This window comes from Podarcis pityusensis, assembly GCF_964106645.2.
Source record: "Podarcis pityusensis genome assembly, chromosome: 4".
NCBI classification, from domain to species: domain Eukaryota; kingdom Metazoa; phylum Chordata; class Lepidosauria; order Squamata; family Lacertidae; genus Podarcis; species Podarcis pityusensis.
The window spans coordinates 49,236,058-49,524,415 of record NC_138027.1 but is presented as its reverse complement, the minus strand read 5'-3'; the positions used below and the strand labels follow the sequence as shown (position 1 = coordinate 49,524,415).

Sequence of the window (288,358 nt, the reverse complement as noted above, 5' to 3'; positions counted from 1 at the left end):
GTTTGCATTCTTTTTGCAGATGACCTTTCCATCTTTCTGCTCATTTCTAGGAAGTGCCTGAAGTAGCCTACCTATTTCCATAACAATAATTTGTGATTGTGCAAACAGAGGATTACAGCAACGAATCTTCTTAGTACAAACCCACAGGAAGAGAAGATAGCTGTTGGGGAGAATGTTTAATGAACATTTATCTGCAGTAATTAGCCACTCTGGGAGAAAGATAGCCATGAACACACAATAGGCAAATTGGCATGTATTTTAATAACATTAATCTACTAAAGGGTTTAGCTTGAAAAGTCCTTTGAAAATAAATCTGAAGCACAAACTCCTCAGTGGAAGAATATTTAAAAGAAGTGTAACATGTAGGCACAGTGCAGCCATCTGGATTTAAAATGAATGATGAAATTAGACATTAGAAAGGAAAGACTGATATAAAAGGAGCGGAACTTCCTCCATTGCTCTAGTATTATGATAAGACCCAACACAAATCTTTTGCCTTTCTATTGGGCAATATGGTACAGGCAACATTTGAGAGATTTTCTAAGGTTTTGCAGAAGTGAGGTAACAAGATGAAAAAGAAACAGAAACTGGTAAGACAGAAACAATGTGTCCAGTTATAAGTTTTAGAACTTTACGACATCTGTAGGAATGGCTAGTGTGGGTCATAGGATCATTACACCTCTATGTTGCAGAACCTCCTTACTCCTGACCCTACAACCCATTACACTGATGTAAAACCTCTTATAAATCTCAGATCAAGGCTACACAAACTAAGAATTACATGGCAAAACACTCCCTATACTGCACAGGTAGGAGCTCATATGACTGAATGTTCCCCCATATAGCCTTAGTCTTTGCTCATAGAAGATTATATGTTCTGAGTATGACTAATGTTGGATAGTACCCATTATCTTCTATTTTACCCACAAGCTACAGGCTTGTTTGCACAGTGAGAACTTACAGCTGGAGTTGCTGAACTCTTGCTCTCCAGGTATTTGTGAACTCCTAACTTTCATCAGCTCCAGACAGCAGGACCAGTGGTCTGTAATGATGGAAATGTAGTCCAGCCCAGGACTGCAGGATTAGCCATGGCTAATATTTCAACAACTGGTTATTGGTGGTTATTAAGCAGAATAAAAAGCATGTTTTTTTCTGTATTAAAATAAAAGACATTTGCCTATATTTTAAAGCGTTGGGCATATTATCTGAATTAAAAACTTTTATTAATTTTACAAAACATTAACTATCATCCAAAGAACCGAAAGGTGTATTTGTGTGAGATCATGCTGAGAAATTCCTACTAGGGATTCCTTTACATTCCAGGATTCTTTGAAATAAAATGACTAATAAACTAGTTTAGGTATGTAGAAATCCACCATTAATATAATGAACTTTTTTCTACCACAGCACCAGCTGTGCCCCACCATCACCACTGAAAAAGGAATACGCAGGAACTTCCATGATCTGATCTTATTCCATCTCTGTAACTTATTAATAAATCTACTGAAAATTCTCTTCAAAAAGGCAGAGTTTCATACATATAATATCCAATAATCTTTTCTTTGAGATTTATATTTTACCCATAATATATGGCACAAACACATATATAATTAATAGCAGGTACTTCCCTTACAGTTTTTACTATGTGTCTGTACATATAATAACTATGTCATCAATTATAATATAGAATTGGTTACAGACTTGTCCATTGCAGTTAGTTTTCTTAAATTATTGTATCATCCTTTCACAACCTGGTGTATTCCAGAAGTTTTGGACTACAACATTGTTCACTGGCAACACTGGCTGGGGCTTATGGGTAAGGTAAAGGTAAAGGTACCCCTGCCCGTATGGGCCAGTTGTGTCCGACTCTAGGGTTGCATGCTCATCTTGCTCTAGAGGCCGTGAGCCGGCGCCGTCCGAAGACACATCCGGGTCCAGCGTAACGAAGCTGCAGCTGGCAAGCCAGCACCAGCGCAGCACACAGAAATGCCGTTTACCTTCCCACTATAAAGCGGTACCTATTTATCTACTTGCACTTAAGAGTCCTTTCGAACTGCTAGGTGGGCAGGAGCTGGGACCGAATGACGGGAGCTCACCCCGCCGCGGGGATTCGAACTGCCGACCATACAATCGGCAAGTCCTAGGCACTGAGGTTTTACCCACAGCGCCACCAGCGTCCTGGGCTTATGGGTATTGTAGTCCAAAACATGTAGAAGGCAGAAGGTTGGAGAAGGCTAGCCTGTATTATCCTATTTAGTGTACAGTTGGTTCAAAAACCTTTGAAGGAAGTTGGTTAGCCTAAACATCTTCAGTAAAATAAAAAATTAAAGAAATTAAAATGCACACTGAGTGAAACTCATATTTTTGGAATGCCTGCAAATAAATATAATGCTTCTGGTGGCAACAGTATCAAAAATCCATCCTGATCTTCAAGCCTTTGGGGGTCTTTGACACCACTGATCTTAATAAATCTAGATTTTCAACTAGTAAATTTTCTATTGCTCTTCACATTTCAAGTAGCCGGTAGCTATTTAACCTTCACACAGCAGAACATACACATATTTCTGAAATCAAATTACAGCCCATAGGGCAGGTTGAAGCAGTTAATAAGAACATAAAAATTGCCTTGCTGGATCAAACTAAAGGTTCTTCTAGTCTAGCATTTTGTCATTCCTGTTGCCTCTGGGAAGCTCAGAAACAGTGCATTATGGCAATAGCCATGCTCTGTTATTTGTGCCCAGCATCTGGCATTCTGAACTTCTCAAACTGCTATGTACTTCTGGGTACTCATAGGGAAGCTGTGGTCCTTCAAGTGTTGTTGGACTACAGTTCCCATCATCATTGGCCAATGATCATACTACCTAGGGTTTATGGAGTCCAATTATCTCTAGGAGGTCACAAGTTCCCCATCTGTGATCTAGATGGTCACAATTTTACATCTGGGTAAATCCCACCAATATCATAGTGCCTAAAATGCAAGGGAGCTTAAAGAAGTGGAATGGCTTCAAAGCAGGAGAAAAACGGTAATACAATGGTTAGTCTAGAATCAATTATGTCCACATGAAAAGAAGTGGGATCATGTCCCAATGAATCCCACCCCACTTTGAGCACTGGATACACCAATACAGAACTGCACATAGGATTCCATCCTATGGTATTATAAAGTAGAACTGATATAACCAGAATGATCATCAAATTTCTCCCTAAATAATAATAATAAAGAGATCTAAGTGCATTCATGGATTCTTCTCAGACAAAGCATTCAGGAAATGCCAAGGAAATCCAAAGGATGAGCAAAATTTTCTTGGGTTGATGGGGTCTCACACTACTAAGTTGTCACAGGGTACTACCAGAAAAGAAATTTGAATTGGATGTGGAGGTTCCTCCTGATGTAATCCTGAAATGAAGAGACTTTCTTTCTGTGAGGTTACTGAGAAAAACTTGGAGTTCCTTCCTATGTGACGCATCCAATAATTTCTAGTGAAGGCAAACTATTTGCAATTAGAGTAGCAGTGTTTCTTAGGGAAATCTGCACAACCCTAGATACAACTCACACAGTCTCTTACTGATCATAAAACATTTCTAGCGGATTGTTTGTTTCCTGTGCCATCACTTGCAAATTATTTCAATAGTTCTGGGGTCTTTGACAGTTTATCATAGGAACTGCAGACAAAATCTCTTCACCATAAACACCACTAGATCATCTATTTCACTTCCGAGGATTCATAATCCAACAGAATGATCACACATTTGATGACACAAAGATGTGTTTCATTAATAAAGCAGAAGCAAAAATGGAAATCAAAGTTGCAAATCACTACATTTATGCTGTGGCTGAGTTTGATAGCTGTCTTAGCACATTATGAGGAGAATATGAATAACTAGCTGAATTACATTTAGGCAATGTACAGTGTGGTGGAATGTTAACATTAAAAAACTGTCTTTCTAGTTATTAGAATGGTTTCCGCATACAGGGTGGGTGGGGGGGACTGTGAGTAATCCAAAAACTGAGGATGGTGGTGAAGACAGGTGGAAGCATATGAAGATTTTAAAAAATGCATGATTGGTAATTGCACTGATGTGATATCATGTGTGATTATGACCTGATTTCATCATTAACTGTTCAGGGTTAATTTCAACAAATGAATTAAAGTTTAAAGCTCACTGTACTGTGCAACACTGAGGAATGCATCAGTGTTGAATATTTGATGAGAGGAAAAGAGGATCTGCCTTTAGCTGACATTTTATTGCTCAAGGTGATAACAGTTAAACAAATGGGAATTGTAGATATTTGATATTCTGCTTCCCCTTCCACTGAAATGCTATCGATGCCCATTTTTATTAGCTATGGAACTGCAATATCAGAAATATAGATCCAACTGGTTCATCATTACCAGTCCTGAGGGATTCATTTCCATAAACAGTTTATGAATGCAAAGGAAATATTTAGAAGGGAAAGCTTTGGTTTATTAAATGCACCATTCCTTAATTGCTGCCAGGCTCATACTTATTTACTCTGTCTCCTATTAAATCAATGGAATTGGTGGCCCCACAATTAAATATTTTAATCAGAAAATTAACAGCACTGCACATTTTTACTCCAGTACCTTTAGTGATAACAGTGTAAATATGCTATAAAACCAAGAGCTACTTTAGAGTGCTAAACCTGTGAAATAATAACACACTGTTCTACAGTTCATTTTAATGAGGAATATTTCATTAAGGATCAGACAGCCACAACATACAGAACTGCATACAAAAGCTACATTTAGAAAGAAAGCTCTAACAAATTCTGCAGAGCCAAGCAGGAAAGGTTAAGATATGCCAGCCTTAAGGCTCTTTATGCATGCTTGATATTAAGACTGATTTTTTTTCCATCTTAGATTGCAACCTACACTTCTTTTTTCATTTAAAAAAAAACATATTTGTTGGTTTCATTTTCTCATTTAGCCACAGAAACACATTGTGTAACATTGGCAAATTTAGAAGAGTTGGAAATTATCCTGGAGGTCATTTAGTCCAACCTTATTCACAATTCTGGATATGTACTTCTGGATGCAACTACAGCAGGGATGTATTAAAGCATGGGTTAGCATGCTTTATTTACAGCGGGCCAGATCATGCCCAATTGCCTTCTGGATCTGGCTCACGGATGGTCCAGGAATCACCGCGTGGATTGCCAGCATGCACGTTCTTTCCCTCTCCCTCACACGGTGGCGACAGCGTCTCCTCCCTCCCTAAACCTGGCTTCTCCCTGCCCTGCCTAGAGAAGGGGGCTGGGCTTTGTTGGTGCCAGCAGCAGCGTTTGAGCAGCCGCCATGTTAAACAACCCTTCTCCAGAGCCCTTTCAAGAGCCACTCATCGTCCCTCTGCTGCCGCTGCCGCCAGCCCCTGCCGCTCACAAGACACAGGTAAGCAGCCACCGGGGCTCGTGGTGCTCTTGAATCATTTATTTTTTTTCAAAATATAGTCTGCCCCCCCCCCAAGGTCTGAGGGGCAGGGGACCAGCCCCCTGCTGAAAAAGTTTGCTGACCCCTGTGCTAAAGACATATTTCCTTAGGGAAAGTAGGTGGGTAGGGCCAGACCCCAAAACAGGCAGACTCCCTTTTTTCTCTGTCTGCCACACTATTTCCTCTCTCTGTATCTCCTGTTCCCCCCATCTCCTCCCCCCCCATTTACTTATTCCGTTACTATTCCCATTAAGCTTCCTGCCTTCCAGGGGGCGGGGGGGAGGAGGATTCGCTTTCACTCAACCTACCAGGGAGGGAAGCAAATTTGGCCTCCTGAAACAAATTTGGCCTCCTGAAACAGTAGTTGTGCTCCTTATTGCCAACAGCATTGTCATTCGTTTTCTGCATGCCAGTTGGAGTACACCAACATTGACCTTCATTTTTGCCTGTGCGTAAAGAAAAATAGGGAAGGGATGTGAGGAGAACCTGAGCCTACAGGGTTAAACAGCTCAGAGTGTACGCCCTGCCTACTGTTGGGAGGGGGGAGGTTCATCATTTCCGAGAGCCTGAAGCCTTTGTTCTCTCTCTCTACTTTCGCTTTTGAGGAGAGAGGACGTGTTTTCACGATGCTGTTCGCTGTGATAGATAATGGATAGTCTGCTGTAAATAAAACTGCTTTTAGCTGCTAAGATCCTGGGTGGACTTTATTTAAGCACACTGAAGCAGGCACTGGAGTTTTTTGCTGTCTTTCTCTTACCGCTGCTGATCTCTGCTTTGCTCAGAGCATCGGAATGTGGACTTTGGAATGCAGAGGCCTGGCCGGCAAGAGCTGCGCAGCGGAAGCGTGCCGGACGTCAGGCTTATCTGAGCAATAAATCAATCTGCTCAACAAGGGAAGGAAAAGAGCAGAAAACTGCTGTGGGGCAAAGGGAGCAGGCTGACTCTGTCCATCATAACAGCTCTTACTGTTGTATCTAATTTTTATCATCTATTTATCTATCTATCATCTATCTATCTATCTATCTATCTATCTATCACCTATCTATCTAATCTATCATCTATCTATCCATCCATCCATCTAACCATCAATAATATTGAAGGAATAGTGGCACAAAGAGTCTGGCCAAAACTCAGATGGGTTTTCACCAGGAGTAGGCTGCTTGATAATTTCTACTTCTGAACAGAATATGAAACAATACCTACCAAAATAAATAATTTTGAATTACATTTTGTTCTGTACTTGAAATTTCAGAATAATTTTAGTAACAAGGTATTGGAATAGAAGACAAATAATTTCTATGCTGATTCATTCCACTACGATGACACCGTATTATTTGAGCAGTGTGGGTGTTCACCAGGAAACACACATCTTCCCATTTTAAATTTGCTAGAGATGTGTAGCAGCAGAGAAACTCACTGTTTCTAGCCCAATGTGATAGATCTACACACAGTTCTATTAAGGATTTGGAAGAGATAGGGTTGCTTAGAAAGTCAAATATTTATTATTAAATATATGCAGATTCTCACACCTAAAGAAGTGAGGCAGATGGTTGCTAGGGAGAGGGCCTTTTCAGTGGTGACATCCCCGTTATAAAATGATCTCACTCATGAAGCTTTCCAGTCTCCTACATTAACATTTTCTCACTGCCAGGAGAATAACCTTTTTCCCCTCCTAGAATATTAGAAGCATATTTTAGTATTTGGAACAAATTGTTCTTATCTGGATTTTAGAATGATTTTATGTTGCTTGTGTTGCCTTTCTGTTTTGATTTTAGTATATTAATTTTTTGGCTGCTGTGTGTTTTATTCTTTTATTTTGTGTGAGTGTGACCCTTTAAAGGGATGGTGTTAATTAATAAATATATAAACATAGTCTTTAATGTAGTCTTGATAGAAATGTACGCAAGTGTCATGCAGACAATTCAGTTGGCAATAGTAAATATTTACTTCTACTGCCTTGACAGCTGACCATACTACAGTATTCTTCCAAATTCTCTCCACCCCCTGCAAACTCCTCTACCATCCAAAATGTCATCCTCATAAAAATAGCAATAGTTTTGTGACCTAATTAAAAATAAATCCCATAGCTTCTCTGTGTGTTTTTTGTAGGCCCCAGTTTCCAGAGGCATAGCTATGCTAGGCAGTTGCAGAAAAAACAGCAAAGAGTATTTTGGAACTTTAATGACCAACACGTACATTATGTCATAGGACTTTGTGGGCCACAGTCTTCTGAAATAGCTTCGGCTGATTCCCAAACTTTCGTTTATATTAGTAAACACACTTCTTGAATCTGTTTCAGAGGCTCAGGGACCAAATTAGCATGACACCACATAACGACTCACATTTCAGTAACCGCATATGGAAATCGATTCCTCAAGATGAGTAATGAGGAACTGTGTTTCTGGTATCCCACTGAAAGGCTCCAGAGTTTTACAGCTATGAAACAAAAGTAAAATGGCTAGAGAGTGGGATGCTAATGCAAAACATAGAGATGTTTCCTTAAGGGTCAATTCTAATATATGAAATCATTCTCCTCCTGCTGCTCCCTCACTGCCTGCAGGATTAAAATCACAAGTGATGTGGAAATGTGAAGAACTGAATTTAAGACTAGAAAAATGAGAAATGTAAAGAAACCAAAGCCTACAGATTTGCCCATCCCTATTCACACTCCTCAACAACATGGCTGGGCTATACCATCCCCATGTCCCTCCCATCCATTTGCTAGATCTTATTATTTCTTCTACTGCATATGCAACCCATTTTCCTTTCATTGGTAAAACTTTGTTCTCCCCCACTCCTATATGAATGTAATTGGTGCTTAGTGCTTCAGAATCTTTATAGTTAATAAAATCTGTCATACTTTACAACTATGCTGCCAGACAATAGTCTACAAACTGACATAGTACTATTAGGGCTTCCTTTTTTACTTTTCTTAATTCTGTGCATGTCCTTCACACAGATAGTAAAGTTTTCTCTCTCTCTCTCTCTCTCTCTCTCTCTCTCTGTGTGTGTGTGTGTGTGTGTCATTTAATATAAGGACTGTTTCAAAAAGTTTAGATCATGACTCTTGTCAGAAACTTTTTTTAAAAAATGTGATTGTTATTTTTTTAAATGCAAATTGAAAACACTTAGTCTTGAGGAAGCGAATTTTTAAAAAATACAGTTTCCTTTATAGTCAGCTTCACACCACATCATTTCCCTCATAAACACAATGTTAGAGTATGCTATTAGTGAACCTTTTGACGTAATGGTGGGCAATTTTGAAAGGTGCAGATGATGTTAAGCATTTTAAAGGATTGGAAAGGATGGGTAGAAGAGAGAGGGAGACTTTTTTCTCTATATAAGTGGCAGATCCCTGCCTTCTTTAAATTTATATAGCTTAATGAAAGCAAACACAATGCCTACGTCAGCCATAGTGCTATCAATCAGAACACTAGCCAGGAAAGCATAACATCTGAAGCTCCTTTATTCAAAATTCCTCTCATGTGCATTTTCCACAGTGTTCAATGCATGCTGATGCCTGGATGGATGAGGAAAAATAACATGATAAACTGATGATTTATTTCCTTTGAGAGCAACAGAATGTAGAATACTGTGACAAATAGAGGATCTAGTGGGACCGGGAAACATTATATTAAAAAGTAGGAGACCTGATTACTGTATTGTCAGTAATTTATCACTCTTTCCCTCAGTGACTTACCCCTGAAAGACTATTTATGTGTGAAAATCCCTGCAATTGCTCCTTGCAATATTGAAGTAGTTTACATCACATATAAGGCCATTCTGAAATGTTAGAAAAGATAGTAGAAATGTAGAAACCTACCATGACAACATTTCCCCTTAAGGTGCCTTTCCCATCTCCAGATGTATAAAAGCCTAGTCATATGTGTACAAAGCAGTCAAGCCTTTGGGAACAGAGCCTGAGGTCACCTTACTTTTTTTCACCACATCGCTCCCCTCATCCAAAGAACATAAGAACAACCCTGCTGAATCAGGTCAAAGGCCCATGTAGTCCAGCATCCTGTTCTCAGTGGTCAACCAGATGCCTATGGGAAGCCCTCAGACAAGACCTCAAGGTACCAGTGCTTCTCTTCCCTCTTGTGTTTCCCAACAGTTGGTATACAAAGGTATATTGCCTCAGAAAATGGAGGTACCATATAGCCATTATACATTTAGCCATTGTACATTTAGCCATTGATAGCTTTATCTTCCATGAATTCATCAATCCTTTTTGAAAAGAAGTATCCCAGGAATATGACCTTTTACTACTACTACTACTACTACTACTACTATTATTATTATTAGTAGTAGTAGTAGTATTTACCAACCCTTCAAGCTAAGATCCCAGGGTGGGTTATAGCAATTTTAAATACAAAATTAAAAATCATTGAAAAACTTACAATCACAAAGAATAACATTTAATAAAAATAACAATATCACTTACTGGTTTCTAACATATGTCTACCATTACTGTTCCCTTTGTGGGAAAATAAATTCAAGCAGAGGAAATGCAGTTTGAGGGGAATAGGAAGAAAAAAGGCACATCTAACTTCAGATGACTGTCTGACTTCAACATAGGGCACCAAGAGGGGTTTGTATAGCCCCAAAATAGGGCTCTTTCGTTCTTTTTTTACTCAGCAGCTTTGAAATTCGGGTAGATTCCTAATTGACTGGATAGCAGCAGAATTATTGTGCTGTGAATTAAAAAGCATAAAGTTATAGAACAGGAATAGGGCATTGACTGCCTGAAGCCCTGATTCAGTTCACCATTTGGACTAGCCTACCATCCTCTTCAACAGTGATCCAAACGGAAACACAAAAGCACCATCTTCAGCTTCTCCCACTTTAAATGGCAAATGAAGTGCAAGATGGGCAGAGCATGACAACCATCAGAAATGGGAAACCAGGCTTTTTCTGAAGCTTACAATATTCCATCCATATTCCCTTGATGGAAGTGGTAGTTCTAGAAGACTTCCTTCACCTTGCTCAGCATTGAACATCTTGAAGCAGCAGTTCTCAGTGGCTTTACTTAAGGTGATGAAAACCAACAATGTTAGGAGCTGCTGCCTCAGGGCATTCAGCACACCTTGAAACTGTGTCTCTCAAGGCAGCGATCCCATCATCACCCCTGCTCATCTAGGCAGCACAGAGGAGTGCTTAGCTTGTGTGTGGAGATGGCTACACCCCCTATTTCTAAAATGTAAATACAGTTGTTGTTTGTTGTTTGTTGTTGTTGTTGTTAAATAAATGGGATTGGCCTAATCATCTCCATAAGCAGAAACCCTGCAAAAGGACTTCTTATTCTGCAATGCGTCTTCCCCTCTCTCCTGCTCTTGTCCCCCCTGAAATTATCTCTGATGGGGTCTGGAGAAGCACCAAAGAAGTGCATGGAAGAAGGAGATGGGGAATCATTCCACCTGGCAAACTGCATGCTTTCACAGAAAGAACAATTGTGTGAGTGTGATGTTGAATTCCATCCGATAAAAATAATGACTTTTGCTGGTTAAACCCTAGGCAATATGTTGGTCAGTTTTAAACAAAAGTACCGAAAAGCCATTCCACTGCCCCACCAAGCTCAATTTATTTCTCTATATGAGATGTGAATTCAATTTCCATACAGTTACAACTCTAAAAAAGTATGCAGAGTCTCTTCTTTGGTGCATATAACTCTGCTCAGTGAGCAATGCAATGGTACATTGTGCTGCAACACAGCTCAGTTGGTAGAAAATAAGACTCTTAAATCTCAGAGACATGGATTTGAGCCCCATGTTGGGCAAAAGATTCCTGCATTGCAGGGGTTAAACTAGACCACCCTCGTGGTCCTTTCCACCTCTAAAATTCTATGATTCTATGACATCAATGTTAGAGGTATATTCCTATTAAAATGTATGGTATGATGTCCATTTAATTATAAAATATGGGACTGATCTGGAGTTCAGTCCTAAGGAATAGAATTCTGGAGTAAATGCTAATTTGCACCATCATTCCCCACACCACCGTAAATATGTTTTGGTTGGATTTGCATCCTGAATCCTGAGGTTATTTGTGCTGAGCAACTGCACACCAATACTAATAATATCAAATCAACTGCATCATGTGTTGTCATGATGGCTGTTTTTGATAAGTTGCAGCAAAAGTGCTGCTGGGAGACACTTGATGCAGCTGCTGCCCACCAAGGAAACCACTCCTAGGTAGCATATATAAGTGTTGACAAATGGAGATGAGGGTTTTTCACTGCATGCAGCCCCTTCACACATACATTACGGCCTAGGACCCTCGTACCTAAGGGACTGCCTCTCTTGGTATGCCCCACGGAGGACCTTAAGGTCTGCAAATAATAACACTCTGAAGGTCCCAGGCCCCAGTGAGTTTAGACTGGCCTTGACCAGACCAAGGCCTTTTTGGCTGCGGCCCCGGCCTGGTGGAACTCTCACTCACAAAAGACCAGGACCCTGCGGGATTTGACATCTTTCCATAGGCCTGCAAGACAGAGCTGTTCCTCCAGGCCTTTGGTCGGGGTTCAATCTGATTCTTTTCTTTCTGTATAAGAACAAACATTAAAGAGGCCTCCTAGCCCACTCACAGGTCCTTTATAAGACCATTGATAACAGTTGGCCCTGCAGAATATTAACCACTCTCAATTTTACCCGTGGACTGCCATCTGTCCAGATTTTAATTTGCTCTGAACTAATTTTAAGATGTATTTTAATTAATTGATTGCCTGTTTTTATGTTCTTATGTTCTTTGTATACTGTGTTAGTTTTGTGACGTTAACCGCCCTGAGCCCGGCTCCGGCTGGGGAGGCCGGGGTACAAATAAATTATTATTATTATTATTATTATTATTATTATTACATTAAGTACATGACACAAGAGAACTTCCCTCCTTCCTTCCCCATGCATACCCCAGCCACGCCCAAATCTGCTGCAGAGGGTTGGGGAATCCAGGACAGATTCTGGAGGACATAGAGCAAGGAAAGGGGGAGAAAATTCCCATGTGCATGAAGAAATCCTTGTATTGATGGAATGTTTGCTTTTAGTGCTACAACCTACTATCTTCATATCCCCAATCATTTTGAAACCTTAGTTATGCACATATGACCAGATCTTCAGATGTATGCACTCTCACTAAGCAGAAATTATTTCATCTGAAAATAATTATAGGCTTATTTTTATTTATTTAAATTCAGTCATACAATATTGCAATCCTGCAGCTAAATACACAGCAAGAGTTAAGATAGCTCTGACCATTAGTATTTGTTTAAAACACTACAAGTTTATTGCTATACTAAAACCTTTTACATCATATTAAAGAATGTGCACACAATTTTTTTCAATGGTGTGTATCTATCTATACAGTCAAATTTTATGTCATCTCAGAGTAAAAGACTTTTTCTGGTTACTGGCTTTTATAATGAGAAATTTTAAGGTTCAGTAGCAAGCATGCTTGATGAAGCAACTAGATTTCTTAACATTTGCTTTTTATGCTAGCAAATAGATTGAATGAATCCCTGCTCACAATTCATAGCAGCAGATAAGAAGGTCTGTGAGTCTCCCACAAATAACTCTAGAGGTCACAGCTTTAAAACTGTTAAGTTTCATCCAGAGTAATATAATACTCTCCAGCCATTAATTTAGTGAACTAGCATATTTATGATTTTTATATTTCAATTTTTTATATTCTTTCCAGGAAACTTTTAAATATTATCTTTATATCCCTTCTACTTGGTTTCATCTCAACAGATAAATAACTTTAGGTTCTCTTATTCATTCAGCTTTCCAGTTAGAATATTAGAAAAGCCTTTTAGGATTTTTCTTTCATTTTCATCTTTAAAAGATCCTAAACACCCCAAATAACTGTACAGTTTCTATCTATATTGTTTTCATAGTAAATAGTTTATACAAGATCAAATATTTTTCCTGTTCTTTTTTTCTTTGTGCTTAGGTTTGAGAAACAGCTGGGCAAAGAATTTATTGAACCTTTAGAGCTAATCTTGGCCCCCATTCTTATATTGACGGTTTCTCTGAACTTCTTGTAACAACTTAAAACAAGATAGTGTTGGTTTTATTATTTGACATATTTTTCAAGAACCAACAGGGCCTGGCATCCAAGATTCTTCACCAAGGTTAGCAAAATACCTTTAGCCAGCCCACATCCACCACATATACCAAGAATACAACTGTATCAGATGATGTCTATTATCTTCAGATCTTACTTTGCAGCTTATCTCTGTAAAACAGCACTTGGGTTATTAACTAGCTTTCTCAAGGGCAGATGTCACAAATCATTAGGAAAGATGTTCATCGTCTCTTTTTGTGTGAACACATTTGTTCTCTTTCGACATGAAAGACAATGGTTGGCTACAAAGTTGTATAGATTGAAAGACAGTCACAACTAATTCTCTGTGCTCAAGGGAGTTTTGCGCTTGTGTCCCTCAGCCTCTCCTTCATTATATAGCCTGGCAAAGCACTTTTTGTGATGTGGTATGGAGTGGAGCGTCTGTTTTAAAATGGAAAAAGGTTTTTTAGAAAAATCTTCCTGGGCAAATCAAAGCACTGAGCTCGCCCTAGGTCAGGGGTCTGCAACCTTTAAGACAAAAAGAGCCACTTGGACCCGTTTCCGAAGGAAAAAAACTGGGAGCCGCAAAACTCATCATTATAAAAATAACTTTTTTGTCACTTTTTTATTGTTTCTTTGTTTGACCCCTCAGAATTACTCCTCCTCATAGAAATAAACGTTAAATTAACAAGTTACCTTTTTTTGTGTGTGTGTTCTTCACTCCCCTTCAAAACAGTGACCAGCGTACATGCCCCCTTTCAATGCAGTGACCAGCGTACATGCCCCTTACAATGTAGCGGGCGGGCGGGAAGGTGACGTCGGGACGGTGTGTGACTAACGCACGCACTGCCTCCATGCGACGTCACAGCCAGTACAGCGCCCGCCACAGTGCGGAGTGTCGGGGCGCACAATGCGCCTCCTCCCCTCGTTAGTATCCGCCCCGGAGCCACGGCAAAGGTGTAATAGAGCCACATGCGGCTCCGGAGCCGCGGGTTGCAGACCCCTGCCCTAGGTCTTTCGTCTCTGGCCAGTGATGCCTTTCCTTTCAATTTATTCCAACCTACTTTACAAATAAAAGGACAGCTAAACAATCATTTTTATTGCTTGTTCTAAGTAGTACAGATAGTCTGGAGTCTTTTACTGGAGTATGAATATGATTCAATTAAAAGAAAAATTTCATGCTACTGAGACAAAGTTTTCCATTCCACTTAAAAAACAACAATGGGAGATTTTAGCAGAATATTAAATGCAGATTAATCGAAACCTATGTAATAAACTTTTATTCAAAGTACAGATATGAATGGACCATTATTGGCTTAAACTGCCGTGCCACATTGCAGCTCAGATTCTACTGACCTCATTGAAATCAAGCAGCTTCACTCTGCACAGGAGTGCAAGCTTAGAGAAGAAATTACCTTCTTCTAAACTGAATCTATAATCAAGTTGCTGAGTTATAGAAGCACAGCCTAGGACTTCCCAGTATCCACTATGAAACAGTTTGCATTCATGGATCTTGTTTCTATAAAAACAAAAAACAAACAAAAAAACCCCACTGAGATCCAGCTGCCAGGGCCAGCGCTACCATTATACAATCTGAGGCACTGGCCTTGGGCAGCAGAAACCTGGTGGGATCCAGGAGCAGCAGATCCTGCTACTGTGGCTGCCGCTTCCAAACCCTGCAGCCTTGACACCACCTGTGGAGGCAGCCACTTCACCAGTTCCCTCTGGTGCTGAAACAGCCACTGCTTCCCCAGCTGCTGCCCTTCTCTGTCATTGGATGGAGAACAGCAGCAGCAGCTAGAGCAGAAGCAGCCAAAAGACCAAGCCACAGCTTCTTCAAAGGTCTTCTAGCTTCAGGCTCTCCTGATTGGTCCACCTACTCCTTCTAGCTCTTCTGATTGGTTCTCTTTCCCTGGGCTTCCATTCATTTTGTGTTTGATTGTGCCAGTTGGGCACAAAAACTTTAAAGGTCAGGCTTCCCTTTCTGAGAGCAGATATTTGTCTGCCGAGGGGGGCAACTACAAAATCCTGTACATGTTGGGACTGCCTTACCATGGACCATAAAAAAGGAAATAAAAGAAAGTTTGTTCCAAGTTTTGAACTACAAATGGATCTCTTTCACCAAGTTCGTTGATATCTGCAAAGTAAAGTGTTTTATTGAGGCTGCAAATAGCCACAGGACTGAGATGTTAGCCAGTCATCAAATAATAGTAATTTATTTACTCATGTGAAGGAGGGTTGTGTTGCATAGAAAATTTATTTTTAAAACTAAGGATATTTTTCAAAACCTTTGTAATATGATTTTTGCATCTCTCTCTCTCTCTCTCTCTCTCTCTCTCTGTGTGTGTGTGTGTGGCAGAAATGCTCCTGGATATGCCCAAGATTTTGGGTGTTCCTTAAATGAGCTCTTTGACTCCTATCTAAAACGCGCATCACAGCTGCTATATTGCTATATTGAATGGAAATTTTATAGTGTCAGTATAAAAAAAAATCAGCATAATTACCATATTATTAATGAGAAAAGTACTGCATCATAGATCTCAGCATTATTTAGATTAGCTGCTTCAAAAGTATTTTTTATTAAATGGATTAGATCAGAAAGAAAGGAAAGGAAATACAAGGCTGAGCTTTTGTTTGCAAAAAGAACAAACTTGGTACAAGTCATAACCAACAACTTAAAACAAGTCATAGTTTGATAGGGATCAGGGAAAACATTTCTTTTGACTATACAAAAATCTTTTCATGTTTTTGAAACAAAGCCATCCTCCTGTGCATAGCCTGGTCAAAGAATGTTCTTGTGTTGATAAATGATTACTCTGATCTTTCTTCATACCTTTGATTTTATTGTTGAATAGTGTTCTCCATATATTTATTCTGAAAAGACTTCATCTTACAATTCAAAACTGACTTCTGAGATGAGTATTTTCTGATATATATACATAAGGAGAATTTGTGATAGTGGTAGTGTTCCTACTTCACTCTGATTCTTTGTATAGCAAAAAGAAAAGAGGGGGATGCATGGTAGTGTGATAACAGAGCTTTACTGCTGAAGAAAAGTCATTTTATTCAACTGTCTCTTCTAATTGTAGCTCTTCCTCAATTCAGTGGCTCTTAAACTTTACTGTACTGATGACCACTTTTTAGTTACTTTTGTTGCTTAAAATAATATAGCCGCACACACAAATAATCTCTTGATACATATAAAGAATAAATTTAATGACAAAATGCAAAGAATGTGTAACTAACTTAAGAGAAAACAAATTTATTACTTCTTAGGTGCCCATGGCTACTGAAAAGAGGCAAGCCATTTCTAAAAGTGATAATGCAATGCAATTCCCATTAGGTCATTTTGTAAGAGTGAAGGATGCTGCTGCCAGGCTAATCAGTGCAGCTCTTCAAGGTGCCCCTTGAAGCAACAGCACAACTCAAAACCCTCTTTCAGCATATCTTAAATGGTAAGCCATCCTTGTTCACCAAAAAGTACTAGAATTAGATACCTCGCTCCCAAACGTTTTCTGACAGTGCGCCCTGAATTTCAGGGTGGGCAAATCATCCCAACAAAGATGGGGAGGGAGAGGTCATTTTCAGCCTGGAACAACTCAACCCCCATCAGCATCCATGTGAAATTATGTGTGGTTATTTTGCCTCAATGTGCAGCGCATTACACTTACTTTGAACCACATCTGCCAGTTTGTGGCCCATTCACCCAGTTGGAAGAAATTTGTTTGGAGTTCCTCCTAATCTATTTTTGTTTTTACTACCCTGACTAATTTCCTGCCATCCACAATCTTTGATGCTTCCTAACTGCAGGGTCATTTCGTGCCTTAGCTCAGTTTCTTTCACTTTTTCATTTTTCCAGTCTTAAGTTCAGCAAACATTTTCAACTCATTTTGCATTAAAAAAAAAGTTTTAAAAAATTCATCAGCCTTTCAGTACACATTTATCCTACTGTTGTTACACATTTCTATCTTATTATAAGATGTTTGCAAAGCAATTTCCCCTGAAATAATGTTTCTTATATGTCATTTTCACTAATATATGCATTTTTAAATAGATACTTTAACACAGAATGGCATTTTTATACACATTATTGGATAGAGAACCATATTGCAAAATTCAAATAGGTTCTAAAGTTTCAAAGGACAGTTGTGCTTCAGTCCTTGTATTGTTTCATAAACTAAAAATTAGGTTGTTTCACTTAAATGTGAATCAAATTTCTCCCCCATTCCTATCACCACATAGGTCCCACTTAAACTTAAGTGTAAGGTGACCTTTAAGAATGAATCATCAAGGTACAATAACAATGAAATAATCTAAATATGGAAATCAATTGAAAATAATGTTGTGGCTTGGATAAAGAGTAGAATGCTGATTATAGAATATTGTGCTGTGTGTTCAATCTTTCAGATGAGAATAGATTCTTGGTCCCTCAAAGCTCACAGAAGAAGACAGCCTTTCGGAAAGGTTAACCAATCCCAGTGGCACACCCTCCCCTTCATTTACAGAAATCAGGTTGACTAACTGTGAAGGAAAAAGAGCAAGGCAGGGTATGGACACCCTGGAGTAATGTATGCTCTTCCATCACTATGATGAAGTCTTGTTTCTAGACTGTCTGAGCAAGTTTGACAATTTTTCAGAAATGGATGCAAGCACTACCACTCACCATAACAAGTCTCCTGCAGCTAAGTCTCATACATCTTTATTTATATGTAACTCCCATTTGTTATGGAAAATCTGAATGAGCCATGTCCTAGAAAGGTTCTTAAATGTGATTATATCTGCATGTTTCATATCTGTGGTCTATTCAGAGCATTACTTGCATAGTGTGGATCAAATCTATGTTGTTCCCCATCCCTAAGCACTGCTGCAGTTCCACCATGCAGTTTGAGTGGAACATAGAGGTTCCACATATGTGCAATGAGTTACCTGAACCTACAAACACCTTTCAAGAGTCAAGACTTTTGTCTGAACACTTCAAAAGTGTGGCCAACTGGTCTGTGGAAAGTACCAAAACAAAACATATTACTAAGTTTTTATATGGTCTCATCTTCACTATATATTTAAAGTAGTGTCATAGCACTTTAAACAGCCATGGTTCCCCCAAATAATCTTGGGAATTGTTGTGTGTTAAGGATGCTGGGAGTTGTTAAGCAACCCCATTACCATTACACAGAAAAGAAAAGAAATCCAGAGCGGGAATTGCAGCTCTGTGTGAGGCAAGAGGTCTTCTAACAACTCTCAGCACCTTTAAACTACAGCTCCCAATATTATTTGGTAAAACCATGACTTTTTAAAGTGGTATGATAGTGCTTTATATGTATAGTGCAGATGGGGCCTATGACTGTGTATATAATTGCCATTTAGAAAAAAAATGTGATAAATGCTTCTACTAAATGTCCATTTCCCCAGGTCAAGTTAATATGCTGTAGTAAAAATTCCTGTTGATTAAAAATGTAGTTCCCTCTTTCCATTTTCTCTCAAAATGCCAAAGAATATAAAATATTTTGCATATTCATGTTATTCCAGTGACATTGTATACAGAATTCAGAGATAGTGTATTTCATCAACAAGTGAAAAATGTTGCCTTAACATGACATTTGTGGAGATTTTCACATTTGGTATTATTACAACTGTCATTTCTAAGCTCTGATAATGAGCCCTGATTATATGGTGTACAAAACAAAACAAAACATATTTTCCTAGCCTCAAGTAGTCTATTATCCTGAATGAGAAATGCACATTCAGAGCGGGAGGGGGAAATAATAATAATTTTTCACTAAATGTGCCCCTCAAGGAATTTGATCTTATCTTCCTTGCTAATAAAGAGTAGCTATGATATTAAAGCAGAAATTCATCTACATTTTCTCAAGGCTATTGCAATCACTGGTTGAAGAATTTTGCATTTGGAAATAACCGTTAGAGTTTGGGTGTTCATTCCTGATTAAAATTTATTGTCTATAATTTTCTATTTATTTTTATTGATGCTTCATTTGGTAGAAACAAATCATTTAAGGTCATGCTGTGACTTTTCTTTGATAGCATTTTGAGTATGCTTTTATGCAGAAGTGTTTGGTCTGATCTTATAAAGTCTCTTCAGATCTCTCACTCTCTCGGTTTGCGTTTGTTTCAGACAAGCAGGGTGTAACTATCAGCTCCTGCTCTTGTTGTTATGAATGACTGGTCTGGTATCTCAACAGTATTGAGGGGGCATTTTGGAAACTCACTGATGACCCATATGCTGATTCTGTTGAACAGTTACAGGTAGGTAGCCGTGTTGGTCTGCCGTGGCCGGAACAAAATAAAAAAAATTCCTTCCAGTAGCACCTTAGAGACCAAATAAGTTGGTCTCTAAACAAACTTAGTTGGTCTCTAAGGTGCTACTGGAAGGGATGTTTTTATTCTGTTTAACAGAGCACAGAAAATATTATATAATTGCTTGAACACATAGATGTTTTCTACCCAGCAACAGGGTAGGAAACACTTGAACATATGCAGAAAAAAAATAGATTTGTTTTGGAGCATGCTCCAAATTTGTATTGGAGCATGCCCAAATTCATGCCCAAATTATTGTTCTTGAATTAGCGTGGCACACTGATTTTTTCAGTGCATTCCCACTATTGCCTACAGATTTGGTAAAGCTCTCCTGAAATAGCAGTTTTGTGATAGTCTAGTTTAGGAACACACAAATGCAAAGACCCTCAGTGTTAGGGCATCTGCTTTTCATGCAGACCATCCAAGGTTCAGTCCCTCTAATGGGATGCTACTCACCTCCTACTTATTGGCCAACAGCTGCATCTGCATCTGCACCTGCATCCCTGAGGTCATATGTCACTCTGCAAGACATGGGGGCAAATACATCAACACACATACAATCCACTTCAACTGATTCAAAATACATTCAGATTACTGGCTCAGGCTGCTTTTAGAACTCACATAGATGCTTTTCTAAAACAGCTGTGCTGGCTGCCAGTTCATTTCCACACCCAACTGAAGGTTCTGATGTTAGTGTTTAAAGTCTCAAATGACTTAGGCTCCCTTCAGACCCTCTCAAGTGTTAAGATCAGCAGAGGGAGCCCTCTTGGTAGAGCCACTGCCCTCAAAATTTCACTGTGGGGCTGGGGGAGGGTTTTCTCTGTGACAGCACTTAAATTGTGGAATTCCTTCTCCAAACAGGTACATCTGTCACCTTCACTATACAGCTTGTAGCAAATTCTGAAGACTTATATTTACCCTAACCTTTAACACTTGAGATGTGTGTTTTCAGAACCCATGCTATTTTTATGATGCTGAGCTGGACAAGCATACTGGCAAAACAGCAATGGCTCACCTCTCCAAAATGGTAGTGGAGAATGTGATGCTAATGTCCAATCCCAAGACAAAGGTCTATCAGGCTTGTGTGCTGAGCACGCTGCTTTACAGGAGTGAGTTGTGGGCAACTTACACCTTCCAGAAGCAACTCCTCAGTGCCTTCAGCATGCGCTGCATCAGGAAGATTTTGGGCATCAGATGACAGGACAGAGTCTCAAACAAAGATTTGCATTCTCAGGCCCACATTCCCAGCATGTTCACACTCCTGCTCAGTGACATCTGCACTGGCTTGATCATGTCCACAGTTTAGAAGATGGCAGGATCCCCAAGGACCCTGTTAGCAGACCAGCTCTGCATGACAAAGATGCCTGCAAGCATAACATGAAGGCTAGTAACATTAACCCCACTGTGGGGAATCTCTTGCAGATGACCACAGTGCCTGGAGACAGTCAGGTTATGTATCCATAGCAGAGACCAGAGGAAGAATGACTGCTGGGAGCAGCTTGGAAAGAAAAAAAAATGCCATTGTACACCTGCATCAGCACAACCAGACATCATCATCTGCCCTAGCTGCAACAAAACATGTCTTTCCCATATTGGTCTCCATAACCATAGCAGGCACTGTAACACTCAGACAGTTTGCCTGCACCTCTGAAGACACACTCTTCCACTGTTTCCCAAGACAGACAGATGCCAAACAAACAAACTGTTTTTAATTTCTGAATTTTAAATTGTAACCTATCTGGGGACCAGCTGGTGAAGAGCAGGGTAATCAACATATCAACAACTTGTGAGCAAGCATTATGAACTAGTCCTTTGTTACATGTGAATAGGGTAACAACAACAACAACAACTAGCTCCAGCAGCACATATACTTTTTGGTTTTGTAGTCATCCCCACAATCCATGGCCCCATGTGTTTTTATATGAGAACATAATTTCATATGTTCATTTGGCTTTAATTCTAGAGAAGTAACACATTTGACTGGCAAACCACTTAATATAGAATATATCTGAAGATTGAAGAAGACAGGCATAGTATATATTAAATATGTACTGGCCAACATTCAGCATGCTACATTACTCAGTTTATTCACTCCAAGATTTAACTCACATGACTACCTCCACAGAATATTTCTAACCTTGGCACATTTCCCAGGACCTTATATTTTGGAAAGAGATTTAAGCTAAGTTGTTAATTCTGCGCTGAATAAATCCTCCTGTCTCAAGAGAAATGTATAAGATCGTTAAAATAATCCATCCTTTTCTACCAAAATTGAGGTTAATTGATCTATAGAGAGTCTTAAAGAATCTACCTTTTTACTCTCTTCTATAATCCACCAAGGGATAGTTCAGTTTTGGGAGGCCTTCAGTATTCTATCCTTTCAAGAACACCAAAGCTTCCACACACACACAGACACCCCTCAGAATAACAAAGATGTCTACTTTAAGGAAAGTTGTTTAAAATTAAAATATTTATCATGAAAGACTCAAGCAAGTGCATATTCATAGTTATATTAGAACAAAGTGCTATGACTTCCATATATGGCAGTCATGTGTCCTACTTTACAGGGCACAGCCCTCTATTTGGAGTCCTAAAAAACTATTCAGGCCAAGTCCAGCTTAAAAGAACAAGCATTTGGGAAAGCAGCGGCCTTGAAATTGCCCATCAGCAGACTGTGCAGGCACACAAGTCACCTGCCATCGTCTTCCTCACTATGTCTTGTATTTGTATTTAAATTAAATGTATTAGTTCTAAATATTCATGGATGCATATATAAATGTACACATGCCATTTTATTGGATCTGTGTCTCCTTTTCTGATTATACATTTCTCCTTCTGCTTTTTGGTATTGTGTAAGTGGCCACCTTACTTTCGGGTTGGGTTATGGTTCAGCAGAAGTCAAGGGCTTCAAGTTCCATTCAGTTCAATAGGAGACAAAAGTATCTCATAGAAATTAAAGCAATTTAAGATTTCTTAACATTTGCTGGATTGTGCTATTATAGTGCAGGAACAAGCTCTTGAGGTGTACATCCCAAAACTGAAGTGAAGATAAAAGCTTCCAGATCATTTCAGTTGATCAGCAGATCAAGATACAGATCCATGAAGATCTTATTCACCACATGTGTGATCAGTTCTAAGGTGAGCTGGCCATTGCACAATTGAAAACAACCTTAGCACAATCCTTATTTCCCAATGATGGCATAAACAAGCTTTCTGCCTGCATAACGGCTTCACATTAGGACATAAATATTCCAAATACTTTCAGTTTCTTTTTGGCACTGTGCTTCCCAGAGAAAGGGGGGGGGGGGGAAGAGAAGGGAACAAACAACAAAAGATAATGAAACTTAGTGCATATAAATATGCACTAAAATCTTAACAGACAAGGTTAACGCTTTGGGGCATCCAATCTATCTTTTAAATATGCATTGTCAGACAAGCCTGAGACAGTACCAAAATATGTTTCCTTCACAGTAAATCTCCATCAGGATTGCCATTATTGATCAGTACAGTCAGTAACTGAATCTATCCATGGGATTCAACACTATCTGTCTTCATATTATATAGCCCCTTCCTCCTGCCAGAGCCCATTAAACTGTCACCTCTGGACTTTACATCATTTTTATTTGAGGGTCCTAGTGAAAGTTTGCAGCCCTTACTTGTCTTTAAAAATATAGCATTGCTCTGAAGTATGGCATCCTGAAAATTCCATTTCACATCCCTTGCTTTGTCTCTCGTTATCTTTCGTGGGGAAAGAAGGGCAAATTTAATAGGTTTTAAACAGCATGATATCACAAAGACCAAGCAATAGAAATATTTAAATTAGACATTTGATATATAATTCCTCAGACCCCCGTCAAATGTCGTTGAGCTTTTGTTGCACACTTCTGCTTAGAGAAGTATGTGAGTCACGTTTGTTTTGTTAAGGTGCTCGCTTTGATGTGCAAATAAATGACAAAGTTCAGATAAGAAAATTCAATATGTTTGCTGTGTATTTTAGGTCTTTGACGGAAACAGATGAGGTTCAGTCACACTGGGGAGGGGAGGTGGAGTTGGTCCCAGAAAATGTCATCAGGAAAATTTTGAATTGTATTTAATAATTGCTGGAAAATATATTTTAGTGGGATATGAGTACAATCAAAGCCTGTACATGAAGGGGTGAAGAAGAAGAAATCTGTTTCCATAATTCTGAAGTGGAAACGTTTGTACATCTAGTGCCTTAATATGAAACAGTTTTGTTGATTTCAGATGAACACACTTCCACTTTTAATATATTAAAATGAAAGAAAAGCACATTGCAATCAATGACATTTACTTACAAGGAAATGGTTTCAAAGCAAGGTCTTCTTACAAAAATAAAAGCTGACTATTGATGATCAACTGCTTGATGAGGAAAACTAGCTGCCTGACAGAAATGAATCTGGATTAGGAATCATGATCTTCATACATCTGTGAGCAGATCGATCATTAAACAAGGGCTGGTGAACCTTTGAGCCTCCAGATGTTGAATTTCAGCTCTCAGCAGCCTCAGCCAGCATAACCACTATTTAAGTTATAGTGCAAGGGTGTCCTCCAGATATCTGGGGCTACAATTTCCATCTTCCCTGGCCATTGGCTATGCTGGCCGGGACTGGTTGGAAGGAGGTCACAACTTGTGAAGGGCACAATATTGGAAATCACTGTACTAAAAGCTGAAAATATAGGTACATATGCCTATAAGAACATAAAAAGAACTCTGCCGGATAAGACCAAAGAGAGGACAACCAAATATAAAGATGCTTAGTACATACATATCTGTTTGTGTATGTCGGTAATGTTATGAGATAATGAACATCAACTAAATGTCTCTCAGGGCACTCAGAGGTTTACCCCATTTCAGGATGCACCTGAGTACTTTCTACTCTTCTGTCTATGCCCCAGACAACTACAATTTCTGTTACACAAATATTATTGGTCCCATCAGAGCTGTAGAGAAAGCTCTGGAATTACAATACCAGGACAAAATGCAAGATGAAGGGCAACCAAAATAAGGGGACAAAAGCATCCAGATCAGAATGTTCTGATCCACATTTATTGTCCAATATATTAGATACCTATTTTCTTAATTTAAATGTTATCCCATAAATCAGTGTGCTAAACAGCTTCCCCCATGAGCATGAGTCACAGGATCCAAGCCTGTGCTTCATTTGAGTAGCTAAAACCTGCCCAACCCCTGCCCTAAAACTAGAAGTAGAATATGTGTCCTTTTCTTAAGCCACAGATGTGCTGGAGTGAAATAATTCAAAACAGCTTGAGCTGCGCACATTGCCAACTACTGAAAACCAACTGTGCATTTCCATTTCGTAGAATGATGCCTGTTCCTGGCTTGATCATGCTAAGCCTCCTTAGGCTACCTACTGCAGCATCACTTTGAGCACAACAGCGGCATCAAACAATGGAAGTAATTCTCAATCCGATTTATTCTCATGCCTCCCAAAATGAAAACAAATGTGAAATTAGAGAGAAGCAGTAATCTTCAACCACATGTCGCTGTGTAATTCGCAAGGAGGCAACTGTCATCTCAGGAACACATCAGCTGTTGTTTGTAATACAGAGGCAAGGAAAAATATGTGAGGAAGGCAAAATGCCAGATACTATTACTACTTTGTGCCTATGGCTACTAAAATGCACTGGATATTTTGACCCAGTGCAACTGGGACAGATCTAGATATACCAGCTAAAATACTGCTCAGCATCAGAAAATAAGTATCATTTTAAAAGTTATATTGTTCCTATACATGAAGAAGGAGTAAGTTATCTGATTCCACATAGTCTAGCATTTTAGAACTGAAATTGCATACTTTGGGTTCAACTGAAGTCAAATACTGCCATCACAGTTGCACATAACAAAGAGCTGGAAAAATGGGCCCCTTATCAGCATATATTTCTCTATAGCTAATAAAAGTGCATATGGTGCTACAATGCAATCACATTTTTAAACAATAATTATCCAATCTGTTTTCCATTTGTTCAACTTTGAAAGACATCAAAACAAACTTCCTTGAATATTCACAGTCCAATTATAGAAAAGCCTGAAGAGATGTTGTGCAACACTGAAGCGCATGAAATGGCTGCCATAAAGAGAAGGGGGTAAGGATGAAGTAAGATAATGGCCATCATTGCAAACTTTAACTTGCAATGTAAATTAGGGGTGAAGCCAGACTGACATTGAATTGTGGGAAGGGGTAGCGGCTCGAACACACATTCTCTGTTCTGGAAATAAGCGCCTCAGATGCCTTTGAGATACTGAAATTAGCATATAGGGCCTGGGGGCTGGAAGACAAAATTACAATGGTAGGCTTTGCTTTCACATGATACACATGTTCATCTGAAATGTCCTCTGCACATAAGCCTTTGTACATAGAGAGCTTATTCTGTGAAATCAGTAATCCTAGAAAAACAAGATTCTAGATGGCAGACTCGGAGGGGTCTGCGCAGGGGCTTTCTTCAGACCTTCATATCAATGCATGTAGCTTAGGGTGGAATCTGCTTTTGCTGCAATTCCACTCTCCACTCCACATGTATTCAGTGGATGTTTTAAAAGGAAATTCCAGTGCAGAAGACAGGATATCTGATATCAACTTTCTGACTATCTATGTATTAATCAAACTAACTAACTAACTAAGTAACTAACAAACAAACAAACAAACAAACAAACAAACAAACTAAGAACAATTGAATAATTTTTGCCTCTGACAGTACTTTTAACATGTAATGTCTACCGTTGCCCTATGATACTATTAACTCTGATGCTAACCACAGCAAATATTAATATTGTGAAATGATAGCAGCAAATACAGTAATTTTCCAATGACAATAATTTCCCTATTGTCGCTGAATCATTTTCCAAATGTTAGTAACTATGGGTAACTGTGAAACTTAAGTGAAACCAGATGCATGGAGACGGGTAGCATGGCAAAGTAGAACCTCTTGATAGTTGCCCCAAGATGAGAAATGCACATGTCTGGAGAGGTGCTTCCTGTATTAGAGGTCGTATGCTGCTGCATACTGTCAGGAGTGCGTGCAGAAGCCGGGCCCTGTGACTGGCCTGGAAGGGCAAGGCGCGGGCACACAGGTGAGGCTTGACAGAAGACTCGTAGTACCTGGTGGCAAGGACCAGGAGGGGTATATAAAACCAGCGTTCCCCTCTGGCTCTTTGCCACAGCAACACGGTCCAGTATAACCTGAAGGAGCGTCTCCACCCCCAACGTTTTGCCCGGACACTGAGGTCCAGCATCGAGGGCCTTCTGGCGGTTCCCTCGCTGTGAGAAGCCATGTTACAGAGAACCAGGCAGAGGGCCTTCTCGGTAGTGGCACCCGTCCTGTGGAATGCCCTCCCACCAGATGTCAAAGAGAAAAACAACTACTAGACTTTTAGAAGACATCTGAAGGCAGCCCTGTTTAGGGAAGCTTTTAATGTTTAATAGGTTATTGTATTTTAATATTCTGTTGGAAGCTGCCCAGAGTGGTTGGGGAAACCCAGCCAGATGGGCGGAGTATAAATAATAAATAAATTATTATTATTATTATTATTATTATTATTATTATTATTAACACACTACCCACCTAGTTGTGCTTCGGCTTCCTGACTCCTGGTTTCCTGACTCTTGGACCCTTGGCTTCCTGACTCCTGGTTTCTCGACCTCAGACTCTTGGCTTCCTGACTCGTGGTTTCCTGATCCGTGGACTCTTGGCTTCCTAACCCCTGGACTGCTGATTCCTGCTTTCCGACCTCTACCCCCATCCTGATGTACCAAGCCGGGAATCCGACTGCCTGTAACCCGGACCGTGACACATACCAGTTGCTGGAAAACACTTGTAGGAGAGGGTGGTTGTGCTCATACCCCCCTTGCCGCATCTGTTTGCATCCTGTGGGAATCAGAATTCTAGACTCGACAGACCTTTGTTCTAAACCAGAGGACAAAAACTGGAACCTGCCAGAGGTCCCTACAGACTGATGCCATATGATCCTAATGACTCATACCTATCATGAGATTATCTTCTGTGATTTGCACCAGTTGTGACTTGGAAATGTTTTTAAAGCATACACACTGTTTAATGCCTAATAATATGCAGTTCACATATCTTTTTAGAAATACAGAAAATAACTGGAGGGTAAAAATTAGTCATCATTTGAATCCCACATTGTTATTGGTTTTTTTCAAAAAAATTAAATCATATATTCCCCCCCCCCCCAAAAAAACCCCAAGTTCATCAAATCAATGTTCTTTTGGGCAAGGCCCAAGAGACATTTAGGACTATCTAATATAGGTCATAACTGCTGACTCTATTTCAAGCTGACAGCAGCATATATCACTACAATGCTTGATGTAGTAATTTGCAGGACTGCATTGTTTGGGGAAAGCAGCAGCATTTGGGTACAATCCTGATAAATGGTTCAAGCACATACTGTAGTCCTATAGAGGCTACCTCATTTCTCAAAGGAAATGTGTGGATGAAAATTGAAGAAAGAACTTTCACATAATGGGATTTAGATTGATCCATTAGATTTATTTCTCTGGAAAGGTTTTATTTCAACTCATTATACATCTTGCAGTGGATTTCCCTGGCTTCAGTGTTAAATGTAAATTTCTGACATTTAACAATGGAGCAGTGAAAGAATTGAGGAACCTCAATTTACAAACAAGCATAAGGTCTTGGCCTGATTTATTTCAGGCCTATTAAAAATATGAAAAGTCAGCATCTGTCCTGCATACTCTCGGAACCTACCCAAGGTCTTAAACACTTGGGGGGGGGGGTATTTTCTTAAAGAACTGGTTGATTTGCTATGATTATTCTATAGAATAAACAATGTTACTAAAATATCCCCCCCCCCCCCCCCGCTTATATTTTCAGCAGTACTTATTTAGGCTTTGATGATGCATCTTAGAAAAGCACACTGATAAAAATATTCATCAGTAAGATTGGGCTGCTGAAGTAACTTGCTCTGAAGTAGTGGAACAGAACTCATTAGGATTTTCAATTTTTCCTGGAAATGACATTGGAAGTTTGCATGATAAATTTTGGTGTTAAATCAATAAGGCTGCCAGAGGTTGTGCAATGCTGAATAGTATAAATTAGGAATTCATTTTATTTCCCAGGCTCGTTAAATGGCATGCTAACACTAATAAAACATTTGGGAGTTAATATTTTCTAGTACACATGGGTACCTCCAATTTCCCTTTGCCATTTCACTTGCATACTAGTGCAAGATTTTCATTATGTCAGGCTCCCACTTGAATACTCCAGAACCCTGTGCAGAGCCATTTTGAATATCAGGTAGTGTTTTGGAAAGATAGAAGGGTGGGAAAAGGACAGATTCCTTGGAAGTACTGCCTCCCTCTGAAAAGGCTCTGAAGAGACATGTAATTAATTCACCAGAGGTAATAAGTTCATTTTTCCATTGCCATTCTTTTTGCTACAATACCCCATCATCATGACATAGATATATATTGGTGAAGGATATGGCTCTGGAGAGCAGAGTTCAAGATTACAAACTTTTAATAAGGCCATGTCTGCATGTATGTGTACACATGTGCACACAACCAGGAAAAAAATGCCAATACTAACATTCTTTGGGGATTCAGTTGCCTCATCCATCATCACCACATGCCTAAAATATACAATGGTACATCAGTTTTCGAACATAATCTGTTCTGGAAGTCTGTTCGAGTTCTAAAGCATTCAAAAATCAAAAACTGAAAGCGGAAGCCTAAAAACAGAAGCCACGTTTCCCGATTGACTTCCAAGGCACGTTTGAAAACAGAGGCATTTACTTCTAGGTTTGGGGCGTTCGAGTTCTGAAATGTTCAACTACGGAGGCATTCGAAAACAGAGGTACCAGTGTATACATGTTCCATACCAAATTATCATCAGTAACTCTCATTTGTGGTCCTTCTGTATCAGTAAAGGCTAAGCAGCCTGCCCAATAGTTTTCAGTATCTGGATGTCTACTATACCTTCATTATCATTTGCTTCTGAGTAAAGTACTATATTTTGTTTGCCAGACATTATTATGTTCATTGTGTTTTATGCATCCTACCCACTTCCAAGAGGCCACAGATAGTTGAAGGCCAAAGGACCGGTGATAGAGGAGTTTTTGCCTAGGCAAAGCATGCCAAAAACAGGAAGCCACTGCAGAAATGACCCATTCTTGTGTTGCCACCCTCTGGACCTCTCATGGACATGGAACATGAAGAAGGGCCTCAGATGATGAGCTCATTTTTCTGGGTTGGATCATATGGGGAACACGTGTCACACATTCACATATTATAGTCTCCAAATGTTTTAAATATAGAAACAAAGGCACCATGTGATAAAAGCTTGTTGTCTTGCAGTTACAGTGGTTACAAAATGTTACACTGAAAGCTCGAAAGTTCAAAATACAAAGTTGCAGTCTATTCACAAGATGGAGACAACACACCCTAATATGAAATTTGGTGGAAAGTGACATGTAGATGAAGTAAAATTGTAGCTACATTTTTGTGTTCTTCCTGGGCAGCTGCAGAGAAGGTCAGAAAGATACAAGCATATCATCCATTTTCATCATGCATATTTCTGCACATAAATAATAAGAATATGCAGTGAGATATTTTAGTTTTGTAGATACTTTCCCAACATTCCTTCAAAATAAATGGAGAATTAAGCCAGGCATTATCTGAAGTAAATGATGCCAGGATTGTAAAGTTCTAAATTCTGAAGTAGCCTTCCAATATCAAATGCATGCTCAAGAAACTGCATATCTATATAATTTCACATTCCTCACACAACTATCTGAAAGATTTATTGTGGAGTCATCATTAAAACACATCTCCAGAGAGCTATATAAAATAATCATAATATTAGCAGTGGCTCAGTGTGAAGTATCACACATGAAATCTGCCAAGAGTCTCACAGAAGCTGGCTCAAATTAATTTAGGGTTATCTTAAATATATTTCACAGTAGAAGTCACTTTCGAGCAGCTTGGCTAAAAAGCTGTTCTTACGTGTCAACTTATTATAATTATCTTGCCTATAAAATGAAAGCTATCTTCACAGTGATACAACTTGATGAATAGGTTTATTTGACCAAACCTTTGAAAACCATGTGTATTTCAAGGAGTCTCTTCATGAATGTTAATATCATGTTAGCATCATTAGCAGCATCAAGGTATTTTATATTTGACTGATAGCCATTCATGATGTTATATAAGTAAACGAAAACTTGCTTGGTATCCAACTGGTAAGTTTCCATGATAGGCAAGTGGTGATCTACAATCTTCCTAGGGAATCCTGGGAATTGTAGCCCTGTGGGGGGAAATAGGAGTCTCCTAACAACTCTCAGTACCATTAACAATGTTTCCCAGGATTATTTGGGGAAGCCATGACAGCATTTCCATAATGGGGGAACCTGTGTTGTCAGAGTTGTGAATTGTGAGGAGCTTTCTAAATGCTTTGAGTAAAACACACTTGGAAACTTCCTTCAGACAAGCTCAAGACAGGAAGGTCTGAAATGGAACTGATGCAATGACCATTGACTTGCATGAGTGCTTCTATTCCCGCCTGACTTTTGGCTCTTGGGAATTCAGGCTGCCTGCCTGAAGGAGGCTACAGAAAGAGAAGACTCAACCAGTCAATGGTCAGTTTTTTGTTAAACAAATACTGAATTGACTTGAATGCAGATGAATAAATTGATTACCAATGCAGCCAAGCTAATATTTGGAAGAAGCAAACTCACTATTACAACAAAGGGAAAGGGTGGGCAGGAAGGGGTCAGAGACTAGGCATGGGTCAGAGACTAGGCTGACACATAAAAAACTGATGTGTCAAAGCAAATATTAGTAATCATAGATATATTGCAAACATAAATACAAATCATGCAAAAACATTACCATATTTTAATAATGAAATATCCTTTCAGGCCTGAACAATTATAAATAGTCAACAATTAACTTTGCATACATCATTGCCATTATGCTGAAAACAGAATCTAAATTATACATGAGGAAAAGAGATAGTTTCAATTAACCCATAGCCTTTTAACAAATTTCCCAGGGAAACTAGTTCAAAAGCCAGTGTCAACAGAGAAATACATTAATGTACTAAACTGTTTACAGAAGAAACCATTTTCGTGCTCCTTAAAGGTTTATGAGATTGAATATCTGATTTGTAATAATTCTCCACAAGATCTAAACCAATAAAAAAATCAATAATGAATGAAAGACTATCAACAGCCATTCCATTATCTATAATATATAAAATAAGGAAGAGAGCAGTTGCGTTTTAATTTTATTTTCATAAGATAGGAAAACATTGGATGGGATCCAAATATGTCTAACATAAAGCAGAAAAGTAGTACTGCTTGCTCAAATTGTGTGAATTCCTCTCAGTGCGCAGGCCTCCACAACCTCATGCCATTCTGAAGCAGATTTTGGAGGGGCGGGGGGGGGGGGACACACTCACATTGCACAAGTGTTAGACCTAACCCATGACCAGTATGAGTGTCATTAAATATAAATTTTATCAAGATTCCTTACTTCAAAAAAATTATCTTATTCACAAAATTTACACACAGTCTCCCATTTGAGTTTGTTCCTTTAAAAATGGGTAATTTAACACTTGGAGACAACAGCAAAACTTGACCTCCCAGTGGGAAAGCTCATGGCAATTTACCTCCTTTCTTTCCTTCCTTAGGCTTATAGGATAGGCTTATAGGATATTTAGACCAATAACAACATTCTTTAACACAAGAACTTCCCTATCCTCAAACATCTCCCTTGAGCGCTTACAATGCTTCTTGCTTGGAGGGTGGAGAGAAATGTGTGGCAGGGAAGAATCTAGCCTACAGCGCAAAGGTACAATTCATACTTATTGTTCTGCTCACTTTTGCCTCTGGCCTTACACACCTCTGTCATGTGGCCCTCAGAAAATTGCCCTGAAGGAAATGTGACACTTGGAATGAAAAAGTATCCCTACTCCTGCCATAATCCCTACAAGTCTGTACATGTACAGATTACTACACAAAGGCGGCCAACTGGTCTCTGCTCTAATATTATTTTCCTGACCCTGTCCTTGCTGCTCTGCCCTGCACAAACTTAGAGAAGGGACCACATTAAACCCTTGTGCTGTGAATGTGTTGTGAATCCCTACTTCCAAGGTTGCTGCAGAATAATGCATTTGATCGGCTATAATTATAATTACAACCTAAAAACTACCTATACTAGATATGCCTCCTTAGATCATAGCATAGGAAGCCTTATGACAGATGGTTCTCGTATTCCTTCTTTCCGTAGTTCTGTGTACGTTTTATATGAAACCTTGTGCCTATTAACTTTTTAATGAATCATTTTTTAAGAAAGGTCAACCCTAAGAACCCTAAGTAGATGACTGAGTAAAACTGGAGTACATTTAAAATTTTTGGGCATGTTTTATAAATCAATCGAAACTTCTAGGGGAAAAATAAAACCTATTCAATCTTTCTGTAAGGCATAATGCAAAACCACTGCTTGCAGCTGAATGAACCCATTAACTTGCTGCATTGGTAATTTTTGGAAGAAATAGCCAGCCTAACCATTTCCCTTGAAGCAAAATAAAACCTACAACAGGCATAATATCCCTAGTGTCTCAGATACTCTTCTTTGCATTCCTCTTTCCACATAGTGTACTTGTCTGAGAGATAGCAAAGTAAAGGGCTTTCAAAGTTATGTAAAATGTGGTTTTATAATTCACCCTGAACTCATAGTGAATATTTGATGAAATGAGATCTTGCTTCATTTAACCTGTTTAATTACATTCTCCACTGTTAACACTCAATTTTCAGATCTTCCCCAAAAATGTCACTGTGAACTATAGTTAAACAGTGACCAGCAAACTTTGTTGCTGCTGCTTAAAGTCTAATCCTACCACAGGGGTCAACAATGTGGTACCCTTCAGATATTGCTGGCCTGCATTTCCCATCAGCCCCAGCCAACATGGCCTATAGTCAGGGACAATGGGAGTTGTAGTCAGTGGCAAAGCTGCATGCTCCGCTACCAGGGGCGGAGAGCAGTCAGTGGTGTGGCTGGTGCCCCTGGGGGCATGGCACACATCCCAGGGGCATGGTACACTGCCCGCAGGGGTGTGACACGCATCCTAGGGGTGTGGTACACTACCCGCGAGGGTGTGGCGCACATTCTGGGGGCGTGGCGCCTAGTCTGTGGGGGTGTGGTGCCTAGCACGTAGGGGGGGTGCGGCACGTTTCCAGGGGGGCCACCACAATGGCACCCTACCGGAATAGTGAAGCCTGGCTATATCTTGACTCCTGCCTGTCTGCAGGGAGTCTATCCAAGGGTAAACCACCAGTAAGGGGAGCACTATGACTTACATCAAATAGGGGCACCCTGAGGGGTACCCATTGGGGTTACGCCATGGCCCTAGCCCACATCCGGGCATCAGACAGAATCCACACTCCCGGATCCCATTAACAGGATACCCTTAATGAGGAGGGGCAGGCGGACACTACAAACTCCTCTCGATCCAAACAAAGGCTTACCCAATACATAACCTCACAAAGTGGTGATGATTGCTACAAGGCAGGTGAAAACCACAGCCACACCTATTGCTGGTGCTGATTGGTCAGCGGGGTTACCTTGTTCCTCGCCCAGCACCAGAGATGTAGCCCAGATGCCAACAAGGGGGGCGCCAATCTCCATACCCGCTGGATCACTGCAGGGGCTCCAATGCCTGACTGTAACACTGCCCACCAGAAAAGGTGAGCGGACTTGCTTTGCTTCTAGCTTAAATCACTGTTACCTCTGCTTCAAACACTGGGTTTCTCTGTTGAGAAAGGGGCCCCCTACCTGTTTGCTATCTCGCACCAAGTCCCTTAATCCCCCTTAATGGCTCATCACCTCACCAGAAGGCTAGCCTAGCCATTCCACAAATTAGAAGTCTTGATTAAATTCTAACACTTGCTGGATTCATGGATTGGAGGGGTCTGGAGTACATTTTAACAACCCAAAGTCAGAACATTACTGAAGCTTTAGCTCACTGAATGAGCATACGGTCCCAGCATGGCATACTTTTGCCATCAAGAGTGTTTAAAGAGCAAGTTCCAAAAATGGGTTGATCACAACCCATAACATTGTCTGGGATTTTATTAAGAAATAATAATAATAATAATAATAATAATAATAATAATAATAATAATACCTTAATTGTCATTGTACAACCTGTGTACAATGAAATTACACGAGCCTCCCCCCCCCCACCAAAACACTCAATCTCTTATTGAACAACACACCACCTCGCAAGTCAATTTCGCTATGTTATTTTCCATTCAACAGCCTAACAGCACACGGATAGAAGCTATTTTTTAGCCTATTGGTACAGCTGATTATACTTCTGTATCTCCTGCCCTAGGGTAGAAGATTAAAGAGGTGATGGCCAGGGTGTGAGTCATCCCTGATAATTTTTCTCACTCTCCTAAGGCAACGACTCCTTGCGATGTCATCTAGCAGACTCAAGGGGCAGCCCATGATATCCTGTGCTGTATTCTCCACCCTCTGTAGAGACTTTCTGTCCATGGCTGTCAGGCCAGCGTACCACACTGTGATACAATATGAAAGGGCACTTTCTATTGTGGACCAGTAAAAGGAGTTCATCAGTTGTTGTTTAACATTATTCTTTCGCAAGATGCTGAGGAAATGGAGTCTCTGTTGGGCCTTTCTGATCACCTGAGTTATGTTGATTTTCCAAGTATATATATTAAAAGTATATATACAATTAATATATATTTAAAAAACACAATAAATGTGCATTGCCAACCACTTAATTTTTGTTCTGTGCTGTTATAAGTGGAGGAGCCCTGTCCCCTTTTTCATCTGTCATCTTACACTGCCCTCTCCCCTCAAACTTTCCAAGCTAATGTAAACCCATCACCCTTATATTTTTCCTTGCAGGGTTGTCAGAATGTTCCAAAGCACATGATGTCTTGCCCACTCACTTGCTGGCTCCATGTGCCACTCAAGACACAGCAGAAGCCAAAAAAAGAGGGTACTTTAAGGCAAAAGCATCATCTAGATTATAACTCTCACAACCTTCTTGGTTTAGTACTGTCAAAATAGCTTAGTCTGCGATCAGGAATCAATCACAATTGCCCCTGACTTGGCAGTGTCTATGTGGCAGCACCTTGTTGTAAAACAGCTGAGTTTCACTGAGGTTTTTGACCCCCTTTTCCTGGCAAGCATTCTTTGTTCTGCATCCTCTAGTTTTACACTAGAGTTTTCCTGCTCTGGATAACACTCTCCATCAATGTTAATGAATATTTTTACAACATCACTTCCACAGAAGTGCTCCAATCCATTAAATTAGACAAGTGAGACTTTTACCATCATCTCGAAGAAGAGATGCTTCAGCTGTTTCTAAGGCTTATGCTCGCATGATGAAGCCTATGTTCACAATAAATCTGAAGTGAAAATATGTACGCAGAAAAATGTTTTGGAGTAAAAATTCAAACAGAAGAGATAGGGTGTGTAGGCAGTATGTTGTGAGTATATAACATCAAAGTATCACATGATTTGTTTGATATTTTTCTACCAAAAATATAATAAGTCTTGCTGATGAAATTTATACACATTTGTGGTTCTACCCAATGGCCAGAAGTGCTGATAATCTCAAACACTGCATCAATAAAATCAAGATTCTGCTACTTACCTAATTTACATTATGTGCATCTGTCTACATTTCTCACGACTATTTTTTTTTTTTACTGGAGGTGCAATTTGGAGGCAGGGGTGTCCTTTCATTTATTATATCATATTAATATACTGCTCTTCCTCTCAGTGGAGTCCATAGTGGTGCACAACCTTATTAAATGTGCATAATGAAACAGGCACATTAAAAACATTTTAAGAACCTTATGTCAAAACCAAATGAAAATAATACAGCAGCCATACCTCTCCATTGTCAGATCCCAGCAGGATCCTAATGTCTCATAATATGGTACAAGCAAAGAGCACAACTGTAGATTGCAATTAGGGTGAGTTTTTGATCAGTGTCATCTTGATATGGATTACCCTCTGAACAGTTTCAAGGTCTCAGGCATACCTGGGTGGCATCTCAGAAAGGAACTATTGAAATATTGCTGGGTTTAGGTTAACAGCTGTGGTAAGGACAGGTTTGGTAAGATTTTAACATGCCTTTTTAAAAGCAAAAGGAGTGTGTGTTTAGAGGGAGAAATTTGGTGCTGTTCATATTTTAATGTGAATTTACCTAATTCACATTTCCCAAACAGGATGTGAATCAAAACACAGCTATCCTTCAAATTTGCAGTCCTCTGAATTTCACAATGCAGCTCTCCAAAACTATATTCATGGAAGTTGTGCATAAAATAACATATATCAGACAAAATAGCATGCAAAAATGCATTATATCATATAATTGCTTGCAAAAATGTATATATTAGGCAAAACATCCACTAAAATGTTCATTTAAAAGAAATGAAATGCTGCAAACTGATGTAGAAGATGTGGAGAACTAAACTTAAGATAGGAAAAATGCAAAATTGAGATAAACCAAAACTGACAGATTCATCTATCCCTAGTGTTTAATTTGAATGTTCTTCCATTTCAAAGTTATATGTGGAGATCCCAGTTTGAACCAACTTCCATTTACCTTTGAGAGGCCAGAGAATAATTTCCAACCTTGTTTCCATGGGCACCAAAATGATACAGCGTCTTTGACATCTTGAATTCATGCACACTGATTTGCAGTCTGCTCATTAGTCCCATATGTGAAGCGTGCTGCTGCTGTTTTCATTATTGTTACACAGGCATCCATTGCTTGCCTTTTTCAGCAAAAAATAATCTGAGACTAAAGCAGAAAAACAATGAAGACAACCAAGTACCTATGGGAGGCAAAGACATGATAAGATTGCTCAGCAATTTGCCCTTTCATCATCTTCTCTCCTGGGTTTCCCCAGCAACATACTGAACTGAAAAGAGAATGTATGCGCTGAGAAGCGAGGTGTTTTCCATGTGCTATGTTTTTCCACTTTAAATTTCCATTAATTCATTCTGATTGTTAGAAAGAAATGGCAGAATAATTTAGTGAGCAAGCTGCGCTTGACCAACGTGTACAGGCTGGGTAGCAATTTCCTCACCTCTTCTAGCCCTTCAAGTCTTCATCATGCTTTATGGAAATTGCTGCTCAGTTGCAAAAGGATGTGTCTTAACAGCAACTCTGTGGGAGCTCTAGACCAGGTGGAATACCACCCTCTCTATGCTTGAATGACTCTCTGTGTGAGAAAGTCATTAATCAGGATGGTGATGGGAGTTAAGGGGGCACTTAATGTCTGACACCTGCTCAGATGAGTCTTGCGTTCAGAGTGTTTATATCCGGAGACCTTTTGAGGAGGTTAACAGAAGTAGCAAAAAGCAATTATGTTAATTTCAGCTTCAGCTGGGTGAAAAGTTTTGCTTGTCAAGTAGAAAGGCAAACATTTCTTTGCTATAAACTGTTTGTGAAAAAGAAAATTGGATACTCTAGCTGTAGTCCATGCCAACTCCTTACTGGCTCATTTAGAGCATGGAGGGAAAGCTTAGTGTTAGGCTTTATATTATTCACAGTTGCATGAGTTTTAACACTGTATTTACCAGCATAATTGGACCAAAAATCACAGTATTGCAATGTAACACATCACTGTGGCAACTTTAAGGTCTGTTAACGCATATACAGAATTAACATTCATTAATGAAATTGACACTGTGGAATTTGGCCTCAACTAATACTTGGAATGGCAGAAAGTAAATATCCCCTTTTAGATGAAATTTTACACTATTGATTTTGCTGCAGCCTAGGGTTAACCAAAATGGTGCCCTCCTGACATGGTTGGACTCCAAGTCCATTTAGCCCCAGCTAGAATAGCCAATCGAAGTGCATCATGGGAGCTGCAGTCCAGCAATATCTGGAGAGCATCATATTGGCTTCCATGCTATACACCAGGCATCCCCAAACTCAGCCCTCCAGATGTTTTAGGACTACAATTCCCATCATCCCTGACCACTGTCCTGTTAGCTAGGGATGATGGGAGTTGTAGTCCTAAAACATCTGGAGGGCTGAGTTTGAGGCTGCCTGCTATACACCATTCATCACCAGTTGGGAGAATTGATGAGAGTTGCTCATTGTACATTTCAGAGTTTTCTTGGATAATTATTGGTAAGGGGGAGGGGAAATCACCCATACAAGGGAATGCTCTTGAACATTAAGTCATATTCAACATATCTCAAGATGTTGTTGTTGTTAAAAGCAGACATGTGTGCAAGCACACACGTGTAGAAGATTTGGACTGAGCTATGACATATTGGTTTGGACCTTAACCACTTTCCCTGTGCCATTTACCCAAGTTAACACACAAGCACATGCACACACCCACACCCAAATTCCTGTTGGATGTGGAGAAGAAAAACAAGAGATATGCAGTGTGCTTAACAGCAAGTTTGGGAGGGACTGAAATAACTGAAGGGATTAAAAACCCCTCCATTAGTACCATGGCCAAATTGTCTGCTCCCGGTGGCTGATTTCAACAGAAGGAAAGTATGAAGCAGGGAGTCTGCTCTAAATATATGTCTCCATTGTTCTAAATCTCATGTGGAGCCTATGTGTACACAGCAGGCTCCCCAGGTCCCAACATCTTCTCCAGTATGTAGACCTGGGTAATAGGAATATGTTGAAGACATGATGGGGACATGATTGGAGAAATGGGACCAGGCATTTGGGGTCTCCCTCTCTCTTGAGGGATCAGATGCTGAGCAGGACTTGATTTGAAACTGAATGTGTACCATAATGTAAGTTCTGAAGGCAACAAAATCATTAACATTCCTGACATTTCACTTGTATTGTAGAGTTTAACTTTAGTGGTAAAATATATATTTAACTTTCTCTGCAGCTCATAAGCAGCTTCTAGTGATGACTCATTTCCCCATATGGTTTTCAATGAAAGAATGGAGTCAAGCAGATCCTCGAATAAAATCCCCTGAAGAAGCAGTCAGGTCAGCAAACACACAGGAAATAAAGCTTGCTGAAAACGGGAAGTTCTCTGGAAATGAAATCAATAAGTCTGAATAGAATGGTGACATTTTTCATACGGAAGCTAACATAAGGGGGGAACTCTGCTTTGAAGTGACAGACACAGATGTAGCATCTGTTGACATATATTGATATACTTTGGTTAGTTTTCATTATTTCCTGGGATTTATTTCAATGAGTTGTCAGAAGTGACATCTAGAATTTTAAAATCCAATTTAAAAAGGAACCTGTAAGAGTTTCACATTTCTTCTGTGGCTGGGTACTTTTGCAAAGGGGGGAGCTGATGCTATACAATGTGTTGTTGTTGTTGTTGTTGTCGTCATCATCTTAATATTTTTAAAATCTCTAAGTGGTCACACTATGTACAATATAAAAATAATATCCATTCAAAAAAGAAACAAACCCTTGAAACCAATACAACAATATAGCAGACCATGCGGTCCTGAACTGTACCAGTACCGGCTTCAAGGGAAAGTAGGAAAGTCGGTATATTCTATATACACACTTTACACTATTATAAGCATTTTTGTACTATTACTTTTCTTGATAACCGCACTGCAAAATTTGGAGAAGGGTGAATTTCAAAGGGTGGGTGTGTTCCTATATTGTTTCTAAAAATATGGATTAGGTAGATTTACCTGAAAGTGTGCACTGACTAGACTTCTTCCCCCATCCCTAGTTGTGATTTGTTACTCTAACATGTTTCACGTCACTGATTCATTTTCACATGCTCATATGAAGGTGAAGTGTGCCCCTCATATTAAAGTGTTGTAGTATTCAGAATTCATAACCACCATTATTTGAGGATTTCTGATTTCATTTCCAGTGTACCATTAACAGGACTTTATTTTTCAGTACTTTTCTTCTTTTAATTGCTGGATAGTCTGTACTCTACAGCTTATAATGTACCTACGGTAAATTATATTTTTGTAAAGCTACTTGGTGAGAACAATGTATTTACACTTCCAACTACAAAGCTGCTTTTTCCTTCTGAATGTTCATGCCTGGATCTTTTAATAAAAAATCCCTGCAGAATAAAACACACCTGCAACAATTCTTTTGTAATGGTTTTGTTTGTCTTAAAAATAGAATGGAAATGTTATTTTTGTCTGAAATGATTGTAAAGTAAAATGACACCTATAACTGTGACTGTTTTAGAGCTCCTTTCTGATTAGGGTAAGCTGAATTTGAACAATTTATAGCATCTATACTAATACAAACAACGATCAGTGCAAGTATTCTCTTAGCCTTCACCAAATATTACAATTCTGGCAATACAAAGGGTTTGACTTTCTTATATACTAACAGCAGACTCGGTTTTCCAGTGTGAAACTTTATGTAATCAAAAGAGCTCCATCTACTCACAAGAAGGAACTTGGTGTAAGTTGCTAAAGAAAATGAAAAATCCTTAGGGAGAAAACCCTAAATATAGTGGAGGATGAGAACAGCTCAATGCAGCCTGAGCATGTTTCGTGACCATGTAATGATGCTAGGGTGTGCATGGACAAATGGAAAACTTGTGCTGTGGGGAGAGAGGAGGAGGGAGGGAGGGAGGGGGAGAGAGGGAGATGGAGAAAGAAGAACAAAGAATATCCTGGAAAGGGACATGGTTTCCTGGATCCCTGAACAGGGACAATTCACATAACGACATTTTGTTGAAGATTGTACTTCTTCTAAGAAACACTTGATCATTTATAGCATAATTCTCTAACACCTTTCCCTGAATCGGCTCTTCTTGCAGCAGCTTCTTGTGAATGCTGGGGTGGGGACAGAATAGAAAGTACTTATTCTCATTGTCCTGTTTTTTTCCTCCTGACTATAGTGCAAGAATGCTCCTTCAGATGCCAGTAATCAATAACACTGTAAAGCATCACATATCTAATAAAGGGAAATGACTTATGGACATTACTATTACATTATTACTATTACATTACTGTTGTGCCTGACATGTTGCAAAACAAATACACACACACACACACCACCACTCTGGAGTGGCCCAAAGTTGGCCTACCACCTGTCACCAAGCACACATAAACTATTGGTTGACATACAGCTCACTGCTTCACAGACATTCCTGGATCAGCACCATTACATTTTTTCCTCAAATCTGCTATAACTGGAAACCCATTTGCAAGGAATATGAGATAGATAATTGGCAATAAACAGCCTCTGCATCAAACAGAACAAACAGTGCAAATACTGGGGAGGACATAAATGTGGATGAAAAATAAGTAGACATCAAGAGTCAGATGGTGTGACTTTTCTAGAATCATGCAGAAGGCAAATGGCCAAGCTAGTAACAAAGCTCAGGTCCACCCATTAGACAAATCAGGCTTTAGTTCAGATAGATATTTCAAGATGTTAATTCAATACAAATAAAATTCCTCAGAGTTATCCTATTAAAAACACACACACCTTCACTTCCGGGGTCAGCGCCATCGGTAATGGCAGAATTCCTCTGACTAGGAGGAGTTTGCTCTGTGGGAACCGGGTCTGGCCGTCACGGCGAAGGCGGAGACCCTTCAAAAATCACAGGCGGGTGAAGCCTGTGAACGTGGGATTCGGCGGGCACCTTTCGCGCCCCCCTACTCGTGGGGAACCCCGATTTTGGGGCTCCGGAGCAAAGCGGGGTGAGTGGCGCGGTGCTGTGAATCGACTGCTTTTTCCACGGAGCGAAGCCGCACAGCCGTTGCCGGACAGTGCTGACTTTTTCCTGTGGACAATTGGATTTTAAAAGCAACTACCCGTGAGTAGGATAAATTGGAAGTTTTTAAAGGGAAAAAAGATTTAATTTGGCACTGAAGCGGGGAGGCTCAAACAGGAAGTCCGCCTTCCGTTTTTGTAAATAGATCAAAGCAAAGAGCCTGCAAACTAAAGTCTTGAAAAATCGATCAGAAAGGACTAATTTCTCAACATTAAAAAGAAAAGTAAATCCCCCCCCCTTGGAAGCAGGAGAAGAAGGGGGAAGTTTGACTATATATACCTGCAAGAGAGAGGGAAGGAAGCTAAAATTCCACCACTCAGAACCTGGGAACGGGCTGCCAATAGGACAATAAGACTGCCGTATTTTGAAATGTGTTTTGACTGTGAATAGACCATCCGCTGACAGCTAGCTGAGTAAGAGAGATACATTGTTTTTAGCTGCCCCTTTTGATCTTAAAAAGGAGAAAAGTAACTGAAAAGTAACTGAAAATGGAAACTTACTTTCTTGTTTGAGTTGTGTTTTAGAAGGTGTTATTTTGGATTAATGCAAGAACAGATATCAATTGTTTTCCCTTAGAGGAAGTCTCTGAAACTGTTACAAGAGTTGGATCAGGGGAATTTTCCACTGCTAAGATAAAGCTGTGTGACTGTGGGACTGACCTTGGGAGTTTTTTTGTTTACAAAAAAAGTGTTATGGCAGATGGGAAAGAAAAAGTAGATCCATCATTCCCAGACAAAACAACAAGGTCTGGGAAGCTTTGGCAGCCAAGAGCGTCAGCATCCGGCCCTTCTGCCTCATCCGCGGCTGTACCAACACAATCTAAATCAAGAGGAATGTCATCAGAAGAAGCCCTAGCACTTGCATTAAGTAAGATAAATGAATCATTGGAACAACTTAACAAGAAAGTAGATGCTACAAATGCAAAAGTGGATGCTACAAATGCAAAAGTGGATGCCACAAATGCAAAAGTGGATGCTGCCATTACTAAAATTGATGCAAATACAGAAAGCATAAATAGTCTGGGACAAAAGGTGAATACTAACACAGAAACCATTGAGAAACTGATACAGGAATCTAATTCGACACGACAGACTGCAGAGGAAGTCAAGGAAAAAGTTGCTTCTGTGGAATTTAAGGTAACACAATTAGAAACAGAGAGAGTTCCAGACCTACAGAGGCAACTTCAGGACCATAAGCTGACGCTTTCTATGATTGAGCTGAAGGAGAAACAGACAAATTTGAGGATCAGAGCTGTACCTGAACTGGAGAAGGACAGTTTGATAGACTTTCTCACGCAGGAACTTGCAGAATTTTGGGAGCTGGATTTGGAACAAGAGGAATTTAAAATTGTGAGGACTTTTAGATTGGGAAGAGGAGGGAAGAAAGAGAAGAACAGAATAAGAGACTGTTTAATTACCCTCAGATCCAAAGAAGAGAGAGACAGAATTTTGGGTTGACATTACCAGAAGACATTGGTAATACAACAGTCAAGAGTGGAAATATTCAAAGATATCCCGAAACATCTTTTGGACCTCAGGTCCAATTACGGAGATTTGGCTGCCCTGCTGAGAAGGAACCAAATCATCTTTAGGTGGGAATTTCCCCAAGGCCTATCCTTCAGCTTTAAAGGAAGGAAAATAAAAATAAGATCAGTAGAAGATAAAGCAAAGTTTTTGAATAACTACGAGGAAGATCTGCAGAAGGAACTTGGGAAAGAGTCAAGAGCATCGGACAGAAGATCACCAGACAGAGGACTAGAGCAAAGAGCATTGGACAGAAGACCGCCAAAAAGAGGAATAGTGGACATTGCAACACTACCTTTTGGACTGGACCGTCTAGCGACACCGACACTACCAACAGAAGAAGAGCAGGCATTGGGTGCAGTTGGAGGAAAATCAGACTAATTACATCATGGCACTGCAAGTATTAAGCTGGAATGTGAATGGACTGAACTCCCCGGAAAAAAGGCGGAGAGTCTTTCATTTATTGAAAAAAGAACAATTGGACTTGATTTGTTTGCGAGAAACACATGTGACAAGCCTACACAGGAAGATATTGAGTAACAAAAGATTGGGCCAAGAATTTATTTCATCAGACAAAGTCAAAAAAAGAGGAGTAGTCCTTTATGTAAAGGAGAGCCTATCACCGAAATTTATATTTAAAGATGACCAAGGAAGATTTGTTGCAATTGAAATTCAATCACAAGGAGAGAAATTTTTGATAGTAGGCATTTACGCACCAAATGAGGGAAAATCGGAATTTTACAAGAAGTTACATGAGACTCTGATGGACTATATGGATTACAATATGATTTTGATGGGGGACATGAATGGAGTGGTGTCTACAAATATGGACAAGGCACTGAGACAGGTAGTCACCAAGGATGGTAGACTACCAAAAACTTTTTTTGATATGACTGACAATATGGATCTAGTTGACATCTGGAGAATGAAGAACCCTTTGGGAAGAGAGGGAACTTTCTTCTCTGAGGCCAAAATGACATGGACAAGAATTGACCAAATTTGGGTAACTAGAGGGTTGGCTCCGAAAATTAGAAAAGTGGAAATTTGCCCTAAAACCTACTCCGATCATAATGCTATGAAGATGGAAATGAAATTAACACCAACTGGTTCCTTTAGATGGAGGATGAATGACACTTTGTTTAGGAACGAAGAAGTGACTAAGAAGGCCCAAAAAACCTTGAGAGATTATTTTGAGATTAACATGAACACCACTACTGAAAAAAGAGTAATCTGGGACGCAAGTAAAGCGGTTATGAGAGGATTCTTGATACAACAGAATGCAATTAAGAAGAGAGTTCAAAATGAGAAAAAAGACAAGATTTTGGAGAAAATAAAGGAAGGAGAGAAGAAATTGAGAGTGAAACCAAAGTCGCAGGAGATCCTGAAAGAGATAAAGTTATATCAAGTACAATATATGAAAATGATGAACCAGGAAATAGTATGGAAAATTAAACAGATGAGACAAAAGACATTTGAATCGGCAAACAAATGTGGGAAACTGCTGGCTTGGCAAATGAAAAAAAGACAAAAACTTAATACCATTACAAATTTGGAAGTGGAAGGAAAAAATATACAGAATCCAGTGGAGATCAGAAAGTGCTTCCAGAGGTACTTTAAACAATTATATACACAGGAGACGCAGAAAGAAATGGACATTGACCAATTTTTGAAAACAAATGGACTACAAAAAATCTCTCAAGAAAACAAACTAATGTTGAACTACAAAATAACGGAGCAGGAGGTAGAAGGGGCCATCCAGAATGTGCAATTGGGTAAATCTCCAGGACCGGATGGTTTGACCTCAAGATATTACAGATCTCTGAAAGAATGGTTAGTACAGCCATTAAAAGAAGTTTGTAATGAAATATTGGAAGGGAAAAGGGCACCAGAGTTGTGGAAGGAAGATATATGACACTTATACCGAAAACAGAGTCTGAGAAGACACAGCTTAAGAACTACCGCCCCATATCTTTGCTTAATGTGGATTATAAATTTTTTGCAGACATTTTGGCTAAAAGATTTTAAAAAGTACTAAAAGATTAAAAAAAGAAATTCATAAAGATCAAGCAGGCTTTCTCCCGGGCAGACACTTGTCTGATAATACGAGGAACATAATTAATATTCTAGAAAAATTACAAGTGAATATTAACACTAAAGCAGTTTTGATATTTGTGGATGCGGAGAAAGCCTTTGACAACATTTCCTGGAGTTTTATGAAGAAGAATTTACAGGGGATGGGGGTTGGTCAAGGTTTTGGAAATGGTATAGGTGCAATTTACTCAGAACAAAAGGCTAAATTAATTGTGAACAATGTAGTGACGGAAGAATTAAAAAAAAAAAAAAATCCTTCCAGTAGCACCTTTAAGACCAACTAAGTTAGTTCTTGGTATGAGCTTTCGTGTGCAAGCACACTTCTTCAGATACACATGTGTATCTGAAGAAGTGTGTATCTGAAGAAGTGTGCTTGCACACGAAAGCTCATACCAAGAACTAACTTAGTTGGTCTTAAAGGTGCTACTGGAAGGATTTTTTTTTTTTTTTTTTTTGACTATGGCAGACCAACACGGCTACCTATCTGTAACTGGAAGAATTTAAGATAGAGAAAGGAACACGACAAGGTTGCCCAATCTCCCCATTGCTTTTAATATTGGTCTTGGAGGTTCTCTTAAACATGATTAGAAGGGACCAAATGGTTAAAGGTATACAAGTTGGAGCTAAACAGTACAAATTAAAAGCATTTGCCGATGATTTGGTATTGACATTACAGGAGACAGAATCTAGTACTAAAAGAGTACTGGAACTGATTCAAGAATTTGGTCAGGTAGCGGGTTTTAAGTTGAATAAGATGAAAACTAAGGTTTTAGAGAAAAATCTAACAGTGACTAAAAGAGAGAGGTTTCAGAAGGAGACAGGATTAACACTGGTTAAGAAAGTGAAATACCTAGGGGTTAATATGACTGCCAAAAATGTGAATTTATTTAAGGATAACTATGAAAAATGCTGGATGGAAGTGAAAAAGGATTTAGAAATATGGTCAAACCTGAAGTTATCATTGCTAGACCGAATTGCTGTGATAAAAATGAATGTATTGCCAAGGATGCTGTTTTTGTTCCAAACATTGCAAATTTTGGATAAAATGGATTGCTTCAAGAAGTGGCAGAGAGATATTTCTAGATTTGTCTGGCAGGGCAAGAAGCCTCAAATAAAATTTAAGATATTAACCGATGCTAAAGAAAGAGGTGGATTTGCCCTGCCAGACTTTAAACTTTATTATGAATCAGCCGCGTTTTGCTGGCTGAGAGAATTTTACAGAAACATTGTAAAATTAAGGAATGTTAGAAGGATGTTGGAATGAAGTAATGTTGTTTTAGCAGAGATGCTGTAAAGGACTAAGAAAAAACAGATTGTTAAATGGTGAAAGGAGGGAAAGTAAAGTTACATTATACTAAGATAAAATAGAGGACAAAAACTGGAAAAGATGGAAAGGACTTGCTGAAATAGCTAATTGAACTAGAATACAAAAAAGGGAGGTGTGAGGAGGTCAAGGAAACAAGCAAATGAAAGATAAGCTATGGGAAGATTCATTGTATATTTTTTCTTTTTTTCTTTTTTCTTTTTTTTCTTTATTGTGATGTGATGTTCTGTTTTTGCTTAGTATGCTGTTTTCTATTTTTTCTTTTTGTAATCTTTCAAATCTTAATAAATATTATTATTTTTTAAAAAACACACACACCTTCAGTTGGGAAGATTGAGTGCCAGCTGCGTCAATTTCTCTATAAGAAGGTGGGAGAGCTGCATTAGAATCCCATTAAAACTTTTTTTCCATCTTAAAACTGATCTTTCCATCAATCTGTTCATGGGTAAGTGGTAATTTTTAATTCCTCCCTAGTAGATGGTGAGTGTGCAGGTGTTATTTTGTGTGTAAATCTCTGTTGCCTGCCAAAATGGGATCAGAAAAGCACAAATCATGTCTAATATCACCTAAAAGGCATATCTGAACTCATTTTTACATACCTTTGAAGTGTATGTGCTGAGCTTTGATGTCACATAACAGCTGCTCGTTTACCCACATCCCAATTCTACCCCCACCTCAATTAAGTTTTGTATTGATTTTCAGGATAAATTTATGACACTTCAAAGAGCAATTTTCTAAAAAAAAAAATGTCTTGAAGGAATACTATTTACTGGTATGAAATTAGAGAGGGACAGTTTTCCTAAAGCCTTTCTTCAACAAAATCTGACCCCTTCACATGCATAGCTAAATAAGACAGTGTGGTGTGGTGGAGTTGGCAGATAAAGCATTACATCCAAAGTATTCCATTCAGAGATTTTGATTTAGCATGGCATCTGAAAACTAGCAAAACATTCTGGTTGCATATAAATGGACTAAAGTTACAGCTCTGTCAGCACCCAAGTGCTAAAATGTCACAGGTTATCAAAATGGTGAAGTTAACAGCATACATGCAAATAAGGGGGGGGGGAGTATCTTCAATGGGTTAGTCTTTGTTCTTAAATTAAGATGCAGAAGTATGTAATGTCTCCCACTATTTAATAATTCTGAATTACCCGTTCATGAGAGTTCTGCTATCATCCTTTCCATTAGCAATGCATGGGGGTAGTTTCTGATCCCTACACAGCACTATCTAAAAAGAAGAGGGAAATATCAGCATGCCTGAAGGAGGAGGAGATTTAAGAATCAAAATTGGGAGTGGTTGTTGAATCCTGCAGAACCAGAGGAGAACAGGGCCCCAGATACTCAGGTTCACAAAAAAGGCTCCCCACACTACTAGGTTGATCAACAAATGGCATGTTAAACTATTTATAATGTGGATACATAAAGGACCACTAGAAAGCACACAAGTATAAAATATTATCCAGTGATACTTAATGTTTTCATAATTCTTTTAAAAAGTAGCAGTGTTTGCTGACCCATCAGCATTACCACCCAAAGCTCTTTAAGGAACACTGGAAGTTAATCATAGTCCTTGCTTATTAAGGTAGTCAGCAGCAATCACATTTAGCTTTCCTTTGGGCTACCAAATACAGCACCTAATTGTTGTTCCTGTGAAAATGACTGACACTAATTATATATCATCATTTCTGGGAGGACATATGCCCTTCAACTGCCTCCTATTTGATACACACAGAATTGTCCTTGTTCTGATGGCTGCAATTTAGGAAATAGAAAACATAGTCAGCCATTAAATATCAGGTGGGGATCCTCATTCCCTTTGATTTGAAAGGTGCCGACACACACATGGTTCATTTATGCTTTCCAGAGACGTACACCTTCCTAAACTGTTCTGCTATTTATGCCTGTCAGATAATAAACATACCAACAGGGACCTACGGAGTCAGGACCTATAGACCTGATTAGTCATTATCCTCAACAACCAAGAAGGACTGGAGGAACCAGAACCAGCTATCAGGCAGAAATCAAGCGGCAAACAAAGGCCGGAGCACCAAGAGAAAAGTACTTATCACGATCAGGCAGATGTTCAGAGTCTAGAGGTTGCAGAGCAGGAGAAAAGATAGGAAGCGCTGACATTTCTAGAAAAGCTACTCTGTAGGATAAGTTGCTCAGGGTCAGGGCAGAACCCACAGGGTCAAAGCAGGACCATGGATAGCTCCAAGTTAGCAACTTACTGTAACCAAGGACAAAACTCAACTGATACAGGTATCTCCCCATTTGTGTGCAATCAGCACTTGTATTACACAATTTTCAGCACCGCAAGGGGGTGAGGGCAGAACAGGGTGGGGCAGGCTTACTGCTAACATGTCCAGTGTCTCAGAATGTAAGCCCTGTGTAAATGGGGACTTGCCTGTACTTTAACAATTCTCTCATTAGCTCATTTCTCCCAAGTTCTATCCTCTTGGCCTCAATACAATGGCACTTAGTGGAGCAAACCCTAGCCTGCAGACATGAAATGATGCTGGAAGCTATTCTATGCTGCTGACCATGACTCTGAATACCATTTACTCACAAGAGTAACAGCTTAATCATTATTTTATACACTTCCCTCTGCCCAGATCCTTCAACAATTTGACAAACAATTGGGCAGCTGGTAAAATCATAGTATTGGGTTAACTAAAGGTATAATAAATTATTATTATTATTATTATTATTATTATTATTATTATTATTATTATTATTGTTTGTATGCCACCCATCTGACTGGGTTGCCCCAGCCACTCTGATGTTTTAATTTGTTGGAAGTTGCCCAAACAAAGTAAAACATCAAACCTTCCTAAATTAGAGTCAGTCGCCAATACTTGAAATAATTGTGTCGCACCTTACATGGAAATCAGACCCACAAGCTACAGTTTCATGGAAGGAAAATATATGTGATTGTAGCAGTGTCGTGTTGGCCCTGTGTCTAAAAATGCAATGCTATTATAAGATTAAATAGATGAGAAAATATTTAATGCAAATAGATTGAATGACTTTTTAATGATTAGCTATTAAATATTTAAGCACAATCTTGCAGCATTTTGGTTTTTTATTATTCTCAGTATGATCTTCAAAACATAATAGAAATTTCTAGGTAAGAAGGTGATTATGCATAATAACTAGTAAGTGTTTCTCCTCATAATGCTGGAAATAATTTTATTATTGCTAGGCACTTAAGTAAAATAGCAAGCTTAAGAAATGAATGTTTTCTTGGTACTCCAACTTGGAGCGTAATTTGGATGTGCTATTTAATCTATTGTGTTTCACAGCAGCAGTTACTACTGCCAAATTATATAATGGAAGATTGATCTACCCATAGGATGTGCTGCAGTCATCTTCATGGTGTTAAATAGGTTCACAGTGTCTTCCATTGCACCCGTATGTGGTTCTATGGCAGAAGGCACACCATATAAAAAAACCTACCCATTTCCAACTCCCAAGAAATATTGCTTTTCATATATAAACACTTTTAAAAATTCACTGTGTTTCAGTTAAAGTAGGGTATCCAAATTCTTTTCAAATTTTACTTTAGGTTGAATGCAGAGATATCTAGGACTGTCAATCCCACTCCTTGATAATTGTTCCAGTTGCTCTTCCCCTTAATAAGAACCCCCCCCCCATACTTTCTTAGGCACACTGTTGATAGCAACATCAGAGGCTTACCAAGCAATCTTATATATACTGACCTTTGAGTCCCATTCAATGGGGCTTACTTCTGAATGGACACCTATAGAATTGCCCTGCTAATTGGTGTGTTTAGAGTGTTAGTTACAAGTTAGCCTATATTTAAAATTCTCTTTCGACCCCCATCAAGGATCAAAGTTGTAAAAAATACTAGTAGCGTTTGTTATTCTAAGAACATGCTCTACATTTTCAGTTGGTCCCGTGCCCTTGATGGTTTGACAGCTATACTATAAATCAAAGAAATTCAGACCTAAAGCTAGCCTTGTTCTAATAAGTTTTCAGTGCCTGCCTGGTAAAGTTTAGAAATTATAGACCCAAAAGTAGCACCACGAAAGTAAAATGGAACTGAATCAGTTTGCATATAAAACAGCATCTTGATAATAAGGGGAGGCGACTATAATTCTTTACATAAGGCAGTATCCAGCCGAATGTAAGCACTTTAAAGCCCCATTGAGTTAAACAAGAGAAATTTAGGAATGTTCTTAAACCTACAGGCCTATCTATGCTTATCTAGGAAAACCCACTGAACACAGTGAAACTTATATCTTGCTCTACATGCAATGGATTGTACTCTAATGCTCCTGTTGAAATCTAAGGCCTATAGATTGTTCTGTAGATACATGGGCATTAAATGCAACATTCCTGTGTTTTTTTTAAGGCAAGAAAGACAGATTAACATTTTTTTCTAAAATAACCCTAGAGATAGTTTAAGAGTAATGCTTGTTAGCAAATCCCGTCCTCCAGCAACAGCTGACTGTACTGAAAGTCCACAGGAGGAAAATCAGTTCAACTCATGGATCACACTTGCTGAATTATGTCAAAGGACATTAGAGGTCAAATGGGGCCTGCAATAAACTGTTACAGTGCTCAAGATTCTAGCTATTCCATGTTATCCCTCTCTGCTTTTCCACATATGGTAGACTCAACAATTGGGGAACATTTTTGTACTATGAGGTTCCATCAAACCTCCTGATTCCTCACTCTTGTGTGTGGGTGGAGACATTTTGGCTACATCAGCAATGACATCCACAGAAACAGGGGGTTTTTTTAGTAGAGAGTTCTATTGAATGTAATACCTCTGCTTAGGATTTGCTTGACTACAGAGATAACTAGAAACTTTAAAAAAAAATTTAAAAAAATCACTGCATCATTTTACCAAATACATATGCAGGCCAGGAACTGGCATGTTAAATTTTAATTAGATGATCCAGTTGCCTAAGCCTGCAGGAAACTAATTTTATAAAAGAAGCGTAGAATGTCTGAAAAGGCATGCCCTCCTTATAAGTGATCTGTGAACATGAAACTTTTTTTCTCTCGGCAGCCTTATTATAGAAAGTTCCAATTAATGTCTTACAATTTCCGTAAACAATCATATTAAACTCTGCTTGCCATGCTAAAATCACAAGTGTTTTTCCCCTTTAGGCGATAGATGATCTTAGCACTTGAACCTGCCATATTTCTATTAGACAAGAAATAAACCTCATGCATAACATTGTTGAGTTTTTAATTGAATTTCTTTATTGAAGACAATATTGTACAGATGTTCTGTACCGTCCCTGAGCATGTCCTTTTGCCATTTTTTCTGCTTTTTAAAAGCCAAAACAATGTACATTGTTATAGAAGCTTGAAGACAGGAAACATTCACTATACCCATACATATGGCAAAGATTACTGTGGCAGTGGATTTTTAGCTTGAACATTTTTATGGATCTAAAATGCTTCTTTGATTGATTGATTGATTGATTGATTGACTGATTGATTGATTGATTGATTCACTGTTTGTCTCAAAGTGACTTACTGTAAAAAAAACAACAACAACCCAAAACATACAATGTACAAGATTGAAAACAAAGATTAAAGTATCAGGAAGAAGAAAAAAAATAGAACAACATTCATAGTGCAAAGGACTCCTGAAATACAACCATTTTAAATCTCTGGACCACCGAGAAAAGCTCATTGCATTGACGATGCAATGCAAGAAGCAAAGAGCATCTTCTTAACCACCTTCAGTGCTACTTACTAGATGGGTAAGTGCTCTAACAAGTGCTTGGTCAGCTTCAGAATTAGTTTTATAGCACTTATGCTCTAGCCTTCTCTTGGATTACCCCACTGCATTGGAGTGATCGTGCTGACATACCCTCCAACATTTCTCCGATGAAAATAGGGATGTCCCATTCCATAATGATCATTTTACTATTTATACCCCACACGTCTTACTGGGTTGCCCCAGCCACTCTGGGAAGCTTCCGACATATATAAAAACATAATAAAACATTAAACATTAAAAAACTTCCCTACACAGGATTGCCTTCAGATAGCTCAGGAGTCAGATAACTCTATACCCTCCAACATATATTCAATGAAACTAGGGACATCCAAAGGAAAAGTGGGACATTATGGGATCAAATCAGAAACTGGGCCTGCTTTTCTAAATCAGGGACATCCCTGGAAAATAGGGACACTTGGAGGGTCTGTGCTGATAATCCGCCTCATGTTGTCATTCCACAGTGAAATGAGTGCCTATGTTCACCAAAACCCTCCTTTCAGTAGCCTTCTCAAGAGGCATACTAAAACGATAAATAAACACTAAAAACAAGTTACATTGAAAAAATATAAAGTTACATTAGTCCAAAAACAAGTTAAATGGAAAAATATGTAGTTACATTAGTCCCCCAAATAGCCCAAAGCAGGAGCTGAATGAGGCCTTCTTCTGTTAAATTTAAACGGTAATTATTTTTGTCACAGACTGCTATAATGCTCACCTCACAATGCCCAGTCCCCATATAACCCATGTTATTTCCTATTTAAACCTACAGACAAAACAAACCCAAAATCTTCCAGGATAAGCAAGTCTGAAATAGGCAGATCTCTGGCTGAGCTGGAAGAATCTGGGCTCAGCTGGAAATACACCAGTTTAGCTGGTGGTCAGTCACTTCAGTTGAAGCTGGCTGGAGTTGGACCAGCTTAACTCCCGAGAAAGGGGGTGGTGGTGGACAGGAGAGGGCAGGGGCAGACTCACATCTATCCCAAACTGCTTTCAGCATAAGGGGGTAACATACACTGTCTTAAATTAGGCTAGTGTAACTTCTACTGGTTTCCTTTAGTTAGGATTACTCTGCCAATGGAGCTCTGGAAGCAGCAACCACTCAGCACAAAAGTATGTATTTTATCACAAAGCTTCTTATGGCTTCCTTCCTACCCACCCTCCTGCAATCAAATTAAGCAATAAAAACTGTGTTTTAAAGGTCACAAATTACTAGGAATTATATATCTGGCATTTGGTCAAGTTTCAAAATGTGTTTACTTTACAGCACTTTCCCTACATTCCCTTCCTGAAATCTTTCCTCGTCGTTTTAATTATTGGCTCTAACCACTGTCTGTACTAGACATCAGAATTTACATATAAAGTGCAGCCCCCAGAGCTCTCATAGAGCATGTCCTGATCAAAGCATTTATTTTGCTATTGATTCCAATGTGAAATGACTTGACAACTCTGCTCTCAGTAGGTAAGCATTTGATGCTGTTTCGAATCATATGTATTCAGTCCCCTCGAGCAATACTAGACTACTCACAAATTTCATTTGCCCAAGTCCTGATCTTATTGAGTGTGGCAGGTATAGAATAAGTGACCCAAGGTGAAATGATTGAGAATGAGGGAGGAAATTGTTTTGGTGTTTTCCCCTGAAACACTTGCATACAATTTTTTTTTTTTAAAGGTAGTCCCATCCATCACAGCAAAGTTCCCTATACTGTTCTGGAAGATTTTGTAGTGGAATGGGTAAATTTGTTTGATTTTAAAGGTATAACAAAAAATTCAAAGTAGAATGATAAAGTATTTTTAATGTAAGGCCAAGAATAGAGGGTGCAAAGACATGTTCTAAATCACACAAAATGGCACCTGCTTCTCCTAAAGTAGTGGTTTTGGTAGGCATGGAGATGAATTTAAAGGAGCAATTACACCTAGCTTACTTTTCTTAAAGCAGTATTAATTGAAATGTTGAATGTTAAAACTTGGCCTTTTGGTAACTAGGTATTTTTCATTGTTCTCATTCGTCAGCTCTATATTGCATATGAAAATGTATAATAGCAGTGTTCAGTAGAAGTACATTTCAGTCTCCTAGGTCAATCTGCTGCTGGTCTGAAATTCAGTATTCTCCAACAGAGATTTCAAAGGCAGCGTTACGTTCTCTGAAATTTATTTTGTTTTAAATTGTGATTTCTTTCTTTCGAGATGTCATTCAATAGATTTCTTTACAAGTCATTGTTACAAGAAGGAGGTAGGGCAGTTTACATGAGACCAGTGACCTCTCTGCATGCTCAAAAACCAGAATTTTACTAGTGGGAAGAAAAGGGGAAGTGATAAGTGTGATGGAAAGAGCCTCATTCTGGACACATCCCATCACTGGTGTGGAAGGGAAAGAGCATCAAATGCAGTCTCAACCACAGTTAAGTGACTGCAGAAGTGCATAAGCAACAGCACATTTTTGCACTAAAAATGTCACCCAAAAAACAGTGTAGTAGTGCTGTAAAAGGTATGTTTGGACGAGCCCTAGATCTGGGCAATGGTAATTAAGGGTCTAAAATAGCCATACTTTTTCAAAGCAACAAAATAAAATTGAAGTAAAAATGTTCCTGACATGTGCTAATGGCAATGTTCGTTTCATTCCATCTTTTTAAAGAGATTGTTGTCAGTCTGTTACAAAAAGTGAAACACTCCTAAAGAAAAAGTTTCAAGGGAGTGAATCAGACTTAATGATAGTTTGCTTTTCAAAAGTTTTGTCCACAGACTGATTGCACTTCCAAATGTGAACACTGTCAAATCATCAACTTTACTTTCAATCGCCATAAAACTCACCTTGCAGAGTGCTACTGAAGTCTTTACATCTGTGCCACCAGTTTTTGAGGGCTAAAAAACATACAAAAAGAACTGAGATTTTTCCACAGTTTATGGCAAGGCGCCATCACACAAAATCTGTTTTATGAAGTTTAGAAAGTAAGGTAAGCAGCTTTTACATCGGGGAAAGTGTGTTGATTGGTGCTTACTTATTTTTCTTTATGCAGGTACTTTATCATCAACATGATGAAGGTGCTGCTGGCATTTAAGGGGAAATGATGATGTACGCAGCATTGTGCATTCAGTATGATAAAACGAAAACAGCATTGGCTCTTTTAAAGTAATCTGAAGCTTGCTACATTAGTTTTAACAGCCATTTGGAGTCCCAGAGCAGTTATCTTTCTTGTTATTCCTATCCCAAAGCCTTAGAAACTCTCACTAGTCCAGATCCCAAGCACTCCTGTCCCTTTCTGAGTAGTGGCTCCACTATATTATCCCTGTATATAAAGTACTACAGTCCCTTTGAAGAATCCAATGTGGCAGAGACTTTATGCAGTAGGTTGCATATGACAGAGTTGTTCCCTGCATGAATTGCTCATTTGCAGATAACTTCCTCTATAGTGGCCAGCTTTGATCTGGGGTTTGCATGGAGACCAGGCCTCCTGGATGGCCTTCCATGTTGATTATCATCATGCAAGGCAATGTTTACAACAGGCTTGGGAAACCTGTGTTCCTCCAAGTGTTGATGCCCCATGACCCCCAGCCAGCATGGCCAATGGTCCAAAATGATGGCAGCTGTAGTCCAGTGATATGTGGAAGGTCACAAGTTTCCCATGCCTGGTTTACGAGATCAGGGGAATCTGAACTTTGAGTGATATCCATATTGAAACTTCACTGTACCTCAGTTCAGTTTCTGACTTTAAAAGCAAAGACCATCCAAAAATCTAACTGTGTCTGAGTAAATGCCATAATATGAGAATCAGGCCTAAGGCTACCTTTCACCATATACATCAATGTTCATTATATATTTATAGTCAGATCCAAATAATGGATCAGCAATATATATTTAATGGTGACCACTGGCCTCCTGATTTATGCCTAATAGTCAATAGTATAAAAAATGCTCCAAAAATTGGTCTTAAAGCTGAAAGTAAGTTGGTTTGTCCTTGTAAACTGCCTTGATGAGAAACCAAGTGGGAATGGCTTCAGCCACAGGAGACCAGTGGGTGAACTCAACCTTTCAGAGAAAGGTCAATAATAATAATCTATCCATTCATACGTATATTGCACATCCTCTAGCTTCTTTTAAAGAAGATGCTGCTTCAATAGAGTGCAATCCAATGCTGTAGGTGTGGGTTTGTTCAGAGGACATTTTCAAGCTATGTTCTGGGGCATCTGAGTGTTGCTTGGCAGCTTGTCAATGAGTCATCATTGGATGAAAACTTCTCATCTGGCTCATGACAATGTGGTTCATGTGTGCAAGCAAACAGAATAAGCTTACTTATTCAGCAGTTCAAACCATTTCTACCTAAGAAGTAAACCCTATTGAATTTGATGTGGGGTTTGCAGCCTTGGCCAATCATCCTATTCTCACTTATGTGAGAGTAAACTCTGCTGGAGACAGGGTCACCTATGACTGAGTAATTACGCACAGGATTGCTGTCTTAGAATATAACATATATTTAATATTTTAATAGAATTGACCTTATTATGCCTTCAATATTAGTGCCATGATGTGTGTTTTTTAACAGCAGGATTTTTATTTACAGTAGCAAGAAGCCAGTTTACAGATTTTTCATATATACACTTTTTAAATAATAAAAAAGCCTTCTGCTTTTCATTGCCTTTTTCAGTTTTTTAAAATGTTAAAAATGTTGTGGTTCAAAACAAGGAATGAAATGTGTGGCTGGGTCTACTGCTGTGCCTTTCTAATGAGAATTATTCAACATATAGTAGGGAAAGTTGTACACTGGTAGTATGTCAAGGGAAAAATGTGCTTTCTATATATGTTAGAGGACTTGAAAAGTTCATGCAGATAGATGTACGTTCTGTGTTAGACCCTTGGCATAAGAAAACACACACACACAAATGCTGAAACAAATGAGCCTTTTATGTCACAAAAAGAGTGAGGTCTTTAATAAGAAAAGCAAATGGACTAACAAAATTGTAAACATCATTGAACAGCCCTAGGTAAAGGGGAAGGTGGTTGTGAAGTGGCATTTAGGTTTCATTGCAGAAAGGAAATATCTAACTGGCTGGAAAAGCTGTGTATGAATACATTTCAAACAAAACATTTCCACTGTTATGGTTTGTTTTAATATTAAATAAATGTGCCAAGGAAGGAAGGAAGGAAGGAAGGAAGGAAGGAAGGAAGGAAGGAAGGAAGGCTACAGAAAAAAATAGCTGTGTATTTATCGGTCCCTGGCAGATATTTATCTGAATACAGGAGGGATACAGATATGTAGCAAACCCTGTGCCCAGGGGTCTCCATACCTGCAGAAGCCTCTCAGAGTTTTGTACATTGAATCTATGCATATTCAACTGTAAGCACTGAAAATCTTCTTCAAGACTAGGAATCCTGATAAGGTCAGATTCCCAATCAGATGCATGTAATTGCATCCAGTGAAAATGACAGGGAGCCCCTCTTCAATTTTCATGCTTAACATATAAAGGTTTGAGAGGAGACTGCAGCTGAGTAAACAATAGGGGAAGGCTTGAGTGCATGCTTCAATCTTCAGCATGATCCCTTGTGTGCTCAGGACAACACCAGCAAGTACTCTAGTGCCCTTTCCAATCGGAGATGAAGGCACCAAAATACATGTTCAGTTATCCACAGCGAGAAATGTTGTTCTCAACTTAGAGTGCTATTTTTTCCAGAGCTCAGAACTAAAGGTGAGAGATGCGTTTGGATTGATCACAGCATGATGCCTTTATATTTTCCTGCTGCTGCAAAAAGTTTTATCTGTCTTCACAAAAATATATTAACTGACATGCCACTAGGATCTAGCACGTAATGCATTAAAAAAGAGAGTTTTGTTGGACCACACTTGCCAACAATAATAGGCTTAAAATTAGGTTAATCAGCTCAGTGTTTCATTTGAATTTAAAATTTTAATTACCTTGTGCAGTTTCATTACTGCAGGGTGAAAAGGGTGGAAGGGAGGGAGCTGTGTCATTTGCAAATGTTAAAAAGCCAAGATATTAGAATGCTTAGGTTGAAATGACTCCAAGTTTATCAGCAAGAGGACTAATAATCTCTATCACATATGAGACCCAAAGAAGAATTTGTATTTTGTATGTGGTCATCCATATGTTCTCTACTACTATTCACAGTGAACCACATTCACTCTTGGCCAGTTTTGAGGGCCAGTATGTCATTTGTACACTTCTGCATTCACAAATAGGCACATCGACCCCTCAGCTAATCTGTGCAGGTCAGCCAAGTAAAAGGTTATAGCTCCTCTCTGCTCACCAGATTATCAAACTGATGCCCATGAAGGGACACTGGGCACTACCAATCCCCACGCTCTGTCTATTTTTTTATTCTTCTTTTAGCATCTGCTGCTATAATTTGGGTAGGGAAATATTGTTTTACCAGGTCCTTGAAAAGGAAGCTAGCCACCCCTTCTTTAAAGGCTTCTTGACTTGCCTTTTCCCTACACTAAAACGCCCTAATGCTGAAAGCTTTCCTCATAGGGCGATTTCTCCAACCCCTTCATCATTTTCTTTGCCCTTTTCTGAACCTTTCCCAAGTCTACAATATACTTTTTAAGATGAGGTGAGCCGAACTATATGCAGTATTCCAAATGTTCACACCATAGAGTTACATAAATGGCACTATGATAACAGTCGTTTTTGGCTATAAGCCGCATTTGTTTGACTTTTTTTTTTTTTTTTACGATGTTGGTAGCTTTGTTTTCAGTTCCTTTCTTAATGATCCCAAGTAGTGAATTCACCCTTTACACAGCTGCCACACACTGGGTCTTGCTATCCTCTATGACAGGCTTTCTCAACTCCGGCCCTCCAGATGTTTTTGGCCTACAGCTCCCATGATCCCTAGCTAGCAGGACCAGTGGTCAGGGGTGATGGGAATTGTAGTCTCAAAACATCTGGTGGGCCGAGGTTGCGGAAGCCTGCTCTATGATGTCAAAGTCATTTTCCTGGTCAGTCACTGCCAGTTCAGACCCTATTAGCATATACAGTGTGTGAAATTAAGATTTAGCCCTAAGTCTTATTGTTTCAAGGATAGACATCTAAGAACTTCTTGGAACCCTCACCTTTACATGAATGTGTACTGTTTAAAAGTTACAACTACCTTGTCAAGAATGGGTGAGGGGAGGCATTGAGAATAATTTTATTGAATACAAACTAATAATTGTAGGGATCAGTCCATTTTATGTGAGCCAATAATCTATTTTAGCTTCTCTTTTGCCCTTTTCAAACATGCCCATCTTAGATAAGGTCTAATTTATTTTCCCAGCCTTTTATAATTGCTTTATTTTTACTATCTTCTCTGGGGGTATATCGTTCTGGAAATTAGAAATGTCTTCTTCATCCTTTCTGTGATATCTTGAATGATTCAATTTCATATAATTAGATTTTAAACACCACCATGTCTTTAGTGAAATTTCTTCGATTCGGCAGAAGCAGCCTCTTTTGTAAGACAACCTGTGCTTCCAAGATGTATTAAAGATGCTTGATCTTCATTCATCGTTCTGAGTTAACAAAAAGATTCAATGCAATATGCAAACTGTAAAATAATAAGGATGCTCTTAAAGCTGGATAACTTTATAGATTCCACCCGCCCCCTGCCAAAACCAGACATCTCCACACTTAGGGGATAATAGCTGATGGAGAAACAGACCTCATCCAAAAACCACAATCAAGCTTTGAGATCCATAAAACACATTTGTTTGTTCCTCAATTATATATAACTCATTGAAAGTCAGGATCACTTACATTTCCTTCCAAGGAAAAAAAAAATCAATTCAAAGTCATTAATTCATTTACTCTGCTATATCAACACAATTTGCCAAACACCAGACACCATATTAAATGCTTTCTTAATCTTTATTGTTCTTGTTATTACAATGTGGTATTTTCCTCTCCAAAGAGGTTTGCTTATATAGTAGTACTGATAATGTTCCAACTCTGCTTATCATACGATTATTTTTTAAATTTATAGCCCCTCCCCCTCTGTCCTTTCTCCAGAAGAAGACCAGGACAGACAAGCATACAAAAGATAGAACAATTAAAATGTTTAAACCAGTTCCAGAGCAGACTAGGAAAGATGATACAGTGAACATTGGCATAATTTTGAGAATATAGATTCTGGTTAATTGTAAGTATTGGCACCAGGTAAACCAAATCAATCTCCACTCAAATTTTGCTTTCCAAAGGATCACCTGGGGCAATTAATGTAAAAATTTCCCAGCAATCAAGTGCCATAAGTCAAAGGACATGTTTCTGAAGCAAGAACTGCCTCTGCATGCAGAGCCTTATCACACATTGTAGAACACTGTATAATCAGTACTTGACTGGCAATGCCTAGCTGTTATATTTATGTATTTCATGCAGTTGTGTTCATATGTGTGCTAAGAATTATGGCTACATAATTATCTTAAGGCTTTGCAATGGAGCAAGCTGTATATTTAAACAAATGAAGAATACTGTGACTGTTATGAAAGGTAACTACAATCCCCTGAGATTATTTCACATGGAAAGCTCAAGGCAAGGAATGTATCAGTTTTAGATGAATCTATTCTATCTGAAAAGAATTAGCTTTGGGATAGATTTTTGAAGGCATTTACATTCACCGTTTTGACATTCCACTCCCTCAACCTTTTCACTAGAGAATGAATAACATGACACCCTAACTTTAATACCTTTTTTAAAAAGGAAAGAAAAAAGATGGTCCTGTGATATAAATAAGGATTATTTTCATGTAAGAATGCATTGGATTACAACCTTAGGCTGTAATGTAGCACATAGACTGCTTAAATCTTACTGTAGTCAATGTGATTTAAGTGGCTTAACAGGGTGCACAATTATTCAGCTGGCATGTTCCAAAGGAAAGAAAGGCAAATTTGGAAACTCCACGGATCAAAGGAGTCAATCCACACTATTACTACATGAACTAAGGAAATAAGGCAGGCAGGCAGTCTGCCTGCCTGCCTTATGGGAGAAGGAAGGCAGAATGAGAGAAGAACATCAGGAGAATTTTTGGCAAATCTCAAACAACAGATGTGTCTGGGATTCAGAGCTGTCTCAGGGACAATTGCTAACATACGGATGGACAGAGGGAAATGTGGATTAAAATATAAATAAATAATATGCTGAGTGGAGTGCAGTGACCCAGGAGAGAGAAAACAACAAGACATTCTATTTAGAAGGAGCAGATGATCAGGCTGGCTGATCAGGAAATTAAGCTGTTGGGAATGATGGCTAGATTCCGAGTGCTTCTAGCCATGTCAACACATTGTTCGTGGTGTGGATGGGCTCCGGTCCAGATCTTGATCATTCCTGCAGCATTTGCTCCTGTGGTAAGCAGTGAAAAGGGCTCAAATCAGTAACATCTGCTAGGATCATTGAACACCTTGTTTGCTAAAGGCTTGAAGGGGCAAAGCCTATGGTAGCTCATCTGTTCTTTCATTGTCATAATTGGAAAAGCAATATTGGATTTCACAGCACACAAAGAAAACAAGAACAGCAAGAGTTGTAAAAACATCGCCCTCTTCATAAGGGCCAGTGTTTGTGTCGTTTAGCTTCAGAAAGATAGGATCCTGTAAAAGTTCATCTGAAAGTTTTAAATGACTGCTTCTACATTTGTACCTAGAATAAGCATACATTTTCCTATAACATTCCTGTAAGCATTTAATGTAGGGGTGGATGAATCTCCCAATTTTAGTATCTCCCAATTTCTAATTTTTCTTTTTTTTATATAAATAATATTTATTACTTTTCCAACAATTTAAACACTACAAAAAATAATAATAGACAGTACAATACAAAAACACTACATAACACTAACACATTAAACTAACAAAACAAAACAAAAACAGTTAAACACATCAAACAATTTCAATATCTTATCTTTCATTCACTTATTTCCACGACCTCCTCACACCTCCCTTTTTGTATTCCACTTCAGTTAATTGTTTCAGCAATTCATTTCCATCTTCCTCTGTTTTCTATCCTATAATTATCTTAACACATTCTAACCTTATTTTTCCCTTTAATTCTCTATTAATCTATTTATACTTAATTGCTTATAACATTTCTACTAAAGCCATATAACTTCATTCCAACATTTTTCTAACATTCATTAATTTTACAGTATTTCTGTAAATAGTCTTTAAACTTTTTCCAGTCTTCTTCCACCGACTCTTCTCCCTGGTCTCGGATTCTGCCAGTCATTTCCGCCAGTTCCATATAGTTCATCAACTTCATCTGCCATTCTTCCCAGGTGGGTAAATCTTGTGTCTTCCAATACTTCGCGATGAGTATTCTTGCTGCTGTTGTTGCATACATAAAAAAAGTTCTATCCTTCTTTGGCACCAATTGGCCGACCATGCCCAGGAGGAAGGCCTCTGGTTTCTTCAGGAAGGTATATTTGAATACCTTTTTCATTTCGTTATAAATCATCTCCCAGAATGTCTTAATCCTTGGGCATGTCCACCAAAGGTGAAAGAATGTACCTTCAGTCTCATTACATTTCCAACATTTATTGTCGGGCAAATGGTAAATTTTTGCAAGCTTGACTGGTGTCATGTACCACCTATAAATCATTTTCATTAAATTTTCTCTTAGGGCATTACATGCCGTGAATTTCATACCTGTGGTCCATAACTGTTCCCAGTCAGCCATCATTATGTTATGTCCAACATCTTGTGCCCATTTAATCATAGCTGATTTCACCATTTCATCCTGAGTATTCCATTTCAACAGCAAGTTATACATTCTTGACAAATTCTTAATTTACATTTACATAGGCCACATAAAGGGATGAATCTAACTAAGTCATTGTGAGAGCAATGGGACTTCTTATGCAACCCCTCCCCCTGCACATTTTCTGTACCTTTCCCAAATCTGCCATGAAGCTTTGTGGGGAGTAGATTTGGGGCTAAAGGGCTGGGAAGTTCCACTACACAATCAGAAATTCTACTGCTTGTGCAATGACCTTGCTGGATACAACCAAAATGTTTGTTACCACTGAAGAAAGATGCTGTTGCCAGACAAATCTCCCTTGCTCCCACCTGTTGGGAATTGGTCACCTATCCAAGCATTTCTATGTCAAGAGGTGAGTGATTTACCGTAATTCCCTATTTTGTGGGAGGTGGCAACAATTAATAATTTACCTTAAACTCTCAGGCAAGTTAGGAGAGGTAAATGGCATTATTATTCTCTCCTGTTACATCATGAATTAGTTGGAAATCCTATATCTAGCCTCCTTCCTTCTTCCAGGCTTTTCTCCACATTTGGACCAGCTTCACACATACAGTGGTACCTCAGGTTACATACGCTTCAGGTTACATACGCTTCAGGTTACATACGCTTCAAGTTACAGCTCCGCTAACCCAGAAATAGTGCTTCAGGTTAAGAACTTTGCTTCAGGATGAGAACAGAAATCGTGCTCTGGCACAGCGGCAGCAGGAGGCCCCATTAGCTAAAGTGGTGCTTCTGGTTAAGAACAGTTTCAGGTTAAGTACAGACCTCCGGAACGAATTAAGTACTTAACCTGAGGTACCACTGTACTTCATTTGAGTAGACTCCCAAACTCAGATGTTCAACAGATACATGCAGATGATGTAAAATGTTAACCATATTAACTTCTTAAGCACTGATCTTGAATGTCCAATGCTTGCGATACTTGTCACATTATTTTTGAGCAAGATACAAGCCAAGAATAATTTTCAGAAGCAATTTGCTATAGGTTTCTGTATTCTAAGCACTCAATCATAAAACAGGGAGAACATTCACCAGATGAATTATTCATTGCTGTTTAGTCACCCAGTCTCACTCTAAGAACAGATGGCATTTCACTTCTTTTTCATGTTTCGGCTTTGATATGTACATGCAACATTTTAAACACCTCAGAAGGCCTTTTTTCGATTTCTATGAAAGTGCAAAGTCCCATACCACTTCCATGCGTGGATTTTGTAAAAGCAACAGCCACCCAAGATGCAGAGAAAAAAAAATATTATTATGTATATAATTAAAATTGACTACTACACTTGTTTATTTTTAGAAAGAAATAGGAAATGATAAAATAATGGCAGGAGAGTTTAGATGAAGATCTTGATGCAGCTCCCATACACAGCTGGCAGCCCTGGATAGGAATGTGCAACCTTCCAAAAACCAGTTCACTGAAGCCTGGATAAGATGGACACCAGAATCTTCATCTGGGTGTCCATCTCCATCTACACTGAACTGCTTTCATGCATATCAGGTCTGAATGGGCCAATGTATGCTACAGACTCAATGCACTCAGTTCTATCCAATTTACTCCAAATAATATTGGGGTTATATGTTATGTATGCACATATGCATATATTCATTCAATTTATCAACTCTCCTGAGAGTGATGTGCAAAACATTTCATTGTGGTCGTGCGCCTGTCATTAATGTTGACTGTATCTTTTAGCAGTATTTTCTTGTATTTGTGCTATAAACATGCTGGTGGAAAAAAATGCTGTCTAAATGTAGCCTGACTTATGTTCATTAATTTTAATGGGGTTACTCTGAATAGTACTAACATGAATACAAGTCAAGGTCTTTATCGTTATCTTGGTGGTTCCGCTGTGGTACATCACCAAGAGGTACAATGAAAACTTATGCCATATTCTGATGGTTGCTCAGAAAAAGCAAGAGATACATAATTCAAAACAGGCAAGTACTTTCATAACCTTTGGACAAGTAAGGCAGGGATACAAATTTACTTAGCTTAGTCATATGCCTCTAAGAACAATTCTCTATTTAAGCAACTTAAATCACATAATTCTGATTTTAATGGTGATTTGTACATGTTTTTAAGTCTGATATTTGTAAATCAACCTGAGACCATTCATTGAAGGGTGGACTATAACTACCAATCATAAATAACATTAAGAATAATAGAGGTGCTTCTATTAGGCCTGTAAAATAATACTCATTCCTTTGCATTAATGGGGGGGACACAAGCTGAATTATCATATAATCATTAGGTATTGGTTCTGTTCTCTTTGAATTCACAGAGATACATTTTAAGTTTGTTGGCAAAGATCTTCAAGTAGGCAAAATATTCTGATGAACAACATTTGTTTCTAGGATATTATTATTTTCTAATTATGGCACATCTGTGTTTATTCATATGCAAGTGTGGGTTTTCTGGCTAGATAAATGATGAAACAGAAGATGCATTTTTATGTCTTGCAACACATTAACCAGGAAAATACATTTCATGTAATTCAGTGACATGGTCGCTATTAAATCCTGTGTAATTGCAAACCACTATGCAGCCTAAGCACATATTAACACTGAGCCCATACACATAAATACCAAAAATGTATTTATTGCCATTCCTATGAGGGCAAAAGCAGGTTTAAAATGAAAATTCACACAATATGACACACATTCACATGCAAGGAAAAACTAAGTAAAGCTAAGGCGATATCAAGAGTGCTTTTACTAAATTGCTCCAATTTACTTTCAGTTTTTCCAACACTGCAAATTCTGCCTAAACTATCTCCACTCCAGTGGATTTTTCCTTTTAAATAAGTTTGTGGCCTGGTTCCCACATCACATTAAACCACATTTTAATGTGTAACCATGGTTTAATGTGAAATAGCAGCATGATTATGTATGTTCTTCAAAGTCTAGGGAAGCAGAAGTGTGAAAGCTAATAGCTCCATAATAACACATTATAGCTCTATTCAGATGTTATCCCCCATGCATAGGGCTACTGTGTGGAAGGAAGTGGGGTTGCACTACCAATCTCACAATGCCTGCCATCCGCCACTGGTTCCACACCTTCTAATAAGGAAGTAGTCTTCCTTGATGTGAGCATGCATACACAGAGCCCAGGAATTCTTCAGGAGAACCCAGGACAAAATAGGAACTCGAGAATGGAACCTGAGATAAATTGCGATTTTGGTTATTAGGTGTGAAATACTTACAATGCAATCTCTTGATGTAGAGGAGAAGCAAGCTGTGCGGGAAAACGATCAATGAAAGTCCTTTTGGCAAGCATGGATCAATAAATAATGAAATGTTTTACCAAATTAGTTTTTACAGAAGCATATATGAAGGTGTGAGATGAGGCAACTTTCTGAATCTAAGCAGGTGAGAGTGCGACCAGTGCCTGAATTTGAGGTCACCAGGAATCCTGATATATACAATACTGGAGAAAACATGGGGTATAAAGGCATTGGATACATTAAAAATAAAATGTGGGGAAATGAAATAAGGGTTCCAAATCTCTCCTCCAAAACTCCATATTTTGATATAAACGACAAATGTTAGTGTTCCTTTACTTAACAAATTGTCATAATGTGTCAGAGCATCAACACAAGTAATGTTCTGCATTATTATTATTTAAGAGTTGGTCATTTTTTCTTCTCATCCTTTGTAATGCCTTTGTGTAGTTTTGTTCTGCCTTAGTTTTATTTAAACTGCCGTTCTCTCATCTTACACATCATACTTACTGGATTTTCATTAATGTTTCTCTTTCCTTTGTTGACTCAAACCTTTTGGTTCCTCAAGCTTCTCCTTGAGGCCCTTTGATCTGTGTTCTTTATCTTTGGCCACTGGGTTTTCTTATTAACAATCATGTGTGCTGAAGATATTGTCGTTCATAGATTCATTTAAATGTGTGAAATTGGAAGTGGGCCCAGAGAGTGTGATCTCTTTCATTGCTACGCCAGGTGTTCTTTCCCCAATATGAAGGTGTGAGCAGTTCTTTTGACAAATGCTTATCTTTAATCTCTGAATTCTCTGTGTCCTCTTCTTCGAGGCCTCCTTTCTTTTTTTGTTGCTTGTCAAATTGTATTTTTATCTCTGTTTTTCACCTTTGGGCTTTTTCTGTATTGGCTCCCTTTATGAAACACATTTACCATCCAAATTTCATTCATCTAATTCTGTTCCTCTTAAAAGAAAAACAAACAAACAAAATCCAGCATGCATACTGAGACTCAGTTATTCCAGTTACTCATTATTTTTGCACTGTCCCTACCAGTACATAGAGTTTTTGTTTGTTTGTTTGCTCTAAATTAGATTGCAAGTTAATTGGCCTGGCTAGGAATGGCAAGTGAGCCTCATTATGTTCCTCAACACTGCTGATCTTTTCTCTTTTCCACCAAAACTCACAGACCAAGGTAGTGACGAAAGATAACTGCTGGGAATTAGGTCTCAGTTGTGCTTCACGATACTGCTGTGGCAGAATCTTAGGTGTCAGGAGCTCTGCAAAAGTAGTTTCCAAGACTTTAACATCCATAGATCAGAAAACAATATTGTTCAGGTTCCGGGAATTCTAGAGGAGTGGATTTGAAATTTTTCGCCCTGCGGACCACTTTTAAACTGCTGCAGACCACTGAAATACCCCCCCGCCCCCTATCAGGCCTGCCATAATCATTATCATCACCAAAAAGGGTCTAGAAAGGTGCCAGGGGAAAACTGTAATGAAATGCCATCCTTTGGTATAAAATAATCAAATAGCGAAGAAAGTGTATCAGTGAAAATACACACATGCCACTCCTTATTGTGCTAGAATATTAATCTAACATTAATACCTAAAATGTTATGTGAAACTTCATTTAGAGACTGTGACAGTTCACTGTCAATCTATTTATCAGTCAAGGATATTGCATATGCCAAACACTGCAGAAGCTCAGAAACATATGGGAGAGTTTCTGAGACTTTCAAATGTTCATATATATGAAGCATACCATATTTTTATATTCTGCGTGTTAGAATGGCGTCATTTTTTGCAGATTGTATCAGCCAAGATAAATAATAACTGATTTTATGTCTATTTATGGTGCAACCTGATGCATGTCTGCTCAGAACCCCATTAAGAAAGTGCTTATAATAGTAAAGGACCCAATGCACGCCATCGGGAATGCCCTTTAATTACATGCTATTCATTGAAATAGCTTTTTATATCTTTGTTTCCAAGAGATGATTCTGCAGTTCTTTATGCACTTTTCTCAATCTATGCAAGAAATATTTTAGTCTCTTAGAAACTATTCCAAACACCTCCTACTCTTCTTCCTCTTCTTCTTCTTCTTCTTCTTCTTCTTCTTCTTCTTCTTCTTCTTTTAGCATAGGCACCTAGTTGACTATGCAAATGAACACAGGTTCTTCATCCTTACCTGTCAATGGAGCTCTATTTGCAGTTATTAGGTGGAATTATTTTTAATGTTAGCAACAGTGTATTTGTAGAACTAAAGATTGATTATTATTTTTGTGATCCAAAATAATAATCTCACTGACAATAGCAGTGTACCTGAAGGCTTTCCCATAAGTGCTATACCAATACATCATAATAAGTTGTACTGCAGAAGGAATATACTATTTTTCTCATTTTTGATAGCATGTCGTTTTTGTTTTAAAATGTCTTCTGGGAAACTCTCTCTGGAAACAAAATTTGGAATAGTGAAGGTTTTTAAGTAAATGCTCTCCCAAATCAGCTTATTCCTGGCAGAGAGACAGAAATGGAAAATGAAGCATTTCATTAAAGTAAAAGTCTCTTTACTATTAATATACAAATGGTGAAGAGTGACAAATAATTGATATAACTGTAATCCATACTTTCAATATCTTTCATAAATACAAAACTTCAGCATTGCAGTATCTTTTTTTTTTACAGTTTAGAATATATATATACAGCATTTCATAGGGACATAAAATTCTGAAACGATGAACAAACGCACCCCAGTTGCAGGTAACGCAACAGTACAGTAAGTGGATCAGATGGCAGATACCATATGGAATGTTGAAACAAAAGAAATGTTGATGAACAAAAACTGTTAAGTCTTAATTTTACTGTACACAGAATCCAAAATACCTACTAAATGTTCATTTTTTTGCAGGATAACTATCCTTGTCAAAGTAGGCTATATATCTGGAGGCTTAAAATGCTCTGTCTCTTTTTTATTATCCACTTATGTACATTCAGAGGCTGTTGTGATGATGGCAACTGAATTAAATTGCATGATTAAGGAAGTAACTCAAAGGTCCCAGGGGAGGGTAGCAGGTGGCTGCAGGGTGCAGTGGTTCCCAATCTACATATATTGGGTAAGTCCTGCCATTGAAGGCTCCTCATGGCAGTGGCAGAAAGCACCACTGCTGTTGCTCCTCTGCATTCAGACTTCCAATAGCAGTGGAGGGTGAAAAGGAGTATGCTGTGAACATGTCAGGGGGGACTGTGGGAAGTCTTAGAACAGCAAGATCCAAATCCCTCCTATGCCCCTGAAGAAGGAAATGAATATTAAAAACTGACTACAGAAAAATAGAAAAAAAGCCATTCCCCTGACCTTCTGCCGTGTACACACAACATGGCAGGGCTTAGGATATGATGGGTAGTCTTCCACAGACTACTCCCTGCCTCCACCTATGATTGTTCTGCCTGAGATCTCTTTCTGAGAACAAGTCTCCTTACAGTTTCCATTCAAAACAAGCATAGGTTTTTATGTTATTGTCCACCTATTTGTCGCTCTCTGTTGGCTGCACCACTACTTCAGCATTGCTTCATGGGACCTGTTGCTATCCTATCCTTTCCCCCATCTTTTCTTGTTTTGGTCACCTCTCTTTTTACTGCCCTACTGCGATCACGTGGAATCAGTGGGGCTTCACATTGATAAACTTCAATTGTTTTGTGCCCATCCACACCACACAACCCAGGACAGGTCTACAAGAAAATCTTAAATACAAGCAGAACAGAAATCACAATGCCTTTTTAAAGAGAATTTTTAACTAACAAACTGTAATTGGCCCAAAGACAGCTCTGAAGCTTCCCAGCTGCATCAGTAAATTGATCAGGTCTTCAGAATCTAAATGCAGGTTACATTTATACATGAATGGTGGAAATGTTGCAAATTCTGTGGCCAGAAGTCACTCTATCTGGTGAGTGTAATATTACATAGCAATGAAGTTTTCGTGTGTAAAAGGATCATCTCACGCGTGGCTACTGACCAGGGTTCTGAAAAAGATGCATATCTAACTGAATGCCTAAACAGATTCAGGGGACCATTGCAGTAATTTTGTCAAAGATACTAAGTTTTCCTTATAAGACTAGCAGCCAGTGATTTTAACTGATGCTTGGACCTGATGTCCACTCCCTGCATAGAAATGATTGAACTGCATGCTGCAATAAGGGTTCTTGGTCAATAATTTATTGTGACAATGCAAGCAGAGGCAGTGAATTCAATACGAGCTTCGGCAACACTCCTAATAGTTTTATGATCCACTGAAAATTGAGGGATAGTATGTTGCAGATCCTCCCCCCCCCACACACAATCCTTTTTAGGAAAAAAAGAGAACAGAATTAAATGTTAAGAGTTAGGAATATTAACACAGAAGGCTATGTATTGATAAGATTGCTCTAATAAGCCTTTGCTAAGATGATTTAGTTAAATAAGGCAATAATTGAAATGGGGCTTTTGTTTCTCTCATTGCTTTTGTGGGAGATAGCAGTGTCTGTTTTGTTTTAATCTTCTTCAAAAGAGCTCTCATTCTCTCTCCCTTAAAGGAAAGTTGAAGACAGACGTCTGAAAACCCATAACTACATTTAGCAACATACTGAACAAATCCAAACAAAATGGCTACTTTGCCAGTCTTAGGTGGGTTTGGGTTTTTCATGGTGCCACTGAATAACATGATGGCCCAGGTGTATTTCCATATGCAAGAACATAAGCAAGTCTGAGGCTCTGTATTCAATGAATCTAGGGATCTATAGATACATGACTGGAGGTGGGTGTTGTTTTTTGCTTGACTAAAACAGAGTGACATCCTACCCACTCTGTTACTTACCGTGCTAAGCAACAGGGGAAAATGACTCACAGTTTGGCACTTAAATGAACTTATTTCACAATCATTAGTAAAATAATTGATTTCTAATACACAGTTCAAAGCTTGGCAATATTTAGTGGGATTTGTCATATGATTACATATTGTCTGTCTCAGTAATTGTTTTATTGTGGACTATTGCTGTATATTTCTGTAGATAGAAACTAGACCTCTCACACACACCTGTGAGCTGCTTATGAAGGACAGTTACAATCTTGCATCACCCTACAAGGTGGTATTTGTTTATTATTATTGATCTAGCTCTCGAGTTGCCAGATATTCCTATATACTAATAGAAAATTCATTCTCTGAGTGTCAGTCCAAGAAGGAGGTAGGTGGTGGGCAGGGCGGGATTAATGGAGGAAGGAGAAAGTTACATACCATCTCATTGATGACTGAGGAATGAATGCTGGCAATTGGGGGAAGGATGGAAAACTTTGGGAGGGGGTGAGTATCCTAGAAAGGGGCACTCTCCACACCACAATATTTCAAATGTTTCAAAAGGAGAAGTTGGAACAATAGGTTCTAGTTGATAGAAAGCTAAAGCACTGGTATGTGCTATAAAAGAAAGCATTAAATATGAAATTAACTACAGTCATTTTGTAGTTGATTTTCACATGTATTGCATTGTTCTGAAATTTAAGAGAATGCCCTATTTAACTGTTAATTGTGGAATTCTATCATGTTGATTTCATTATGCTATTTTTGTATTCAATGTTTGAAGATAGTTGCAAAGATGTTGTCAATCACCTGGTCACCTGGAGATTATTATTTTTTTTTTGGTAAAACATGAACACTATATAAACTGTCTAAATAAAGCAAAAAGTATTCAAAGTAGTTTAGAAAAACTATATTTCTCTTCAAATAAAGAAAAAACTGGCTCTGACATATGGCACCACATTATCAGACTGTAGGACCATTAATATTTAAGCAGTTCTAGCATGATGACACAGGAAACCAGTAAACATGTTATGAAAATTTCTAATCAAATATATATATATATTTATACCCATTCCATATATTTCAATAGTGTATGCCAGAGAAGGTGAATGCTTTATCAGGCCATTAGTGGATGGAAACCTTGGGCCCAGCAGTGCAGACCTATCATACCATGAGCCCTTGCTGGGAGCTGCAAGAATCGTCAGGACATGGAGGTGGGTAGCACCTCCATATCTCTGCCCAACATATCTCTGCACCCCTCCCATAACACCTTCAGCCTTTTGCTCCCTTGTTTGCCACTCAACAACAGCAGTTGCATAATGCATTCTGCCCATGCAGGACTACTGTTCCATATATTTATTAACAGCAAAGATTTAAGGGCAACCTGGGAGCCAAATTAACATACTGCAGCTGATGGCAATTTTACCAAGGGTCAAAAAAAAAAGCACAGTTTCTTATTTGTTATTTTATTTCAGTAGCAAGTTACACATCTGTAGAGGCCAACCAAAATTTAACTATTGAAGGGTGTGATCCACAAATTGTTCTATTGCCATCACAGCTATCCAGTACAACAAGGCATGCCTAGGGTTTGGAGCCTGCAGTTCAACATTCTATTTTTATTTGGATTTAAATGTATCTTAAGGTTGTCTGCTTAGTTCATTCCCAAGCTAGGGAAGATATTGCTGGGGAAAATTATGTATAGAATTCTATGAGAACAGAAACAGCATTTTAAAAATCAACTGGTTTCTTGGATATATTTTCCTCTATTGTTTAAATGCAGCTCACTCAACCTCAGTCTTATCTTTCTTATCATCTATCATTTGACATTCCTCCTAAGAACCACATTTTCCATTGCTTTTATTTTATTTTTGTGTAGTTGGTTTATTAAATTGGTGGTGGAAGTGAAAATTACACAGGGCATGGCCAAGCCTTGAGAAGTTTTTTGGATCTTGGGTTTGAGTTTACGTGAATAACTTTTAAAATATATATTAGAACAAATATGATTATTGTTGTAGTAAACGAATGAAAGCAGAAATGTGCATATTATGTTTCTTTATAAATACATTGAGGCAACTCAGTTGAGCTTGTATTTATTGTTGTAAGACTTGCTTTGAAGCTGAGTGCTATGGTCATAAGTCAGGATTCTTATTTTCACAACAAAATAAGTTTCGACATTTTTAGCTTACACATGATCTTCCAAACATAAATACAAAGTATCTGAAGCACTGAAATTTCTGTGGACTTTTGATAGTTAGGATGTGATCAATGTCTTCATCAAAATAGTTCACAACTTTTGTTAAAATCTGTACATCAAACCTACAAACCCTTCATTGTCTGGTGTGAAGTGCAGGGTTAACAGCATAAGGAGGTTGTCTACTCTGTGTCAAAGATCAGCTGCAGTCAAGTCACTATTTAGCTTTGCCAGCCACATATATCTAATTTCTAATGGAGCCTAATATTATATCTATATATATATAATTTGTTTATATATATATTCTTTTAAAGGCAACCAAAATCTTTTAAAATTTCAAGTACAAACAAATATAAATGTATATGGCACTTTCTCTCAGGGTTTAATTTCCATTGTAAGTGGTACGGCTGTCAGGTGTACAGTCTGTGGCTAAGGGGGTTTCTTGAATTTTTATAAATAGATTTCTTCAGTGATAAAATAAATTACAATATTTATATTGGCTGATTTGCCAAACTGAGACCACGGGACTGATGTCATCCAGGACTACAGACTAAAACTATTGAAATAAAGTGAAAACGGACAGTCAACAGAAGTCATTTGAACTACTTCTGAGAATTATTCCATCTTAAGTTGCCCAAGAAACTAAGGTCAGCTGTAAAGTTTTGGTCACAGATTTATTTGAATCCAAATGCCTTTTATTCCCCTCTAGACAGCTGGAGTTGTTGTATTATGCTTTGCTATCATCTTCTTTTGACTGGATGATGTCATTAGAAACTTTGATTTCTATAGTATCTGAATTTAAAACTTCTTTTCCATTTTCTTCCTTTAATGGCAGTTTCCTGTGAGAAAGTAAGGAAAAACCAAAATATTAAATTGTAAATTCATGGGTGATTTTTTTTTTGGGGGGAGGGGGTTAGGTCATTTTTCTCTTATTCAGATTTTGTTGAGAGTACTACACCGCTGCAGTGGCAAATCTTTAAGTTTCTCTATGCGTCTCTTCCTCCCCACCCCACCTTCCACCACTGTTAACAATGTGCAACACTGCCCAAAAAATAATTGTTCATACAATTGCATCAAGTTTCATTTTGTGAAGTATTTTACTGATGCCCATGTGTTGTCTTTCATGCTCCATAGAAACTTTTCTTCTAGTAGAAATGGGTTTAATTGTGTTTTTAACATTGTTGTAAATCACTTGGAGACTTTCCCATAAAAAGTGATTAACAAATCTAAGAAATACTACTACTAGCAGGCAGGGTCCCCCAATCCAGATTGGGAATGGGGGGCATCAATTTAAAGCTTCTCCTTCTCTCTCCAGGGTCCCAAACCAGATCAAGCATTCCCATACCTGCCATTTACATTTGATTGATTTCAAAGGGATGTCCATTTAACCAGCTACATTTGGATTGGGACAAATATCTTCAAGAACAAGCAGTTGCTAGAAAATATGTATTATATGATGGAAGGAGCATCAAGATGATATGTTGTAAGGTACACTAAGATTACTTTGCCCCATAGTTCTGGGAGGAAAGTTGCTGATGTTAGTGCACAACCTACAGCTTATACACTATGGAGATGGTAGTGTGATCTGGACCTAGGTCACAGACCCACTTACATTGGTTCAGCCATGAGTCATCCCTTCTGCTAATTCAGTTCTCAGTAGCAGGCAACACAAGGCAGCTACCCTGACCTTTTTAGCTAGCAGCTATTATTTGTAGAGAATGCTAATTCTGTAACACAGCACACTATAGTTGGGACTTTCCTGTTGATGTCAAAAATTACAGTGCTCCAGAGGCAGGGGGCAAGGCAGCGAGAAACCACAGCACCTGCTTGAGCTAGTTTCTGATGCTCAGCACTGAGCTGAGGGTCAACCACAGAGTTCCTGTTTGATAGCCCCAATTTATAACAATTAGAACATCAGTCTGCTGCAACTAAAGCGTAAGTTGATTAATAGGAAGAAACACAAGGCTTGAGAGAAACACGTCCATAGAAGGACCGCACCAGGCTGCCAACTTGAGTAAACTAGGGTGGGGCAGGTAAACCCTGCTCCATATAATCGATCAAATGACATGGTGCATGCACACCATTTGAAGGGCAATTCCCATCAACTTAGGGGGTGGTCCCCTCAAATATTTTATTGGGTGTGTGGAGTTGAGCAGTTGGTTCCTGTGATGCAAACCAATCAGGGGAGTACAATGGGGATGGGCAGGGTACGGTAGGAAATCACATATGTGTATATAATGTGATTTAGAACTTATGCCTCTCATCCAGTCTTGGGAGATCTGCTGGACATCTGCTGGACATTCACTTTTGAATATACAGGGTGTGAAGTTATTAAAATGTGGACTACATACTCTGGTTCTGTTAATGGTGTTGTTTCATTGGGTTCATTTACTGGACTTCCATCTTCGTGATTGGTAATTCTTTCATCCTCTGTTCTCATTTCAACTATCGGCTCTTTTGATCCGTCTTTCCTAAAGAACATTGAAAGATTCTTAGCCTCACTTCCTTTGTGATAAAAATATGTTGCATTTTATTAATTGTCAGTATTCTGCTTTCAGAATCATGGAAGAAAAGCAAAAGGCAACTATAATTAATACTGATAAAAATATTTCAACATTTATTACATCCATCATTGTCACCTCATACATTATCATACATTTTAACCTCAAACGAATATGCAAAAATAAATGTTATATCTAAATAATAATTTGAGAGTGCCAAATTGGATTTTTCAAAAACTAACATTGAGGCTAGCAAACTATCTGATCTATTCAGCATGACAAATGATAGTAGCCATATTATAGTTTCAACTTATATAGATTAATTAATATGCTTTCCTGAATAAAAGGAGAAAAATTAATGCCTTTCTCATGGAAACTGATGGTAAGATTTTCAGAGCTGTAACGATATGCTTGCATAGACTTGCCAATTTCATTAATGTGTTATGTTGGAAAACCCTTTTCCTTTTCATCAAAGTAGCATCAAATGTGTGGGGTGGGGGATGAAATCATTTTTGAGTGCTGCTTATATATAAGGACTTTTAACTTCCATTGCTTAAAAATATGGGAAACTGATCAGCATTTACCTAACTCTCTCATTGAAAGCCACCAACAAAACATGAATGTGCTTAATTTTGGCTGAATGGGATTCGTTATGTCTTCAGTCTCAGTACTGACTAAAAGCAACTTTCCAGGGTTTTTAGACAATGGTCCTTCCAAGCGGTCCCTGGAGATTCCAGGGATTAAAGCTTAGATATTTTGCATGTTCTCTATCACTGAACTACAGCCCCTTCTAACACTGAAGCCTCAGCACAAATGTCTATTAAAAAAACTATTTTAAAAAATTGTAACATGCAATGTGTAATTCTGCCTTTCCTTGGCAATATGGCCCATCAATAAAAATGCATAGGAGCAGGCTGTACAGCTGCGGTCCTAAGCACATTTATTAAGGAAGAAGCATTGGGTTTTCTTAATATTGATGTGGTCAATAGTGCTACTCAGAGGTGTATGTTTGTAATTATAACCTGCATGGCAGCACATCTGTGAGCTCTTGGCAATTCAACACACCTGCAGTCTCTTAACAATTTAACTAATTAGCCGGGGGGAGTTTACCTGCTGCACCGAATGCAGCGATGTGATAGGGTAATTGATTATTTTGAAAACTTCATTTAAGTTGATCAAATGATTTGTATGATACTGGCTGGAGTGGAGTGGAGTGGTGAGAAGGGTTGTTTTGCAGCTGTTTGATTATTATTTAAAAATAAAAGATAAGCAAAGATATTGCGGGCAAGTTTTTATTCCATCGCCCCAGTCGCTGCGCTAACACAGTTGGTGAAGAAAGTCCAGCAGAAAGTCCAATTGGACTGACCAGCAAGGACTGGAGCAGCATGTCTGGAGTTAAAGAACACAATTTGTGCTAGTCACCTGTTGGCACACTGTTGAAATAGTGCAGTGGGCCATAAAGAAGCTGTAGTTAAATGACACAGTGAATAAGCTTTCTCAACCTTGGAGACCCAAGGTTGTTCCATGAATGGTAGTTTGTGACAGATTCACAATTCACATATGCTTGTCCTTTGGCTAAATGTTGCGACTAATACTCACAGATATGCAGCCTTCCCCTCCTCTAGCTCTTTACTCTTCCCACTGGAGCCACTCTTCTTTCCGCAGATCCTTCTGGTGATGCACATCAGCAATCCACATTGCCGTACAAAGAAGCAGCTGACATCAGTCACGACAAGGATTAATAAAAGGGCAGCTACACCCAGTCCAATGACTGCACCGAGTCCAAGTCCATTAAAAAGTGTGTCTTGAAAACAAGCAAAATAGACAAAGGCAATCCGGTTAATCTACTGTGATGCATTCACAAAGTGGAGAGCTTATATGTCTTGATGGCAGGCCTACTTTTGCACATTAAAGGCCTTAAAGTACTTCAGACTTTTCTAGCAAAACAATTTTCTTCTACTGCAATGCAGTATGCATTGTGCCTGCTGGCTTTAAAGCGTGGTAGTTACATGCAAACTAGGAAGAGTGTTTTGTCAGGTAATTTAGCTACAGAATTCAATGGCTGATCATGTACTTTGGAGATAATCAAACATTATAGCTCAAAAGGGGTGTTATTTTTAGAACATGCATTATTTGATTGATGGTTTGTCAGATCCCATCATTCCACTGTTGAACAAAACAGAAAGGTTATATGTAAATACTTTTTTAAATGCTACGGTTAGTACAAATAGACACTTTTCAAAGTTAATTGTGCAGCTATTAGTTCACACTTGATGAACTTCAAATATATTTTTGTACTTATTCCAGTGTAAACACACAGAACTTCATTAAGTTTACTCTGGAGTTGAAGCAGAATAAAAATTGGTTGAAAATGTTTATCCAGACTACACGTCCATACAATTGGCCTTTGGCAGAAAAAAATCATTTGGGAGGGATAGGGGACCTTATCTGAAGGTAATAAATAAATATACAAATGTAGTTTTAAAACTATTAATTTCAAAATTCAACACTTTCAATCTTTATTCAAGTAAATTGTTTTACATAACTTTCCTATCCCACCCAAGTGCATTATAGTAGACAGAGATCATCTAAGCCTACAAAACAAAATATTGAATTGCATGTGACAGGCTGGTTGTGTCACGCCTTTGCAGCTCTAGCAAGACCTGGCATATTAGGAACATAGGCAGCTGTGTTGCCTTGTATCACACCATTGGCCCATCTAGCTCACAACTGTCTACACTTGTGATGGGGAACCTGTGGCTGGACTCCACCACCTATCACCCTTGAACATTGGCCATGCTGACACTGAAAGGGATCCAACTTCATGTGGAAGGCCACAGCTTTCCATCTCTAGTGTACACTGACCACCAGCGGCTGGAGATGTTGGGATTTAACGGGAACCTTTTCCCATGTGCTTTGCTACTGAGTTACAATCCTGACATCTCCTTAGCAACAGTAACAGCACCACCCTCTTTTCTGCAGTAGTAATAGCTATGATATCTGTGTTCCAAGATATAGCTGGGCCTTGAATGTCAAAAAATTCCAGGGTGGGGTGTTGTCATATGGCCTTTACTCAGCCCTTAGGAAGAATGGACATGGATAGTGGTGGTGAAGAACAGAGAATTGACAGATATACATATACATTAATAAAATTTGTGTTTTTGTTATATCTCATCTTTTTCTGTTCTATTTGTTAAGTACTTGAAGCTGGAAAGTTGACTGCTATATTCTAGGCATCAAATAGCAAGTATGATCTGAAAGCCTTATATAGACCAGAGCCCCAATACATGCAGCACTATTAAAACAAATTTCAAATAGTGCAAATCTATTACTACCAAAAAGGATGCTGACACAACTAGAAAGGAAAAAAGTAGGACTAGTAATTAAGAGTGGGAGTGGAGCATGTGCTCTTGTACTTAGGAGAAACTAAGCCTGAGGTCGGGCCCTGCCATTGGGAAGTGGCTACAGATTATGAGTTTGGCTGGATCAGTTGCAGATATGTAGACATGAAATTCTGTGAGGTTAGGGGGGAGACCTCTGGATATGAGGGAAATATAAATTCCTGATTATAGAGAGGCTTCAGAGAGTGTTTAGTTTAACATATTTAAAAGGCCTCTTCAGATCTTCACACTGAGGTCTGAAATGGAGCCAGCATGCACAAAGGGATGCTGGTGGGGAGGGGCAGGGTTTCCATGCGTGCCCCTTTCCCCCTCCCCAGTTGAAGCCCTCAGATGTGTACTCAAATTCCTGAAATAGGGCTTACACTAATTTAAATTGTTCATCCACTGAAAGTTTTGCGCAGGCAAAAATGGTAACAATGCCGTAAGTAGATCTTCTTATGTGTAGAACAATGTATTTGCAATGTATCATCTAACATTAGAGAGGCTGTTGTTTTTGTTTTTGCAGTGCATGAGAAATCTAGCTTGATAAAAACAGTCTTGCCTTCTGAATCCATGCTGAAGCAAAGAGAGCTCAAGCCTTTTCACCTTCACCCAATTCTTGTTTTCTATTTAACCCCTACAGCTGCAAGGCCCTCTGCATACATCATGCTAGCATACTCAATGGTTACCCTGGGCTATAGGTTGCTGGTCTGTTAATAGTGGATATATCTATGCACCATGCACTACAAGAAGATCAAAGCTATCCATTCTGAAGGAAATCAGCCCTGAGTGCTCACTGGAAGGACAGATCCTGAAGCTGAGGCTCCAATACTTTGGCCATCTCATGAGAAGACTTCCTGGAAAAGCCCCTGATGTTGGGAAAGATGGAGGACACAAGGAGAAGGGGACGACAGAGGACGAGATGGTTGGACAGTGTTCTCAAAGCTACCAGCATGAGTTTGACCAAACTGCGGGAGGCAGTGGAAGACAGGAGTGCCTGGCATGCTCTGGTCCATGGGGTCACAAAGAGTTGGACACAACTAAATGACTAAACAACATCTATGCACCAACCTCTTCACAACTGTAGCTGGGCCATGTGAAAGTTTGAACGTTTACTGGTTTGTCATACATTGCATTTCACAAACATGGGAAATGGAACTTAGTGATTAAAGGCTACTGGACACCCCAATTCTTTCAGCAGCAGCAATAATAAATAATCTCTTTAATATGAGATTGCGTAGGTCGTGTTTGGTGAATTGTACATCGTAATCCCAGAGAATCGCCTTTGGTTGAATTGTCCCACAATTGTCCCACAATGCTGCATGTAGAAAAATTCAAAGTAACTTTGGGAGGTCCTGCATAGGCCAAATATCTGAAGAAATATTGAGGCAAGAAATGAAAATCTAGGGGGAAATGATCAGGCCAGTAATGCTGCACTTTACTTATTTATTATCCCTCCAGGCTCAGTCATTAATTATATGACTCATAAGACAGTTTAGAGGCGTTTAATGAAATTAGGACAATTTTCTTTCTTTCTTTATGTATAACATAGTAGCAGTGAGGCACCACAGCCAAGATAACGACTGGGAACTATTATAAACATATAGAATAATTCTGTAATACTAGGACACTGTTCACTGGCTTATATGCAATTTCAGAAGGTCTAAGGGCAATAGTCACAAATTTTGATTAATGATTCTGACTGCCTCACTAATTAGAATGGCTACTTTTGCATCCCATTTTAGATTACTCGGTAACCTAACCCCAGTTTGAACTGCTGTCCCTAATTCAAAAGAAAATAGTTTGTCAATCTTATCTTTCGTTGGTGAAATTCATCCAAGCTGTCTTACAAATTTATTTATTAGCTAATTATTTTTAATGCCCTTTATCAGCTATGATCCCAGGGTGATAATCTAAAACCAATACAGAATGCAACCATAATACAATGCAGCAAGAGGACAACCTTCGGCTTAGTAAGCATGTTACAAAAAGCCAAACCATGGCTTAGTGTAAACAAACATGCACATGGCTGACTCACTCCATGAATGCTGCTGCTGATGTGCAGCTCTGAGCTAAGCCCTGTGGTGCTTGATCTGCAATGATAGATTCACATATGCTATAGCCATATGTTGGTGAACATTAATGTGTTCAGCAGCTCTGGGTATAATAGATAAATTCTTCGTTGATGTAATTTACTGCTGCACAGCTTAAAGCAGATCTTTGAGATCTTCAGATATTTGAGGTGGCTGTCACCGATGGAAGCAAAAGCACTGAAAAAGCTCAATATGGAGGCCAAATGGCCGAAATATTGGGAAATCTTGGAACAAGAGGGAGACAGACTGAAATTGCAGAGTTTTGAGAAACTAAAAAACAAAGTGCGAGATTGGCTTCATTATTATCAGATAATGGAGGCATATAATTCGGACAAGAAAATTGGCTTCCAGGTGGAAAAATCAAAATTAGAAACAGAACTGTTAGAACCCAAAACTAAGATTTTGTCAAAGATGTATAACTTGCTGTTGAAATGGAATACTCAGGATGAAACGGTGAAATCTGCTATGATTAAATGGGCACAAGATGTTGGACATAATATAATGATGGCTGACTGGGAACAGTTATGGACCACAGGTATGAAGTTTACGGCATGTAATGCCTTAAAAGAGAATATTATGAAAATGGTATACAGGTGGTACATGACTCCAGTCAAGCTTGCAAAAATCTATCATTTGCCCGATAATAAATGTTGGAAATGTAAAGAAACTGAAGGTACATTCTTTCACCTTTGGTGAACATGCCCAAGGATTAAGGCTTTCTGGGAGATGCTCTATAATGAATTGAAAAAAGTATTTAAATATACCTTCTTGAAGAAACCAGAGGCCTTTCTCCTGGGCATAGTCGGCCAATTGGTGCCAAAGAAGGATAGAACTTTTTTTATGTATGCCACAACAGCAGCAAGAATACTTATTGCAAAGTATTGGAAGACACAAGATCTACCCACTCTGGAAGAATGGCAGATGAAGGTGATTGACTATATGGAACTGGCGGAAATGACTGGCAGAATCCGGGACCAGGGAGAAGAGTCGGTGGAAGAAGATTGGAAGAAATTTAAAGACTATTTACAGAAATATTGTAAAATTAATGAATGTTAGAATGATGTTGGATAGAAATTAAGTGGTTTTTAGCTGCAATACTATAAGGGAATATGAAAAATGGATTACTAACAGGTAAAAATTTAATGTTACAATATTTTAAGATTAATGATTAGGATAGACAAAGAGGGGAAGGATTTGCTGAACCAACAAACTGAACTGGAATACAAAAAAGGGAGGCGTGAGGAGGTCCGGGAAACAAGCTAATGAAAAATAAGTAATGGAAAGATTGAGTTGTTTTTAACTATTTTTATTTTTTGTGTTTTTCTTTTTTCTATTTTTATTTTGTAATATTTTGAAAATCTTAATAAATATCTTATTAAAAAAAAAAGAGATCTTCAGATATTTGTGCCAAATATTTGTGTTGAGGTAGTTTTGTGAAACTGAGACTCAGGCTTAATTTTAGTCAAACTTGCAATCTATTCCATTAGCCCAATGACTTTTTTAATGCCAGGGGAGGGAGCAAAATGAATACAGTTTGGAAAGGGGAGAAAAATGAAATTGAGAAATAGTATGGGAAGAGGCCCCTTAATTCCCCCATCCCATTTCCCTGGTCCAAATGGCTACATTGCCAAACAACTGGTGTTAATACTTTGGTCTTAACTTACAATCTGTTGAAGAGTGAATGGTCATTTATGATTAAGTTTTTGGAACCCAAATTCCATACAAGTGAGCTGAATTTACGTGGATTTCACTTCAAAATCTGAATGAAATGGCCTTTAGGTATGTTCTCCACCCCCACTTTCTAGCCTGTCTCTCAGAATTGCCTTGGGGTAAAATGGAAATCATGCCAAACCCCAAGTTTCCCCTACAAACACTATGTCACATCTCACACTATCAGCAAAAATGGCTTTGTCCCTTTCTCCCTGTGGGAGAATTTTGTGGACAGAGCTCTGCCCACCAATAAATCTAAAGCCTACCATCTTTTCTTTCAATGCCGATGGATTTCAGGCAGTGAGCTTAACATTACTGTTAGGCTTTTCTTTCTGTGCAAATGCTTATTGTTTTGTACAGAACTGAGTCACAAGATTAGCTTAGGATAAATCCTGTATAAGCAGAGAGGTGCAGAGGCTGCAAGGCATTGATTGTATCCAACAATCCATGTGTGGCATTCTGCTTGCTCAGTAGATCTTCCCCTTCTCCCATCCCTTCAAAGAAAGCCTGCTTCAGAAGGTCCCCAAACCCTCTACAGAAGATTCTGAGGGTGCATAAGAAGGGGGCTTCTGGAGATAGGGAAAGAGAGGAGAAATTTCCATTGCATAAGTGGGAGCCTGCTACATGAGGGTGGCAGCATTGGAAAAACCCCTAAATTTGTGCATCCCTAGTGTGCAAGTCTGGCAGGTAGAATCCTCCCACTACATAAATGGATGAACAAGACATGATTAAGTAATGCTATCCATTACAACTATGGTCTGATCATGTCAACTCACTCTTTGGTGAGTTCCTAAAACTATAAAGCCCCATTTAATCATTTTGCTCCTGCTGAGAATAACACATCCCTTTATTCTTTCACTTTAAGTTCTTGGGGTTTTTTTATTATGTGATGTTTTAATTTATTAATTAATTGAGTGGAGCAATTAATAGTTCTAATCCCATTAGTAACAGAACTGATTAGAATTTCATGGTTGAAGGAGACAAGAAGTGATCTGATTCACGAAGGGATATAAGCAAGAAAGGAGACAACCTCAACAGGTGCTAAACTTAATTAGCCTAAGAAGCAGCACAACAAACATTATCTTCAAGTTGCCCCTAATGAGCAGTTTATATCCAAAATGCATTGAGATGCATTTCTTCATGTTACATTGCTTCATGACACTTGCAGAGATTATTTTCTCTCTTGTTTCTTTGTTGTCCCCCCTAATCCATCAAAGAAACTCGCATACAAGCTTCTGCATTGGGTCTGTTCTTTGGGATGCAACCCCTTAATTACAACAAATAGCTGGGGAAGGGAGAAGTCCTTACTTCCAGCCCTCTTGGAAATCCTGATCACATAATTGGAGACATATTCTGAGCACCCAACTCTCAACTAAAGATGTCCAGTGTGCAAAAAGCAAAATAAACCAAAGCAGACTATTTTCCCATAAAAAAGCCTCAGATTTTTATTTTTCTCTCCCCCTAAGGGGGGAATAGCAACTTTGTAGAATTTTCTCCACCACTTTCTTGTGGTGATCACCATGATAGAGCTTGAGCTACTGTTACATAAATTGCTACAGAGAAAATGAAAGCCTATGCAGAAAGCAGAATAAGGAGAGATGGTTTTGCAAAGTAATGCAGTTATGAAGCAAACATACATCAAATTGTAAAGAAAGGAAATAAAATATTGAATTTTATGGGCAACACTCTGTGTAATGAAAATCTCAATTCTCAATTGATCACATATTTTCATACTTAATTCTAGTGAATTGAGTGTCGGCAATTGGCAATTGAGAATTCAACATTTTGCAAGGTAGTCACAGATTTTAAAATAGTGGGCTGTATAAAATTTGCTGATTTGGATCCTGTGTTTATTTTGATTGACATTTGTCAAAAATGTACTGGTTCCACAATTCTATCGCTTTCAAATATGAATAGCTTTTCATAAATGCAAATATCTTTATCTATGGTCCTGTCAAGTTAACTATAAATTTTTTTTTGCCATCACTACACCAGGTTCAATAAGAGTTTCTCAAAAACTTTTGAATGTGTTATCACTCCCAACCCTTTTAATTACAAATATGTTAACTATGACAGAGGGCTTTGTTCTGAAAATATTCCATCAAAGCCGAATCAGACAAATGAGATGACATGTGAAAATTAGTACTAGCAGGTAGTACCCATCAATATATAGCAGAGGTAGCCAACATGGCTCCTTCTATATGTAATTAGAATAAAACTTCCAACATCTCTGATCATTGGCCATGCTGGTGAGGCTGATGGGAGTTCTAATAACATCTGTAGGACACCACAAAGCTGTATTTTAAAGTACAGCATTTTGAAAATGATTCTGACTACCTGTGGTTGCAGGAAACTAGCTGCATGTGACAACTTGGGGCTCAGATGGGCAGTGCATCCAACCAGTTCAATACTTCAGGAAGCCACGTAAATTATGTCGACCACTCATTACCTGCACTGGTCTATTCTTCTTAGAAAAAAAGGGCCTTAATGTAATCTGTTGTAATATTTACCTGCATGGGAATAAAGGATTGTATCCAATGCTAGTATTACTCAGAATAAGCTCATTGAAATGCATTTGTTAGTGGTGTTCATTAGTTTGAATGTGTCTACTCTGAGTCGAACTAGCATTGCCTACAGCCCATAATTACTAATTTTAAAAGATGCTGAAATCACCGTGACATTTGTTTCAAATGATGGTTCAGTAAATGGGAATGGAATACAAACAATATTTCTTACTGGTCCCAGTTTATTTCAATTTGAAATAGTAGCTATCGAAGACCAAGCTTTGGAAGGTGAAAGTATTACCAACAAAATCTCAGCATGGTGAATCTATATAGATTGTCAGACACTGTGCCCTCCTTGGATTACAAGTAGGATTTTCTTTTTTTAATATGATTAATCAGAGTAAAAATTAATTAAACAGTTGCTAAGAGCTATTCCTCATGTGTTATTTTCCTCTGCACATCTTTATGTTGGAATCAGAATAGGAAAAGGGAATCTTCACCCTTGGGATTGTTCCCAGGCCACACCCTCTCTCCCTAGACCATGTCCCTGCTCTGTGCCTTCCTTGGGTTGTTTTGTTTTAACTCTGAAAATGCATTTTGATTTCCTATATGCAGGATGGGAAAATGTCTATGTGGAGAGAGGGCCCCTGTCTTTTACGTGGCTGCTGTAGTCTACCAAGGGCACTTTTGTTTCTGGCCCTGCCCACAGCTGACATGCAGTCCCCATAAGTTTCCTTGTGAAAAAATGTGATTCTTGGACTGAAAGGTATGGAATCTTACTGGAGGAGACCACATGTTGGTCACCCTCACTCCCATGATGCTTTAAGGCAGGTCTCTGACTTAAGATGGAACAGGTATACACAAGTTTAATAAGGAAGCAGGCACTTGTGCAGCTATTTTGAAAAATGCTACCAAAACCACAGGCCTGAAATTCTTATGTTGCATGGCATAGCACCTTTACCCCTAGCTGCTTTCATGTGTACAGCCAAGTTTGAACTGATGCATATATGTCACACTCCCACAATACTATTGGTATATCTACTAGGGCTGTATCCCAGATTTGACCAAATCTCAAGCCAAGTAACCTGATTCAGGTGGGTCTCAGCTTTGGTTGATTTGAAGTTGAGGCTTAAGGATAACTGAGAGATTATTTTTATTGTTAATAGGAGCTGGCAATTGTACTTGGTTTTTTAAATGTTATACTCAGACACACACATACACATACATGCACACACACACACACACACACACACAATCTGAACACTATTATGGTTTACTGAAAGATCTTCATGATAAGCTAGGTTCTATGTCCACTGTAAAGAAGCAGTATGCCTCTGAATAGCAGTTTCTGGGCATTACAAATAGATTAAGGTCATGCTTGTGGGTTTCCCATAGGCATCTGGCTAGTCACTGTGAGAACTAGATGCTGAACTAGACTGTTCTTATAGCTGCATTACATTTGGTAGGGTTCAGAATAAGAAGCAATAACCACAATGCGATGATTGTGTTTTCGTCAATATTTTACTGATAAGACAATACTGTCCTTTGACTTTAAAAGGGGGGGGGGATCCTGAGAAGAATGTTATACAATTAACTGTGATGTGGAAACGTGTGAATTAGAACAACAGTCCCTATATATAAAAAATAAAGAAACTACTGCTAAATGAATGTTACATCACTTTTCTTTATTACAAAAATGGCGTAAAGACAAAATGGACATTAAACAAGTAATGAAAGACGTGCATAAGGTTACAAATGTTTTTGACATTACACTTGGAAAGATTTTGTGGGACATTACACTTACAATGCACACACTTGTTTTAAGGAAAAGATATGATGCATGACAGTAACCATCAGTGTGTACTAAAAGCCATTGAGACAGAATGTCAATGAGACATGAATGAATGAATAAAGAGTTACACAGTGCTTCATAAACTACATTAAAACTATATATTTCTACATTTGGAAAGAGTTTTGTTTTTAAATAGCATTCCAGAGAAGATATTTAGTATGGACAGTTTCTCTCTCACACACACACCCCTACACCCCACACCCACACCTAAAATCATGGCTTATTGGGAAAGAGAAGCAGTGACCCATGAACTTTAAAACCACAGTTCCCCATTACATCTGACCTTGGGGAACTGTGGTTTGCTCTAACCAAAGCTAGTTAAAGCAAACTAGGATCAAACTCTGGTTTGAACCAGCCTAGACTAGCTTAAGCCAGCTGTTGGGAACCTTTGGTGCTCCAACGTTGCTGAAATACAATTCCCATCATCCATTACTACTGACCATACTTGCTGGTGCTGTTGGGAGTTGTAGTACAGAAACATCTTGAAAGCCAGAGGTTCCTCACATCTGCTTTAAATGAACCAGACATATGCTGGATATGCTTGATTTATTTTTCATGTGTTACAATTCAAATATGATTAGTAACCAAAAGAAAATAACAAAATAATGTTAAGACCAACTTTATATCAAATAAAAACAATTATTTTACAACCTGCAAATATACATTCCTGTAATTTGATTACTGAAATCAAGAGTTTACATTAATGGACAGCAACATGTTTTTGTATCCAGAGCTTTAATGCTGAGTAGATGTCTTTTAAAGATTATGAAATACAGGAACATATAAAATGCTAACTGATTCTAAGATTGATACACAATGCTCAATTTATTTCAATGTGTCTACTCTGGGCATAGCTGAAGCTGGTTATCACACACAGTTTTGAACTTTGTGAATTAGTGGGTGCTTTAGTGAGGGTAGCTGTATTGCTGCCTAGAGATTTAGCTTTAGATGATGCCCTGCTTGTCACACCTTTAAATTCTTAGAGAATTGGTGTGGTCCTCTAATAAAAACCCCCATAAAAATATGTTGCAATAATTAGAGAAATATGTTATTACTCACTCACAAAGTACTTACTATTTAGTTAAATGCCTGTAAAAGGATCAGATTGGGGTAATAGTCTCTGGACTCACACCATCTCTTTCCCCTTTCCCCAACCTATTTCTGCTTCCTTTGCTTCAGCACCTCCCCTTCACAACTCAGACTCTGTTTCATGGCTCTCCCTCCCTCATTCAGCACCCCTGTGCTGAAGTTTCTGCCCTTCATCTGAGCACTCAGATGTTTAACTTCCCATTCCACAGTCACAGCATCCCATCACCTTCTCCCTCCTCACCCCTCACCAATATTTTTTCAGTGTTGAGATAGGTCAGAGCTGGATCAGGAGCTGTGAATATGATCCTGCCCCTTGTTTTGTCCATAGGGAAAGCCTCACTGAAAGATGACAAGAGAAGGTGTAGGGACTCTTCATCCCAGGGGTGCCAACTTGGGCTCCAGGCAATGGGTGCCCAATGGCACCTGCGACATAACATGACATTGCGGTGTCATGATGTCATGTTAATCAGTGCGCTGCAGCAGAACTTCTGAGGCCTGGCAGGGCCTCGGACACCTCAGAGATCATGCCCAAGGCCTCCCACAACCTCCAGCGAGACTTCTGGTTTGTACTGGAAGTGCTGTTGGAAGGCCTGGTTGGGCCTCCGGTGCGACTTTGGTTAGAAACCAGAGGTCACATCGGAGCCCGCAGTGTGGGTACCAAGCACCCAGAAAAAAATTGTGGATGCCCGGGCATCTAGGTCACCCAATGCTTGGCACCTACGCTTCACTTACATTCAGTCTGAATGCCTGAAAGTCATGAATGCCTTTGCCATGGTCAATGTAAAGGGCAGTACAGCTGATTCTACCCCAAACCCACCCACTGAAGTGTTCCTTTCCAAATAAGATATCTCATGTGTTTCCAGTGTTGTCTCTTTGGTAAGAAAGAGGTAGTCTGCTGCTGCCTTGCTTTCAGATATTTTTTGAGAGTTCACTTCCCTGATGTAACTGAGAAGCCATTTCATAGTAGCAAGACAGTAGGGAGAAATATAGACCTAAACGATCTAGAACAACCAATTGTTGCTACTCATTAGTGCCCATATAGACGAATCACTGTAATAAGGGGGGCGGGCAATGCAGATGACACACATTTGGTGGGAATCCCCTCTGTTTCTCTATATATCCTATAGTATGCTTCCTACATGTTCCATTTATATATGGTACTTCACTACTTCAGCGGGCATGGCTCTTTATTGCTTGTATGGAGACATGCAATTTCAAGCTGTTATTAGAATCAACAATGCTATAGGCAGCCTCATTGCTGGCTGATTGGACAAATTATAAGGGAAAATTTATTTATTCATTTATTAAAATATTTCTAGAGCATTATTCATACACAGCAGTAAGGCAGTATACAAAAAAGCAGAATTACAATAAAATTACAATAGAAAACAAATTGGCATTAGAAGCCAGCAGAACCCTCAAAAAAATAATGCATTTTCAGCTAGTGCCAACATTGCATTAATATATATGCTTCCTGCAACTCACAGGGAAGGTGGTTTCACAGGGAGGGTGACACTTGAACAGACCCTCTCTCTGTGAGTTGTGGAACAACCTTATATGTTTCTGAACATCTGTATAAGATATAGCCCAAGTGGTTCCTTCCAGATGTGACCATTGGCCACATGCTGGCTGGGGCTGATGAAAGTTGCAGGCAACATCTGGAAGGCACTACATTGGCCACCCCACCTTAAAAATTCCCAGTCCTATTTTAAGTCCTATTGTTGTTATATTTCTATAGGATCCATAGTAGGTTTACATTAACAAGACATGCAGATCGTAGAAGGAAAGGATGCTAACTAACAGCAACATCTAGTATCTAAATGATTATTTACTTATTAATTCTGACAGGCCAGTCAAACTGACAGGCTTCAGTTCATCAAGATGTTTAGGCTTATGCATATTTAAAGCATATACACTAGCAGAGAGGATATGGACATGGTTAAGTATTTTTAGGACATCTGCCTAATGCAGATTCCCAACATATTACTAAAGGTTTTAGGAGTGAAGAAAGTGTATATAAAATAACATATCAAGTGTAGCTCATTAAGGTTTTGAAGTTGCAAAACAGTTGCTAGGTATTATTTGCTAAATTATAAATTGGCTAGTGAAGTTCCCAATATGAATGATATGTTGAATGATACCCATAAAAATAATATGAAATAGAACATTTACTTTCCTAAATACAATACATAAGTGGATATCACTGACCATTGACAAGTTTCAATCTTATGTTCTGTATTTGAAACACAGATTGAATGATAAGCTTATTACTATCCTCAAATTTTCATGTAATCTATTTTTGCCTTTAGAAAAAAATGTATTCCCTGGTATATTAAAAACATAACAAAATTATTAGACCTACCTACTTGTATAATAGTTGCTTAATCATGAGACCTATTAGATGCCCAAAGGTAAGTAGTATAAATTGTCTGACTATATAAAATGTCTGACTATTTAATATGTAAAAATGATTAATTTGAAGAAATAACTAATTTTCTTTATAGAAATCTATGGTTGATGCAAGAAAAACTGAGTAACTGAGCAAACCTCTCAGTGGGCAAAATTAAAATTTTATATAGGAAAACCAGACAGAGATGTCCTTTTTCCCTGTTCTGGAATACCAGCATGCTACGTTAAGTAAAAAATACAAATGAAATAAAAGTAAATAATCAGACTACCAAGATATCATTATTGTCATAGGATATCATGTATCTCTTATAATATTATGTTTTTCAGAACTGAAAACATCACCCCAGTAGCTCTTTGGGGAACCTTTGGACCTGCAGGTGCTGCTAAACAGCAGATCCCATCAGCCCTAGCAAACATGGGCAATGGCCAGGGATTATGAGAGCTGTAGTTGTAGAATCTAGAGAGCCAAAGATTTCCCACACCTGCATTAGAGAAGTATTTTGATTTGCTATTAACCATGATAACTCAAAAAAAGTATATTAATTTAACAACTAAGGGCAAGGGGAGAGTAAATCAAAGTTCCCATTTGTGTGGACTAAAAAATATCGGAGACACTTGGAGCTAATCCTACATCTGATCACTTGCTCATGTTCAGAGAGGAAAGAGCTATTGATGGCTACTAGACATCATGGCTATGTTCTGCCTCCATAGTTGGAGGCAACATTGCTTCTGGGTACCAGTTGCTCGAATCCACTGGAGGGGAAAGTGCTCTTGTTCTCAAACCCTGCTTGCTGGTTTCCCAGAGGCAAATGGTTTGCCACTGTGAGACAGGATGCTGGACTGGATGGACCATTGGCCTGATCCAGCAGGCTCTTCTCATGTTATATTTATGTGTAATAAACTACTTTGTGTGGTGTGTGTGTGTGTGTTTATATGTGTGAAGAAGTTATAATTATGGATATAATGGAGAATACTCTATTCCAAAAGTTTGTAACATGGGGGCATTCCTAACATGAATAAATGAACCAAGATTTCCACCTCCAATGTTCTGGAGAGGTTGCATTAAGTATGAATGTTGAATGTGTAAGTTTATGTCTAGAGTCAATGGATAGAACAAACACCCTTAGATGTACACCTGGATAATTGTTTAATGTTTCATGTATCTGTATTTGTTTAAAAACCAATAAAAATTGTGTGGGGGGTTATAAATATGGATGGGATGTGGTTTATCTTGGGCAGTACTTCCAAAAATTATAAATTTCAAGCAATGTCAATTATTTAATTATCGTAATACATTAATGAAATGGCAAACTAAAATAAATACTTTAATGAGGCGAAACAAGAGATACATCCTACATTGTTGCCTGAAGGGGGATAGACGGGCATTACTGCATATTGATTTATCAGGAAGCATCATGGCAAGAAATGGAACAATTTGAATCCTTAATGTATTAGAAGTTTGGAAATAATAACTGATATACAGTAAGGGTAAAATGGAAGGGGAGAATCATATCCTCAGAACAGTCCACTAGCTGCTTCCAGATGTAATCCAAATTTCATAAAGTAACATTTCAGAGGTGGAAAGCTCTAAGCAATCATGAATTTACTGATACCTTTAAGAAGTGAAGATATGAAAGCTGACTAATGCAATTCTGTTCCCTGTTGATTTCCATATTTGAGAAATATTACACAGAGTCTGAAAATGTGTTTTTCACACTGTTTTAGAGAAAGAAGTTCCTTTGGAGGAGAGGAGGTGCAAATCTTGCTTTATACCTTTTTTAGGTAAATGAGAGCATAGCATAGCATACCATAATTGCCACATAATAAAATGGGAAGTAATTTCCAGAGTGCTGAATCCACATGGGAAAAGTGCTGCTTTTCCAAGGGTAATAGAAATTTTCCTCCAGCAATAGGAACAGATGTGACACAGGTGAAATGAGGCATATTGATATCTCAGTTCTGATGCTGCCGAGTGACATAACTACAGAAACTATACAATAAGACCTGTGGCCTTTGGGTTATTATTTAAAGTTAGATTTTAAATTTCACATAGAGATAATGAATAGTATGAAACAGAATCCAATGATGAATCAGAGTTTTATTAGAGGATTGTTATATGGTAGTTTAAAATCATCAGGTATTATAATTATTTATCTGTGATCTTTACTTCAATATGTATTTCTAGATATACGTTTTAGTGTGTTATTCCTTTATATTAGCTGAACATTTATATGTATTTATATGAAAGAATGTGTTTTACCCTTAATACAAAAAAAGAAAGGCCTTTCTGTATAAATTAATCCCTGTCATTCCAATAATTTACATACTAATAAGGCCAGTGATATAAAATATTGCCTATTACTGTGTTAATGGAATTATCACCAATATCTAATCTGGTGGATGTATTGAAAAGTAACAACATTTGGTGTAAAATTATTAACTGTCTCATATGGGAATGATTATTATTTTTTTGTAAAGAAGTATTAGTTAAGGCAGGAATGGCTGCATTTTACCTACAATAAATACTATATTTTACTCTCTGTCTTGGGACGGTATTCTGAGAGAGGTTTTAGTTGTCTGAAGAATTGTGATAGGAAGGAAAAATAGAAAAGGACTGCCTGGGGAACTTACAAAGCCTATAGAGGTACGAAATGGCTACTTGTTTGTTTTTGAATATATATATATACATATAAATCTAAACTATGTTAAAATATATATTACGCAAAAACGCTCCGGCCTGAAGTTCTGCATGCATTGCAATATGCTTCTGCAGGTTTCCCCATTGACTTTAATGTCAGAAATAACATTGTGCAGGGATGTATAAACAGGCTCTCCCTGACAGCACAGTGAATGGAAAAACACAGGTAGGGACAGTAAAACTCTTTATGGGTATTTAAGAGGTCCCAACTATATTTAATAGTCCTTTAGAAAGGGCTGAACTTCAACACTTTGCTTTAAAAACAAAAACAAACAATGTCATAAGAAATAACAAAGAGCATATAAATACATCTTAATAAAGGCACAGCAATATGCATAGTGGCATATATGAAACCAAAGTATTCTAATAGACTATTCAAGTCATGTGATAAAATTGAACTACAGGTCAACCCATGGGCCAATGAATAACTATGCTTGTGGTTGTTGCTGTTGTTGTTTTGCAAAGAAACATAATTGAGACAGAATGGCAACATTTTACTCCAAACCATGCTACAAGTAGCTAATCATGTTGTGTGTTTGCCATAAGATTGAAACTGTTTCCACAAGTGATGCTGAGAATCTATCATTTTGAACTGAATCTACTTCTATACCATGAAGATTCTACATTCAACTTGCATATGCATGAAATACAAAAGATGATTTAAGCATCACTTCTGAAAACATTCTTAGGGTTTCCCCAATGAAAAAAAGCCACTCGTAAGGAACATTCATTCATGCATAGTTTTTTCAGTTGCTTTCATGTTGATGTAATATAACAAATGTTTTAAAGGAGCTCCAGAAAGTCCAATAGTATCCAGGTCTGTTATTTCCCCTTAAATAGGAAGTTCACAGAAAGAAAGAAAAACCTTGTACAATGTTCTGCATGGTTCACCACCAATATGAAAACGTGCACAATAGACTTATGACTATAAGGAAAACAAAGCCAGCAGCATTCAGCTGCCGTGACTGGCATCCATTTCCACCTTTACGGGCTTCGCAGCAGGTATCTGCTTTGATGAAGATTGATATAAAAATCAGAAGTGTAAGAAAAAAATTGACAAAAATGAAAAAAATATTATAAAATGTGAAAAAAGAAAATTAAAAGGAAACAGTGATAGTGAGAAAGAAAAAAGAGAAAAAATAATTAATGCAATATTTATACAATGTCAAAGACATTTACTTAAACCAATTACTTTAAAATGTTGAAAATGTAGGTAAATGAAGGGCCCTTTTTAAAAAACGTGAAACAAATATCATCTGAATTAGGAGGAATTACCAGGTTAAGATACTGAATATACTTTCAGTAAAAGTGCACCATAAGAGCCCTAGGACAACAATATGAATTTCAGGTGGAACCACACCACTGTTAATCCCATTTTAGTCCTTCTACTGATATTATTAGACAAGCCAAGATGCCATGTTACCACAATATTGCTGATCAGTGTACTACTCAGATGCATCTGAACCCAGTCAAAATCTGATTTTGCAAGATTGCAATGGAACAAAATGGCCTCCCATTCACCAACATTTAATACCTTGCCAAGGTGCAGGCAATAAATTATGAGTCATTATGTTGCCTTCAGCTAATCTGCAGTACATACTCGTTAGATACAGCTCTTTCTGTTCCGTTACTTTGGAAGTACTGAGAGGCTATGCAATTTTCATCTTTTAAAGTGTCGGTAGAAATCCTGTTGAAGTGGCTGAGCTATAAATCAGTTTGGAATATCTTGCTACACTGTGCAGGTTCCGCATGCAATGCATATATTGGTGGCATGTATGAAGCCCAAAGCTCTATCACATGAATGGTCATGTGATTGTGACTTATCTGATTGGTAATAGCAAAATACCATTCATCCATTCATGTTATGTAAGAAATAAGTTGCACTGGGAAATAAAAAAATGTTATTCAGGTTCAGCGCAGGACCACAGAAATCTATGGGCATATGTAACTCAAGTCCATTAATTCCAGTGGGTCTATCCTGATTATGAATTAGATGGATGTAATCCATCTTCCCCCCAATAAAGTACCTCAGTTCTGGCCATGTCTACTCAGAAATAACTCTTATTGAATCAAATGAAGCTTATTCCCAAGTATGTAGGGTGATGATTGCAGCCTAAGTGTCTTTGACACCTCCAGTCTTTGATCAAAGAGCAGAATTGGGGAAGAACAAATGGAGGGTTAATCTTTCTCTTCCTGTGCCCTACAAATCACCAGCAGAGCAGAAATGGTGGGTGAGTGGGAGTATATATTAGTTCTGGATTTATTTATTTTTTAAACAGTTTCACAATGAGAGAGAAATAATTACATCAGATCCAGGACTGGGTTTGCTCCAGTTCTGGGAGTATGGTGGGGACAGTTTCATGCTCAAACATAAATTTTCCCATCACTATTTTTGACATTAGTGCTCCAGTGTTGGAGAGAAACTGGCTGTGAACTTTTCCACAACAACATACAGTAGAGGAAGCCTCTGATTTCATACCTCCTTCTCCAAGGGAGATCAATAGATCCAACACTCCTATCATTATAAGCATATATAGCAAATGTAACTAATAGAATTTTCTACGCCTCTGTCCTGCAGGACTTTAAATGTAAGATTTCTAAGTAATTCATGTTGGGTTTCTGACTTTCTGCTGCTCTTTCTGTCCAATAGCCATGACTCACCTTAGCCTTCTCACATTCCATTGGAAAATTACTCCAGATGCCTCTCGATCAGCTTCTGAGGCATGAGCCTATTTTTATGCTGGGGAGGGTGACATGCTGCTCAGAAGAGGTATGCAATTCCCAGCAGGCATGCTCCACTTAGCCTGACCTATACTACTTTCCCCAACTAGTTTTTTTTCCCCTTAGAAAGAAATATTGGAAGCTGTTGTGATACAGGCAGGACATCTCTCCAAAAAGGGCTTGGAGATAATGGCCTGCTAGGTAAAGGTAAAGGGACCCCTGATCGTTAGGTCCAGTCATGGCCGACTCTGGAGTTGCGGCGCTCATCTCGCTTTATTGGCCGAGGGAGCCGGCGTACAGCTTCCAGGTCATGTGGCCAGCAGGACTAAGCCACTTCTGGCGAACCAGTGTAGCGCACGGAAATGCCGTTTACCTTCCCGCCGGAGTGGTACCTATTTATCTACTTGCACTTTGACGTGCTTTCGAACTGCTAGGTTGGCAGGAGCAGGGACCGAGCAATGGGAGCTCAATCCCCCCCCCCCATTGTGGGGATTCGAACCGCCGACCTTCTGATTGGCAAGTCCTAGGCTCTGTGGTTTAACCCATAGCGCCACCTGTGTCCCAATAGCCTGCTAGATCAGGCCAATTGCCCATCTAGTCTAGCATCCTGTTATCACAGTGCCAACCAGATGCCTGTGGCAAACCAGTGAGCAGAACATGAGCACAAGAACACTCTCTTGTGGTTCCCAGCAACTGGTATTTGGAAGCATTGCTGCCCCCAACTGTGGAGGCAGAGCATAGCCATTATAGCTAGAAGCCATGGATAGCCCTCCCCTCCATGAATTTGCCTAATCATCTTTTAAAGACATCCAAGTTGCTCGCCATCACTGCCTCCTGGGGGAAAGAGTTCCATAGCTTGACTAGCTAGCTACTATGACTCCCAGATTTCACTCCTGCTCTGTCACTTTTAGTTCAGACCCCTTAAATTAAGATTTTTTTGGGGGTCCAACATGCACCACTTTATACTTGTTTATATTGCATAGCATTTGCAATTTTACTGCTCATTCACTCCCTTTGGAGAGGTCCTTTATTCAAATTCTCTTTTTTGTTTTTGACAACCCTGAACAATTTAGTGTCAGCAGCAAACTTAGCCGCCTCACTGCTTACTCCTTACTCGAGATCTCTAGGATCTCTCAGCTCGTCGAGCAAAGGCACTTTCTAGACATCTCTCAGACGACAGCAACTAGGATCAGCATTGCACAACCCAACAGCATTGATCAGGTCTCTGTTTCTGAGACAGTAGATGCCACATCTGAGAAATGGGAAGAAATGGCTACTACACAGTTCTCTTGCTTTGAAATGTCCTCTACTTTTGAACCGAGGCAGTGCTTTCCAAATTATTTAAGAATGTAGGCAGCTTAATATGGAGGGTTTGAAATAAAGGAGCACAAAAAGGAAAGATAGCGGTGTTGGTCCATAAGAAAAATTATACACTCTACAGTAGGGCAATAATTTTATTAGGTCAAGAAAAATATCACAAAATAGTGTCAAATTTAATAATTGTGTGATTTTCTCCTGATAAACACATTTTTCTATGAAGTACATGTTTTTGCAGTGAATTTATCCTAATATAATCCATTTTGTATGTAATCCTCACCAATATATTCATTTTTAAGCACAACTGTTCCTAACAAATTCATTTTTAATTAGCTGGAGAACTGAGTTGAAAAAGTCAGATAAGGGCGAATTTCAAAGAATAGTTGTGTCTCCATTCCCATAGTATTTCAGAAACTGGGAGTTTGATAAATCCACCTTTAAATGTGAACTGAATTCTCCAAACCCATTCCTAGAAAGAACCATATAATTTACCCACTTATAGTTCTTACAGAGCATACTGGTGTGGCAATGTAACTACTGCACTGTAGATGCTGTAACATGTTGAGCGGTAATAGGACAGAGAGGAAGAAGCAGAGCTGATTGTCAAGATTTCTTTCCCATAGAACCCTACAGGGTGGACTCAGAGACCCACAATGGTTTCTTACTCCAGGTTCTGCTTGGCAGGTTCTAATCACAGTATCCCTTTTTAGATAAACAACCCTTACAGTATAACCTGTTTTCTTTGGCTCACCAGTGAAGTTTACACTCAGACTTTCTCCCTTGGGTATCTTTCTTTCACAGCTCTTCATCTCACAATTATCTCAATGTGCCTGTGCTGGCAAAAGATGTCTAGAGTTTATCATTCATCTGTACTGGATCATGGAAGCCTCAATTGTTTCTACAATTCATCTGTGCTGTGCAAAGAACAGCAACATGACTGAAGCTGTGTACATGTTACCATTGGTGTTTGAAGATGAGTACTACATGTTAGCCACAATTGATATGTAATTTGTATTTTCTTGAAAAATACTCTTTAAAAAAAATAAAACTATTAAAGCTTTTTCATAATGCAACAAAATAAAAGAAACTAATCTAAATAAAAACAAAAACAGAGAGAGAAAGAGAAAACACCAAATGAAAACAAAAAAAAATCGAAGAAAATGAAAAAAGAAGAAAAATATAAAGGAATTTTGATTTTCTGTTTGTCAGTTACATAAAATAAATAATTCAAAATTGACATTCTAGAATGACATCCAACTGATCTACTTTCTGTTAGGCATCCCCCCCCCCCAATCTTCTGACCCAAATGTCTCAAATTAATTCATTTTCCTTTTCACACAAAAAGTTTAACAATGGTTCTCTAATTCTTGATATTAATAAAAGTCTGAAATGCTTCTTATCCAATCAAATGTATCAACTTCTTCTCCAATAACTTCAACTACCATTCCTCCACATTAAACAATAATAACTCTTTCCATATTTGTCCACATAAGACTCTTTCTGCTGTGATCATATATTAAAATAATATTCCATAGTTCTTTACTTATGATGTATTCATCAATTCACACCCAGTTCAGTTTCTTCCATTTCCTGTTGAATTTGCCATGGTTCTGCATCTTGATTTTTCAAAAATTATCCTTCTGTTTACACTTCATTCTACTCCATCAGGACTCCAGCATTTGGCTGTTTCATTTCTCTAAACTCCTGTGTGAAGGGTTTCTTCTATTTCACCAACCACTGCCTCCAACTCTTCAATTTCACCCTCCTTTTCTGGCAATCTTTTATCCATATTGTTCTCTGAAGTCTCTGTGTCATATTCAATTCTGCTTTCCATTTCATCCTTCTCTGGTCTGCTTTCATTCACCATTTCATCAATCTTAGCTCTAATCATTTTTATTTGCTCATCAAACATTTCCTGAAGGATGCCAACAGTCAATGGAATGTCCAACAATGTACCGGTATTTGCAAAACTGAATGTTCTTGATCTTATTAACAACTCAGTCTCATTACATCTGCCATCTTCACCTTAAGTTCTTAACGGCACTATCTCTTATCAAAACACATTCCTTTCCCATGGCGGAGGTATGAAGTGGCAAAATTACTATCGATTTCAAGGCAACACTTTCATCAATAAAACAGAGAATTAAAAATAATAAAATAAGAATTAACAGCACTCAGAGCTCCCTTGACATTTTAAAATTTTATTGGTTCAAACAATTAGAGCATGTGGTTTTTTCCCCCTGCCTTCAGTGAACAACTCTTCTTAAGGCCAGAAAGTAGATCACACGCCAGATTAAATTTCCACTGGCAAACAGAAATCTTTCTCAGTCATAAAATATGACTGCCTCAGAGATTGTTAGAAAAATGGATGCTTTTCAGGCTCATACCCATCAGGGCTCTTACATGGCTTTTGGGCAAAATGTTGATTCCTCTACTCATAAGTTGCCCATCCTTGTTCAGGTTCCCAGGAGCTGACAGCTTCTCAGTCACCCAGTGTAGAAAATGGCCTTTTCAGAGTATCAGACGTTAATCCCCTGTTCACTCTTTTCTCTAGGTTACTTCTGGATCCACAGCTGTCTCTTGAGGCTCAGGTGGCCTTGCTAGCATGGTTTAGCTTCTGTTAGGTTTAGCCAGTAACCCGGCTGCACCCTTACCTGGACAAGGATAGCCTAGCTTCTGTTGGCCAAAAAACAAAACGAAACCTCAAAAAAGCTCAAAAATGTTTCTGTTTTTGAAACATGGCAAGCCTGGGACGGGACTTTTCTGTGGTAGCTCCCCATTTGTAGAATGTTCTCCCAGGGAGGCTCAACTGGCACCTTCATAATATATCCTTTGGTGCCAGGCAAAAACTTTTCTCTTTAAACAGGCTTTTGGCTATTAATACTCTATGACCTTTTAAATGTGTTTGTGCAAGAGGCATTTTTGGTTTGTTTTTATTGTCAGTTTTGTTTTATTATGTATTCGTCTGTTCTCATTTCATATGTTTGTGTTGTGGACCACCTTGTAATCTTCAGGTGAAGGGCAGTATACAAATTTAATTATTATTAATAATATTTTTACTGAATCTATATTGAATCCTCATTGTATCACAAACATTCTGCCCCATGATGTAGAGAACATATCTGTGTCCTTGGGTACACTCTTTGGATCTTAGACTATGTACTTAAAACTAGGGGAATATCAATCTTAGAAATTTATACATGATCAATGCTGAATTCCAGCCAAAAGAATCTATACTGATATGATAGCCAACTTCAAATATCTAAAGGGCAATCACATCAATGACGGAGGAAGCTTGTTTTCTGTTTCTCCAGAGGTAGGATCTGGACCCATAGATTCAAATTACAGTGGTACCTTGGGTTAACTACTTAATTCGTTCTGGAGGTCTGTTCTTAACCTGAAACTGTTCTTAACCTGAAGCACCACTTTAGTTAATGAAGCCTCTTGCTGCCGCCGCGCCGCCGGAGCACGATTTCTGTTCTTATCCTGAAGCAAAGTTCTTTTTTTTTTTAAATGATATTTATTAAGATTTCAAAAAGAAGAATTACATAAGTAAAGAAAAGGAAAAAACAAAAAAAACAAAAGACAAAATAAAAATACAAGAAAAATACAAAATACAAAATACAGAAAAAAAAAGAATAAAAAACACTTAAAAATACATCAGTCTTTCCATGCCTTACATTCATTTCCTTACTTCCCTGACCTCCTCATACCTCCCTTTTTTGTAATCCAATTCAGTTAGTTAATTCAGCAATTTCTTTCCCTCTTTATTTTCTCTTAGTCCTTTAACTTAATATACTATAACTTTAGATTTTCACCTGATAACTGTCCATTTTTACATACGCCTTTATAGCATTGCTGCTTAAACCACTTAACTTCATTCTAACATCATTCTAACATTCATTAATTTTACAATATTTCTGTAGATAGTCTTTAAATTTCTTCCAGGCTCTTCTTCCACCGACTCTTCTCCCTGGTCTCGGATTCTGCCAGTCATTTCGGCCAATTCCATGTAGTCCATCACCTTCATCTGCCATTCTTCTGAAGCAAAGTTCTTAACCTGAAGCACTATTTCTGAGTTAGCGGAGTCTGTAACCTGAAGTGTATGTAACCCAAGGTACCACTGTATATGAGATGAGTTTCTGCCTGAACATGAGGAAGAACTTTCTGGTAGTAAAAGCTGTTCAACAGTGCAATGGACTCTATTGGGAAGTTGTGTACTCTCCTTCACTGGAGGTTTTTTAAATAAAGGTTAGATGACCAGCTGTCAGGGATTTTTAAATCTATGATTCCTGTATTGCAGGGGATTGGAATAGATGACTCTGTGTCACTACCAACTATAATTCTTTGATTCTATGCCAGGCAGAGCTGCCAAGAGGTAGATACAGAAGGTACTGATTTACAAGACCTGCAGTCAGCAGGGGTCCTGGACTCTGAGATTTAAAAAAGAGGTGCTAGACCTCCCAGAAGGGAAGATATGAAGCAAACATGGAGGCAAATCTCTAAGTGATTTCTGTGAGATGACATGTCAGTCTGGCTGCTCACATCTTTCAGTGATTACAGTCAACGAGTGAAGTCAGAGCTGTGACTGATTAGTAAGTTGTTTGGACACCAAGCAGAAGGAACACCTGTGTTGCTAAAGAACTGTTGCTTTCACTCCCTGCCTCCTTCTGTCTAATATTATAGCCCCTGAAGACTCACTCCACAGTTCTAAAGACCTCATTTCCCCATGTGTTCTGGCATCCTTCCTTTCTTCTTAAGCAACTTTTCTGTGGTTATTCATCTGAAAATAGGCACTGCCTTGAAGTTATTTTCTGCAAGTTATTTAAACAAATTTTCTTTTTAAAAAAATGAAAGACATTAGAAGGAAAAGCAAAACAGGAGAGGAGAAATCACAGAGTCTAGGGGAAAGTTACTGTGTAAGCACACTAGAAATATATTGATATATAGGGTTTAATGCAAAATACAGAAGAACAGTCATATCATAATTTTACCATAGCTTACGATAAATGGAATAGAACCAAGTATATAATATATGCATAATTTGTTTACAAACTAAAATTACACAAAATATTTGGGAAGATCATATTTACAAGCATTTTTTGTTGGTTCTAGATTGCAGAAAAGAAGTGCATAAAATGCAGGTCCACTTGTTGTTGGGCAAATTCATTCTTCAGTCTTATAGCTATTTCAGCCCACATTTGAGAACAATGCCATAATAGCTTTAATTATGTAAAGGTAAATTACTTAGGGCAGTAATACAAAGTGATGTGTTCTCTTACTTTTTTTTCCTGAAGAGCTAATTAATGTTCAAAAAGTGCTGAAGTTGCAAAAATATCATAATTTAATTGTAATTTGGGTAACGTAGCTGACATTGATGTTGATGATGATGGTGGTGGTGATGGTGACGAAACAGATTTACATTTTGCTTGGTGTAGAAAACTATCTGCCCCTGGGTATAACATTCCCAGCAGCTATTTTTACAAGTGCGGGAAATGCAAAAAAATGGTTGCACTTACCCCAAATTGTTGTTCATTAATCAGGTCCTCTATGCAGTCACACACATGGAACCACACATCTACAAGTCACAGATTCTAGAGCTCTAAGGAGGCCCAAAGGTGCTTGGGTCCCTTTTTGACTGATGGGTTTTGACCTAGTGGACATGTGCTGACAGGCAGGCTGAGCACCTCTCTCCTCACTACTCAGTTCCTTCCTGACAACCAAGACCCTTTACAGGGACAAAGGCAGAAATCACATGTTCCATTTGATATTACCACCCCCAAAAAATAAAAGTTACAGATAATGTGCATTCTTCTTTTCTACTTTTTATCCATGTTCATTCCCACATAGTGACAACTGATGACCTAGGCAAGGTCGTAAGTGTTTTCAGGAGTAAAAAGCCTGAAAGGCTGCTTTTCACAAAACTGCAGTCAATCTTTGCTCAAACATCCTGGGAATAATGTTTGAGATATAGTTCACACAGTAGCTTTGCACAGATCTGGAATATGGTCCACTGGAATGTGCCAATATGAGTAGAATCCCATATATTGATCATATCATCATGCTCCATTACACTTTGGAATTATGACTGTTATATTTATTGGAATTTCTCTTCGTGAAAGTATCCACTTTAAATTGCCCTTCGGTTTACAGTGGTGCCTCGCAAGACGAAAAGAATCCGTTCTGGGAGTCTCTTCGTCTAGCGGTTTTTTCGTCTTGCAAAGCAAGCCCATTGACGGATTAGCGGATTGGCGCTATTAGCGGCTTTTAGCGGCTTTTAGCAGCTTATCAGCTTATCGGATAAGCAGATAAGCGGCTTAGCGACTTAGAAAAAGAGGGGGAAAAGGAAAAAAAAACCGCAGGAACTCGCAAGACATTTTTGTCTTGCGAAGCAAGCCCATAGCAGATTCGTTTTGCGAAGCACCTCCAAAACGGAAAACTCTTTCGTCTAGCGAGTTTTCCGTCTTGCGAGGCATTCGTCTTGCGGGGCACCACTGTATTTTTATACATCAGCTGTTCCACTAAAACATGGCAAATAGCACACAAAGGACCAACATAATTTGGTCCAGAATCTCCAGAATGGGCTCCATCTTTGACATTATGTGCTCTGCTAGGGCAAGGAGAAACACTTCCTTACCTTGCCAAGATAAATCTAAAACAGAAAGGAGCATAGAACCCATTGTCATTTGTTCTAAAAGTTTAGAGCTAAAATGCCCAGCAGAGTTTGATTCCCCCTTTATTCCATCATAATCTGGCTTTCTTTCCTTTGGACATGAATCTGCTGGGCAATTAACTGTTTTGCTCTGGAAGACAGTCAACTGAGTCATTTTGAGAGCATCTCTAAATCCTGAAGTCATTTATGGGGTGATCACACAAGACATTGTGTGATTTTAACTGCCTCAGCTACTTTCAGTTTCCAATGAAGATTCATTTTGTAATTCCTATTTACCTGGCACAAGGCTGTGTAAACTTGAGAAATAATATAACTCTTTTAAGAAAGAATTCCTGTAACTACAGAGGACATGTCAGTAGTACATCACTATAGAGTGAGTCTTTACTACTCACTTCCCTAATTCCCATTTACTCTTGATGGCCTATAAGCGTTTTATCTGTGAGTCATCAGGGTGTCAGTCCCTTCATGGAATGTGTGCAGCTCACTGCATTGCTAGTGGAGCTATTCTTTGTAATAAGGAAAGACCAGCTGGCTCAGGAAATTCAAATCAGCATCATCTGTTCAGCCATAAAAATGTTCCAGCAAATAACTGGAGATCTTGTTGATCCAGTCTGCAGATGCACCAAATGCTAGAGTGTTCATCTTTGGCCCTGTTTACTTTGAAGTTTTATCTCTGAAGCAGATAGTATCACTTGATTTCAGCAAAAGACACTCCTGGGTCTATTTGTCAAATGAACATTTTTGCTTCTCTTTCTTTCACATTCTTTAAGGCGACATTGCCATGAGTTTTCAGTAGGGTGTCATTAATTGTATGGCACCATCCTTCATCCCATATGCTACTGCACTGAGAATAAGTCATACTCCAGGGGTGTACATAGGTCAGTAATGCTTTAAACAAATCTCCATACAACATATATTTTCTTCATCAATTATTTCACTGTGTGGCTCTTTCAATTACACACAGTTCTGCGCTATGTGGTCAATTTGTGCTGCAGTTAAACAGTTTAAATTCAGCACTGGGAAACTGAGGCAAATTATTACTGACTTTATTTGGTAAGCTATATTTTGAGAATGTTAACTACAACACAGCCATCACTGAGGAGATGCCTGTGGCATGTAGTGAATAGATATATTGGGGTACAGTAAATGTAATTATTAAGTGCATCTTGGAATTTCAAGTCAAGCCATCCCTTCCTTTGTGGCATTGGGTGAGAATTTAGTGCCTGCTCTTGCAATCAAGCACCTTCCAAAATTATCCCATCTGCAATTCCTGTAGTCTCTCACCCAGAGATCACAGCTACATTTATTTTCTAGCTTTCTCATATGACTGCTCCCTCTAGAATTCTCAATGAACAATCCTCTTTTCCATTTCCACTTTGATTTCCTGTTTATTGTTTTGTATGCTAGAGGGAGTGATTTGACAAGTAATCCTGCACGGGCCTGCAGCTCAGGTTCAGAGATCTTACCAGCTTTCAATATGGAGTTTAAATTTCCAGAAATAACATCTAAAATATGCATTTACCTGTCATGCAGGTGCAACATTCAACTCTACTTTTGCATTTTTATCATTTGTTGAATCCTAAAATGTGGTATAAGGAGTTTGTGATCTGCTTAATTCTGGACAGTTTGCACAGATATAGTAATAAAATAAGATTCTCAGAAACTATTTGTTGATTTCTGTGTATCTTGTTTGTGCCGCAGTCAGATTTATTTAGAAGATTTGCACACCATCTCTTAATCAGGTTTCAAAAAGTGGCTTATAACAGGCTACATAAATTAAAACAAAAACCCAGGAACCCTTGTTCCTTAGGCTAACGCAGAGGCCAGCGCTCTTCTGATAACTAGACACAAGATGATATTTCACTTCCTGTGATGTTCTTCCTAGGAGAGTGAAGGAGCAGCATCTCATTGGTCTTTGTTTCTTTGGTTGATGAGAGGACATAATGGTATTCACTTTGCTTCTGCATTCCCAGTTTCATATTCGTATGTCAGCCATTGTCAAAATAGATTTGTGTATCTGCAGACTGTGCTCCGTGCTCAGATGATAATACATCCAACTGATATTTTGACACACATCCCGGAATCATAGTGCTGCTTTTGTGGTAAATTATATGTGTATTTCACCCAATAATTTAACTTTCCCAGAAAATGCTATACTTCTTTGTTTGACTAAAGCAAAGGCATCAGTTCAGGACCCTGAACTTTCCTCTTGTTCATTTCAATCCCTTTGGTGGAGAGGAAATCTTCTACAAAAGTCAATTCAGTAATGGCAAGCACACTTTTTATCAATTCAGTTATATATTTTCAGTTCAGGTAATTAGTAATTGAATTAATAGGGTGTCCCATTGGCTCTTTCATCTTGAATAGTGAATTAATTACACTTTCAGGTGAATTTCGCATTTTGGCGTGGGCTTTTACTGCTTTTTGTTATCCTGCAGATCTTGAGAGTCTTTTACAGAATCAAGACTTGCTCATGAGAAAGCTTCTCTTGTGACATATTGGCTGCATTTACACATTAATGTTAAACAGTGGTTTAGCATTATGAGGATGAGCTACAGAAAGCTACAGTACTCATGTACACACAGGTCCAGCAGTACATCCCCAGGATATTGTTTGTTAGGTGAATGTTTGCATAACAAGCTGATGATTTCCATTATTTCTTATGGGAAGATTAATAAATCATGACTTGTCCGATCTCCCTCGTACCCTACCTCCTTCCCTTCCTCCCTCCCTCCCTGGAAAAAGACAAAAAAAGTAAGGAAGTGGGCAAACTTCGACTGTTCAGATATCTGAATCAGCTGCTGGTGTAATGAGGTTTGGGTATCATTCTTTGTGTTCAGATAACTGAGATTTCAGATAATGAGCATTTTGATTTACTCCCTTCCCCTGGTGGGGTCTTGAGGAGTTTGGAAGCTTTTGCTTCTGTTTTACATTATCTTAGTGTTGCATCCCAAACCTAAAATGTAGTAAACTAAATATGGTTTATTGAAACAAGCCTGCTCCATAACAAACAATTTGAAGTTGGTTTGTTTCTATGATAGTTTGCTTAAAAAAAGGTGCATTTATTTATTTATTAAATTTGTACACTGCCTTTCATCCATAGATCTCAGGGTGGTTCACAGCATAAAAATACAAGATAAAAACACAAAATACATAATAAAAACAAGAACGAAACAATAACCCCGCTCTCCCCAACCCCTCCCACAAACACATTTTAAAAGATATAGGGTGGTTGAAGAGAAATGTTTTTGCCTGGCTCCTAAAGTTCTCTCTCTCTCTCTCTCTCTCTCTCTCTGTGTGTGTGTGTGTGTGTGTGTGATGTTTTATTAAAGGTTTCTTGGTTTACAAAAGTATGTGCAATGTCTCTTTTTTCAACTTACATTTTCTACATATCAGTTTCATTTGTTGAGACATTAGTGTTACATTTAAAGGTGTATAATTAAGGAGCCCGATTATAGAGAACAGAGTCAAAAATTAAGCCAGCTCTTAATACAGTTGTCATGTATTGGATTATAATAAATAATTGATATTTAAATGGGTCTTTTCTTCAGCTTAAATTCTTCAAACTACTGTAAGCATTGAATGTTGATATCATTCATGGTACCGTGCAATAATTTGAACTTTTCCTCCACCAGTTACTGTTGTACAAGTTTGTTCCAGCCTTAATTATATCCTTGATAAGGCACTATGTTCATGTGTGGCCTTAGGACAATCACCCTCTCATTCTAATCTATCTCAAAGGTCTGTTTTGAGGATAAAATGGGGAGGGAGTCATAGGAGCCAACTCCTAGGGGCTGAGGTCCCTTCAGCCCCCCCTAAAGTATTTGAGGGGGCCATCCCCCTCCCCCAAGCGAATGGGCACTACCATTCAAATGGTGTGTGTGTGCTGTGTATTTTGATCAATTATGTGGGGTGGGGCTTACCTGCCCCCCCCCCCCATATTTTATTCACACCAGCCCCCTTGCAGGGCATGTACACCACCCTGCACTTGCTGGGTGAAAGGTGGGGTGAACATGTAATAATTAACAAATACCATACATATTATCTGTTTCCTCTCTTTCTGTGCCAACAAAGATAGATTTTATTCATCTTATTTCCTACACAGTTTTCACTGATGCTATAGAGATTTCTATACAGCAATCTCTCCCCTACCCATACCCGCAGTGTTGCAAAACACTTCAGGCCTTAAATTCTGCTAGGGGCCACCAGAGTGATATTTCAAACCTGTTTTTACTTTCATATTTTAGCCTTGGGAGAAGTGCATAATAGTTGAGTGTCCTTCTTAGCATATGCCAAGTGAATTTCCTGTTGCAGTGAGAATAATCAGACTACGCACATCAAGTCTCAGGGTGCACTTTCGGGAGTACTTCAGATCTAACATGTTTCTTTCTATTTTAAATTTAATTTTATTCTGTAAGTAAATCTATATGAGTGAACTGAAAGCTCTTTTCTATAGTGATGAGATTTGGAAGCAGGTAGCAGTATTGGAACAGGCTTGTACCCTAGAATATCTTGAAATTAGGTACTGAATCCACCTTACCATTACAGAAAACTATGAAGCAAGAAAGAAACTCTAGTTGCAAAAGTAAACAGAAGTGTTTCACGCATTTCCTATGGGGGGTTGCAGAAAAGAATATAACAGTGTTGTGTTTATTCAAGCTTCAAAATATGAACATATTGTTATACTCAAAAAAAAAGTAAATGTTTTTAACCTCCAGGTGAACCTTTAAAGTTCATAAGGCTGTGGCTGCGAGTAATTAATGAAAATATAAAGGAATGGTTTAACTTGATGAACACTGACATTTTTTGCAAGTATATAGCACAACATGGTCACATTAAATAGATTATCCATCATCTGTGCCTATGACAAAATGGGTTTGGTCAGGAAGAGTGAAGATGCTTTAGCACACATGATGGCACTTTGTCTGAAAGGGTATGCAAGACATTCCAGTCAGGGACATAAAAGGTCATAATATTTGTGGAATCTGAAAACAGTCCTAAATGCAATGACTGATGGGTGCGCTTCCATGAAATAATTGGCTTAAGTCCATAGTCAAGAAAATATTGCTATGTAAGCTGAAAGGTTGTGACGGGAAACAACAGCTAGTCATCCCAAACATCAACAAATAAATTCTGCCTTGCTGATAAACACAACCACTTAAAACATTTTAAAGAAATTGATTCACTGATAAAGTCTTAATATGTTGAGAATTATTGTACATAAGTTAAACTCTAGGGAGAACTGAGATATGTCTAGAAGCTTTCAATTTTCTCTAAAAATAATCAATGTGGATTTCTAAGATAGCAATTGTCTTGATGATGATGGTTGAATCTTGTGATCTACCTTCAAATCACCCGATAATATTAGTTTTAGTTTCCTACCAATTTGCTCTGGATACCAAACTGATATTGATATAATTGTGAGACCTAGAAAATAATTGAGGATGGCAGAAATCCTTCTCAATGGAGTTATATTTGATACCAAATGTGTCATAATGGCCACGTTTGGATGCTTGATCAAGGCTTCATAAGCAATAATGTTACCCAGCATTATTTTCCTGGTTTGTTAGCTCAGGCATAGTTCCTTAGTTCAGGTGTAAAATGGAATGCTGGATTAACGCAAGCCAAAAAGTTCACACTGCTGGATAATGGGAACAGTGTAGGGATGAAAGTGTAGCCAGATCATTCATGCATGGCTTTATTAAAACATTGTTTACAAAGTCCTGGATGATTATCCAAACATGGCAAATGTCCATCTTCCCACCCATTGTCTTGCCCTTTCCCTTTCAACTTTTATTTTAATGAATTTTTAAAAAAACGATTCTGTAGAAATAATCCATTAATCACAGACACCTATCTCATTTAGGCTTGTAATTTATTTTCTGCAAGGTTTCAGATCTTGCACAATTTCTTTTGTGATTCTGAATAAAATTTATCTGCTTTTTATTATGCTCTAGGCACAAGGGAGCAGGTGCACATGAAGAAATAACCAGACTGAAACCGTGTATGGAGTAAACAAATCCACAACAAGGCTACAGGAGCATTGGGGTTTGGCAAGGCATGATCAGTGGTAGGAGACAACAGAGGTCACCACCACCCTTTTAAGGTTCAAATGCAGATCAGGAAAGACACAATCTCCCATCAGGTCTGTTTCCAGGCCCTACCCAGCAAGATTTTAAAATCTGATTTTCACATCATTATTAGAATTCAATTTTTATAATTCCTTCCAAGTTTGAAAATTCATTTGAGTAGTTTGTTAAAAAGTTGATTGCCTTCTAACTAATAGCCACACAGGAATTACCTAGTGGCCTATAGCTAAAAGAAACTTTTGACAAAATTTCACAGGGAACCGAACACTCAAGTCAGAAGTCAGGCAAACAAGGCACCATTAGTATTCTTCAGATTTCTAATTAAAGTACCTATTGGTAACTTTTGGACAACCTGATCCCAAACAGTCATGGAAAAGAACAGGGATAGGGAAGCTGTGGCTTCTTGGATTTTGTCAGACATCAAACTCTCATCAGCCCTGTGTTTAGACATGAAGTCCAACAACATCTGGATAGCCACAAGTCCACCTCTTCTGGTATGGAAACTTGTGCCATGGCAGCTGAAGAATGACCAGCATCATATGCTATACAAGTGGGGCAGATGTCACCTGACTAACATGCTTTCAAAAATGCCTAGCATGCTCTTCTCTACACTATGATCCCAGGGAGGCATTGCCACTCCACCAGACTTTAATATTCCAGGCAATAATCTGCTAGCAACTGCACCATCATCTCATTTAATGTCACCCTCTAGGAGCTTGTTGTTTGATGCATGCAGTACCATGCAGAGACTTCTTCTAAGTGCTACCGCAACAAAACCAATTACTGCTAGGTGGATGTAACTACCAAACTGTAGACCGTAAAATTGCAGAGATATGGTAAGTGGTTTCTTTTGAAATAGCGACCTGTTAGCATATGTCAGTGCATAAAATCAACAGAATATTGTAAACCTTGTAGCTGGTGATTTTGCTAGTAATAAGGAAATAGTCATACCAGTAATAAGCAACTGTGTGCCATTTGAGATATACCATTTGTAGTGCTATAACTGTTCTTTGTTCTGATGATTTTGGCAGCAAAATTGTAGCGGACCGCCCACACTAGCTGTCACATGTTGCTGCTTTTTTGGAGGCTGATTGCTTCTTTCCCCACTGCCCATACCAATGGTGGGATGGGTTCAGACTGAGAAAAAATCTGTGCCTGTAATCAGACCCCTTCCTTTACCTTGTGCCTGAAACCAGTGTAAGAGTTATGAGACAGGGTACTGAAAGACCTCTTGCATCCACACCTGATGTTCTGGAATTCTGTTTGTGAGGGAGATTAGGCAGTAGGAACTCTCTGAGCTTTTGGTCTTGGCTATGGACAACCCCCCTGTCAAAAAAGGCCAAGGAGGTTAAAGAAGTGCAAAGCTAAAGTGGCTTAAATCCCACACCATGAACAGCACCTAGAATGCATGGAACTGCACAAAACACCACACAATGGTGTTCCACACAATGAAAAGATTGCAGAAGAATTCCAGATCTTTCACAAATGTCAGAAATTTTGCTGCAGAAGAAAAAGGGGTTTGATGACTGCAGTGCTTTGGAATAGTGATGAAATAACACTGCCATGTGGAAGCATGTAGAAAAAGAAAGATAAAAGCCCCACCAGTTATAACGCTACAAACGGTATATCTGGCAGGGCCAGAAATGTTGAAGATGTTTAGAAAATATAGAAAACCAATTCTCCACTAATGTTAAAATAAGAGCAGAAGTAACTGTTAGTAGTATGTTAGAATTAACTTACCTGTAATTATATTGGGCTTTGGTGGCATGATGAATTCATACACAGCTGGTTCTGAATATCCCAGTCTGTTGGTGGCAGTAATTTGCACTTCATAGACCATTGTCCACTGCAACGGTTCTAGAATAATTTGGTCTTTATTACCTTGAAACTTTTTCACTTCCCATTGGTCTTCCTTATCTTTCTGTAAAAATGCAAAGAACAGTCTAAATTGTGATGAATTTAGTCCTTAAACTGAGTACAGTTGAAAGCAAGTCCCAAACTACAACATCAGTCATCTAATATATGACTGTACTTTCCTATTAAGCATATAAAAAGCAACTGACCAGGAGCTGCTGGTATGGAGAAGTGGTGTTGTGCTGTCCCCTTTCAGACACTAGACTTACTGCTACTTGCTGAGACAGTGTAGGAGTTACATAGGGTTTGGCTAGGCTCTGTGGATGTACTTGTAGGGGTTTTGGATTGGCTGCACTGATGCACCCACACAGCCTGGACCTCAGTGCTACCCTGCACCTTCTATAAGTGGTAGCAATGACTTTGCTGTTGGGAGGGCTCAGCACTACCCCTCCATACTGCATGTTCCTGGTATAGCCCTGGAAAGCCTCCTTTTCTGGAAGCTACCTTACTTGGAATTGAGGGTTGGAGGGAGAAGCAGCAGTCCTAGCTGGAGAAGGGATGGGGGGAGGATTTCACACTATATTGGGCAACCTTTTGTTCTGCATCTCCAAGCCTTTCAACCCATGTGCAGAGGTTCATCTTTCTCCTTGTACAAAACCAGTTCTCCTTCCCATTTTTAGGCTGTGGGTGGGTGGCTTTTGAGGTTGCCTACAAAAGAGGAACCCTTTCTCATATCTGTCTGAAATTTGGCAAGTCTAATTTCTTGTTTCATTCCAAATAGATGGAAAAAGCAGAAGATACAGATAGTATAATAGCAGCTGGTCTTCCAATGAAAACAGTTGGAAACAAATGAAATAATAATGAGAAGAACTAATGAATAACAAAACATATGAGGTTTTAGTAACAAAAATGAATGTAATAATTAAACAAACAAATTCTTGCCCATCGCTATAATCTAGAGTTCACTGGTACAACACTCTGAGGAAATATAAAGTACAGAAAGGCTTGGGGAAAGTAGTAACAGTTATTTCCTCTGTAGTAAACCACCACTATGGCATAGCATTACTCTCAACAAAACATTTAAAGCAATAGCTTCTTTCTAAAGTAGCGTTATATTGGATGAAAGAATATTATTTGCTACTTCTGTTATATAGCTGTTAGATCTTTAGGAGCATAAAGCAAAACAATTCTGCACTCCATTCATTTAAACAGCTATACTGGGTGGGGGGGGGAGAGAGAGAGAGAGAGAGAGAGAGAGAGAGAGAGAGGAGAGAGAGACCTGGGAAACAGTTATAACTGTCAGAAAAGTCAGAAAACAGAAGCAGACTGGAGCTCCTCAGGGCCTCTGCTTCATAAAAGGCAGTTAAGCCCTTTCTTGATCTAGTTGCCTATAGGTAGCAGCAGGTAGCAGTGAGAAGAAAAGTCTTATACTTCCCCCACTTACTTATATCTATTAGGGATGGGAAAGAAATTTGATTTTGCACCCGTATTAATGAGAAATTACCTTAATCACACTTCACAAACAAGTGTGTGAACTGAAACACAGCTATCCGTCAAAACCAGGACTTCCCTAAATTTTGTGGTGTTCTCCAGCCAAATAAGTAAAGGTAAAGGACCCCTGGACAGTTAAGTCCAGTCAAAGGCAACTATGGGGCGAAGTGCTCATCTCGCTTCAGGCCAAGGGAGCCTGCGTTTGTCCTAGGACAGGCATGCCCAAACTTGGTCCTCCAGCTGTTTGGGACTACAACTCCCATCATCCCTAGCCAACAAGACCAGTGGTCAGGGATGAAGGGAACTGTAGTCCCAAAACAGCTGGAGGGCCAAGATTGGCCATGCCTGTCTTAGGAAGTGGGTGGCACTGTGGTCTAAAGAGCCCACTGAGCCTCTTGGGCTTGCTGATCGGAAGGTCGGCAGTTTGAATCCATGCAATGGGGCGAGCTCCTGTTGCTCTGTCCCAGCTTCTGCCAACCTAGCAGTTTTAAAGCAAATCAATGCAAGTAGATAAATAGGTACTGCTGTGGCAGAAAGATGAATGGTGTTTCTGTGTGCTCTGGCTTCCATCACGGTGTTCCATTGCACCAGAAGCGGTTTAGTCATGCTAGACACATGACCTGGAAAGCTAACTGTGAACCAACGCTGGCACTCTTGGCCTGAAGCGAGATAAGTGCTGAACCCCACAGTCACCTTTGAGTGGGGTCCTTTATCTTTACCTCCAACCAAATAATGTATACAAAGCACATGTATTGGATAAAGTGTGCATGAAGTGCATATATTAGAAAACGTAAGATACAAAAATGCATCATAATAGGGAAAGCTGCACAAAAATGTGCATATCCATTGAAACTGCATACAAAAATGTGTATATTAAGAGAAATTCACAACTTTCCCTCAAGGTTTTTAAATACATGAATAAATCACAACTTCCTGCAGAAATGTGGAACACTGAATTTAAGATTGGAAACTGAGATAAACTGAAAATTACAGATTAATCCACCCTTATATAACATATGTATCTGTAAGAAATAAATTCAAACTAGTAGGCTTCTTACTGCCTGCAGCACACTTACTGATAGCTCAACAATGGAAGAACCAGAAATACCCCTGAACATATGGGGAAATAATGTATTGCATATAGCAATGTGGGAGTGTCTCACTAGACCAGGCATAGGCAAACTCAGCCCTCCAGATGTTTTGGGACTACAACTCCCATCATCCCTGACCACTGGTCCTGTTAGCTAGGGATGTTTTTAGTCCCAAAACATCTGGAGTGCCGAGTTTGCCTATGCCTGCACTAGACACAGGACGGCAATTAAAGACATCAAGAAAAGAGACACCTTCCAAGAAACGTGGACCCATTACTTTAACTATTTTAATCACCAAAATCAAGACCTTGCTAGACCAACAACTCAATATTCTCAGTGGAGAGAGTATGCTAAGTGATATGTTTAAATGTTGAATGTGTAAGTTTATGTCTAGAGTCAATGGATAAAACAAACACCATTAGATGTACTGCTGGATAAATGTTTAATGGTTGTTGTATTTGTATTTGTTTAACAACCAATAAAAAATGTGTGTGTGTTTTAAAGTGTGCATAGGATTGCAGCATACATATCCTTTCAACACACTAGTAACTGCCCCAATGTGAAATCTGCAATGGAAGTCTGAGGTTCTTGCTTGTAGATACTGTCAAAACATATTCCAGGGGGGAAGTTTTATAAATTTGCTGCAACAAGATTAAAAAAGAACCTTGTGGCAACTTTAGCAAAAACAGTCTGGGGAAAGATTTTGTGTGCTTGTAGCTTTATTTTAAAAGTTCAAAAGAAAAATCCTAACATAAGCATATTCTTGAGATTATTAAAATACTTACACTTCTGTATTTTACAATATATTCCAAAATAGGTGCTCCTCCATCATCTTGCTTTGTTATGCTAAGTTTAAAGCTTTTCCCACTGCCTGGTTGTCCATGAATAGCTGGAGGGCTTGGCTCACCTAAAATACAAGATGAAAATAGATATGCAATAATTCTATGATGTAATTGTTGTATTTTATTTATATATGTATTTTTAGGTTGCTCTCATGTTATTTTACAGATGTGAGTTGATCTCAATCAAATGAAGAAAATGCACAATTTTATTGGGGAGCTGGTCTTAAGCACCACTTACAAATATCACTGAAACAGTAATTTCACATAAGGGAGTATTTACAATTAATGCAAACATTGTGTTATATTTCTATTGAAAAATATAACTTTATTTTTTTTTATAAGATATTTATTAAGATTTTCCAAATGTTACAGTATAAAAATGAAAAAGAAAAAATAAAAAACAAAAAAATACAAAATAAAAATAATTAAAAACCACTCAATTTTTTCCATTGCTTATTTTTCCTTAGCTTGTTTCCCGGACCTCCTCATACCTCCCTTTTTTGTATTCCAGTTCAATTTGTTGGTTCAGCAAATCCTTACCCTCTTTATTTATCCTAATCTTTGGTCTTAAAATAGTAACATTAGATTTTTACCTATTAACAACCCATTTTTCATATTCCCTTAAAGCATTACAGCTGGAAACCACTTAATTTCTATCCAACATCATTCTAACATTCATTAATTTTACAATATTTCTGTAGATAGTCTTTGAATTTCTTCCAATCTTCTTCCACCGACTCTTCTCCCTGGTCTCGGATTCTGCCAGTCATTTCTGCCAGTTCCATATAGTCCATCAACTTCATCTGCCATTCTTCCACAGTGGGTAAATCTTGTGTCTTCCAATACTTTGCAATGAGTATTCTTGCTGCTGTTGTGGCATACATAAAAAAGGTTCTATCCTTCTTTGGCACCAATTGGCCGACTATGCCTAGGAGAAAGGCCTCTGGTTTCTTCAAGAAGGTATATTTAAATACCTTTTTCAGTTCATTATATATCATTTCCCAGAAAGCCTTAATCCTTGGACACGTCCACCAAAGGTGAAAGAAAATATAACTTTAACAACATATCTTTCCAAAGATTGACTGGGTTACAAAAAGACCATCCAGGGTACAATCCATTCCTGAATCTTACATGGGTAAAATTCCATGTGTATGGAGGTAAACCAGTGCAGGATCTGTCTCCCCACTCCTGGGTAACTCATGACTATGGCTGCAGTAGCATTATCTACGCACCATACAGCAAATCACACGATGCTCTCCTTCTAAAATCTCTGGCCTGTGAGTTACCAAACTCTGTTTATGCCATTTATTACACAAACACAGACTAGAACCATATACTTTCTGTTGCAGGACAGGCTGAGGAAATTGAAGCAGTGGAAAAAAGGGACAGCTTGCTTGTACAAGCTGTTGCACAGCTAAGCCAATTGTACTCTTAATGCCTTGAGAGGAGAGAGATGTAAATTAGGAAACCATGTTGCTGTTCCTTTTGTTCTCTCATGTGTTTCCAACCAGAAGCATTTGTGCCCCACTCCCCATGGTCCTCTATCTGAACTATGTGAACAGATTAGAATTTTCCATATGTTCATAGGAAAAGGAAATGATTAATAAAAATTGTTCTCCTCACTGGTATGCTGCAATAAAAAAGGTAATTGAATTTCATTTTATTTATGGAATATTACTTACCCTCAGCTTGGAAAAGTCTTTAGAGAACTTAGGTTTCAGCAGATACCCATTAGTTATGTGAATGGTATGTACCTGTAATGGATATATTGTGTATATTTGGAAGAAGTGGTATAGAGAGTTTTGTTTACTTTATGTGTATCCCAGAATGAAACTGTTTTCCTGCTATGTATCCGAGTGCACCAGAAGATCAGCACAGGACATAGCAAAACATAACTCACAGATGGTATGGGCTCATGGTCCACACACCAAGGATGTAAAACACATTTAATATACTGTTACGGGTTTCTGGGTGCCCAATGCCCTCTAGATTCCTGGGTGCTGGGGTTTAATCAGTATGCTGAGAATTAAGATGAGCTAACAGTGCAAAGGGAAGTGGGTGGTGCTGTGGTCTAAACCACAGAGCCTAGGACTTGCCGATCAGAAGGTCGGTGGTTCGAATCCCCGCAACGGGGTGAACTCCCGTTGCTTGGTCCCTGCTCCTGCCAACCTAGCAGTTCGAAAGCACGTCAAAGTGCAAGTAGATAAATAGGTACCACTCCTGCAGGAAGGTCAACGGCGTTTCTGTGTGCTGCTCTGGTTTCGCCAGAAGTAGCTTAGTCATGCTGGCCACATGACCTGGAAAAACTGTCTGCGGACAACGTCTGATCCCTCAGCCAGTAAAGCGAGATGAGCGCCGCAACCCCAGAGTCATTCACGACTGGACTTAACAGTCAGGGGTCCTTTACCTTTACCTTTTTTAACAGTGCAAAATGGCAGGCTAAGCTTCTTTTCTAGTCCAGGATATCGCCTGGGGGAATTAGTTACAGAGTACAATGATGCTGATGATTGGTCATCAACATGTCAAAAGAAGATCCCTGGAGTCTGGGGAAATGGAGGTTTCCAGGGATAGCAGTGGGTGTGATGACCCATTGGAAAGAAAAGTCTCCCTTTAAAAACCGATGTTTGGGGGAAGGGGAGGCATGGAACATCTTGGTGGGCTGGCCAACACAGAAGGGGGAAGTGTTTTCTGCAAGTGCTGCAAATGCTGCTGAGAAGCAGAAGGAGGAAATGGGCAGAATCAGCAGCAAATAAGCATCCAAAGTATCACCTAAACTTGATTTTTCAACAAATATAATTCATTAAAGAGTAAGGAGATTACTTACGAACTGGCAATGTTTGAAATATCTCAATTTTGCTATATTCTCCTTGCCCTTTTCCATTTACAGCAGCAACCTTCATTTCATATGTTGTATTAGGTTCTAGGTTGCTGAGAATAACGGTTGCTAAAAAAGAAGAAGAAAAACTTTGCTTAGAAACACACACATGAAATAGGATACAGCATTTTGTAACATTGCTGCTTCAGTTACTTCAAAAGAATTTTACAAATTTTATACTGAGAAGTTTGACAAATATATTTTTGTATTTAAGCGGGAATATTAAGTTATTCGCTAACAGGCAAATTTGTTTTCTGTTTTACACAAGAATGCTGCTATGATAGTGCAATGAGCATGTAACTATCTATGTTCCACTAGATTTGTGATCACAAGTATACTGTAGGATGAGGGAACTCAACACATCTAAGGAAACATAAAAATCCCATGAGCACATGTTCAGACAATCACAACATGGTACTATCTCAATCAGTGTTGTATATTGAAGGAGAGTGTGGTTGTCCTGGAAAACTGCAAGCCTGAATCCAATATAGAAATATATTTTAATCAACAGAATAAAAGTATAATGTTCAATAGATAGCATGGGGGAGGGGGAGAGGATGACAATTTTCAGCACAAAACAAGAGTCAGGTAATTTCTACTATATGAGTTGTGACTTTTTACAGAATACTTTTGATAGGGTGAAAGCCTTATCAGGTGTTTCAGGGAAATAAAATAATATTATTGTCTGATTGTTGTCAGGTTTTTTAAAAACAACAACAACAACAAACAACCACAAAAACACTTCAACTAAATTGTGTATGTATCTGTAGTTCTTCTAGCAAGCAAAAATAATTTTTGAAGCATGCCATCTTTTCTCCCCTTCCCTTTCTTTAAAGACACTATATTAATTTTCATGCAGGAACTGTCTCACTAACCCAATTACCTCAGTTTGCAATACTCAAATAACAACTCAATTCATAAATTGTGAGTCAAGAATCACATTATAAATGTCAAAAAATAGCTGAAATGCCAAGTTGCACTTTCATAATAAACAATTTGTATGCTAAAGGTTAAGACATATATGATAATTAAGTATTGCATTATACTTTCTTTTAAATCAATTTGAAACCTTAGGAGGTTGCAGCAACAAATAATGGGAGCTTCACATTTCCCTCTCAAAAAATGTTTAGTTACTCTGAAATGAAGCAGCAATGTTTTAAATTGGGATGAAGTGGTGGTGTCCTGGGCACAGCTGGCTTTATAGCCAGAGAGCAGACCTTAGAGCAAGTTGTCCCTCCGGTCTGCTCCCCAAGCAGCCAGTATGGCCAGTGAAGGAGGAAGTGATGTCCTCCCCTTGCCATGCAGGGACCAGAAGATCAGACTGCCCCAGTCAATGGATGCCAGACCATAATTGCTGCTCCTCACCAGGCTGGCAGTAAGAGGTCCTTCTGTATGAAGGTGAAACTCTGATCTGTCCGGAATTTTAGAAGCAAATTTCCTATAGGATTTTTGGTTGCCTTATCTACCTACCTTTCCGTGTCTCTACAGCTAAGCTCAGTAACTACTGAAGTGCATGCCGAACCATGGCCCCTCTTTATTGAATCTGGTTATGCAAGCCAGTTTTCACATTCAACTTCTACCCCTTTTAAAAGTCAAGCGAAGCAACATTTAAAATCAGAAAAGAAGGATGTGCAAAATAGGGAAGAAGTGGAGAGGGAGGAGAAGAAATCTTTCTACCTTACATTAAGTAATGAGAAAACGCCACCTTCCCCATGCAGAAACAGAAAGTGGAAAGATATCCCATGGTTCTACTGCATACCCTACTGCAGTAACACAAAGTTCTGTACCATTCCTTGCCAGATCCACATACCCAATCAAGTTGCAAAATAATCCCCATAATGTAGGGTTGCCATATTTTAAAAAGCAAAAAAGAGGACACATTTGCCGACTACTTTTAACTATGGATCTTATGAAGACTCTCATTGTAAATACCCCTACTTTATCTAGACTATAGAAGCTGTGAAATATTTCTATGTACTGTAATTTTCAGCAACAAAAGAAGAATATTCAGTAATTTGCTTATTTAAATAATTACCCTCTATTTTTGCTGTATTTATTGTAACGATGAACTGCAACTGTTTGGCTGAAGAGAAAAGAGAAAAACAATTCTCCCCAACACTTCAGTTAAAATTGCTACAGTGGTTACAGAAAGAGGCTGCTTCCCTTACTTCTGGCTATTTGTGGCACGATAACAAGGGACCTGAGGGGAAACAACTGTTGTGGCCAGGACAAAATTAATGCAACTTTTATAACAAAGGGGTTAAATTATATCCCAACAATCAAGCTGCCACACTTGCTCACATAACCAAGAAAAACAAACAAAATGACCTCCCACATAGCTGACACACTCACACTAATCGTGACTGAAAAAGGGACAATGAACTTAAAAGAGGGAGCCCCAGACAGACTGTAATTCACAATGAAAAATATAATAATAATAATAATAATAATAATAATAATAATAATAATATTTATACCCCGCCCATTTATACAATAATTCATAAGATATTAAAAGCTTCCATAAATAGGGCTGCCTTCAGATGTCTTCTAAAAGTTGAATAGTTGTTTATTTCTTTGACATCTGATGGGAGGGTGTTCCAAAGGGCCGGTGCCACTACCGAGAAGGTCCTCTGCCTGGTTCCCTGTAACTTTGCTTCTTGCAGTGGGGAACTGCCAGAAGGCCCTTGGAGCTGGACCTCAGTGTCCGGGCAGAACAATGGGAGTGGAGACGCTCCTTCAGGTATACAGGACGGAAGCTGTTTAGGGCTTTAAAGGTTAGCACCAATTGTGCTTGGAAACATACTGGGAGCCAATGTAGGTCTTTCAAGACTGGTGTTATGAGGTCTCGGCGGCTACTACCTGTCGCTAGTCTAGCTGCCACATTCTGCATTAATTGTAGTTTCCGGGTCACCTTCAAAGGTAGCCCCACATTGAGCACATTGTGGTAGTCCAAGCGGGAGATAGAGCATGCACCACTCTGACGTGACAGTCTGCGGGAAGGTAGGGTCTCAGCCTGTGTACCTGATGGAGCTCACTCATCCTCACACTCGTGCCCAGTTAGAAAAACTAATTTTCATACCCATTTATCCCAAACACCGGCATACTGCTGGTAACAGCAAACAGGATTAAGTTGAAACCCAGGGCTGCCACTTGCAGCATACCAACACTTTAAAGGGGAAACACAGCCACACACACACACACACACCAAGGAAAGTGTGCCTGCAGGAAGCCAAGCAGGAATGTCTAACAGCAAAACTCCCTCTTCCCCAGCTGTGCCACATATGCACACATACAAACACACTGGAGTCTCCCTCTCACAGGCAGGCAAGCAAGGATTATGGAAACGACCCTTGAGCCAAACACACACACACTCACACAGGCAGGGTAAAGAGGACCAGTACTCTTCTAGCATGTTCACTCACCACCACTACGGACTTCAACTCCCAAACTCCCCCCACTCCCGACGTTTTGCCTGATTTTAAAAACCTGCCTGGACAGACACTTTAAGCTGGAAAAAGAGGGCAGGTCTGGGAAAGACAGACAGATGGCAACCCTACCATAATGGACACACATCCCAGAGTTTGATTGTAATATACACAAGATACAATAGTAGAGCTATTTTGACAGAGAAATATGAAAACCAAAATAAGTGAATAAAATGGGTTCAATTTGGCATTTGCTCCTCCCCACTATAATATCTTCTGAGCAGAGTTCTCAGGCAGGAGCGTACCTATGGGTTGATCAAGCTGGCCTGCACCCTTGGTACTGGTATAAAAATCATATGTCTCCACCCTTGTTAGGACCCCATCTGTATTCACCCTGGGTTGCTGCTCAAGCCATGGGGGGGGGGGGGGGATATAGCTGCTAGCCATGGGCACACCTTTGCCAGGTATACCTCTGTTCTCAGGGAACGCTTCTGCTGGTCAAATGTGACTGTGGCCAACTCCCTGACTCCTATATCTATCTGCCAGTACTACTTCCAATACTATTCCGGAGGGTCTTCCAGAATAGTCTGGCCCTCCACTGAGTTGGTAGTCTTCCAAAGACAAAATAAGTCTTGGAGTCCACAGAAGATAAAGGCTGGATCCAACCCACTCAAACCTCGAAATGTTGTCAACCACAGGCCATGGAATGAGATGGCAGGATCCTTAATGAAACGTTAAATTGTTCATTTTTGTTATATCTGTACATTTTATCCCCATTGTTCAGTGGCATTTCTTCAACCCAATTAAATGCACCAACCAATACTTTACACATTTAGTTCTGTAAGAGCCAGAAAATAGAACAAAACATTGTTCATTCTAAACACTATGTATGATGGACTTCATATGAATGGGTTTTAATTAGTATGTTCTACACCCTGTGTTATTTTATTCAGCAGCTTTGTTTGGTCCAGTAAAAGAAAAGAAAAGAAAGAATGTTATCATATGAAGGACCAGTTCCAAAACAGTCTGTGAAGTACTGCAGTTATAATTAAATGCATGCTATATAAATAGATGTGTAACAAGTAGAAAGCTTAAAATTTTACATCTGTTTTCAGAAGTTCAGCCTCTGGGTAGAGAAAGTGAGATTATTCATTACAATGAACGTTATTGCTGCCATCACATAACCATTAGAAATCACATTGTTAATTTCTTCATTTTACTAGTTCTTTTAGGATATGTGTATCATTTCTGACACCACTATTTCTCAGTCTTTCAGATTCCATTTAAAGTTCCTATATTGTAATAAAATAAAGTCAAAACGTAGGACCACACAAATACAGCATATTATAAGAAAATAGTATGCTGAGGGACGCACTAAACTGAGATATTGATAAAACACACACATTGTGGCTTGTGTAATAAACAACTTATTATGCTGAACAACCTCAAATGCTATTCGAGTGAACTGTCTCCAAACTACTTGAATATATGGTGTAAGCCTATAATCTGATTTAATCAAGAAACTGGGAGTGTAAAATTCTATGCAAGTATCCACTATGCATGTAGAGTTACCTTTAATTTTAGTATTAAAAATGTTTTCAATAACAAAAATAATTTTGAAATGTATGTAACATATATGCCACAGTTATAAAATAATGCATACTCTACAAATACAAATATTTGTGTAGTGTTTTACTTCTAATATTGCCCAATTTTTATCCAGCAATTATAAGTTTTAAATTCTTGCATTAATTTATAGCATTAATTATGTTAATAATTAAATGGCTTTTCCCAGTCATTTTTTTTTCTTTGCAGGTATAGACATTAATTTCCCATGCTTTGCCTGAATAATTTTCGTGACCACTAATAAAAACATTACAGGCATTATAATTCTTCCAATGTCTTTAGCTATCTCAAAACACAGACAGGCTAATACAAGGAGATACAGTCCTTCAGATTGTCTGGACCTTACCTAAATATGTTTGGCCACTATATATTAAACACACAAACATACCCAAAACTACCACCAATTTTATTAATAATCTAATAATATACTCCTGCACCCATTACTCAGTAACAAACCCCATTAAACTCCCACGTGTAGAATTATGCTGCTAGAGTACTTAATATAAAAAACAAACAAATGCCATAGGAAAGCTGGGCCAATATTTCTTTTGGCTCATGAATTTTAAAGTGTGCTTGATATATTTCTTTATATAAAATTCCATAAAATGTATATCCACTTGGAGAGGACATTTGTATTTGTGTTCACTTGACTTTCCCTCTGTCATTTTCTTGTCCAGGTAATGCAACTTCATGTATGCAAGAGTTAAGTTTGGCACCCCCCCCCCAAAAAAAATCACATATACTCTTATGGGGTGTGAATTGGCAATGACTAACCAGAAAATATATATTGGGGTCATAATGAAACTGTCATCCTAGTGTGTGGTAGTTGTGAAAGGAAAATTCTGCTAGGAAAGAAACTGAAAATAGTGTGGCTATATGTTGAATAATGTGTTTTAGTCACCATACCTTAGGATAGATCTGAAAATGCTTGAGAAAAGTCAACCTGATACTCAAGGGGCTGGAATAACTCTGCTATGAAGAACATCTTGCTTGATGTCAGCAAAGTAAATCTTAGTGGTTTAATTTTGAAACTTTATTACACACTAAAATTACCACAACTATTTAAAGACGACTATATGTGTTCATTATCTAAAACATGTTAGTTCCCCATTAGAGAATGTGCTCTCCCATGTAATACCATGGACAGAAATGAGCATTTAACAATTATTTTCCTTTTATATTCATATTATGAATATCCCCGTTTTTCCCGTTGCAGACTCACTCTGAACTCCATGGGAAAGAACGACTTTCCATGTTTCCGAAGAGACTTCTTTGACATCCACTTGATAATGATGGATTGGGACACCCCCATGTGAATCTGGTTTATTGAAAGAGACTTTTGCAACCGTCTGTGAGATCTCTATAATTTTTACTCCATGTGGACTGGATGGTACATCTAGGGAAGTGTAAGAGATAAGTAACTAGAAATAATATTCCTTATCAATAAAAACATAATACTGTGTTCAGCATCTTGAGAAGAACATATTATAAAATGTGTACTGATGTGTCTTAAAATGTCAAAACCACATTGCAGAAACATTAAATGATATTCTGTAGCTAATGTAACAGCAATAAAAGAGTTACATGGTTTCAGCTTGTTTATGGTAGCATGTTAAGTTTGGGCTCACGTGGCTTTACCTCTGTCATTTTCCTGTCCATGTAATGCAAAATAATAATAATAATAATAATAATAATAATAATAATAATAATTTATTATTATTATTATCATTATTATTATTATTATTATTATTAATACCCTGCCCATCTGGCTGGGTTTCCCCAGCCATTCTGGGTGGCTTCCAACTGAATGTTAAAAACAATACAGCATCAGACATTAAAAACTTCCCTAAACAGGGAACAGTTTTCTTTTAAAAGTAAAATAGTTGTTTATTGCCTTGACATCTGCTGGGAGGGTGTTCCACAGGGCAGGCGCCACTACCGAGAAGGCCCTCCACCTGGTTCCCTGTAACCTCACTTCTTGCAGCGAGGAAACCGCCAGAAGGCCCTCGGCACTGGACCTCAGTGTCCAGGCTGGATGATGGGGGTGGAGATGCTCCTTCGGGTATACAGGACCAAGGCCGTTTAGGGCTTTAAAGGTCAGCACCAACACATTGAATTGTGCTTGGAAATGTACTGGGAGCACAATTTCCCATCTAATGCCATGCCAACTCTAACCATCCTAGATATGGATGGATGACGAATTCATTTCAAATGGATCTGTACATGGTTGGTGGTTCCAACCTGACGAAGATCTGCACACATCAGACTTCTCTTGCGTCAAGTGCCAGCTTATATCTGAGCCAACGATGCCTTGTCAGTTTTGTTTTTAAAGAAAAGGTTAAATGCAAAGGTTATATGCAAATCTGAATGAAAAAGGTATATTATATATATGCCACATATAAAAGCGTCAAATATTAGGGTGCAGTAAAGTTCACCACCTCATGTGACCAGATGCTACAGATGATTGCAATAGGATATTCTTAAACTGCATTGTTAAAGAAACAAGTAATTCATCTCCTGACTCAGTTTTACTTGCTGTTAATTAACCTTTAGAGTCCAAAACAGCCTGGGACAAAGTCACTGTAACGACTTGCTTTGCCTACATGAAACAACAAAAGCCTCAAGATCGGAATCAGACGCCCTGCTGTCTGGACCATTATCGGCTAAGACCTGATTGAAGTGTGCCTGGGAAAGGACTTCTTCTCTTCTGTATTTAGATGGCTTATAAAAACATTTTTATTGCAAGATGAGCTTGATGACCAACAGAGCAACCCAAAGCCCTGCTGGGCTCATGCTACCAGGACAGGGGGGAGGCTTCTCTTTCTCCTCCTTTTTGCATTCTCTTTATTCTCCTTCTTTTTCTTCTTCCTTCTGTAGTTCTCCACCCCGTGGATTTTTCTTCCCATTGGGAGTGCAAAATAATTAAGCCAGCTTGGGGAAGGAGGAGGAATGTTGGATAAACAGGATTCAAAACATTCTTCAACACACACCCTGTTGTGTTTTCTCAGCCATTAGGTAACTGATAATGGAGAAGTAACAGCAGTTGGTTCTTTCCTTAGCCCAGTCACTGGAAGGAGATTGAACTGCCTTTCCAGGGACCATAGAAGTGACCAGAGTCTATGTCATTTATTTGTTTGATGCTGCTTTTTAATGTTGCTATTCAATTGAACTGGATAGGAATAATGTACCAAATATATATTTCCCCCTGCAACTTTTTTCAGCATTCTGGTTCATTAAATCATAAACCTTAACAATATACATCAGGGAAGTGAAATAAGGTTGCTGATTTTTTTCTTCACTGGCCTTTATAGTGGCCTTAACAAAATGGGGTTTTTCAAATACAGGGCTTAATGTATTTTCAAAGAATTGCTGTAGTACAGAATAAATGTTAAACAAAACACATGCCATGGCTGAAAGATGCCAATGTATTCTTAAAACTGCCATCCTTCCCCTTAACACAAAACTGTTATATTAACAGGTATAAATATACATTTCTGGGGGGTGCAGTGCTTGTGAAATATTTGCTTGGCAAACAGTTTTTCTTTGCTTTGAGTAAATTTATTGAGCTGCATAACCCATTATTTCTTTAGACAAAAATGTTCTGCAGCAAAAATCCCCCAACTCTTTGTCTTGTAAACTTCTCTTTTAAAGAATGTATTAAGGGCTGTTCTCATAAAACTTATAAAATAAATGTTAATTGCTTATGAAGGAGGCACAGTGACATTTAGCCAGCATAATCAACCTTTAAGAATTGCAGAACAATTAGAGCAAATGAAGTCAGAGAGAAAGCTACGTACATAATCACCACCTTGCAACTATCTGGCTTTGTAATGAGATTTGTGTCTTTGATCCACATTCTTCACTGGTGTAAATTACTATCATTCCAGTCATGCCTAGTCTACACCAGAAGACTCCAACTTTATGTGCTGTGGTGTAAAATGTGGCTAAAATAAGTCACAGTATGTTAAAAGCAGGCTAGAATATTGCTTTATAGGCATGTAAACCCACTGCAATAGTGGGTTGTGCATCTCACTCATCCTGCACTATTTGCCCTATTCTTCTGTTTTTGTGAGAAACCAATGTGGTTTGCAATGCAATCCTAATCACGCTAAGTTGAATACCCACTGAGGCCACTGAACTACTGATGGTGAGTAAACATGCTTAGGATTGCAGCGTTAAGGGCCCTCACTACTACAGTTTGAGAATTTCTGGTCTAACCATGTGTAACCATTATTGTACTATGTATATAAAACTTTACTGTGAAATGCTGAGCTTGGGTTGTCAGGCTCTGATGCAGGAGGAAGAGGAGGAGAAACAGAGGGAGCCTGAATGCTGGGAACCTGTCAGAGGAAAAGGGAATCTCGCCTTTCCACCCCCAACGTCTGTTGCTTGGAAACAGGGAACAGGGATGTCACCTAGAACCAGATACCATGTCTGGAGACTAGAGCTGACCCACCCACCCTGTCGTAGCACACACTTGCAATCTGAACATTCCTGTGAGACAAGTGAATATGTCATACCTCATCTTGGTGGGCAGAGAGTAGAAACTTCTTGAGACATTTCTGTTGCTTCCACCTAGTTCTCAGCTTTTTGCCTTGCACTTGAACTCCTGAACTCTTGTGTCTGCTGCTGAGCCTTTACCATAATTTGCCTGAATAAATATATCTTTCTTACAAGTAAGAGCCCTTATTTGCATATTTTGGGGTGGGAGCCTGGACAGTAGCAGTTATTGTCATATTGATGTTTTTGAGGGTGGGAACAGAAATTTTAATTATGCCTATTGTTGCTAACCATTTTGCTTTCTCATTGCCAAAAGAGCAGGGCATATATGTAGTAAAATAAACAAATAAGTATTTGAAATAAGTTATAAAGAAGAAGGCCTTCAGTGATATTCCCTTTTTTTCCTCTTCACATCCTACAGAGGCCTGTAAGGCTTGCTCTCATTCTCTTCTCTCTGCCTATCTCTAAATCACACACACTGTTCAAAAAGCTTAATAATTTCATTTATTCAGGCAAGTGTCTCTAGCTTAATCATTGTATGCTCTCATGAAACACTTCGCCAATCAGATTTTAGGGCCAATTATATGATCCAGTGTTGTTATGGTTTAAAAATTATATGTTTCCACTATTCATAAGCTATATTGAGATTTTCACTTCTACACATTAAGTAGGCTTATACATTCTTAAGTACATTATTTATCCATTTTTCATTAAAGTATTGCTTCTCGTGAGCTACCCTGAAGCAGTTTACAATATGTAATATATATACAAAAAAATAGTTTAAACAAATGCATATATAAAAATATTTTTTTAAAAAAACACAAATTTATGCATGCACACACACTTTCAAACAGTGCACATAGCCTAAATTAAACTCAGTACAAGCTGGGATAAGTATCTCCATTCAGAAAGTTTGTTGAAATAATATATAAAAAAACAACAAATATTTTTACTTACCAGCTAAAGCTAATATATATTCTTGATATCGTGTTCCTATTCTATTGGTGGCTGTGCAGTTGTACCGTCCAAAATCATTGTCAGATGTAGGAGCAAACTTTAGGGTCACAACAGGGGAGGGGGGAAATAGATAAATACAAATGTGTATCAGTCTGCATGTAAAAACAAAACAATATAATCTTTAAGCAATTTATTATTATCTAGTTTTTACCCCCCAAAAAAGAAATAATAAAAATAATAATAATTGTGAATCTAATTACATATCCATCTAGCAACTGGAAATGGTTAAGCATAAATATCCACTGCCATTGGATGTTCATCTGTCATGGATGTTTAGTTGATATTCCTGCATTGCAGGGAGTTGTACTAGATGTCCCATGGGGTCCCTTTTAAGCTCTACAATACTAAGATTCTGTGATTAACATCAATAATGTACAAGGTTTGAGAAGGAGCCTCCATTCTGGGGACTTGATACTGCCAACAGCAAGCCCAGAGTCTAGCTGTAAAGGATGTCACATAGCTTACTTGCTAAAATGTGATCTGTCCCATCTCCCTTCACCTACTTGTCATGTACACAGGGCAACTGCAAGGAATAGGAGGCCCAGTTGTCCTTCTGTCCACTGTACAAGTTACTTTTGATTTGAGGTAGCCAATGTTGTGCCCTATGGATGCTGTTGGACTGCAACTCCTATTATCCCTCACCACGGACCATGCTGGTTGGGGCTGATGGGAGTTGGAGGGTACCATGCTGGGCAATAATGTTGGAAAGAAACCCTGCTCTAGAGCATAATTTCACCAAGTTTAGAGGCTCAGCTGCATAAACCTTGCTGGTAATCACAAGACAGGTGAGGAAGGAGGGCTGTATTGAATCTTGTCTGAGTCCTCTGCGACAATAACACTGGAACTGAATTTGGAGAGGATCAATCCTATGCCTGTTTATTCTGAAGTCCTTTTGAGTTCATTGGTGCTTACTTGGGATATGTGTATAGGATTGCTTACACACACACACACACACACACACACACACACATATATATATATAACACTAGGGGAAAATTGACAAATTCAAGTATAGAATAACAAACCATATCAAATTATTATTATTATTAATAAAAGAAAGATGCCAAATCCCGCAGGGCCCTGATCTCTTGTGGGAGATTGTTCCAACAGGCCACAGCCGAAAAGGGAATGTAAAAGGGAAGGGTGAAGAATCCCTCATCAGAAAATAATCTTAGTCACAATTGTAGAAGCAAAGATATTATGATTTTTTTAAAACAGTATTTAAGTTACTAACACAGGTTCAAGGTCTTACCTCTAGTATCAGTTTGCTTCCAGCACTGTGTGTCTTTAGATGAGTTGAGTTTCTTACAGGTAAAACTAGTTTTCCTTGTCTCCATTGAATAGATGCTGATGGATTAGATAGAACATCACAACTTATATTGATGGGATTTCCTTCCCAGGAATAATATGTTGTCTGATTTGAAACAAAGACTGGAGCATCTGCAAAAAAAGAGAGGACATATTGTAAAAGTGTGTTCTTGCTTTCTCTTCAGTCAACCCAACACTATACAAGATGCTATAGAGATTTCAATGACCAGTTATATCAGTGTGTAATATATAAAGAAGTACTCCGTAATAATTTCTGAAATATTATTAGCACACTTCCCTTTCTATTTTGTTCTCATGAACAAAATACTTGGCTTTATACTGCACTTTTAAATACATTGTGTGAGTGGGGCACTGATTACAGAAATTAACTTTACATATTAGTCAAAATTAAACATAATTAAGCCTATCCCAAATGCTCAACACACTATATAGATGCACAATGCAAGATCAACTGGAAAACAAATCAAGCTACTTGAAGAAACAATATATAGTTTGTTTGCTTATCTGTGAGAAGATTAGTTGTTTGTTGAACAAATCGTGGTTAAAGCAAATCATGGCTTAGTGAACATGCTTGACTGCATTTTTAGCATTGCTTGTGTTAATACACAATGGCAAGTAGCTATTAAAATTATTTTTTAGAAATTATTTTCAAAAAAACCCAACCTAAAATCTGATTTAAACTTAATTCTCACATAGCTACATGGTGTGAGCTACACATGGCACATAGCAAACAGGATGAAATCCCCTCTTTTCCTCATGAAATACAGTTTCAGGGTGGAAAAATTGTTCCTAAGCTATTCTCATAGAAAACACTGAAAACAAACAACTGGCTACTTCACCACTCCTAAAAATTGCCACCTAAAACATCTCACCATGTCACATCATGCCTTCACTTCACCTTCCCTTGATTACAGGAACATGCTCAGATTTCTATGTGACTGCTGCATAATACCTCAAATGGATTCAGCTAGAGTGACCATATGCGGCATTCGTAAGCAGAGGCTACAGAATATGCATTGAAGAAGTTACAGAAGAAGGTCAATGCCAGGGGACAACATCATTAGGCACTCACTGACCCAGCTAATTGCCTTTGCTGCTGCAGGCTGTTCACCCTTCTGATCACGCAAGAATCAATAAAGAGGCTGGAGAGAAACTGTCAGAATTGGGCCCAGAGGGAAATAGCACACTACTGGACCATAGTGTGGAGCTGGGCCAAATCAAGGAAGGGGGCTCTATGAGAATGCTCACGACTCCCCATCTTCATCTGGATGGCCACCACAAATTGAAAGTTGAAAATACGACTTTAAAATAGTGGCTTTAAAGTTGAAGATGAATGGGTTTGCAAACCGTGTGACATGAGATAAGATCCATCCAAATCAGGTAGATTCATTTTAAAAGGATTAAAACAAAAAATAATGCCCAAGGAATCACTGAATCAACAGTTTATATGACAGAACACAGTTACTGGAAGCACCAAGCTTGGCAGCAAATTGAATTACTTTGACTTTGACACATGAAGCACTATTATGACAGTTAAATTGCAGTGCTGTCAATGGTATCTGATACGACCCGTAATTCAAAATGAAGCCAATAAGTTCAAATGAGAAGAAGTGTGTGCTATACTACTGGTAAATTAGGCCCATATCAAGAACATATATAGTATTTGATAGAATCATAATAAATTATAACTTGAGTTATAATTCTCAAGGCACAGAACCACTAAGCACCTTTCATTTCTAAGAGTTTAGCATCTTCATAGTACTGTGTCAGGAGGAAATGTATCTGAAAGTCTATAAGGCTTTCCTGCCTATTTGTTTAATAATTTTATTTTTATTCTACTTGGGTGGAATCAGGCAGAGATACTAAGAAGTAAAAGGTGCAACGGGGAACAGTAAAACACAACCACTTAATTCTTAGAAATGCAAAACAGAACTGTGTAAGCACAGTGTTTGTGCTATCTGGAAGGGGCAGTTGAGGAAGTAAAACTGCAGTGGAAACTTTTCCGCTGTAAACCAGATCATGGCTTTCTGGCTAACTGGTAATCAAATATTGGAGCATTTCATCATTTAATTGGGATAGCACACCTACACAAAGTGGGTAGTTTCTGCAATAACAGTTCCTTGTATTTAGCAAACCTATGCAGCTCTCAGCAATCCCAGCCTACAAAGTGGATCAGGATATTTTTTTACAGTATGTATTTTTCGACAAATTTTCTGCCCAGGTGTTTTGCTTTGCTGATGTTAATCTGAAATAATGGCATAGACTTTTCAAACAATATGTAACATCTCTATGAATTCTCAGAAATTTGCATGCATACTTTTTGAAGGCCATATTGCAACATGAAACTTAGAGTGTTTAATATATATTAAAGAAAGCACCAAATCTATATTTAATAAATTTATACCACTGGGTGGCTTATATAAGTCATGCAGAACACAATATGAAAGCACATATATGCTGCTGTTTAAAAAAATACAACAAGAAACAAAATGCAGGATAAAAGCAGCCATTAAAACATTTCTGGAGAGAGAGAATGAAACACAGGAAAAATAGAAAGGTCTTTGTTCCAGAAAGACAACATAGTTCTTTGCAGAAGAGGATCTCATAAACAAGGCTCAGCAACTGACAAGACCCTATTCCCGTTGCCACCGGCTTTACGTGAGACAGCAGGAACTCTGGACCTCAGGCTGTGTTAGAAGCATCTCTTCAGAAACCCAGGTCAGAAACCATTTGGGACTTTAAAAGTAACCAACAGCATTTTGTGACCAAAAATGAACCCGGAGCCAGTGCAACAGCACCAGTAAGGTATGACCCCACCATTCAGGTCTAGTTAGCAAATGAGTAGCTAACTAATTAGCTAACAGTTTCCTGACAAAGGTAGCTCCAAATGCAACACACTGCAAGAGTCTAATTTGGGGGTTGCCACCACATGGATGAATGAGGCTCGCTATTTCTAGCCAAGCAGAGTCACAGCTAATGTGCCATCAAAATATGTTATGAGCTCTGGAAGCATGGTTCCAGTGACAAAGCTGAATCAAGAAGCACCCCCAAATTGTGAACTCCTTGAGGGGAATGGCAACATCATGTAGAACAAGTTAAATACTCATTGGACAACAAATTGCCCACCAACTGGAGCTTCCTGATCTCCATCTACTTTATTACAGACTTAATAAGTTCACGTCCACACCAGACTCAGGTGTAAAGCATACTGATGAAACCAAACATCAGACTTGTGGGTGATGTCACTCAGTAGCCTCAGGTAGATGTTGAGATGCATATGGAAAAAGATGGAACACTGTGGGGCTACATAGCATAATGGGCTGAACAGCAGTCCCATAGCACCACCTTCTGGAAACAGCCTTCTAGATAGAAATGGAATGAAAACAGAATTGCAATCCACCTGGGGCCCCTGTTCATTCCAGAATTTACACAGAACTAGATCTACAGCAGTCCCCCTAATTTATTACTATAAACAATGTCCCCAAATTCAGGCACATTTGACCCCAGTGCTGGAATGGTCCAGTCAGGTTTTCTAATGAAGGAGGGTTAAAGAAGCTACAAGGAAAGTGTTCAATACCGCTGAATATAAAATAAGTCATTCTCCCCATTCCTTTCAGAGGAGGGAAAAACCCTCTTAGGCCATTATTACAATGATGAGAAGTGGCTTTGCATAAAATCAATACAGAAATTATGCAGAGCAGCAAACCCTTGGCTGGAAACTGTCTCCATACATTTGAATATTTCCATTATGTTTAATGCCTCAGAAACTGTTAGGAGAATACTGGATAATATATCACTTGTCACATCCAGCAGGTAATTCAATTAATGATTTCTTAGATCCAACCCTAGTGTATGTTCAGAGTTGTATCCAAAATTAGATATGGAAATTTACCTGATTCAGCATATGTGCCTAGGGAGCTATGATGGCCAGGCATAAACCTGCTTGTTAAACAGATGGCCAAAGGTTTTCAAAATTTAGTGTACTTCCCTACTCCAGAGGGGTGGGAGCAAACTGTGTGGCTTATTTATGCAATGTTCACCTTTTACTCCCAAGCAGCTAGCTTTTTGGCTCAATGTAAAATAACTTTTTTTTGGGGGGGGGGAATCTTTCACCTCTGACCTTCTAATTTGCTAATCCCTTTGAATAACTGGTTTTATTGGATTGTTTTACCTTGCAACTGTTTTGAATATGTTTATCTGCCACGGATGCTTGTGTTTAGCATTTCAAACATTTTAAGGCAGACATTTCATCTGGTTTTTGTATCTGGTTTTATAGCTGTGCTTTTGTATCTTATCACTGAACTGTCAGGAAAGATGAGATATAAATCTGGTAAATAAATAAATATAATCTGGGTGGTTCACAGCATTAAAACACAGGATAAAACACAAAATGCATAATCAATACAAGAACAAGAACAAAACAAGCCAATAACCCTGCTTCCCCTTTTGATTCAACAGATGCCCATACTAATGGAAGAAGAGGGGAAGGTTGGTTTTTTTTTTTAACCATTCCTCCCCCTCCTCCAGTTTCCATGCTTCCTTGAAAACTCCTTAGAGTTGTAACATCCCCCCACTCTTGGAACAATGGCATGGGGGGATGCAAGGAAGATAGGTAAAGAGACAAAAATGTCCATCTTCCTTTTCCTTTAGCAGACACATCCACTAGATCAAAAGTGCTTTCTTTAGCACAAAATAATCCGTTTCTACCCTAAATAGTAGAACCCTATTATGCATGTTTCAGTTCCTTTTGCATCCTCTAATCTATGAATGCTGGTCCTGCTCATGATCCCTATTCATATGCATCACCCTCTCACAGAAGAATTATTATTTATTATTTATTTTAGTATTAATATTGTACCCTAGAACCAAATTTTCCGGGCAGCTTAGTACAATAATAAAAGGAAACTAAAAATAAAACAAGCTACATGCACATAACAGCACTCAGGAACATGCATGCTGAGTGAGGCTCCACAAGGAGCAAGCTCTATTTTCTCATAACTTCTTACTAATTTAGAAACATAGGAAGCTGTCTTAAAACAAGTACAACTTTTGATACATCTAACTCAGTATATCTTCAGTGACTGGCAGAGATTCTTCAGAATTACAGCTGCTATACACATCCCAGTCTTGCTTGGAAACGTTAGGGATCGAACCTGAGACCTTCTGCATGCAAAGAAGGTGGTCTGTTTCTGAGCTACAGCCATTCCCCTATGGAACCCTTGAAAGCAACTCTTTCAAAAAACTATTAAAATAGTACTTTGCTCTGCAAACAGTCAGTTTAAGCCTTTTGCATACTGTTAAACTTCTATGCGGAGGAAGAAGTCTTCAAAGAATAAATTTTAAGATTACAGTGTGTATTCAATAAACATCATGCATTTTAAGACCAGTTTCTTAAGATTTATTTTTTATGTATGTATGTAAACATTTTCACAATTGAATTGGGCAGAATCTATGCAGTAATTAACTTAGGCAGACAAATTATAATGGGACAATTGTATTAGTTTGTTGCAGTAAAAACAACAGTCCTGTGGCACCTTAAAGACTAACAGATTTAGTGGAGCATAAGCATATGTCATAACAAATCTGCTTGTTTTTAAGGTGCCACAAGACTCTTTTTCATTTATACAGATGGTGAGATTTCTTAGAAAGTAAACACACCTCAGCAGATCCCAACTCTCTAAATCGATGAAAAAGAATTTCCTGTCGCTTCAGTGCTAATACATGTAGCAAATACATGTTTGTCATCTTCTGAAAGTGATGCTGCCTTGTTTCCTAAACATATTATGTGTTGGCTCCAAGCTTCACCTTCTGTAAGTCTCCTTCCAGCCACTGAATACATTTTTTATGGGTTCCTATGATCTTCAGAGACCTAAGTAGCCTTTTCACTTCAGAGAAATCTTTGCTCTCTGTGGGATCTCTCATGGCAGTCTTTGAAGGCAGCAACTGCCCAGTACTGGAAAATACTGGTTTATTCTAGTGTGTCTGTAACTGTTCATTTCTGCTGAGACAGCAGCAGATGTCATGGGTTACTCTGTTCTCTGTGTGTTCTCTGTCAAGGCCAGAAAGTGAGCCAGAAAGATATATCTGAGCTCAGTGAACTGCTTGCTCATTCTTACCTTCACTTTCTTTTCTTCTCTTCACATCCTCTGAGTTTCTTTATATTTATTCTTGAAGTTGGTTTTTGTTTTATTTTTGCAACTAAGCCAGAAATCATTAGTAAAAGTTCTATTTGCTAATGAGCTTTGACTGTTCGTGATTTTTTGGAATCAAGCGCATCCAACAGGCTTCTGCAATTCTTCTATCCAACAAGACAAGGAGGACCTTGGGATTTAAGGCCAAATCTTGTCAGGATCCTTATTCTGGGGCCTTGAATGTGATCATTAGATCTTCTCAATAAAGGTGTATATTTTACACTATCACTCTCCCTCAACTTCTTCTCCCCACTCCCTTTTTGGCTTACCAAAGGGATTAACAGCCTGATGCCTTCTTATTCTTAGCTTTTCTTCCAGTGTTGCTCCCATCTCCATGCAGCTCTGTGTGCCACCTTCCATACTGTTCTGGAGGGTTTCTAACCCTCTGGGAGAATGTGGGAAGTGGCAATTGGGTCTGCAGGAAGATGTGGAATCAGCAAACATCAACTTCCCCATCCACCATTAGGAGGAAAGTCTGAATCCAGCCCAATGTTTTTAAAATGGAATATTCTGTGGAAATTGTAAAGTTGCCCACAAGCAAATTCAAATAGCTAATTTTGGAGCAGCTTCCCTGAATATTCAACAAGGTTTCTCTAAATCTAGAATATTATGTCTCTGTTTGGGGAATCTTACTGAGCGTATGAGGTAGCATAACAACTGCAGTCATTCCTAATCTAACAAATGTTTCTCAAGCTTTTTCAATATGGACTCCAAACTCAATATCAAGCTGCATTCCGACATCATACGAACCAAAATTTATTGTGACATTGGTGCACCACCGTGAGTTTTGGGTATGCATGCTCTTCATGCCATCTCCTCTTACAGCATGATTACAAGCTGGAATTAATAAACTTTCACTTCCATTTTTACTTAACCACCTCTTGTGCTATCTGAACAGGCAAACTGATCAAGGTGGGTTGTTTCAAATATTAATCACAACAAGTTGTAGTGAGGGGGGGGGGGACAGAAGCAAAAGCTTTCAAACTCCTCTTCACAGCTGTGGAAGGACAAGCAAGTGGGGAGCATGTAAGTGCAAAGCTATCTGAAGTTCATTTACATCATAGTAATCTATGATTTAATATACAGATAAACACAGTAAGGATCGCCTTTTAAACCAACCATTGAGAAACTGTGTTAAGGTGGAGGAGACAAAAAACACAGAACAAAATTTAGACTAAACAGAATGTTGTTAGCAAAGAATTCAGACATTGAGGGGGAAATGACTTTTCCTGTCTCTTTCTTGCCCTGTCAGATCATGTGCACAAAAAGGGTGGGAATGCTCATTGACTTGGCATTGCTACTGGAAAAAGAAAAACATGCCCACAGCCAGATGGACCTTTTATCAACTACAGTGGTGCCTCGCAAGACGAAAAGAATCCGTTCCGCGAGTCTCTTCGTCTTGCGGATTTTTTCGTCTTGCGAAGCAAGCCCATTAGAGGTTTAGCGCTTAGCGCTACAGTATTAGCTGATAAGCGGCTTAGTATCAGCTGTTAAGCGGCTTAAAGATCAGCTGATAAGCGGCTTAGCATCAGCTGTTAAGCGGCTTAAAGATCAGCTGAAAAGCGGCTTAGCATCAGCTGTTAAGCGGCTTAAAGATCAGTTGATAAGCGGCTTAGCATCAGCTGTTAAGCGGCTTAAAGATCAGCTGATAAGCGGCTTAGCCATCAGCTGATAAGCGGTTTAGCAGCTTGGGAAAAAGGGGGGGGGGAAGGAAAAAAACCCTGCAGGAACTCACAAGACATTTTCGACTTGCGAAGCAAGAACATAGGAAATTCGTTTTGCGAAGCACCTCCAAAACGGAAAACCCTTTCGTCTAGCGGGTTTTCCGTCTTGCGAGGCATTCGTCTTGCGGGGCACCACTGTATATATTATAAGCTCCCTCTTCTATGATATGGATTTCACTTTATCGTACAAGATTATTATTTTTTAGCTTCAGTAGTCAAATATATGAGAAATAAGCAAGGAAATAAGCTGCATGTCAATTGAGAAGCTTCACAGCTACACCTTCCAAAGATGGAAACAGATTCAAACAGTATTGCCAAAATTGTAGCAGCTGCTGGCGATTTTCCAGGCCCATATTTAAAGGCTTCACAATCTTTGAATAACATAGCTTAGACAGCATTCCTACATATATGAGCAGGGATGGCAAATCAGAGGTGAGGGTCCTACTTTTAGTTATAACAGCTTAGAAGATCAGGACAGCAGCGCAAGATCTTCTCAACAGAAGCTCAGGATCTAGAATAAGCTCTCGTATGGCAGTGGTTTTTGCTAATGTTAAGAAAACATTGGAAAGCACACACCTTCATGCTAAAGTTTTGGAATCTGAATATATTAATAATACAAGGCATTGTCTGTGCCACCACAACTACAACACATTAATTGTTTAAAGTTGCAAGGATTTCCCTCTTCAATTGCCCATATCTTCAAGCATTCTTTATTTTTCACTATGTTCTGTGCTTTTCCATACAAGTTTATCTTCAATTTAGTTCACTGGATATTAAAAAAAAAAAATCCCACAAGGTTTTATATATGGCTCTTCATTTCCTTTCTTCAGATTCTTAAACTGCTTCATTACCACAATTTTATATAATTGTTCCTTCCCTTGATTAGTTTCAAGAATCCATTCGGTTTAAGAACTGATAGTTTTTGCCTTGCATGTATTTTCCCATTACAAAGTTTTATGCAACAACCAGATGACTGTCTCATTTTCCTGCTATACTTGTGAACACTTAATGTAAATCACATGGTATGTGAAATAAATCATATGAATATTAATACATTTGATTTCACTTGCCTCAGTTTTTTTCTACCCAGGAATTATATTACTCACCATAGTCATATTCACTTACAGTTTTCTGAAATTTCTCCTTTTTTCTGAATTAACTTGAAAAAGCAGTTACCCTTTATTCATTAAATCACTGTATTTCAGGACCTTCATTTCTGCCTCAAAGGTCAATGTATGTCATAACTGCTTTTATATGCGTTTTGGTGACTCCTACTTAAGTAGTTTATTTGCTCACTGACATCATTAAGATATATCACTGCAATAAAGTTCACATGCTGACAGAAAAATCAGTTCCAAATGAGTAAATGCCAAATCCATTTTTCAGTTTAAACCCCAGCATGCCATCTTTAAATAGTACTATTTTGAAGTTGTTTATAAGTAATACCAAACCAGTTTCAAGACAATCTAAAAAGTAGGTTTTAAAAATGAGTTTAAAGTTAGAAAATGAGTGGAGTTAAAGATGCTTACTATGAGATAAAGAAAAAGAAAAATAAGAAAAATTGCTGACAAACAGATCAGCTCATAAATGAGTTGCTTTTGTTTTTCTTTTGAAAAAGAAATTTTCTATGAAGAAAATTGCTGTATACAAAACCATTCAATACCTCTGTGAAGTTAAAGAAAGCAGTGTTCTGAAATCTCTGATAATTTACAGCACTTTTTGGTCCCACTGAAATCTAGAGGACTTCGAAGTACTTAATCTTTGGCTATATCATGACAGATTTTCTACTATGTGGATTTGTCATAGTTAATGTGGGTGTCACTAAAATAAGTTTGCATTATACCAAATTGCACAGAGATGAGTTCAGATACAGAGGTGATTCCCTGAGTTCACTAAATAAAAAAGCTGAAAGTCAAGAACTAAAACAAGTTATTTCATGCTTCAGGCCAGGAATATTGAGGAAAATTATTACTGATAATAAGTCCAAACAACTTGATCCTGGAATTCTCATGCACACAAAGTTGCACTTGTATTTAGTTTTCCAATATACAGAGTCTGTTCTATACTAACACCTAGAATTAAACATTAGTATGAGTGCTGTCTAACCCAATCTGTCACACACATACTGGTTAACCTATATCACCCCAGTTATCAGAACAGATGATAGAGCAATTTGTATTAAGCTACTTAGTAAAACTCAGAAAGCTGAAGTATGTGGGAACTCAAATATCATAGTACAGGAAACAATTGTGGGTGGGTGGGGAAGAACCAAATTATGAACATTTCAAAGGAAAGTAAAGACCTGAAATACATTATCAGGTGGGAGTGGGGAGATTGGTGGGGATAGAATTACTTTTCAAGCCTAATATTGTCACTATTAAAACTACTTATGAAATTATGAAACTATGCTTCAATAGCACTTTGTTCATTTTGTTTACCATCAATAAAATAATATTACAAAACAAATGTTTGCAGAATACAGTATGAAAACAAAAATATTGCTGTTTATTATGTGACACTATTTAATGAAAACATGTTGGGCTTTGTGCAAGGACTGCTTCCTTGTAAACAAACCTTCAGGCCTTTCACATGATTTTTGGTACCCCTTCTTGAAAATGTGTGATACTCTTTACAAGGAGATAAACAATGTGAACATCCAAATGCACATCCCACTGAAAAGTATAGTAAGGGATTATTAATATTATAAATTTAGTGCAAATGCAAAGTCACTTCCTTAAAAGTCCAAGAAAAGCATTAACCAGTTAAATGTTTGTTTAAAGCTCTTTGATTAAGCCCCATTCCATGGCCAATAAGCATGGGACGCCTTTGCCTGGTGGTGCTGTGGCCCATAGATTGCAGCAAAATACTGGGCAAGGTTTTGCCCAGTATCTTCTCTGTGATGGGCTCATGGGAAAAAGCTGTCCCATGAGCTTTTGCTGAAGATGGGAGGGAAAAACCTATATAAGGCTGCTTTCCCTGGATCTCACAGCCATTTTGCTTTGAGAGCTTCCCACCCACCTATATTTGGGTTAGAACCTGGCTGACAGGCTGACTCCTGCCGTATAGATTTTGAGCGATCCAAACACAGCGGATCCATTCCATCAACATGGAGCTTGCGGAATGATGAACTGATCCTGGACCTAATGCCATGCCAACCCTTGCCCTGTCTGCTGCTGTCAATACATATTTGGCCTGATTTTATCCTATCACCATGGTACAGTCTGGTTATTTTGCTGCTCCCATGGGTCGCATAATGTGCCTGCCTGGGCAATTCCAAATTCAAAACAACAGCCTTTAGGAATCCTAAGAAAACTAAGTACGTAAGTCCAGTGCTACTAACCTAGCTGTTTAAAATGCAACCAGTAATCCAAGTCTCTTACAACACAATTCTACTCAGAAGTAAGGACCACAGAATTTAATGGAACTTAATGCTAGTTCCAGCGTCTCCACCCTCATTGTTCTGCCCTGACACAGAAATCCAGCGTCGAGGGCCTTCTGGCAGTTCCCTCACTGCGAGAAGCGAAGTTACAGGGAACCAGGCAGAAGGCCTTCTCGGTAGTGGTGCCCGCCCTGTGGAACGCCCTCCCATTAGATGTTAAAGAAATAAACAACTATCAGACTTTTAGAAGACATCTGAAGGCAGCCCTGTTTAGGGACGCTTTTAATACTGGATAAATCATTGTATTTTAATATTCTTCTGGAAGCTGCCCAGAGTGGCTGGGGATACCCAGCCAGATGGGCGGGGTATAATTTTTTAAAAAAATATTATTATTATTATTATTATTATTATTATTATTATTATTATTATTAGACTACAGCAAGTAATCCAAGGGAAAATAATCATTTCATGTACCCCCTACATATGTGCATGTTATGTACTGAGTTGAATAGGATCCAAACTGTAGCAGTCTGATTGGTCCTAGAACAATAGGATCCAAAAGGCAGCAGTCTGATTGGTCCTAGAACAATAGGATTCAGAATGCAGCAGTCTGATTGGTCCTAGAACAATGCAGCAGTATGATTGGTTGGCAGGAACCACCCAATCCTGCTCCAGATAGAAGTGAATCCACAACCTGATTGGCTTACAGTAGAATTCCAGAATTAGCCAATCATGTGCAGCCCATTGTGTAAATAATGTATATAAAGCAGATACTGTGAGGGGACATTTATTCATTCCTCCTCACCACTATGAGCTGAATAAAGAGCATGAAATCACTTTGCGACTCTGAGTATATTTCACTGGCGACGAGGATGGGATCCCGCTGAGCTGACTGCCACACACAGCACCGCAGCACCGCCAACTGCCGCACCGCTGCCTCGCACCGTGTATCCAGGCTTCAGCTCCGGGGCACAAGGAACTCAGAATGGCAGCCAACAGCAGCTTCTCGCCATTCAACCCAGCATCTGGAGACTGGGAAGCGTACGCCTCCCGTTTCACCTTCCTCCTAGAAGCCAAAGGGGTCACCGACGAAGAAGACGCCAAGAAGAGGGCGATATTCTTCAGCGTCTGCGGAGAGGAGACGTTTGAAATCGCCCGGGCTCTCCTTGCGCCTGAAGACGTCGCTACTGTTCCATACAAAACAATAATGGAACAGCTGAAGGGGCACTTTTCGCCGCAGCCCTCAGTGGTGGCTCGTCGAAATGCCTTCTACGCAAAGCGGCAAGCCCCTGGGGAAACCATAACTGGGTTTGTGACCTCTCTCCGCCAAGCCGCCCGGTTCTGCAACTTCTCAGAGCTGGAGAACATGCTTCGTGACCGCCTCGTCGGTGGCCTGAAGGATGAGAAGCTGCAACGACGCCTCTACGCTAAGAAGGACCTAACGTTCCAGGTCGCTCTGGAGGAGGCCCTGGCAACAGAAGCTGCCGAGAGGTCGACCCAAGAGGCACGGCCGAGCCTACCATCCCAACCGAGGGTCCACCATGAAGACCTCACCGACGACTCAGGATCCGACAGGGAGGAGGTGCACCGAGTACAGCAGCGCACTCAAGCAGCGCACAGACCACAGCTGCCTCGACGAGAAGGAGGGAACTGCGCAAGCTGCGGGGAGAGTCACGAGAGGAGGACCTGCCGTTTCCGCAACGCAGAGTGCAGGCAGTGCAGAAAATCGGGACACATCGCCCGGGTGTGTCGGGCTCGGCCCACCCGACACCAGGCATCAGATGACCAATCCAAGAGCCCCAAGTCCCGGGGCCCAACGCACCAAGGCAACTCGACGGAGCTCACGGACTTCCAGGTATACCAGTTGCCCCACCCCAATGTAGAGAAAATTTATGTAGAGGTACAGATAGAGGGGGCCCCATGCCGCATGGAGCTTGACACGGGTTCAACTCTATCCATAATCTCGGCAAGGACCTTAAGGAAACTGTGTCCCACTGGGGGTCCCAAACTCAGGCCGGCCCCATTCACCCTCCGGGACTTCCAGAAACGTAAGGTCCCCACAATGGGGGTGGGGACCTTCAGGGTGCAATACCGAGGGCGGACGCGGCAACTGGACTTGCTTGTGGTCAAGGGCCCCTACATTAGCTTACTGGGATTGGCCTGGTTTGGACCACTGGGGCTAGCTGTCACCGGGGTGAACCACACTAGCTTACAAGTGGACGTGGACGCCATATGCAAGGAATTTCCAGGGGTTTTCGATGGGAAATTGGGACAGTATACGGGCCCCCCCATTGCGCTACAGCTTGACCCCGCAGTACGACCGGTCAGGCTCAAGGCCCGCCGGGTCCCGTTCGCCTTGAAACCCCGTATAGACGAGGAATTGGACCGACTCGTAGAGCAAGGAGTGCTGGAGCCGGTGCCTAATGCTCCCTGGGAAACCCCAATCGTCACACCCGTCAAGCCTAATGGTTCGGTCCGCATCTGCGCAGACTACAAATGTACCATAAACAAGGCCCTCACGGCCCACGCATACCCAGTGCCAGTGGTCAGCCATGTCCTTGCCACCCTGGCTGGGTCGAAAATTTTTGGCAAGCTGGACTTGGCCCAAGCATATCAACAGCTGCCAGTAGATGAGGCCACAGCAGAGGCACAGACGATTGTGACGCACAGAGGAGCGTTCAGGGTAAAGCGGCTGCAATTCGGTGTCAGCGTGGCACCAGGCATATTCCAGAATATAATGGACTCTCTCCTTAAGGGGATTCCTGGCGTCACCCCCTTCTTCGATGATGTGTTGATTGCCGGCCCCACACCAGAGGAGTTTGAGGACCGCCTCCGCACCGTTCTGCACCGTTTCCAGACGGCGGGTCTCAAGGTGAAGCGGGAAAAATGTCTACTAGGAGTGCCTCAGGTGGACTTTCTGGGATTTATGGTGGACGCAGAAGGGGTCCACCCGACTGGGGACAAGGTACGGGCCATTTGTGATGCCCCAGCGCCCAAGAGCAAGACTGAACTTCAGGCCTTCTTGGGGCTATTGAACTTTTACCATTCCTTCCTTCCCCACAAGGCGGCGGTAGCGGAGCCCCTACACAGACTCCTGGACAAGCGGGCCCCTTGGGTGTGGGGCCAGCGCCAGGAGGCCGCATTCCAGGCAGTCAAGGACTTGCTTGTCTCAAACTCGGTCTTGGCACACTTCGACGAGAGGCTGCCGGTGGTGCTAGCATGCGACGCCTCACCCTATGGCATTGGAGCTGTCCTGGGGCACCAACTCCTGGATGGAAGAGAGGTACCGTAGGCGTACTTTTCCCAGACACTCAACACAACCGAGCGGAACTACTCGCAAATCGACAAGGAGGGTCTGGCAATCGTAAAGGGAGTAAAAAAATTCCATGATTTCTTGTACGGGCGGCCCTTCACCGTGGTGACTGACCACAAGCCGTTGCTTGGCTTGTTTGCCCCCGAAAAGCAGACCCCCCAAGTGCTGTCTCCTCGCGTCCTCAGGTGGTCAATTTTCCTTGCCAGCTACCAGTATGCACTGATTCACCGACCTGGGAAGGCGATGGGCCATGCGGACGCCCTCAGCAGGCTACCACTACCGGAAACAGGCCCTGACCCAGCACCTGCACAAGAGGTTATGAGCCTGGAGCTGCTTCCCGACCGCCCCATTCAGGCACAAGAAGTTGCACACCATTCCAAGAAAGATAGGGTCATCTCCCGGGTCCTGGACTGGGTGTGGAGGGGATGGCCCAGCAGCAGCCCCGGGCCAGAATTCGCCGGCTACACAACCCGCAAACATGAACTGTCGGCCCACAAGGGGTGCCTGTTATGGGGAAGCAGAGTCGTTGTTCCCCAGCCCCTCTGCAAAAGGGTCCTCACAGCCCTACACGAGACACATCCAGGGGTAGTAAGAATGAAGGCCCTTGCCAGGAGTTATGTGTGGTGGCCGGGGATCGATGGAGAGATAGAGGCCTGGGTCAAACACTGCCAGGCCTGCCAAGAATCCCGCCCAGATCCCCCAAGGGCCCCAGTCCAGTCCTGGGAGTCCGCCCGAGCACCATGGTCACGCCTGCATGTGGATTTCGCTGGCCCCTTTCAGGGGAAAACATTCTTCATAGTGGTGGACTCCTACACCAAATGGCTGGAAGTCGCACTGGTACCGTCCACTTCCACGTCCGCAGCCATCCGGGTACTACGCAGGCTGTTTGCAACCCACGGGCTCCCTGACACTCTCGTCTCAGACAACGGGACTGCATTTACGTCAGGAGAATTCCAAACCTTCACAGCGCAGAACGCCATCCGCCACATCCGTTCGGCGCCGTTCCACCCTGCCACCAATGGCCAAGCAGAACGCATGGTGCGGACCACCAAGGACACCCTTCGCCGCATGACGCAAGGGGACTGGGAGTACCGCCTTGCCACATTCCTTCTAGCACAGCACAGCACCCCCAGCTCAACGACTGGCCGGAGCCCCGCTGAACTACTAATGGGTCGGCGCCTTGCAATCAGATTGGACCGCCTTCACCCCGATAGAGCTCAGGATGAGATAGTGGTGGGGGAAGGCAGGAACCCCCGGACCTTCGAGGCCCAGGACCCAGTGTACGCAAAGAATTTTGGGGCAGGCCCAGCATGGGTACCCGCCACAATCACCAGGGTCACTGGCCCCGTGTCGTACGAGGTGCTAACGGATGGGGGGCAATGCTGGCGCCGCCACTGCGACCAGATACGGCGACGATTCCCGGGAGAAAACCAGGAGGAGGACAGGTCAGAGGAGTCCCAAGGGAACAGCGGGGCAGTGAGGCCCATAGAGCAGGAGGGGCCAGCAGGAGAGGCAGAATCAGTAAATACAGAGAGGACCCGTGAGGCCGAAAGGACACCGGAACCAGAACCACGACTGAGCGAGCCGGTTGCACCAGACCAAACAGCCGCATCACAGCCAGCATCCTTGGAACACGAGCCAGAACCCGGAGCCCGGACCAGGGAACACCCCAGGCCACAACGCACACGTAGGCCGCCGGCATACCTTGAGGACTATGAATGCGACCTCCCGGGCAGGACTGGAACTTAGAGGGGAGGGGTGTTATGTACTGAGTTGAATAGGATCCAAACTGTAGCAGTCTGATTGGTCCTAGAACAATAGGATCCAAAAGGCAGCAGTCTGATTGGTCCTAGAACAATAGGATTCAGAATGCAGCAGTCTGATTGGTCCTAGAACAATGCAGCAGTATGATTGGTTGGCAGGAACCACCCAATCCTGCTCCAGATAGAAGTGAATCCACAACCTGATTGGCTTACAGTAGAATTCCAGAATTAGCCAATCATGTGCAGCCCATTGTGTAAATAATGTATATAAAGCAGATACTGTGAGGGGACATTTATTCATTCCTCCTCACCACTATGAGCTGAATAAAGAGCATGAAATCACTTTGCGACTCTGAGTATATTTCAGTGCACTGCCAATGGAATATAAGAAAAAGGCAAGGGTGACTGAGTTACCCCAGTGTGTTCAAACTGTAAGCTCCACCAAGTTCAAATACAAGTGTGCTCAAGTTTGAAATCTTACACACATGCTGTCCCATTCCAGTCAGTGAAAGCACACAAAGGGACACACAACCCTTTTAAACTGTTAGAAGTGTAACTTTACACTCCATGGGCTTCCAAGGAATAATACTAAAAATGCTGGTTCTGACCTGCTGAATTTTTGCAAATCATTTATCAGTTATGGAGACATTAACTCTGCAGGGGGGTGTCAGTCTATATGCCCAACGTTACCTTTGCATATATATACATGATGACAGCACACATACAGACATGCTAAAAGGCGATAACTTGCAACATGCCTACACCTCAGGTGCAATGCCTGCTTCCTATCAACTGAACTCAGTTGGACAACACACACAAGCTCCCGAGTTACAGCACCCTCATCCTCAAAGGCTTGCACAGCGCTTTAAAGGTCTAACACAAACATTCATTTACAAATTCAAAAAGGGATTGAATGAAAAGCTTAAACACACTTATTCACAACACCAGCCCAATGGAATTTATGTAACTGCCAGCCTTTTGAAGACCCCCCAAAACTCCAGCTTCCAGGGCAGCTTTTATGGAGATGAGCTGTGAATGGCAAACTGCCAAAGCAGAAGCAGGGAAGGCTCCATGTCTGCTTTGCCCAGTACCTGTCAAGTGCCTGCAGATGGGCATCCTCAGCTCCAGGAATGTAGCCATGCCTCTCACCCTCAGAGCCTCTTTCTTCCCACCCCCACCCCCAACAAGCCCCTGTGCATGTCTCTTCTCCATGGCCAGCCTGGCTCCTCCCTGGCTATGAAAGCAAATCCCACTGACCTCAATGGGGCTTACTCCCAAGTAGACATGGCTAGGTTTGGGAGAGAGAAAGAGAGAGAAAGAAAAATGAACCACTATCTAACTTTGCAAAGCCATTGGATCTGAGGCGACTGTTTTGCTGTGGGGCCTTGCCCAATGCTCGTCTGCTGAGCCAAGGAGACCCTGCCAGTGTGAATTAATGAGAGAGGGTGGACAGGCACTGTGGAAGGTGAACTAAACAGGTAAGAGCATTTCTCTCAGTAGTTTATATAGGAGAGCAAGATGGGGACTTCAGGAGCCAAGATACTCTTAAAGGAGCTGCAAGCTAGTAGCAATTTTGCCCACAGCTCTTTTAAAATTGAGACATCCTGTGGCACAGGAAGAAACCATGATGGCTTACTGGTTTTCATGGCAGTCCTGGCATAGTCGTGACATTTGGAGACTATGGCTAATTGCTGCTCTCTTTCCATAAGCACAAGTGGATCTCTGATAAGCTTGATTTTGGATCCAATATATTTGTTCAATTATCTGTTGGGCTACTTTATTTCACAAGAGAAAAACATTATACTGAATACAGTGATGCACTACACTGGAGTGCTATGAAAACTTTACTATGTCACAAGAAAACTCTATTTTTTAACTCAAATAATTAAAGGCAAATTAGAATTTTCAATCAGAATTATTTTAAAGAGTGTATTCCCATTTTCCTTTCACAATACAATTTAGGAAAGAGAAAGTAGAACTTACATTCAATATCAAGATACATGCTCTTTTGGTGCCCTCCAATTCTACTTGCTGCTTCACAGTCGTATCTTCCCGAATCTGACAACTTCACATCTTTAATGTGCAGTGATGATCTTCCATGTTGCCCTTTGACTTCTATCCGGCCATCTGGGCTCTGTAGACATTCAGGAAAGAAGTTTTTGTGTAACTTATTTTGTCTTCAATTTATTTTGTACTAAATGCTACTAACAATTGTATCTGAATGCATACCTCTTTTGAAAACAGAGCAATTTTAATAAAGCTTATATGACATATTCTGGATGTTTTAAAATAGCGTTTTAACAATAATATATGCATTAGTGTTTATTGTGTACTTTGCATAGTGTTTATTCTGTACCTTGCCTTAAATAAATAGCTTCATGCTGTTAAAGGATTAAAGTTTCAGTCACCATCTCACACAGGGCTGGTTCTCCCAGAGTCCTTGTGATAATGATCTATGTCAGGTGAGGCAGATATTTGTGGATTTCTTTCCAAGATGACCTGATCTATGTGTCTCAAGGAATGGTGGCAACCAAATGATAGAGCAAAGGCTTTATTGCAAAAGTGCCAGGTATAGTTCCTGGAATCTACACATATAGTTGGCATAGGGCCTTGTCTGAAACCTTAGAAAACTGCTCCCCATCAGCATAGACAATGCTAGATGGACAAATGATCTAGGCTCAGTATAAGGCACATTCCTGTGTTCCTATTACTAATATGTGAAACTTGCATGTCTCTGAATGCTGAAATGCTATTCTTGGCAGTTTAAACATTATCAAAATACACATTTAAATAGCCTTTGGATTATTATTATTTTAAATACACATTTAAATATGTATTTTGAGAGGGTGTTTACATTTGCGATTAATGCAGTTATGGAACAAAACAGAAAGTGGCACAGTCAGGAAGCAAACAGATTTCAGCATCTCTTGGCCGGGAAACCAATCTGTCTTGCACTCACTTTGCCATAGTGTAGTGTATCATACATGGTGCTGATACACACATGTCTGTACCAATATAGGCTCATCTCGATTACCTCTTCACATTTTTGGTGGGTATAGATTGGGTGGGTCAGGCCTACATATGTAAAGACATGTAGACTGCATGCTCGACATCATAAATGCATGCACAATATACTTTATGCTCTATATATGGTACTAGGGGACAGTGGAGATGCTGAGGCTTGCTCCTGCATTTCAGTACACATGGGACACTGATGCTGGGACCATGAATAAAATGACACACACACTCACTCAACCTTCTTAATATGTTACTTGATGAATATAATGGCTTAAAAAATTATAGAATAAAGCAGTCCTCATTTGAAGTGTTCTGGTTTGATACAAATGTAAAACCAGAATATTTAGAATCAGAATAAATTAGTTCCCCAATTTTTCATAACATAAAGTAACATATCACAAACAGATTTGAAAATAATAGTTACTTGCATTCTAATCAGATTGACATATTATATTGAAGATATCCATGAATAATGCAGATGTAAAACACTTAAAAGAGTAATGCTGACCTACATGTACCTAAAGGCTGTGCAAACCACAAAATGCAAGTAAACTGTCTAGCATAGTGCAAAGAAACAGAAGGGCTAAATGTTTCTTCTTATAATGACACAATTGCTAAAGACAGTCAATGTTTTATTTTTTAAAAAAAACAAAACTTGTGAGGCATTTGCTGTGAAACTGCATGTAGCCTTTAGATTTTGTGGTTTTATTGAACTTGTTTCAAAACCTATGCAATAAAAAATAATAAAGGGCATACAATGTTGTAAAGGAAAATATAATTAATTCATCAGTAGATAATACAGTCTAGAGAAAGGCACACCAAAGTCCCCCTGAAATGAATGGTACAATTAAGCACTTAAATCCTGCTGATTTCAGCTGTATTCAAACATGCCTAAGGTTTTGCAGTTTGTAACCAGTGGCAATTTTATGTATGCAGCAAAATGTGATATTGACACAAAGTTTGGATATAGAGCTACTTCTTCACAGTGTCATTCTATACACCTGCTCAGATTTAAGTCCCTCAGAGTTCAATGGGGCTGGCTGTCATCTAAGTGGGCACAGAACTGCAACCTCACAGTGCTAATGACAAAATGTAAAAAACTGAATGCAGATATCATCCAGTGTTGGACACCTGTGGCCCTTCTGAAGGACTCTCGGTCCCATCAGCCTCACTATAATGGCCAATATAGAATACAGATCAAGAGGTCTGGGACCCAGAACCCAGCAATATAGGGGTGAAGGCTGCTGCACCAGAGAAATAAAGAAAGTGGTAAGGAGTGGAACCCAAAGTATCTAGAGGTAGATACATCTGTAATATGCAGATCCCAGAGTGCCTATGCAGAGCCAGCTGTAAAGGGGTGGATCTGTTTATCTATGGAATACAGCTAGTTCTTGTCCTGTAAACAAGCAAGACCACCCACACATATCACAATAGATGAGCTTTCACCTATGGCACAAGTACAAAACATGAACTAAATGTGCAGGCAGAACCATTTGCTGAATGACGAGCCAAACTACAGACTACACTCTAGTGTCATATATATTCAGGAGAAATCAAAAAAATGAAATAATCCTAGCAAGCATTTGCACTTTTTGTCAGAGGGGCAATCTGAGATTAACAGTGTGTAGCTCAACCGATGAATCAGGGAATCAATGGCAGACATGCCAAAACTAACACAGAACAAATCCCTCAAGAACATGAGTGAAAATACTATAAAAATTGCCAGTTGCATTCAAGTAACCATACCCACAAAACTCATCTCTCCCCCATCACACACCACTGGCTCTAAACAAGCTAGCATTCCTTTCCCCTTTGTATTGTGTGCAGCCCATATACTCCCCTGACACTTCTCATCCCAGTTGTTCCTCTTCTATCTCAACCTGAAGCAGCCACCACTTTCGTAAGAGTGATGCCAACCCACTACTTGCCAGTTATATTGCCTGTGTACCACTGCCATTACAGTTTGTGTTTGCCATTAGTATGCCAGCTCACACATTATGGGAAGGTTCTGAATCACACAATGAGCCAAAGAGCATAGTGCAGGCTCCCTTCTTCAGACCTTTGCTGAATGCATGACTAGCAGGGTGAGCAGAATGAAAGAATGCAGAATCACCCTGCTCCCGTGCTCCATGCAATGTTAATCATATGAAGGCGAACATCTGACCAACAAACTGAAACTAGCATAGGGAAAAATAAAAGAGGATGCCTTAACCCCAGTGTGGCTCTCCTTTATTACGCATAGTCCAACAAGACAACAAGAACCCGCCGACAGCATACAAATAAATATGGCTATCTTGACCCAGCAATCCCTCCCCCTCTCACACACAAACAAACTCACTGCAGTCAACTGAAGGCAACCAACAATGCCGTGGACCCTCCAATCTCTCTCACTGCCAGTGAAAACTAATACGTGAACAGAAAGAGAACCTACCCACATGACACTGACACAAAAACCTTGCACATACACTATGTAATAGAATAGTAGTTTACTGAATATGGATTTCTGGGCCCTTATTGATCATATAAATAAATAAAATGAATTGTCCCTGAACCAGAGTCCATGGGTGCTTTGATATACATGTGGAGTATGTGCTTCCAGTTTACATTATTTGGTGAGTACCACTACACGCTCAAGGGGAATCTAACAATGAATGGTAATCACCATTCAAGTTAAAAGGAAAGTTCTTACACCAAAAGCCCTGTGACTAGAACAAAAGCCATAAAAGGTTGAAAGAATGGTGGTGATTACACAGAAGAAAATTTTAGAAATTTCATTTCAACTTTTACCCCTATAATATGGATATCCGCAGGCTACCTAGGACTTATTTTGCTTAACATTCATTGAGACTGGACACGGTTTTTAAAAAGACTTTCATTTGTTTTAATAATAAAAGCTAAAGGTATATATAGACCTATCATTTGAGTTATGTCGTTAAATAAACGAATATTTGACTATAAAGCTGCAATACTTTTTGACACATTGTCATCACTTCCAATGCAAAAAGAATTACATTTCATGAATACGTTGCATAAAATCTAATATAAAATAACACAACAAATGTAGTTTTGTTACCAGTAGAAACAAACATTTTCTCCATCCACAATACTGAATTTAACTATACATATTGTATTTGTTTATTGCAAAAAATACATATATATATATATTCTTTAAAAATAAACCCTCAAGGCAGTTTACAAAATGAAAACATAGGAGGAAAACATCATTAAAATAAAGTTATGCAATACTATGCATATTCACCCATAAGTAAGTCTAGGACTTTCTTCTGAGCAGGCATGCATAGGATTGTACTGTAAGCAAAACAATAGCATCAAAATAAGGCTAAGAATATAGATATAAATATGATAAACAGACACAGAAGAACACTTTTATTTTAAGAATAAGGATCAGACTCAATATGATAGGGTCAGATTAAAATACTGGTGAAAGCTGTCCAATTTACTTTCAAAGGGTTGTATCCAACAGTGGACTTGCTGTAGCCTAAGCAATCCTTTCTACCAATTGAAACCCTGTATATATTCCATACTGTTCAGAGGGTCCTCCAACTCTCAGGAGAAGCTCTTGGTAGGCATGAACGGCTGCACTGGATAAGGTGGATTTGACATTACACAGGGAAAAGGAAAATAAGAGCAGACACGACAGGGGTGTAGCCTACTGGGCAACTGTCCCATCTGTTAGTCTGCCTCTGTCATTGCCCACCACTGGCATGTGAGCTCTGGGAGACTGCCTATGAGAGACTGTAGCTCTTTGGCAGAATTTCAATCGACTCCCAGAAATCTTACTCAGAATTATATTCAAGAAATTTGAATGTTAGTTTGAAAAGTTTTTGTTTTAGCTCTGTATTTTTTCATGCAAACATGTTCAGGATTTTTGGATGGGAATCAGTCTAGAAATGATTTTATAAATAAATAACTCATTTAAGTAAGTCAAAGAAAAGTAACCCAGGTGATTTATATAACCAGCAATATATGCGTTGTAGCATTAAAATCTATGGTAGCAATGCAATGCTTTGCAGAGTTCACTGACACTGATGAGAGAAGGGGTCTTGTTCCAATACAGAAGAATGGCTTCTAATTTTAGTTCTTGCTGGCTGCCTGTAATGATGTCTTACATGGGAATTATTTGTTGATCCCCAGTTACAAAATTATGCAAATTGCAGTGAACAATAACTCAGTTTAATTGATCAGTGTCTGATGGATTTTTTCTTTTTTTGCAGTAAAAGGGATAACATCATAAAGTCCTCATATTGTCCATTTTTAATTAGATGGAGGATAATATACAATGTGAGAAGAGCTGTAAGCAGTAATGACTACTTGGATTACAATATAATAAGCTTGTCTTCTTTTGTAGAGGTCTCAGTGTCCATACGTAAATTTCCACAGGCAATTATATGACAGAGTTAAAGGACTAGAACAAAATTATTTATGAAGAAATAAAATTAAGAAAAGACGGTGGCGCTTTTATTTGTTCCTGAGTAAATGTTTGAATTACTGTTATTTTTAGAATTCTGTATAACAACTACATAACTATTGCACTATAGGTTGATTTTACTTGTCACTGTTCGAAGCAATAATGCATTTTCAAATGCATTTCCGTTATCAACATGTTCACTTGGTTTAGATCTAAAGAATGCCATGTGTCACCAGCTATAATGACAGGAAATAGAGCCCCAGTATGTATAATACTGCCATTTCTCAAATGTATGATGCATATGACAATATTGGTTTCTTGATTGTACTACAATCTGTCCCCCTCAAAAAGGCAATATTTATTATTAGCAGTCATCAGGAATTGAGTACCTATAATTGCCACAAGTATAGATGGTAGGAGAGCCAAAGCAAGATGATGCCTCAATTGTATACTTAGTTCTTCACTGCTACTATTTAATTCAGCTGCTGTTTAGTTCAGCAGACAAAAGGTAGCTGGCTGAGAAAGTCAAATATATGGTTTACTCATGTTGTCAGGACCAGATTTTACTGATTTTCAAAAGGATCCAGAATCCTGATTAAACAGCACTGTATTTGAAGTCCATGAAATATATCTGTTTGCCAAGAAATATATTGCATGTTGTATGGTTGATGAACTAGCATCCACAGGAGAGATAAATAAAACAGTACAGACACTTGCAAGTCAGGCTTCACTGTCAGACACAAGGTAGATCAACTCTAGCAGTAAGCTTGTTCCTCAAGTAGAAGAAAAGCAATGGAGACAAAAAGTGCTATCTGAATTGAAGGTGTTATGAAAATTCCAGAAGTTGAAACAGATGGCCAAGACTTCCTAGGCTGAAAGCTACCTTTGATGAGCAAGGGCTGTTATTCACAACAGCCACCAATGTGGAGAAGCTGATGGAAGCTCCCTTCTGGGTTATGGATGCAACATTCACAACATTCCCCACATTCTTCTGGTAAATGTATTCTATCCATGCACCTGTTGGAAACAGCAGAAAATTCCAGAGTATTGCCATGTGTATATTCCTTATTGCGCACTGATTCAGTCATGTTACACCTGAGTCTTGAATTTGATTGTGATTTTTTCCCCTAAATGAAAGACGTTGAATGGAGTCTATAAGTGCAGTTTATTTCTCAGTTTCACGCAGGTACTAATCATTGCAACATGCTACAATTTCCTTAATGGGTTTATATACTTTTGCCCTTCAAGGGAAGAAATAATTTGTAGTCACCCATTTAAGAGCTGATCAGTATTTAGGTCATTATATGAAATCTAATCCTGAAGGAAAGCTGTTTTGTTGCTTTGGCTTTCTGTCCATCTGTAGACATAGCAGCTAATTTTAATGATTTCAAAGTAGAAATATCACTTGGTATGTACTGAAAAATTGCCTGATAATTATCATTACATACAGGTACAATAAGTAAATTCTAAAGGATATGAGACATAATTTAAGAAATGGTAGCAATATGAGACATGATTAATCACTGCTTTATGCTGGTGTTTTCATGCAACATTTTGGTTGGTTATAGAAAGAGGTGACACAGGGCATTGTACATACCAAACCCAATACTACTTCTTCTGTTCTTGAAAGAGCCGGCATTGGTGCGCCTGTAATTGTAGGAAGGTAAAAAAGGAAAATAATGAAGAAAAATGATACTTTAAATGTGTTTTTATTGCTAAAAAAAGTAAAGAAGCATCAGTAATCATACAGAACAGAAAAAATAAAGGGAACTCCATAAGGATATTAAAAACTTCACTGAAATATGATGTCACTGTCAACAACTGCTCTGGAGATTCCAACCGTACGGAACAGAAAGGGGTGTAGGAAGCTGCAGGGAGACAAAATAGCCTCCTTCCCTGTTCCATTGACTAAGGCCTCCATTATTGGAACAACATCAGCTGGATTCTACCCTTTATGTTTATTATTATTAATTTATTAGATTTATATGCCACCTTTCATCAAAAGATCTCAAGGCGGCTCACAAGATAAAAATGCAAGATGTTTCCACTGGTGTTTCCAAAGCAGCTCAGTATAATCTAATGCTCCAGTTTTCATTAATCTGTGCAATTAGACCATTTTGAACAAGCTGCAAATGTTTAAAATATAGAGGCTTGAGATTGGGAGGAAATTATAGCAAACTAAATTTCTGGAACAAAAGGGTGTGGAAATGAAGATGACAAAGCAGAATTCTGTAAGAATTACTATAAGAGTTCTACAACCAATTAAAAGTGCAAACACAATATTTCTACATATTCTTTATGGAGCTAGAAAAATGAAAACGCATCTACAGGTTTCTGTAAGGTGATCAGAAGACATATTTGTGATAAAACTAGAACCATGAATGTTCTGCATATTAGGCTCCTTTGAAAGAAAGTGCAAGATAAAATGTAATTAATCAGTTAATTAATTAATTAATTAATTAATTAAATAATAATAATAATAATAATAGGATGATACCCTTAATTTTTCATACTCAGAGTCAAATAACTTAATTTTAAATGCTCTGAATATGACTTGGATATATCAGTCATAATAACCAACAATGTCTTAAAAAGGTCAGTTTTACTGATCATGTTATTACACTTGCAAGAATCATAAGCACACATGGCCTTATCATCAGTTTTAACAAGCTATCAAGACGTAAAATAAATATATTTCTCATATTTCATGTATTATCAGTGCATTTGTACTGCCAACCATCCCAACTATATTTACAAATGCACAATTATTGGGGGGGGGGAGGATGGGGGGGGAAGGGTTCTTGGCGAATTACTGATGTTGCAGTATCATTTAGTCACTGATTAGTAAGTTCATGCTGCGGTAGCACTTGCAGACATGAATTAAAACTGCCATTTTTAATAAACTAAAGCAGTATTTGCCATCACAATACAGTCCAAAATTCACTTAAGATGATGTACTAAGACTGATGCTGAATTTAAGGGAAAACAGCACCTGCAGTTAAAAACATATACCACCCCACTTCTTTTCAGTTATCCAGCGGATCACATTTCATATTCAAGCTTTCAGCATGTATGTGCATATGCTTTTTACCAGAATAACATGCATTATTGATTATGCCATCATTGTATTTAATGACTTGACTAGCAGCCATATGTGATAAAGAATTCCATGCAGTCAAATGTGTGGAATTGCATGACAGTGAGTATGTGGCTTGGCAGAGTGGAGAAACCAATTTCTCCACCAGCCTGATTGATATAAACCAATTTTCTTTTATTAGTCTGTTAAGAGAGTATTGTCTGCTGTTTCCATGCTTGCTGTGGAAGAAATGACTTCAAAGGACTATTAGCAGGCTAGTAATTTTGGGGGGCTTCTTTATAAAGTGAAATTATGCCCCCCATTTAGTTCTCATTCTCCCCTGTTTAATTCTATCCCTTCAACTGAAGTTCCTGTTTAGTAATTACAATAGTGTCACCAGCAGAAATAAACAGAACCTATAAAAATTGCAACAAACACAAACATACTTCACATTAAATTCCAAGAAAATAAGAGGATAGGACTTGCACCATAGTAATAGGTTAGCACATTACAGAATGACCAGATATTTTACAGCCTATCCTCTGTGAGGTTCAATGGGGTGGAGGGAAAGGAATATAGATTGCTTGTATAATACAATGCGGTACATTAGAGTCAAGTGTTATATATTAAGGTCTACTGTACACTGTTAATTTTCCCATATTTGACAGGTTAGTCATAACCTTACAATTATTTACACAGTGCACAGAACTGGAAACCTATTGAAACTGACCATGAAATACCTTGTCAGGTCATTTAACTGAGTACCCTGATAATATATTAAAGTACTTATTGGTCCTCTCTCAATAAAAATGCCCTAGCTCCTTTAATCTCAACTGTAAAAATAAATAAAACAAAAACAAAAAAAACTTAATTGGACATTATTTGAACTCATCTCTGTGGTTGGGTGGTGGATTTTTTTAAAGGAAAAAGGAAAAAAGAAAGAGAGCTCTCCCCACCCCATAGGCTGACCTGGTCAGCCCCTGCTACTCTGATGTCTTTTCAAAATAAGTTGAAAACAGCTGCTTTGCAAATCTTTTTCTAGATCAAGAGTAGTAATTTCCTTCAGGATTTCTTTATATGATTCTACTTTGGATCATAATCTTTGCATCACCATCAGATAGTCTACAGGAAACAGGATGAGAACATGTATTGAAAAACTTATTACAGTAAAGTTCAAGGACAGAGTCAACAAAAGCCAGAAAGGCAGAAGCAAAGGAAGCCCAGTTCCAAATAACACCATTTTATACCCAGTAAAATACTCATGAGAGTAGGTTTAATAGGCACAACCAACTCAGCTGAGATTATCACAAAGAACAGCTCCAAACAGAAAAAACAACATCTTCAAAATAAGCACCATCCTTGGAAGTGCATAGCTTCAACCATCTTCTCAAAGTATACTAGCACATACAAGATAAACTTTGCCAGTTTCTATTAAGAATAACAATTTATGAGAGGAGACATATCCACAGTGGTGTATGGGACATTCGACTTTGCAGATAATAGCAGTGAAATCTGACACCATCTTGTACTGTTGTATTGTGTATCACAAGCCTTAAATGTTGCTAGTAAATGTCATGTATGGAGACTGCCTTGCAGCCAGAGGAAACACTGTATGTGAAATCTTAATATTTCTAGTCTTTTGCTATGGAGAAGTTACATCATTAAGGGCATGGTCATCCTCCTTACACAGCTTGACATTTTCTAGTTCTGGGATATAAGCCAAATCAGGAGTATACATAAATTCCCTAAAGGACATCTATCTTATTTGTGGAACATATTTATCTGCACACAAGGCAAGGGTGTCATATAAAATTTGCTATAATTCAAAGAGGTCACCATTAGAAGAATTCTAGTGGAAGATTCAAGACATTAAGAGAACTAAAAAAAAGTATACTAGTACACACATATAATCATTTTCTTTAGTATTTACCTCTTACTTTATTATCTTAATGCTCCCAAAGAGTGTTATGGTATAAAACAAGCAATGTTCAATAAGCTCATAAAACTACATTAAAAACACCAACAAACAGGTCCAACAAAATAATTAACAATAACTAAAGCAGTGGGGGGAAAGAATTCAGAGCCGCAAGGAATTGTTTGGTAGCAAGTAAGGGAATATGTGCTGGGACTAGGGTTAATGGAGAATTGAACAGAAATATGAAGACTGGAACTTGCCATGAGAAGTCATTCTCAAGACCACCTCTTACTCATTTCCAGCAGCAGATTATATTTCCAATATAATCTTTATAGATACATCTTTATAGTTAGGTACGTTATGACCCTTTCTTTCCATATTCTCTTGCATTCCCAACAAGATGCATCAAAACAATATCATATTACAAATAGCCCCAAATCTGAAGACAATGTATAGTCACATAACTAGATAGTTCTTTCTCATAATAATATGTTCAAATTATCCACAAAATACTCAATGTGCACAAGTCCTACAGATTTTGACGAGAGCACTTCACCCTGCAGTTTGTCTTCAGGATTATACCTAGATAAAGCAAATAAACGGAGCATTTTTAAAGGGGAGATACTGACATTCTAAATTATAGGGGAAATGTAGAGAAATGTCCTATCAAATTTCAGCAGGGAATTTTTAAGAGATTAACGAAGCATTCTTATCCATGCTTATTCAGAAGCAAATCTTACTGAATTCAATGGCACTTACTCCCTGTAAGTGGATATAGGAGTGCATTCTTCAAAAATGTTCCCTTATTTTGGATTGTCTGATCTCTGTCCAGAAAACAAGTTTCAAGGAAGACCATTTCCCTTGAAGTCTGTGGAATTGCTGTGGTTAAGTATTTTGTCTTTATTTTCCTCTCCGCTGGAAAACTGCAATTCCCACACTATCGTATAAATATATTGGAAACAAAAGTGCCAAACTCAAAGTGACATTGGTATTTACACCTTTCCTCCATCCCCATTCCCCCCCCCCCAGTAATAAAGAGATATATTTAGCCTTTATTCAACATAATCCTGATTCTTAAAAAAATTATAATCAAGGGAGACTGTTTTACCTTGTCACCTTCAGAGAATGTGATTCCATCGATTGCTCTTTTCCAAGTAATTTCAGGGACAGGTTCTCCTTCTGCCTCACATATGAGGGTAGCTTGGCCATTTTCAAAGGTAGTTTCATTTTTAAGTTGTATTATTTGAGGCTGTACTGTTAGAAATATAATTTATATTATTCATTCTTGATTTGAATAAATATGAACAATGCTATTTGTTTAGCTAGAAGATTTATAAGCTACCCTTCATTGGTACCAATACCAATGAAGATACAACACAAAATAAATTAATAAAAGACAATAATAAAAGAAAGCATCAGGAAACAAAACAGCAACTCAACAACTAAGCAGAGGAAAGGACTAAAACACTAACTAAAAAGGATGAGTGGGTATGCCTTCACTTAGCACTATGTTAGTGTTGAGGGGGGTGACATTCCACAAGAAGGCTGCAGCCATGGAGAAGGCTCCATCATGCATAATTTCAAGTCTCTCCTAGCAGTGGAACGCAAGGAAGAGTCCTTGACAATTAGAAAACATTTTTTGGTTCTGAACACACAAATATTTAGCAGGACACACAGAGAGAAAGGGCATTATTGGAAGTGCATCAGTGCCCCAGGGAATGGGAGCAGGGCGTTCCTCTTATAGATTGTGCTGAAATTTGCTAGTAACTGGTTTCTGTAGATAACTATGCCAAACTTGTTATACTCAAATGTATTACCAACTGAGCGCTACTTCCCCTGGAACTTTGGTAACCTATGATAAATGAAATTCTGCACATGTGTGGTCAGGCTTTCATCACAGCAGGCATCCAAAGCTAGTGGATTTTAGGTGTACATGCAGACATTGTTTAGTGTCGAACTCATACAGGTGATGAAAACATTAACTGCTGTGAAACCAAGTGAATTTATGAAATAGGCTTGTAACTTACAAAAGGAAATACTTTAACATAGTCAACTAAACTAATCAGATTTATTCAATCGGCAACCATTACAAATTTGAAAATACAAGGAATACATATCGTTGACAACAGAGAATCTTGTAGAATAGTAATACATTAAATCAGAGGTGAGGAAGCCTGGATGTGTCTTCTTTCCAAATCTAAAGTTTAGCAAGAATTCAAGTCCCCTTGCAGCACTAATCAGAACATACTTTTTGTAAGACTGTGAATAAATGTAAGCAAGAAAAAAAAAAGAAAAAATAGCAGCCATTGAATAAATGAAACTGGAAATTGTTGGTTTCAGTATGTATATTTTACTAAAAGAATGAAAGTTGTATTTCAAATTTAGAAAAAAAGTTGCAGTGAACCCTTATCACTTTTAAAAAGTGGTCTTCTTCAATGCTTCAGTTAGCTGCCACAGGATTTTCATAGTGCTGTTTCTGCTTACTAAGGATAAGGGGGGAGGGGTGTTTTTCAATATAAAGATGGGGGCGGGAATTTCCTACTCCTTTGAAACATTTCCCTCACCATGTTAAAAAATGCTAAAGGTATTTAGAGCGATCTACTAGTTTCAAATCAGAGTGCTTGGCTACAATAAAGCAGGAAAAGGGGTAATGTCTGTGGGTGTTCCTGTATTTTTGCCAACCTGACAGGCAATAGGCTACTCTAATTCAGCATCAGAAATAATGGTAGGTTATAGCATCACTGTCCCTCCCCTAGGTTATCCTAATGAATCCTTGGGTATTTGGGCTAGGGGAAGAATCACAATATGCAAGATACTATAATCCCTAGCCCCTGAGATATGTTGCTTTATGGAAAATCTAAGTTTCCTTTAAAACTCCTCAGAGTTCAGAAGTTTGCTTATTCTTTTTTTACCTTAGGTGAAATTTCTGGCAACTTGAACGTATGCCATACACCAGGCATAGGCAAACTTGGCCCTCCAGATTTTTGGGACTACAACTCCCATCATCCTCAGCTAACAGGACCAGAGGTCAGGGATGATGGGAGCAGTAGTCCCAAAACATCTGGAGGGCCGAGTTTGCCTATACCTGTCATATACACTTGCAGAGGACCTCCAAATTTGTCTGAAATCTGTATGTGAAATTCAGTAGCAACTTTAACAATACAACAGGAATCAGAACATGTACTCTAATTTTGAACAGAGTTCAAAGGTAGCTATAGCAAGCAATACTTACCAAAAACTTGAAGAAATGTCTGATTTGTCATCTTTCCTGCTTTATTTCTTGCTTCACAGATGTAAGGTCCAGCATCAATATTTTTGATATCTCTAATGGTCAGTTCTGTATTGCTTCCCCTTAGTACATATTTTTCATTTTCCTCAATGCGTTTTCCTTTCCTGAGAGACGAAAATGATTTATAAGCACAAAGCATACTTTATTATCTAATCTGAAACAGGCAAGCATTTCAAAACAATATTACTGTTGTTATTTGGGTTGTCTTGGGCGAGATAAAGTGACTAACAGATTTAATAAATAAATAATGATAAATAAGTATAAGAATATTTTCACGATCATTTCTAGTACATAGCATACTAGTGTCAATAGTAGCACAGTTTCTTGGTTCACTGGCAAATGTACAGTGCTATTTTTTTAAAAAAATTGCAAGGCAATTCATTTTAATAGGGTTCACTGAATAATTGAGGACTATGCAAATTAATTACTTGAGGTCAAATTATTTATTAGTTTCAGGTAAATTCAATATAACCTCACACATTCCATCCTTCTCACTGGATGTACAGCTCCAGTCATGAGAGTTTAAATATATTCTCACTGTACTACTGAACTTACTACCCAGAGTCACTTCATCATGATTGACTGACCTGTGGCCAATTTAACCACAAAGTTGAACAACTAACAGAATAGATGTACAGTGGTACCTCGGGTTAAGAATTTAATTCGTTCTGGAGGTCTGTTCTTAACCTGAAACTGTTCTTAACCTGAAGCACCACTTTAGCTAATGGGGCCTCCTGCTGCTGCTGCCGTGCCGCTGCTGCACGATTTCTGTTCTCATCCTGAAGCAAAGTTCTTAACCCAAGGTAATATTTCTGGGTTAGTGGAGTCTGTAACCTGAAACGTATGTAACCTGAAGCGTATGTAACCCGAGGTACCACTGTACTCTCATAAGCTGCATTCAGACAGCACTTTATTTGGTCTTCCTGACCTTTCCATAACTGTTAATTTTCATGTTTTATGGTCACACAAGAACAAATGTCACTGGACATGTCACCACAACCCCACCCGTTACATACGTTTCAGGTTACAGACTCCACTAACCCAGAAGTTTTATGGCATAAAAGCAACTTCTAGAAATCCACTGGAATCTAGCAGAAGTTTAGCATTCATTTACGTGTTAATTGTTTCGAGAAATATAAATGGGAGCACACAGGTGGGGTTGTGGTGACATGTCTAGTGACATTTGTTCTTGTGTTACACCATGGCCACTGGTGTGAATGAAATATGAATGCATTTTGAAAGCTTGGGTTAGCTGTTTCTCTTCTACTGGACTCAATATACCAAATGCCAAAGAGGTTACAATATAAGCAAAAGGGAAGTTACTGTACGTTGCTGTAGTGTAGGAGGAAAAGAAAACCTGTAATATTAGCAAAAATCCTGCTTCACTGTTGCAAATTATAGCGTGCTCACACCATGCAGAATATGTCTTTTCTTCAAGGATATGGGAAGAAAAAAGAAAACTGAAAAACCAAACAAAAAATAACCCCCCACAGCGAAATACTGGATATTTTCATCTCTAAAAGAAAGCTTTATACTCCAAAACATGCTATCCTTAAACAGGCAGAGAGGGAATTACCCTGAGGCAACAGGAAGTTCTGCTTATGTCAGGAAACAAGGATCTTAAAACCAACAGTTGAGGTTGCAAATAATTCTTCAAGAGATTAATAATTTAAGAAAATGAACAATACTAAAAGAAGGCATCCATTTACATTTTTGAAAGATAAGCCTCAGAATTTTTTAAAAGATGTTATCAGGGGACTTATTTTCAATCAATGATAATTGCCATTGAAAATAACATTTTGATAAAATCTGCTGATTTAGTTGCTTCTACCTATGAAGGAACTTTTCTGTAGAAAGATCCGCAAGGTCAGATTTCAAACCCTCCAGTGAGTAGAAGAGATCTCATCCAGCAGTTTATATACAAGTGGGCACCATAAAAATAGCATGTACAAGTCTACTACTGTAATTCTCAACACTGAAAAAAATATTGCTATGAATAATTTCATGCTAGACTGAGTATAGTACTGGAATTGCACCCCTTTCCTTTTAAAATCTATGAATCTATGTGCAAACTGCATCAGTTTGCAACCTACAGCTTTTATAATATTTATTTCAATAGATAAGCAGAATGAAAAAAGTTGGTAAAATAACTTCTCTGAGAGATGACCCCTCATGCTTTTAACATAACAAAATGGTATTTTTATGCAATACCTGAGTCAGATTTTTCATGTTCAAAATTGCAGAAGCGGCTTTGAGAAGGTGTATGCTTCTGCACACACAACTGGAAATACTTGTTTAGACAGAAAAGCTCAGATTTTTTATTGACTTTTCTCTTAAGCACCTCTTTGCTCATTACAATTTAGATATGAGAGAAATATGAGATTTGGGACAGAATCCCAACAAAATGTTTTCTAGAAAGGAAAGCATCTCTCAAGAAGAGGTGATTAGTAAATAGAAATAAAGTTTGATCATGGACTGTATTAGTTATAGTCTATGTAGCAATGTTTCTAAACAAATTACCTTATCCATATGTGGGAATACAACTGAACTTGTATTCTAAAAAGGTAAGGTAAAGGACCTCTGGACGGTTAAGTCCAGTCAAAGGCAACTATGGGATAAGGCGGTCATCTTGCTTCAGGCCGAGGGAGCCGGCGTTTGTCCACAGACAGCTTTCTGGGTCATGTGGCCAGCAGAACTAAACTGCTTCTGGCACAACGAGACACCGTGATGGAAACCAGAGCACACGGAAATGCCATATACCTTCCCACTGCTGCGATACCTATTTATCTACTTGCACTGCTGTGCTTTCAAACTGCTAGGATGGCAAAAGCTTGTATTCTACATCTAATTGGCACTGAAGATTTGCATGCAAAATGATGGAGGCCCAAACCACCTCAGTCAAAAAGGGTAAGAGAAACAACCCAGCCACACTTTCAGTGGGTAGAATAGAGAGTTGCACGTGGGGAAAGGCCTGCAGAACTGCTCTAGGCTCCATCCACAGTACAGCAGATTGAGGTGTGTGTATTGCACCCCTCAGTCCCTGGCGACTCATCTGGATGTACTGCTGGTGGATCATCTGGATGACAAGCTAATAACTGCACTGAATATGAAAGTCTGAACTTTTGCCTCTCACCAGCTTGGCTGAAGCACTATCCACTTTGGCAGTGTAACTCAGATAGAAACAAAGTGAATAATATTTCAGGATCCGTGTCTTTCTTGTATTTACAGCATTCAGACAATGTTTCATGTTAATTTTGATGGTTTTAGATAGCACAAAGTCCAATTACATGACATTTCCAACAGGAATAAAGTAAAAACAAGAACAAAATACCTGTTCAAAATAGTGACCCTTTAAAAAGAAATCCCTATGAGCTCAAAGGTTTATTTTCACCTCACTATTCAAATGTATATTTGAAATATCTCTGCAGCATATATTTGAGCTTACCTATACCAATTGATTTCAGGTTCAGGAGAACCCATGGCTCTGCAGAATAATGTAATTGACTCTCCTCGATCTGCTGTGGCATTAAAGGACTTCTGTAGCAATGTGATAGCTGGAGGAACTGAAGAAAATATGGAAAATGGATGTAAGGTTAGATAACTGAAAGCACACAGATCCCTCTTGTTTCTTAAAGTAACTTTGCTATGACCATTTCATTTTCGAACCATAAATGAGGCCGATGGATAAGTTTTATTCAAGTAAAATTCAGTTACTTATCTTACTTTCATCAAGAACAGGCATACGCAAATGCAGCCCTCCAGATGTTTTGGGACTACAACTCCCACCATCCCTGACCACTGGTCCTGTTAGCTGGGGATGATGGGAGTTGTAGTCCCAAAACATCTGGAGGGCTGAGTTTGCCTATGCCTGATCAAGAATATTAGCAGTTTATAGTTTCAGTTTTAGTCAGTTCAGAGTTAACTACAGTAATTCTATCAGAAGAAACCATGGACCTTAATTGTTAGGCTCTAAACTGTTAACTCTTAGCATTTTGATGCCATTTTAAAATTAAAAATGTATAGTGATTTTTTGACATAAATGCATGATCGTTTTTAAAGGTTACTGCAGTATAAATGCTTTAAGGAGTTCATTACTGGAAACAGGAAAAATGCCTTAACAATAGCACCTTAGATTTAAATATGTAATTACTTCAAATGAATTGCAACTAATTGCTAACTACATATTCCACACAAATTTGTAAACATCAAAACATATGAAACATAATGCCTTTTAATTTTTTGTTTGGTGCACTATATTTATTAAAATAACATTCCTCTTACTTTGGGTAGTGTCCTTTAAGATGACTACAGCCTGCCATCAACCCTGTTGGCTGAGTTTGCTGTGGCTCCTAACCTGAGATCAGACAATAGCTGACCCCTACTCCCCAAAGCCAAACCTTTCAAGGAATGGAGGGAACTACAGGCAGCAGAAAAACCATACTATCCAACCTTTGAGAATAATGAAGGCATTCATGGTCTAGGGAAGTTTCTTTCCTGGTCTGCTCAGGCTAATGAGCTCAAAGGTTGGTCTTGTAGCCACAACAATATCTCAAGATGGTCACCAATATCTTTTTACTACTTTATTTTTTATTATACTATGTCTGCATGTATCTTCATTGTGGAAGGAGGGAATATAAATGTTTGGTTTGGCTGGACTGTGCCCATTCCATGCACTATAAAGGTAAAGATAAAGGTACCCATGACCGTTAGGTCCAGTCGTGGATGACTCTGGGGTTGCACGTTCATCTCGCTCTATAGGCCAAGGGAGCCGGCGTTTGTCCGCAGACAGCTTCCGAGTCATGTGGCCAGCATGACTAAGCTGCTTCTGGCGAACCAGAGCAGCGCACAGAAATGCCGTTTACCTTCCCGCCAAGACAATACCTATTTATCTACTTGCACTTTGACGTTGCTTCGAACTGCTAGGTTGGTAGGAGGTGGGACTGAGCAATGGGAACTCACCCTGTCACGTGGATTTGAACTACGACCTTCTGATAGGCAAGCCCTAGGCTCTGTGGTTTAGACCACAGCGCCACCTGCGTCCCTTCTATGCACTATACCACACACTTAATAAAAGGTGCCATTTTGAAAAATAATAATATAGAGTTGTATCTAATGAAATCACAGAAGATGATTAACTGAAATTCAGGGGTCTGCTCTAAGTCATACACAACCCATAATTAAGGTAGTGTTTAAAAATAACACACCAAACATTATGCCTTGGATTCAAAGAAATGTTAAGTGAGACACCACTTGCCCCATTGGAGCACTGCCACCTTCCCAGTATGGAACTGCCTTTCAGCTTATGCAGGGCACCTTTGGACCCAGGCCTATCTTTTTAATCAAGATACTTCTGCTGAACTGAAGATCATTTAAAACAAAAGGTTTGCGTGGATACATATATGTAATAAATGACTACAACCCTGGTCACATGTAAACTTTAGGTGGACAACAATAGTCACAAACATTAGATTAATATACGTGTGTGTGTGTGTGTGTGTGTTTGGCTGCAGCATCATTAAATGAAAGTCTCAAGGTGTAATTTAACAAGCTGATAAAGTTGCTACAGTAATGAGTATAATATTGAATCCTTTATTATTCTGAATTATATAAGTGGAGGTTCTCCCAATGTAACATCTAGCCCAATTTCTATTATAAACTGGAATGTGAACTCAATGGTAGACTATTACCTTGATATTATAGTATTAGAAAAATTGATTTTGTTCATGACTTTTGCCAGACCTCAGCTATTTACACACTTAGAGTAAGCTACAGCATATTTTGTGGTAATAACAAGGAAAGAGAAAGCACTGAGGGCCACACATAAAGGGTGATATTTTAGATTTACGTAATATTTTGTTTGGTGCTAAGCAGAATTATTTTAACACACAAAAACAGGCATCCATCTCTCTCTCTCTCTCTCTCTCTCTCTGTATGTGTGTGTGTGTAGAACTGTTCAGTTTTGCTTCTTACCATTTACAAGTACAATGATATCCCGAAAGTCAATTTCCCCTCTGGCTTCTACTCTTCCTTCACATCTGTAAACACCTTCATCACTTTTATTGATTTTAAGAATTTGAAGATTATTGTTTGGCAGCATGGCAAACCTATCTGGAAAGGCATGTAAGATATAAAATAGTATCAGTAAGTGAAGGCACTGCTGGGAACATGATTGTGAATTGATAAAATTTAAACTATTCTGCTATACTATCAGAGAGCTCATCAACAAAACATACTTCAATTTACAAGTAAAATGTAATTCTAGAAGCTCAGTTATCCTATATCAAATGCTTCATGTTGTCTTTTTTTAAAAAATTAACAAATGTACCTCTTATAAACTACAGCTCATCTGACCCATCATACCTCACAAACTTTCCTAACAAGAAATGAATATCAGAACAAGGAAAAGGGAGGCAGGAAAGAAAAGAACAACAGAGGCAGGAAGAGAGATAAAGAAGTTAGGGAAAGCCAACCTGGTTCCCTCCAGACATTGCTACACTGCAGTTCCTATCATTCTGACCTCTGGCTATGCTAGTTGGCTTGGACATGTGCAAGTGGTTGCCCAACCGGCACAGGAAATGAACCACATTGGCGATCAGAAGGTTATATATGAATTTATCTACAGATTCTCAATGATTATTATAAGTCTCTGTTATATGACTTTTCCACACACTGAACTGTTGCATGGCTCTACCATGTAACTGATATCAGGAGAGTGAGATAGCTCATGGTTTTGAAGTTTTAACTTTTTGCCACCAATGAAGGTTATTGAGCTCATAATGCAGGGGTCAGTCCAAGCTGGTCCACAAGGCTGTTCTCACCCAAACCATGCCAATATACCCCAAACCTCCTCTTAGGTGTGAGGTAGGTAAGGGTGCAGCTCCAAAGGAATAATGCAAGCTCAAAAGCACTGGCAGAGAACCCCACTAGGGTATGTATGCTGCTGAGGGCGGATCAGTGTTGAGTAAGACCCCCTATTGTTTGCAGGTGAGGTTTCATAGCACATCTGCAAACAGACATTTTTGCTTTCCAGATACCACCTGCAGATGGAAAATGTAACTGCTGTAACTCAATGTAACTGCTAATCGTCAGTAACAGCAAGCCTGTTTGCAGGCACACTCCCAGTGCCAATCAACTTCAAAGGGTTGCAACCTGATATAAAGTCAGGTGACTGACCAGTGGAGGCCCTGCCCACCTGTCAAAGATGGTCTGCAGGGGGGTTAGGAAGGAGAGGTTCTGGACACCTGCTGAATCCACTGCCCTACCTCTCTCCCAATGTATCACTTAGAAAGCTCCCACAATGATTTAAATAATCCAGAATCAACTGACTGATGGAAAATAGGATAGCAGAAGACAAAGAAAGAATAATTCAATGCTCCAAATCATGGCAAAATCCAACAACCATAGAGCAGATATTTATATCTTTTGTTAAAATTCAGTCATTTTCCTGATTTTTAATTCAGCATATTTTAGCTATTTTTCAGTAATTACTAAGGTACTATAGAAATTAAAGTACAATTGAAGTCATGTATGAGAAAAAATATGGTCTTGGGGGGTCTAATCCAAAGACCAAACAAATGAAGATTAACATGACAGTTCTTGAATTATTGGTCTCCATGACTAACCTAATTTACAACCAAGTTTAAAAGCTAAAAATCTACAAATGTCTTCCCACAGCTGTTGACTAGAATTATTTATTTTTGTACTTGGCAAGAGTCTACCTAACTGTGGGGTTACTTAACAAGAAGGTACCAATCATAGTCAGTTTGTAAGTTCAAGAGGGATCCTGTGCAGAGAAGTCTCAAACAACACAGAGTCTAAAATAACCAGGTAGATAGTCCTGTGGCGACAACCACCACTTCTCTGGGAAATTTCTTTCATCACTGAGTTGTACATAGGACCCAAGGAGTCACCAGGGGTTTTGTTTTGTTTTGTTTTTGGCCAGTTTTATCTTGTGGCTTTCATTTGCCAATCCCTAAGCTATTTACCTTTATTTGCAATGGAAAATTAAATTTCAGAGGGATATATCAGGAAAAGGACTGCATCGCAATTTAATAGTAACATTAATTGCATTCCCCATCTCCAGCAATATAACATGTCAATGACCACATTTTACTCATTATTTTGCTAACACAATAGGTGTTTCATTACTATATCAGAACATTAACATAAGTGCCTTTAAACTGGTTGAATGTAGAATGAAAACAGATAATTTAAAGAGTTACCAAAATACTAACTGTCAGCAATATTTGAGACTTCCTCATTTTGATACAACCAGCTGACAATAGGTGCAGGTGAACTAGTAACACGGCAAATGACTTGTACATCTTCTCCCTGTACAAATTCTTGTGGGGATGAGATATCTTGGAATGTGAGCTTTTCTAAGAAAGAAGGAAGGACAGTTTTGTTAGTAGCTTCTACCATTTGCTGAGAATTCCAAAGTACATTACTTAGGTAACAAAGAGAATTTACTTAGCACTTTAAAGTGTTAAAAGTATTTCACATGCAAGTTGGGTAAGTACGATTATCGTATTGTTCTGTTGCAGCAAAAAGACAAGGTTGATGGAAAAATATACAGTGGTACCTCGCAAGACGAAAAACTCGCAAGACGAAAGAGTTTTTCATTTTTTGAGTTGCTTCGCAAGACGAATTTCCCTATGGGCTTGCTTCGCAAGACGAAAACGTCTTGCAAGTTTGTTTCCTTTTTCGTAAAACCGTTAATACCCAGGGTGCATTGCTTGAAGAGGTGCAGTTGCAACTTGACTTCGAGGAGCAACTCATAGCACGCGGTATGGTAGCCTTTTTTGAGGTTTTTGAAGACTTTGGTGATTTTTGAAGCTTTTCCAAAACTTCTTTTGCAGCCATTTGGTAAGTTAAACTTTTAAAACTTTTTTGGGGTTTTTTGGATTTTGGGTTGGGGTGTTTGGAATTCAAGGACTTGGTGTTGGGGAGGGGTTTGCAAGAATCTGGAAGCTTGTGTGTTTTTTTTCTGCATTTTTATGATTTTTTGTGACCATTGGGGCACTCTGCTGTTGTTAAAAAAAAAAGATTTCTGGGTTTGGATTTCTGTGTGGTGGGTGGCTGGGGGGGGGGGTCAGGGAATTGTTGAGGAGGGGTTTGCAAGAATCTGGAAGCTTGTGTGTTTTTTTCTGCATTTTTATGATTTTTTGTGACCATTGGGGCACTCTGCTGTTGTTAAAAAAAAAAAGATTTCTGGGTTTGGATTTCTGTGTGGTGGGTGGCTGGGGGGGTCAGGGAATTGTTGAGAAGGGGTTTGCAAGAATCTGGAAGCTTGTGTGTTTTCTGGGAGGTTTGGTGCTTTTGAATTTTTTGGATGTGAAGCACTGATTTTTTTTGGGGGGGGGGGTTGCGAAGGTAGGAGCTGTGCTGCCATGGGGCCCAAGAAGACTGCTGCTGCAGAGGCCAGCGAGAGGAAGAAGGAGAAGATTACACTGGAAATGAAGAAGGAGATCATCCGGAAGCATGACGGTGGAATGCGTGTGACAGACCTCGCCAGGGAGTACGGGAGGAATCCATCGACCATCAGGACCATCCTGAAGATGAGGGAGAAGATCCTTGCGACTGATGTAGCCAAGGGAGTCACCAGGATCGTGAAGAACCGCCCAGCTGTTCTGGAGGAGGTCGAGAAGTTGCTGCTCATCTGGTTAGAAGAGAAGCAGTGTGCAGGGGACACAGTGACTGAGGCCGTCATTTGTGAGAAGGCCAAGGCCTTGCACGCAGACCTCGTCCGGCAACAGCCAGGAACCTCAGGCGAGCCAGAAGTCTTCAAGGCAAGCAGAGGCTGGTTTGACCGGTTCAAGACGAGATCTGGAATTCACAGCATGGTCAGGCATGGAGAGGCTGCCAGTTCTGATGTTCCTGCGGCTGAAGACTTTGCAGCGGAGTTCCTGGAGGTTGTGACGACGGAGGGCTACGTTCCACAGCAGGTCTTCAACTGCGACGAGACCGGGCTGTTTTGGAAGAGGATGCCCAAAAGGACTTTCATCACTCAGGAGGAGGCCAAGTTGCCTGGCCACAAGCCCATGAAGGACCGTCTGACCCTGCTCTTCTGTGCCAACGCAAGTGGCGACCTGAAGATCAAGCCCCTGCTGGTGTACCACTCGGAGAACCCACGGGCCTTCAAGAAACACAAGGTCGACAAGGAGCAGCTGAGTGTCATGTGGCGATCCAACAGTAAGGCTTGGGTCACATGTGTGCTGTTTGTGGACTGGGTCAATCTTGCTTTTGGCCCTGCTGTCAAACAGTACCTGCTGGACAACGACCTGCCGCTGAAGGCTTTGCTTCTGATGGACAATGCTCCTGCTCATCCTAAAGGCCTTGAGGAGGACTTGTTGGAGGAGTTCAGCTTCATCAACATCATGTTCCTGCCACCTAACACCACGCCACTGCTCCAGCCGATGGATCAGCAGCTCATCGCCAATTTCAAAAAACTCTACACCAAGGAGCTTTTCAGGCGATGCTTCGAGGTGACTGATTGCACCAACATCACCCTGCGGGAATTCTGGAAGGACCACTTCGACATCGTCACCTGCTTGAAGATGATCACCACGGCCTGGGACGGGATCAGCCAGAGAAATTTGAATTGCGCTTGGCGCAGCCTGTGACCGGACTGTGTGCTGGTGGAGGAGCACGACCACGAGCTGACCACCCAGGAGCTGGTTGAACTGCAGGCAGAGGCTGTGCAGGAGCAGGCCTCGCTGGAAGAGGAGGAAGCAACTGAGGAACGGCTGTCCTCCAAAGAACTGAGGGACATTTGCCAGAAGTGGAAAGATGTGCAGGCTTTTGCACAGCGGCACCACCCTGACAAGGACCTGACACGTGACCTTGCGAACACTTTTGATACGAGGGTCATGTCGTCTTTCAGGGAGGTGCTGAAAAGGCGGATGAAGCAGCAGACCATGGACAGGTTCTTCAGCAAGAAGCAAAGAGTGGAAGAGGAACCTTCTTCGAGTTGTCCCCCAGAGTCTTAGAAAATGTATGTACAGTACAGTACACTTTGGTTATTTTTAAATGCTTTTCTGTCATGTTTAGAAACTTAAATTATTGTTCCTTCAATTTTTGAAATGCTCTTTACAGTATGTGTGACTTTAAAGAGCACTTAATAAACTCTTTTTGTACCAAATTTGGCTTTGTTTGGACTTTTTTTGACCATAGGAACGCATTAATTGATTTTCAATGCATTCCTATGGGAAACCGTGCTTCGCAAGACGAAAAATTTGCTAGACGAAAAAACTCGCAGAACGAATTAATTTCGTCTTGCGAGGCACCACTGTACAGCAGGGCATCAGTGCTATATTATTTATTTATTTCATAAAAGTCATACACTGCTTGATTGTTGTTGTTTTTTAAATCACATCAAATTTGTTTTCAAAAATACCAGAATACTTTAAGTTTCTATTAACAAAGACAAAACTATTTCAAGTTAAAAGTAAACCATTGTTGTTGTTGTTTAGTCATTTAGACGTGACCAATTACTATAAATAAGTCTTCTGCTGCCATCTATTACAAATATATACATGAAAATTTGCTTACTTCAAAGTAATCATTGAGTACATACAATACTTAGCACTGAGTAGCCCCAATATAATGAATACTTTTGATATAAAGTTTACAGAGCACTTATATTCATCATTTTCGGTACAACATGAAGGAAGAGAAGCCTCACTACTGAATTTATTTTCATCTTTGGATTTTACTTACGGTAAATTTCCAAAACAACAGTAGCCTCTTGAGTCTGTCCTCTAGAATCTGTTGCTTGACACCTGTATATTCCAGCATCTTCCACATTGGCATTGTAGATTGTTAACCGTGATCTGACACCTTCTTTCTGTACTACCACTCTTTGATTAGATACAATCTTCTCTCCTTGTGGATTGTACCAATCTATACTCTCAGCCTCACCAATTACTAAAGGAAAGAAGAAAGACAACAATGTGCATAATGAATAATGGAATCAGATACATTTCTTTAAAATATGCTATGCTCATGTGCATCAGTTTGGTTCTATATTTTGGGACAATATCAAGCAGTCTCACAATATCATGCCCAGTAGGGGTCTTCCAGAAGTTTGATTTTGTTAGCAGTGTGCATCTGATTTTACTAAATCCTAAATTAGAAACAAGCAACACAAAATGGCAGGTTTCAAGCTTGTCTAGGATTCCCATATTTCAAAAAGTAAAAATTTGGGTGATCTTGCAAAAAATAAAAGCTCAACAACGTTTTTCTCACCAAAATAAAGCCCCTTAAAACCCAGGCATTTCTTATAAAGTGCAAAAAAAAAAGAGAGATGGGGATGTAGGCCCCCCAAAAGAGGACATGTCTGGGATTTTCCAGATGTATGGCAAGCCTAGGGTTGTCCAAACCAAAGAGGAATCTGTCTGAAGTGCCTTGAACTGAAGCAAGAACAACTAAAGTGATTTGGAGATACTTTCTTTTTTATATCTGTGGACAGTGTGCCTGCAAAAATCAAACCATTTCTCCCAAGATTCCAATGTAATGAAATTCCACTGTAAAAGTGGGAAAGCGGAAATAATTTAATTGGGTCTCTGCAATCACAATGCTTCAGGGAAAGGATGCTAAAAAGTACTATATCACTTTGTTTTTACCAGTTCTGCTTGTTTTGCTAGTTCTGCTAATGACATTTGTTTCCAAAATGATAGACAATCGAGTCTTTCTGCCTTTGTGTCATTGCCCAAGCATCCATTCCTGCATTGATATAATTTTAAAAAACAAACTCTAAAAACAACAAAATAAAAAAACCCCAACCATTCTATCTATTATTTGAATAAAACAACTGAAATGTAGAGTATTTTCAGGAACAAATTATTCATTAGTGGTTGACATTTGATTAGCTAGGTTTTGTTTGTATTACTTCTTTTTGTAATAATCTTTAATTATCTGCCATTAACTCAAAATTCAATTGGTCGGAATGAGTAGCCATAAAAATAATTACATGGAATGAACTTTGTACTTTCTCCTGTCCTAATATCATTTCAAAGTTAGAAGGTAGTGACCCCATGGTTTATAGACCTAATAATGTATACTTAAATTCTAATGGGATATCTCATTGTCTCCTGGCTATGATATGACAGTAAAATCAACTCCTTTCAAATCTCACTTGGAAGCACATTGCAGAGATTCTGAAGCATAAATGCAGTGGAAATGTGATTTTCAGAGTTAAGACTTAGAAGGAAATTCCACCAATACCTGTACTCATTAAATGAAACCCCACATTGTTCAGATAGTTTAATTTATTCAGTAGCCACTGAATAATTAGTGCCAGAACATTTCTCAATGTTTCAGTTCATTATACATTTTTAATGCTTTGTAATGCATTTGCAGAACAGGTAGATCTCAGTGATCTAAGTACCAGGAAAAGATTCCCCTCTAAATTCCTATACAAAGGGTTACTATGAAAAGCTCAGGAGCACATCCAGTAAAATAGAGAGCAACTCTATTCTTGCTATCTTTTCAGAAGTGAAAAGAGGTCATGCCCAGTGCCACTAATGTTTCCGACCAGCTCAGTTCTTCTCTCACTTAATTGCCTTAGTTTGTACCCTCTGCAAACTGGCTGCTTCAATATGAAAAACTCAATTCCTACCCAGGGCTGGCTCTACCATTATTTAGAGGTGGTGCCTACATTATTTTGGGAGCCATGAAAGAGAAGCAAATTATTAGTTTTTTAATTTATCATCGTCATCGTTGCCATCATCATAAAATTTACATACTGCTTAATTTTATATATATATCAATATATATTGTCAGGGAACTGCCATCAGCTCAGAGGCGAGAGGTGGAAGGGCAGTTAGGTTACAGGGAGCCTCCAAAGATCGTGAGAAGCAGCACTTCCTCCGCGGAGGAAGAAAGCCACGCCTCCAGTGGGGAAGGGGGGAAGGGCTCGGAGGATGCAGGTCCCCCTCTGCCCACGCCCTCTTTGTGCAGTCGGTTTTCACGCAGAGAGGGGAGGTGTAGGGTGGGGGTCAAAAGACTACTCTGCTGGGGAAGATTTAAGGACCGCCCACTCTCAGATTCTGCTAGCGACTGAGCAGACATGGAATTTAGTCTATCTGCATTGTGAACGTTTTGGACAGATAATAAAGCCTTGAAAAGACCAACGAGGAGTCTTGCCTGTTTGCTCTCGAGCAACCATGCTGGCACACATAACATATATCAATCTAGATCTAGATCTATCTATCATCTATCTATCGATCTATCGATCTATACGTAATTAGTTTACAAAAAGATAAAACAATAAAACTGAGAAAAATTCACAACAATACTTTAAAAGATATAAAATTTCTATTGTATTTTACTGCCAAGAAGGGAAGGAAGTGCTTGTGTGATTTTTTATTTTTTTTTGCTTCAAGTATACCAACTGACTTGAAGGGAGCGCTATATGCTGTTCTACCTGAGGCAGCCAAGTTCTCACCCTCCCCTTTTGCTCCTTAGACTAGTGACTCCAGACCCATAGAGAGGAATCTTCACTTCTGAAAGTTTGCATATAAGGGACCGTTTCACCAGGTGCCTGTGATCACCACATGGCACTGAATGATGAGAAAACACAATTCAAGTAAAGCACATTTTACACAGTTCAATGCTATTGGGGGGGGGATAGAGTGGGAGAATACGTAATTTATACAGTTCGTGCAAAGATCAGGGACCATTTTCCAATCAATCAAATCAAAATAATGTCAGACATTATTCTCAAGTGGAGTAGCTGCTTTCTAATGCCTACAAATATTTTTTTTTTGCTTTCATAAAAGCTATGCAGGACCAGGCTTCCTGTAGACCAGAGAGTACCTATATTGGTATGTAACTATATATAATCTAAAATAATACAATGAAATATAAAGTGCACACAACATTAAGAATCCAGGTTCTCAAAAAATAATGTCAAAAATATTACAAAATATTAGGTTGAAACTGCACTCTCCCTCATAAAACTCCAGCACACATCTGGTTCCAGGAAGTGTCTTATGACCAGGCAGGAGGACCATAAATATTTGAAATTTCCTTGCTCAACCACTTACTTCCTTCCATCAGCTCATAGCTTCTTCTTTCACTGATATCTATGTAAGATATTGCCTTGCCCCATATTCTCCAATCTTAGATTCCAAGCCTCAAATACTCACATTCCCATCAGGCCAATCACTAGTCAGTGATTGTTGCAATGAACAACTTTGTTACACTTCCTTAACCATCCCGACGCTTAGCTGCTTGCCTCCAATTGGTGTACACACTAGTCACACGTGAAAAGGGATAGAAGTCAAGTTGAAATTAAGCAAATATACATACCTGTGCATGTGAAGAATTTGGATACACCCACACTGACTTCTACCTTGCTGAGGGAAATTGACACCTGTAAAAGTGCTGCAAAATAAAATAAAATAAAATAATAATTATTATTGAAGCAGAATTTTCCATATGTCCACAAAGAGAAAAACTTCCACATATTAATACCATAAATAGAATCATGTCCCTACAAATTAGATTCCTCTCTGAAAGAGCCTTACACCCTACCTCTTGGAATACTTCTAAGTAACAAGCGCCACAGACCAATATTTAGAAGCATAATCCAAATATTAGGGGCAGACATACTCATGTATAAAAAAGAAGGGGAAAAAACAGCTAATGAGATTTTTTAAAAGAGACAATCACGTTATTCTAAACACATCACACCATTTATTAATTTTTAAATACATTTAGCTAAATCCAGACTACGCTAGATGAACTCAATGGTGTTTAAATAATTCACACATAAGTAGACCTACATGGTAGTCCTTGAGTGACATTGTCACAGATTGTTACCTGCACAATGTCCCCAAATAACAGCCAGTTTCCACTTGCTATTTTCCTTCTGGAAACAAAACAACAAAACCACCTGTGGCAAAAAAAAATATATGACCCTGAAATGCATAAAATTTTGCCATTGGGATGTGTTTACTACAAGCCAATGTTAGCAGACTAGGGTGAATAAAAAATCAAGAAAGGTCAAGAAACGGTGGGGTATATCCATATTTCTCTAACCAAAAGCAGTTCTCTTGAAGGTTTCTTAATGGAATCAGAAAAATACCCCATTTACCATTAATGTTAGTTAATATTGGTTCTCAGCTGCAATGTAGGTCCCTCCACCCCGACAAGTTACAAAATTTTCATAACACTTTAAAAGATTTGTCATTTGTAAAAGGGGTCATATTCTGTTTAAAGAAATCCATCTTGCTCACTACTCAGCCTTCCCATTAGCAGAACTATCATAACAGTTGCTTACAAAATGATTCTGTGCCCAGTCTGTTTGCAGTCAACAAGCTACAGCTTTCCTCTCAGCTATAAAACGAACTAAATATTAATGTTTAGTGTGCAGCTACATCTCTATTTTTTTTCTTTACTTGATTGCATGTATGAGGAACCCTGAAAGTTAGTAGGACCATGACAGAGAGACAGAGCTTCCAAAGGTTAGTGAAAAATAAAAATAAAAATCCCATTTGTGCCCTGCTATCTACCATAAAAGCTTAAAACTCACTCATTGCCAATGCAACAGAATATCATGTTTACTGAAAGGGGACAGAAGACCATGGTTCTGAGCGACATACAATTAAAACAGGAAAACAGAATTCTGACTAAATTAGTGATGCTGGCTTCTAAAAAGTTCCAAACTGCATGCAGAAAGTAGAAATTGTCCTCTTTTGGGGGTCTTCTGGCAGTTCCCCCACTTCAAGAAGTGAAGTTACAGGGAACCAGGCAGAGGGCCTTCTCAGCAGTGGCACCCTCCCTGTGGAACACCCTCCCATCAGATGTTAAGGAGATAAAGAACTACACAGTTTTTAGAAGACTTCTGAAGGCAGCCCTGAATCGGGAAGTTTTTAATATTTAACATTTACTATGTTTTTATATGTTATGTAAGCCACCCAGAGTGGTTGGGGAAACCCAGCCTGATGGTGGGATATAACAACAACAACAACAACAACAACAACAAATAGATCAATAGCAATGGGCCTAGCTGCAATGTTTAGCTGATTAATAGGCTAGATTAATGAGTGCATTTTTGTAGTGGTTAAAAAGTTATCCCTGATTAATTATGCTTCACATTGAAATCATTCGTTGTTTTTAATGGGATGCAGTCAAGCAAGAAGGGCATCCTAGTGTTGTTTATGTCCCCCTTCCCTACCCAGAGGAACCCCCTGTGCTACCAAAAATATATTTCTGAGGGTTGGGGACACTTCAGAGCAGTATGGGACATGGCACAAGAGACTGCAATATTTGCTTGCATTGGATGCAACCTGTAGTATTGTGATGCTACACCGACAGACAGCACTGCACAACAGAAAACCTATTCAGGCATTATGGAAATGGAGTAAGTTCTTCCATGAGCAAGAAAATGTTGAGATGAATATGTTAGCTTCAGCCCATCTCTCTTCCTTTTCATCACCTTCCATGAGGTGGCTGGAGAACCACACTGAAAAATTTGAAGAAAACTGAATTTCCAAGGATTGCTGAATACACTAATATTCAGTTGGCACAGATTGCTCCTCAACTTAAACAACATGAGGAGGAATAGAATTTAAAGGCACTGGTATTAAAAAAAATAAACTACACTTATAAATGTAGGCACAACTCTAGTAGTAACAGAATAAAGGAAAGAATATAAACACATGTTCTACATATGGTTATTTAATAATTATAAAATAGAAAACAAAAAAATACCATATGCCCTCTTTCCCCAGCCCAGCCAGAAGCATTATTTCTGGCAAGGCTTTATGTAAATATGGTTTGAGAGAATTAAAAATAAATAAATCCCTGATGCAGATTAGAATCGAAAAGTATTTCCTTAGTGATTAGTTGAGCAATCTGTGCTTATGAGGTAGTTAAGCAAACTCTATTACCGGTTCATGGAATGTTCTCTCATCAGTTATTTGAAGTATGACATTTAATTAAAATGAAAATATTCTGAAGGGATATCAGTGTCCAAAAAAGTTTTATGTCATGACCAGATGTAAAGCTGTAAAGACACGACAGGAAGTACTAAGATGATGCTACTCCATGAAAGGCAGGAGAAGATCAGTTCTAACTCACATTTATGCTTGTGCAGCCCATGCTTATTCACTTGTTGAGCATCTATCACATCCATCCCCCTGCTGGTTTACTGTGGTCAGAGTGGGGAGGTGAACGGCCCTTCCTACCTCTTGACAACAATGGAGGAACACATTACACCGCACATGTTTCTCCTCTCTGCTGGTGGAACAATAACTGCAGTGGATCTGTAAAGAGGCGTGTTAGGGAACTTCTAGCTGGTTTAGACATCCCACCAGTGTGCATTCATATCTGCTTCTAGAGTAACACTTAACACCACTTCTTTAAGCCCCTCATACAGTCAGCTTGAGTCTAAACCACAAAGCCTAGGGCTTGCTGCTCAGAAAGTCGGTGGTTCAAATCCCCACGACAGGGTGAGCTCCCATTGCTCAGTCCCAGCTCCTGCCAACCTAGCAGGTCAAAAGCACGTCAAAGTGCAAGTAGATAAATGTAAACTGGAGTGACATACAACAGCACTTCCTCCTCCTCTACCCTGCAGTCCCCTATGCACCCTCAAGATCTGCTGAAGCATTGGGGAATCCTAGAGTAGATTTTTTAGAGGTGTGGGGAGAGGATAGAAAAGGGAGGTATTGTTATATAGTACCCTTAGTATCTCAATTAACATATTATATTTCTCAAGTTGCTTGTGCACTATATTGAAAGTTAATTATTCTTTTGCTATTTTCTATTTCTCCATATTTCTTTAATTACTGTGGTACCTTAGTTGTCAAACTTACTCCATTCTGGGAGTCCGTTTGACTCCCGGAACCATTCGAAAACCAAGGCACGGCTTCCATTTGGCTGCAGGAGCTTCCTGCACTCCATCGGAAGCCGCGGAAGCCATGTCAGACGTTTGCCTTCTGAAAAGTGTTCACAAACCAGAACACTCACTTCTGGGTTTGCGGCGTTCAGGAGCCAATTTTTTTCAGGAGCCAAGCCATTTGACTACCAAGCTACCACTGCAAGGTACCACTGGTATCCTACAGACATATTCTACAATAATTATTTTCTTATTTTTCAGTGAACAACCTTAAGCCATTAAAAACAAAATGTAAGATAGTAAATTCCATTTCCATAATATGCTATTGATTGTTACTAAGTGATATCCAACAACAGTCAATTCAAATATTATCTGAAATGTGCAGATGTGTAATAATATGTTTCTCTATTTCTAAAAGCTAGAAATATGAATCGTTCCTACTCCTAGAACCCATTCTCAAAATTCCCCTTCCCACTGGAAATGTTTCTCCATTGAAGTAACTCTATACCCATGCTGTACCACGTGCTTACCATATAAACAGGCTCCATATATGACCTTCTGTCAAGATAGAAGTGTTTCTTCTTTATTATTATTATTATTACAACAATAATAGAACTGACTTTTAGACAGGTATGTGACAGTAGTGGATATAATGATTAAACTAAGGTTACCAGATTTCCCCCCCAATGAATCTGGGGACACTTTTCAACTTCAATGGATTTTGTATGGGTACTGATTTGTAAATCTGGGGATTGTCCCTGGGAAATGGGGATGTCTGGTAACCTTAGATTAAACCTTTCCTGTTTGAGAAGTTGGGAGGCACCATATTGTGGAAGCTTCCCAAGTGATTTTGACCCACTGTAATAAATGTGTACTCTATTTTAAAGATGAGCTCAAGTGTTTTGCTTTGCTTTTGAGTTCAAAAACACAAAAATTGCATCCCTGAATGCTCAGCCTTGCTTATTTACATACATTGAAATCAACAAACCTGTTTCCACAAAAAATGCAATTGTGTGATGAATCAATAAATATTCTTAGACAGAACCTATGCACATTTAAATAGGTCAACAAGAAAATGCATGATCTAGTTAAGATGCCTGCATTGCAGGGGATCACTTCCAACTCTACAATTCTATGATCATTAATTATTGCAGTGGGAGGAGAAAGATTGGTCTGATTAATGTCCTCTGCATGGCAACCTCTGCCATCCTCCCAAGTAGCTTTATGGCATCAGCTTTTGGCAGTTTACATTGTGCAAACTTCCACAGGTCCTGTACACTGCACTTGCCAGTTTTGACAAAACAAAACTTTAAACTCTATTGAGGTCATTTAGAGTTTATTTTTCCTCCTCCCATATTTGGCAAACAACAGTCTCCGGAGTCCCAGAGGTAATGAAGGATGTTTGTTGTATTTTTAAAGTGTTTGCCATTAAGTTTCAAACGGGAATTTTTTTTCATCTATTGTTAAATCAGTTATCATATGTATTTAAGAATTTAGGATTTCTTCACAAAATCACTGAGATTTATCAATACGAACTGAAAACAAGTTGACTAATTCTGAAGAGTGATTCTAACTTGTTTACCAATGACTACTCTTCATTATACTGATATTATTATGTTCCTAGCCTGACTGTGTGTAATATTCTTCGTTGTATCATGAGGCAAAGTGATCTTAGTTTCTCTACTTATGGGACTGAACTAGAAGTCACACAAAGTTCATTCAGCCCATAGGATTTTCAAGATGTTTCCAATGTAAGAAGAGTGATGCAAGTGTTTCATCCTTTGGTACAGAAAATAAATATATGGATGCAACAAGCCAGAACAAATTAGGTGCATTTAAATCCCATTGTAATCAACAAACTTTTAAAATTTATGGCACTACCTAGTCAAAGGTAAATATTTTAAAGTCTAATTTATCTAAAAGGAAGCCTAACCACAAGCTTAATTCTCTTCTGTTGAAATCAGTGACACTTAAATATACTGAACTTTGGCTTGATCAGTTATGTTAAGAAATAAGTTCCAGTTTCAATGACACAACCTGAGAAGTTGCTATCCTTAGCCCCATCCTGATCAGTTGCTATGGTAATACTGTGCTGAACATTGTTATATGCAACCTTTAGTAAGCTGGTATTCTTTCAGTACCTATGCCATTTTTAAAAAAGCATTATTTATGCTAAATTGTGTGTACTATTTTTCAAGGCCTATATGGACCTTGAAAAACTATGTTCATAGGGCACATTCTTAATTCCTGACTAAACACAGCTACACACCTAGGATTTGGTAGCTACCCTCTAAATTGAGAAATGCTTTGAGTGAAGTCTTGAAACCCAAAATTTTAATGAACGATCCTAGGTGTATAACTTTGGTTAGTCAATTATTAGGAATGGGACCTATAAACATTTTCAGAAGGCCCCTGGTGTCCTGGCTCAGTTTAATACAGAAATTTGTATTAATATGTGATTAGCTTCACATACATTATTAATATTAGTTGTAACCTAACTTTCAGAGGTACAAAATGCTCATCTCTGCCCATTCATTTTAATTGGAACCGGCGAATCAGCTCTCTTGAAAATACACCCTGGGGTGTAGGAAGCCCACATTTATTTTGAATTACACTATACTGCTGAGAACTTTTTGTAGAATCAGTGCAATTAATTTAAGTTAAGGTAATTTGGGGTCAGAATTCTATTACATATCTTGAACTTAATTTGGACTATTTTTTTTTTTTAATGAAGTGCTTAGGATTCTTGCTAGGAAGAAAAGTCTAATAGTACTAACATCCTTTTTGCAGGGGTCGTAACATTGTTTGTAGTAGCTTGGATTCAGAGGTCTGGAAAACTGCAGATGGTGGGCAGTAAAAATCCCTAAAACTCTTAGCAGAAGGCTTCTATTTAACATTTTTGGAATACTGTATCCTCTTTTCCAAGCTATGTCAAAGCTGCTTTGCAAATTAATAAAAGCCATTGTCCACACTGCAGCACCATATTCCCTGTGGGATGTTCTGATGAAATGACTGCTTTCCCCTACAGTAAATGCCTGAATATTCTTGCACAGAGACTTCTTTATATAAGAACAACAATAAAAAAAGACAATATTGCAGGGTCTTACTCTTTTACATATCAAAACAGATTCATTTGAGATCTTTAACAGAAGAATGTAAATGTAATGTTCACTATGGAATTAAGTTCAGTTGTTTGCATGCAGTAAATTATAATTTATCTTAAACATTGTTGAACTAAAACTTTTCAGCCATTAAAACAATTGCTAGGCAAAGCAGCAGGACACGGGTGGCATTGTGGTCTAAACCACAAAGCCTAGGGCTTGCTGCTCAGAAAGTCAGTGGTTCGAATCCCCACGACAGGGTGAGCTCCCATTGCTCAATCCCAGCTCCTGCCGACCTAGCAGGTCAAAAGCACGTCAAAGTGCAAGTAGATAAATAGGTACTGCTCCAGCGGGAAGGTAAACAGCGTTTCCATGCACTTCTCTGGTTCGCCAGAAGTGGCTTAGGCTGGCCACATGACCCAGAAGCTGTCTGTGGACAAACGCCAGCTCCCTCGGCCAGTAAAGCAAGATGAGCACTGCAACCCGAGAGTTGTCCGCAATTGGATTTAATGGTCAGGGGTCCCTTTACCTTTAGGCAAAGCAGCAGCATGCTGTGCTGGAAAGGCAGAAGTTGCCTAAAATCTAAAAGTGTTTGGGCTCAACTCAAGAGTGAAAGGCTTGTAATTAGTGATCTGCTATGCATGGCACTACTGTACATGCTATTTTAATGCCCCAATATTTACACTTTAACTATGATTGTTTCCAAATTAGCATTGAGCCATTTGTTTCAAGCGACAGTATTGAAATGGAGTAACATTTCCGTTGTAATTATTTCAAATAAAATGGGTTGACATTAAAAGAGGTTTAAAGAAATATAAAGCATCTAGCCATGTTTTTGTTCTCCCTGCACTGTTGGAGCAGGTAGAACAAACCTGGGAATTGAAGATTTGGGAAAACTGGTGCACTCAAGTGCTGCTTATGGGATTCTCAAAGACATCTCTGTGTGGTCACTGTGAGGACAGGAAACTAAACTAACTGCTTGGGCCTTTGACCTAGTCCAGCAGGGTTCTTCTTATGCTTTTAATGAACAAGTATATATATTTATATGGGCTATCTTCTCTTCCTGCTCCTTTCCCTTCCCCTTTCTTCTGCATGACTGCACAGAGCATGGTATGGCACAGTCTATTGTGGGTCCCCCCCCACCTCAGGTTTTTTGTTGTGCTCTTTTTTCTCATTTTATTATAACACCATCTACTTCTGCAATGTCTGTAGTCATACATCTATTGCCTGTTTGGGATTGCTTTTTCTTTTTTTAAGAAAGTAAGCGCTTAATGAAAAGTGCATAACTTTTTTCCAATAAGTGCATGGATTTTGGCTACGCAAGTATCAGCACTAATCCCTGAAGACAGAAAATATAATAAATGATTCATCCCTGCTCTAAACACAACCTTCCAGCAATCTTTCTAATATCCAACACAGAATGTCTTTTTAAAAATCATCATTTAACAAGTTAATGAGTTACTGGGGTATATAGATCTGTTATACAAAATATGGAAGAGAATCAAATACGGGGAAAGGTAATGAGTAACTAAATAAAGATGATTTTGAAAGGGCAAGATACACCTCTCACATGGTGTTTGCCATTCCAGAAAGCTGAATATGATCCATATTCATATATCAATATATTTCCAGAAGCAATTTGTTTTGCACATACACAAAATCAATGAACACCACCATAAATTAGAGCCTAGAAGCAAGAGACCTCAGTGCCCAGACATTATAAAAATCCTTAGATTGGCATAAAAAGTCAAATTACAGGAAAATCTGCTCTCAACTAACCCTGTCCCTCCAAAAATAGCTAAGAAAATTGCTTAATATTTTCTGAAGAAACAGAGAATAATAAAATAAAAAATGCTTCTATTGTAACTAAAGATTGAGGATAGTTATGAAAAAGGAGGTGGCATTATAGAATGCACCACTTCTAACAGCAGGTAGGAAAACCATAGTTTTTATAATTCCCTTCTTAAAGAAAATCAGCACAAAAATCCATGAAACGTTTGTCCCTGATCGACTGGTTTGTATTTGTGGGGAAGTTATATTATTTTTTAAATGGACAAGAACTAAAAAAACCTGGAGCCCTGCACCAATAGTATGCAGCAGTACAATTCTATATACCATGACAGCAGTCCATCACATCATTTCCACATCATTCATTTGCATTTGTAGACCCAGGGTTAGCTCACAGTGCTTACTCTGAATCTAAACTGTAGCATGTGTGAGTTTGCTACTTCTTTATCAAGAAAGGGTAACTAAAACCTTTTAAATGAGTTTGGTGCCCTCTTGTCTGGACACTTTCTGTACAGTAAGTGCATACTGGCAAAAGTTCTTATTAATACACACCTTGTCCTTTCCTGCTAGAGCCAGGTTGAAAAGATATTCAACATGGCTAACTTAACTCAACAACCCCCCCACGCACAAACTTCACTTCTGCCAACCAAAGACAATCAACCACACCCTAGGCCACCCCAACCTCTCTCACCACAAGGAAACATAACAAGTGAATAGAAAGAGAACCTACCCAAGTGACGCTTGCACAAACCCCACACACATACACTAAGTAAGAGAACATAAGCTTTAATACCCCCTCTCTCCCTCCCCCCTCTTTTCTTCCCAACCCTATACTGCATATAACACCAATGCTTCACAACAGATGTAACTGATCTGTAGAAAACACAACCTGAAGAAAGAGACAATGTGTGTGCTTTTGTAAACCAGGAAAATCTTTAATAAGAAATATTTTTAGAAAGAAAGAAAGAAAGAAAGAAAGAAAGAAAGGAAGGCAAAGATATGCCCCACAGGGATACCGTGGAGGAAAAATTAGAGAATTCTTCTAACAGATATCACAGATTAAGTCCAAATAATTTCCAGTCTTTATGAAGAAACAGAGGAGGGAGAGAGACAGACAGAGAGAGAAGGAAATAGCAATTTTGCTTGTGAGCCCTGATATGAGATGCCATCTTTTTGAAAGTTTCCAGGTCCCCCAACCGACCTTTCACAGGTAGAAGGGGCAGCCCACCTGTTGATCACCTGACATCATGTGATTCGACTTCAAAGGAACAATCAGAAGTCCATTTGCAGTGCTCTCCCAATTCTTTCCCTCTAACTGCAATTCAACACTTTTTTCTTTTGGGTGCCTTTTTCTGTGACAGAACCATTTTAAGTGTTTTAAATTATGCCAGTGGGTGCAAAGGAAGAATAATCAAAGCACTTAGAAGTTTCATTTAGGCCCCACACTTTTACCTATCCCACACATAACATCAGGTGACATCAAGTGCTGAACAAGTAATTGTGGTCTGTGAAAAAACCATATCATGGGCAAACTGGGGAGGTTTGGTGGGCCCACCTTTTGTTCTAAATTACACACACAAATGCACACACTGTATTTTGTATCCTGCATGCAAACAAGAAGAGGATACATTCCCACAATTTCAATCCAATGTTTTTTGAAGGTTTAGAAATCATTTTCAGTCTCTCATCTAGAGATTTTCCCAGGAGAAACAATGAAAATCCATGGGGACTCACTATGATTCAAAATTATAATGTGTAAGAAATTTGACTAATAAAGAGGATTAAAGAGTTAGGTGGTCATGCTTAGTAGGAATTATATTATTTCAGTATATTTCTCCTTGGAATAAAGCACACATGCATGAATAAAAATTGGATTACATATCAAGCATGAACTAATAAAAGAAATAAATGCACAATGGATAGTGGTATTCTACATTTGGCAAAATGTTGTTGGCTTTTACCACAAAAATGACCAACATGCAGAACTCATTCCTAGTTTTTCTAGCTGAAATGCTGTTGGACTATCACTGAGCTAATGGCCCTTCCACTAACTTGACATTCTTTGTTCAATTTTTTTTAAAAAAAGATAAGGAAGATATAATAAAGAACACAACAGGGATGTAAACTTCAGAATTAAAATGCATTGTCAGAATTTTGTGGACACCCTTTTGTGTGTGGGGGGGAGTGTATTTCAACTAATCTCAAATACACGCAAATCCTTGGGGAAATGTCTTGAAAAGCAACCGTTTTAAAAATGAAATCATATTCAACAAGTAAGAATAAAAATACCAATTCTCATCTTTAAAACTATACCAATTCATAGGTTAAAAAAATGCACATTTCTAGCAAGTGTAATTTAAATTGAAAATAAGTGTTTCCTATAATGTAACAACACAAAAGAAGCACAGCTATAGAAGCTATAAAACAGCATAGATTTCTAAGATTGTAAATTCTACATACACTTTACTTTATAGAAAGCCCCACTAACGTTTGAGTAAGGATGCACAGGATTGCCCACTTTTGAATGCCTGAAAAGTGCTCTGGTATATTTTTGTATAATATATGTAGTGCAGATGGTTTTGAATTGATTAAAAAATGCTTTCCACATACCTGCTATCCAGACTGAAGAGCAAATGTATATGGTGCATTTAAATAAGGTAGTGTATTATACAAGTATTAGATAAAACAGAAACTGCAACTAATTCTTTCTAGACTATGACAAAATTGTTTGAGGTAATTTGCTCAAACAATGATTAAAAAAGCACTTGGTGTCAATAAAATTGAGAGGTTTTTGTTTTATCCACAATACCTAGATATCAAGCGCCACAATCCAAAACACTTTACAACTACTTCCATGAACCCCAGAGGCACTTGTGCTTCTTGAGGAGTGCCATTTTTTTAATCCCTCCAAAAGTTTCAGCGGCATTTACCATAGGCAGCTGGGGAATGCCTGCAATTTCTCCTTTTCTTGCAGTAGCTCCTTGCCTGTACAACAACACTACATTGAGATGTAGCATAATTCCAAGACAGGCCTTAGGGTGTGGGGAATGGTGACTATCAATGGAGGACATTGTTCATGTAGTGTCATTCCAAGGGCATCCTGGGGGATAAATAAGACAGGCACTGCTGCCACAAGCACAAAATGGAAAATATAATTAAAGTGATAAAATAGAAGAACAGCTGCCAGTGATAAGTGTAAGTTAACACACCAAAAAAGGGGGGGAAAGAAAAAAAAAAGTCTCCTTGAAATACCCATTCACCTCAATTTAATCGGCTATGCCCTACAAATCTCAGGTTCTCATTCTTTGTCCTTTGTTACATCTAGAGTTTCTTGGTTCCAGTCACAATTTTTATATAAAAGGATTAGCCTTTTCCTCAGCAGAACAGGCATTTTCAGATTGCCATTCTTGCATACTCAAGACACCAGTGAGAATCAATAAACACCCTACAGGGCAGTATTATATACAGTAGTGCAACACTAATGTCCTAAAATTATGCCCTAGGTTGAAACTTCAGGGAACCTCCATTAGTATAGGCACCACTAATCAATTAGTTTAAGTTACAAAATAAAAATAATAATGAATTACATATATTACATTGCTTCAAAAATAAACAGAATGAGCAAGGAAAGTGGGCAAGGAAAATAACAGTACTATGTTAACTGGTACATTTTAGGAGTTTGCTTGTATGATTAAGTGCTGAAACTCTGCTTCATCAACTGCAGCTTTAACAACATATCAAATGGAAAGAGGGTGCCATTAAGAGATAAGTACTTTTAAGACTTTTGCACAACTCCAATCTGCAGTACCCCTTTTCTGATCTTGACCAGGAAGAGCTCCAGATTATTTGGAATGGGGATAGGGATAGGGCCAGCCCAATAAATTTTGGCACCTGAGGTGGATCTCAAAATGGTGTCTGTCTCCACATCAGGAAAGAAGGTACCACAGAATAGCTATGTTAGTAACAAGGAGGGAAGAAAGATCAACATTGGGGTCTTCTTCTCCTGTGGATTCTGCCACCTGAAGTAGTCGCCTCACTTTGTATCATGGATGAGCCAGCCCTGAATAAAGATTGGCATCAGACTGTATTTCCCTTAGTGATCTTGCCACCTGAAGAGATGGCTTCACCTTGTCCCATGAGTGGGCTGACCCTGGACGGGGGTATGGAAGGTATCTTACCACAGATATTAACTGCAGTCTTTAACTGATCTCAAGCATTATGCAATGTTTATTTTAAAGCTTGGAAGTCAGAAACAAAGCAGTACTGAACATAACAGTAAAGGTAAAAAAAGAGGAAACCTGCTGTGAATATCCTGTTTCACATTACAACTGCAGTACTCTTAAGTGACCTCAAATTTCAAGAGGACTATCTTAAGAGTAGTGTTTCTCAGATTTCTGATAGCCAACACAAACTTTTTTCTTAACTGAAACAGGAACTATATTATTAGGCCTTCCAAATGTTTACTCTAGAGTAGGAAAGAGGAAACATTGCACACTTTGGAAAGGGATGATACAAAGAAAGAGCACACAAGCACGTGCAGATGCAATAGCAGAGAACTTTTCTGAGATGTGGTGCAAGAAACGAAGAAACCAAATGATCTTCTCATGGTACCCTGTTCCTGCTTTAGTTAAAGCAACACAACCTGCCTGCTTCTTCCACTGCTCTCTACTCACTCTTCAAAATGGTGTGTTGGCTCCTCGGAAATGAACTGAAGCAACAACAATAATGTGATTGGTTGAAACTGTCCAGAATAAATTCATATTGATCCCATGACAACAATCAGAGTAAAATTGGGGAAAATATTTTGAAGTGCTTGCAATGGATTTGTTGTGGGTGTCAGTCTGCAGTGAACCACTTTATGCAAACTAAAGCAAATAACTATTTCCTGATTGACTGGCTTGAAAGAAGGCTATATGGTTGGTCTTGTTGCCCTGCTTCTACACTATTTTTCCACGAGGAATTATCTGTGGGGTAGGGCATGGACTGGGGCTTGTCTTCATGATGATGGTTACAAAAATGTTCATTTCTCATAATTCACAATAAGAATGCAGGAACAACTAGAAAAGCCTTGGCTCCCCTCACCTCCAATAAAATCACAGCATGCTAAGTAGTAGTAGTGGTAATAATAATAATAATAATAATGCCTTTATTGTCAATGTATAACCTGTGTACAATGAAATTAACCAAGCCTCCCCCCCCACCGCAAACACTCAATCTCATTGCACTCTGTGTGCTTGTCGCACAACACCAACCCCGAAAGTCAGTTGCACTATATTATCTTCTGTTCAGCAGCCTAACAGCCCATGGATAGAAACTGTTTTTTAGCCTGTTGGTATGACTGATTATGGGACGTGGGTGGCACTGTGGGTTAAACCACAGAGCCCAGGGCTTGCCAATCAGAAGGTCAGCGGTTCGAATCCCTGCGACGGGGTAAGCTTCTGTTGCTTGGTCCCTGCTCCTGCCAACCTAGCAGTTCAAAGGCACGAAGTGCAAGTAGATAAATAGGTACAGCTTCGGCGGGAAGGTAAACGGCATTTCTGTGTGCTGCTCTGGTTCACCAGAAGCGGCTTAGTCATGCTGGCCACATGACCCAGAAGCTGTACGCCAGCTCCCTCGGCCAGTAAAGTGAGATGAGCGCCACAACCCCAGAGTCATCCATGACTGGACCTAATGGTCAGGGGTCCCTTTACCTTTACGACTGATTATACTTCTATATCTCCTGCCCGAGGGTAGAAGATTAAAGAGGTGCTGGCCGGAGTGTGAATCGTCCCTGAGAATTTTTCTCGCTCTCCTAAGGCAAAGAACCCTTGTAATGTCATCTAGTGGGCTCAGGGGACAGCCCACGATAACATGTGCTGTGTTCACCACCCTCTGTAAAGACTTTCTGTCCTTGGCTGTCAAGTCAACGTACCACACTGTGATACAATATGAGGACACTTTCTATTGTGGACCAGTAGAAGGAGGTCATCAATTGTTGTTTAACATTGTTCTTTCGCAAGACCCTGAGGAAATGGAGTCTCTGTTGGGTCTTCCTAACCACCTGAGTTATATTGTTTTTCCAAGTGAGGTCTTCACTAAGGTAAACTCCCAGGAATTTTAAGGAAGAGACTCTCTCCCCACAGCCCCCTCCCCCCTGATATACAACGGGGCTAGTTCCCCTCTCTTCCTCTCTGAGATATCAGCACCATCATGATGCGCTTTCAGAAGAATGAAAAGGCAAGTGAAAGTGCATGTAAGACTGGTGAGGTTGATGGAGAAGAGAATCATTTGCATGTTTCTTTTCTAAAATCTTTCCTTCCAGCAGCCTAGAGTGCAGTCATTAAAGCTTCACTAGGACAATGCCTTCAAATCAACAAGCCTCTTCAGTCTTCCTCTTTCCATGATGTCATTGTAATGACAATTAAAAATGGTCCTATTAACCTTTGCTGGTTCTGGCAAATGTACAGGATGCTTAGTTGTATAAGAGCCACTTGTTCCCAATTAAGTTATAATGGACTATCTTTAAATACGATTGGTTGGTTGGTATAGTTTTCAGAAACATACAGTTTTTGATATGTACATCCAGAACTTTCGTGTTCTTTAAAATGTCAGAACTCTACCAGTGCCAGAAAATGAGGGGCAAGGCACACACACACACATACGCACACACATTACATAAAATATGAGTCAAAGAAACAGAATGTGCTTCCATTGTACTGGCTATTAAGATTGGGCAAACAAAAGGAGGGGGAAGCAGCAGCAACAATTATGTCTTGTTTTGAAAACCAGCTCTGAAAATTAACTCAAGAACTATGCACTTCCCTTTTTGAAATGAATATTATATTGCTTTAAAATAATGTGTTCATTTCTTCAAGATTTAATCTCTAAATAACTGCAAAAAATATGATAATGTAATGATGCAGGCTTAACATAAGAAAGAGAAAGTTTGCATAATTCATAAACATATCGTATTTCTTAAAACAACTAATGTCTCTTTTATAACTGAAAGTATTAAGTATTTAATACCTTATACTAACAATAATTTTACTGAAATACTAATGCCAATCTTTTCTTTTCTGGCTTGGGAATATCTTACCCTAACCAAATTCAAATCTTATATGAAATCAACATACCATATATGGTACTTCACTAAACATTTGAACTGTTTATTCAAAATTATATTCACAGTGAACACTATCAAAAACTACCACAAAATTACAGATGGACAAATTTGTCTAGACTAGTAAGTGTCACTTTCACATGCACATTTTAAATTTTTGTTCTCTTTTAGCATTATATGTATTTTTTTTAAAAAATCATATCAAAATAACATTTAAACTGGTAACTCACAGCTTACATGAAGGTTCAGTTCCTGGGTTCCATGTATAAATGCAAAATCACGTAAAGCCAGGAACCCCTATAACCTATGCCAATGTTGGATTTCTCAGTGTCCCTCTCCACTTGAAGAAAGAGATGAGTAGTGAAATCTGAACAATGGCAGTACCAGGTTGACTGGCGGGGGGGGGGGAGCATGCCATTGTATATCTAATATTCAGAAAGAACAAACAAAAACTGCTTGGCTGCCATCAAGGCTTGAAATACACACTGCACACCAATGCATATAACTTAATCATAACACCAGCACTCTGCCACTGCCCCCACAAGTCACTTGAGTGATTCGAAGTGAGGAAATGATGGAAGGGTGTTAAACCTTTTCCCCAACCCACATTACATGATTCCCCAGCTTGTTTTCCATTCTGAACACCAGCTGAAGTTGCTTTACTTGGGGAGGGGGGGATGGGTGTCACTGGGATTCAATTACATGCTTTTGAATGTAATGAGTAGCTATTTCTTACATGTTCTAAGCTACTCTAAATACTTTTGGTAGAAGATCATGATAGAAATAAGAAATGAAACTGAGCAAGGTTCTCAAATTGCTGGAGAAATGAATATCTACATGACTAAGTAAAACCAATTAACATATCTAAGCTAAACTCATTCTCACTTGCTATGAGGAATTATTATTCTTAAGTACTCTAGGGATACTGTTGACTACTGAAGAGTAATGCAGATTTATAATAAGACTTAGGGCTGATTCAGACATACTTGTACATTATGGAACATAAAATCAATTACTCACAGCTGAATGTGAAAATTGAAAAGCAGTATGTTCAAGATTATGTTAGGTAATATGGAAACTCTGTTTTTGAACTGCAAAGGCTGTTTAAATTCATATATTAATTCCTGTGATGTGCATAGAAGGGGAATAAGAATCTACAGGAGGGGACATATCTCAAGAAAAACGAAGCAGGAAAGGAAGGAAGCCGAGGCGTGAGGACACGCAGTGTAAATATAATGACTTAAATTGTTGATTGTAAAAGATTGCTTTATTTTCTTGTTGTTTGTGTGTGAAAAATAAATAAACAGTGACCCACGCCCCCCCCCAATCATATATTAATCCAGTGAATTCAATATGCACTCCTCACTAGATTTTGAATACAGATTTGTTGGTACACTACCAGGTTCAATTTTGTCATGAAAGTACTACAGTTCCATTTGAGCAGACAAGAATTCCATATCCTTATGTCCAGTTCAATCTCATCTGACTTTCTTTGGAGAAATGAGATATTGGGGGCTGAATATAGTGTCAGACTAGAACAGGGGAGACCCAGGATCAAATCCCCAACTAGTCATGAAGCTCTCTAGCCAAGCTCAGCCTAACATGGTAGCTCAGTTGATTAGAGTGTGGTGTTGATAATACCAATGTTGCAGGTTCAATCCCCATATGGAACAGCTGCATATTCCTGCATTGCAATGTGTTGGGACTAAATGATCCTCAAGGTCCCTTCCAACTCTACAATTCTATGATTCTATTAAAAAAAAAGTGGGGCAAGTACTCTTCCTTCAGCTCTGGAGATGAAAGGTAAACATGACTGTAATAAATAGATAAAATAGAACTTGCACAATCTTGGAAATTTTTGTTGAAAAAAGAACAGAAAAAAACAATTATCACTTTACCCTGGTTCTTAGTAGGCATGAGTCCCAGATGTTCTGTCAGCACAGTGGTGTAATTGACAAGGACTTTTAAAATAGATCCTTCTACAGTGAAGGCTAACTGCAGAAGTGGGTAAAAGACTGTCTTTCATTCTTACTTTTACAGATACTTTCGCAAGCTTAAGCAAGATGTTGTGTGTTGTGGTCACTTCTTAGGTGAAAAGGAAAATGGTTATTAATGATATCCACAAAGCCCAGCCTCCGATTTACCTCAATTTTAGCTATATCACCCCATAGCTTTATTAAAACAAGCTGGATTCCCTACAATTAGGACTTCTAGATTCCCTATAAGTCAAGCATTGATCTAGTCCCCACCATAAAGTTTTCAACAAGAAGAAGACACACTGTCAAGCTTGAGTTCAAATAAGTCTGTCATTCAAAAATGAAACTGATAAGAACTTCCCCTGCACAACTATGACCATCCATTTTATTTCTCTACTGAATGAACTTATCTGACTTGCCACATGTTTTACAGCTGCAGGGGATGGGTTAACACATAACAATAAAGATGTAAATGAAACTCATAGTTATGGGGCTTGGACCAAACTAGACAGAAATGTGTGTTCTTTGTTCTGACCTTAAAGAACTGACCTATATCTTCCTTCCACTTCTATTCCTTTTGTGGTCTTTTTAAAAAAAGTTTTTAAGGCTAAGAGCAGGGCCTCCCTCCCTCCCCCCTGCTTTTTAATGAAGAAAACTGAGACAATACTTGTCTGAAGAGCAAGACAAACAAACTGGGTGGTTATTTCCCCGGGTATTCCTAGCTAACTCATCTGACCTAGCCAGCCAGCCCAACTATGTCTCATCATCCTGCCACTCTTTAAGCCCTTTCATTATTATTTTCTAAGGGCCTGGCAGGTGCAGCAATGGTGCCACTTTAGTCATTTGGAAAGTGAAAGTGCAGATATAGCATGCTATAAAAACATCATTACAGTCCTGCTGGTTTAGACTGAAAGTCTATCTAGTACAGTGGTACTTCGGGTTACAGATGCTTCAGGTTAAAGACTCCACTAACCCAGAAATAGTATCTCAGGTTAAGAACTTTGCTTCAGGATGAGAACAGAAATCACACAGCGGCAGCAGGAGGCCCCATTAGCTAAAGTGGTACTTCAGGTTAAGAACAGTTTCAGGTTAAGAACAGACCTCCAGAACGAATTAAGTTCTTAACCTGAGGTACCACTGTAGTGGCAAACCACATGCTTGCTGTGTAGCAGCATACCAAGAAAAAAACAACAACATTGTGTCATTCTTTGGAAACAGTCCCCACTCTCCAGAGCATTGCCCATAGTGGAGCCACTAATAACCTTATGTTGTATGAATCAACAATTGTGTCCAAATAAGAGTGTGTATGATCAATAAGCAAACCCTTTTTTTAAAGTAAGCTAAGCTTGTTGCCTATGCTGAGTTTAAAATTTCATGTTTTGTAGGGTTGCCATACACCCAGAATTTCCTGGACATATATGGGATGCTTCTATCTATAGCAGGGGATTTTCACTGTTTGAAATATGGCAACCCTAATGTTTTGCTTACCCTGGTCTTTTCAATAGCAGAACACAAAGCCTCTCTGCTTATCCAGAACACCACTGGTATTGATGAGATATTATATAGCTGGGGTGAAATCTGTTCATACATTAGAAAATAAAATGTCATCAATGAGTCATATTCAATGTGCTCTGAATTTATCAGGGCCCATTTGGCACTATTGCAATATAAATAAAAACCCTACATGCTCTCTTAGAACTGAGCTTTTTCTTCTCATAGGCCATAAAGCTTTCTCCTTCTTGGTACATTTATTATTATTATTATTTTCTGGACTATAAGGTTGCACTTTGTATTCTTAGATTCCTACACATATTTTCAGATTTAAACCTGGCACTTGTTTCCTATATAAAGGGACCAACACATCGACTCAAAACTTGATTTCACACCATTACTGCAAATAAGTATGCCAATTCAAATGCTTCAGATGATGCCAAGCACAAACACAGCACGCACGAAATGTATACTGCCATTTCAGATATAAACATAAATTACTTTCAGAGCATACCAACTTCCTTCCTGGATCAGAAGAAAGGTCTCAGTAGTCCTGTTTGCAGAGAGAGCCAGTCAGATACCTCTAGACAGCTCAACAGCAGAACAGGAAGCCTCTTCCCCCTGATGTTTTCCCCAGCTGCCAATCAGTAATCTAATTAATCTATAATGGCTTACAGTACAGCAAGGAATAGATCTGTCCTTTTGGGCGGGGGGGGGGGGGAGTCATTTATCCTATATCCTGAATACAATGTAATTGCTACAAAAGCAGTGGGGGTGGGGTAGGGATAAACAAGAAGGGTAGGATCAGAGATCAGTAAAGATCTAGAAATGTATTTGCTTCCCAGTTTGCTGTCTTCTACACATTCAGATGGCGTGTGTGTGTGTGTGTGTGTGTGTGTGTGTGTTCTGTTATAAGATTCCCCACCACACACACACACACAATCTGTTTGACATGTAGCTAGGCTATTTGTAGGTTAACCATTCTATTTCTTCAAGACACATGCAAAACAAATGAAGTGGCATTGGTCCATAATGGGGATGAGGGTGGTAAATCAAAACCCATGGTTGGGCAATGCCTTTATTAGGACTAACCAAAATGTCACAGAATAGTGTGCAAGCTTTATCATTATTTTGCAATATTTTGGTTGGTCCCAATAAAAGTGTGGGTTTTGGGGACTTAATGTTGGTTTAATTATTTATCTACAAAAAAATATTAACAACGACAAATAGACATAGCATGTGATGCAGACATGTGATGCATAAACTAAACAGGAAATCGGAAACAAATGTTCATCTTGTTAAGATCCTTTCGTACAATCTATTCATGTATTGCACTTTATAAAGATACCGGCCTGATTTTCACCTCACTTTAAAACAGAAATCAGCCAAACTATGGGATTGTGGTTTGCTTTTCTACAAACAAATCACAAGCGGTAAACAAGCTTTGCTTTTGGCTTACTAGTCATGGTTTATTTGAGCCCAGGTTCAGACACGCTAAGCCAAACCATAGCTTAGGTCCTGATAGGACAGCACACTTCATAGGCATGGGGAAGGAGTGAATCATTCGTCAGTTCAGCCTTATTCACCACCATGCTGCATGTCCACCTCTAAACCTTAGTTAAACATAACTGTGATTTTAAAAGTTGTGTGAACCAAACAATTACAGCTGTACATGGGTTATTTACACAGCAACAATATTTTAGAAAATTACACAGGAATATATTTTGTCAGTTTGATATGCTGAAATTTGGCAAATATCTATGTAGAAACAGACAGTTAAACCTAATCAATATGTGTCCTCATAGTTTTGGGGAGTATTTTGTAACATACTAAACATGGAAAATACAATTTTTTCAACTTCCTCTTGTGGTGTTGTTCTCAGCAATCTTTATATCATCATCATTTTATTTGTATGCTGCCTTTCCACAGTTAAAAACAATGCTCAAGGCAGCTTACATGACAAGATTTACATAATTATAAAAGTCATATTCAATAAATAAACCACATCAAAAAATTTTAAAAAAACCCACAGCCAAATGGAAAACAATTTCCACATAAATAAAAACCTAAAACTAAGAATACAGCATTAATATTACAGTTTAAAATGACATAGGTAGAAAATAAGAGCAATTTTTTAAAACAAACAAACAAAACACAAACAAAATAGACCCCTCCCTGCCCTAGGCCGGGTGGTGAGTGGCAGGACTGGGGCCAGGGGAAAGATTATATGCTAGTAAACCCAGGTTGCAGTTAAGCATGAATGTTACATAGCTACAACTACCAAATTTGAGCTATCTAGTCACACTTCAGTTCTTTTACAACTTCTTAGCAGCTCTTTCCCTGGCATACAAGGGAGTGCAGGAAATCTTCTGTAGTAGTTGAATCCAAAAGGCAGTTGTTCTTGAATTCTTTGGCTGCTGTATGCTATGGGTATGGGATTCATATTGGTTGTCAAGTGCAATGTTCCCCAGAGATAACAAAATGCCTTTTGGAAGCCGAGTCAGTTATCACAGTAGTCTATGCAGATAAAACTAACATTTCAATATAGGATGCAAGGAAGTAGGAGTAAATAACATCCATGTCCTATCAACAGTTATACAACAGGAGTACCTCACACTGAACTTAGTAGGCCTTAATCTACTGCGCCACTTGGACTTGCTAATCGGAGGTCGTGGTTCGAATCCCTGCGACGGGTTGAGCTCCCGTTGCTCGGTCCCTGCTTCTGCCAACCTAGCAGTTCGAAAACACACTGTGCAAGTAGATAAATAGGTACCGCTCTGGCGGGAAGGTCAACGGAGTTTCCGTGCACTGCTCTGGCTTCGCCAGAAGTGACTTAGTCATGCTGGCCACATGACCCGGAAAAACTGTCTGTGGAAGCAGACAAACGCTGGCTCCCTCGGCCTGTAAAGTGAGATGTGTGCCGCAACCGCAGAGTCGTTCGCAACTGGACTTAACTGTCAGGGGTACCTTTACCTAACCCAAAGTAAACATGCAGACTCCTAGGGGTTGAGCATCTTTGCGTGTGCACCCCATGTGTTTGAAGGAGCCCCCCTCCCAAAAAGTTGTTATGCATTGTCCCTGGCCATAAAAATGGAATGACTGGGGAAATGTCAAAGAACTGCCAAAGAACTGAGCATTTTTAAGAAACTCTCTTGCAATTCTCTTATATCTAGTAAGACCTTGTGGATAAAAATGAGAATTGTGTAAAGAAAAACAAACATAATAAACAAGATGAAATGAGTGAGTTTAGTAGTTGGTTGTTTTATTTTGTTTTATGTTGTAAGTTGTTTCAGGTGCATTCCAGATAATGTAACATTGTAAATACGGTAAATGGACAAAGACTCGAAATCCTTATGTTTTCAAAATTATCAATAGTTTCCTTTTTCAGCTTTACAGAAATAGTCCAGGATGGAATAATTTGGGTTTAATTTAACATTGAAAGCAGTAACATGATCTTATTCAAAAGTTTATTTTTACATTCTATGAGCATTAGGAACAGCTTATTTTTACAAAGGTCTTTTCAGAATCCAATGATTTGCTACATTCCATTTTCAAGAAGAAGCTATTCAAAATTAGATGAAGCCAATGTGTTCCCTTGACTGAATTTAGATTTATTAATCTGAGCTCTGGTTCAAACCACTGAAATTTGTTTGAAGTGCAAATTAAAATGTCCTGCAGTTTTTCCTCTATTTTATACATTATTAAACTGATTCAAGGTTATAATTCTTGTCCAGTATTATGTACAATGCTTTCCATTTTTTATGCATTTGAGAGGCACACCTTAGAAAACACTGCACAGCAGCTATGTTTAATTAACTTCAAAGGGACCCATTATGATACACTGTGCTATTGTTAGCAACTTGGGAAAGCAAGTTAATAGTAGAAACACCCAATAAATTGTTCAGATGGAATCATTTCATAATTCCTAAGCATATGGATTTTTCATTAATAAATGGAAGTCTCTTTTTTGAGGAATTGGTTGATTATTACTGAAAATATTTGTCATCAATGGTTTCTTTCAAACAGTGTAGGGGAAAACTACAAATGGATAATTCCAATATCAAAATTAGTGCTTAAGTATGCAAATTACATCCCAGCAGGAGTCTGCTGAACATTACATTAACAGGATGTTTTTCATTCATTTTCACCTGGATCTTTTTCAAGCCAGAAGGAAGATATATGGCTGATCGCTAATATAAGCTTCGTAGCAGTTTAGGGCTATAAAGTAGCTCCACATTGTGAGTGGGACTCTACTAAAGACACACACACACACACACACACACACACAGTGATTCCATAAAAAATATTAAGGGAAATGATGCTCAGCTGGCTGGAGTCCTGTCAACCACCATCATGCCTTCAGCCAGTTCTGCCAAGGCTGTAGAGCTTCAAAGGCAGATAAAGACTATTGGTCTGCCTGCTATAACTGTGTTTCCCACTGATAACCAAGGCTACAGAGGTGGGGAACCACTAGCCCATGGGCTTAGTTAGACCCAGAACAGGTCTCTTTTTGGCCCATAAGGCCATTTTCCATGAAGCATGTATTTAGAGACAAACAATGCTATTTCCAGTCTCTGTTGAAGACAGAAACCTAAGTTCCAGTCTGCACATGAGTGATAGATATGGATCAGAATACTTCATACAGTAATTAGTAAAGGTAAAGGTACCCTTGCCCGTACGGGCCAGTCTTGACAGACTCTAGGGTTGTGCGCTCATCTCACTCTATAGGCCGGGAGCCAGCGCTGTCCGCAGACACTTCCGGGTCACGTGGCCAGCATGACAAGCTGCATCTGGCGAGCCAGCGCAGCACACGGAACGCCGTTTACCTTCCCTCTGGTAAGCGGTCCCTATTTATCTACTTGCACCCAGGGGTGCTTTCAAACTGCTAGGTTGGCAGGCGCTGGGACCGAACGACAGAAGCGCACCCCGCCGCGGGGATTCGAACCACCGACCATGTGATCGGCAGGTCCTAGGCGCTGAGGTTTTACCCACAGCGCCACCCGCGTCCCTTTTCATACAGTAATTAGCAAAGATCAAATTCCTCAAGCATCACTTTATACGTTAGAGAAACGCAAGACCATACCTCCTTTGGTCATGCAGATTTAGATTCCCCAGGACGATTCCCTTAAGAGACCTTGGTTTGTCACATCAAGGCCTTATCCAAGCTCAGCAGCCAATACACCAGTTATACACCTGGTCACAGTAAAGGCCTACATCATGCTGATGTGGGCCTGTGATTGCCACCTAGTCCCACTAACATTCTCCCAATATGCAGGATGGTTGGTGATACTGGTCAGCAACTAGGCTCTCCGGTGCACAGATCCATCCCCTATGCCATTCTAAACTCTTTCCCCATCTTCAATAAAGTCATGGTTATTTTTAACTCACTTTTGTCTACATGTAGGTGTTGTGCCTGTACGGCACCCTGTTTCACATTGGAAGCATAAAGAACTTCATTACTGAACAATGAGGCTTTATCTCAGGAAAAATAACATCGACTTCCACAGCATTCTTCTTGTCCCAACACAAGTCTTTACAGGCCAGCCTCTAGAAAGGTTATCTGGAAATGTCTTAAATATTGCCAAACTTTCTACCAAGTCTCTATGGGACTTGGAAATCTCATTACATCCTGCTTAGTTTTCCATGTTACTAGCCAGTTGCCCTTTAGGAATTTCAAATTTCAAATCCTACTGCAAAGATAAATTGCTGATTCTGACCACATATTTCCTTCCCAGCACATGATGGACTATAAATTTAATTACTGCCCGAATTCCTTTGTGACTACTGCAATATTTCCTTTTTTCTGTATGACAAAGTGTTTTAATGTAATAATGCAATACCCTTTCAACAATACAATGGTATGATCCTTGTACATTTTTTAAAAAAACCTTAATACCTGCCCTTTTGTTTTATCATGGCTAAAAAGTGCATTGGCATCTTTAACTGCCAGAAAATCTGATCTGAATCAATGGAGCATTTGGGGCTGTACCATACCATTTCCTACTATATGAAACAACACATATTAGCTTTAGCCTTTTATATACCATGTCCTGCAACACAGATTTATTTATTTTTTAAAGAAAGAGTAGATTAAAATTGAGACTTTTAATTTTGGAAAAGTTTCACTATACTCAATTTTTCACAAGTTCTCCCCTTTGCCTATAGGACTGCTGAGCTAATGAGCATGACTATCAAAGTTTCTAAGCATCTGCCTTTAAAGCAGTTATGTATCTTAATATCAAAGACAGATAATATGTCCTATTGTGACTTCTCTCATTACCAGAATTCTGAAAAGAATTTAACAACAACAACTAGCAAACACAGTGGGTAACCATGTTCACGTAGTTACTCAATATGTATCAGTCTGGATGACCTTAGATGGGAAACATATATTCAATTCTATTGCATGCAACAGCATTGCTCAACAACTTGTGGACAAAATCAGTCTGACATGCATAGGGCTAGTTTGGATATAACCATAACCATAATTTAGTGCTATGGGGACAAGCCTCCTTGAGCCTTGTGTGCAATCTCATCTTCTTCATCATGGTGATGAGGAACATAATGATGTCTGTTTTCTGGTTTAAATTAACAACAGTAACATGCAATCTGTGGTCAGTGTGAACTACATGATTTATTAAAGCAAGCCAAAGACAAATTATGGTTTCTGATCTTGGTTCAATAAGTGATAGCATAAGCTAACTGTTGTTTCTATTTTGGTGTCCACATCAGGACACAGTGTGCCTCCCCACTGTAGTGTACATATTTTGCTGAAGAAACAGCAATTTTGTTTGCTGTATGAAGTGTTGAGCTGTCTTTTACATACCACATTAGAGTTTAGAGTCAAAAAATGTATCAGAATTCTGAAGCATATTTTTTTTTTTTTACAAAATGCGCATGCATTTTCAATGGATTGAGTTATAGAATATTCAATTTATGGCTGACACAAGAAGGTATTCCTTTTAACTTTGCCAGTGTAGCAATAAAAAACCCTGGATATTGATGAAAGACTGCAGCAATATCAGGCTTTGTTCTTAAATGTTATTTTTTTTATTTAAGAGATATATTTCACAATGCCCATTTTTCATTTTAATGATGACCTTGTAGAAGAGAAAGTTATGTTTGTATTTTGTTTCAAATCCACAAGTTGTTTTTTTGTAAACTTACCAGTGGTTTGACTCTACCCCAGTGACACACTCTTCCATTGTCTCTCGAGACAGACAGATGTCAGCAATTTTTGTTTTTTGAAGAAACCTTTGTTTATCATTTATTTGGAACTATAAGCCTCATACCCAGCACTGCTTGGTAATTCTAAGAAACCAAAAAATCAGTGCAATTTTGAAAAATTCTGCCTGCTATCTTGATTTAAAAGATAGACAAAATCCTGCTTCTTGATTTGGTTATAATTTTAAGGTGTCCAAATGCATAGCGAACAGATAATACACTTTCCAAAATATATAGTAGATAACATGAAAAGGTACAGGTCACTATAATAAGTAGAGCAATTATTTCTCTTCTCAGTGCCACAAGTGCTACTACACTAATATGACACTGCTATACCTTTGGGCTTCATTCAAACAAAATTCAGTACTTAAATCATATCAATTTCAATCGGACAGAGCTAATTGCAAGTTCAACTCTCTGTCTGAAATCAGCAGCAAAGGGAGAGGATTCAAATTAGAGTCACTATCTGCTCTGCTGAGAAGTCTTGTCCACTTCCCTGTGGGGCGGGGTTGCAGACAGACCGTGTGGCCTCTCACACGCAGCGGGGAGATCCCTCGGCTGCGTCACAGACTCCAGCCAGCAAATCTGGGTGGCTGGGGGGCATGGCTTGGCTGATTTAAGCTGCTGCACTGCCGAGGGATCTCCCTTGTTTGTCCAGGTCTTGACACGCAAGACCACTACATCAGGCTTCTTTTCCTCAGTGGCAGCAACCATTCCACTAGGCTGCAGCAGAGGAAATTATGAGAAGCAAGTCCACATTCAGAATTGCTGAAAAGCCTAAGCAACCTCCTTTCATCAAAGCCCCTTGTTGTGTCTTTAGCTTGTAAACCTGAGTGCAGGGAATGCATTTTTACTTGTCTCTGTAAGCTGCCCTGGGATGCTTTATCTGGTGAAGAGCAAATTTCCATGCTTAAAATAATTTTTAAAATACAAAAAGAAAAAGAAAAAACAAGGACACTTAAAAGTGCTTAATGTTGCTTGGAGTGTGCCCTTTGCAATGTTATAAGAAAAGAAAATGGTCAGTGTCTGTTCAAGGAAACATATTACTCATTGTAAAGATGTTCCTAGGACCTGGACTTTTCAGGACAGCTGGCAGGCACAGCTACTGTGGCAAGAAAATGATGGCTGAAAATAAAGGAAGAGATGTGTATCCTTCCCTCCCACTGAACCACTGAAAGTGTTTGAATTTTGTCAACTTCCTGATGCTCCAGAGCAACCCAATTTGGTGAACCAAGTAAGAGACCTACACCCCATAGGCTGCAACCTAGGATACGTTCTCAATGCTGCAAGGCATTGTGTTGTCAGTCCCCACCATGCTAATCCAGATCCTACTCTTGACATGAGGGAACCTGTGGGCTTCACTGGATTCCTGGCACAAATGGGTAGCTAATTTAGTTTTTGTTTTGTTTTCTGTAAAAATATTCATTTAAAAGAGCATTATGAACCTTGTCTTTCAAACTGCTGCAATTTGTATCTGCCTCTGTGTTTGTTCTACTTTTTTCTGTAGCAGCAGTTTAGGAGACTGAGCTGGGTGAGATGCATCTGAACCTATCTAACATTGCAGCTAAAACAAAGGAACAGAAAGCAACTCATTTGAAGGATGCATACTATGAACAAACTCTTCCCTGTTAGTGGGCCAGAAAGGAAATAATGCAAGCTGCAGAGGTTAAGAAATGTTTGATTTACCAGGCTTGGATTTCCAAATAAAGCATCCATTTTGTCAGTCTCTTCCCCTGCTTCCCTATTTTGTCCTTGCTAGGTTGGTAAATATACTGGAAGTTCTCAATAAAATGCTTCAAGTTTGTAACCTGGAAAAACACACACTCAAATCCAAGCCACTGTGGTCTTTGAGGACCAGAACTTTAAGGTTTCAGCCAATGTTGTGATAATTTTTTGTGTAAAAAGAGGGGTCTTCTGCTTGTAAAGGAGATGTGACTGCTTAACTCAAAGGTTTTCAACCTTTCTGACTCCACGCTTCCCTTGACCAAATGCATTCTTTATTTGGCTCCCTTGTGGGGCTTAGGAGCCAAGTTATGTCACCCCTTGCCTGCAGAGCTGGCAGCCCCTCACCCCTTTTCAAACACCCTCCCAAGTGGAGTAGTCACTCAGCCTCTTCTCCTCTCCTCTTTCCTTGGGAACCATCCAGGCAGCAGCTGCCACAGCTGCCTCTGGTCCCTGAGCCTCCTCACTCCACCCCACAGGAGCCTGGGAAGAGGATGCTCCCAGCCTTAGCAGCCTGATGGGAGACTGCCCAAAGGTGAATGTGAGGCCACCATCTTACTCACATTGGGAGGCAGCAGTGGTAGTAGTAGTGGGTGCTGCCAGGCCTGCATGGCGAAAAGGCTCCCCTTTGGCACCAGGCACTCAGCTACCAGGCAGGCACTGCAAACAGCAAGCACAAGAAAGGCCAGCACAGCCACTGCCTGCCTGCCTGCCTGCCTGCCCAGCCTCCCACTTGTCTGTCCATTCCCAACAGCAAAGGCTGGCGGACTGTCTGGCTAGGCTCCCTCATGCACTTGCTTGCTTACTCTGACACCGCCTAAGTTCCTGGCAACCAGCACCATTTGCCTGGGGAGTTGTAGCCAGGACTGCTGCAACAAAAGACACACAAGCCTTTGGGAGGAAAAGATGCAAGAGGGCATCAGAGAAGCGAGGGAAGGAAAGATGGACAGACGCCAGATTTGCGTGCAACACCCCTGACCATCCTTCAATGCAACCCAAGGTGTCATGGCACACTGGTTGAAAACCCCTGGCTTAACCCATTGAATAGCACACAGAAAACTGTTTTGATGGGTCAGATGAAAGGTATTCTTGCAAAAAAAAAAAAAAAAAAAAGACAGCAAGCCAAGCATATGATAGTATATGGACCTACATGTTAGAGAGAAAAGAAGAGATAAAAGGGTAGAGGGACTCTTTTCCCCTCTCACCTTTTTATACATTTGGAGAGGGAGGGGGAAACGCATCCTGCTATGAAGAAAATAGAACACATTTGAGAGCAGAGGTTAGTTGGTTCTGACAAATCACAGAGTAGATGAAGCTGCTATGTTGCAAAGACAAGAGAAGCCCACTGTTTCAAGAAGTAACTTGGGAACAAAGACTAGCACAAATCTTTTTAACTATGAAGAACTGCTGGGAATATTGTATACAATACAATACAATGCAATGCAGTGTGTGAGATAACAGTACAAGTATAAGCCAACTGCTTTTTAGAACAAAGTTTTATAGAATCATAGAATTGTAGTGTTGGGAGAAAACCCACGGGTGATCTAGTTCAATCACTTGCAATGCAGGAATCACAGCTAAAGAATCCCTGACAGATTCCAGCCTCTGTTTAGACACCTCAAATGGAGAATTTATCACCTTCTGAAGGCATTGATATAAACTAGTCATTCAAGAGGGCATTGATATATATACTAGTTATTTGCTGTTACATAAACCATGAAGCCCTGTCCATGGGTACTTGGGTACTGGACCCCCATAGACTATGTACTACTGGCAGGATCTGGATTTTGGTTACAATGTATATTAGTCTTCAAAACATGACTTTGTTTTAATACGCTGCAAGCATGAGCATAATGGCTTTGAGTCCTTTAAGACTTTCTCTTTGCACATTTGTGGTTGATGAAACTTGGACAATACTCTGTTATTAACTCTTTTTATCAATAAATACAGATATAAGAATGAAAACATTTACTGAATGCATAACATGCACATAAGGTGAAATTATTCCCAATATTGTCATTAACAAAATGGAACTAGGGAAGTACCTAAAATATATCAGTTGAGCCCACTCCTTCAAACATGGATGCTTCTCATATCCTTTCGCAAGTAAAAATGTTTCATTCAGAAGCAGGTGCCAACGGACAATTAAAAGTTCAATGCATTGCTAACCATGGAAATAAAATTAGAAATATTTGCAAACAGAAGCAGCTTTACCACATTCAACTCCAGTTGTAAGATTTGAACCACATTATTATTTCATACAAATGATCTATTAATGAACCGAACATTTAAAAATAAGAAAGCTCCGGAAGAAATCTGATAAAAGGCTTTAACATGTGACACAATGGAAAACATCAATTGTGTCCATAGTTATCAGTCTGACCTTTACTGATACAGAAGATCCTTCATATTTCATGGCATTTCTCTGAGCTAATTATTTCATAAATTGAAATATCAATCATAGAGACTCTCCAGAAGATAGATGAATATAAAGAGACATGTGGCATAATCATCTGTAACAGTATTAAAACGGCAATAATCTGTCTAGTGGTGAAATAAATAAAAAACATTTCATACCTTCTGTAATTCTTGTTTTGTTTGCTAATTTTTGAAATGTAAATACCCAACATAAAATAGCAGGCTACATCTGTCACAAGAACAAACAGCAGGAATGAGAAGAACAGCTTGATAGGAATATGTTCCACAGTAAAATGTCAATTAAATACCTTAAATGTATTGATGTATATGTACTACAGCCTCATTTTAAACACATATTAAAGAAAATGGCACCTACATGTTTCAGAGAAAAAGAGGTGCATATACTAACAGAGATATATGCATAGAATAATAGAATTTGTTGAGTTTGAAGTGACCATGAGGGTCATCTAGTCCAACCCCTTGCAATGCAGGAAGACTTTGCCCAACGTGGGGCTTGAACCCATGACCCTGATATTAATGATCTCATGCATATGCACACAGTAAAGGTAAAGGTAAAGGGAACCCTGACCATTAAGCCCAGTCACAGACGACTCTGGGGTTGCGGCACTCATCTCGCTTTACTGGCCGAGGGAGCTGGCGTACAGCTTCCGGGTCATGTGGCCAGCATGACTAAGCCGCTTCTGGCGAACCAGAGCAGCACACGGAAATGCCGTTTACCTTCCCACTGAAGCAGTACCTATTTATCTACTTGCACTTTGACATGTTACGAACTGCTAGGTTGGCAGGAGCTGGGATCGAGCAACAGGAGCTCACCCCATCACGGGGATTCGAACTGCCCACCTTCTGATCAGCAAGCCCTAGGCTCTGTGGTTTAGACCACAGCGCCACCCACATCCCAATAAACCACCACAATTTAGAAGGGTTTGGGTTTTATTATTCTCAATTCTCCTTATTTTTACCATTATTTTTGAGCTGTTTCTGAATCTGGTTTGCCACCTAATAAATATATTTTGTCCTTTATATCAGAGTTGGGGAAGCTTTGGCCTTCCAGATATCACTGGACTTCAACTTCCATCATTCCTGCCCTTTAGCCATGCTGGATGAAGCTGATGGGTGTTGGAGTACAGTATCTACATATCCACAGGTTCCCCGTTCTTGCTTTAGACTGCCATCAAAACACTGTAAAGGTAAAAGGTACCCCTGCCCGTACGGGCCAGTCGTGTCCGACTCTAGGGTTGCGTGCTCATCTCGCTCTAGAGGCCATGAGCTGGCGCTGTCCGAAGACACTTCCGGGTCACGTGGCCAGCATGACGAAGCTTCACGCAGTGATCTGTGGGCCTGACAAGATGTCTCGGGAAGTGTGCTGTCTCCCCGGGGCTAAGATCCAAGATGTAACTGAACGACTGCAAGGAATTATAAAACCCACTGACAAATACCCCTTCCTCTTGGTTCATGTGGGAACCAATGACACTGCAAGCAATAGCCTCCAGAAGATCAAAAGAGACTACGAGGCTCTGGGCAGGAAATTGAAGCAATTAAATGCACAAATTGTCATCTCATCTGTCCTCCCAGTTGAACGATGTGGCCCAGGGAGAGAGGGAAAAAAGTGGAAGTGAACAGCTGGCTTCGCAAATGGTGTAAACAGGAACGGTTTGGATTCTTAGATCACGGACTGCAGTTTCTTGAAGATGGACTTCTGGCAAGCGATGGGCTGCACCTCAGAACGGTTGGGAGGAATGTTTTTGCCAAAAAACTCAGAAACCTCATCAGGAGGGCTTTAAACTGACTAATGTGGGGGAGGGAGACAGTGCTCCTGAAGGTAGGAGTCTATCAATTGATGAAGATGATCATCCAAATGTCATAGACCAAATGGAGCAAACAGCACACAGACCTAGTGGTGGGAGGAAAAAATCCTTAAATAAGAGGCACAGGGGAATGATTAATGGACTTCAATGTCTGTACACTAATGCGCAAAGCATGGGAAATAAACAAGATGAGCTTGAGCTCTTGGTACAGCAAACTAAATATGACATAATAGGCATCACTGAAACCTGGTGGGATAAGTCTCACGATTGGAATGTAATAATGGAGGGATACAATCTATTTCAGAGAAACAGACCAGACAAGAAAGGAGGAGGAGTGGCGTTATATGTCAGGGATGTGTATACCTGTGAAGAGATCCAAGATTTAGAACCTCAAAGCCAAAGTGAGAGCATTTGGGTCAAAATTAAGGGAGAGAAGAATAACAGTGACCTCATTGTGGGAGTTTACTATAGATCCCCAAGCCAAATGGAGGACATAGATGGTGTCTTCCTGGAACAGATGGCCAAGCATGCAAAAGGAAGGGAGATAGTAGTAATGGGGGACTTCAATTACCCGGATATTTGTTGGATGTCAAACTCAGCCAAGAGCATAAGGTCAAACAGATTCCTCACTGGCCTTGCAGACAACTTCATTGTCCAGAAAGTGGGAGAAGCAACAAGAGGAACAGCCATTTTAGATCTGGTCCTAACCAATGTTGATGACCTGGTTAGTGGGGTAGAAGTGGAAGGATCATTAGGCGTGAGTGATCATGCTCTTCTGAAGTTTACTATACAGCGGAAAGGAGCAGCCAAGCATACTAGGACTCAATTTCTTGACTTTAAGAAAGCCGACTTCATAAAACTTAGGGAAGTGCTGGGTGAGATCCCATGGACAGTAATACTAAAAGGAAAGGGAGTTCATGATGGCTGGGAGTTTGTTAAGAGGGAGATAGTAAAAGCACAACTTCAGGCAATACCAATGAGACGGAAACATGGAAGGTGCCTAAAGAAGCCAGGGTGGCTATCTAAAGAACTTTTAACTGAGTTAAGATTAAAAAAGGATGTGTACAAAAAATTGAAAAGGGGCGAAACCACCAAAGAGGAATTCAAACAAATAGCCAGCACGTGTAGACACAAAGTCAGAAAAGCTAAAGCACAGAATGAACTCAGGCTTGCTAGAGAGGTTAAAAGCAACAAAAAAGGCTTTTATGGGTATGTTCGTAGCAAAAGGAAGAACAAAGAAACAGTGGGGTCACTCAGAGGAGAAGATGGTGAAATGCAAACAGGGGACACAGAAAGGGCTGAACTCCTCAATGCCTTCTTTGCCTCAGTCTTCTCCAATAAAGAAAACATGCCCGACCTGAAGAATTTGGAGCAAGTGATTCAGCAGAGGAAACACAGCCCAGAATAACTAAGGAGATAGTACAAGAATACTTGGCTAGTTTAGATGTATTCAAGTCTCCAGGGCCAGATGAACTGCATCCAAGAGTATTAAAAGAACTGGCAGATGTGATCTCAGAACCACTGGCAGTCATCTTTGAGAATTCCTGGAGAACAGGCGAAGTCCCGGCAGACTGGAGGAGGGCAAATGTTGTCCCTATTTTCAAAAAGGGGAAAAGAGAGGACCCAAATAATTACCGCCCAGTCAGTCTGACATCAATACCAGGGAAAATTCTGGAGCAGATCATTAAGCAAACAGTCTGTGAGCACCTAGAAAGGAATGCTGTGATCACCAATAGTCAGCATGGATTTCTGAAAAATAAGTCATGTCAGACTAACCTGATCTCATTTTTTGACAGAATTACAAGCCTGGTAGATGAAGGGAACGCAGTGGATGTAGCCTACCTTGATTTCAGCAAGGCATTTGACAAGGTGCCCCATGATATTCTTGTAAAGAAGCTGGTAAAATGCGGTCTTGACTATGCTACCACTCAGTGGATTTGTAACTGGCTGACTGACCGAACCCAAAGGGTGCTCATCAATGGTTCCTCTTCATCCTGGAGAAGAGTGACTAGTGGGGTGCCACAGGGTTCTGTCTTGGGCCCAGTCTTATTCAACATCTTTATCAACGACTTGGATGATGGACTCAAGGGCATCCTGATCAAATTTGCAGATGACACCAAACTGGGAGGGGTGGCTAACACCCCAGAGGACAGGATCACACTTCAAAATGACCTTGACAGATTAGAGAACTGGGCCAAAACAAACAAGATGAATTTTAACAGGGAGAAATGTAAAGTATTGCACTTGGGCAAAAAAAATGAGAGGCACAAATACAAGATGGGTGACACCTGGCTTCAGAGCAGTACATGTGAAAAGGATCTAGGAGTCTTGGTTGACCACAAACTTGACATGAGCCAACAGTGTGACGCGGCAGCTAAAAAAGCCAATGCAATTCTGGGCTGCATCAATAGGAGTACAGCATCTAGATCAAGGGAAGTATTAGTGCCACTGTATTCTGCTCTGGTCAGACCTCACCTGGAGTACTTTGTCCAGTTCTGGGCACCACAGTTCAAGAAGGACACTGACAAACTGGAACGTGTCCAGAGGAGGGCAACCAAAATGGTCAAAGGCCTGGAAACGATGCCTTATGAGGAACGGCTAAGGGAGCTGGGCATGTTTAGCCTGGAGAAGAGGAGGTTAAGGGGTGATATGATAGCCATGTTCAAATATAGAAAAGGATGTCACATAGAGGAGGGAGAAAGGTTGTTTTCTGCTGCTCCAGAGAAGCAGACACGGAGCAATGGATCCAAACTACAAGAAAGAAGATTCCACCTAAAAATTAGGAAGAACCTCCTGACAGTAAGAGCTGTTCGACAGTGGAATTTGCTGCCAAGGAGTGTGGTGGAGTCTCCTTCTTTGGAGGTCTTTAAGCAGAGGCTTGACAACCATATGTCAGGAGTGCTCTGATGGTGTTTCCTGCTTGGCAGGGGGTTGGACTCGATGGCCCTTGTGGTCTCTTCCAACTCTATGATTCTATGATTCAGCTGGCGAGCCAGCACCAGCGCAGCACACGGAAATGACATTTACCTTCCCGCTATAAATCGGTCCCTATTTATCTACTTGCACTTAAGAGTGCTTTCGAACTGCTAGGTGGGCAGGAGCTGGGACTGAACGACGGGAGCTCACCCCGCCGCGGGGATTCAAACCGCCGACCATACGATCGTCCTAGGCACTGAGGTTTTACCCACAGCACCACCCGCGTCCCGATCAAAACACTGTATCAATAATTATTGTTGGGGGCATTAAAATTATGTGTTGTATCATGTTGAATAGGTAATTTGGAGAAACTTGTTATTTGTTTACTGCAGAAAATAGGAGGAGGAAAAACGCTAGAGCTGACCTCACTGAATTAATGTTTCATAGGATGGCAGCAATTTTAGATCCGTTTACTGATGTTTCATTGTTCATTCTAGATGGTAGAAGGTCTCTGGTTTAAAAATGCTTATTTTCAGATATCTTCATAACTGAATCAGGGTACAGTTTTTGGATGTTGCTTCTTCTGCTAGGGAGGATGTTAGGCAAAAAGCAAAGTACTTGTGGGTTGTAGGAATCCACACACTGAGAATGAGTGTGAATCTATTTGTTTAAATCTACATATGCACTCCTAAATTCATACGCTTACATAAGACGCTAACAGATCGGTGTACCAAGCATGTGCATATGGGCACACAAGTGCATGCACACACAGACAAACAAACAAACAAACAAACACACTATAACATTATTTTTTAATGATTTACAACACAAAACTTCCAAAGGGACTTATTTCACATATTTTGCACTGAAAATACATTCGAAAACCAATGTTTCAGCTTCTGTATAGTATAATACTTGTATCAAATAATTTTTACTATTAAAAAATCAAAACCATAATAGAAGATGCTTAGAATGTTTGGCTATGAAAGGTGATTGGAGATCCTCTTTAAAGAAGATCTGTGTGGTTTTAATATTCGATAATGTGCCCCAGATGGTTAAAAAAAAACCACAGTAACCTTTTATAGCATTATTCAGGCATTGTTTATTTATTCACAATATCCTGCCTTTCTGCCTGAAAACAAGCATCCAAGACATGTTCAGAATAAGTGGAAATAATACATAATAACACAGTAATAAAATCCTTTTGAGGGGGAAATTATGGCAAAAGCTCTCTCCTTGACCTTAAATGTTGCAGATGCTGTTGGCAGTGTTCTTCTTTCAACTTACGTCTTATATATTCCCTTAAGGTATCCACAAATCTTCATTCACACAAACATTTTAGTCTATACATGCCTATTGCGGACTGCAACATGGTAAGCTTAGTGCATCCAATTAAAAGGAGCTGCCTGCATGTATAAAATAGCTATCATAGCCAGAGCAAACATTTGATAGAAATCTGAAAGCTACATTTGTAGCCATCATGTGAAAAATAGGATTGTGCAGAACCACCACAACACAGGCAAAAATCCAGTTTTATTTCAAAACCATGTTTCTCCCCCAGAGGAATGACATTTACTTAATACTATTTTTTCCCATATACTTTCTTGGCAAAATAAGCACCCATTAGAAACCCATTCCAGAATAATTGCATTTTCTAGCTTGATAATGATGCACTTTCACAACGTCATGCATCACTTAAGCTGAATACAAAATAAAAGTGACTTAATGCAATGAATAGTGTTGCATACAAAGAAATCTGTGCCATTTGATTTCCCAGAAAAAGTAAAACACAAAGCACAATCAGGCTTAGGTTTGATGCTCTTGAATCTTAAAAGAACTTAAGGTGAAACTATATATATTTGATGGATCCTTAATTATGTCTGTGCTGAATAGTGCTTACAGAAAGTAAGGCTTAACTGATTTCCCTCTTAGTTGTCCATGACACTGATTAAAACAGGACCGGGGAGAGCAGTAGAATACACTTACCTCATAAATTCAACACTGCATGTCAAACATTGAGCATATAGGCAAGTAAAGTATTCCTTGTTATGAATAGGTTTCAATGACAATAAAGCTCAGAAATACTAAAGAAGCTAGCCATAGTTAGGCATGGTCGCCCACCTAATTGTAATCATATGTCCACAATACGTACCTGACAGACAGAGGGAGGGAGGGAGGGAGGGAGGAGGAGGTTGTGAGAAGAGGAGAAATGATTAAATAGTAACCAGAAATCTCTCTTTCCTTACTCTGCCCCACAGAAGAGCCAAGAAATTAGCACGCACATCTAGCTAGGAAGGGCTCTGCAACCCAGACATCATGGCAAGGAGGATTGGCCCCATGGTGTGGAATAGACAAATCTTATATTCTGTTTGTCTGTCTCTCCAGTGCAGCATATTGGTTTGTTAATGGAAGAAGAAGTTGTCTCATTCACTTACTTGTTCCTGTGTGCTGTTCCTCTGGAAAAGGAACTGCTGTGGACTGGACCCAATCCACCCAGTCAAACCACCAAGTAAGAGAGAGTGAGTTGAAAGAGGTGAAAGCTGCCCTTTCATTCAGGTCTTAAACCTATTTGCCCATCTTCAGGGAATAAGTCATTCTAGATCACATATAACAGTATGGGGGACCTAGCTCTTTAGTGGAACCTTCTTTCTCCCTAGTCTACCAGGGATTAGGCTGGTGTTGGTCTGGTGGAGCTACTTCAGAAAGAAGGATGTTAAAACCATACACAGAAAAATATTGTTGTTTTACATTGTTTTTAATGCTGAATTTAAATTGTTGTAACCTTCCTTAGGACCTTAGTTAATTAATTATAGAGATAGAGGAATCTATGCCTGCATTCTAAGTGAGAAAATGTAGGAAGAGAGGGAAATGTGCACAAGTGTGCCAGTTCTTCCACCTACCTTGCCACACTTAATGTGTTTCACCGTGACTGTCCGCCAGGTTTCAAACCTCAAATTGTAAACAGCTACAAAAGATTTTTATTCTCAGGTTAATGTGAAAGCCAAAGGACATGCTAAACTTTTAGGCTTCTTTCTATTGGTGGTGCAGTCTACTGACCTGCCGGAGAGATATTAGTAGGTCATTGTAAACTTGTGGGGGTGGTTGGCATAGGTCTGGTTTTGAACATTGTTTATCATATGTCAGGTAGGCTAGAGTCACTGAGTGACTCTTTATGATGATTAAGAAGGTGAACCCAGGTTTCCCCAGCCAAAGGAAACTGTTTCCCCAGCTAACATAACAATCATTACAGCACCTTTTGTCAGTTCACAATTCTGTCAAATGATCCTAATAAAATGGTATTCTAATAAAATGGTATTATGCTATGCATTATGCTCGTTTGGATAGGTAAGGTAGGGTAGGGGGAGAGGGAGATAGAGGTGGATTCTCATTGAGAGTGTAATATGATTTCTCTTTGGTGATATGACTATGGGGCTGTCATGGTGAGCTCCTTAACTTCAGAATTTACCACTGCACCCAGTACCCTCTGTACAAAAATGTAGTCCATCTTGGACATATATATCTAAAGGAAATTAATATCATCTGGGATGTTCTGGTGCTAAATGCATAATTGCTGAAGGGTGTTATGTTTATAATTTGTTGAAAATCAATACAAAAATTGTATTTAGAAAAACCAACTAACTTAGGTCTGCACAATTTCTGACCATCATACTCAAATGCAGTTCACCAGTCACATACCCTGACAACCACTAGATAGACCAGGCAGGAAGGAAAAGAACAAAAGGTCTTTCAAGCTGCTAGTGGGATTGGCCACACATGTCTTCTCAAATGAGTTTGATTTGGTTGATCAATGCTGAGCAAAGGAGAATGCGTATGTGTGTGCAGCATAAGAATAGGGCAAGGTTGTTTATTGAATCAGCTCTGATTTAGAATGTGTTTCAGGGTTTCGAACTGCATAGTAACTAGTCATGAGCCACAGTTGTTAAAAAGCAACAAGAATAAAATGGATTCCCTGCTATCATTTAATATTTGTGGTGCTTCATAAGACTATGAGATTATGTATTAGTAATCAATCATAATTAATCTTCTACATCCCCCTCTCCCTCCACAAAAACATACAAATATATTTTCAGCAGCAGTATTAATTAAGCAATATTTCTTTCCCTATCACCAGCTTTCAAATCAATTAATTCAGAACTGCTTCATTCATTCTTCTATCAGTAGTTCATCCTGCTAAAATTATTAATAGGGTCCATATTCATTCTTCTCCTCCCCACATTAAAGAGACCCCCCCCCCCGGCAATATTATTACAATCTCAAGTGTTAAGAAAGCAAACAGATGATCTGCTGTAATATGAATGTCTAGCAAACAGATAAGAAACCATGGAAAATGATGACAACATATTACATAAGGCCAGACTTCACTTTACCTAAGACACATGTGCCAATGAAGTCAAACAGTATGTAGTATCAGAAATGAAGTTCTTCAGTTTTGAGAACTGTGTGGAAGAAGAGCAGGTGGCAACAAAGTTGAGGCAATGCAAATTAGACTCCTTACTCACTGGGGGGGGGGACTTTCACTATGCCACAGATGCTGTTGGACAATTGTTTACATCATCACTGACCATTGTTCATGCTGGCTGGACCTGATGACAGTTACAATCAAACAGCATCTGGAGGGCCACAGGTTCCCAATCTCTGGATTATGCTGATGATTTTCACACTCCCTAGAGCTTCAATGGCAAGTTTGGGGAATATTTTGGAGAGTGGAGGAAATATAATCATTTAATGTGGTAGCCAAAATCCTTGCAAGTGAAAGAACTGAGAAACCCCAACTAAATCCACAGCTTTGGGATATGGGTCAGGGAACCAAGCTAATCATTAACATTTCTGTAGGTTACCCAAAAAATGGCATAGGAGTTTCATCATGAGGGGTTGGTTGTAGTATTAATTTAAAGCTGTCCCAGGGACTCTATTTCAAATCATAGCAGTAATACTGGGGAAGGGAGTGTTTAACCCTTTCTCAGTGTGCCATATTCCAGATCTGAAACACACCCTACTTGCAATAATATACAAGTGTGGTACAGGCACCTATATTATCCCCACAAATATGCTAATAGCAACATTTAGGAGGGGGTGACCTCACATAGGGCACAATTGGTGAACCTGTGATGTTGTTGGACTCCTCCTCCTATCAGCCCCAGACATGATAGCCAATGATTAGGGAGGGATGCAAATTGTACTGTAGCAACAAATAGTGGACCACAAACAGACGCAAATGTGCTTCAAAGGTTGGGAAATTGTATGCCACAGAATACAAAGAAGGGATGTGTTCATGGTGAGCTGAATTTCACATATCAACTTTAGCTAACTAACTTTGGCTGCAGATATTTAGGTTTAAACACAATTAGGGATAATGAAACCTTAAAGTGCTGTTGGCATCCGTTCTGATCATATATCTAGCTTGTCTCTTTCTTGTAATGAGTTGGAAGAAAAGTTATGTCTATGTCCCATTAAGAACAGACAGGGGGATATGTCTTTCTTAGGATTTGGCTGACTTCCAAGTAGTTTCTATTCTCTTAAAAGTGAAGAATGAAAAGGATGCAGATTTGGTATGAAGAAGTGTGAGACTTTAGGACCAAAAGGCTGTGTACACATTACTGGCTTAAAATGCAGCTAGGCCATTCCTTTTTTGTCAATTTGGATGGAATCTGGTTTTAGGGAAAACACATTAAAATGCAGCATTTCACAAGGAACAATGGGTAGCTAGATATAGGATAGACACAAGAGAGGTATGCATTATGGATAATGTCCTGTGTACACTGCTCCCAAAATCAGCAGTGGGGGCACTCTGAGTAAATGGGAGTGTGGAAAATGCTAAATGGCTCAGTGGTTCATTTTGTTCACGATGCCACACAGGGTGACAGGAGTTATGTGTAGCCTGAAGAAAATAGGATATTTTAACATTTAAAGATGATAGAACACATTTATTTTCTGTCACTCCAGATGCTATGACTCAAACCAACAGGTTCAAAGTACAAGAAAGGGAATTTTGACCCAACATTACAAAGAATTTCAATTTCATTGTTCTGCATGGGACAATGACAATAAAGATATCGTATATCGTATAGAATTTCATGGTGGTGTGAAGTGTCTGGCCACAAAACAGACTCCCTCAGAAGGTGGTGAACTCCCCCTTGGCATAGGTTTTTAAGCAGAGACTGGATGGCTACCTAGAATGGGTGCTGTAACAGCAGATTTCCTGCACCGGTAGAGGAAATGGACAAGATGCCCTTTGAGGTACAATTCAACTGTTGTTATACGTACACCCCCAGCTAAGGCATGTATCTCCCAGATGCCTATCAAATGTTCATATAAAAGCCTCAGAAGAAAGGGGGGTGGACTACTGAGCCACTGTTCAGCTATTCTTACTCTTAGAAATGCTCTTCTAAGAGAAGGTTGGTAATGTTTAGCTAAATATTCCATATAGCTTTAAACAATCATTTCTTATGTTAGCAGGCTGTCTTCAAATTATAAGAACCCATGGTCAAAGCTCATTAAAGTAAACAAGCCCCTGGTGGCATTGCTTTCTACCAGAGGAAGTATTTTCAACAGTACACCTATTCCCAAACAGGAACAAAGGGAGCTGCCACATTGACATGATCATTACTTACATGCTAGAGGGTTATTCTGCTTTTGTTTTGTTTTCAATAGCCTTATCAGCTTTCCTAGATTCCTATAGCTTATTCAGTGCTTTCTTTTACAATATGCACAATACTTAAAGCATAACGAGTGACTGGGGAAGCATAGTAGTGTGCAGATGTTGGGAGAAGTTGGCTTTCCCATCTTAGTCAGAGTATCTTTATATATTCACTTTTAAGGCCAAGCAACATGAATATAGTGACTAGCAATGAAGGTAAGGGCTTACAGAGAGTACAGAGAGGGATTCTGATGAAGCTGTAATTTAATTGGATCTGGGAGCTTCCCAGAGGTGAATTAGACAAAGGCAAAACTGTTTTGATACCAACTCCAGAAGGCCTCCTGAGCTGTGTCCCATGGGATGGCTATAAGGTGGTATGGTGTTGGGCAAGCATTTGCATACTTATAGGTGTCTAGAACTTGAACAAAACAACAGATAAAATCCAAAGGCTTGTGTGAGAGTCTAAAGTACATTGAAACACAAGGTGCTTTTCTAAAAAAAGGAAAGTCAAAACAAACAACAATAGTGTTTCAACTCAGCTGAAATTAGTTGTCAGTCAGAAGCGTGCTACATGAGAAGGAAAGAATAATACTTAAGGATAATAAGCTACTAATATTTGAAAGAGTAAGAAACATAGGCGAAACTAATAAACCCAAGGGAACATATTGATTAAAGAATAGATTTACAGTATAGGGTCATTTTCCTATAGATGTTGGTGTGAGAACACTGCAAGGTTCTATATGTAATGTTTTCTTACATGTAGATATACAGACTGAGAAAGTTGCAAGCAAGCAGGCACAGGGATAGTGCCAGTTTCAAAACAGCATTTGACACAAGACAACTGCAACAACCGTGAAGCAAATACATTGCAAAAAAATTAAATGTTTGCTTTCTTTTTATATTTTTTATATCCTTGTACACACATCATGTTATGCCTTTTTAGGCAGCAGGTTGTGATGAATTCCAAGAGATTCAAATAGACCAAGTCTTACCAGGACTCTACACTTCACTATCTTGTTTATTTAAACAATTTATATGCCACTTAAACTACAATTGCCTTTAAGTGGTGAAAAGTAACAAAACATAAAAAACAGTTATAACTATAAAATCAAGCTTTCATTAAAACGTCAGCTGGAATAAAAGTCTTTAGTAGTACCAGAAGTTCAACAAGAATCAGGTTAGTCTGAAACTAATTTACTCAAAGCCACCCTAAACACTTCTTAACTGAACATGAATTTCAACCAAGTCCAACAGATATCACTGCATCCAAAGGAATCAAATGTTGTTTTAGAGTGTAGAAGTATATTGAGAAGAGATTGCATGCCTTATCCTGCCTACTTTATCAAACGCTCTTCTGTCAGATGAATTCCACAATACAGCACTTCTAAAATTGTGTTTCTCATTTAAAGTGCAATATAGATTCTTATGTCATTAAATGAGACAGGCATCCAGAGATGGGAAGGTACTGCAAAGACAAAGTATCTTTTTTTTAAAAAAAGAAAAGAACATTTCTCCAAGAGATTTGATGAAGAAAATGTGTGACAGACTCATAGATCTTTCTTATTTTTTAGCGAGCTTCAGAAGTGTGGGATTTACATTGCAAAATTTAACTTTGCCTATATAAATTCAATATCAGTACTTTCAAAATACTCCCTGATTCCAAAACAACAACCCTGTGACACGTTGAAGACAAAGAGGTTTAATGCATTGTTTAGTCGTTTAGTTGTGTCCGACTCTTCATGACCCCATGGACCAGAGCACGCCAGGCACTCCTGTCTTCCACTGCCTCCCACAGTTTGGTCAAACTCATGTTGGTAGCTTCGAGAACACTGTCCAACCATCTCATCCTCTGTCATCCCCTTCTCCTTGTGCCCTCAATCTTTCCCCACATCAGGGTCTTTTCCAGGGAGTCTTCTCTTCTCATGAGGTGGCCAAAGTATTGGAGTCTCAGCTTCAGGATCTGTCCTTCCAGTGAGCACTCAGGGCTGATTTCCTTAAGAATGGATAGGTTTGATCTTCTTGCAGTCCACAGGACTCTCAAGAGTCTCCTCCAGCACCATAATTCAAAAGCATCAATTCTTCGGCAATCAGCCTTCTTTATGGTTCAGCTCTCACTTCCATACATCACTACTGGGAAAACCATAGCTTTAACTATACGGACCTTTGTTGCCAAGGTGATGTCTCTGCTTTTTAAGATGCTGTCTAGGTTTGTCACTGCTTTTCTCCCAAGAAGCAGGTGTCTTTTAATTTCGTGACTGCTGTCACCATCTGCAGTGATCATGGAACCCAAGAAAGTAAAATCTCTCACTGCCTCCATTTCTTCCCCTTCTATTTGCCAGGAGCTGATGGGACCAGTGGCCATGATCTTAGTTTTTTTGATGTTGAGCATACAGTTATTTAATTGCCAACTTATTTGCCTTCAATACCATTAATACCGAAATAACAATTTAAGAATAAAAGAAATCTCCAGACAAGTTCCATTTAGGCCTCATTAACTTGGCTCAGGAGGCAAAACAAGAATGCCAAGCTTTGGCTTTAGTTGTTCCAGGGAAAACAAACTAGTGTATGTGTACTGGCTTAATCCTGGAAGTATATTTGTTTGCTTCATTGGGTGCTAAATAATCAAGAATTAAAGGTTTAAATCCTAAAAAGGGATTTTAAGAAATTGCCTTCCTTTTCAAATTTACCCATAGGAAGCTAGACTTATGGGAGATTTATTTAATGATTTCTGTTGGCTACAGAAAACTAAGCTGACTTTTAGTTCATACCACGTACTCTGAATATTCTATTACAGACCACTTGTGTTACAGAGTCTTATGTCAACTGTTACAAAAGTAAGAGGATCAGGTATAAGATTCTTTGCCTACAAGGTTCAAAAGAAATGCCCAAAACAAAATTATATATAAAAATTAATGTGAGAAAGGTCTGCAAAATAACATAGTTAAATGTAGAGGGACCAATACTAATTCAGACCAGTTCTGTGTGCTGCTGTTAGGACAGTTCTCCCACAGCCCAGCCCATTAAATCCACGAATGCATAGGTGTTGGGTTCTTGTATCAATCCCTGAATACTTTCAGTAGTGACAAAATTTTATTCAAAGATATCTCACAAAATAAAAGGAAAGCATTGGAAAGGCAGTTAATATACAACCTTTATCTATTGCAATCATCTTCTTTACCAGAATGCTCAAGAAGGAAAAGACAGAGAAAGAGCATTGTGAAGTGGGGAAACTGTGACAAATACTCTTAAAAATAAAAAATTCCACCTTTTGTTTTTAGATAAAAGAAAAGTAAACTTGTAACCCCCCCCCAAAAAAAAAGCTTAACAGAAATGGTTCACTATCAGAAAAAGAAGAAGTTAGAACCCAAAATTGGACTTGAGACATGTCTCATTTGGCCACTGGTTTCTTAGGCTGCAATCCTAATGGGGCAGGTATAAAAAACTGAAGGTAGCTTCACCACCATATCCTATGCCCTGCAGGGCTTATGCCTGCAGAATAGAAGGAAAGATAGAGCAGTGCTATTTTGTTGTTCTGTCCTTTTTCCTTTGTCTGCTTTCTTGCTTTTAATGACAACCAATATGAGGAAAATTCACTCTGCCCTCTGAAGGTCTGGTGTAGATTCATCCCTGCTTTGGGCACATCAGAGAACTGGGAATGTGATGGCTCCTAATCTGCTTATAGAGCTGCTGTTCCAGCCCAATGTTCTAGATGTAGCTTTGCTATAAGTAGGGAAAGGGCAGCAGAGGTTTTCTGTAGCAGGGTGAAAGCATTCAATGTTAAATCCCTAAGGTCAAACCTCCCAATGCTTCCTATTATGCTCTTTCTGGTACACTTTCCCAGGAACCAAAGGATTGCAGAGTCTATCTGGATTCATCCCATTAAGTGCAGGAGATAAATCTTTTTATAACATTATGATTTTTTTATATAAAAAAACCACAACATTGCAATGACAGGGTAACAACAATAGGAGCATAAACACTGTTGACTTACCTATTTTAAGCATATCAGAATATATCCCGATGCAGAAGGTATGTTTTGTTTCATTAGGGAGAGTAAATCCAAGTGATGTGGTTGTATTCAAAAGGAGAAGGAGAAAGAAAAAGACACAAGAAAATCAGTTAGTTTAGATTTTCATGTAGGTTGTTTGAATTTAATACATGCAACATATTTGCAGCACAATTATGCTTCATTTATACTAATAGTTTAGCTTTGTCTTACTATTCCTTGGAAAATAATAAAAGTAACATTATCAGTAACAATACTGAATCTAATTACTTAACCATGTGCAGTCTTCTGAAGAAGGATTACTCAAGAAAAACAAAGCCTTTTAATACCAGGTACATACATAAGCAGAGAGTGGAATAGGAGATTGCATCATTGACGCAGACGCTCATGAATGAACACACAATATAACACAATTGTGTGGTGGTCCAAAATATTCAGACTTGCACATACACAAACACTATGTTATAGGCATGCCAAGACCGTGAGGCACAATCATGACCCCCATTCACACTTATACAGTTAGACCAGTCTTCACCAATCTGATGTACTAGTTGGGAATGTAGTACAAACCATGTGAAGGCACCAGGTTGGCCAAGACTGAATTAGAACATCAGCATGGGGTTTAAAGTACTGTGCACAGCCACTCTTAGAATAAATATTAGCTCCTTCTCATTCCATTCCTTCCTTCTCTTTGGGTATCAGCTGTCTTTTATGTAAAGAGCTTCCTTGGTTACAATGGGGCAACCTACATAAACAAGGCTTTGTCAGTAGATTCCTTGTTTCCTTTTTTGTCTAAAAAGTGTTATACAGCAAAATCAAACACGACATAGGGAGCACAATAAAACTGCAGCTTGTGTTTGGGTTTCATCCAAATATCTAATCTGCTGACACCAAATGCTCTGTCTTCATGAATACGCAAAGGTGCATTCTTCTATTGGTAATCAATATTCCATCCTTGTTTGTAAACGTTCATTTAGTGGCAGTAAAATGCTAAACAATGCAATAAAACAGTATACATATTTTAGCATATTTTCAATGAAAGATTCTCAAAGTATAAAAACCAACTTCTGTTTAGAAATACAGTGCACTACAAACATCAGAGCCACCAATTAAGAGACAGGAAAGGATGCAATTGGGCCATGGCAGCCTAGACATTCAACAAGGGTGCTGAGTAACTAAGGAGGCAAAAGGTGAGAAATTGAACAAATGGCAAGCAGGCTGTGCCTACTTCACTTTGCACATGTTTCAGGTTATGGAGTTGCACTGTTCTACAGCAGACTTCCCATGATAAGCATAAGGTTGTTGGGGGCAGTTGTCTCTTTCTATTTTGTGTTATGCCACACCCATTCCATGGCAGCCAATATGTGACTGGCAATTCAGAAAGCTCTCAAAATTTGAAATGTGCCCATTAGTCCAAAAAGGTTGGCAAGTCCTGCCATAAGTCAATGGTCAAGTAATCAAAGAAGAGCTCAGGAAACAAGTAGAGTGTGAGGGGAGTGTTTGCTGCCCAGGTGCATGCTGCCCACAACCCAGTGAAGGGGAATGGTGAACCGTAGAAAAAAACCACAGGATATTTGTATTAGGTTGAAATAGGCCACAACTTTTTATTAATTGCATATCTAATTGGGTGTGTGCCAAGCAGTCCATCTGCTGCTAGATAATTTGGGTGGGGTCAACCCTGAGCTGAGAGTCACCCCTGACATGTACCAAGTGCTTTCATCCTGAAGGTCACCATTGGGAGAGGTGCTATGGCCCATAACCTCCCTTGTGGGCTCCCAGACAGCAATACCCCTCCTGGACTCCTTTAATGGGGCACCCATTAAACTAAGGATCCAAATCATTGCCTTATTCACCAAAGTTGTGACAGTGCTTATGAGGTAGGCAAAAACCTGCAGAAAGAGCAACTTATTTGCAGGGAAAAAATCCTCCCCTTCCCCCAACCCAGCAACTGTATAAACCAGTCTTCCTCAAACTTGGCCCTCCAGATGTTTTTGGCCTACAACTCCCATGATCCCTAGCTAGCAGGACCAGTGGTCAGGGATTATGGGAATTGTAGTCTCAAAACATCTGGAGGGCCGAGGCTGAGGAAGTCTGGTATAAACCATAACAAGGTCATATGTTGGCGTGCCCACTTACATTTGAACAAGCCACTTAGAGTCTAGTAAAAGGGTGGTAAATCCCATGTCGGTCTCCCAAGAAGGCGACTTTCTAAGGGTCACCCTCTTAAATACTTTGGAGGCAGACCTGGTCTAGCCCCCTCCACCACTCTCCTGATTGGCCTTCCCACCAGACCAGCACAACCAAAAGGAGAGTCACTGGGCACCCCCCTTCAGCTATGATGGAAGAAGATGGCCTAAACCAGGACTCGCAGCTGCTCCAGGCAGCAAACACTGCCCACGAGGTGACACAAGTGAGCAGGGAATCTTGGATTAGAATTGGCCAAAAATAAGACAAGCCATTTTTCAAAAACATTGGAACTGGCACATATAATTTCCAAGCTAACCTGAAATCACACTCTATCCCACCCCTCCTACACAAATGACAGTTTCACTCAGATAGAAGAAGGGATTTTCTTGGTTGTATGAAGTGTTGGCAGGTATTATGGAACATATTAGTCTTCATGGTGGTGGTTGGTAGTGGAGAGTTGCACTGCACAAAATGGATACTTTAGGGTAAAGGCTCACCAGCTGCCAGGTACCCTTGTGGCAAATTGGCCCTTGGTCAGAGAGTGGGCATAAACCTTGATATTAACTCTGACAAACATGAATGTCTTGTCAACACTCCCACACTTTAAGCTATGCTCATTTGTTGAGGTTAGGATATAGGATTTAGATAGAATGGTGGAGGATTCAAATGGCTGCATCATTTACATGCAAGTATGGTGAGCTCATAATCTATGTTAAACTCTACTTGCCCTTCCCATATGTATTAACTAATAAAGGAAGGAAAGTTCACACAATCCTGTACTGGCATGATCACCTCCTAAATGAACTACTAATTTATCATCTATACTCAGCCATTGAGCTAGAATATGAGATACAATAGAATGAGAGTCTCTGACACACTGCCTCCCTCCTACAGGGTCTCAAAGCCAATACCCTGACTACTGGTTCTCTGCCATGGTGCCAAGGTTATGAAATGTGCTTTTGATCTATTTGTTTCTTTTTTCACAAGTTGTATTGTGTGATTTTTTCTTAGCTGCTTTGAGTGTTCTTTAAAAGGAAAATCCGAACAAAAGAAATGGTTAGAAAAAGAGAGCCCACAGACCTAGCAATTTAGTTTGAAATTGAACATGATCTATTTTTCCTAGGAAAAGAAAAGAATCTAAGTTTGAAATCCCCCTCCCCCACTTTTTTCAAGCATCTTGGCAGGTCTCTTTACATTTCCTGTGGAAGATATTTTTCTCTAGCAGTTAATCAATTTTTTCAATAAGATAAAATAAAATAAAACCTCCTCTTAATCCTGTTACCATTGGCTGACTTGGGGTTTTTTGTGGGGGTTTTTTGTTTCCTAAGTTAAAAGCACATGAAGATGTCAGTACGAGGACCCTAACTCCAGAGCTACCTTAGATATCTTCCAGCATCTCCACAGAACTGACACCAGGCCCATCTGCAGCAAAAGACCTGATGGGACATGTGGATGAGGTACATGATCCATCTGCAAAAGTTTCCTCTCCTATGGAATCAGAGGGGAATATGTGGTTTGCTGACTGCTCTTAATTCTTACTGGTAAGCTGCCATTTTAGGGGGCAGAGTAGGTGGGTTAAAAACATAAAGGCAGTATATTAAAGAAACTTCTCTTATTTATTATGTGATTTGAATAATTTGGGTAGAGAGAGAAAAAGATGCTGTTGGTCCCTCCAATCATACCCAGACTTCTTTTAGGCAACATATTCCAAACAAATGGTAGTTTCCTGTTGATTTCTGTCACATCCTGCTGGAGCAAATAATCTATAATGAGGTGTCAGGCTACATTATATTATATTTGTAAATCTTTGTAATTTAATACCACAGGCAGTAATTAGTATTTAACAGCTGTCATACATGTGAGACATATAAAAGGAAAGGAAAGGAAAAACATCTGATTTTAAGTTGACACTGCTGTTACAGATCAGGCTAGCAGGATAATCTGTCCTATTATCATTCATTCAGGAAGGGGGCACTAATCTGAAAACTCATCAGATTCACAAGAAGGAAACAATATATTGATCCTATGAAGTTTTTGCTTTTTACCTGTCAGTCTCTCATCATCTGAGATGACTGCTGATATGGCAAATACAAATGATTTCTTTTGAAAAAATGTACTTCTCAATGGGCAGCTGTCAAGGACTGCCATGAAATTAAGGCAGCTATCAACCTACCAAGAGAATTTAAGTGGCTGGAATGTATTCATGCTCAAATAGTTTTAAAACTTTTAATGTACATCAGTAGTTTTTACACCTTGAATTTCTGCTCACCTGTGAGAGATACTAATTCGCATTCTAGAAACACTTTAAACTGCCTAAAACTTTCTGTAAAGAGTAACATTCATACATTTACAGATGGTGCTTCATTGTAGAAGAAGAATTTGGATTTGATATCCCGCTTTATCACTACCCGAAGGAGTCGCAAAGCAGCTAACATTCTCCTTTCCCTTCCTCCCCCACAACAAACACTGTGTGAGGTGAGTGGGGCTGAGAGACTTCAAAGAAGTGTGACTAGCCCAAGATCACCCAGCAGCTGCATGTGGAGGAGCGGAGATGCGAACCCACTTCACCAGATTACAAGTCTACCACTCTTAACCACTACACCACACTGGCTTTCAAGTACCCATGAATCTTATAAATTAATATAATTAATAATCATGCACAAGTGGGGAGCAGCTTCTTTGACAAGAGCTAAGAACAACTGAATCAACTGTGCAAGTATATAACCTTTACTTGAGTATCTCAGAAGGAACTGTATTGTCACTAAGAAGCAGTTGTGGAAATTCAGTCAGCTCACAGGCAATTTAAGCTCAGCATCACTCTACCACCAGTGTTCTTAGGACCAAACAAGAAAGTACAAGTGTGTTTCCCACCAAAAAAACCCAACTACATCTAGTTTCTCTCTCCTGTAATATCTAGTCTCAGCTCATGTTAAGATCTAATGATGTCCTGTGTTTTTCCACCCCAACTCCACTGCATTGTTTTCTGACAGTGTGGAAGGGAAAACATAGATCATGACATTATATGAGACAAATTCCATTAGCAGGGGAAGGGGAAGAGGAATTAGACATGTGGTTGCTTGGTGGCATATATATGTTTAACAAAACTTCTGTCTTGGTCCTTATTCTATTATTTTCTTCCACATCAATAATAGGATGTCCAGGCTCTTGACAATATATATGTCAATACAGTGACAAGATCAATGGGATGATTCCAGGATTAGTCATGCTTAGGATAGAATCGCTCAAACCAAAACCATTGATTTCAATTTGCCTCTCACCTGTATCCAACCCATATTTAATTTTGGGGTGGGGGCGGAGACTTAAAACTAGTGGGATCTGGTCAATAGCTAGCTTCTGCATTTTGTACCAGTTACAGTTTCTGGACATTTTTCACAGGCAGCCCTACTCAGAGCTCTAGACTGGAAGTAACCAGAGTATGTAAGACCAGCCTTTCCTCAGGAATGAGAAGGGACATACTAGATGAAGCTGAGAAAAAGTACTGCTAGTTATGACTTCTACCTGCCTATTCAGGAACAAAACTGAGTTCAGAAACACCCCAAACTACTTATTTGCTATTGTGAGAGGAGTATAATCCCATTCAGGGCAGATCACACACATGTCCTGGGTCAGGAATTCTTTCTACTAACAGGATTTCCATCTTGTCTGGGTAAAGCTTCAGCTTGTTAGCCTACATCTCAGACACTGGTTCAGGGTTTCCACTACACTTCACAAAGCAGTTTTATGTAACAGCTGAACAACACAGTGACAAGATGGATTCCTAATGAATTCCAGAATTCAAAGGCCATGGGCTGCAGATTAGTTTTTCAGTATCACCTTCTTAGACCTGCCTGCCAGGCATGATCAGAACCAACATAAAATGCTACATCCATTAACAAACTCATCCAGGGAGCTCAGAAATATTGTTGATGGCATCAAGAACCACTTTAAGCTCTGTAAGATTCAACAGTGATGCACTCCACCTGACAGTTGCCAGCAAAGATGAAATTGTCTGCCAAGGTGATAAAAGCTGTTTCCATTCCTGAAGCAGATCAGAAATCAAACTGAAAAGGATACAAATCCTCCAAATGATTCTGCTAGCAGCACAGTAGTGGCTATCATAGTGGTTACAGCTGCTGGTGTAGAGGCAGATTTGCAACATTGGGAGCTACAACACACTTGTTGATACTGAGTCAGTGGCTCTTCTGGGCAACTCTTTGGTGCTGCCTCTGCTGTTTGCTAGAGTTAAGGCTGCTTGCCAGATTTTTCAGCAGCTCTAGTTACCTCTGGTTGGATGTAATGCCTGCAGCATCTCACATCCAGGTTTCTATCACCAAAGTATCTACAAATTAATAGAATTAGAAAAAATGCAGACAACATGGATGTTAATTTAACTGGGATTAGTGTTCATGAGCTGATTACCTGAAGTGTGTTTAAGAGCATCTAAATTGTATTATGCCCAGACGTTCAGTGGGATTACAGGAACAGTTGGATGCTGAGTTGGTACCTATTTAACACTCATTTAATGGCAGATTATAAGATATTGCTAAAAAGCAAGCATTGTTTCTTAAAGTATTTGACAAAGCAGAAACTTCTGCTATTGAATCACCCAAAATAATATTTAAAAGACAGTGGAATTGTACATCATTTAAAATATTGTACATCTTGAGGACCTCTACAGGGGAGGAATGTTTAGCAATATAGGACCACTGAATACATATTGTGATACGTTCTGTTTACCATTCATAACTACAACCACATCTGCACTGAGTAACTGTGCTACGTAATCCAGTTGACAGTGTATGTGTCTAAAGCCTGTCTTGACAGTGCCAATTCCTATGCCATTCATTAAAGTTTCATTCCTTCCCAAAGGCAGCTCAAATAAAAATTACCCAATATGTAGTTTGCATGAATCTCAGACAGACTGTCCATGGTGACAGTAGATTTTCAAATCTCTTCCCACCTGAAAGGTTGTCATGTAAGGTATAGTTGACATGTTAGTATGAGCAGTCCCAGAACAAAGTGAGTTATACAGTACTTTGAGCCATAATTTAGTTCTAAATGTATTTTTGTTCTGGATGTTTAAAACTGATGTGAGTTTGTACTTCTTTAACCAATATGCTGATCCTAAACACTTAATCTAGTGTATCCACTGTGACAACAGGCCATAACCTGATGGGGCAACATACATGTGCCTGGCACTTTTCTGACTTCTAAAGTTGGACTTCTGTACCACTGATGTTGCATTGTGATTTTTTCCATGCCATGTTTTATGTTATGTTTTATTTTGTGCTATGTTGAACTGTATACTGCTTAGATATTTTAATGTTTAGCAGTCTAGGTTTTAACATTAATAATAATCATAATATAAATCAGAAAGGGTGACCCAGTTTTAAATACCAGTTGAAAAAAGGCAAATACTTCACATTGAGCCACTTTCCCACTCTATTCTATGAGATTCCAAAATGTGCAATCTCTTCAAGTCTAAATTGGGGGGGGGGGGATGTGGTGTGAGGACTTCCACCTTCCACTGTTCAATTTCTATACCAGCTTGGTATTGGGATTTCGCAGCAATGTCAAGCCCACATAATGATGTATAATTGCTTTCTTGGTTTTGTTACACAGAATTTTGCCTACAGGGACACAGCTTATTTCATTTTGCTCACCAGACCAAATGCTTCAAATTACAATATGAGTTAGGGTGAAATGGAGTGATCTATCCAAGTCATAATTCCATTAAGCTCCTTTTGTATAAATCCAAACACCTATATTTAACTTGCATTAGTAATGTAAATTTTCTTGTTGCAAAATTAGACAGTGAAAACTTCCCACAATAATATTATCATTAAACAATATCTCTTCTGCTTTCTACAGATAAGAAATGACACATTACTGGTAGCGCAAAATATTTCTCTCTTTTTTTCCTTAAAGGGGTAGGGTGAATAATAGAAAGAAGACATAGAGGCCACCAAACATGCACAGAGGTCAACTATACACACACTAGAAAATTGAACAGTGGGACTTGTGTCTGACTCAGAACATGCTCATAATTGTTCCTATAGTCTAATTCTTGATGGCCGAATCCTATACAGGGGAATTGTAACTGCACACCTTCAATTTCTCTATTCTCTACTTTCACACTTTCTTTCTCCCTCTTTTTCTTTCATGTCCTGATTTAAATTCTTAGACTACACAAGAAATGCTGGAGGTCTTCACACCAAATATAATGGCAAAATTAACCTGCTTATATATCTGGACCATTTACAATCCCAACTTCAATCCAATTCAATTACTAACTACAGCTAGAATGCATACTTAGAAATCAAGGTTCAGTTCCATATGCTACTTTCCTTAGAGCAATCTGAATTTCATAATTTAATGTAATCCAAGATGATACTTGAAAGTCAATAAAAATCTAAGGAGTTGAATTTTATTGAAGCGTCCTTATACTGGAATTTATGCTGGAAACGGGATTTAGTCCAACAAGGATATTAAATTTCATAAACCACGCTATATCACAAAGTATTATCTTTGTCTTTGCAGTGATTTATTCTCTGAAGAAATAACCAGAAGCAAAATAACACAGATTATGCTGACAAGATGTGTGTACAGTATAGAGAAAAAGGTTTGAGATGCAGCTTAGGAAATTAATATAAAGTTTATAGTTTATGTTTTCCAAATACATGTTAATTACCATTTCACTATTGTTAAAGTTTATTTTATTAATCTCCATCTGAATAAAGGAAGGACAAACACCATAAAATACTGGTTTGTATGCAAAGGTGTCCTGCTGATGGAAGGATCTTTGATCTAGTAGAGGCTATCATTAGTGGAACAGGAAAAGAGGTGATTTTATTTGGTTCTCCATACTGTCTGCAGCCCCCGCCCCTCACACTGCCACCTTCAATACTGGGTGGCAGAGGCAGCTGCCAGGTAACACATTCATGGCTTCTCTTTATGGGAAGATGCCTTTTTCTTTCTAGTAATGCCAGGGAATTTATCTGTGGAAGTATGGCCCTAAATGCAGGCAGGCAGATTTGCCAATGTCTAGGTTTTACCTGCCTGCATTTGTTTTCACAACTGATGCGAGCTTTCTTTCTACCAAAACATTTACTATCAATTCTTCATTCCATGTGTGGGGCAAACAAATATCAATATATCAACAGGTTAGAAAATGAGTTCATAATGGTCAATGTCAATATGAAGCTTTCATACGATACTATGGGCACCAGGCATATTGTAATATTTTAAACTCAGGAATACAGAGTCTTTTTCAGTAACAGGAGAAAATATTAATTTAGGGCAATCTCAACAACCATATACTACTGAACCTCCATAATTCTAGAAGGGACAAACAGAAAAAAAAGAAAAAAAGCAGACACTCCCCCTTGCGGCTGCTGGCACACATTACAGCACTTGCAGTGTTAGGTTTGAGTGTTTTGAACTCCACAAAGAATACAAAATAATGTCTGACCTGGAATGCAAACACAATTTCCCAATGACAATTTGCATAAGTGCTACCACTTATTTCAACCACTTCCTTCATGCAAATTGCTGCTGAGAAATAGCACCAGGATTCAGAGAGGCTTAAGGTCATACATTGCTTCTTGAACACAGCAGCATGGTGCAAGGCTGCTTGGCATGGCTGAACAGAAAAACAGATGCTTAATGTTGATTTTGTCTGAGTTTTAGGCCCATTAGGAAACGATAACTTCTACTAAGACATTGACTAACATTTTTTTCCCTGTGACGATAGACTGCTCTGCCTCCTTTCTTTTAGCAAATGTTTTGTGCCACTGGGGAAGTGGTAATTCTGTATTGATTTGTTTTGGATGTTTGTACGTGATGCCAATAAAAGGTTTGATGATGATGATGACTAACATTTTTGTAACCTCCCATTTTCATACATTATATCCCAGAACACAGATTTCCCCAACGTCACAAACAATGCTGTGAGAATGTATTGACGTGCTATCGGAAGGCTCAGAACCATTGATTATGGGCTGGAGAGAGACTAATAGTCATGCACAGCTCCATGTACCTTCCTAACAATTACTATTCCTTGCAGCCCTGCTTCTACAACCCTTTTATGTAACCTTATCTCCAAATGCCCTGCCATCCATTTCCCCTGCTCTTTTTATCTTCTGTCATTCTAATCCTTGAACACATACAAATATGAAGCTCAGCTGTTCTAAATTTCTGAACTTGTAATGGAGAAAGAATATATTTGCAAAGTGAGTAACACCATGCAAATGTACTTGATATACATAATTCATTCTAAAACACAATACTTTGAGCTTCCTTGGAATAAATTTGGATTCCTTTGGTACATAGTGCAGCCAGCCCTCGTTATGACACAAGCATATCTGAATAGCTGTATTGTTTTTGTCATGCTGATCAGCTTGTTTCCATTTTGCATGCAGTGAAACTTAGTGTCTAATAATTGTGCTGCATTATAAATGATAGCAGATAGTCACAAACATCAAACTTGCTCTTCAAGGGGATTTATCAATATGTGATTTAAATGTAAATTGGTAAGCATCTTTAGTCAATTCTGACAAGAAAAATAAAGCCTCTGAAAAAAAATATTTTGTAGCAGAGCATGCTACAATAAAAGCAACAGTATAAAATGATTTTTTTAAAAATGTATAAATTATATCACACTCAAAATTTCTGAAATTCATGTCTACCATGATTTATCAGATCCATACAAAAGAGACTGCTATTCATGTGAAAAGTGATAAGTGAGAAAACATGGATGTGAATGTTTTGATCAATTGGTTATGGTGAAAGTTGTGAATGAGGTAAGAAATACTCATCACATTTCAACTGCTTCACATTACCAAAATTGTATGTGTGTGTGTGTAAATATTTTATAGCATCTCCTTTATTTCAAGAACAGTAATGAAAATCACTCTAAGAAGCTGTGTAACAAAAGAATGGTTGGCAATGGCAGAGTGTGGTGGAATAATAATAATAATAATAATAATAATAATAATTTGTTGTTTATACCCCACATGGAGTTAGAGATAGCAACAGGTGACAATTAGAAGAGGTTTGGAGAGAAAGAGAGAGAGAGAGAAGTAGGAGGAGTTGGAGAGAAATGAATTCGAGAATGAGGGCTCCAATAAAAGGTATGGTGTTTGTATAACATAACAAGGGGATCAGGTATGGATATGGATATCTGGTTAGGATATGGGCAGAACAATACAGGAGGGTGGGAAGGGGAAAATCTGTGGCAGTAAAGCTGCCAAATCCCAAACCCAGACAGTCTTGCATAGACCAGAACAGGGAAGAATCATAGTACTGCCGAGTTGTAAAGGACCACAAGGCTCAGCTACTCCAACTGCAGCTGTCCCATATGGGGATCAAAGCTGCAACCGTGGTGTTATCATCACCATGCTCTAACCAACTTAGCTATCCAGAAGGTGATGGAATGGCTGGAAAGAAAAATTATGCTAGCCTCAGAGCATACTTTCCCCCTGTCCACAGGGCTGTAGTGGGGGATGGGGATAGGAGTGTTAAGGGGAATGGCCAGACTTCGCATTTACTAGATCCAAAACATCTTCCAGTCTGTCACTGACACTCCTTCCTTTTGCTCTTTCCCCCCATTAGAATAGTTCGAAAGCTTTGGGGTGAAGGGCAGCTATAAACCCACCAAATAACAAAGAAGTAAATCAATCATATACTGAAGCAAGACTAATTGTAATATAATCTTAATAAAACGTGTGGGTTTTCCCACCTATAATTATTTTTTAAAAAGAAAGAGTTAATCTAGCAAAGGAGACTTCTTTCTGAAAAAACTTCATGGATTCTTCCAAAATGAAGGCCTGTCTCCCCACCTTTCCCCAAACATAGTGAATCAATCATCTGTTAGCTGAAGGATGTATGCAGGTATCACACAATAATGTGAAACCCAGTAGGTCCTAGGAACAAATAAACAATTGGGCTCTAGTGAAAAGAGAGGTTTTTTAAAAGAAAGAAAGAAAAAGAAACAGAACACAATTTTCTCATATCTGCTGTATAGTGAGAAGTTATTATTACCACTCTGGTTTAACCTATAAAGTGACACAATCCAATTTAGAAAGGAAAACAAACAAATCCTTTATGAAAATGCCAAATCACATCAGAGTGACACCTGATTTCATTCTGCTCACTGAAGTATTTGATGATGGAGAACAGCTAATGTGCCACCAAATCCCATGGGGACTGAAGCTACAGAAATGTAATCTTCTCATGTCTTCACTGTAATGCCTTTTACATGAATAAATAGAGTATGAGATTGCCTTTGCAAACTTTTCTTTCGAAGTCATTACTGGGAAAAGCACTACAATATTATGACTCTTAAGTGTACTGAGATAAATAACAGCTTCCATTCAAAGTAGGCAGAAGAATGCTTTTGTTGGACCCATTGTCTGAAAAATATGCAATTTCAGTTACACAGAAATCTTTTCTTTCTTTTAGGCAAAGTGAGAAATTAGACAATTTTCAGCTATTTTCCTAGTACAGTTACTTATGCCTGTAAATATATTTGTTCTTTTCTGGTAGACCACCTAATGCTGTCTTAGCAAACTTTTGATGAAGCTAAAGAAATAGCTTTATGTACTTTAATGTACTTTAAACCGTATCACATTGCTAGAATTTGAGAATGAAAGAAGGCTGCAATTCTATACCTGCTTACATGGGAACAAGCTCTGCTGTACTCAGTAGAACTTGTTCCTGAGCACAGGACTGCATAGTAAAGATTTTTCTTGGTGTGGTTTGTTTTGCACTCAGATTAGCAGGACATTTATGGGTAGCTGACAATAAACTGAGAAGGGGGGAAATCTGAGAAGGCAGAAGCAGACTAGGAAATTAATGTTAAACTGTGAGACTGACAGATCATCAATGCAATAAGGTATAATTGTGGAGAGTATACAGCAATGGATCTTGGAAGGTGTGAAAAAGCTGGAACGCATTTGCCTACAATCATCATTCAGTACTGATTGGAAACTGAAGCTTATTTTCTGAAGCAAAATCCAATTAACTGCAAGCTTGTGGTAGAAGGTCTTCTGTTGTATCAGTTGTGTAGCACTTAGTGGTTGATGGACACAGAAATAAACATTCATCTTTGCATGGAGTAAAAAATGTCAAAAATGCCTTCAAAAGCTAATGTATGGAGCCTGCAAGACTGGAAACTTTACTAATTCAATTCAGTTGATGCAATAAATTTAATTTCCTAGGTAATGACTTATTATATTTGCACTAAACATTCAGTGCTCTCCCTTATATTTTCTGTTTTTATTTCCAATTAAAGGCAGTTGGTGTATTTTAAGGAATATTAATAAATCTGAATAAGAAACAATGCTTGATTACAATCTAAACCATAATCAGTATAGAAATATACAGCATTTTAACCTAATGGACATTTCATTCTAAGTACTACAACTTAATTCAACAGCACAATTTAGCTTATTTATGGGCATGCACTGGTGAGGTCTCATTAAGTTCAACAACAATTGTCTTATGTAACCGATATTTAACCAATTCAAATTTAACCAATTTCATCAAAATAGAGTTATACTGTTACACTGGATATAAAGATTTCAGTTTCATTTATTTATTTGAACACCACAAAGGCCCCCAGAGGCTTTAAAAATGTCAATAATAAGACATTTCCTTTTCTTACAGTTAAAATCTAAAAGTCGTAACACAAAAGGAATAGGCACTACAACAGAGAAGGAAAAAGGCAAACTGGGAAGCTAATCTTTGGTCACAAAGTGCTTGCAGCAAAGAACAGTTTTGGAAAACATTTCAGGAAGATCCATAGAGATGAGTCAGGGATTCTGCTGCTAATTTCAGATGTGTGTTAAATACCATTTTATGTTGACAGGTCTATATAATTGCCTACATTCCCCCCCTTCAAAATATGCAAGTCATGTTTATGATTATTTTGATTTTTTTTAAACATATATTATGTTTTGCTGTATTTGTACATGTTGCTATATACCTCCTTGTTATGTTATATGAGTGGGCACTTTATAAATATTCTTATAAACAAATAAATAAATGTTGCTGACTTTTAGCTGAGCTGATAGAGTGGTCCTGCTTCTGTTCACTCTGCTACACTTTGTTATAATGGCAACTGTCTGATGACAGTTATTTGAGTTGGTGGGGGAATGGCCATATATAATACAATAGAGTGGAGCCAGACTTCCTATGCATGGGTTTTGCACTTTCCTACCCCCTCCTGTATTCCCTGAAAAGCTGCTCCAAAGTTGGGGGTCCCTCTGGGAGGAGAGTTTGTGGGCTAGCGGTGAAGAGGAACTGACAAAACATATCTTCCCTTCCTCCTCCATCACGACCTGCTCAACCCTGGTGCTAGCCAGCAGGGCACATCTGCAGCCTGCCAACTGATTAGGCACACTCCCCTGGGATGCTCTGCATCCTCACACATGCATTGCGCGGCACAGGAGGCTGGGTGATGTCAAAGCCCTATTTAATGGCTAGTCAGCCTTCCCCTGCCCGCTTCTCCCCAGTACCTGTTCTTCCTCCCTGTCTCAGTGTGACTTGCTGGTTGCTTAGAGCAGTGGTTTTCAACCAGTGTGCTGTGGCACCCTGGGGTGCCTTGAATGATGATCAGGGGTTCCACAGGCAACAATGGCCTCTGTTCCTCTTTCTTTCCTTCCTTCCCTCCCTTCCTCTGATACCCTCTTGCGGCTCTGCCTCCCAAAGGCTTGCACAGCTGTTTGTTGCATTAGCCTTTGCTACAAGCTTCCCAGGTGAATGGTGCCTCTGGATCTGGCCAGGGGGTGCTTCCCAGGCCCCTGTGGGGCAGTGTGAGGAGGCGCCTCTCTTTGGGGCATGGGGGCAGCTCAGAGACCAGGGGCAGCAGCTGTGGCGACCCAGATGACTTCCAAGGAGAGGGGAGAAGAGAGGAGAGGAAGCTGAGGGAACACTCCACAAGGGACCGTGTTCGAAAAGGGGTGAGAGGCTGCTAGCTCTGCAGGCAAGGGGTGACAGAGCTGGGTTCCTGAGTCCTCCAGGGGTGCCGTAGAAAGAATGTAGTTGGTCAAGGGAGCCGTGGTCCTAAAAAAGTTGAAAACCTCTGGCTTAGGGGACAAGCAGGCATTTTTGGGTAATCTACCTTGTTTGGGGGTTTTCTCCATCTACTCTGTACTGAATAGATGGGTGGTGTCACTGGAAGGTCTGCTGTGTTGTTAACTATGTCAATCTGGTCTTTAATTCATACACTTTTCATGGATGTACAGGAAGGGGAATAGTAGTGTTTCAGCCTTGTATCCTAGTTCAGTTCAGCCTCTGCATCTTTCTCGTTATTTAGCCATCAAATCATGTGGTTCTCCACTGGATAGAAGTCTGTTCCACAAATGGAAGAAGCTCTTACCATTTATGGAAGAGCATGCCTGGATTCAGCCCAATAATTTTAGCAAATGCAGGATAGAGTCAGGTTATCTACAGCCAATCATTACCGTTAAAAGGCTGGAAAGAATTCAGTCTTGGTTATTTGCTTCAATACTTCATACCGAATCTATACTAGTAATGAACTTATTAAAAGATTTACACATTCATAGTATGTTTAAAATAACAATTCCAAATTTCTTTATTGATTAAGTGTGTACTTCAAAACACATTCTAGCAAAGCACCAATGAGTGTTGTTTTTCTGTCTGGGATTCCTGCAAAGTTATCTTGTGAATCACACAAGAGACACTCTCTTTAACAGACAAGCACAATTTCAGGCATGCTAATTTTACTTTAGATTTCACAGCTAGAGTATTTCAAGATAGGAAAAGGAAGCATTGCAATGTCATAATGAAACATAAAACAGCAGGGAGAAAACTACTTTTTGACTTATTCAGTAATTCCCACTTCATGAAGAAATGAAAAATTCATGAAAAATGACTATTTTGCAGGCTCATGTTCTTTCCTAAACTAGTCTGACTGGTTCACCAAAAGGATAGCTTTGGGTAGGGAGAAGGGAAAAATCAAATGTTGCATTATTCTTATGTAATATCCAAAAGTAGGAAACTGATGCATATAGAACTTCATATGATACACATCACACCAAACAGGAGGCAGGTTAGTTTTTATTAATTATATATTATAATGTGACAAGAAGCATGAGAACAGGAATGACAAGTAATTGATTTCTCTCGCTCCTATACAAAAAAATGTAAAAACGAAGCTACAGTTGGACCTAGAGAAATCTACTCTTGGACTAGGAGAAACCACAAGTATTATCCATGCCTGATATGGATGTTTGCCAAGCAGAACAGAATTAACAGCCCAAATATAAGGAAACCAAAGTAGAAGTCTGGATAACCCAGCCTTCCTAAAACTAGCACTCTCAATGTTTTTGACTACATCTCCGATCACCCTGACCATGCTGGCTGGGACTGTTGGGAGTTGGGGTCCAACAACATCTGGAAAACCAAAGGTTCCTTATCCCTACTTTTGAATGTCTGGCTTCAGCACAAAGTTCTCTGACCTTGGCAGCAGGCACTGTAACGTTTCAACCCATCAATTAACTGTTCAAATTCCTACTAACTTCTAAAATTTCCTCCAGGTCTCCAGCCTTATATTTGATGTAGTGGAAATGTAATTTTAAAATAATCTTATACAAATATTTTGCATAACCTTCTGATGTTTATGTCATAAAAATATATTTGCTCATCTCAGGTATGTTCTCATGTGGGTAAGAAGCAAGAAGCAACAATACTAAAAAATAACAATTTTATAAGTTTGGATGGCATTATTTTTGTGTAATGGTACTGTATTTCAATGATAAATTATTTAAAAGAAATCATTCCCAATTTGTTACATTTTTCTCCTATGTCTTACATCAGAGTGTAGAACAATATAAAAGGTCAAAGGTCAAATTTTATGGAGCCAAGCATAGAGATAATGGTCTTGTTTGCTCCTTCCTAATATTTTTGCTCCCACACTTAAAAAAAAAAAAAAGGAGGTCAGTGGGTTCAGGTGGCAAACTATTGTACAGTAATATCTTGTTATGTAGAGTAGCAGCTTCAGAAGCAATTTAACTTTACTAATATGTGCCACTGGTTCATGTTGATTTGCCCCTTTAGGGAGAGCTACTGAAACGTCAGATGAGTAATCATAAATACTGGTATGAAGGATCATTTTTGAAATTAGATTTAGATATATGATGAATACACACACACACAAAAAAAAAATTGTGGTTTGATTGATGACAGACTCATAGATTCAGGCAGAAGAGGTCATGCTTAAACAACCTCTTATAAAAATTACTCCCATGATTTTAAAAAAAAGGAAAATTCAGTAACTATAGTATATTTCAGTTTTCAGAGAAATATTGACACCAAAGATTAATGGCCAAATTAAGCATCCATAGTACAAAAAGCAGAGCAAAGTTCTGAATATAAAAGCATAGTAAATGATTTTGAAAGCAGTAGTTGCAAATACACATCTGAAGAGGGTGATATAAAGTGAATTTCTGATGTTGAGAAGCAGTAATACCCTTCGTCTACAGTAGTCCCATTAGGGCACAGGTGGCAAAGACAGAAAATGGTGAAGAAGTAGCAGAAGAAGAAAGGGCAGCAACCTCTGGCTCTGATTTCACCCCTTTTGCATTCTGCCCCTTTGCCTCTGGCCCCGTTGCCCATTGGTATGCAGCATCTGACAGATTACCCATGAGAGAATAAAAAGGTTTCCTGCCCCTGTCCTAGGATCTGGACCAGGCAACTCTTATCAGAGATAAAGATGTCCCATGTGTGCTAGACTGTTTCTGTACACACCATTATGAGGTTAACAGGCTAAAGTTTTGAGGCTTACTTTCTCTCTGTATGATGGAGAGAAACAGGGTTGTTGCTTTTTCTTGCTGGATGTGTGGAGGCCTGTTGCTAAAAACTGATAGTCATCTACCATCATATGTACTGTTCCTGAATGGTGAGAAGCACAACATTTGGAGTACATGAAACTGAAACGTGTAAAATCTAATCTATGACCCCTTTCAATGAAACAGAATTTTAATAACAATTTAGTACTCATGCCATGCAGACCTTTCATGCACAGCCTTAAATCACATCACAATACTTAAGTGTTCTCAGCTTTGTAGCCTGTTAATTTTTTAAAAAGGTTATGTGTTTAGCTTTCAAGGGAAAAGCATAAGTAAGTGTTTATAGCTTACACAGAACAATCTACTTCTATTTATAAGCTTACAAGAATTCAAGTGCTTGTTCTGTTTTTTAGACACTGAAGAAGTGAGACTTGGGTATACTTATCCCTACTTTATATTCCAAAGCAATCATACCTAAATTCAGAGACATTTCTTATTTCCTCAAGCAAATGAATGCTCAAAATCAAATAGAATCAGATAACTGAGACTTGAACTTGGCACTCAGCACAATATGTACAACCTAGTGCATGGCTAAAGTTCTCCCTCCTTAAAGCATACCGTCTTTTATTTATTAAACTTAAGACACTAAGGAGTGTGCAGGTACATGTGAGAGCAGTGCAAGTACAAATACAAAAAGTATTTGTAAGTCATGGCTATGCCTTGATTAATGGAAATTGGCAACCTGGAGAAAGCACACAAGAAACACGAAAGTTGAGGGGCTGTAGATGTTAATCACTTGACTTACGAGCCCTCTTCAACTTTCAAGTCAGGATCAGAGCCACAGCAACAAGTGAATGGGGCTGACTGCCCTGGGGATAAGATGCCAGATCATCTGCAGTCCCTACTCACCCAGGGAAGTTTTAGGACACACATGCAATTTCACATTCCATTTTGCATTTCTTCCAAGGGTCTGCAATTCATTCTACTCTGTGGCATTCCCTGCTTCCCGCACCATTTAACATTTACTTACCAGGGTTGTGGCACTACACCATCCATTTTTAATAGTTTTACTGTGGTTGCATTCTTGTTGACTAAGGCATTTTCTGGCAAATGACAGGATTTTAAAATGTTTTAGAGAAAATAAAATAGAAGTATTTAATGGACGCAACACATAGTGCTCTTCCCCACATCCAGTATTCTGTGTGCTGCATATCTAATGTTAGCTCCTGTTAAAGAAGACACTGTCTCTTATCTTAACTTGCCATTTCCCCAGTGATCTTAAGTAAGAGTTTTACTTCTATTTGTGTGATATTGTGTGATACAGCTTCTCCTGTGGAAACATTTAACATGTATTAGTTTTTTACTACAGAGCTTTCAATAGTTCATGGTGCCATGGAATATAAATTAACTTATTCCTTCAGTTAAGCTGGCCTCAATAAGGCCATAAATTGGTTAAGACTTATTCATTATAACCTTACTTTTATTACATCAATCAATGGATTTCAAGAACTGTTAATTTTATACAGCCATGTCTTACATTTTCCCCACAAAGACACCCTTGGAACTTCAAATCATGTTTGTGGCCCCACTCCAATCAATCAATCAATCAATCAATCAATCAATCAAATCACTTGTATATTTCTGTGAAGACATCTGCCAGTGAAGAAGCTGGTCAGCTTTTTGCATAAATCATCCCAGGGGTGTTGCTAGAATAGGTCCTGGATACTTTTCCAAGTGCCCCAAAATGTTTCTGAGCGGGTTATAAATTGAGGAGAAATGGAATTGGGTAGCAATCTGGCTTCTTAAGAAGTATATTTATTTGGAGAAATAAAATTATTTAAGATTGTTTTATCTAGAGATGACTGCAGGCAATGCAGGGATAATTCAATTTTTGTTTGAAATCCCAAACAAAATCCTTACTTCCAAGCTCCCTTAAAAAGTTACTTGTGTTTAAGATATGTCTTTTCACATTATCACTAATTTACTATTCTAAAGATGTGTGAGGATAGTAATGCACACTATGAATTAGGACTCAGAAATGGGTTTTTTATTTATCCGCTGTATAAACCTATATTCCAAGAAGTTACACCTGTACCTCATTTTTTTAGAGAATGAAGAAGGTCACTAATCTCTATACCGTCATAACTGAAAATGAAATTAGGCTAACAGAAGTCCTTTCCTTGTGTTACTAATGAGTAGGCAATTACAGATGATCCAACCTATGAGCAATGCTATTAAAATCTGCAGACCATGAACTATCTGTATTATTTTACCCTATTACTGAGACCTGAGGCTACACCATAGATACTAGGGATGGGATATCATACAAGTTTTGTCTTCTCTCTCAATCCCTTTCCCCTCCACTACATACATGTATACAGGAAAAAACCTGCCCGGCCAGAGGCTGAACACAGGGAAAATATGACAAAACCATGTCAGTGGATTCACACTGACACATTCATATAAAAAAGCTTTTTCTTGGAAGAGTAATTTTTATATTTCAGTTTCACTTGAATGAATGCATTGAAGAGGTGAGCTGGGAGGTAGGAAAATTGTATGTTTGTATGGCATTGTCCCAATAGTAGAAGACATGATTTGCTCTTCTTCCTATTAGATTGAATTGTGTTTAAAGGTGTAGTGAAACTGCAGTTTTGTGTGGCTGTTTCTTGATTTAAAATGGTGGAGTGAAGGAAAAGCATCCTCTGTAATGACACTCCTGTCTACAATACAGATTTCCCCACACAAAGGGAATATGTACTATTAACAACGTCCATAGTGATTGGTACATCTGAGTACTATTATTTGTATATCAAATGAAAGCACTCTGTAATGCGTCTGCCATTATGTTACATTACTTCAGAGATTAATTCAGCCTAGGAACTCTCAGATAATATGAACATTTCTTGTCTTTGTCAGCCATTTGTAGGATGAAAAATCCATGCCTCAAGAAAGGAAAAGCTTCATCAAGATATCTTGGTAGGCTGGTTATACTGATTTATCTTTATCTTTTGCTTTCCTTCTGTTGCTCCAGCAGATATGTAAGTGGAGGGGGAGTGTGGATAATGACAAGCAATTTCATTCTGGAACATGTGCATTGTTCAAAAAGATCTTATCAACTGAAATTGATTACTAGTCTCTTCCAGTGCTTCAGGTTAGCTCTCACAGTCCCTTTTTATGAACCAATTCACTTTAAGTATTAAATACTTTAAAAATAATTACTAAAAATGGCTTTTGATATGAATGAGTTGCTGCCAGTATGATATGCAGCCATTCTCAGGAAACTATTTTCCCTGTGATGATAGCCCAAATTGGAAGCATGTGGGTTAGAATGAGCGAGGCCATTCACTGGTCCTGCCTCCTCTATTCCATTGCCATGACTAGCCACACTTTCCCCTCATGCAATTCAGTCTTGGGATTCAACATCTAGAATAAAGCTTATGGGTAAGAGGAATGACCTGCAGTATATGGAAAAGTTTTGAACATGCAGATGGGGTCAAATGCTGAGTGAATCCCACCGTAGGCATACATTGCTTTAAAAAAGAAGTCAGACTCCTAGTTTTTTATCATTTATACTCCATTGCTATTCTGATAGCCAATTCATATCACACAAATAAATATGATCACAAACATTTTTTGCTGTTACCTTGCTTTTAAGAAATGAGAATGAGGTCACCAATTGACATACGCTAACATAGAAAACAATACTAAGCACTCTACTCACAATGGTAAGCTGGCCTGCTGAAATAAAAATTAAAAGAGATGTGATGAAAGCTTGTGAAAGTGGCTCAATAAAAGTAGGGGTTATTCATTGCCTAGGACCTACAGTGTCCAGAAAATAATAGGAATTCAGCAAAGTGTATTATACAAATATCATTAGAGTTCACTCTTCCTGGCGAAGACCACTATTCCACTGTAATTTAGCACACATTTCAATTTCAAAAGGCATTTTCAATGTTATGATATGGTATATGTCTAAACATCAAATTTATTCTTATTATAAACCACTCAACCAAAGAGAGTTTAGCACATTTGTAGAGAAATTGCACACATGTTCTGCCATTCATACACTTTTCTTTCAATCATTTCAGCAATAAACTGTTAGAAAAGGAAATCAAGTAATTCCATTTCACATACAGGTTGGCAAAATTATAGGGGCATATAATTTATAAGTACAAACCGCAGTCTAATTTCCAAAAAAGAAACTTGTAATAAAACTTTTAAGTTTGATGTAAAATAAACTTTTGCCTACCGAAGCAGAAATGTGAACTATAATGTAGTTATGCCAGTTGATTTATAAAAGGCATATTACTTGCATCTAAGTAAATATGAACCTAAGAATTGTCATGCACATCTAAGTACCAGTGGGCTGACTCAACACCAAAACTCTTATGACATTACATTCTTATTTAAATATTTCAGGTCTTTCATTCCGAAGGCTAAGAATGAAGTGAAAATCAGTATAAGAATGGGGAAAAGGAAAATAGGGGTGGTAAATAAACTATATATTCCAATTACAAACGACATTCCTTTCTTTGTAATGTGAAAATATAATAGCCCTGGCACCAATGGTATCTGTCTAAGCTGGTCCCATGTTTTGTTGGAAGAACTAGACATGGAAGAAGGGGTAAATTTCTTTACAGGTGCAATGTCAGCCAAGCCAGTTGCTATGGCAATGGCCCAGTGCTGTCTATATAAGTCATTAAGGCACATCAGCTCAGCGGTCCGGGCGCTTGTGCTGAATGACAGTCAATAAGTCTGTCTGTGAATTGGAATATGTGTTACGTCTTGAATTGCTGGAGCAACAGATATACTTTGTGCTTGTATATATCTGTATCTGTATCTAAAATCTTACAAGCTGTATGTATATTTCAATGTATGTAACTGTATTACTGAAGCATTATCTTCTGCAGCAGTAAAACTATTTGGACCTAAGCTGCCTGTGTGTGGTGATTGTAACTGTGGACAACTTTCGCTATGTGGATATCTTAGCTCAGATTCCCAGCACCCTTGACATTCATATATTAAGTGTGAGTGTCTATGAAGGAATCACACATGTCATGCAACAATAGAGCTCTAATGGGTACTAAAAGCCTGCTATCTCTATTAAGATCTTCTAATATGGCTCATAAATATTTCTACTTATTGAATCAAAAGTGGAAAGGGGATCAATAAAACCAACAAAAGTCTCTGGTTATTGTTGTTTTTAATGTGAAGATATTTATGAATCAAATGATTCAGTATAAAATATTGATCTATAGCTGGCTCCAAACCCAGCCTGCCAATAAGTAATTCATAAAAGAAATAAAGCAACCAGTTTCTGAATGGTTATTGTCATGAAAATAATACATATATATGTTATTATTAATATACATAGGTAAGTGACATATTATATATAAATAAATCTGGACCCATTTCAGTCTACGTCCAAGTTGAATAGAACAAAGTGGCTTTAGTTGTCCAGGAGAGGAGGGTGAAGTATTACCCTGCTGGGCATAATTTCTCACCAGCTTTTTATACTTTTTATAGCAGGGCTTCTTTCAGAGGGAGCTTACAGGAACTCAGTTCCAGAACCTCTCAGGTGGGTGCCATTGCCATTCTAAAAGAATGAGGAAGGTGTTCCTGGTGAGTTCTGGCACCTCTTTTATGATCTTCTGCATGTATATATTTTACTGAGCTGGCTTGATGGGTTGGGAGTGGTTTTGCTCAAACCTTCAAGGCTGGTTTCAGAGGGAAGCATTGAGGGCTGATACTTCAACTTCCTGGCAGTTGTGCTATAGGGTCTGCAGGATATCATATTGTCCCCAATGAAAGGTGCAACTTTTCAGGAAAACAATTCATAAGGTTCAATATAAAGGAACAAGTCACAGGGCACTGAGGAATTTAAGCAATATACCCACTCCAGAGTAGGAGCAGCATTGTTGAGGTAAAAGGGCCTAGAAGAGGATTTTTTTTTTTTAAAAAAAAAAACATGCATTGCAGACCTGAGCAGGGGTAGTGGTGATAAACCTTTATTCAAAATCACTTCCTTTTACTCTCAGCTTGGACAGAGTAACCAACTTTGTAGAGAAGCACACTGCTCAACTGTTCTGTAATCAATATGTGGAAGATCCTGGAATGTTAGGAACTCCAGAAAATACATGTCTAAAAGAGACATTATAAGAGTTAAGGACAAGAGGAAGTATTGAATTGCTGCTACATTAAGAAGAAATCTCATTTGTAATGTTATTTTAGAAGCAGCTGAGACTCTTCAACTCTTACCTGTTGCCTCAAATACACTCACATCCTTTCTCACCATTTATTATCAGGCAGACTTCCAAGAACATGCACAGTAGTGGATTGGTCCCACTTTAGAACACTTAGTTCAGGGGTGGGGGACAGGATCCTGAGCTCCGCCCCCCAATGCAGCAGCCAGTCAGCTGATTTCATCATGGCTCTTTTTTTAACTCCACAAAGCAGCAGGCTTGAAGTCACTGCTAATCAACAAAGCTTCAAGATCTGCTTTCAGTAGGGATCATTTGCACTCCAGATTTCCTGATCAGGAGCTTGAAAATGCAGCAGATTCCAAGGGGGATGCATTTGGTGCCAAATGTAAAAGGCATTGAATGCAAGCTTACCTGCCAAGGAACAACTGGGAATGCACTTCAAGGCTGCCAATATATAGATGCTTCTAAAATGGGGCTAGAATTTCCCTTTGATACAGTGCTTTTTTTCTAGAAAAATAGGTGCCCGTACTTACCATGAAGTTGTTACAATAAGTGTAACACTTTTTAACAACAACAACAACAACAACAACAACAACAAATCTTGCCAGTACTGCATACCCTTGAGTACCCCTAAAATAATAATCACTGCCTGTAAATATTGCTGCATGAACACATAGCACAATTTCCAGGGACAAAATTTCCATCAGGCGACATTCACAACTCTTGTTTGTCACGGTCATATCATATGCCTCCTCTGTGTGAGGTCTGGAATGTGGCAACATGAAAATGGGCCTTTTCTGCAGTGGCTCCCCATTTGTGTAATGCTCTCCCTGGGGAGATCCAGCTGGCACCTTCATTATACACCATTAGGTGCCAGGCAAAAACATTCCTCTTCAACCAAGCCTTTGGCTGATTAACATCTTATACCCTTTTTAAATGTGTTTGAAAGAGAGGGGATGTGGAGAGGGGACTGTATTGCTTTTTTTGTTCTTTTTTATTATGTATTTTGTGTTTTTGTATTGTGTTTTTATGTTATGAGCCACCTTGAAATCTACAGATAGTGGGCAGTATACAAAATCAATAAATACAAATAAATAATAAAATAATTTTCAGAGACATTTACAGGGATTTTTCCTAGCCACTCCATGTGGCATTAACTTTTAAACCAGTTAAGAAGAAGAAGAAGAAGAAGAAGACATAAAAGGCCATTGGACCACCTCATAATTATAAGTGTAACTAAATTTAAAAAGGTAAAGGACCCCTGGATGGTTAAGTGCAGTCAAAGGTGACTATAGAGTATGGCACTCATCTTGCATCGGGCTAAATACTAAATATCTCCTACCCGCATACATCAAATGACTTTTACAATATTCATCATTGCCTCTGTTTTTTTATTATTATTTACTTTCATTGGAAGCACAGCCCCAACCTAAACTGAAACTCTTTTTTATAAATTATATAAATCAATGCCAAAACTCATTTAACAACATTCCTTTTTTTCTTTTAGACTGCTTTCACCATCCCAAATGAATGCAATATGTATAAAATCATTTATGAGGACCAAATGTATTGTTATTACCTAGGTGCTCTTCTGAAGCCTCTCAAATAGAAAATCTTTAAATGTAATGATACAGAAAAATGATACCATCTTAAAACAGAATGAGAGCTCCAAAGACTTTGGAGTTTATGATTAAGAAATAACAGCCCTGGCATATTAATATATAGTGGATTAATTCTGTGGAACAGTTTTCAATTTTAGCTAATCCTGTTTGCAAAATCTTCATCAACCAAACAGATGGTTAGTATTATTAGAAGCAGAGTATTAAAGATGGATTATTGGAATGTCCAATATTTGACAAATGATAATGAGTTAAAACAGCTGAGAAGGAAAATCCTTTTGTCCTTTTATGAAAATCCTGATGGAGATGAACAAAAAACAAAAAAAAAGATGACACTCTTGAGGGAAGTGAGAAGTGAAAGACAGAATTAGATATGATAATTTCAGTGAATTCCCAAGATTCTCTTCAAAATGTCATGTGCTCTTAAAGAAAATCTTAAAAATCTGCTGCAGCCAAGGATGAGGGTGGTAATTTTCCTAAAGCTTTGAAAAAACTATTGTTTTCCCCAAATGGAAACAAGGACATGAGACACGCATTATTCACATATGGCACAAATAAATACCCATCGCATCATGGCTACCACTCTTTAGTAAGATGATACTTAGAATGAATACATTCTGTTGTCATCCCCGTTAAGCAATTCCACCCTGGTTCTTATCCTGGGATCAACCAGTATCTGACCATTGCTCATCACACACAGTCCATTCATGGAGGGAACTATAGGAAGCATAATCCATCTCACACTATCTAATCTATGAGGTCAATGAAGCTACCAATCCTCTGTGGAAGACAAATCCTAGTTCCCTCATGCCAATTAGGTACAGCAGCCTTCACTGCTGTGGTGTCTCTGGGTGGTCACCAATATAATCCAGGTGATTTCATTTTGTACCAGCTTCTGTACGTCCTTCAAATGAAGACACACGGGAATATTCTAGTCAGTAGATGAGCAGTGGATGAGTAGTAGAGACTAGGTCGCCCTTCTCTAGGTATGGTCTCTGCTGGTGTACCATCCTATGATGTACCTAGCACTTCCAAGTCCAAGAAAACCTCAAAGCTGCAGACTTGTCCTCCCAAATCAATAGTCAGCAACAAAGCTCCATTTAGAGCAGTTGGTTTTCCTACCAAGAACCTTAATCTTATTTGGTTTAAGTCTCAGCTAGTTCAGAAAAAATCCAATTAAAAAAACAACAACAGCTCCTGACCCCTATTTACGAGCATGACAGCCTCCCTGGGGTCGGTAGATGAAGATGAAAGGTAAACCCGTATACTGGTGACATTATAGCCTGTATCTCTGGATTTTCAGGCAAACGTTTGGAGAAAAGATGGAGTTCTGAGGCACCCTCTAGATTAAAAGCCACGTGATGGAGCAGAAATCTGTGCACACTTCCTTTTGGGAATATTGCTCCAAAAGGATTGGAATCACCATTATGCTGTGCCTAAGCTCAGCCCAGGAAGATGGGCCAGGAGGATACCATGGTCAGTGTTACTGAAAACTACTGAGAGGTCCATTCCCTGGCATTATTATTCTGGTGCATCCATCCTGCCATCCAGCACTTGTCTCTTGAAAAAGTCTTCCCATTCTGCATGGCAGCAGAAGCAGATGCATTACACCCAATTCAGTCAAACTTTACACACCTTGTGAGCAATGATATAGTGTTCTTCCTCAAATTTGCATTCAAGACGGAAGTGGTATTATCTGAAAGCTTCATGCATTTCCACATTCACATGTGACATGTACATGTCACTTTTGCAGTTCCCTCCCCTAAGTGGTGTATGGGATGCCGCAGGAAGTCAAGTAAACAAACATGACAATAAGCTTTTATAAATTAACACTTCCATGTGCAGTGCCCTATTTTGGATACTGTACTAGATGGACTTTTAGTTGGATGAAGCAGGGTACTTCTTAGTTAATAGGTAAAGACAGCTTTGCCATTGACTTTAATAGGACCAGCCTAATGTTTCAGACATCACAAACCCAAAGGACATATTGAAATGTGAATGTGACTTTAGTGATAGAGAATCTTTCATGGAAGCTACTTAAATACCAGGCATTTGGCCTTTCAAATGTGTTTGTGGGAGATAGGTTATTGGTTTGTATTTGTTTTATTATGTAATTTGTGTTCTCATTGTGTGTGTTTTTTATTGTTAACCACACTGTGATTTTCAGATGAACAGCAGTATACTAAAGAAAGAAATACAATATTTGAACAGCATGTAATCAGATGTGAAGGACATGACCAACTCTTCATAGGGTTAAGCTATCCCGGTAGTGATTAAAAGACTGTGCTATATCCTTTTTAAAAAGAAAGAAAATGTCCAGGATATTCAGAAACAGCTTGAGATTATGTATGTTTTTTCGGAAGTATGTCCAAAGGAGTTCAATGGCATTTACTCCCACATGAGTGTGCAATGGATGGTGGCCTTATTGCTCAGCTAAAAATATTATTTTAAAAATCTGCAGTGCAGTTTGGAGAATGTTCACACAGCAGTGGTTGTGTAAAATGTTAAAACAGTCTATCTTGAGAGGGAGAAAACAGCCGAGACTAATTTAGGTATCACACTTGTTTATTTCTAAATCAATTTGATATATATGTCTTAAAAAATACAGTGACCTAAATGAGGAATTACTAGCTTCATCTTTTTGCACTTGTAAATCCTGCAAAGTTGGTTTCATCAAAAAATGTTGGGGTTTCTGAAAACCTTAGATTTTATTGCCAAGTCTGCAAAAGCCATATTTTCCATGGATATCAATACACATACAGACACTAAAATGGCATATTTAACCCCTCCTGCGCCCCCGTTTCCCACATCCAGAGGAAATGCCACTGAATAAAGAATTGTAGTCTCTGTTTTTTTCATAATCTGTCACCCACAAAAGAAAAGAAAGCACATTGGAAACAGCAAAATAGGCTATTAAGCCCAGTATGCTAAAGGCACAGTACACCTTATGCAAATAATTCCTGGTAGTTTGTTTTAAGACTAAAATCAAGCCAGCTGTAGCACACATACAGATAGCCTTGTGCAAGAATATATTTAAATGCAGAGATTTTACAAGGACACACACTACATCGGCTTTAGCAATGTGACTAGAAAATTCCTAATACCTCTAGTTTTGTAAAAGAGTGCATGCTTGATCTCACAAATGTTGCATTTAAAAAAAACAAACAAAAACAAAACTGTTTTGTCATTAGTATAGAATCATAGAATTGTAGAGTTGGAAGGTCATCTAGTTCTATCCCCTGCAATGTGTGAATATTTCGTCGAATGTGGGGCTCAAACTCACAATCTTGAGATTGGGATTCTCATGCTCTACTGACTCAGACTTCACATTTCACTGTTTTCAAAGATACTTCATGTACTATTTAACTAGAATTATAGGCATGTCTCCAATTTTATCCTCCTTTACCAAGACATTACTAGTGTATCATTTCCCATACAGCCACAGCGTTCAGATTTTATAAAGTTTAACTCAAGATTCATATTTCCTAATAGTACTATGGGCAATCATTCATGTATTTGTTTTGTTTTTTGTTTGTTTGTTTGTTTGTTTGTTAAGTTTGTGTACCAGCCTTCATCTGAAGAACACTGGGCAGTTCACAACAAAATAAAAAATGAGAACACAAAATACATAACAAAAAACAAACAGACCCATAACCCCTCCCACAGACACATATTTATTTACTAAATTTGAACATCATCACCCAGTTTAGCTTTTTATCACCAAGTCCTCCTGCAACAAGGAATCATAGAATTGTGGAGTTGCAATGAAACTGAAGGGTGTGAGAAAATACAGAATAAAATGTACAGTAGGAATTTCATGAACAATCATAACATTATCTAAGGACTGTTCATGTGTCAGTTGACTGAACATCAAGTGGTGACTTACTCTTCCTTATCAAGCACTGTGTACCAAGTATTAATGTTACTTCATTCTGTCCCAAGCTCTGGAGTGTACCAGGAAGCCAAGTGGGCTCGACAAAGCAGGAAAGCATCCAGATGTTCCAGAGTATGGTCAAGGCATGGACAGGAGCACCAGTCATAACAGCTGGAAAATCCCTCAGAGCCATTTGAAGACCCACTGGATCCATCAGCCTCCACGGGTGGATCATCTTCATTGGTCCTCACCTCTTTGGAAGGGAAAAGGTGATGAAAACCTTGATCCCAGAACGTGACAAGGTCCAGAGTGTGGCCTGCCACATGCATTGGACTGGTGCCTTTTAAGGGCAGCCCCGTGGTCATCATGGTAGCTATGAAGTCCTGAGCCACCCCAGAACCAGTCACCTTGGCATGGATATTAAAGCCCCTCCAAAGTCCTCAATACTGCCTCCCAGACCAGTTCTGCCAGCTCAGGCAGGGAAACTAGTCCTTTTAGATCTAATGAATGAAAATTTGCACAGAGTTAAAGATCAAGAAACAGTGGTTCACTACCTAGGATAAGATATCCAAAACAAGCTTATACAGCTTCTAACAGGTGCTATAAAGCAGAGTTTTAGCACATGCAAACTCAGCCGAATACTACTTAATTATTCTGGACGGCATACCTGATGTTAGTCATATTGAACAAATGATAATGAATGTGCATTATGTTGATGTAATCAGACTATCAGATAGTGAGGTGTCTGAGCCTGAGGCTATCATAAAAAAATTCTTGGGATTTGTTCCACTAAATTTGCAGGTGCTTTTATATAACAGAAACTCTTCCTGGATAGCTTGAGAAAATTTGATTATCAGTGAATCTATGTGGTCAAGGTTATAATCATGAAAGGTTATGATCATGGGAGTAAGATGAAAAGCAAAGAAAATGGCAGAAAAAAGAGACTCCTGGACATAAACTGTTTTTTGTCCTCTTCAATGCACACTCATTAAACTTAGTAGCCAATGGTGCAAGTGTTGTCTGGGAGCAACTAGTTTCTTCAGTTTTGTTCTGCTATATATAATTATTCCTCTGCATCGACTCAACATTGGAAAATTATAACAAGCCATGTATCAAATTTAGGGATAACTGTTAAGCCACTGAGCAAGACAAGCTGGGAGAGTCAGACGGATGCTTTAAAACCACTAAGATATCATATTGGTAGTATATATAATGCTGAGAGATAGAGATTTTTGATGGCACACACCTAAAAGTTTCTCTGGAAATATTTCCTAAATTTAAGCTATGGCCCTTGCCAATGCAATTTGTAAGTTCAAGTTGTGGTATCCCTTGTTACATAGTGCAACATCCTTTTTGAAGTCAATCTTATAAGCAAGCTATTGCAAAATAAGGAAACTGATTTAAATTCAGCTACAAGCCAGTAGCAAGGGCCCAAGAATTACTTTGTGAGATGCAGGTACGATGAGCATTTTCAATAAGTTTTGACAGATGCTACTGAGATTGCAAAGGATCTAGAAATACTATCGTTTGAGACAGAAATGGCAGTTTGAGTATGAGCCCCCAAAATAGGCACCACAAGAACCAAACCAGAAGTTCAAAATAGGTTTCTACTGTGCTGTCTTAGGCATTACCAAACAACAATATAATTCCGAAAGCTACAACAATCTGGCTTCCTGTGTGATATATACAGTATCAACATAAAACCCACTGAAGATACACTTAAGGTCTGCACAAATTTGATGCAGAATGGAAACAAATATAATGATGCTGAAGATGAGTGCTGTGATCTCGAAGACTTCCAAAGTCTATGCTGCTGCAAGGAATCCGCAAGTCTCTTTATACTACAACAAAAACTCCTGTATAATGTGCTTCATGTTTTCATTGCTTTAAGGATCCTTCTCACACTTCTAGTTTAGTGGCAAGTGATGAGCACAGTTTCTAAAAGCACAAAATTACAAAAACTAGCTTATGCTCAACTATGTTGCAATGATAACTATATAAACTTAACATGCCCAATCATCAGCACTTGACCTGAAGGAATTGGTGGCAATTGGTGAGATTTTGATGTGCCTGAAAATGTGCTTCTTTAACGACTGAGCCAAAAGATTCCTGATCCTGTGCAAGGTGTAAGATTCACAACCCTTTTACACTGTTTTGAAATAGAGCTGAACCAGAATTTTTGGCCCAGCTTTTTATTTGGGTTTGTGTGTGTGTGTGCAGAACATAGGCAATAAAATATGTGGGGGGAAAGTAGTCACAAAAATTGCAGCAAGGGAGCAAAAAACCTTGCAAACATTTTGAGAGAGGAGTAAATATTTTGGCTTAATTTACTTAATAACAAGGTGGCAAGTCCCCACCCCACGCCTTCTATTTCACTATATTAAAAGCATGTAGCTGCCCACAGCAAGCATGCCGGAATTTTCTGCTTCCTGCTGCAGGAGGGATAAAATTGCCCATGGGAACACTACCATGCAACTGCTAGCAATGGGGTGGAGGAGGTCTGTATGTTGCCAAAGGGACACTTTTTCTAAAACTAAATATAGTCTGGTAGTGGTTTCCATTAGCACTGTAGCTCAAGAAGAAAATGTGAGATCTCCTCTGCCTACATGCAATAGTGGGGATCGCCTAGGATTAAAATTCACAAATGTTAGTGCAACAAACCATACAAATAACCTAACATGTAGGTAGGTCCTGTATCCACACACAAAGCAAAACACTGACATAATGGTAATGCTATTGGGGGGAGGGGGTTCTGAAAAGTCACCACAACCTTTTCCCTGGGGCAGCAGTGGAAGTGCATATATTTTGCTCAACAGTTTATTGTTAGTCTGCTCATGTGCTTCCGAGTGTGAGATGATACTTTACCAGGCCCATTATAATTTTAATATGTCCATTACACAGTACTTTCCTCCTATTCATGCTCTCAGATAACATTATTGTAATCACTCTAGCTAAGGGCTTTATCCTTCATACAGGAGGAAAAGGGAAAGGTTTAAATCAAAAAGCCTGGAATAATCATGCACTGCACTTTCTGTAAAGAGCACCTGAAAATTACCACGATTTTATAGTATCTTTAGCACTCAATGATCCAACAGCTATCATTTCAAGAACTAATAAAAGAATCTCCTTAAATTAGGGTAGGTAGACCCCAAAATTTCTTAACCCCCATTTGATCATTCCTGGGAATCTAAAAATATAGAACAGTAGTGTTTTAGGGAAAGAGTTCCTTTTCTTAGGTGGCTAACAGGTAGTTGTATTTTCATAACAAAATACCTTCTAAAGTTAATGGCTGGCATACATTTGGCAGCTACCCTGCACAGATAAAAGGGATATATGGATTAAAGCTACTTAGCATTCTGGTCAGCACTGCAGAGCAGCAACATTACAAACAAAGATTTTACTCATTAGAAAGGCCTTTTTTCAGTGTATTTCATGGACTGCTAGGAAAAGCCCCCTTCCCAATAAAAAAATATTTCAGAATCAGATATAAAATACAGAGTATGGATGCCAAAAATTCAGTGTTTGGCTCATCCTGTAATTTTTTCAGTGAACTTTTGCAGTTATATTTTGAAAGAAGCAAGAACTCAGAGTGACTATTTGATACAAGGGATGAGAAGTTCAGTTTTTCAACATTCCATTCTGCACTATTGTGTTTTCATACATAAGTCTGCTTCTATGCACTCAAAGCAATGATGAATATCCACATTTAAAGACATATTTTAAAAAATATTTCATCTGAAAATACACATTTCTAAATATATTCCGGAAAGTTTTTTGAGCTGAGAACTGCATTCAAATTTTTGGGAAGTGTGAAAACTGGTGAATAAGTAAGTTCTGACCCACACGTCAGTCCAGTATGAGCAGATCAGATCAGTGTATACTTCAATTAAAACAAATCAGAATGAACGCTCAGTAAATAGCTGGCATCGTCACATACAGGAGTACTCACTAAACAAGTCATCTGGAAAACAACTTCAGTCTCTTTCATAATGATGAAATATGTCATCTCTTTGCAAATAATACAGCTGGAATGTTCTATGTCACCATTGCACAAATCTCATCTTCCATAAGAACATTAGAAGAACTGGATCGTACCAAATGTCTCGCTAGTCCTCTTTGCTAGAGCTGCCAACCAGACTCCTGTGGGAAGCCCCAAAGTTGGACATGAGAGAAATAGCCATTGTTTGCTTTTGTTCCCTGATGATTGTCACTCTACATCTAATACTGGAGGTAATATGAATTTTTCCAAGTTGGGAACCATAATTAGGCATGGAGAAGGAATCCACCAAGTTCAGACAGGCTGGCATGATTTGATCTAAGCATAAATTTACCTGGATCAGTCTGTGAGTCCACTCCGAATTCACAGTTCTGTGGATCCAGTTACAAGGTAGTATGAGGATTGCAGTACTGCCTCTAAAAGCTATTTCTTTCCTTTAAATGTTTGAAAGCAGATAATCCAGCCATCTGGAGCCACAACAGCAGTTCCCTCAGGGAGTGATGATGTCCCATTGCTCTTCAGGAGAATTGCACAGGGGAAAACATGGCTGGCTCCATGTAAATAGTAAAGGCCTTTACCTGCCTCATCTTTTCGCATGAATTTTTAAAGAGGTTTTTTCCTTACAAATATGCATAGAACCAGGACAGCATAGAATTAGTCCCATATTCATGCAGAGTTGGAATGAACTGGATTTTGACAGATCTAGCCCTCAGGATATTAAGACATACAGCTTGGTAAAATAGCACCTGTCGTGCAAGCAGAAGGTCCCAGGTTCAATCCCCAGCTTCTCCAGGTGCAGCTGGCTATAAAACTGCCCAGGTTCTAGTATTAAAAGAGGGGGAGATTTCCCTCCATCTATCAATTTATCAATGCCCTGCCCTAATCACCTAAACTGTAACACTCCAGATTATGAAATGTTTCCTCATTTGGGACTTGCTTCAACTCCTTCATCATTTTGGTTGTCCCTTTCTTCCCCCTTTCCAGCTCTGTGATATCCTTTCTGATATACTACAAGGAACCCACAGTTCCACATGTGGTCTTATGGACAACTCCTCTTGTGTTTAAAAGGAGGGAAGTTTCTATGTTCTAACATGTATGAATGGAAAAGTATTTCATAAAGCATTGCCCAAGGGCCACATTCCCTTGTTGGTATCCATTGCTGGGGGGGGGGGGGACATGTCAATTGTGGGAATGGTCAGAGGCAATGGATGTGCCTCTTAGCTTTCTACAGTAGGCTACATTATACAAGTCACGTGAAAGTATGAGGTTCTACAAAGTAACACTCATGCACAACTCTCCATGCAGAAAAGCAAGAGACATTATCGCAGAAGAGCATATTCCTGATGAAGAAAAGCACTCAATGAGGTTGTGGAGAGGGCATGGCCTGGGAAGTGCAGGCGGTTATAGGTTAGTGCTGTAATAGATAAACAAAGCTGCCCATATTTTGTTGCTGCTGCTGTTACAATTAGCGTATAAATAAAATATACACAAGCAAGAATGATATAAAAAGATTAAAGTCACTTCTAAGGGAACTATACCTACAGCACATTAGAACTTAAGAAATTTCTACAGTACCAATCCAACTTGTTGTTTTCAGTAAACCTTCATCTTTCAGATCCAGACATTTACAATACAATTCTTATTCTCTGTGAAGCTTGGGGTCAATTGCATTGCCTTGAACTCCCTTACATTTCTTTCTTTCACGTGCCACTGATTTTCATATCAAAGGTTTACGCGTTAAGCTTCAAACTTTATTATGCAGCATCAGCTTCTCCAGCTTCTAATTCTATTAGTAATAGACATACAGTAGCTACATGAATCAGCATGTTTGCATAGTAGTATGTAGCACAGATGTTCCAGTGATATGACCAATAGGTCCTGAAAGAGTAATTAACTCTTAGAATTCTTATGTGCATCACTCTAGACAATGCTGATTTTAAATAAAGGCCAACTGATACTGACCAACATGTTTAGTAATAGGTAGGCATACATTATATTAATGCTTTTCTACACACAAATTCTTAATAACCACCATGTTCATTAATTGAATTCAGCTCAGATTTATTTATCAAACCCATTCCTCTTTCTCATAGTCACATACAATTATCAATGTAAAGGCATGGTTCAAGCAACACTGGAACATGATAATATGTGATTAAAATAAAAAATGTGCATATATGCCAAAAAGCAGGAGTAAAAAAAACTAAATCTACAATTAAATTCAATCATATAAAATAAAATATTTGATATATTCAGAAAGATTCCATTTTTTTTATAGCAGGAGCATAGTCAGGATAGAGCTAGATATGTTAAAATTGGACTGTACCAACACATCTTAAAATAAATACTCCTGTAAAAGTACCAGTCTTTTTTAAAAAGGAAAAGCATTACATCATAACCCTGTAAGTACACAGAATTTATGAGCAAAAATAGCTACAGAAATCAAATGCAAATCTATGGGAAGACCCATCCAAGCGCTTAGCAGTTGTTGGAATCAGAGCCCAGAACTGCCATAAATGGCACAAAGCCATTTAATATCCAATCACCCAGCCCCAATGCTTCAATGACTAGCAACATGATTTGAATATTGAACATTCTGAAACAGTTTGAAGTTGTAATATAAAACCAGAAACTAAGCCACCAAACTCACATGATATGTATAAGTTCCCTGTTATCTAAAATGCTATATCCTTGGAATCAATACATTCAGAGTGTGAATCACAGATTGTGAATAACAGTTATTTCCATAAATAAGAACAGCACACCTGTTTTTAGTACTTACAGACCTGTTCTGGTGTTATCTCACATATACAGAGATTAGGACCACTATTATTATAATTTAATACAAACAGCAATAACTAGAAGCCTGTAGCCGAAGAGTTGAATGTTTCATTCAAATCAAAATGAGGCATTCAAGCTGCAGAAGCCGTGGTACTGTCAGAGCAGGACTTTGGGGGCAAAGGTTCAGAATGCAAAGAGTCTTTAAACACTGCAAGATAGTAAAGTAATACCCACTTCTCATGGGACATTCAGGAGAACAAATGGCTAAGGAGTAAATCCTACACAAATCTGGAATGAAGCTCCTAAGGTAGTTAGATGGCACCTTGTACATCTCCGTCTGGCAACTCCTGCAGCCAAGCTGGTGCCAAATACATTGCTCTGCTTTCCTTTGGGCCACATCAGTGAGGTCAAGAGGAGGTCTTGTTATCTGAGCAGCCCACAACCTCCATACACATTGCCCAGGCTTGCATCCCAGAGTGATTACTTTCCTGATGCCAACTCAGCAAAAACAACACAGGAAGCAGCAGTTATGAGTTACTGGTCTCTGCAGTCACAGGAGGCACTGTGGTTTGACTTCAGCTCTGGAAGTGCACTCTTGAGGCAGACAGATGCCACAATAGTAAAGTTAACACACATTGCCATATACAGAGAGGGCCCCATTGGATGAGTAAAACCACAGTCTAAAATGATGTAACTACCACTGCCCACCAACATTAGCTACTGCTTCTTGTCACAGGTTGCTTCCTAAGGGTTGTCTGGTCACAATATATTAGTGACAGTAGAAGCTCTTATAGACTCCTAACTCGGGGTGGTGAACCTGTGGTCCTCCAGCTGTTGCTGGACGCCAACTCTCATCAACCCCTGTCAGCATGGACAATGATCAGGGATGAGGGGAGTTGTAATGAAACAACATCTGCAGAAATGCTGCTAACCAATCACTGCTATTCACATGATCTCTCGCTCTGAGTAAGTTTCTTTTGTTGGTTTCTGTTTTATTCAACTAAGTGCCTGCTCCAGTGCCTGGTGTTGCCTTGGTTTCTGCTTTTAACTCACAACCTACTTTGTCCCACTTTGTTTGGTCACTATGGCTTGAATCCTGAGATAAGGAAATTCAAGGAAGGAAAGCTTACCATCTCTTGTAGCTTCTCTGGGGATCATGGGACTATTCTGAAACCTTTTTTCCATAAACATCCTGATATTATTCTAGGATCAAGGCAATTCCCCCCTTCCTTAGGAGTCCCTGTATTTTATCCCACAATGTTCAGCAGATGCTCTGGCTGTCCAAAATGTATTACCAAGGTACATGGGTGGCTTGAGGAGGGGGGAGGCAGAGAACTTTTTTTCTGATCAGTTCCTTATGTTTTTCTTTATCCAAGGATGCAGTCCCAGGTCTCTTAGCCAGCTTCCTGATCACTCCTCTCTCCTGCAAAATTTATTCAAAGCCAACCCATGACTGCCCCTACTTGCATTCTCTTTTTTTTTTATATATATAAAATATTTATTGAAATTTTCAAAGTGTTACAACATAAAATAAAAGCAGAAGAAAATACAAAATAAAAATAGTTAACAAAGTAGAAAAAAAAACCCCTTCCAACCATACGAATACAAATTCAAAAATAAGAAAAAAGACAGGGGGGAAAAAACAAAAATACAATTTAAGAACATTTAAAAACAAATTCATTATTCTCGAATCCTCAACTGTCATTACCTTCTTTCTTTGACCTCCTCCTCCTCCCTTTCTTTGTATCCTAGTTATTAATTATCCCAGCAAATCCTTTCCATATTTCATAATATTCTGTCATTACATTACCCTAAACAGTTTTAATCTTATCTTTCTATAAGAAAACAAACCTTAAAGCTTAAAACTTAAATCTTATCCTTACCAACTTCTCATAACCATAATATTCTTTCATAATTCTTTAAACATATTTACTAAAGCCGAGTAATTTCATTCCAACATTTTTCTGACATTCATCAATTTTATAAAACAGTTCTAATGGTAGAAAAAAGAAATACAAACAGATCCAAACTTCATCCAACGTCCCTTCCTCCTGGTTCCGGGTTTTGTCAGTCCTTATTATCCCATCGATCTGGCCCATTAACCTGGCAACCTTATATCCGAGGCCCTCAAGTCTCTTCCATGTCCCTTTCGCAGCTCTTCTTCATATTTGTAACTGTATTTTCCCTTGTCTCCTGCTCGTGGTAACTCCAGCTTGGCAATATTTTTAACCCTTCTTGACAGATCAGCCCCCTTTCCATATTCAGCACTGAATTCCATATGGTATTTAGAAGCATGTTTCAAAGACCCTCCAAAATTAAGAGCCCCCACAATCCCAAACATCTCACGGCCCATTGCCAGATTTGAAAAGTCCAAACATCCCAGCATAGGGGGGTCAATCCAGCCCCCCATTTCCAAGCCAAACCAAACTTTTTCTTTCCAAATCTGGCTTTTTCCAAGTTCATTTGTCAAATCCGAAAACTCATATTCCTGTTGGGCCTGTTCTGTCAGGACACACTCCTGATTTAATTCCTGGGTGGGCTCCACATATTTCCCACTGTCTGTTCAAAATTTCCCACTGCCTGTTCAAAATTTCTAGTCGAAGTCATCATCAAATTCACCTTCTCATGTAACTGTTCCAGTAGGGCATTTGTTTTGTAGAAAGCACACAACAAAGCTTCTAAATACATTGTCCTGCAAGGTCAAATGCCTATTCCCATGATTGTAATCTGTAAACAGCTGCCAGCTCCCTGGAGTTGGTTACAGTTTCACAGTCTCCCTCTAGGGGGAAAACTTCTATTTGATCTTGCAACAAAGTTTCCCTTTTTGAGATACTTTGTCAATATTTGTTCCTTTGAAATGCGAAGGGAAACAGTGGAATCACTATGTTTCTCTTCTTTTAGCTAGCTGTCAAAAACGTTTGTCTCTGGTCAATGAACTTCAAACGTCAGTCCTGACACCCCGCTCCAGAAAGGAAAGTTGCTTTACTTTAAACTCACTTTAAACAGTCCAAAAAAGATCCCCCTTCTTCTCCTGCTGTCGAAGGGGGGTTCCACAATTTTAAATGATGAAATCCAATCCTTTAAAAGCGATTTTCTGAGCTCTAGTTTACGTTGTCTTTGCTTTATTCTGTCTACAGAAGAACGGAAGGCTGACTTCCTGTTTAGACCTTCCCGTTCCGTACCAAATTGAAATAGATTTTTAAGATCCAATTCCTTTCTGCTCGCAAGTCCCCATCTAATGTCCAGTTGTTCAAAGTCTAAGTACTCACGGGTGCTTATTTTAGAGTCCAAATTGTCCCAGGAAAAAGGCAGCGCTCTCTGGCAACGGCTATGCGGCTTCGCTCCACGGAAATAGCAGTTGACTCACAGCACCGCACCACTTCCCCCTCTTCACTTCGGAGCCCGTTAGTGGGTTCCTTAGCGAGTTGGGGGGGCGCTAAAGGTGCCCGCCGAGTCCCATGGTCACAGGCTTCATCCGCCTGTGATTTTTGAAAGGGTCCCCGCTTCGCCGTAGCGGAGAAGACCCGTTTCCCGCGGAGCTAGTCCCTCCAGTTCAGAGGGAGTCCGCCATTGCTGATGGCGCCACCCCGGAAGTCCCCTCTACTTGCATTCTCCATCTACTCTTTCTTAAATTCATATTTCTCCGTTTGTTGCCTTTGGCTTCATTGAATTTACTAGGTTTCCTTGTCCTGAAGCTTCGGTGAATACCAGGACCACTTCCTGGTGTACACTGTGAAGTTTTCATCCCAAGCAAACTAATAAGTTACCCTTCCTTCACTCAATATGTATTTCAAATTGTTTAGCTTCTTGAACTGAACATTCCAGAGCAACAGAGTAACATGGCCAAACAATGCCAGAAGTTTCACAACCATAATACAGCTGCTGCAGGAGTGGTGGTAAAAAAAAAAAGTGTCTGAATTTTTCAGTGTTCCATCATTATAATGCCATCAAGATAATTTATACTCTCATTCTAAAAGTTGGTGTAGAATTTGACTATACCCAAGTGCCAACTCGTCTACCAGAAAAAGTGTGAATATTCATCCCTCTCTTCCTTTTCTCCAGCAACAACAATGAGATAAGCAGGATGGAATATCCGAGAAGGGTATTCGGGTGTGGGGAGATCATGGGTGTGTGGTATTTAGCTAGGAAATGAATTCAGATTGGCATGGAAATAAACTTAGGTATTGCCTGAAGTGGGTGAAATTAAAGATTCAATCCAATTTTAGATGGCAATCCCATTATGCTGCAAAGAGTTTTATTTTAATCTCTTGACTCCCTTAGATCTTAATCATTCATTATTATCATAGTTGTCAAAGTGTTATCAGTATCTACATAACATCAACCAAAGAGAAAATAAAACTCCCTAGACTTCAAATGTAATGGAAAGTTTATGGGTAAACATTCATAGCTGGTCTGATAATACGGTTGTTGTTAAAGATTTCTTAGAAAAATGAGAACTTCACACGTCAAAAAAGTGTAGGTTTATGATCATGTGCTTACTTGTCATTCTTCTTCTGCAGTATGCAAAAAGGCCACTGAATCCTGCTCTGATTATTTAAAAAGAATCCTTATCTAGTTTGTATTGGTCTTATACTACTTTAACTAACATGGCTCCCCTGACAAAATACGAGCAATGTAAATTTTGTGAAGTGCTAGAATTCTGTTAGATGTCCATACTTCCCCCTGCTTCACTACAGCATTCCCCAATAAAAAAGATTTTAATCTATAGTGCAGATATGAGCAGGAAGGTTCTAGGTTAATGAACGTAATTCCCAAGCACCTTATTGTAAAAAAAAAACTATATCCAGTAATTAAATGTAATATGACCATGCTAGAGCTCCAGTGAGATTTCCTAGCAGAGAGCATCATATATTTGAAGCAGCTACCGCTTGCCATTGATTTTAAATTTGGTACACAAATGGTAACATAAGAATGGTGCTCTTGTTCATTATTAAAGCCCAGATTCTATGCAGCTGCACTCAGGAACAGGCATGAGGATCCTAGTGTAGCTGCAAAGGCACAACTTGTTTCTTCATGTTAGAACAAGGGCCTGATGTCAGCACCAGAGCCCTGCACAGCACACAGCTTAGTATCAGCATTAGTGCCATGCTAAAATGTCTCTTGAATTCCCCCCTCCCAGTCAATCTCCATCAATTAAAGAGAAAAGAATCTGCATAATAAAATTATCAAAATGGAGATGTTCTCACAGGTGAGGTGCAGAGTTTTGCTGTGCTTATTTTCCAAGTGGCCAAGGGCTTTTGTGAGCATCCTGAAAACCCCATGACCTCTTCAGCTGAACTCTTCTAAAAGCATAGGAAGTTGGGGGTGGGGTGCTTCCGGTGCATACAACAGCTGTTCATTTTTAAGTGGTCGGATTTAAAAAAGAAAAAAACCCTGCAAGATTTCCCATTAAAAATAATGTCAACAATTGAACGAGTCTCATGCGCTTTGTAACATCTCCTGGCTTTCTATTCTTCAATTAAAGCTCCTTTCCATGGACCTTATCCAGATCAGGAATCACAAGCAGAGAATCTGCAGAGGGCTAGAGAAATATTTAATGGAAATTAAAATGCACACACATTACCCATGGTCATCTCAGAGTAATAAAGCAAGCTTTCAGATCTGAAAGCACCTCAAGAATGAGGGAGAAAAATTGAAAACCTTTGAGAAACTGGAGGACGGATTTCAGCATAACTTGAATCAGCATGCAAAGGACTTCCTCCAGGTTCCTGTTTTGCACCCACAAAAAGGCATGAAGCATAGTATCAAGCTGTGTGAGTGGCAATCGTCATTATTTGGGGTAAACAGGCTGTCATTGCAAAAGTGAACAGAGCTATCCCATTTCCCTAGGACTATGTCCATAATTATGTTACAGAATGGCATGTCTCTACGTACATCATCTGTTCAAGAAAAACAACCACAAGATCAAGTTGTAGGGTACAGTGGGAGTGAGAAACAAAGATGAGCTCTGACATATGTACAGCCCAAGTCATATTTGCCTTTACTGATAATGATCAATCAGTGCCCTGAAGTGTGTTTTGCAAGGTTGCTTTAAAAAGTTTATATTGCTACAGAGGTTGCGCGCCACCCCCAATCTCTGCCGAACCGTAGCATGAATCCAGGAGTTCCAGGAGCTAACCTGGGATGTGTTTCCATTGGCAACACAGAGGAAACTAGTATCCTTAATAAACATGGCTTATTCTACACATACTGTATTTACACCTGGGTCTACTTTGGAGACAGTTCAGAGCATTACATCTCACTAAGGGCTTGTTTCCCAAAACAGCATTGTGTGCAGCATTGAAATCCAAGGCATCCTGAACACCATCTCTGTGCCTCTGTCCCAGCCTTCCAAGATGGTTCTGGCCTTCACAGCAGCTCATTAAGTCCTCTCCCTTCTTTCCTAACCTCTAAATTTCAAAAGGACACCCTTATTACCCAGGCAACCTCCCCATCTCAACTCTGCTATTGTCTTCAGCTAACTAACACACAGCTGGTGGGGGAGACAGCATCTGCATGGTCAATTGTTCTTTAGCAGCCGGTACGTAGTTTTCCTTCTCTTCTTAATGGTGTCACTATCAGTGATCTCCTGAACAGGAAAACTGATTCAGCCTGTATTTTTTATTGGCCTGGCATCTTCCCTTCATTACTCCAAATATTATCTAAATTCTACCATATATTATTTTCTAACATTCACTAACTCTAGCAATTATGAGTGCTATTGCACTCATATCTGTAACAATATATTCATTTATGAGTGCTATTGTTACCTCATGTCTGTAACAATATATTCATTTATGTTGGGAACCTGGTCCATATCCCATAGCACATAGGGATGGGAATTCAGAAATCTTTTGTATTTAAAACAAGAGGCTATAGGTATGTGCATCTGTCTTGTTTTTACAAATGTAAAAATAACAAACATTGCAAGTTTTCAAAATCAAAGCATTTTTTTCCATTGCAAATTTGATTACTTTTCCTTGCTACAGAATCATTAATTGAATGGGAGAATGTTTGCATAAAGATAGCTGCCAGTTGTGCAGAATTATTTATAAGAAATATTTGTTTTTACTAGTTATGCAAACTTGTTTAAAGCTATTTCCCTTGAGATAAGATACATATTACTCTAATTGAATTGTATAACATTTTGTTTAGAGCTCTTCAAAGAGATTTGTCTTCAGACAACAACAATGAAGAGGTATATGGAATTAAAGCTGGAGGAACATTGAGAGAAAGGGACACTACGTGGTACAGTCTGAATGTAGCAAGACTAAATGCACTGTTAGTATTTCACAGAAGTTGATTCCATGCTCTTGAATAAAGGAGTAAAAGTTTTTCAAATACTTGCATGACCAACAGTGGAGAAGATATAATAAGGATTGTGACAAACGACTCAATATACTATTTAGAACAAAGGAAGCACTGTACAAACTGAATTTGTAGTTGTGCCTGGCAAGGGACTAATTGGGGAAAATGTTACAACATATAAGTATCACGTCCCAAGCAGTTACATTTACATAGCCCAAGTTCAATAAAGGAACAACAAAACACATGCCTACACAGTTCATTGTCATAATAAATTGAATAGAAACTTCCCCTTGCAAAATCAGGACAGAATGCATTAACACACATAGTCTCCAGAGTCTATCAATGGTTTTTGCATCTTCATGGCCTCTTTAACAAATTTGGTAGTTCTGTATGACATAAAGTAATTGTATGGCCAATAAAAAAATGTGTACCATTAGAGCTCCTCAGATCTGAATACAGACAACATTTCCTTATAAAGTGTACCATATCCCTTTTCTTGTGGCAACCAGGTGGAAAGTATCTATTCTCACCGTTGAACCCCATAGCACTCCTTCACCTCCATCAACTGGAGGTGAATTCAGGGAATTCAAGGAATTCAGGCTACATTTAGTCAACCACCACCTCAGCTCATGTGAACAAGTAAGAATAGATATGGGGCACTTTCTTGGAAGAATATTATTATTTTTATATAGCTTATTGGAATGCCATTCTATTACAAGTGCCCTGTAGTGTGAATTTCAACATCATATTGTTGTTCTTATATGTTATATAATCCTGAGTTGTCAGCCAGGATAACCAGCATTTGGGGAAAAAAGTTTTTCCTCATTTGATAATTAACTAAAAAACCTCCAGGAGCAATGGAGTTCAATGTACTTACAAAACTATGGTAACAATAATGAAGGCAGTTTTCAGAATCTTCCCACTTGTAATGGGAGACTCGTTCAGTTGTATTCCAGATGCAGAGAGCTCTGATGACATCTCCCATGCTGATATAGCAACCATGATAGATTAAAGTAAAATCTAAAATGCATAAGCCTTGAAGTACAAAAACTATGAAAATGCTTGAGCACACCTTAGAATCACAGAATAAAGTATTGGGGTGGTGATAGCATTTAAAAACATAAACACTACATTAAAAAAGCAAAAAATAAAATAAAAACAAGCTGCAGAGCCTAGATAAACCACAGCTCTGGCTGCCATCTTGACAATTGAAAGTGGAGTACATATGCAATGTACAAGAAGTGAATAATCCATCTGCTTCCTCCAGTTCATCACATATATCACTCCCCAACGTATTGTAGGATGCTGACAAAAGTGCAGATGTCATTGTTAAATTCTGGGACCTTTTGAAGGCCTTATCAGTTGTCGCTGTATTATTATTATTATTATTATTATTATTATTATTAACCAGTTATTGGCTTTGATCCAAAGTCATGCTTTAGAGTAGACCGGTTAAAATAATAGGACATTATTTCAATGGGTCTACTCTAAGCACAACAAAGTCTGGATTTAACCACTTACATGGCACTTTTCTGAGAGGAAAATATATTATTTGAATAAGTTACACATGTCAAAAATGATGCACAGCTGTGGGTATCAAGTGGGTAATCTTAACACTGCTTAGCTGAGGTCATATTAAAGTGCTTTTCTTTTTTTATAATTTATTTATAGAATGGAAGGAATGAATTGGTTTGTATGTGATGTGATCTAACAAAACTCCCCCCACCCATTAAAGTAAAGGACCTGGTTATTAGAGCACAAGATGCATTACACATATAATTCAGAATTTACAGCCCTCATGTTCAGGCCCAGAGACACTGCCACAAACATCTGAATTCCAAGTAAGATTTACTTCCAAACAGCAGAGGATAATAGAAAGCAATTATTAAACTTCCAGAAATATTCTTTTGCTGAAGTCATCCTGTTCAGACAAATACTCCCATTGATTTCATTGTGTGTGTGTCACAGAAAGGAAGAGATAAATAGATAAAATGAGAAGAACAGTTATTTAAAGCTATTGAGCAAATACCACTAAATTTAGACTCCGAATCTGATTTGCTGAAAAGCATGAAAAGTTGAAATCTTAAAAAACCAGCCACAGTGTATTTTCTTGTAAATCTGTAGATAAACTAAATTCTACTGCCATTTAAAAGCCTACAAATTCAATACCTAGTTTATGTCGAAAGCATATTGCATTTGGTTGTTGCCACATTATTATATCTAAAATAGCTGATACTGACAGGCCAACACGAGAGGTAGATAGGCCTAAATTTGGATCTTTCAACTCTCCCTTTTTCACTGCAATATCTAAATCCTTGCAATTTGCTGTGGCAGCAGTGGTTGATAGTTCAAGGCAGTGTGTTAATGGAAGTGAGTGTGTTTGCAAAATGATAGTAAGAATATTCCTGTTCCCAAATCTGCCATGTACACATATCTAAGGATTCAGATGTAACAACTGAGTTGGTCCAGAGCAGGCTTACTTTAGAGAGAGGGGAATACTACTAAATAGAATATTTCACACAAGAAATTCTGACCAATCAGAGAGGCAGAGGCATTTGGCCAAGTGTGCACTATACTGTAAATGTAGCCAACAACAATTCTCACGCAAATGCTTTTTACATGCAAGTACATATACAAGAAAATGGAGCGCTGCATCAAGTGTACCATCTGTGAGATTTATCTAAAGCTGAATACTGACCAAGGTATGCTACTGATTCTTTTTGGTTTTTATTTATTACTGAGGATTTGTGTTGAGACCAACCCAGAGAACATGATACGTAATGAATAAAAGTAATAAATAAATGAAATGAAATATGAAAATATGGCTTTAATATGATGCGAGAGTTGTTTTCATACCCAGTGTCCTTACCCATTCACTAAGAGAGGCCTATGAACTCCACGCAGATTCCCATTAGAAGAATCCCAAACTGAATTAATACACTACCATCTCTTTTAGTCTTACAAATAATCCTTTAAAGTAGATGTATATGGATTAAAGCCAATTGAATCCCATTCAACATCCAGCATGATATTGTTTAAGTTAGTAAAAAAAGTCCTTTCTGACTTTTTTTGGGGGGGGGGAGGAGCAAAATGCCAGCAACATGGTTCAATTTTTAAAATGCAACTTTATCCAACCAATTTTAAAGCTTCTCTCTCACAAAGTAAACAAACTTTCTTGGTTTTCTTTTGTTTTAAGGTCATGATGTTCTTATTTTCAGCCAACAGAGCACTCTTGGCACATTAACATCCTCTATAATTACCTTTCAGCATCAGCCCAATTCTCTTTTCAGGAAGGATTGTAGATCACTCGCCTGTGCTATGCTGTTTATTTTGAAGAATGTAGTGAGGAAGAATAAAAGCCCTGACATGTCATCAGAATGTAACTCTGTGTTTTGCCAATCAGTTGATCATCAGGGCAAAAGTAGCAGGAATAGCTACCCTTGTTTGAGTGCCAGGGGTGCTTTAGGTAACTGCTAATGTTAGCAACTCTGCTCTTTCCAGGCAAGACTTTTTTGTAGTTCAATCAAAGAGGAGGGAAAATCAAAGTGATTTTCTGCAGCAGTCTAATATTACCTTAATATTACAAGCTGACACTTGTCCAGTCCCTTTTTAAGAAGTGATAGTGAACTTCCTACAGACAAGTGTTGTATTTCAGAAGGAAAGATGGGAGTGTCAGGTAAGAGCCATATTATTTATTCATATGTACATTTACATCCAGGCCTTCAGCAAAATCTTTCTCAGATCATATTGAGCATAACAAAAAGATCAGAATGTACTGTACTTTACTTGTTTCAATTCACCATTGTACAGAAACAATGTCCTATTCCATCATAAAGCTAAGCAGTTTTTGAGATCCCAAATAAGCATTAATATTAACCTCTATGAAATCTTAACCTGGCATCCCATCATCCTCTATAAATCAGAACTCCTTATAGTAACAAAATGGGCTTAATCTATTTTCTGTGAATCGACCTTTTACACATATTTTATAGAGACAACTTAAATGTTGCAAGCCAACATTTTTTGCATCTTCTAGTTAAATGTGGGCCCACAAGGATTTAAATTATCAAGACCAATGTTTCCCAACCTTGGGTCTCCAGCTGTTTTTGGACTACAATTCCCATCATAATCCGACCATTGGTCTTGCTAGCTAGGGATGTTGGGAGTTGCAGTGCAAAAACAGCTGGAGACCCAAGGTTGGGAAATACTGATCTAGACACTTTTCAGATATTACTTTTTTAAAAAGTCAACATACTCTTCAAAACGTGTTTTTGGAGTGCATATCGCATTATCAGTACAATTAAATGTGTTGATTTGGGCCTTCTTATTTAATTATGACATTGAATAGCACTCAGGCTTGGAAGTTTTTTACTTCTGCTATTCTGAGCAAGCAGTTGCTTCAGCTCAAACATATTGCGATTGCTTAAAAAGAAATGCATTCTTCCTTCACCAACCTAACAACACAATGCTTTCCAAAGAAACAAGCTTCAACCATGCTTCATAAAATCCACATCAACTATATTACCAACATAAAACCTGAACCTTGGGGGTTTGTATATCTAAAACAAATGACCCCAGTGATTACTGTCTATTTTATTTGTGCCTCCCATATGCTCTCCCACTTCTTTCAGTTATTGAGAGATAACATTCATTCTAAGATTCTAGATGAGTACACAGTTAAGAAGTTAATAGGATGCCCAAATAATTCTGACATTTTAACCAACAGAATTGTTCCAAATTGCGTCCTCCCAATTTTTTTCCAAGGTCCCCACCCAACAAGATGTATGTGTTTCTTGTTAATGAACCAAGTTTCTCTTCTTAATTCTTGCCGTTTGTTTAGGCAATTTTATTTAGCCTTTTATTTAGTTCCATCCACAACAATTGTAGCAATCCATATGTGGGTTTCAGTGAGCTAGATTACTCTGACAAAGATGCACATACACATACAAACATACGAGGAACGTGGTGGATGAAAATAACATGTTGTATTTGTACCCTAAAAAAAAACCATGAAACATGGTTTGTAATTGACTATGAAACCCAGTGGTTCTGGACAAGCCACTATTTCATAGAATTACTCTATGGATGAGCAACTATAAAGCACACTGCATGCTGAAAAGACCTTCAGAAATGATTAAAATACAATCTCTCTTCAATGCAAATTTTATCAAAAGCAATCTGACCCAAAGAACTGATCTTGAAGGCATATGGTCTAGTTCTACTGATGAATCAATAAGGTCTAGCCTTGGATGTGGTATTCTTCAGAGTTACAGCAGAGTGCGAAATTGATCAATAAATATCCTGTTTGTAGTTAAGTCATTTTTAGGACATGGAATCTTCCCAGCTGAAGAACAATATGAATTTGCAAATTTGCACCCATCTATTTCTTGAACCTTAGCAACACCATGCTCCACAAACTACCCCGCTAAGCAGATGTGAATGCTTAGGCTACTGTCTTCCATTGCCTCTTCTCTTAGCGCTAAATGTTGTTCTGCTGAATATCCTCAGGACAGTACTAAATTACTAAATACAATTGATCCGAAGTCTACCCAGAGATAGCAAAAAAGAAAGAAAAGAAAACAGCATTTTCACTTAAGATAATAGCATCCAGTGACTTACATTCCTAAGGACATGAGATATAAAATAATTATGTGAGATACAGTCCTCAGTATCCCTAATTATCATTGGTTTGAAAATGTGCAACAGTTTGCTCTTAGGCATTTTATAAACCTGCATTGTTGATGTTGCTTAAAAAAAAAGATGCTGCAGGTCTTAATTCTAAACGTGTTTGATGGAAGGGAAGCAGGGCAGGAAAATGGCTTGTGCAGCTAATTTGCATATCACTGCCTGTGCTCAGCTGGGGGGGGGGGGAGATGAGAACAGAGAATTGAAGAAGTCACATCCAAAATGTCAAGCTGTGCTTGAAGAATGATAGAAGACAGACTCACTCTCTTTCTGCCTGTGTAAAAGCCTTGCTTTGACATAGAGTGAAATTAACAAACTTAGCCATTTCAGTAGAACTCTATCACCCCCTGCTGGACAGAATAATTCAGTAAAAAGAGCAACCTAGAAAATGCAAGTCCAGAAGTAATACCAGTTGGTGAAATTCCAACCCCCCCCCCTTCTTAGATATGCTTTATAAATAAAGTGTATGGCATGCATCTGTCCAGCTTTTCCCCAGCATGCATACACACACACAAATATATATATGAACTTCCATGTCGCTAGTTGCCATAATACCTATAAATCCTTTCCCAGGGAGGGCAAAACAAGCTCCTCCAGCAATTTAACTGACTCTTTAAGTCATGCCAAAAACTTGTCTAAACAGTTTGAAACGCTGCAATTAATTTGCACAAAGGGGTTCTGTTAGTGTGTCCCATTCATACAGTGCAATGTTCCTTCTGCCTGTCCAAAAGTAGTGGAATCCTGAAGTAACCTAGGAGTAAGAAGCACACAACAGGCACAGACCAGCCTCTGTTTCAAGTGAAGCACTGCTAAAATGTACGTTTAAACACACAAACATATATCCGAAAACCAAAAGCACCGAGGTGCAGCTTCTGCCTTTGCCTTCTTATTGCAATGCAACTGCCATTCAGTTCTAAGGATGTATACATGCCATGCACCACCTTGTATCAGAACGGCTGCATGCATACCTACACAGATGTGCCATACACAACACAGCACCCAGTGTCTGCTATTGGCAAATTTAATCCAGGAAAGCTCTCCTTACAGAACCACAAGGAGACAATTTTTTCCTCTTGTGGGGGTGGGGGGAACCTCCAGATTTCCTCACTGGCAAGGACTCCCAACCCCTTTCAAATTCATTCAAATTGGGTAAATCCAGTTTAATTAGTATGTGAAGGAAGGCTTTACATTCAATCCCATTCCTTTTACTGCAGTACCAGGAGAGGGGAGGGGAAGAAAAAAAGAATCAAAATCAGCTGTGAAGAAACAAGGACAATCATTGTTCCGAATGATCAGAGAAAGATTAGCCCCCAAGAAAACTGCAGTTAGCATACTCGTTCTCCATCGTATATCACAGACGTATATATCAACGGGGAGATCTTCCTCGATTTAAGAAGGTGACCAATGCAAAAGGCAAAATGATATTTCAAGTGTCAGGTTGCTGCTGCTAGTGGCGATAGGCGTGTGAGGGTGGGGGGCGCGCGTTATTTTAATTGCATTATAAGCATCACGAAGAGATGGAGGAAGATTGAGGGGCTCATGGAACAAGGGAAGGAAGGGAAGCGAGGGGGAATCGTTCTCCTACCTTGCCCGCTACTAAGGAACAATCCGAGCAGGTAAAGAGTCAGGCGGTTCATTTTCAGGAGCTCCCGTTGGTGGACAGTTCCCAAGTTAAGAGGCGCCGAGCGGAGGCGAAGCCAGCAGTCTCGCTCCTACTTTGCCGCCGCCTCTGCTGCTACTGCGTCGCTCTCCTCGCGCTCAAGTCTCCTCACCCCTTCAGTCAAAGGCGCGCGCCCGCCGCGCGCCCGCTCGCACATAGACGCGCGCCGCGAGAGCAAACTCCAGCCCCGAAGCCTCCTCACGAGCGCCGTTCGCCGAGTGACTGCAAGCGCCTCTTTGCGCCTCGCTATATCAAGGAGGCGGCGGCGGTAGCAGCAGAGGAGGAGCCGTTACACACACACACGAAGGAAGGAATGGGAAGTATCCCTCCGCCGGCACACATGCACGGCTTGATTTAAAACGCGCGCACACACACAAACGGGAGCCGGTCCAGCTCGACGAGCGGTAAAGAGCGAGGAAGGGGAAGAGAGAGAGAGATTCTTCCGCGCCTTTTTGGCGCTAAGGGGCTGCTTCTTACAACATTCCGCGCCTTTCCCGCCCTGGCGGAATGCCGCCGAAGGGGAAACGGCTCTGCTGGCTGGCGCCGAGCAGGTTTTCGAGGAGAAGAGGAAAGGGAGCTGCCCCCGGAGCTGTGGGGAGGCGCGAAAGGGCAAAAGGCATGTGGCGAGGCGAGGCGAGGCAGAACAGGAAAGAGAGAGGGGAAAAAAAAAGTTTTCAGGAGCTGAAAGGCGACGGATATGCAGATTTGGAGGGGCTGCGTGGGCTCACATGCCTGTGCAGTGCGACAGGTTGCACCGAGGTGCGGGGAAGGAGGGAGGCGAGTCCTGAAGGAAAGGCTGCTGCTGCTGCTGCTGCTGCTGCTGGAGGAGTCTGTGGTCAGAAAGGTTTCTTCAGTGACAAAATCTGCCTGCTAGGTGCTGCAAGCGGGGTGGGCTGCGGTGGGTGAGGCTCCAGAACAACGCGGGGAGTGGCTGTTTGTAAAGACATGTCTTTATCTGCGAGGGGAGGCGGTTTTCTTTCCTTTTTTTCTTGCTTTTTTAATGAGGAAAACAAAATGGCTGTAAGGAGAAAAGAGAAAACAAATCGGGCATCTGGAAGGCCACCTGAGACCGACGTGGGGGTGAATGGCTTGAGGCTATGCCGTCCAAACGGGAATGCCCAAAGTTGAGGTGAAATTTCCATGGGGAATATAGGACATAACGGGAGAGCAGGTGAAAGGGCAGAGAGATAACCACACCATCTTTGGGTGATGAGGATTTAAAAGGTGCTGAAATAATATGCATGGTTGAAAAGGCAAGGAATGGCTAAGTGTGGGTCGATACACCAGAAACAAAGATTCCCTCTCCAAACCAGCAAGTCTGCATGGAGAAGCTATGCAACCAGTGCAGGTGCAGATTGGCATCTGGATTGTTACTTACTGCATTTATACCCATGTCATTTCTCCAATGCACTCAAGGCAGCGTACCTAGTTCTCTCCCCAAATGCATCTTCACAAGAAACCTGCAAAGTACGTGCTAGATTAAGAGATAATGATTGCTCCAAATCTCTCCCCTTCATGCTGAGTTGGGATTGAACCTGAATCTTTCCAGTCTCTAACACTGTAATAATGATGGACACCTGGCTTCCAATGTTCACCTGCATTGTGCTTCTTAGGGCACCCCAATGTAGCAGTTTGACCCATTTAAAGCGGATGAATATGTTCATACCCTTATGAGGCCATTGACTGGGTGCAGCTAGAGCTGAATTGACTCCATATCTTTGGGCCAGTGCTGGTTTATATCTAAAATTAAAAATCAGGAACATGAAGTTTGTAATCAATCTCACGAAAAACCATCTGAAAATGTTCAAAATTTTGTTTAAGCCAAGTGTTTGCTTCTCTATTCATATTATCTAGAAAGCTGTCATTCGGGATGCACACTGGGTTTGATCCAGGAACTGTCATTCTTAAAGTAGACTCATTGAAATCAGTGGTTACTAAGTCAATCATGGGCCTACTCTGGCTATATTCACACATCTGAATTGCTAGAAATTTCTGAAAACAGCATTATTATCAACTACGTTAAAAGAGGGGTATGAAATGCACCTCTGCACTGTAGTTACTAAGATTGAATTTGGTATATATGGAGTTCTTTTTAGACTAGGGAAATCTGAAAATCATACATCAAATTGTCAGATCTCATGAAATATGCCATCAAATTCCAACATGAAACAGTGAAACATAACAAAGGCTGTGTTAGGCTACTGGACTTCCAGTGCCACTTTGGAACATAGAAATATGCCTTATACTGAGTCAGACTCATTGGTCCTTCTACGTCAATACTGCTTACACTGACTGTCAGTGGCAGCAGCTCTTTAGGGTTTCTGACATGTGTCTCTCCCAGCCCTAAAGGGGGTTGAACCTGGGGTTCTCTGCATGTGAAACATGTCTCCTATTACTCAGACAAGGCTCTCCCACAGTTAAATCAAGTAATCTTTAATTCAAGTAAAAGTGATATGAATTAACTTTCAAAGATTTTCAGTAGCAGCTCAACACATATATCTATGCTTACAAAATGCAGCCTGAAATTACTAGCATATTGTGTATGTGTGTGGGGGGGAGATTGAGTGTTCATCCGTCTACACACTTGTCAGCGTGCCATCTGTATTCTCTAAGAACAAAAAAAATCATGTTTATATGATGACAGTGAAGGCTTGAAGGGAGGAAGATTAAAATAATAATATATCCAAGAAAATATAATAACTTTTGTGCTAGGCATTTCTCTCGATTTCCAGCTTGGACCTGTTATTTCCTAGGTACCAGGCAGAATGGAAAGAAACATGTGGATTTACAATTATATCAAACAGAGAGGAAGACACAATGCCAATCTCATGAAGGCATATGGAATAGCAAGAGCGCTAGGATGGGAGTTTAATTACATGGGGAGTCTATGGGGACAAGGGGATGAAAAGGATGAGGAGAAGGTGAAAGGGGGGGAATTATGTAGGAAGTATAAAAGGAAGTACTAATTAAAAGAAGGTTCATGATAAAGGGGCAAATATAGAGATAGTGGTGTAGTGATTATGCAGACCTGGCAGAAGATGAGTAAAATCTTCTGAGTGTTGTTATTATAAGAAGGCTTTAGAGACTGTGGCATGGACTATTTGCTACATAACCAAACAATGGCTTAACATGGTGGCAGCAGGACCAAGGAAGGAACAAAGGAGTTACAATTTTCACTATACGTAAAAATGTACATTACTTGTCCATGGTTAGCTATGCTAACCAGTGAGAGCACTGGATAACTACTTCAAGGCTCAAGATAGTATAACAAGGAGAGCCATGATGTTATTTCATATGATGCAAAATATTATTTTTGTCATTTTTTAAAACTGTAAAGCTTCATCATTGAAACCATATTTCACCTGGATCTACAAAAAATATGTACATCCTCATACGCCAAGGTGATGTGAAATTATCATATTCCAAATTAACCTTGTTTGGGCATTTCATTGCATGTAATTAATATTGTGTGAACCAGGAGAGGAGGACTGCGGTCTCTCCTCACCCCCCCCCCCATCTTCCCCACCATATGCCACTTGCTTAGATCGCTTAATAAGATGTGAGTAGACAGAAACCTATAGGATAGTTCCATCTGTAGTAGTTAGCTATGGTAGCTAATAGAACATCCACTATTTCCTTAATGCCAAGCTTGTGGACTTCCCAGAAGTATTTGGTTGGCCATGGTGGGAAACATGTTGCTGAACTAACAGGTCTATGATCTGATCTAACAGAGCTCTACTTATTTTCATCGTTGGTTAAATATTTAGGGTGAAATGTATACAGACTTATTGAAAAAGACTTACCATGCTCCCTAATTCCACCATTGTCTGATGTCTTCAGCCTAGCATACTGTAGCTCAATGTCAGAGTACATGTTTCTCATACAGAACGTCTTCAGTTACAAGAAACAAGTAGCTGTGTACATGCAAGAAGTCTGCCTGAGACTCTGGGAAACTGTTGCCATTCACAGTCCTGGATACATATGCTAACTTGGAATAACACAGCTTCCTGTGTACCTCTGCTTTGTCATTTTACATTCATCCCATGGTCTTCAGCCTACCCTTCTGTTGTTCTGTATAGTTCCTGAAAGCTATGCTCCACTGAGACAGGCAAACTTCTCAGTGACCCCCAGGGCAAGTGGCCAGCATTTCACATTTATTGTTGTAAGACACTGTGCTTTTTATACAGGCCTACTGACACCTATTATTTGGTTTTGTCCCCAAAGGTTATAGCTGTGTTGGCATTGTATTCCAGATTTTACAGTGAGCATTTCTTTGTCATTTACAGCCCTTGAGTTGGAAATATGTTCAGAGTTCTTGTGCTCCCTGCTTTCTTGAACTGGTGCTTGGTATTCACTTTGTTGGTTGCTACCAGTCCTCAGGAGAGCTCACATCCACCAATTAGATCTAAACTGCAGGATTCTGGCCAGATTCTTTCCTAGCTGGACAGTAAAGTATTTGGTGAAGAAGTGATGATTATTTGAAGGCAATTTCGGGGCTTAACTCCCCTCCCCCTTCAATGTCACCTTCTTTCCTTACTATTGTGTTTATTCACTTGCCAGTCTTTTCATGTTAAAATATTTAAATAATATTAGGAAAGTGGATATTTGGGAGCCTTCCGTGTGTTTTGAAAGTGTCACAAATTCTCACACCTATTCATTTACTCGTCTATAAAATTGCTGGTTTGGGCTTCTTTATTAATGCAAATAAAAAAAAAACCCATTCCTTTTATATGAATGTAGTAGACTGTTTGTGTGATATGCAGTCAATTCAATGCTATGAAGGACCTTTTCTCAGAAAAACAGCACCTAAAAATACATGTATTTTTGCACTCTCATGACGTTTGCACTCTCTTTTCACATTATAATGTAGCAAGAAAGTTTTACTCAGAAGCTATATTGCATTGCTATTTGCCAGTAATGAGACTGTTATCTCCCTAGTCGGGAGAACCCCATGCAAAAGCAGGTGAATACAAGTCTACAGTTTCCATTGATATGACCTGAGCACACATACTGATAGTAACAAAGCATCATATGGCTTTAAATCATTTTAAAAATACGGGATATAGAAAGAGTGGGAACAACTTCTAAAATACATTGAAGATGTGATGTTCCATCCTCTACCACCTTTTTGGCTCCAACTCCTATTCAGACAGGCCTCTTTTATTATTATTGTGGGTGGATGCTTGGCTAGAACTCCTTGGTTCACAGCAACCTTTTCTCGCTTTGAGATCCACCTCTCCATGACTACCTTGGGGGTAGTCTTCTGCTTTTCTCCACACTCTTTATATACTTACACAATTTCAGATTTCATAGCTAGCTTTTTATTGCTCTGCAACACAACTTTAAAGCTAGAATCCAGTCCATGGCTACTGTACCTCAACCCCTCACCCCCCTTCTGCATGCCTGCAGTCTTCCCTGTAATGGGGTGCACACATCACAATATCTTACAGCAGTAGTTGATATGGCCTGTAGAATACTTTTATATGGGTTTTTTTTAAAAAACCTTTATTTATAATTTTTCTATGATATAATAACAAAAAAATAGAACATAATATAGCTAATAAGTTGCCCTCTCCCAGATTTATTGGTGATTTATTTAGAATTTATTTGTATTTTGGCAATAATTCCTGTAGACTTAGGGCTGTTTCAATGGCTGATTCTTCTGCTGTGTGCTGTTCAACAGAGTTATCGGTCACACCTACGAGATCAGAATCAGTAGCGGTAATTGATGTCTCTATTCTTTATCAGCGAGGAGCTGAAAATGTAGCAACCCCCATCATTGTCCATGCTGCCAATTGTGTACACATGTTGTCTGCAGTCCCTTCGGAATATTGTGGGTAAGCATGGAGTTTACTACTATTGCAGTATGCTCATTATATGGCACTATAAATTGCTTGGACCCTGGAAATTCTGTCTCTCCCGTGAATGATATCAGTGGCCAGATGCAGACAAACTTTCTGAGGGAAACTGAGATGATTTTGTTAGGAACGAGATGCTGAAAGTATATCCTGAGGCCTTTAGGCAGCCTTTAGGAGAAAGAAGCAAAATTATTCAGTGGATTCTGGTCCACTGAAGGTGCATTAAATTGGACAGGTTAGTGTAGGAAAAATGACAGGTACTGCTCCCCTAATTGCTTAAATGTTTTTGGGAATAAGGATAAACTCAAGGATATGGTAAAGTGTTTCTCCAAATGATGACTGAAAGCCTTGATTGAAAGCCCAATAGAGTCAATAGCCCATTTCCTTTTATTTCAGGAGACATGCTACACTGTGAATAGCTTGTATAAGTATCATTCTTTCTGTGTTCAGTTCTGTAGTGCCAGGTAGAAAATTTAGAAAGTATGGCATGCCGACAGGTTTTATAGCCATTATATGTGTTGTGCACTGACAGTAGAAGGCAGGCATAGGCAAACTTGGCCCTCCAGATGTTTTGGGACTACAACTCCCATCATCCCTAGCTAACAGGACCAGTGGTCAGGGATGATGGGAGTTGTAGTCCCAAAACATCTGGAGGGCCGAGTTTGCCTATGCCTGGTATAAGGCATCCTTTTCAGGTACAAAGATACCTGGTGCAGGTTCTGGGAGTACTGTGTTGAAAATCATCAAAATATAGGGTATTCCAGATGAATCTTGCGAATGTCCAACAATACAATGACAACTTCTGACAGTCATCAAAATGAAATTGTCAGTCTTTACCAGCACATTTCTCTAACAAGTTGTGGAAAATGCATTTATTATGGAGTAGTCCTAAAACTAAGACAATATGCCTAAAATAGCCATATTTTGAACAAGCCCTGTTTCGGGCATATGATAACAAAATGAAAAACAAAAACAAAAAGACAAGGGGTAATGGCCAATACCACACCAGTGAACATGACAGGACTTTCTCCTTCATCTTCTCCCACCACATCCTTTGATCCTCTGAGGCAGATTTTGGGAGCTTGTGGGTGGTGGCAGGGGGAGGGGAGAAAGAGAAGAAGGTTCTCAGGTGTATTTCCTGATATGTGGATGCCCTTCCTGTGCGGTGTGTCAATGTCCATCATAACTGACTTTCATATAACTTACACACACACACACCAGACATAACAACCTTTAAATTACCAACTGTAAGATATACAATTGCTTTAATAGTAGATGAGGGCGCAGACTTGGCATGTATAACTGGGACTTGGGCAGATGGACCAGATGGCTCTACATTTGCCCAGCTGTGCACACCTGGATACATGGTGCAACATATTCCGATCAGAAGGGTAGGGGATTTGCAGTTTCCTTCACCAGGAGACCAATCCACATGGTGTCTGGGTTTGATAAATAGTTTGTGGTTTTGAGACAGAAAGGCAGAATAAGGATGTTGCTGGTATGCCTTCCACCCCGCTCTTTGCAACCTCCCTGACCAAGCTGGCGGAAGTTGTCTTAGATGTGGTTGGAGAACTCTCACACAGTGGTGCTGGTGGACTTCAGTATCCAGCTGACGCTGCCTCAAATGAGGCTGCCTCAGTAAATCAGTGACCCAACACATGTAGCTGAGCATCCCTTGGCCTGGTCTTTGTCTCACAACAGTTTAGCACTATTCCATTGATTGGTGGGCTCACTGTGAGTACATTGTTGCAGATGGACCCTTTCCTGGTGAGATTTAGGCTAAATGTTGCTGCTCTGCTCTGCAAGGGTGTGGGACCAATGTAGTTCAGATGTAAAAGCAATCTTTGGAAAGGAATCAGAGCACATGGGGGGTAGGATATAGATGGAATGAGAGCAGGTATCATATGAACCTTGTTTCTTCAAGGTCAAACCATGCCTTAATCTTACATCGGAACCTAACCAGAGACTGTTACCACTTTCATTTTAGATAATAAATTCATGTTAACAGTTGACTCTATAGTTTTAAATGTTCATGAAATAGTTGCCAGGTCAGTTTGGTAGCCACAGGGGCCTTTTAAGTATTCAATACTTGAATCTGTGTAATGATGACTAAAAGACTCATGACACATACAGGGCCCAACTCGTGTCCTTGGAAATTCTAGATAAAAAGAGCAAAGCTTCCTGCCTGATGCCACAGAAACTTAGGAGTTATTTTCATACAACAAGCAAACACAACTAAGCTGTCATCTTCAAACATTTTGAATGAATGTTGATGAGCCAAAGTGAGTAATCATCGAAAATGCAATGCTTTCTCACAATTAAAAATACAATTGAGTAAGCACCAACACTGATTAGAACAGTGAGCAAGACCATTACAATGATGTACCATGGTGTAGCAAAGATGCAAAATATAAACAAAAGACTAGTGTTAGCATGGCCTTTTCTGTTTTAAAAGCATCTCAGAGTACATATTTTAAAGAGTTAAATCTTTTCCATTTACTTTAAATCTTGTAGGGGCATTCTTGGAAAATTCATTTCCCTATACCATACAGAAAGTTTCTTGAAATAGCTTTGTTCCAGTGTAACTTATATTGTTAGGGAGTTAACTAGGAAAGATTTGCTTTTGAAACCGAAGTTTGTGAAGATTATTCGTCCACAGATACCAATACCAACAAGCAGTTACTGGGATAGCAAAGGGTGAAACTTTCCTAGAATTTAATATTCTGTCCAATGTAGCTCAAACAACATCTAAATTGTGTTAATCATTATAATTGAGGCTAGTAGCAATAACAACAATAATAATTTCTATATTTCTTAGATACTGTGGTGTAGCTTCCAGGCTTCTATTGGTGATGGTGATGATAACAGTCTAAATTCTAATCAGAATACAATCATAAGCTGTACTCCAAAGCCTCAAGGCCTTCTTCTCACTAGGATATATACCGCGAAACTCTCTTTGTGTGTGTGTGCGCACGTGCGTGCGTGCTTAGAAAACAATCAGGGAAGTTATTATCTAATTAGAATAAGACCCAATAAGTGGATTAATAAAACAACTCCGGACAGGAGCACTCTAAATTAGCGTGAGAGGAATCAGCCTCAGGAGAGATATGGCAGTGTGATGAACAATGTGTCTGTTTTGCACTTCCATTGTCAACTTGCTTTCTAAAGCAGAATCATCGGTATAGTTCCATAACCACAGATTTTCCGTGCAGCTAACAGTGTTATTCAGATACAAGTTTCTTAACTTTTTTATTCTGTTCTTGTTTAATGATGCACCTTTTAATTTAGGAACAAAAAATGACCAACATTACGATGAAGTTCAGAGACGTTCAGAAAAGCATGCCTCCTGATTAGCAATCATTAGTAAACTCCAAATATTGTTGCTTTCATCCATGCTGCACTTAAAAACACAAAAACAGTTTTGTATATGTAAATGTAAACTTGTGTTTCATTGATTTCAGTAGAATCAGCATGACTTAGGCTACAATTCTAGCCCTACTTAGCTCAGATTATACCCCACTGATTCAAAAGAACTTTCTTCTGAGTATACATGGCTAGTGTGTGTGCAACTCAAAGTTACCAGCTGAAGGAAAAGGACACTTTCAAGACCCTTTACTTTAATGATGAGCTACAGTGTTATCATGAGCACATTTCAAAGGGTTTTCCCACTGATTACAGCAACAGTGGCAACAAACTCCAGCTTAAATGCAGCTGGGAGACCAGAGTGCAGCATTCACCCTGAGCCTGTGTTAGTGTCACTGTTTCTGGCTATACTCTTATCAGAAAATGCCAGCTTTCCAGCCTGGAGTCTGTATAATTTATCAGTGCTGCAAGAAGACCATACTTTATAACTTTGGACTGACTCACATTGCCAACAGCAATCATGTGTGTAGGGTGTGTGAACCACATCCTTGTGTGCTGATTACATGGAGGCAATCTGGTATGGATCAAACACATTGGATTCTCATATGTATATATCAAAGGTCATAGTTAAATTGCAAGTCCAGACTGATACATGTGAACATTAGTCAGGTTGTAAACAGAAAAAGTCATTATATTAGCTTATAGCATCATCACCCATACACCCACAACAAAGTCACCACTTTGATAATATAAGCCCTGATCCCCACACCCACCCTCAAATACCAGTCAGCAATCTATTTTGTCTCAAATAATCTTGGCTAGCTTCTGTGTTTTGTTTTAGGTTGGCTTTGTTTTATTTTTGTCTTCCCCTACATCATGACAGCTTGGCCACTTAGTCAAGCCATCTGGATTCTTCTACTAAATCATTACTGGAATCATGCAGAAACTCAACTTGGGGATCCTTGTTTGCTTTTTGCTTTTTGTGGCAGACAATGTTGTGAATTACACAGAAGGGAGAACAATAATATGTGATGATGTGAGTCGGAGCATAGAGCGGGCTTCCTCAACCTTGGCCCTCCAGATGTTTTGAGACTACAGTTCCCATCATCCCTGACCACTGGTCCTACTAGCTAGGGATCATGGAAGTTGTAGGCCAAAAAGATCTGGAGGGCCAAGGTTGAGGAAGCCTCAACCTCATATGGCTGCATGGTCCTCCAGGTCCTCTTGGTAGCGTCCCCATAAAGAACAAGGCCCTGAGAGATAGGAACACCAGTGGCTATCTGAGGATTCTTCTGTTTCGCATACTTGATTGATTCCTGCAGTTGAGGTTAGAAGTGATTTCCACTGATTATTCAACTTGCAACTATCTCTAATACCTGAGGCATATCACCACCTGGAACATCTAGGCATGGCTCTTCCTGCCCTCAGTTGCTGATGTCACTCCTCTGGTTGCAATAAGTATGTCACTTAATATTGCCATATAAATAGCATAATAAAGAAAAATCCTAACACCTGTTACGTGAACATTTCAAGTAGCATAAATTACAATACATAAATACAATTAAAGCCCAGGAAATCAGTCAGGAAAACAAAAAAGTTCTACAATGGCAAGCATCAAGCACCCAACCAAGTCCACAGTGTACAAAGAATTTTTCAGAATATGCTAAAATTGTATCAAAATCTGCACATGCATTACTTGGAACTCTAATGTGACAAACTTGGCATTTTGGCTTCCTCAACTTTCTCCAGTCTCTATAGTCCAGGGATTCTGTTCCTCATCTCATTAGTCCCTGAACCACAGTTCTAGTTGTACACACACTGAAGCTCCATCTCTTCTTATGACTGCAATTGTACTGTACTTTTGTTAAGTTACTCACTGCCGGTTATTGCATAATATTACTTGTCTTTGGCTTGTCCCATCCTTCCATGACTCAAAGCTATTTCTCTCCATTTTCTCAATCGCTGGTGAGATTCTGGATGAAAAGAGAGCTTTTCTCACTTTAATTGAAAACTTTGACACAAATTAACCTTGAATTTTCTCCAATATGTGTTTTTCCCCCCTTGAAAAGAGAACATGGTTGAAGTAACTTACAGTTTCTTTCTTTTCACACTTCCAGTGATACTATCTTGTTTTGCAATTGTCACGATACCTTTTAGGATTATCATGATTTACTTACTGCTTGTGGGTCAGTCTACATAGTATCTTTTTATGGTGATTTTTAAAGACTAGGTTGTTTTTGTATTCTACAAAAAGCATTTTTTTAAAAACTCAGACGTTTGTGTGGCATATTTTAAAGAACATGTACTGGAACTATTGATACTGCAATCCTGTACATAGTGGGTAATGGTGCCTTCCAGATGTTTTGTGCTCTAGCTCCTATTATCCCCCAGCCAGCATGGTTGAAGGGATGATGAGAAGTAGTAATTCACAATATCCAGAGAGTACCACGTTGGCTGCCTCTACTATGCATACTAACCTGAAAGGAAACTCCACTGGAATCAATGGGACGATAATGAATAGACATCTAGAGGATTTCTGAGAGAAGGTTGCTTTAAATTATGTTGCATGGAAATGAATTTGGATGTGGCTGTATGCATACTTTCCTATAAATCTTATTTATAAATGGAATGTACTTCTGTGTTAACATGCATATGATTTGGATGCACACCATGCACCTGATCCTATTCATATTTACTAAATTAAATTCCACTGTGTTCAGCAAGGTTTACAGAAAAAAAGAGCTTCCTGGCTGATCACTATGATGCTGCTCTTTAAAGTTTAATGTTGAAAGCAAACAACTTGCCAAGCATAATGAGTTTGGCATTCTTAAGCCTCATATGAAACGTTGTTGCTGTTGCTGTTACAGCAACTGGAACCACGATAAGTGACAAGGCATGTAAAATGGGTTGAACTCAGGCCATATTTTATTTAAGCAAACATCTGCAAAAGGAATTCATTGTGTGGGCAACTATGGACAAGTCTACTCTGCCAACTGGGTCATGACCACTTTACCTGGACCACACAACTAAGGTACACAGGGAAGCCCTTGGTCTGAGCCTCACAGCTCTAGTCAGATGAGGCTCATTAGCCTCAAGGATGTTCCATATCCAGGAAAGAGCTCCATGGCTCCTACCAGCAGGCCTCTGGATATGCCTATCACTTTTAAAGGTGCCGAGGAAGAAGAAGAAGAAGAAGAAGAAGAAGAAGAAGAAGAAGAAGAGTTTGGATTTGATATCCCGCTTTATCACTACCCGGAGGAGTCTCAAAGCGGCTAACATTCTCCTTTCCCTTCCTCCCCCACAACAAACACTCTGTGAGGTGAGTGGGGCTGAGAGACTTCAGAGAAGTGTGACTAGCCCAAGGTCACCCAGCAGCTGCACATGGAGGAGCAGAGACGTAAACCCGGTTCCCCAGATTACGAGTCTACCACTCTTAACCACTATACCACACTGGCTCTCCTACACCACACTGGCTGTTCATCAGTATACCTA

General features: G+C 39.1%; 1 protein-coding gene and 1 long non-coding RNA gene across 8 annotated transcripts; one reads left to right on the top strand and one right to left on the bottom strand.

The window, feature by feature from the left end:
- Positions 1–69,798: 69,798 nt before the first annotated feature.
- On the bottom strand, positions 69,799–275,874 carry NCAM2 (neural cell adhesion molecule 2). 3 transcript variants are annotated; one of them, XM_081003681.1, is made up of 18 exons: positions 275,571–275,873; positions 178,763–178,837; positions 175,169–175,375; positions 171,685–171,828; positions 169,421–169,558; positions 166,896–167,013; positions 163,394–163,554; positions 161,270–161,415; positions 149,707–149,857; positions 131,277–131,464; positions 129,965–130,061; positions 125,730–125,903; positions 119,406–119,525; positions 116,525–116,646; positions 113,044–113,224; positions 78,368–78,572; positions 76,619–76,738; positions 69,799–75,106 (listed from the first exon to the last, which is right to left on the bottom strand). In XM_081003681.1, exons 1-18 carry the CDS (start codon positions 275,620–275,622, stop codon positions 74,995–74,997), a joined length of 2,511 nt encoding a protein of 836 aa, XP_080859807.1. In that variant the 5' UTR covers positions 275,623–275,873; the 3' UTR covers positions 69,799–74,994. The 3 variants fall into 3 exon arrangements, with proteins under 3 accessions (XP_080859807.1, XP_080859808.1, XP_080859809.1); XM_081003682.1 differs by lacking the exons at positions 69,799–75,106; positions 76,619–76,738; positions 78,368–78,572 and adding an exon at positions 93,204–95,512 and having other exon boundaries at positions 275,571–275,874; XM_081003683.1 differs by lacking the exons at positions 69,799–75,106; positions 76,619–76,738; positions 78,368–78,572 and adding an exon at positions 93,204–95,509 and having other exon boundaries at positions 275,571–275,874.
- LOC308476063 lies at positions 218,388–254,371 on the top strand. 5 transcript variants are annotated; one of them, XR_013985666.1, is made up of 7 exons: positions 218,388–218,554; positions 225,595–225,709; positions 228,035–228,247; positions 233,247–233,328; positions 245,435–245,494; positions 248,048–248,096; positions 254,283–254,371. It is a non-coding gene; the product is annotated as an uncharacterized lncRNA (long non-coding RNA). The 5 variants fall into 5 exon arrangements; XR_013985667.1 differs by having other exon boundaries at positions 248,045–248,096; XR_013985668.1 differs by lacking the exon at positions 254,283–254,371 and having other exon boundaries at positions 228,035–228,163; positions 248,045–248,548.
- Positions 275,875–288,358: the final 12,484 nt, after the last annotated feature.

What these genes read in the sequence shown, in the direction of transcription:
- NCAM2 (XM_081003681.1), bottom strand. Translation starts at nt 275,622, where the DNA reads ATGAACCGCCTGACTCTTTACCTGCTCGGATTGTTCCTTAGTAGCGGG. An exon ending in AGTCTCAAATATTGCTGACA is followed by an intron (nt 169,559 to 171,684) that starts GTTAGTATTTTG and finishes ATGCCTTTCCAG; the next exon opens with ATAGGTTTGCCATGCTGCCA. An exon ending in ACACCATTAACAGAACCAGA is followed by an intron (nt 75,107 to 76,618) that starts GTATGTAGTCCA and finishes ACTTTCTCACAG; the next exon opens with GAAACTGCCATTAAAGGAAG.